The sequence below is a fragment of the Schistocerca americana genome, chromosome 8 (assembly GCF_021461395.2).
Source record: "Schistocerca americana isolate TAMUIC-IGC-003095 chromosome 8, iqSchAmer2.1, whole genome shotgun sequence".
NCBI classification, from domain to species: Eukaryota; Metazoa; Arthropoda; class Insecta; order Orthoptera; family Acrididae; genus Schistocerca; species Schistocerca americana.
The window spans coordinates 490,355,255-490,643,612 of record NC_060126.1 but is presented as its reverse complement, the minus strand read 5'-3'; the positions used below and the strand labels follow the sequence as shown (position 1 = coordinate 490,643,612).

The 288,358-nt window shown below is 43.1% G+C and overlaps 1 protein-coding gene, 3 non-coding genes and 2 pseudogenes across 4 annotated transcripts; 5 read left to right on the top strand and 1 right to left on the bottom strand.

The window, feature by feature from the left end:
• The first annotated feature begins 15,298 nt into the window (after nt 1-15,298).
• Trnat-ugu lies at nt 15,299-15,372 on the top strand. The gene has a single exon. It is a non-coding gene; the product is annotated as a tRNA-Thr (tRNA).
• A 33,565-nt stretch (nt 15,373-48,937) lies between these two features.
• Nucleotides 48,938-49,012, bottom strand: Trnas-uga. Its single transcript has one exon. It is a non-coding gene; the product is annotated as a tRNA-Ser (tRNA).
• A 672-nt stretch (nt 49,013-49,684) lies between these two features.
• Nucleotides 49,685-49,759, top strand: Trnas-uga. Its single transcript has one exon. It is a non-coding gene; the product is annotated as a tRNA-Ser (tRNA).
• A 50,942-nt stretch (nt 49,760-100,701) lies between these two features.
• On the top strand, nt 100,702-222,514 carry LOC124545169 (translation initiation factor IF-2-like). Its single transcript, XM_047124005.1, has 8 exons — nt 100,702-100,734; nt 111,791-111,965; nt 142,169-142,477; nt 149,986-150,248; nt 179,406-179,650; nt 186,832-187,125; nt 196,137-196,315; nt 221,965-222,514. Exons 2-8 carry the CDS (start codon nt 111,803-111,805, stop codon nt 222,282-222,284), a joined length of 1,773 nt encoding a protein of 590 aa, XP_046979961.1. The 5' UTR covers nt 100,702-100,734; nt 111,791-111,802; the 3' UTR covers nt 222,285-222,514.
• LOC124546323 lies at nt 105,750-105,867 on the top strand (annotated as a pseudogene).
• Nucleotides 222,515-264,533: 42,019 nt separating the features above from the next.
• LOC124546061 lies at nt 264,534-264,651 on the top strand (annotated as a pseudogene).
• The last annotated feature ends 23,707 nt before the right edge of the window (nt 264,652-288,358 follow it).

The window sequence follows — 288,358 nt, the reverse complement described above, 5'->3', positions numbered from 1 at the left end:
TATTGGGTACCTTTTCATTGACTTAATGATTTTCGGCCTGGCTCCGGACGTAGCCGAGTGTTCGAGATTCGTGTCCGGCAAGGCTGTTAATGTGACGTCGCAATTTTTTTTTTCTTTTTTTTTTTTTGTGGCCCGTGTTTCCCGAGGGCCCTGGCAGCGGACAACCAATGCTGCGTGAAGCTTGGGCTCTGATTTCGGAAAAAGTAATAAGTTCATAATTGGCATCCACATCTGCGACACCAAAATACTTTTTCTAAAACTCAAAGCACGGACAATGAGTCCTCTAAACAACGTAGCCCCGTTTGGCATGCAGATAATACGGGTGGACAGTATTATTTAGAACTAAGCGAAATGAAGAAGGAAGATACGAAATATATCACCACGCACGAAACCACGAAAGAGCCGTTACTGCCAACATTGCTGCGTGTTCACGTCCTTTGCCACGCCCCTATCTGCCGAGGTACGGCTACATTATTTTCTGATTGTTTACAGATTTTTCTGTATTATTCTGTTGTTCACCGTGTTTTCACAGGCACGAGTAACTTACACGTGCACTCCCGCAACATCGCTTGCGTAAGTCAGCTTCCGTGTTGAAAGCTAAAAGGTGTTTAACTTTCTTGCATGACGTCGCTTCCCCGACCATAGCCTAAGATCTTCAGCAGCTGCCGCTTGGTTGGTCTGCTCTTATTCTGCTGTGATCCCTTCAGCAGCACAGATCTTGACTAGTTTGCTTATGCATGCTTCATACCAAAATAAGTATCCGCGTAAGTAAATAAATACTTTGTAAATGGGCAAATTGTTCTTTATCCGCGTGATGGGAATTATAGCATTCAGCAAATCCTTATAATCACTTACTTGTAGTGAAGTAGCGCAGCAACGTTTCAAGTGATTTATGGGTTTGAAAAATATTATAAGTCAGAGTGTAGACTTACTGAGATTCATGCTGATGCGGAAAACTCAATATTAAAGATGTACTTTTTATTTCAGTATGTCGATGTTCTTTTTTCTTTTCTGATTTAGTCACTGAGTGTAAATATTACTGTGAAGTGGAAACACAAAAATTATTTGTGCTTTTAGAGGTTTAAAGCTACGATACTCTTGACACTAATTAAAATACAATGTAAATACAATAGTGTTGGTATTGGCGCTATTACTAAGTAATGATTGTTCCGCACAGTAGTAGAAAGTTCGCTTGCAAAATTAAGTACCGTACCTGTAATGCAAACGTTATAATTACAGAACCTGTGGCTTAATCTAAAAATAAAAACAAAGCAGAACTATTGAGGCAAAAATCTTACTTTCCAATGTGACTACGGTGCATTGTAGATAGCATCCAAGTACGTAACTTGTGATACGTGTATTGCAGTGATGATAATGTCTCCAGCTACCTATGTTACTTGTAATTTCTTGCGAGCTGGTACAGCATCCCACATACCTTTATCAGATGTTTGTATAGAGCTGGAAATGGGACTCACAATTAATTGAAAAATTATTTGATATTCGAAACTGAGTTTCGTCCTCGGCATATAGCTCCCTTATTAGCGTACTGGATGTTACACACATTTCCAGACCCCAACACTTGTGCTTTCGTTTCTCTTTCGTGGAGAGACGTCTACAGACGTTAAGGTAACCTCTGGCGTGCCACAGGGAGTGTTATGGGACCATTGCTTTTCACAATATGTATAAATATGTATAAATACAGAGAAGTTGCAGCATTAGAAAATTGTAGCGAAATGCAGGAAGATCTGCAGCGGATAGGCACTTGGTGCAGGGAGTGGTTCAAATGGTTCAAATGGCTCTGAGCACTATGGGACTCAACTGCTGAGGTCATTAGTCCCCTAGAACTTAGAACTAATTAAACCTAACTAACCTAAGGACATCACACACATCCATGCCCGAGGCAGGATTCGAACCTGCGACCGTAGCGGCCTCGCGGTTCCAGACTGCAGCGCCAGAACCGCGCGGCCACTTCGGCCGGCGCAGGGAGTGGCAACTGACCCTTAACATAGATAAATGTAATGTATTGCGAATACATAGAAAGAAGGATCCTTTATTGTATGATTATATGATAGCGGAACAAACACTGATAGCAGTTACTTGTGTAAAATACCTGGGAGTATGCGTACAGAACGATTTGAAGAAGTAACGATCACATAAAATTAATTGTTGGTAAGGCGGGTACCAGGTTGAGATTCATTGGGAGAGTCCTTAGAAAATGTAGTCCATCAACAAAGGAGGTGGCTTACAAAACACTCGTTCGACCTATACTTGAGTATTGCTCATCAGTGTGGGATCCGTACCAAATCGGGTTGACGGAGGAGATGGAGAAGATCCAAAGAAGTGCGGCGCGTTTCGTCACAGGGTTATTTGGTAACCGTGTTAGCGATACGGAGATGTTTAGCAAACTCAAGTGGCAGACTCTGCAAGAGAGGCGCTCTGCATCGCGGTGTAGTTTGCTCGTCAGGTTTCGAGAGGGTGCGTTTCTGGATGAGGTATCGAGTATATTGCTTCCCCCTACTTATACTTCCCGAGGAGATCACGAATGTAAAATTAGAGAGATTCGAGCGCGCACGGAGGCTTTCAGACAGTCGTTCTTCCCGCGAACTATACGCTACTGGAACAGAAAAGGGAGGTAATGACAGTGACACGTAAAGTGCCCTCCGCCACACACCGTTGGGTGGCTTGCGGAGTATAAATGTAGATGTAGATGAACTCCAGTACAAGGTGTCCGGCTAGCTGTGCAGTAATCTTAACTACTTTGCGAATAACGAACCTTGCTGATAAACGTCGGGTGAAGCTTATTCTTAAGCTTCGGATGACACTATCTCATCCCTACGAATAACTTCATTTGTAGCCATCTTGTGAGTCGCGTAAGTCGTGTGTTTGCCTTCGGCGTGTGGAAACGCTAACTGGATTGTAAGGGTACTGGTTGAAGGATGCACATGCAAGTATTTCATCCCTGTGGAAACATGGCTTTATGCAACGAGTAAGTCTCCAGGAAGAGGAATGCAGACTCAATAGTAGCAGCGAAATAAAAATGTGTGAAATAGAGCCTAAGAAGGCCAGTATGCAGATGAAAGATTGACAAAATGGTCGACAGGCTTCACAACGGTTTGATGCGAGGCGGCACGAATTCTTCGCCAATGCCAACCTCTTCGTCTCTGAGTTCACAGTAGCACTTCCTCCAAACATCCTAATATTGTCTTGGAACCCTTCCATTTGGTCCGTGTTTGCATAGAAAAACAGTAATATCACAAACTGAGTCCGCCTTGATGCAAAACACCGTGTTATTTGTTTTTTCTTTATTATCCCAAACTAGTTTCGGCGACAAATATCACCATCACCATTGTTTTTTTTTTTTAAATCTAAACATGTAGAAAATGGTATGGTTGTACAAACACAGTAAAACATTATTACATTTTTACAAATCGTCTTTTGAAATATAGTTTTATATTGATACTTTCATACTACCTTATTTATTGTATGCTACAGCATGTTTTAGGCTATTATTGGCGCTGTTTGTGGCATATTTTCTGTGCTCTTTTTCTGTTGTCGTCTTTTTACTTAGCGAACATCATGTCATCTGCAACCATGTGAGCGGCTGTTAGTAAACAAATACTCAAAGGTGAACTTCGTTAGTCAGCAGTATATACTTGGGGTTGTGGTGGTGTTGTGGAAACCAGTTATTTTGTTGTGTATTTAGCTGTTGCTTAGCTATCCGTGTACTCACGTTCGTTGGGTGGTGTGTGGCTGCTTATTACACAGGAAAACAAAACTTTTGCACTTTGTTTTTTTCTTATCCGGAATATTACACCATCTTGCAGTTTGGGTGTGTCGCGAGAGGCGTATCGCAAGTGGCGAGAAAGGATATGAAAAACTGTAGTGCGAATTACGACGACTTCTGTTCATTATTTATGTCTCTGTGTGTGATGGGGAAGTGGTTCTTTTGCGTGTGTGTGCTTTCTGTTCTGTGTCCTTGGTCAGTTCTCTCAGAGCGGTAAAGAGTGTGTTGTTGCAGAGTGTTGTGTTTTCATTTATTACATTTTTCCCTTCGACTATAGCTTTTTGAATGTGGTAATTTCCTTGTATCGTTAGTTGTCGGTATAGACTGTTGCTGTTTCTCAGAATGCGTAGATCTTTTTCGATATTAGTGGGGTTAAGGTTATTGTTCATTAGATGTTCTGCAAAAGTTGAATGTGTGCTGTACTTCTTAGACAGCAGCCAATAATAGCTTAAAGCATGCTGTAGCATACATCAAATAAGGTAGTATGAAAGTATCAACATAAAACTATATTTCAAAAGACGATTTGTAAAAACGTAATAATGTTTTACCGTGTTTCTACAACGATACTATTTTCTGCATGTTTTAGATTAAAAAAAAACACTGATGATGGTGATATTTGTCGCCGAAACTAGTTTGGGATAATAAAGAAATAAACAAATAACACCGTGTTTTGCATCAAGCGGACTTCATTTGTCATATTACTGTAAACATCCTAATATTTACAATCTAGTATTTGTCATACCCTGCAGGTTTTGCCAAACAGAGTTCGCTCAAGTGCCAAGGACGTTGTCAATGTCTTAACAAATGTCGTGCTATCTTCTCGTTTCTTCTTTTCAATGTTTTCCACTCGTTCCCCTCTTCGCCGTTTCTGTGGAGAACCTAAGTTTTTATCTTTTGAGTCCACCTAATTTTCCACATACTTCTTCAACACCGCATCATAAACGCTTCGCTCCTAATTTTTTTTTTACTTTTTTCACGTAGTCCACGACTGAGTCCCGTATCATACTGTGCCCCAAACGTACATTCTCCCAAATTTCTTCCTCAAATTACGGCTATATTTGATACTAGCAGACTTGTTTCGGCCAGGAATTCCCTTTTTGGTTATGGCGGTCTACTTTTTATGTCCATTTAGCTTTGTCCGTCATGTGTTACCTCAGTTCAGATGTAACAGAACTGCGTCACTCCGTTCAACCGTCCACATTTTGATGTTAAATTTATCCCTAATTTCATTTCTACTACCCTCTCTACTTTCGTCTTTCTTAGGTTTACTGAGAACCCGTAATGTATGCTGATTAGACTGTTAATTCCATCCAAAAGGTCCTGCAATTCATCTTCATTTTCACTCAAGATAGCAATCTCATCAACGAATGTTCTCTTTGATATACTTTCACCCTGAATTTTAGTACCACGCCCGAACCTTTCTGTCATTCCTCTCATTGCTTTTTTGATGTACGCTGAAGCGACAAAAGTCATGGGATATCTCCTAATATTGTGTCGGATCTCCTTTTGCACGGCGTAGTACTGCAACTCGACGTGGCATGGACTCGACAAGTCTCTGGAAGTCAGCTGCTGGAATTTTGAGCCATTCTGCCTCTATAGGTGTCCATAATTGCTTAAGTGTTGTCCATGCAGGATTTTGTGAGCGAATTGACCCCTCGATGATGTGTCACAAGTGTTCAAATGGGATTCACGTCGGGCGATCTGAGGGCCAAATCATTCGCTCAAAGTGTCCAGAACGTTCTTCAAACCAGTCGCGAACAATTGTAGCCCGATGGCATGGCACACTGTCATCCATTGAAATTGAATCGTTGTTTGGGAATATGAAGTCAATGAATAGCTGAAAATGGTCTCCAAGTAGCAGAACATAACCATTTCAAGTCAGTGATCGGTTCAGTTGGATCAGAGGACTCCGTCCAATCCATGTAAACACATTTTTATTTATTTAGCGTATGGCTAATACAGACATATCATGAAATTAAATTACATACACATATGTACATATTAACACACAAGAAACTTAAGTTTGTCTTTACAGCTGAAAATCCAGTCCTTAAGTCCAGCGCACTGCATCTGGAGTTGCCAGCAGGAAGTCCTCTTTGGCGCCGTGATAGGCTCGAATCCTGCATTCACTGAAATGTGGTGAAAAGTCTGGTATGGATCCCCGCAGTCATAGGCTGGATCAGGCAGCTTCTCCCACTTAAAGAGAGCATCCCTGCATCGGCCATGGCCGGTACGGATTCTGTTGAGAGTGGTCCAGGTCATGCGTGGTAGGTCGAGTCCACTTGGAAGTTCAGCACCTGAGAAGATGTTATGCAGGTGCACATCTGTCACTGCTTCCCACCGACCTTTCCATTCTTCAAGAGGTTTGAAATCTTTAGCAACCATGTCAGCAGCATCGCACAGAGTTTGATAGCGTGATTTCAGTCTCTTACGATTTAAAAGTGGCAAGTCGCTATGCACGGGTAGGTTAGAATTCCTGAAGATCTTGTGGAATTCTCTCATTAGGGCAGTACATCTGCGTAGATCAGGAGGCATTACACCAGTTAACAGTGGAAGCCAATAAACTGTAGTAGATCTGAAACTTCCTGGCAGATTAAAACTGTGTGCCCGACCGAGACTCGAAATCGGGACCTTTGCCTTTCGCGGGCAAGTGCTCTACCAACTGAGCTACCGAAGCACGACTCACGCCCGGTACTCACAGCTTTAGTTCTGCCAGTACCTCGTCTCCTACCTTCCAAACTTTACAGAAGCTCTCCTGCGAACCTAGCAGAACTAGCACTCCTGAAAGAAAGGATATTGCGGAGACATGGCTTAGCCACAGCCTGGGGGATGTTTCCAGAATGAGATTTTCACTCTGCAGCGGAGTGTGCGCTGATATGAAACTTCCTGGCAGATTAAAACTGTGTGCCCGACCGAGACTCGAAATCGGGACCTTTGCCTTTCGCGGGCAAGTGCTCTACCAACTGAGCTACCGAAGCACGACTCACGCCCGGTACTCACAGCTTTAGTTCTGCCAGTACCTCGTCTCCTACCTTCCAAACTTTACAGAAGCTCTCCTGCGAACCTAGCAGAACTAGCACTCCTGAAAGAAAGGGTATTGCGGAGACATGGCTTAGCCACAGCCTGGGGGATGTTTCCAGAATGAGAGTAGATCTGATTGCGCCGGATATTATGCGCATTGTCGTATTCAGTTCAGTTTGGGATATCAACAAGCCTTGTATGATGACTGTTCGTCCAAACAGGTGCACAGTACTCAGCACTTGAGTACACCAAGCCCAGAGCGGAAGATCGCAGGGTGGTTGTTTAAGATCCCCAGGTAGCTCCGCACAGCTTGTGGAGGATGTTGTTTCGAGGCCTTTAACTTTTCAGCTAAGTTAAGAAGGTGTTGTTTGAAGCATAGTGTACGATCCAGGATGACACCAAGATATTTTGGGTTCCAATTATGACGAAGAATTCTGCCTCTGAAACTTACTTCCAGTTTTACGTTCGCCAACGGTAAACACAGATGACACCGTTATGGAGTCACCACTATCTTGCAGAGTGCCTTATTGTCAACTTTGGTCCATGGCTACGTGGGGTGTCCGTCTCACTAGAACCCTACCATCAGCTCTTACCAGCTGAAACTGTGACTCATCTGACGGTTTTCCAGTCGTCTAGGATAGAACCAATATGGCCACGAACTCAGGAGAGACACTACAGGAGATGCCGTGTTATTAGCAAAGGCACTCAAATCGGTCGTCTGCTGCCACAGCCTGTTAACGCCAAATTTTCCCGTACGTTCGTCGTACGTTCCGCATAGATTTCACCTGTTACTTCACACAATGTTGCTTGTCTGTTAGCACCACAAATCTACGTAAACGCCGCTGCTCTTGGTCGTTGAGTGACGGCCGTCGGCCCATGCGTTGTCCGTGGTGACAGGTAATACCTCCATTTTGGAATTTCCCCACACATTACTGACGCTGTGTATCTCGAAGTATTGAATTCCCTAACGATTTCCGTATTGGAATATCCCACACGTCTAGGTCCAACTACCATTCCGTGTTCAAAGTGTGTGGAATCTGGTCGTGCAGCCGTAATCACGTCGGAGAGAGTTTCACACCTGAGTGCAAACGACAGCTCCACCAAGGTACTGCCCATTTATACCTTTGAAACCTTCCCGTCTCCTCTATATCTCTTTTGTTACGCAACCTACCTTTCTACAATAACCTATGAAACCTTCCCTTAGGATTTCTGTCTCTTGCTTAGTAATAACAAATGAAATCTTCCCTTTGAAATTAATTCTCTTGATTGGCGACTCCATGGAGTGTTCTGTGGACCACGACCAAATATTGGATTGAATTGGAAGGAGAATCAGTATTGATCGTATTTTATTTTTGTTTTATTATCCGCAAAATCGATTTTCAGTCACTTAGTGACCATCCGCAGTGCTGTAATATGCAATTAAAATTGTTAGGCACTGGTATCAACAAGTGTAGAGCGATCACATAAACTCCTTGTGATCGCTCTAAGCTTGTTGATACCAGTACCTACCAATTTTAATTGTATATTACAGCACTGAAGATGGTCACTAAGTGACCGAAAATCGATTTTGAGGATAATAAAACAAAAAAATACGACCAATGCTGATTCTCCTTCCAATTAATTCTCTTTCTCATTTTTCGCATACAAATTTAAATGCTGCTTATTAAAAGTTATTTTCTGATTATTTCGACGAAACATAGAATGTGTCGTCGTCGTGGCCCTCAGTCGTTACTTGCAATAACCCAAAACTGTTCCGTACCTTTTTTACTGTTACCAGATCACCATCTGACTGCTACATCGAACTGCGACATGAATATACTTACTCTGTTTTACTATACTCTGTTAGCTGCTGGTGGGCTGTCATAATAAGTGGCTGTATTTATTACCAAAGCTGACGTTATTCTTTAATAGCAAAGCTGACGTTATTCCTTAATTAATTTGACTAAAGTTACGTAATTCATAGTTAAACTTTTTCTTGACAACAATAAAATTTTGCAAAGTTTTACGTTGATGGTTTTTGGGATGGATTATAATCAGTAATGCACTATTGCTGGCAAAAATTAATTATATTCTGAGTGAAATGATTTTACTAACGTTCAGATGGGACTTACTGTTTACAATAATCTTACAAATAGCATTGCGCAAACACACCTTCAGTAGTTTTGAGTTTCTCAAAAAAATAATTCAATAATATTAGTTCCTTTTATGATAATAGTTAGCTGATGTCTCTGTACATCCGTTTATAAACTCTTGTAAATCATAGCTGGTGGCTGGCAGGTACACCGCTCCTCTCACCCTCTCGCTTCAGACCTGCTACCGACTCGCTTCACGTCTCGCTCACTACTGACTTCCTACGAACGCTAAAGTACGGTCTCTCCTGCCAACAATGCTTTCTGGTGCAGCCATTACAAAATGTATCAATGCGCGGTCTTTCCCGCTCTTTTGTTAAAATGTATCCATACGCGGTCTTTCCCGCCCTTTTCAAAATTATATCAGTGTGCGGTCTCTCCCGCAAACAATACTTTGGTGTAGACATTCCCTGCTACCACAATTACTTCCAACATCACAAATATTAATTATTCCTACTTAAGCCTATTAATAAAATATAAACATCTTTCGTAAATTGTGGTTTGACAATAGACAATAGAAATATACACGTCTTACACCTTGTGTACGAAATAGTATCGCCATCTTAACAGGTTCATGTCGCTATTCTACGACTTGTCACCTCAGTGAATTGGTTGAACAGTAGGTGCAAAAGATGAGATTCCTGTCTTATGCCTTTCCTAATTCGAGCGCTCATTCTTGTTCTTCCAATATTATTTTTACCCTTTACATATTGAGCATTTACCTATAGCTCACACGTTTTTTCTGAGTAAGAACACCGAATAACAGCGGTGAAAACATAACACGAGCTAGTCTCGTAGTGTTTCTTCCCGGAAGAGCTACACAACGAGAGAACACAGGATAACACACCGCAGCTAACAAGAGCGTGTGATAGGCAGGCGTCCGTCTCACGGCTGTTGGAGGAAACGTATCAGCGTGCTGCAACTACGAACTTTGTGCCACCATGCCCGTTGGTGCGAGCACGGGGCTCACAACCCGAACCACACGCCACTGTTAAGCACTAATGAGCGACTGGTCCCTTACTTCGATTGCACATAATTTATTAAGATCAATCCGACACATTTATTTCAAATAATATAAATGAGATACTGACAGGTTTCAGATAGATTACATAGTGGTAAGACAGAGATTTAGGAACCAGGTTTTAAATTGTAAGACATTTCCAGGGGCAGATGTGGACTCTGATCACAATCTATTGGTTATGAACTGTAGATTAAAACTAAAGAAACTGCAAAAAGGTGGGAATTTAAGGAGATGGGACCTGGATGAACTGAAAGAACCAGAGGTTGTACAGAGTTTCAGGGACAGCATTAGGAAACAATTGACAAGAATGGGGGAAAGAAATACAGTAGATGAAGAATGGGTAGCTTTAAGAGATGAAGTAGTGAAGGCAGCAGAGGACCTAGTAGGTAAAAAGACGAGGGCTAGTAGAAATCCTTGGATAAAAGAAGAAATGCTGAATTTAATTGATGAAAGGAGAATATATAAAAATGCAGTAAATGAAGCAGGCAAAAAGGAATAAAAACGTCTCAAAAATGCGATCGACAGGAAGTGCAAAATGGCTAAGCAGGGATGGCTAGAGGACAAATGTAAGGATGTAGAGGGTTATCTCACTAGGGGTAAGATAGATATTGCGTACAGGAAAATTAAAGAGATCTTTAGAGAACAGAGAACCACTTGTATGAATATCAAGTGCTCAGGTGGAAACCCAGTTCTAAGCAAAGAAGGGAAAGCAGAAAGGAGGAGGGAGTATATAGAGGGCCTATACAAGGGCGATGTTCTTGAGGACAATATTATGGAAATGGAAGAGGATGTAGATGAAAATGAAATGGGAGATATGATACTGCGTGAATAGTTTGACAGAGCACTGAAAAACGTGAGTCGAAACAAGGCCCCGGGAGTAGACAACATTCCATTAGAACTACTGACGGCCTTGGGAGAGCCAGTCCTGACAAAACTCTATCATCTGGTGAGCAAGATGTATGAGACAAGCGAAATATCCTCAGACTTCAACAAGAATATAACAATGCCAATCCCAAAGAAAGCAGGTGCTGACAGTTGTGAAAATTACCGAACTATCATTTTAATAAGTCACGGATGCAAAATACTATCGCGTATCCTCTACAGACGAATGGAAAAACTGGTAGAAGCTGACCTCGGGGAAGATCAGTTTGGATTCCGTAGAAATGTTGGAACACGTGGGGCGATACTGACCCTACGACTTATCTTAGAAGCTAGATTAAGGAAAGGCAAACCTAAGTTTCTAGCATTTGTAGACTTAGAGAAAGCTTTTGACATGTTGACTGGAATACTCTCTTTCAAATTCTGAAGGTGGCAGGGGTAAAATACAGGGAGCGAAAGGCTATTTCAAATTTGTACAGAAACCAGACGGCAGTTATAAGAGTCGAGGGGCACGAAAGGGAAGCAGTGGTTGGGAAGGGAGTGAGACAGGGTTGTAGCCTCTCCCCGATGTTATTCAATCTGTGTATTGAGCAAGCAGTGAAGGAAACAAAAGAAAAATTCGGAGTAGGTATTAAAACCCATGGAGAAGAAATAAAAACTTTGAGGTTCGCCGATGACATTGTAATTCTGTCAGAGACAGCAAAGGACTTTGAAGAGCAGTTGAACAGAATGGACAGTGTCATGAAAGGAGGGTATAAGATGAACATCAACAAAAGCAAAACGAGGATAATGGAATGTAGTTGAAATAATTCGGGTGATGCTGAGGGAATTAGATTAGGAAATGAGACACTTAAAGTAGTAAAGGAGTTTTGCTATTTGGGGAGCAAAATAACTGATTATGGTCGAAGTAGAGAGGATATCAAATATAGACTGGCAATGGCAAGGAAAGCGTTTCTGAAGAAGAGAAATTTGTTAACATCGAGTATTGATTTAAGTGTCAGGAAGTCGTTTCTGAAAGTGTTTGTATGGAGCGTAGCCATGTATGGAAGTGAAACATGGACGATAACTAGTTTAGACAAGAAGAGAATAGAAGCTTTCGAAATGTGGTGCTTCAGAAGAATGCTGAAGATTAGATGGGTAGATCATATAACTAATGTGGAGGTATTGAATAGGATTGGGGAGAAGAGAAGTTTGTGGCAGAACTTAACTAGAAGAAGGGATCGGTTTGTAGGACATTTTCTGAGGCATCAAGGGATCACCAATTTAGTACTGGAGGGCAGTGTGGAGGGTAAAAATCGTAGAGGGAGACCAACAGATGAATACACTAAACAGATTCAGAAGGATGTAAGTTGCAGTAGGTACAGGGAGATGAAGAAGCCTGCGCAGGATAGAGTAGCATGGAGAGCTGCATCCAACCAGTCTCAGGACTGAAGACCACAACAACAACAACAACAACAATATACGAGTAAATGAAGCTACATTTGAAACTGCCTGACATTAAATAGGAATAAAAAAACAATTTCACTATCAGCTGATTTAGTGCGTGAAGCGCGAGTTAAGCCAATAACAATTCTCCATAATTCAAAACAAAGAGAAAAACAAAATTGAATCAATACACCCCACTGACAAATATAAAAAAAAAAACCTTCCAATACTACTGTGGCGCAGTCATTCACCCGACAGATCACTTCAAAATGAGTTCGATAACACAGCTGCTTGCCCCAGAAAACTGCAAGACATTAAATACACTTCATTTGACGAGTAACAAATTCTCATTAACATTACGCCACTGCTGTTTGAACTGCAGTGTCCCAAAGAAGCAGGAGCTTATTCTGAAAAAACAATTTCTTATACGTTTAAATTACAGCATTAAGGAATTCCAAAAGATGTCCAATCGAACCCCCCCCCCCCCCCCTTTCAGTTGAGGCACAAATCTTTCCCTTTTCTAGGCGGAGGCTCAGCCAGAAACACAGAATGCCACAAAAACACAGTTCTGCTGTGAAATCTTACAGGACACCCGGAAGCAGTAACAGACAAGTAGTCGGCACCAACAAATAACACAGGCTAAGAATCAGGCTGAGAGCACATCCTACGAGAACTTGTTCACACTGTGCTCACCACAAACTGTAGACATTCCGGCCGAACATCCGCTTGCGGTGGCTGCCAGAAGGACGAAGCAACCAACCGGCCCACGCCGTGCTTCACACACAGGCACCTCAAGTTGTACAAACATCTAGACCAACACCAACTCCGGACTCACCTCTCATTGCGAGGCTTGGCACAGTTTATATGAAATGCCTTCCAGGCAACCAGTAACCGCCGCAGGAATTTCACGATTAGCAAACAGCCCCAGCGTAACAGACATCACACATGTGCTTACGCGCGAGCCACAACTCCGCCAGTCTCACCGGCCGCCCCAAACCGACTGCCTCTCGCCGTCCCGCGCGCCCCAGCCGAAAACGCAAAGATGCTCATGCCCGGGGACGCGCCAAAGATAACAAGCCGATCGCTGATGATCGACCAGCGATCTGCCTCACCCGTGAAGGAGACAGCGACACTTTGCAGCAGAATAGTGATAACTGAGATATAGCTCTGTGGTTTACACTGAAAAATAATGGGAATATACGAAGACAGTAACTTGTTTTCGAAAGAACAGTTACTGTTGATGACCGTGCAGCTTTTCCCTGGAATAAATGATGACTAACTGAAAACCTCAGCTGCCGACAGGTGTAGTTGATATACCTCGATGCGGACAGCTGAAAATGTGCGCCGTGACCGGGACTCGAACCCGGGATCTCCTGCTTACGTGGCAGACGCTCTATCAATCTGAGCCACCGAGGATACAGATGAATAGCGTGACTGCAGGGACTTATCCCTTGCACGCTTCTTACGGGAATCGCCAAGGCGTGCGCGAGTAATGAGTGAGTGGGTAAATGTCTATAAGGTACAATACATACACTCCTGGAAATGGAAAAAAGAACACATTGACACCGGTGTGTCAGACCCACCATACTTGCTCCGGACACTGCGAGAGGGCTGTACGAGCAATGATCACACGCACGGCACAGCGGACACACCAGGAACCGCGGTGTTGGCCGTTGAATGGCGCTAACTGCGCAGCATTTGTGCGCCGCCGCCGTCAGTGTCAGCCAGTTTGCCGTGGCATACGGAGCTCCATCGCAGTCTTTAACACTGGTAGCATGCCGCGACAGCGTGGACGTGAACCGTATGTGCAGTTGACGGACTTTGAGCGAGGGCGTATAGTGGGCATGCGGGAGGCCGGGTGGACGTACCGCCGAATTGCTCAACACGTGGGGCGTGAGGTCTCCACAGTACATCGATGTTGTCGCCAGTGGTCGGCGGAAGGTGCACGTGCCCGTCGACCTGGGACCGGACCGCAGCGACGCACGGATGCACGCCAAGACCGTAGGATCCTACGCAGTGCCGTAGGGGACCGCACCGCCACTTCCCAGCAAATTAGGGTCACTGTTGCTCCTGGGGTATCGGCGAGGACCATTCGCAACCGTCTCCATGAAGCTGGGCTACGGTCCCGCACACCGTTAGGCCGTCTTCCGCTCACGCCCCAACATCGTGCAGCCCGCCTCCAGTGGTGTCGCGACAGGCGTGAATGGAGGGACGAATGGAGACGTGTCGTCTTCAGCGATGAGAGTCGCTTCTGCCTTGGTGCCAATGATGGTCGTATGCGTGTTTGGCGCCGTGCAGGTGAGCGCCACAATCAGGACTGCATACGACCGAGGCACACAGGGCCAACACCCGGCATCATGGTGTGGGGAGCGATCTCCTACACTGGCCGTACACCACTGGTGATCGTCGAGGGGACACTGAATAGTGCACGGTACATCCAAACCGTCATCGAACCCATCGTTCTACCATTCCTAGACCGGCAAGGGAACTTGCTGTTCCAACAGGACAATGCACGTCCGCATGTATCCCGTGCCACCCAACGTGCTCTAGAAGGTGTAAGTCAACTACCCTGGCCAGCAAGATCTCCGGATCTGTCCCCCATTGAGCATGTTTGGGACTGGATGAAGCGGCGTCTCACGCGGTCTGTACGTCCAGCACGAACGCTGGTCCAACTGAGGCGCCAGGTGGAAATGGCATGGCAAGCCGTTCCACAGGACTACATCCAGCATCTCTACGATCGTCTCCATGGGAGAATAGCAGCCTGCATTGCTGCGAAAGGTGGATATACACTGTACTAGTGCCGACATTGTGCATGCTCTGTTGCCTGTGTCTATGTGCCTGTGGTTCTGTCAGTGTGATCATGTGATGTATCTGACCCCAGGAATGTGTCAATAAAGTTTCCCCTTCCTGGGACAATGAATTCGCGGTGTTCTTATTTCAATTTCCAGGAGTGTATGTAGAATTGTGGACAGTTGGGAATGTGAGTCTCACGGGAAGCGTGCAAGGGATAAGACCCTGCAGTCGCGCTATTCATTTGTGTCCTCGGTGGCTCAGATGGATAGAGCATCTGCCATGTAAGCAGGAGATTCCGGGTTCGAGTCCCGGTCGGGGCACACATTTTCAGCTGCCCACATCGAGGAATATCAACAACACCTGTCGGCAGCTGAGGTTTTCAGTTAGTCATCATTTAAATAATGGGAAGTTGATATGATTTTCAAAGCAGCATGCTTCACAGAGTTAAGGGATCCGGCAGCAGTATTAGGCCCCTGATAAGACACCCACCGACGCATCCGGAGGTGTCCCCGCCGCTGGAGAGGTGTCGGTGCGGTTCCCTCGCGGAAGGCCAGCGCTGCTCTTCCTGAAGGCCAACGGACGCCGCACGGGCTCCGCAGGACACGCAAGGCGAGGCGAGTTGCCCACAATACTCTCTACCTGCCCGCCTGCTATCTGCCGGCTTCCTTCCTGCCACGACGGCCATCGCACTCCAAGGACCCTGGAGGCTGTGCGGTGCCGGGACACACTCACACAAGGGCACGGTAAAAGCTACAGGGTGTCCAGAGAAGGACTCCCTGATTTCAAAATTAAATATCTCGAAAACAAAGATCGATAGAGGAATGCAGTAAACGGTATGTTTATTGTGAAAGCCGTAAGAAGTTTATACAGCAGTTTGAAATAATAGTTACAAAAGCTGCTAACAGGTGGCGCTGTAATCGCCATACGTAAAGCCTAGTATAAATAGTGATCCGAAGCCCAGACCGATCAGTTCCACTATTGAAACGTGAAAGGAGGTTAGCGTACCGAAGGAAGAGATTCAAACCATGTACTCCATTGAACAATGGGTTTTTCTGGTGCTAGAGTACCACAGGTTAGAGTCCTACGGCAACAAGGCGAAGTTTTCAAAAGGACCCGATGCGAACACCATTCGTACGCTCTTCGCAAAATTTCAACGAACAGGCAGCGTAACTGATGATCTAGTGGGGCATGTTGGCCGCAAGCAAACCGCAGTTACGGCTGAAAATATCGCCACAGTTTCTGGAATTATTCTCCTCCTAGTCGGAAAATATAAACACTCACAGAGCAAAAAAAAAAAAAAAAAATGGCTCTGAGCGCTATGGGACTTAACTTCTGTGGTCATCAGTCCCCTAGAACTTAGAACTACTTAAACCTAACTAACCTAACGACATCACAGACATCCATCCCCGAAGCAGGATTCGAAACGGCGACCGTAGCGGTCCCGCGGTTCCGGACTGCGCGCCTAGAACCACTAGACCACCGCGGAGCGATAGCAGTGTGAATGTGTTAAATGGAGAGAAAGTGCTGTGTGAAAATACCGGGTGATCAAACAGTCAGTATAAATTTTAAAACTGAATAAATCACGTAATAATGTAGATAGAGAGGTACAAATAGACACACATGCTTGGAATGACATGGGGTTTTATCAGAACTAAAAAAATACAAAGGTTCAAAAATGTCCGATAGATGGCGCTACATCTGATCAGAATAGCAATAATTAGCATAAGAAAGTAAGACAAAGGAAAGATGATGTTCTTTACAGGAAATGCTCAATATGTCTTCCATCATTCCTCAACAGTAGCTGTAGCCGAGGTACATTATTCCGTGGTTTATTAAGTTTTCAAATTTAAACTGACTTTCTGATCACCCGGTACTTAACATATACACATGAAAGACGAAGAAGAATGCAATAAAGAACAAAAAACCGCGCAATTGCCAATTCGTCTGATCTGCTGCAGTTTGTCCCAGCTCGGCGGTCCACGCCCTTAATGAGTGAAGGAACAGGTAAAGGTTGTTGACCCCTCCCTCACCGAGTTTTCAGCGGGGCATGGGAAGCAAATTCCGCCTACCGAAATGTTGATAGCTTCTGGTGCAGATTGAATAAGTTGTTTCCTCACACAGTTCTGGCAGCTATCGGAAGCCGTTATAAAAAGTATACGGTTCCACTTAAAGAAACACCTGTTCGCTTCAATATCTCTTAGATATCAGCACTAAAAAAAATCAACAAATAGAAAGAAACGTATCCCTCCCTGTTCTAAAATTTGCCGAAAACCGCGTTTCGTGTAGCCGTTCATGAAGTAAAAGGGGTATTACGTCTTACGTGAGTCACCCTCTATATGCAAGACGTCCTCTTACACTGAAAGGTAATCACAATATTGAGGGGGCTTTACTTTAGTAAGAACTCTGTTTTGTGACAGCCAGGTGGCTTGCTCTTAAGCTGTTGGTGGAAACAATTTTCTTTCGCTTGAGGCTACAATATTAAGGAACAGTGGGTGGTGTAGCAAGTATTGCTTGATAGCTCAGTACCAATTTTTGAAGTTAGTTAAGAAAAATGGTTCAAATGGCTCTGAGCACTTAACTGCTGAGGTCATCAGTCCCATAGAACTTAGAACTACTTAAACCTAACTAACCTAAGGACATCACACACATCCATGCCCGAGGCAGGATCCGAACCTGCGACCGTAGCGGTCGCGCGTTTCCAGACTGTAGCGCCTAGAACCGCTCGGCCAGCCCGGCCGGCTTGAAGTTAGTATCCTTGTTATATAGCATGGATCATTTTTAGGTACCCTGTTGAAGAACACGTTTAGTTTCCGCTAAAACGTAGGTTCGTTTTACAACATGGTAACTGACTCTGGTCACAGATTCCTATACACATAAAAATGTAATAATGATAATAACTTTATACAAGGTTATACTAAATCGTTCACAGTCGTTGTAAGAAAATAACTGCAATGGTTTATACATTTCATACCATGTAACTAAGTACGACGAATCAAGACTGATGAGAAATGTCAACTACAGTGATAGGATCTGTTAACGAGAGGAATGAAAGTAGTTTCCATGCAAAACCCTGCCAGAGTGAGGCTTGTGACAGCAGGGATAGCTACAGTGACGTGGGTAGGCTTGGGGTAGGAATTGTTCTTGTGATAGGTGAGGATCTATTAACTGTCTTCTCAGGCTGGAATGCTGTGAAACTTCTCAGAAATTTCGCGAAAGAATGTTTCAGAATCGCGTTTCCGGCAGAAGAAAATTGAAAAAGTATCGGTTCTGTGGAGTGGTATCAATTGAATATTGCTTTGTTGCTATATTGCACAGCTGGAGTGTATAAGAGTAGAAGACAAGAAGAAAGGCCGGCAGAATTTCAGTAAAATACAGGTAGTGCGCAAATTATGAAAATACCGAAGACACCACACATTACCGTGTCGAATACGGAGCAGGAAAACGGCTGTCACTCAAAACAGCTTCGATCCGGTTCGGAATGGATAAACACAGATGATGTACAGTTTTAAAGCAGGTCTTGTATAATTATTCCTGCGAAATAGTGGGAAATTCAGGTAATGATGGTGGAGGTTGGTACCAATCACACACGCATCTCTCCTTAGCAGACGACAAAGGCTCAATAGTGTTGAGATCCGGTGATTGTAGTGACCAGGAGAAGTGGCAATTCATTCTTGCACTCTCAAAACCAGTGCTGAACGGTGAGACCCGTGCGAACAGGGGCACAGTCTTCTTGATACATAGCACCATCATTGGGGGACAAACGCTGTACCACGGAATCAGCCTACTACTACTACGTGATCAGGCCCAGTGGACCGCACGCATCTACAAGTTTCCTCCTCTACTGTATTCTGTCCATTGCTGCAATCCGCCATCCTTTCACATGTATTGACAGTTGGTTTAAATCTTCATGGAGTCCATCCCTCCAACGCTTCTTGGGTCTCCCTGGCGGTCTCTTTACTGCAGGTGTGAAATCCAGGAGCTTCCGAGGCCATCTGTGATCCTCCATCCGGGTCACATGACCGGCCCACTGCATTCGTTTGGCTTTGACAGTTCCTGCTATGTTGGGCTGCTGGTATAGTTCCTCAAGCTCTTGGTTGTATCTGATCCTCCATTCCCCTGTATCTGCATCCAGAATCGGACCGAAGATCTTCGGAAACAGTTTTCTCTCAAAAACAAGGAGCTTATGGAAGTCCTGTTTCCGGATACTCCATGTCTCACAGCCATATAGAAGAACAGGCTGGATCAGGGTTTTGTACAGTCGAATCTTGAACTGTCTGGAGAGATATTTGGACCGAAGCAGTTGTGCTAGGCTGTGGTAAGATCGGTTTTCTGCTTGTATTCTGGCATTGATCTCTGCTTCACATGACGAGTTCTTAGTGAAAAGTGCCCCTAGGTATTTGAATTCTTGCACTCTCTTGTAGGACTGGTCCCCAACCTGCAGTGATTGTACATGATCAGCAGTCTGACAGTGACCACGCGTCATAACGAGGTTCTCTGTCTTGGCTTCGTTTATGTTTAGCTCAAATTTGCTAACAGCCTCCTTTAGTGCTTTGATCATTTGCTCCAACACCTCTTCCGACCTAGAGAGTAAACAGATGTCGTCTGCATATGCTAAGTATGCCAGTCTGTCTCCTTCGATTTCAATCCCTTCGTTCTCTTGGAAGCACTCGTGTACGATCTCCTCGAGGGCAAAGTCGAACAGGATAGGGGACAACCCATGTCCTTGCCTGAGTCCTGTCACAATTTCAAACTCCTTAGTTACGCGATTTCCCAACTTCATCTTTGCACGTGTTTCGTTCAGACAGATTTTTTATCAGATTGATGAGTTTCTCTGCTATGCCAAACTCTCTTAAACAGTTGAGCAGGCTCTTGCGATGTATGTAATCATAGGCCTTCTTAAAATCAACGAATCAAATATGCAAATATTTACCATATTCACCCAGTTTCTCAGTGAGCTGCCGGAGACTGAAGATGTGATCTACTGTTGACCGTCCTGGCCGGAAACCTCCCTGGTACTCCCCAATCACCGATTTTGCCACTGGCTGAATTCTATGTACAAGGCAATTGGACAGGATCTTATAGCAGACGTTAAGCAGGGCGAATCCTCGATAGTTGTCACATTTCAGTCTGATTACTCAAAATGTTCACAGAATCCTTTAGCTATAATGAACCTTACAGAATATCTATGGGGCCCATGGAATACAAAGGCACGGCTGCCCAAACCACCATCGAACCTGCGCATGTTTCACTCTTGGAACATGACCTCGGCCAGAAGTTGGAAACATGGGCAGCGAGACTGATCGGTCCAAATTATTTCCTTCCATTGCTCCACAGTCCAGGTTTTACGGCTTCGACACAACATTTTCCGGTCATGACCATTTGCATCACTGACGAGTGGTCTTAGAATTCCAGTTGGCCTGCAGTTCCCTGATTATGGAACCGCTTCGTGTTGTTTCGGTGGTGGTAGTGTTCACAAGTGCGATATTCAGTTCTGCAGTGACTTTGGCAGCCGTTGTTGTGCTTCTTCTGTTCCTATCGATGATCTTATACTTTGGACAGAGCTAGTGCTTTTGTTCCTATTTAATTTTAAATTAGTTATTAGGTCGCGTACCGTATGGTACTCGCAAGATCGGTACGAATTACTTCGTTCAGAAGGCGCAGGAATTGAAGGTGTACACCCCGTCTCGAGCAGTAGTCCCCGCGAAAATATGCGGCAAGAGTCCATATTCCCAGTGGGTCGCTCGTAAAACTCATAGCCGCGAATGTCTAGTTTCGAACACATTACAGTGCTTTTCTAGCTGGAAGGTATAGTACTGATAATAGCATTTGCAGAAGTAGGCCAGAGAAAGCACTAGTGCCTACGAAACCAGCGACGGTCATGACAAATATCTCACTTGTGCGCAGGCCTTACCTCAGTTCAGAATTGAATCGGCGTGACTGAATAAAGACCATTAGTCTGGCACTTTCGCCATTTGATGTGAAAAGGACAGCATCTCTTCATGCAATAAAATTAAAAAGAATTTCGAAATCATAGGTCTGTTGCCACACAGCGTTAACAAACCATGCCACAAGCCCGGAAAAATGATGAAGAACGAGAAGAAAAGTATTTTCTGCAAAACAACAGGACTCCTCCAGAACGATTTATATCTCATTAGGAATTTCTACAAATAACTCTCCAAGCCAGACACTGTAGGTTGGCAGCAACATCAATCAAATGTTCAGCACTCTAGAGTATTACTTGTCATTCGATGGGATTCAGCGGATGCGGGAGGTACAGAGGGTCCAGGCCTTAGTCAGCGTGAGAACGTCACGGACACGTTCACCCGACTCCTGTGAAACACGTTACGAGGGACGCACTGTACGTCACGGAGGTTCCTGCTGTCGAAATAGTGAGAGAGAAGTGTTCAGAACGACTCAAGTGATGTATTCTTCCTCCAGTACGCAGCCCACGAAATGACAAGGGCGATAAAATCTTAGAATCTTGAATTTACACCACGTGCGACGGCAGATATTTGTCCAGATTGGTGGCAAGAATAATAAATATCAATTTTGTATGTAACTGTGTATTATCTCTGCGCTCAATCAGGCAACACTACAACTGGGCAAACGAGAGGTTAATCAGGGAAATTCGCCATTAGAACTGTCCACCCTCAGTATCTGAGTAGGTGCTGTAATGGAGAACATCCATCGAACTACGGACCTGGTGCAAAAAGTCAGATTCATCAAGTCCTGCGTTTTGTCTAAAGCGTATTTCACTGCGCAGGTATTTCCAATCCCTAAACTAGTGGCGAAAGGGATCAGGTCCACTGTTACCAATTATTTATGGCGAGGAGACATATTCAGGGTTTGTGCGACTACCGTTATACTGGATGTCAGAAACGGGGGCCTCGCTTTGGTGGATATTCGCAATAAAGCGTCTGCTCTGTTCCTCAAAGGGACTTTCCATGTACTCAGAGAACTTCCACAATTTATAGCCGCAAAGCTCTTTGAGGCTGTGACACCCCATAGCCTGCAAGTACCGATTGATGTGCGAAGGATTAGTGCCCGTCTGCAGTATGTGGGGAAGTTTTTCCTCGAAGCAACTTATCTTAGTGACGAAATCAGAAGCAACACATGTATCACAGCGCGCGACATCATACTTGAAAGGAAGTTAAATGAGGGCAGGTACAAAATTGAAACGAAATTCCCAAATTGTGACTGGAAAGCTGTATGGCGAAACATCAACTATGCCGGTATATCTACAGACGCTATTTCCGCATGGTACAAAACAGTTAACAATGTCATCAGCACCAACGAGAGACTATATGGGATCGGTTTAAATCAGACACACCTTTGTGGAAAACGCAATCTGGTGGATACACTCGTCCACAGATTCACCTGTGGTCGCAATTTGCATAACTGGAATTGGATCAGGCAACAAATCGCCTTTCTCACCAGATCCTCTACGGAATATATAACGTCATCGCTCCTCCTGAGACCAGACATGACATACTTTCCGAAATTAAAAACCAACGCCATTAGCTGGTTACCGGGAAAATATGTTAGTTATGTCATCCACAAACTTGGGTCGGACAACGAGATAGAATTCCGCGTTTACATGAAGTGTGAATATGCAAAAATCAGCACGTATCGCAACCACAAGAAGCACTACGGCAACATGATGAAGATAATTTTTGAAAGAATGGGTGTTGGTTAAATATGTGGAACCACTACAACACCCTGAACGAGAACGAACAGAAGAAAATTAAAAGTCACTTGGCTTCTTATTATTATTTACTATTACCTTGCTTCCGTAACTTCTATGTTACACGACCTTTTTTTTTTCAAAACATTTTGTTCAGAATTACTCGTGTTCGACTTCCGAAGTATTTGTGTGATTCAAGAAGAATTGTTAAGTTTTTATCAGTGTTCAGTTTCTACTCAGAGAAGAGGTTTCTTTGTCTTTCTTACATCGGAGAATGGGAATATTGTGTTAAGATTTCTGCACACTTAGTGCTATGACCCAACAGGGAACATGAAAAAGGGGTGGGAGGGGTTTGGGCCTCGACGCACTGGCAGTGCCGTGAACAGACCCCACTGATTGTGCGGCGTGTACCACGCCCTGACCATCCTAAAAATAAAAATAAAAAAAATAAATAAATGAAAAGAAGTGGTCAGCGCGACAGAATATCAGTCCTAAGGGCCCGGGTTCGATTCCCTGCTCTGTCGGACATTTTCTCCGCTTAGGGACTGGGTGTTGTGTTGTCCTATTCATCACCATTTCATCCCCATCGACGCGCAAGTCGCCGAAGGGGCGTCAAATCGAAAGACTTGCACCCGGCGAGCGGTCTACCAGACGGGAAGTGCTAGTTACACGACATTTACATTTTACCTCTAGAACTATATGAGGATTCTATGTAACTTGTTTCGAATATTGTTGAAAGCTAAACTTGACTGGTTTTCTGTCCTTAAACCTTATGTGTGTGTGTATTTTGATCCTGAACAATGCATGTGGTGTGATTACCTAAACGCTATCCGACACAAGAATTCGCCAAATGTCTGAAGTTATATAACTGTATTTGACTTAACGCTTAGAAAACGTAAACTGTACTCTAAGAAGATGAGTTGCAAATTCTGTATTGTGCATCGGAGTGAACAGTGCTACAATGCTTGACGTCACACTACGTGACTTAGTTCCAACACCCAAAGCTAATAGAATAAAAACTCTACGTAGAAATACAAATTCGAATTTTGAAAGAATAACTGTCAAACCGGTTCTATTACAGTGCATTGTACGTTAATCAACGCAAACTGACTAAATAAATTTCCAAATATTAAACGATACGTACGTGAAGGTAATATTACTCTATAAAAAAAAGACTGTTTGTCAAAGTAGATGGTATCTGAACTCAACTTTACCTAAACTGAACCTGACAATAATTTTGAAATGCAGTACCTTAATGTGAGAGATGTTATTGCCCTGATTATGACGTAAAACAAGTCCTAACAAATTTTCACGGCTTACCTGCAGCCCAGAAACTCGACATTATATCGAAACTGATGAAAATACAAAATTCAGAGAAGCAGAAAACCAGGTAAAGAAAATAAAGTCTTGCACAAGTGAACTGCAAGAAAGTGAAGCTTTATGCCTTGATTTTTACCGACTGTGTTCCGCGAAGTGCAATGTGGCGAAACAATTAGAAAACAAAATTTTCGTGAGAACGTCTTGGTAGAAATTCGGCTTATAAAATGGTTGAAGGAGACTTGCATTCCAAAGCTGTGTTGAAAATCTGACTTTTAAACAACTGAGACCATATTTACAAAAATCACGTATATAAAAATATACTACTCTGCCGTGAGATTAGTTGATTGAATGGCAAAGAAGTGGTGAACTCTTAACTCTTATCGCAAACGGCGTGAACAGACAATTTTAATTGATCACGTCCCGACGCTTTTGCTAACTGACCCAATCCAAAAACGAAAAATCACCGAAAATTTATCTTCCGCAAACACATCATAAATTACGAGCGAGGAAGCAACATGGTGACAACATTAACTGAAAATGTTCACGCTTTTCATTTCAGTCTTCAGAAAGTCATATTTCCAAAATTCCATGTCCTGAGAATTAGTATCTCTGTGTTGTGCTAGATTTTAAAACAACCAATTCCCTCATTTGCTTCTCACAGAATGCTCCTGACAACGGCAATGCTACTGGCAAGCAAAGACCAAATTGCTTGTACTCAGAGATTATTGAAAACTCCTGTTAGAAAAATATCCAGTTTACAGGTATGAAATATGACGCATCGCATAAAAATAGAGCTCACCCAAAACTGCTTTCACTGAATACCAAAAATAACCCAGAAACCTTACGTCTGATATGAATAAAATCTCTTTATTCCAAATTCCAGGGAGGGTGGGTGGGGTGAGCTATTATTCCTTTTCTCCGCCTCCTCCGACATCCCACCTATCTTTGCACACGCCTATGACTTACACAGAGGTTTAATGACATCCGAATTTCTCGTGTACAATTTACATATCGGAAACGGGTGTGACACTTGGCTAGGGAGGAGAATCAACGTGTTATTTTATATACTCTCAGCCACACACCGTAATTATTATTATTATTATTATTATTATTATTATTATTAATCAGTGCCCGTGAGAGTAGAGAGGGCTACTGCACAAATTCAATCTCTTTAGTGCAGTTCCAGAAAGCTTGTAGATGAGCAGATGATTTCTAATTGTTAAAAAGCACTGATGCTCAAATCGTTATATGCACTGAGAGTTGGCTAAAGCCGGAGATAAGTTCAGCCAAAATTTTTGCGATGGATCTAACGGTGTTCCCTCGAAAGGATAGATGGAGTCGTGTTTTTTGCTGATAGTGGTAGTTTATCGTGCAGAGAAACTGAATCAAGTAGTTCCTGTAAGTTAGTATGGATAGAGGCCACTCTTGCCGACCAGAATAAAATAATTGGTTCCTTTCAACCGGCCTCCCAACTCACGTGATTCAGTTTCTGAAATGTTCAAATAAAACTTGAGTCTAATTTCAAACGCATACCCAATTCATACAATTACAGTTGGTGGTGACTTCAGTCTACCATCGATACGTTGGCGAATCCGGAGGTAAGCATAAAACATCATCCGAAATTGTGCTAAACACATTCTCTGAAAATTATTTTGAGCAGTTACTACACGAGCCCACTCGAATAGTGAACGATTGTGAAAACCCACTTGACCTCTTAGTAACAAATAATCCTGAGCTAATAACGAGCATCAAACAGGGATACAGGGATAAGTGAACACAGGGTTGTCGTAGTGAGACTGAATACCGTAGCTCCCAAACCCTCCAAAAATAAACGAAAAATATACCTATTCTAAAAAAGCAAATAAAAATTGGCTTGCCGCCTTCGTCAGAGACAATCTCCACTCCTTCCAAATTAAAAATTTAAGTACAGACCAGAATGGGCTTGAATTCAAAGAAACAATATCCACAGCAATTGTAAGACAGTGATGTAGTCTTTCGTCCCTGCTCTTCAGTCTTTACATTGAAGAAGTAATGACGGAAATAAGGGAAAGGTTCAAAAATGGAATTAAAATTCAAGGTGAAAAGATATCAGTGATAAGATTCGCTAACGACATTGTAATCTTCAGTGAAAGTGAAGAAGAATTACACATTACTGAATGGAATGAACAGTCTAATGAGTAGGGAATGTGAATTGAGAATAAATCGAAGAAAGACGAAAGTAATGAGAAGTAGAAGAAATGAGAACAGCGAGAATGTGACCATCAGGATTGGTGATCAAGAAAAGCAAAATAATCAATGACAGACGGAGTAAGGTTGACATCAAAAGCAAACTTGCACTGGCAAAAAGTGAATTCCTACCCAGGAGAAGCCAATTGATATCAAACATAGGCCTTAATTTGTGGAAGAAATGTCTGAGATTGTATGTTTGGAGCACAGCATTGTATGGTAGTGAAATATGACTGTGGGAAAATCGGAGCAGAAGAGAAAGGAAACATATGAGGTGTGGTGCTACTGAAGAATGTGGAAAATTTGGTAGACTGACAAGGTATGTAATAAGGAGTTTCTCCGAAGAATCGGGGAAGTAAGGGGTATACGAAAAAGTCTAAAAGAAGAAGGGACAGGATGATAGGACATATGTTAAGACATAACGGAATAACTTCCATGGTACTAGAGGCAGCTATAGCGGGTTAAAACTGTAGAGAAAGACAAAGATAGGAATACACGCAAAAAATATTTGAGGACGTACGTCGCAAGTGCTGCTATGACATGAAGAGGTTGGCACAAGAGAGGAATTCGTGGCGGGCTGCATCAAACAAGTCCAAGAGTGATGACTCAAAATAACCTTTCATTCCACGCAAAAATATAATCTTCACACTCACATACAATCCAGGTCATTGATAAAGAATGGAAAGGGATCGACGATATGTTGGTAACAGTTATGCACACAAACCAGATGAGAGACGTCAAATAAACAAATGAGTGTTAGAGCTAATTCATCACAGTTTTCGCTCCATAATTTCGAAGTTATTTCCAAACTAGCAGTGAAATGTTTTCCTCAATTATTACGGAAGAACCGTGTATGTCAGACTAAAGATCTGGTAGCAAATATTTCCAAATGCCTGTAATTGAAAAGGAAGTTTGTCTCCCATGCTATAACCATTTGCGATGAAACGTAAATTTTTGGCAGGACAGTGAAGTAAATATGAGTAAAATTTAATTGATGTGAAAATTACAGTGATAACTGTTTCGAATCTATAAGTATCGTACGTGAAGGAACAGCTGTATTATTCAAGAAAAAATTCAATACAAAAGGACGAGAGAGTTGTGTAAATCAAAAACGTTACTCGAAAAGAAAGTGTTTGAATTTATAAAACGAATATTTGTGTCCGAATTGCGGGAAATGAGCATACTGAGAATCCTGCTACTCATGGTGTGGTCTGTCACAGGTGACCCTCAGCGAAAACGCGGAACATCCCCCACCACCTGCCAGCAATTTGTCGCCCGCTTGTTGCCGGACTACGCCACTCCATGTTTCCCACGCGGCCACCGGCGTTTCCTGAGGTGCTGCTAACAACGGCAGATAACGATCGACTTTGTGTTCCACTGACTAAGATCTTACCCGCCCCACACTGCATTCCCCTCACCAGCGTTAGCTCCTGTCTCTTTCCCACAAAAGGCTGCCAAGAGCTCGAGGCTGTAACATGGGCTGCGATGAGGAAGTTTCTGAAGTTTGGCTTCCAAACAGAAAATTTTTGGGATGATCTGCAGCTTCCCACCCAATTTATTTTCTGCTGACTCATGTGGATGTCATCAACCAACCTTTTAGTACATTTCCCCAGCATATCAAAATTCAAACGTGAAGACAATAATAAGCAATGAAGGAAAAGCTGGAAGATCAACGAATGTAAGGACGGGATTAATGAACAGCCACTCGAGCTATTCACGTGTAACAGTCCACGGACTATAATAAATAATATATTAGCAAGAGGAGAGGCTATTTATTAATTCAGAACACACAACCCTCCTCCCATGAATCTTCCCCCCTCCGCGACCCCCTCCCATAAATCCTCCCTCATGAACGATGGACCTTGGCTTCCATGAAACAGCGCAGATAGCTGTACCGTAGCTGGAACGACGACGGGGTGGTATTTATGGAGAGGCCAGACTAGGCTGTGGTTGCTGAAGAGGGGCAGCAGAATCATCAATATTTGTAGGGACAGCTCTGTGGATGATGGATTTGCTCTTACAGCATCAGCCAATTTGGTCTTGTTGTGCTGGCACTGTGAACGCCTTAAATCAAGGGGACACTACAGCCGTTATTTCTTTCCAGAGGGGTACACCTCTACTGTAACCTTAATGACGGTGGTAAACTCTTGGGTAAAACATTCCAGAGATAAAATGTCCCCCATTCGGGTCTCCGGTTCGGAGTTACTAAGGAGAATGTCTTCATCAGGGAAAACAAATCTGACATTCCATGTTAAACCCTTCAATTGGGTAGATAGAGTACAGATTTTAGAAAGGGAAATAGATAGGGTGAAGTTAGATATTATGAGAATTAGGAGAGTGGGAGGAGGAGCAGGACTTCTGGTCAGACAAGTACAGCGTTATCAACATAAAATCATATACTGGTAATGCAGAAGTAGACCTAATAATGGGTGCCGAAATAGGAATGTGAATGAACAGCATAGTGAACACATTACTGTAGTCAAGATATACACGAAGCAAACACCCAACACAGTAGTACAAGTTTAAATGGCAACTAGTCCATAGATGAGGAGACTGAATGGATGTATGATGAGATACAAGAAAGTATTCAGATAGTTGTGGGAGACGAAAATTCGATTGTATTGGGTGACTGGAATTTAGTGATAGAAAAAGGAAGAGAGAATAAATCAGAGATACTGGACTGTGGGAGAAAGAATGATAGAGGAAGTCGACTTGTACAATTTTGAGCAGAGCATGAAATAATCATTGTCAAGATTTGGTTTAAGAACCATGAACGGCGACTGTATACATGGAAGAGACCTGAGGACAAGAGAAAAATTTCAGACTTAACAACAAAATGGTAAGACAGAGATTTAAAATAATGATTTTAACGTGTGAGGCATTTCCAGGGGCAGGTGTGAACTATGACATAATTTATTGGTTATCAATGCTGTTTGAAACTGAAAAAATTACAAACAGGTTGGAATTTAAAAAGATAGGACCTAGATAATTTGAAGGAGTCTGTTGAAGGTTTTAAAGGGAGCATCAGACAACGTTGGACTGAAGCAGGGGAAAGAAATACGGAATAAGACGAATCGGTAGGTTTGAGAGATGAAATTGTGTAGACAGCAGAGGATCACATAGGTAAAGTAGCAAAGACTTGTAGGAGTCCCTGGATGACGCAGGAGATATTGAACATTTAGCAGACGAAAGGGAATACAGACTTGTAAAAAATGAGAATGACGAAAAGTGTATAGCACCCCAGCGGGAATGGTTAGAGGACAAATGCATACCTACAGAGGCACGTATAACCAACGGAAACATAGAAGTCGCCTATAGGAAAATTAAAAAGACATTTGAAGAAGGCTGCTACGGTCGCAGGTTGGAATCCTGCCTCGGGCTTGGATGTGTGTGACGTCCTTAAGTTAGTTAGGTTTAAGTAGTTCTAAGTTCTAGGGGACTGATAACCTCAGAAGTTAAGTCCCTTAGTACTCAGAACCATTTGAACGATTTGAACATTTGGAGAAAATAGAAGCAACTCTATGAATACCAAGAGGTCAGATTACAAATACATACCAAGCAAAGAAGGGAAAGTTGAAAGGTGGAAGGAATATACAAAGGGTCTGTGTAAGGTAACTAAACTTGAGGACAGTTTTATAGAAAAAGAAAGTAGGTGAAGGGGAGATGACGGATATTAAACTGTGAGGAGAATTCGACAGAGCACAGCAAGATCGAAGAAGTAACTACGCCCTTAGATAAGACGACACTCCCGCAGGATTATTAAGATTTTTGGGAGAAGCAGCCGTAATAATGTTATCCCATACATAGTGTGCACGATGTATGAGATGAAAAACCATCAGCCTTCAGGAATAATGTAATAACTCCAAATCAAAGAATAAAAGTAGCATCTGTTTAATAACGCATGTTAGGAAAATATTGACGTAAATGATTTACAGAAGAATGAAAGAACTGGTAGGAACTGACCTCGAGGTAGATCAGTTTTGGATACATAAGACCCTAGAAGATAGGCGAACTTACGTTTATATCACGTTTCGATTCAGATAAAACATTTGACAATGGTGACTGGAATAGTCTCTCCAATATTCTGAGTGCATCAGAGATAAAATACTGGGAGTGAAGGGTTATCTACAGCTTGTGCAGAAACCAGACTGCAGTTATAAGAGTTAAAGTACATGAAACGGAAGCAATAACTGAGAAGGAAGTGAAACAGGATGGTAGTATGTCCCAGATGTTTTCAGTCTGTACACTACGTAAGTGGTGAAAGAATCTATGGAGAGATTGGGAAAGGGAATTTAAGGTCAGGGAAAAGAAAGAATTCTGGGATTTATTGAAGACATTGTATTTCTGTTAGAAACCGAAAAGGACGTGGAAGAGCAGTTAATGCAGTCGAATTAAATCAGGTGATAGTATGGGGATTGGATTAGGAAACAAGACATGAAAATGGCAGCAAAATAACTGACGATGGTCAAAGCAGAGAGGATGTAAAATACAGATTGTCAATAAAAGGAAAAACATTTTTGAAAAAGAAGAATTTATTAACATTGAATGTAAATTGAAGTTTTAGAAAGTCTTTTGTGTGGGATATAGGTTTCAGTAATTATGCAGAGAAGAACAGATTTGTAGAGGATAGGCTAGGACAGAGAGCTGCATCAAACCAGTCTTCGGAGTGAAGTTTGGAACAACTCAACACTAATATCTGGGCGAATGACGCTAGTTAATCCAAACTAGGTGGACGAGTAGAAGAAAGTGGCAGCCAGAAATATGGCATACCGTTAAGCCGCACGCCAGCGACAAGTTTGTTTGTAAGAGCGAATTCTGAGCGTGGGAGTGGGAACGTACTGTTAAATGTAACCAATTTCTCAGAGGGCGCTCGTCCAGCCTTGTCTGAACTCACTCACGGGGTGACTCACCACCTTCTTTCGTAGACGAGGCAGTCGTGGGTTTTAGTCTCATGCATTTGTTGAACTCCCCAGTAAAGTGTGCGCATTGCCGAAGGGTATAGAATACACAAATAACTTTAAATGTCTCTGTACTTAGATATCTAAGTGATTAAGATCAGTTGAATGGGGAGACTATGCTATTGGACCTCCTTTTCCAACAGCGCGTTAAACATGTGTGTGAAGTGTTGCAGTATCACGCACAGACAATGGAGTCGTACTATATCAGCGATAAACCAAATCCATTGTGCTCCTTCAACTTGACCCACATCGATAGCTATATACACAGTATTCAAAAATAAATTGCCCCATGCTTTCTACATCTACATCCATACTCCGCAAGCCACCTGACGGTGTGTGGCGGAGGGTACTTTGAGTACCTCTACCGGTTCTCTCTTCTATTCCAGTCTCGTATTGTTCGTGGAAAGAAGGATTGTCGGTATGCCTCCGTGTGGGCTCTAATCTCTCTGATTTTATCCTCATGGTCTCTTCGCGAGATATACGTAGGAGGGAGAAATATACTGCTTGACTCCTCGGTGAAGGTATGTTCTCGAAACTTCAACAAAAGCCCGTACCGAGCTACTGAGCGTCTCTCCTGCAGAGTCTTCCACTGGAGTTTATCTATCATCTCCGTAACGCTTTCTCGATTACTAAGTGATCCTTTAACGAAGCGCGCTGCTCTCCTTTGGATCTTCTCTCTCTCTTCTACCAACCCTATCTGGTACGGATCCCACACTGCAGAGCAGTATTCAAGCAGTGGGCGAACAAGAGTACTGTAACCTACTTCCTTTGTTTTCGGATTGCATTTCCTCAGGATTACTTCCAACGAATCTCAGTCTGGCATCTGCTTTACCGACGATTAACTTTATATGATCATCCCATTTTAAATCACTCCTAATGCGTACTCCCAGATAATTTATGGACATAACTGCTTCCAGATGCTGACCTGCTATATTGTAGCTAAATGATAAGGGATCTTTCTTTCTGTGTATTCGCAGCACATTACACTTGTCTACATTGAGATTCAATTGCCATTCCCTGCACCATGCGTCAATTCGCTGCAGATCCTCCTGCATGAACAGTACAATTTTCCATTGTTACAACCTCTCGATATACCACAGCATCGTCTGCAAAAAGCCTCAGTGAACTTCCGATGGCATCCACAAGGTCATTTATGTATATTGTGAATAGCAACGGTCCTACGACACTCACCTGCGGCACACCTGAAATCACTCTTACCTCGGAAGACTTCTCTCCATTGAGAATGACATGCTGCGTTCTGTTATCTAGGAACTCTTCAATCCAATCACACAATTGGTCTGATAGTGCATACGCTCTTACTTTGTTCATTAAACGACTGTGGGGAAATGTATCGAACGCCTTGCGGAAGTCAAGAAACACGGCATCTACCTGAGAACCTGTGTGTATGAGAGATACTACTAGTCAAAACTAGAAAAGAAGAATTCTGAAAATATAATTGAGGAAGTAAATACATGTCAAGATATGGGCGATTTTATTTTCGTCAGCACATCTGCACTGAATTTTATACATTAGCCGTCTATGTTCTTTTCACTTATGCTAATTCTTCCACTTTTATGGGAATGTGATGATGATGAGGTCTCATACTCTGAGGAGCAGAGGGAACGATGCGGCAGACACGCACTGCTGACCAGGCAAGGTCCTAGCGGAGGTGTTTTTGCCTTCCTCCGACCGTAATGGTGATGAATGATGATGGTGAAGACGACACGACAACACCCAATCATCTCGAGGCAGGCAAAATCACTGACCTCACCTTGAATCTAACCCGGGACCCCGTGCACGGGAAGCGAGAATGTTACCGCAAGACCACGAGCTGTGGACTTATGGGAATGTAGCTAATTTAAAATTACTTTACTGCTGTAATCTCAAGTGAGTGTCAATTTACATACTTGGTATAATTATTTACAATAAATATCATCGAGTTCCGGCTCTATATCCGTAAATTTTTCTAAGATCACCTAGCCAAGAGAAGCGGAAGAGTTACAAATTTCAGTAAAAGTTTATACACATATTAACTGCACACATGTGTACATCATTAGCGTTGCACATTATCGACACTTCTGAGGTTCTCTTGGCATGGCTGACTGATGACACGTCTTTAGATTTGTAAATGAGCTGAAAACCGCACTTTGGTGCTGAATATTTGGAATAGTGCCCTTCTCTTTCTCTTAAGATTCTCAGATCATCTGAAAAAAAAACAATGCTAAGTTCTTGAAATACCGAGTGTAAAACGTTATCGACAAGTCAACTACACAGCTAAACACGCAATATTAATATACATTCTTGGTTCAAAATACATATTTCACATCAGAATTGCAAGTAATACTTATGTCGACGCTACTGTAGCGATCTGCACTGATGAACCAAAAAATGGTTCAAATGGCTCTGAGCACTATGGGACTTAACTGCTGAGGTCATCAGTCCCCTAGAACTTAGAGCTACTTAAACCTAACTAACCTAAGGACGTCACACACATCCATGCCCGAGGCAGGATTCGAACCTGCGACCGTAGCGGGCGCGGTTCCAGACTGTAGCGCCTAGAACCGCTCGGTCACTCCGGCCGGCGATGAACCAAACATTATGAGCACTGCCCATCAATAAATTGAATACCGCCTATAGTTGAGTCTGCTTAAGTTGATACCTGACACGCAGCCTTGTGCACGTACCTCAAACTGCAATGGCACATGATTTTGTAAACGTCTCTGTAGAAACGTCTCAGTGTTGTCACAGCTCAACCTTTGAAAGTTGGCAACAGCATTGCGAGCTGTCAGTGATCTTACACCATCTCGACTATAGGGGAGTTAAAAGCATCTGATGTGGTAAAGAAGGTATATGAGGACATAGACGAATGTGCAATCACATTAGCGAAAACATCGAAAGGCAGTGTGGAAATTCACCTCACAAGCGACTTTGTCAAAGAGCAGATTGTTATAGCCCATTGCCTAGGAACGAATAAAACAATGAGTCCAAACGTTGTGACCAACTGTTTAATAACATGTTGGTCCACAGTGAAGACACAATACATTAGCGGTTCTGCCTGGTATGGATTCTTGGCAAGATTCCAGATGTACGTGGCATCCGATCTCTACGCACAGATCAAACAATTCCCGATAACTGCGAGATGGTGGTTTAAGAGCATGCAGTTGGCACCCGATACGTGTTCCAATGCATGCAGATTAGGCACATTTTCTGGCCAAGACATCAATTTGAGTTCATTATATTGCCCCTCAAACTACTGTAGCACTATTCTGACTTTGCAACAGAGACAGTTATCCTGCTGGAAAATATCATTGTCGTAGGGGAGGTCACGTAGTTCACGGCTGTCACGGTGCCTTCGATCACCACCACAGGTCCGATGGAAGCCTAGCTCAATGTTCCCATCAGCATAATTCTGCCCTCACTGGCCTGCATCTGCTGCACGGTGTGTGTTTCGTGCAGTCATTCACCTGGATGACGGCGTGTAAGAACCCAGTAATCGACCTGATATACCAAGAAGTGTGATTCATTCGGCAGGCTGTGAGATGTGCAAAACATCTGAACTGTGTTCTCAAGTCCAGGGTGTCAAACGGACATTCTACACAAATATGAACCTGGCCCTGTAATTCAGCTAATATTAGGTGCAATTAGAAATGCTGCTGTCAGAACTAGAATGCATAAATTAATAAAAGTGAAAGGTGGGGATCCATTCTAGAAAGACAAAACAGCTATTCCCATTTTCATTCTACATGTAATTTGTCACGGTGCTTTCAGTGGTCAAGTGATACACAACAATCATGATCAATTACTTCCAACACTCAATAAAAAATTATTTAACTCTTGGACATATTGAATTGGCGATTATTAAATTCGTTATCTCTACAGATGAAAACTTTTTATCACAGACGAGAATGATTAAAAATCTTCATCAGCCAACTTATGTCTACGATGGCTTATCTGGTCAATGCACTGAGCTGGTGGAGAACAATTTTACTTTTCAAACCAATGAAAAACTCTCATGTACTCAGTGTGAGGGTAGATTAGTATCCTAGCTTTTGATATTCAATTGTTAAGGCGTGCACAACTTGGAGTGAGCAAAATCTGGACTCAACATTTACAGTGGCCTAATGTGCGATGGTACTTTACCAAGTGGGATCTGCAACGGTGTTGTCTCCATGCTGGATCTGAAACGCTAGTTCCCTACTCTCTCCTTGACTGAATTCGTTCAGCCTCAACTTTCCTGCATTCTGTAGAACATTAATTTTTCCCTAGTCAAAATAACAGCTATTGCACACTTGCTAAGGGTTGGTGCGACGTGCACGATTTATTTGCCTGCAGGAATAATTAACTGCCTCTTTGCTATCTGCTGCCACACTTTGCAGAAGCAAAGCTCTCAACACCCTCACTATTTTGTGCCCTGAAACATTTGTGCCTGCACCGGCGTTGTACTCTGTTGTCAGATCTGTCACAGATAGCTCCCCATCCATAATTACACAGTAGGGGATCCTCTGATCTCTATGTTTTTTGATGAATCGTGGACGTCCAATGCCATACTGGCTGCTTGTTATTTCAGCATCCTTCAGCCACTTTCCATAGGTGCTCACGACAGTAATATGCCAACAGGCGACCAGATTCGCCATTTCAGAGATTCTCGGTTGCAGTGGCAGTGCCGCAAAAGTGTGCCCTCTGTCAAAACCGCTCATGTCAGAGGGTTTCTGCATTTGCGGTGCTTATCTTCGCTATAATGATTGCCCATTCGTCTTTCTTCCGCTCACATTCTTTTCTTATTGTGTCACGTGACTGCAACACCACCACGAGGCATTCAATCTCGCAGTGGGCAGTGGTCATAATATATTGGCTCATCAATGTATCTCGGGAAAGTGACGATAGTCGGCTGTTCTCGGCATACTGTCTTAAGCATCTATGGTAAATGGCTGAAGGATGGCGAAACCATCTGTAGGGGACAGGTAGTTGGTAATCCATGCCTCATCGAAGAATGGAGAGGTTGGTGGCTTGTCTGTTCTAAACAGCATTTCTGGCATTCTCTAGCAGATCTGACAATAGAGCGCAGTGCTGATGGAAGCACGAGTGTTTCGGAACACATCGTTTGGTGTACATAGTTGTACATGGGGCTCCATAGCAAATGACCCTTTCGTGTTTTCACAATGACTTGACGACATCGTCATGTAAGATTCTAACAGGCATGACATTACTAACCTTGAGCTGTAGATCAGTGAAAAAGTGTCTGGTGGGAGTCACGTTTATTGTTACACCAGGTAGATGACGATGGTCGTAAACGCCTCCACTGGAGGAGAACGGCTACTCGAGAACACGCTCCATACCACCAATACAAACGCATGGACGAAGCATTATACTTCATGGGGCATTCACCTGGGCTTCCATGCGACCTGTGGCAGTAATCGAAGGGAACTTGCCAGCTGTGGAGTACTCGAACATTATTGCAGACCACGTTGTTGATGTCTTTCCCGATGGCGATGACATCTTCCAGCAGAAAACAGTACGTTTCACAAGACCAGAATCCTACTACTATGGTTCTAAGAGAACTCACGTTGATGTATTGGTCATTAAAATCCCCTTAATTTACAGTAACTGCGTGATCTGTGTGAAGACGTCTGGTGCCACACACTTTCGAAAATGTACCAAGGTGATAGCCAATCAACGCCACGCAGAATAGCTTCTGTATGGCGCTGCGGAGGTGTATCAAGACGGAATTTAGTAAGTGATCAATAATAATTCCACACTTGTAAGAAATTCCGATGCTGAAAATAGAAGCATACTATACTGGGTTCAGCCACATTAATGTGACATGTAAAATCCCCGAATAACCACATTTTCCAGCGGTGACAGCTACGGGACGTGCAGGAAGGAAATCAGTGAGGTTCTGGAAGGAACGTACCTCGAAGTGGAGCCAAGCCTGCTGCTGTGCCATGGCCGCTGCGCGAGGTTTCTCCGTCTAGCATCCGTGACGCTAACACTCCGATCGAGACGGTTTCACAGATATTCGATTGGGTTTATATCCGGGGAATTTAGTGGCCAGGGATTGTAACCTCCTCCTCACTTATCCACCATAATGACAGTGAAAAATTAAACCGCTTGTACCTAATGGAAATTTGGGAAAAGCAATCGTCACAGAAGCTAATCTGTCGGTAAAGAGGGAGGAAGGGTTACATCCAAATGAAAGGAAAAATGCAATGGAATTGCTGGAAATTAATTTTAAAAAAGGGTAAAGTTAATAAAGAACGTAAATGTGCGGTCGTTACGTTAACAATTCTTGTTGTTGTTGTGGTCTTCAGTCCTGAGACTGGTTTGATGCAGCTCTCCACGCTACTCTATCCTGTGCAAGCTTCTTCATCTCCCAGTAGGTACTGCAGCCTAAATCCCTCTGATTCTGCTTAGTGTATTCATCCCTTGGTCTCCCTCTACGATTTTTACCCTCCGCGCTGCCCTCCAATACTAAATTGGTGATCAATTGATGCGTCAGAACATGTCCTACCAACCGATTCCTTATTCTTGTCAAGTTGTGCCACAAACTCCTCTTCTCCTCAGTCCTATTCAGTACATCCTCATTAGTTATGTGATCTACCCATCTAATCTTCAGCATTCTTCTGTAGCACCACATTTCGAAAGCTTCTATTCTCTTCTTGTCCAAACTAGTTACCGTCCATGTTTCACTTCCATACATGGCTGCATTCCATACATATACTTTCAGAGACGACTTCCTGACACTTTAATCTATACTTGATGTTAACAAATTTCTCTTCTGCAGAAAAGTTTTCCTAGCCATTGCCAGTCCACATTTTATATCCTCTCTACTTCGACCATCATCAGTTATTTTGCTCCCCAAATAACAAAACTCCTTTACTACTTTAAGTGTCTCATTTCCTAATCTAATTCCCTCAGCATCACCCGACTTAATTCGACTACATTCCATTACCCTCGTTTTGCTTTTGTTGATGTTAATCTTATATCCTCCTTTCAAGACACTGTCCATTCCGTTCAACTGCTCTTCGAAGTCCTTTGCTGTCTCTGAAAGAATTACAATGTCATCGGCGAACCTCAAAGTTTTTATTTCTTCTCCATCGATTGTAATACCTACTCCGAATTTTTCTTTTGTTTCCTTTACTGCTTGCTCAATATACAGATAGAACAACATCGGGGAGAGGCTACAACCCTGTCTCACTCCCTTCCCAACCACTGCTTCCCTTTCATGTCCCTCGACCCTTATAACAGCCACCTGGTGTCTGTACAAATTGTAAATAGCCTTTCCGTCCCTGTATTTTACCCCTGCCACCTTCAGGATTTGAAAGAGAGTATTCCAGTCAACGTTGTCAAAAGCTTTCTCTAAGTCTACAAAGGCTAGAAACGTAGGTTTGCCTTTTCTTAATCTAGCTTCTAAAATAAGTCGTAGGGTCAGTATTGATCACATGTTCCCATATTTCTACGTTAACAATTAAATGACGTTAATTAGATATTTGAGATTTGGGGAAAATTACGTTCACCAGTCCTATGGACAACTACTATAATAACTGAAAAAGAAAAATTAATGCACATATAATTAGCACTAAAAGCGTGGCAACTGCAGGTAGACACGTGTTGTGTGAAAACTGAATGTTTGTCGGAAGTAATAAATTTCGCTACACTCTGACTTAATTTAACAAAAGAATTAATAAAACCGGAAAACTGAAAGTTAATCTAGTGACTGAATTTAATGGTGAACTTTGTTTCTGAAGCACTACGATATTAAATAAAATAAGGTTAGTCTTGGGCTACCTCAACAGTCATCTCAAAAGCTACTTGAATCTACGCAATTTAGAAATAACAGATTTAACTGTGAACTTGAATTAAATGATTTTGAACAATTAACAATAGTAAAATTTAGTACGTACCAAGCTGAGATGCAGTCACGGGTAAGCTAAAATAAGGTAACAAAACTTGCACTCTTAATTTGTACTTGTGTAATCTAAATATAGTTCTCTTTGGTTATTGTAGCCAGCTATGAATACTTTAACTGAAGTTTGAAGTTAAGGCAGTGAAATGGAATGATATTTCCTTAATGCTGGCGTTTGAATTTCAACGACACTCTGGTTCATTTCGGAAAAGGAAGGGAGCCTTCTTGGCAGTGCAATTGGGACAATGAGCAACAAGGTTGATTGTAAGTACCTGTATTTTAGTGATGCAAATGGAACAGTTTGAAAAGCTGAGGTCTGCCATACAGTTCTAAAACTTCACGTTCTGTCAGTCTTCCTTGTTGGTTGATTGAAGGTTTGAAGTCGTCGATCGAGGAGGTGGCGACAATCGCTTATTGTCGGCCGTCGCTGTTGCAGAAGCTGGATGTTGGCGCGCCTTCCTCTCGACACGGTCACCGGGCGAAATGGGGTCTTGATGTGTGCCAGCTAATGTTTCCCGTCCGCGACACAGTGCCAGAAACTAACATAGCAAGTCGAGCGCAATTACATGCTGCCAAACCCCGAAAGCGCGGCAACTCGCGGGAGCGTTACTCAACACATCTGCCCCAACGCCCTACTCCAGACTCTGCCCTGCCCGCGCTCCACGCGGCAGAGTTAACACTACCAAAGATCCTAAACACTTTGGTTCTCCACACGACCTATTGATGTAATCGTTGGATAGCATAATTTTCCCTAGGCAAGACCCAGCGTAAAAATACAAATAATATTCACAAAACAAACCAATTACATACATCGACATAAATGCATATACATACATACATATATATATATATATATATATATATATATATATATATATATATAAAACAATTACAATATGTAAAGACACAGAGATATCATATCTTCAGGTAACAAAATGAGGAAAAATTTTATAGTACAATAGATGGAAATAGGAGGATATGCATTTGCGGTGTTACAGGGTCTGCAGCAAACTCATTCTGGTGCTTTTCGACCCACACATGTTAACTGCAAGCTATGTGACAGGTTCTTTGTCCTGCGGGTAGATGCCATCCTGCTGAGGAAAAACACGATACATGTGAGGATGGACGTAATAGTATCTAGGTGCCGGATTTTGTCACTGCAGTATGTTTCAACCGTGATACGCTCGCGAACGGTTTACAGCCTTAGTAATTTCGGAAAGACTCCAACCCTTGCCATGAAACCCAATGATCGTGCCCTTCTGGAAGTCAGATAAATCACTCCGTTAGCGTATTATTACAACGACCGTGCTGTTAACTGAGTCCTCCCGATACACTTTACATACCCTCCTCTGCCAGAACTGCCATCTGTCGTCTGTAAGTTGTTACTGTGCGTTGACGTCGAACACAGGCGGCTGTCGCATTAATGCGACTGCGCCCTATAATCTGCAGTTTTTCTCGCAGAGGGTAGGAAACGCGATTTGGGGTGAGCCATCAGAAGAAACTCCGGGCAACAGTTCCAGACAGAACTGAATCGTTTCAGACTCGCCTTAATGTCACCGGCTAGCTTTCACTGAAGTTCAGAAAATAGACTTTTTGCAGATATGTTTGTTATTTTTAGAACGGAATGACCAATTATATGTTTTAGAGTCGTATGTTTGACAATAGGTGAAGGTTCTAATTTTTTTCAATTGGAATCCTAAAACAAAATTAATAGACAAATTAATATTTTTATTACTTACCTAACCTTACAAGGTTACGGTCATCGAGACCTCTTTTACATCTAACCAGGCATTCTTGATATTTTGTATGCATAAGTTAAAGTTAATATAAAACTTTTAAAAAAATTTTGTAACAGGTACAATGCAAAAGGAGAAAATAAGGCACAGTTTACATTCTTTCTACATCTGCATCTATACTCCGCAAGCCACCCAACGGTTTGTGGCGGAGGGCACTTTACGTGCCACGGTCATTACCTCCCTTTTCTGTTCCAGTCGCGTACAGTTCGCGGGAAGGACGACTGTCTGAAAGCCTCCGTACGCGCTCGAATCTCTCTAATTTTACATTCGTGATCTCCTCGGGAGGTATAAGCAGGGGAAGCAAAATATTCGATACATCATCCAGAAACACACCCTCTCGAAACCTGACGAGCAAGCTACACCGCGATGCAGAGCGCCTTTCTTGCAGAGTCTGCCACTTGCGTTTGCTAAACATCTCCGTAACGCTATCACGGTTACCAAATAACCCTGTGACGAAACGCGCCGCTCTTCTTGGGATCTTCTCTATCTCCTCCGTCAACCCGATCTGGTACGGATCCCACACTGATGAGCAATACTCAAGTATAGGTCGAACGAGTGATTTGTAAGCCACCTCCTTTGTTGACGGACTACATTTTCTAAGGACTCTCCCAATGAATCTCAACCTGGCACCCGCCTTACCAACAATTAATTTTATATGATCATTCCACTTCAAATCGTTCCGCACGCATACTCCCAGATATTTTACAGAAGTAACTGCTACCAGTGTTTGTTCCGCTATCATATAATCACACAATAAAGGATCCTTCTTTCTATGTATTCGCAATACATTACATTTGTCTATGTTTAGGGTCAGTTGCCACTCCCTGCACCAAGTGCCTATCCGCTGCAGATCTTCCTGCATTTCGCTACAATTTTCTAATGCTGCAACTTCTCTGTATACTACAGCATCATCCGCAAAACGCCGCATGGAACTTCCGACACTATCTACTAGGTCATTTATATATATTGTGAAAAGCAATGGTCCCATAACACTCCCCTGTGGCACGCCAGAGGTTACTTTAACGTCTGTAGACGTCTCCCCATTGATAACAACATGCTGTGTTCTGTTTGCTAAAAACTCTTCAATACAGCCACACAGCTGGTCTGATATTCCGTAGGCTCTTACTTTGTTTATCAGGCACCTGTGCGGAACTGTATCGAACGCCTTCCGGAAGTCAAGGAAAATAGCATCTACCTGGGAGCCTGTATCTAATATCTTATGGGTCTCATGAACAAATAAAGCGAGTTGGGTCTCACACGATCGCTGTTTCCGGAATCCATGTTGATTCCTACAGAGTAGATTCTGGGTTTCCAAAAACGACATCATACGCGAGCAAAAAACATGTTTTAAAATTCTACAACAGATCGACGTCAGAGATATCGGTCTATAGTTTTGCGCATCTGCTCGACGACCCTTCTTGAAAACTGGAACTACCTGTGCTCTTTACCAATCATTTGGAACCTTCCGTTCCCCTAGAGACTTGCGGTACATGGCTGTTAGAAGGGGGGCAAGTTCTTTCGCGTACTCTGTGTAGAATCGAATTGGTATCCCGTCAGGTCCAGTGGACTTCCTACTTTCCTCTGTTGAGGGATTCCAGTTGCTTTTCTATTCCTTGGACACTTATTTCGATGTCAGCCATTTTTTCGTTTGTGCGAGGATTTAGAGAAGGAACTGCAGTGCGGTCTTCCTCTGTGAAACAGCTTTGGAAAAAGGTGTTAAGTATTTCAGCTTTACGCGTGTCATCCTCTGTTTCAATGCCATCATCATCCCGGAGTGTCTGGATATGCTGTTTCGAGCCACTTACTGATTTAACGTAAGACCAGAACTTGATAGGATTTTCTGTCAAGTCGGTACGTAGAATTTTACTTTCGAATTCACCGAACGCTTCACGCATAGCCCTCCTTACGCTAACTTTGACATCGTTTAGCTTCTGTTTGTCTGAGAGGTTTTGGCTGGGTTTACACTTGGAGTGAAGCTCTCTTTGCTTTCGCAGTAGTTTCCTAACTTTGTTGTTGAACCACGGTGGGTTTTTCCCGTCCCTCACAGTTTTATTCGGCACGTACCTGTCTAAAACGCATTTTACGATTTCCTTTAACTTTTTCCATAAACACTCAACATTGTCAGTGTCGGAACAGAAATTTTCGTTTTGATCTGTTAGGTAGTCTGAAATCTGCCTTCTATTACTCTTGCTAAACAGATAAACCTTCCTCCCTTTTTTTATATTCCTATTAACTTCCATATTCAGGGATGCTGCAACGGCCTTGTGATCACTGATTCCCTGTTCTGCACTTACAGAGTCGAAAAGTTCGGGTCTGTTTGTTAGCAGTAGGTCCAAGATGTTATCTCCACGAGTCGGTTCTCTGTTTAATTGCTCGATTGCTTTGCTGATTATAACAATAGAGAAAAGGTACAGGGAGATAGTTTAGAACTACGAGGGCCAGCACCAAAAGATATGTGAGAAGAGGCAGAAGAGAGAGGGAGAGAGAGAGAGAAAGAGAGAAACTTGATAAACCTAAATACTATGAAGGTGAGGTAAAGAACGTGACGTGACCGATAGAGACATGAAAAGAGCAAGAAGTGTAAACCGGAGAAAACGAGAGCATCACATATATTAATTCTCGATGATGCTTTTTGTGGGTACGCCATATTTCCCGTATTACTTAATAAAAATTAATGATTGAGGCCACATTGAAAAGATTTCGTTCATGACTAATGACGAGAAGTACACAAATAGTTTAAAGTTGTTGTTTCCGGTGAAAAAATTATTTTGAAAACTTTTTATAAAGGTAATGTAGAAGCTTCCATCTACTAACACTGACGATAACTGCTGCATTTGCTTAGATACTTCACGCAAGCGTAGTCTGTCGCACGCTTTCAGTCATACATTGAATGTAAGGATTTAGCAGGCGCCATCTACTGCCAACAGTAACCTACAACTCAGAAGAAGAACATTCGAACGGCAAGACAGCTAAGTAGAAGCTGAAGGAGAAACAAAAGGCAACAGCCGAGGGAGATTTTTCTGTTTAGCAAAAGTGACAAAAAGCAGATTACAGAGTGTCTGACGGCTCAAAACAAAAGTTTTGTCTCAAGTACAGATACTGTTGAGGATCAGTGGACAAAGTTCAAAACCATTGTACAATATGCGTTAGATGAGTATGTGCCAAGTAAGATCGTAAGAGATGGAAAAGAGCCACCGTGGTACAACAACCGAGTTAGAAAACTGCTGCGGAAGCAAAGGGAACTTCACAGCAAACATAAACATAGCGAAAGCCTTGCAGCCAAACAAAAATTACGCGAAGCGAAATATAGTGTGAGGGCTATTCGAGAGGCGTTCAATGAATTCGAAAGTAAAGTTCTACGTACTGACTCGGCAGAAAATCCTAAGAAATTCTGGTCTTATGTCAAAGCGGTAGGTGGATCAAAACAAAATGTCCAGACACTCTGTGACCAAAATGGTACTGAAACCGAGGATGACAGACTAAATGCCGAAATACTACACGTCTTTTCCCAAAGCTGTTTCACAGAGGAAGACTGCACTGTAGTTCCTTCTCTAGATTGTCGCACAGATGACAAAATGGTAGCTATCGAAATAGACGACATAGGGATAGAGAAACAATTAAAATCGCTCAAAAGAGGAAAGGCCGCTGGACCTGATGGGATACCAGATCGATTTTATACAGAGTACGCGAAGGAACTTGCCCCCCTTCTTGCAGCGGTGTACCGTAGGACTCTAGAAGAGCGTAGCGTTACAAAGGATTGGAAAAGGGCACAGATCATCCCCGTTCCCAAGAAGGGACGTCGAACTGATGTGCAGAACTATAGACCTATATCTCTAACGTCGATCAGTTGTAGAATTTTGGAACACGTATTATGTTCGAGTATAATGACTTTTCTGGAGACTAGAAATCTGCTCTGTAGGAATCAGCATGGGCTTCTAAAAAGACGGTCATGTGAAACCCAGCTCGCGCTATTCGTCCACGAGACTCAGAGGGCCATAGACACGGGTTCACAGGTAGATGCCGTGTTTCTTGACTTCCGCAATGTGTTCGATACAGTTCCCCACAGTCGTTTAATGAATAAAGTAAGAGCATATGGACTATCGGACCGATTGTGTGATTGGATTGTGGAGTTCCTAGATAACAAAAAATGGTTCAAATGGCTCTGAGCACTATGCGACTTAACTTCTGAGGTCATCAGTCGCCTAGAACTTGGAACTAATTAAACTTAACTAACCTAAGGACATCACACACATCCATGCCCGAGGCAGGATTCGAACCTGCGACCGTAGCGGTCGCTCGGCTCCAGACTGTAGCGCCTTGAACCGCACGGCCACTCCGGCCGGCTCCTAGATAACAGAACGCAGCATGTCATTCTCAATGGAGATAAGTCTTCCGAAGTAAGAGTGATTTCAGATGTGCCACAGGGGAGTGTCATAGTACCGTTGCTATTCCAAATATACATAAATGACCTTGTGGTTGACATCGGAAGTTCACTGAGGTTTTTTGCAGATGATGCTGTGGTGTATCGAGAGGTTGTAACAATGGAAAATTGTACTGAAATGCAGGAGGATCTGCAGCGAATTGACGCATGGTGCAGGGAATGGCAATTGAATCTCTCTGTAGACAAGTGTAATGTGCTGCGAATACATAGAAAGATAGATCCCTTATCATTTGGCAACAAAATAGCAGGTCAGCAACTGGAAGCAGTTAATACCATAAATTATCTGGGAGTACGCATTAGGAGTGATTTAAAATGGAATGATCATATAAAGTTGATCGTTGGTAAAGCAGATGCCAGAGTGAGATTCATTGGAAGAATCCTAAGGAAATGCAATCCGAAAACAAAGGAAGTAGGTTACAGTACGCTTGTTCGCCCACTGCTTGAATACTGCTCAGCAGTGTGGGATCCGTACCAGGTGGGGTTGATGGAGGAGATAGAGAAGATCCAACGGAGAGCCGCGCGCTTCGTTACAGGATCATTTAGTAATCGCGAAAGCGTTACGGAGATGGTAGATAAACTCCAGTGGAAGACTCTGCAGGAGAGACGCTCAGTAGCTCGGTACGGGCTTTTGTTAAAGTTTCGAGAACATACCTTCACCGAGGAGTCAAGCAGTATATTGCTCCCTCCTATGTATATCTCGCGAAGAGACCGTGAGGATAAAATCAGAGAGATTAGAGCCCACACAGAAGCATACCGACAATCCTTCTTTCCACGAACAAAACGAGGCTGGAATAGAAGGGAGAACTGATAGAGGTACTCAGGGTACCCTTCGCCACACACCGTCAGGTGGCTTGCGGAGTATGGATGTAGATGTAGAGTCTCATATTCACTAGAAATAGTAGTCCCAATTGTTACTTCATTGGCGGACTGGGAGGCTGCGGTAAAACATTTGTGCACAAAATTTTGTGTCACATTTTACGAGGTGGAAAGAACGTTGATTTAACAGTTGAGTGGACGGGTATTGATGCCAATCTCCTACCAGGTGGATGCACGTCACATTCGATTTTCCAGTCACCTGCACCCAGTTTGAAAACATCGGTCTGAACGATACGCACGCACGCCAAAGACATACAACTTTTCACTGACTCTGATCTCCTCATTTCGGACGAGATTTCAGGGGCTCTCAAAGTAGCGTTAAGCGTTGTCAGTCGACATTTGAAGGACATCATGAACAATAATCTCCTTCAAGGACGTTTCCGTCGAGTATTACCCGTCGTTAGATATGCTAATCGAACAACCATTATGAGAACTACAGCAAAACAATTTACCTTATGGTCTCAAGTTAAAATTCGTAATTTAACTCCAAAGATGAGCCCAAATGGGGATCCCATTTTCAGTAACTGGTTTTTTGTATTGCGCAACGTTAATTTAGAAAATCAAACAGCAAACGGATTACCTCGATTAAGCGAACAAAATTGATAAACATTCTTACCGTAGTTCCGATAGTTTTCGTACCACCATATTCAGTGGCACAGAAAGCAATGGCGAAAATGTTTTGCAGTACTATTCGACGGCGGTTCTCTGTCCAGAAAATGATGATGTACAGCAATTAATATGTCGGTTCAACTTTGTCACCAGGTGCGGCAAAAGTTTTCCTAAGTTATGATTCTGTCCAACTTGAAGTAATAAACAATGTTCAATTGGACCCAGAAGAATTCTTGTTCTCTTTAAATCCGTCCGGTTTGTCACATCGTTAATTGCTTTTAAAGAAAAAGTATATTATCTTAATTAAAAAGCTTAATGATAATCAGATATTAACTGCTTGTGTAAGATCAGCGGTAATTTACTGAAGCGAGTACATCATCCCCGCCAAATTTTTGATTCCCATAAAACTGTGCTCATACTCTGCATTAACCTCATACATTCTCATCCAACTATGCCTTTTGGAAATTTGTAGTAAGGTCTTATGGGACCAAACTGCTGAGGTCATCGGTCCCTAAGCCTACACACTCCTTAATCTAACTTAAACTAACTTACGCTAAGGACAACACACGTACCCATGCCCGAGAGAGGACTCGAACCTCCGACGGGGGGAGTCTCCCAGACTGTGACAAGACGCCTCAGACTGGGCGGTTACCCCGCGCTATGCCTTACCCAAATGATAAGAAAACAATTCCCAATAAAAGTAGCATCCGCTATGACCGTTAATAGGCACAAGTTCAGATGCTTCAAAGGGTAGGTTTACCTTTACCAAAACCTGTACTTTCGCATAGACAGTTCTACGTCCCTTTTTCACGAGTTCGCACATTCATTCATATTTAAGTTTGTGACAAGTACACATACAACCAAAACGTAAACGATAATCTCAGTATAACAACCAACATTATTTCCAAAGGAGTTTTGAAAAATAAGTTTTAAAAGCGAAATTAACCTGACAATGACAATATCTTATATTTTACAATGAGCTATACTGTGTACAACGATAGCAACGTTTTACAATGAGACTAATAGATGTTACTACTATTCAAAATATAGTATTTTTATTAGTAAAGACTTGCATTTACTTACTCCACCATTAATATATTACCTATCGGTGATTATTCAGAATAAAGTAGGAATTATTGCCACTGGTCAACTAATTTGTTTTACTGTTTGACAGGCAGAAAACTGGCCTTACTAGCTAATTTTTTGAGAATCGTTACCAGGGCGTCTTTCAACTTCTTCTTAAGAGGAGCAGGACGTCAAATGAGCTGACTTGGAGAAGAAGAGGCACGACACGACATTTTAATTCCCACTGTCTATACTTTCACAAATAAATCCATAAAACTTTGTTAGCTAGGAACGATTCAGGATAAACAATCACAGCAGCGTAAGTTCGAAAACATGACAAAATAAACTTTTTTTTACATGTGAAATTTCATTAGTTTTTCACTTACTATTGGCTGCATTTGTTGCTACAGGTGCACTTTTCTTCATAAGTGAGAGAGATTCTTCGATGAATTTTGCACAGCATACAAACCATACTTACTGGTATATGAAACTCCAGAATTTATTTAATTTATGAGAAAATGAGTGAGCTGTTGCATTTTTAACTTAATGTTTAGAAAAAACTCAAATTTTATAGTTAATTATTTCAATTTTTACCACGGTTTCTAAAAGATTTGGGAAAGTCTTGATATGAAATTTCACATGTAAAAAAAGGTTATCTTGATATGTTTTTGAACTTCCACTGCTATGAGTGTGAATCATAAATCCTTCTTGGTTATGCTGACAAAGTCTTATGAATTTATTTGTAAAACTATAGACAGTGGAAATTAAAAAGTCTGTAATACCTCTCCTGCTCCAAGTCGGCCCGTTTGACGCCCTTCCTCCCCCCCCCCCCCCCCCCCTCCACACACCCCAGAAAGCAACAGGACTTTCAGTTGTGTGCGGAGTGGAGGGTAGCTTTTGAGACACGGACGGCAGCAACAGAGAAACAGTTTCAGAACTTAGAATGAGATTTTCACTCTGCAGCGGAGTGTGCGCTGATATGAAACTTCCTGGCAGATTAAAACTGTGTGCCCGACCGAGACTCGAACTCGGGACCTTTGCCTTTCACGGGCAAGTGCTCTACCAACTGAGCTACCGAAGCACGACTCACACCCGGTACCCACAGCTTTACTTCTGCCAGTACCTCGTCTCCTACCTTCCAAACCTTACAGAAGCTCTCCTGCGAACCATGCAGAACTAGCACTCCTGAAAGAAAGGATATTGCGGAGATATGGCTTAGCCACAGCCTGGGGGATGTTTCCAGAATGAGATTTTCACTCTGCAGCGGAGTGTGCGCTGATATCAAACTTCCTGGCAGATTAAAACTGTGTGCCCGACCGAGACTCGAACTCGCGACCTTTGCCTTTCGCGGGTAAGTGCTCTACCAACTGAGCTACCGAAGCACAACTCACGCCCAGTACCCACAGCTTTACTTCTACCAGTACCTCGTCTCCTACCTTCCAAACTTTACAGAGGCTCTCCTGCGAACCATGCAGAACTAGCACACCTGAAAGAAAGGATATTGCGGAGACATGGCTTAGCCACAGCCTGGGGGATGTTCCCAGAATGAGATTTTCATTCTGCAGCGGAGTGTGCGCTGATATGAAACTTCCTGGCAGATTAAAACTGTATGCCCGACCGAGACTCGAACTCGGGACCTCCTTTCTTACAGGAGTGCTAGTTCTGCATGGTTCGCAGGAGAGCTTCTGTAAAGTTTGGAAGGTAGGAGACGAGGTACTGGCAGAAGTACAGCTGTGGTTACCGGGCGTGAGTCGTGCTTCGGTAGCTCAGTTGGTAGAGCACTTGCCCGTGAAAGGCAAAGGTCCCGAGTTCGAGTCTCGGTCGGGCACACAGTTTTAATCTGCCAGGAAGTTTCATATCAGCACACACTCCGCTGCAGAGTGAAAATATCATTCTGGAAACCATCCCCCAGGCTGTGGCTAAGCCATGTCTCCGCAATATCCTTTCTTTCAGGAGTGCTAGCTCTGCATGGTTCGCAGGAGAGCCTCTGTAAAGTTTGGAAGGTAGGAGACGAGGTACTGGCAGAAGTAAAGCTGTGGGTACCAGGCGTGAGTCGCGCTTCGGTAGCTCAGTTGGTAGAGCAGTTGCCCGCGAAAGGCGAAGGTCCCGAGTTCGAGTCTCGGTCGGGCACACAGTTTTAATCTGCCAGGAAGTTTCATATCAGCGCACACTCCGCTGCAGAGTGAAAATCTCATTCTGGAAACATCCCCCAGGCTGTGGCTAAGCCATGTGTCCGCAATATCCTTTCTTTCAGGAGTGCTAGTTCTGCATGGTTCGCAGGAGAGCTTCTGTAAAGTTTGGATTGTGATAGAATGTTGTGTACTTCATCTCTGATGCAGACAGTGTGGTGCTTGTACACTTGACGAGCCCCTGAAGTAAACGTAGTGTATAGTAGTCTCTTAACTTGTCTGGTCGCTATCAGTCTAAATACGTTTATGAAGCACTGGCATGGCCAAATAGATGGATGTTGCAGATGTAATGAACCCAACTATTAATGGCTAGTTTTAACAGTCTAGTGTTGTCAATATTTATGCCGCGCTGGATTGCATCCCATACGTAGAGATTCGGTATAATGGGTGACTGCGCGAGCTTATGGTTCACATCCTTTGTAAATTTGTTCCTCGGGTTTTTGAGCGCATAGGCGCTGGTAGAATTCTTCCTACATGTGGTTAGATGCTCAACCCAGCTCCCGCCAAAGTTTTAATATTAGGGCTGCATTAGCTAGTCAGCGTAACTTCTACATCACGTACATCAACAATCTGCAAGCCACTATGCTGTGTGTGGCGTAGGTTCTTTCTGGTACCAGTATATGATCTCCTATACCCTCTACTATTCGCTAATGGCACTTGGGATGAATGATTATCGGTAAATCTCTACATTAGCTCTAATTTCTCGAATGTTCTCGTTGTAGTCATGTCGCGAGACGTATGTGGGAGGAAGTAATACGTTCTACGGCTTCCTGGAACGTACTCTCTCGGAATTTCAAAAGTAAATCAGTCCTCAACGCGCTGTTGTAGCGTCCGCTAAGTGAGTTCGTTAGTCACGTCTGAACGTTCTCGGGCCGACTAAACGACTCTGTGACGAAAGGTACTGATCTTAGTTGAATCTTCTGTGAGTCTTCTATTAGTCCTAAATGGTAAGAGTCCCAGAGTGATGAACACTACTAAAAAATCGGTCGAGCAACAAGACTTTTCTTACGAGTCTCAATCTAGCATCTGATTTTCCTATATTTTTTGTGGTCATTCCACTTAAGGTAGCTCCGGTTAGTTACTCCTAGATATTTTATGGTAGATACCGTTCCAAGTAGTCTGTCATCAGTGGTGTGATCGTCCAGTAGTGGATTTCTTCTCCGACGTATTCGCATTATGTTATATTTATTTACTTCCAGTTTTAACTATCAGTCCATCATGTTGGCATGTTCCAAGTGGACGACTGCACGATCACTCTCGCATAAGAAATTGGTTGCGAGAGGCTGACCCTCCTCCCTCTCCCCCCCCCCCCCCCCATGTTCCTCCTATTTTACTTCCACTGTTTTGATAACTATAGCTTTCTCACAGACTATTTGAAAGCCACCGGAATTCAGATTTAATTTTTTGAGTTGCCGAGGTCTTCAATTTTACATGGCACCCACCCGGTTCGTAATATGGAGGGTAATTTTGGTTTTAATTTGCGTGCAGTCCTCTATTTGCACACTAAAATTCCATTATTGCTCTCTTGTGCATTTTATGTCACTGTTCTACTTAATACTATTATGCATACCGTTGGTTGTATTGTGTTTGCCATTTGGGGTTTTCCTTTTACTTTAGGTACGTCTGTCTACAAGCTACATTTCTCATACTGTTATATGATGTTATTTCGAATTTTGTTCTTCAGCTATTGTTGTACTTATTGTATGATGCATGGTGTTTCGCCTTTCATATTTTGTCCTTTGTTTTAAGGGCATTTTATTGTTTGTCGTAATCTTACTGTACAGTACTGTTCGTAATTCTGTTCCAATGTCATTGTTATCACAGCCGATGGGTGTCTGATCTTTGTCTAACTGCGCTTTCATTTTATTTTAAGAGTGTGTTTGTATGTCAACTTCGTAATTTTGTTCTATTCTTCTTCTTTGTAGTTATGTTTCTTTGGCACTTTATACTCGGTGTTGGCTGTATGATCCTTGTTATTCAGAGCCAAAATAAAGAACTCAAAAATAATAATAACACTACCCCACGAACCTACTACGGTGTCGTAGCAGGCGGAGAGGTGATACTCCGACGTGGCGCGTCCCAGGTGGCGGATAGGGGGGTCCTCACCGGCTTGCCGGCGGACTTGAGCGAAATAAAATAGCTCTCGCGGACCAAACACACAACATCAAGAAATCCAAATCCATTAGTGTCTGTTCTGGTATCCAGCGACTAGTGGTCTGCGTCTGTTTACCTAGTTGGTGCGGCAGTGAAATATGGCTTGATCTCAACAATCAAGTCTGCAATTACCGTGATCTTGTTGAAGGTCACCACAACCAACTTCAACTTGAAGTAATCATGATGGAACAAATGGAAAGAAATCCGCTACCCCAGGCCCCAGTCAACGGACTGGACTTTCCTGGTCATCGGATTCTGGGGGACCAGGAACATCATGAGGAGAAGAGTCGGAGCTTCTCAAAACCTCTTCGCAAGCACTACCTTGGCACTCTCAATGCAAACACTCTGTTCAAACTTGGAAAACTAAAACAACTGACAGACATGCTAGATAAATTTCACATCAAAATTCTTGCCATCCAAGAGACGCGCTTCGTAGATGAAAACCATTTCGACACAGAACATTACAGGATTTACAAAGGTAAACCTGCTGTCAGAAGAGGAACACCATTATTGTTTGGTACAGGGTTTGCAGTACACAAATCAGTCATGGATAACATCATAGACTTCAATTCAATATCAGAACGTATCTCGACACTGTCCTCCAAATCAGGTAATAAAGCATACACAATTATCAACGCACATGCACCTACAAATGACCATAACAGAAAGAAGCCACAAGAAATTGAAGACTTCTGGGAAGACATGGAGGAAGTAACTAACAACGTACCAGAAAGACATGTGAAAATTGTAATGGGTGATTTCAATGCGCAGCTTGGTAAGGAGAGAAAATTCAGAGAAATAACAGGCCCATACTCAGCACATATTCGCACGAACAGAAATGGGGAACACCTCATAAAATATTGTCAAAACTTTAACCTCAAAATCATGTCAACACAATTTCAAAAACCAAGACGAAAACTATCAACATGGAAAGCACCCAACACAGTGTGGGGAGAATTTCAGATTGATCATGTGGCCATATCCAAGAAAAATTCGCGGGAAATTCTAAATGTCAGAACACGTAAAGGAGTCTTCGAGTCTGATCATTATTTGCTACAAGTTAAGATTAGGCCAATCCCAAGACTGAAACAGACAGCGCAAAACAAAATAGTCAAACCTTGAAGATAAACAGGGATAAAATCGTTGAAGAAATTAATAGGCACTCAATAGACACATGGACAGATCTGGCGAAGGCAGTTCAGAAGACTATGTGCTGGGGACAACCACCTAGAAAACGCAAACATAGGTGGTGGAACGCAAAGTGTGATGAAGCCATTGAGAGAAGAAAGCAAGCATGGGACAAGTCCAGTAGCTACAGAAATTCAGAAACATGGAAAGAATTTCACGAAGTTCAGAAACTAGCATCGAAGGAAATCAGAAGGGAAAAACGAGCATATGACAATAACAGACTAAAAGAAATTGAGGAAGATTTCAAAAGAAATAACACAAGAAATTTTTACAGAACTTTCAAAGAAAATATTAAGGGCTATCAACCCCCTAGCCTCTGCTTCCGAAGAACGGATGGATCCCTGGAAACAAACACAAAAGAAAACTGTAAAATTCTCAAACATTACTTTGATAAACTTCTTAATTGCAAAAAACCTACAGGAAAATTAACATTCCAAAAGACCACATCTAATGCCGATTCTGATCCACCCACAATAGAAGAGATAGAGGAAATCCTAAAACAAATGGAAAATAACAGAGCTGCCGGAGAAGATGGTATTATCGCCGAGATCTGGAAACTCCAAGATGAAAACACCACCAAAAAAATCCATAAGATTATCTCCGAAATTTGGATCACAGAGAAAGTGCCAGAGGAATGGAAATGTGCATTGATCCATCCGTTACATAAAAAGGGTGATAAGTCAGATCCAAACAATTACAGAGGCATTTCGCTAGTACCAGTTACATACAAAATTTTCTCTAAGGTGCTATTAAACAGACTAGAACCACAAGCAGATCTGCAAATTGGGGAATACCAGGCAGGCTTCAGAAAAGGGAGATCATGCATCGAACAGATCTGGAACTTGAGAACACTTTTGAAAGTCAGACAGGCAAGAAACACTGTAGTTACCTTTGTGGACTTTAAAAAAGCATATGATTCCATAGACAGACAGACACTCTTTGACGTACTGGAAGAATATGGTATCGACAGAAAAACCAGGGCACTTATACAACAGACGCTTACAGACACTACCTCCAAGATTAAGTTCATGGGAGAAATTTCGGAACCCTTCCACATACACACAGGTGTCCGACAAGGAGACGGGCTCTCACCAATCCTCTTCAACATGGTGTTAGACAAAATTATCAAGCAGTGGGAGGAACAAGTTAAAGGAATACAGCTGGGAAGAACACGTGAAACCAAAACAATCATAAAATGTCTGGCATTTGCAGATGATATAGCCATACTCAGCAATAATACACAGGAGGCAAAGGAAGCACTGGAATGCTTGCATGAAATAGCTGCCAAAACAGGTCTGCAGGTATCTTACGAGAAGACACAATATATGGAACGACAGACCAACAATGTACACACCATGCATACGGTATATGGATCCGTAGAAAGAGTCGAAAAATTTAAGTATTTAGGGGAGTACATACAAATGGGAGGATCAAACAAGGCGGCTAACATGGAACGAACGAAGAAACTCCAGAAGGCATACAAACTCACATGGTCACATTATAATAAGAAAAGCATATCGAGGCAGGCCAAACTTAGGCACTACAAAACAGTTGTATTACCAGAAGCATTGTACGCGTCAGAAACAACCACAATTGGAGCATCAGGCATCATAGACACAGAAAAAATAGAATGCAAAATTCTCAGAAAAATATTTGGACCAATTCACAGAGATGGCATATGGATGAAGCGACCTACCAAAGAGCTGTACCAGCACACTGACAGACTAACAGACGCGATCAGAAAACGCAGATTAACTTTCTACGGGCACATACAGAGAATGGACAACAACCGACTTACAAAGAAAATTTTTGATGTAGTAAACAGCTCAAGCAAGAAAACAAATTGGTATCATGAAATAGACGAAGACTTAAGGCAGATAGGGATCAACAGGCAAATGATAGGAGACAGGAAATACTTCAGAAACAAAGTTAGGAGTGCAAAATTTATTGTAAAGGAGAGAAAGAAGAAAGGAACATTATGGACAGAGCAAAGGAAACAGGAGCACAGCCAAAGGATGAAGAGATTTTGGGAAGAGAAGAGGAAGAAAGGAAAGAAGTGAAAATTGTGTCATCATGTGATTTTCGAGTTCAAACACTGTCCATAAGGGCAACAATGAAATGAGTGAATGAATGAATGAATAAGACTACCAGTCCCTGTACCACTTCTCAGTCCTCTGCAGGACCTTTTGCAAATCGCCACAGTTTTCAGAGGTTCTCACCTTCTCGTAGACAACCGCATCATTTGGGAATAGCTTCATGTAGTTTCCGATATTTTCTACCACATCATTTACATATATTGTAAACGGTTCTATCACTGTTCCTTGGGATACTTTAACACGAATGCCGAGGTAGTGCACACACCCATGGGGCGGGTAGGCTAGGGCCACCTGTGTTGTCGCACGACTAGTATATTAATTTTTGTCAGATGGCCAAATCTGTAGCTAATTGCAGAGAGTAAGTGTATGTGTGGAGTTGCAGACAATGCTAAACACATTTCGTATAGTCAAGATACGGTGATCGCTGCTGACTTTGACCGCATTTTTGAGGGAGAGAAATCGTCGAATACCTCTCCAGCGGAGATCGTAATCTGTCTGGCGGAAGGCTGGCTCCGCCAACCATTGCCTCACTCCTTCATTACTGCCCTCTTAATTGTAGCTTCGGACTTCACTCGGTGCCCTGTCCTCTTGGCAGGAACAATTAATACGGGGAGTACAAACGTGGGGGATTTTACGCTCACGTGCCCACCAAAGGAATGATTTTATCTCGTCTGGAGGAAACGCTGCAAGTGTGCAAAAGGTCGAGTTAGCGGAATTGTTTTGAAAGAAAGCAGCGCTCTTCTATGGAGTCACAGGGGACGTGAATCAACGTAACGTAGCTTCCTGTTTTGCGGTTAGCAATTTCTTTTTCCTCTGTAAATGAGGTTACAATTATTGCAGTTGGTTTTACCGCTCAAAATATCTGTTCGCACCAGTTGCAACGACCATATCGACACAGGAATGTTAGCGGTTCTACTTATCTCTAGTAGCTTCAATGTCCGGCGCACGTTTCTGCAATAGTTTGGGCACGATAACATGCTGACTTCTTCGACAAGGATCCAATTCTGTTCTCTCACACTTTTTGTCAGTATTGTCACTCGTAAGGATTCCCGCACTCAGTGTTACCTACAACTAGGGTAAGATGCACTAATGTGGAAAACGTGCCTACTGTGAAATACCAATGCGTTCACTCTGTCTGAAGGCGACATCTGCTGGAAAGTAGTGCACCTGCCACTGCAGTGACAATGGCGGAGAATGCATTACCGTTCGTTCCTGGGTTTCCTGCGACGCAGTAAATGGTTTAACAAATGTTGAGTTTTTCTGTCTTCAGGATAGAATGGACAGTAAAGGTATAAACATAAGTGAAATTAATATATAATTATTATGCTCTGATAAAAAAATTGTGGGATTCTTCTACATAGACTGCTAAAACACTGCTAAAATCGGTTTGCGTGTGGCATTGTTGAAACAAACTGGCCAGAACGTTCCTATTGTGGTATACTATGTCGATCTCAATGTTGACAATTCCATATTCAGAATACTTTCACATGGTAAAGATTGTCTTTATGTTTTGGCATATAGGAACCCGCTTAGAATAAATATCTGGCTTTATTTTTCATTATCGTTTCTGCTTTAACTCGTATACTTTTAAGTCTTGGTTATTACAGTGTAGAGGCACTTTCTAACAAAAGCTTTTGCCCGCGTTTGTGTTTTTGATGCCGCAAAAGTGATGGGACGTTCCTGGCAGCAGTAGAGGCCGTGTCGTCAAAAATGAGGATGTCTTTAAAGCGTACGTAAATGTTGAAAAGTGACAGAAATTTAAATGTTGACGACACTGTTACCGTACTACTAGGAAGAAAGTCTACTTTACCAGTCAATATGGGATAGAATCTTGCGGATAATTCTATGGGGATAGAGAAGAGAATTTTTGGCCTGTGCAGTAAATAAGCACGCTGACTTGCTTTTCATTTTTCTCGGGCCAACAATAGAATATAATGCCCATTCAAGAGTAAAATGAGTCTCCCGGAAGTAGTTAAAGATATTTCTAAAGATGAATCAATCCGTATCTTTAAGAACACATGAATTAACATCACTGTCCAGAGTGCGCGGGTACAGAAAAGAAAATATTTCTCTGTTCTCTGCTATTTCAGAAAGAGAGCTTGAGCGATGTTCTAACAAACCTGACAGAAAATAAAGTTGTGATAAGACAGGACTAACCGTTGTACAATCAAAAGGGGCGAAGGTCGTAGCAGAGAAAGGGAAGAAGCAAGTTCCTTCCCTTTCTTCGGTTGAACGGCTAAGTCACCGTCGTTGTTTGCACGATTGCAGCAGGAAATTATGTACTGCCGCTCATGATATTTCGAAGGTAGAATACGATGAAAATGAGCTGATAGGCAGATCATCTCCTGGGTTGATATTTGACTGTCAAAAATCCAAATGGACATATTCACGAAATGGTTTAAACACTTTGTAGCAACAACCGAACCTTTTGCTCCAGACGCAGACCTGTTTATTCTTGATGGTCATTTTTCGCATTCTAGAAAATTATATGTCATTATTTATGCAAATGAGCATCACGTCTCATTTGTTTGCCTCCCTCAAACGGTTCTCATAAACTGCAACCATTAAATATTGCATTTATGCACTCACTGAACAGTTTCTACAATGCAAAAATTCGGACGTGGGTGGCGAATCACAGAGACCCAGAACGTCTGGCTATACACAACTAGATATCCGAGTTTCTAGCAAAAGGTTATGTTAAAGCGGGAACACTAGAAACTGGGATTGGGAAAGCTCGTATCTACTCCTTCAACAGGAACATCTTTAGTGAGCACTACTTCCTAGATGAGCCCATTTATAAAGAAATAACCAACAACAAATAAAGGGACAATAATTCTAAATGGTCAATCGCTGGAGCATTTGAAATAAGTCACTTTTCCAGCCTAGGTCCAAGTGCAGCAAACAAGAGAGGTCCAAAGTCTGGGTGAGCAAAATTACTTATGTCCACTCCAAACAAGGATGAGCTGCAACAATCTAAATTCCACACTGCAAATAAACCTACTCTTAGTAAACGCAAACTTTTCGCTAAAAAAAAGGCAGTAAGAGATTGAAGAAACACTGCAATAAAACATTTAACAGTTCTGAAGACGAATCAGAAATAGAGGAGACGTCTCGCGAAAGTTCATCTGATCAGGATGCCGAAAGTATCTTTGTCGGAAGTTCTGGCCAAAAAGTATTAATGGTGTCTGGGTCCAATGCCAAACATGCAAGCTATGGGGCGATAGACAATGTGGTGGAAACCCAAAAAAGTAGTTCAGTCATGGAAAGTTTGTGAAAAAAATGTTCTGTGCAAATAAAAAAAGTTGACCAATTCCACAAATGAGATTTTTTTAAACGTGACAACTAACGATAAAATGAAAACAAAAATGGTTCAAATGGCTCTGAGCACTATGGGACTTAACATCTGAGGTCATCAGTCCCCTAGAACTTAGAATGACTTAAACCTAACTAACCTAAGGACATCACAAACATACATGCCCGAGGCAGGATTCGAACCTGCGACCGTAGCGGTCGCGCGGTTCCAGACTGTAGCGCCTAGAACCGCTCGGCCACCCCGGCCGGCAAAATGAAAACAGAATATTCATTTCAAGTGTTTACAAGTTATAATGCTCATTTATTTCAAACATCTGTTAACCTAAATTGGTTGATATAAAACTTCCTCATTTGTAGTTTAGAGAATTCTCCTTTAGCATTTCCTTGTACCCAGCGCTAAACAAGTGCACTTTTGAAAGTATGATTTATTGCATTTAACATTACTTTGTTTGGTTTGTACTTTTAATATGATATTTGCAAATAAGTTAGGAACTGTTCTCTCTCAATTACGTCTATTTTATTTCAAAGTGCAATAAATTAAGTGATATTAAAAGTATTCCACATTGGAGAACTGTACACCCCACGGTTTGCCACATAGTAGAATAGATGGCTAAGTACACCTTCGTAACAAGAGGGTTTTAATGATATCATTGAAGGGGAACCATGATATCAGAGCAAATGAAACCGTCGATGCTCTTGCTACGTTTTGTATTCACTTGTTGTCGTTGTGGATTTCAGTCCTGAGACTGGTTTGATGCAGCTCTCCATGCTACTCTATCCTGTTCAAGCCTCTTCATCTCCCAGTACCTACTGCAACCTACATCCTTCTGAATCTGCTTAGTGTAGTCATCTCTTGGTCTCCCTCTACGATTTTTACCCTCCACGCTGCCCTCCAATACTAAATTGGTGATCCCTTGATGCCTCAGAACATGTCCTACCAACCGATCCCTTCTTCTGGTCAAGTTGTGGCACAAACTTCTCTTCTCCCCAATCCTATTCAATACTTCCTCATTAGTTATGTGATCTACCCATCTAATCTTCAGCATTCTTCTGTAGCACCACATTTCGAAAGCTTCTATTCTCTTCTTGTCCAAAGTATTTATCGTCCATGTTTCACTTCCATACATGGCTACACTCCATACAAATACTTTCAGAAATGACTTCCTGACACTTAAATCTATACTCGATGTTAACAAATTTCTCTTCTTCAGAAACGCTTTCCTTGCCATTGCCAGTCTACATTTTATATCCTCTCTACTTCGACCATCATCAGTTATTTTGCTCCCCAAATAGCAAAATTCCTTTACTACTTTAAGTGTCTCATTTCCTAATCTAATTCCCTCAGCATCACCCGATTTAATTCGACTACATTCCATTATCCTCGTTTTGCTTTTGTTGATGTTCATCTTATATCCTCCTTTCAAGACAGTGTCCATTCCATTCAACTGCTCTTCCAAGTCCTTTGCTGTCTCTGACAGAATTACAATGTCATCGGCGAACCTCAAAGTTTTTATTTCTTCTCCATGGATTGTAACACCTACTCCGAATTTATCTTTTATTTCCTTTACTGCTTGCTCAATATACAGATTGAATAACATCGGGGAGAGGCTACAACCCTGTCTTACCCCCTTCCCAACCACTGCTTCCCTTTCATGTCCCTCGACTCTTATAACTGCCATCTGGTTTCTGTACAAATTGTAAATAGCCTTTCGCTCCCTGTATTTTACCCCTGCCACCTTTAGAATCTGAAAGAGAGTATTCCAGTCAACATTGTCAAAAGCTTTCTCTAAGTCTACAAATGCAGGAAACGTAGGTTTGCCTTTCCTTAATCTTTCTTCTAAGATAAGTCGTAAGGTCAGTATTGCCTCACGTGTTCCAGTGTTTCTACGGAATCCAAACTGATCTTCCCCGAGGTCGGCTTCTGCTAGTTTTTCCATTCGTCTGTAAAGAATTCGTGTTAGTATTTTGCAGCTGTGGCTTATTAAACTGATTGTTCGGTAATTTTCACATCTGTCAACACCTGCTTTCTTTGGGATTGGAATTATTATATTCTTCTTGAAGTCTGAGGGTATTTCGCCTGTTCCATACATCTTGCTCACCAGATGGTAGAGTTTTGTCAGGACTGGCTCTCCCAAGGCCGTCAGTAGTTCTATTGGAATGTTGTCTACTCCCGGGGCCTTGTTTTGACTCAGGTCTTTCAGTGCTCTGTCAAACTCTTCACGCAGTATCGTATCTCCCATTTCATCTTCATCTACATCCTCTTCCATTTCCATAATATTGTCCTCAAGTACATCGCCCTTGTGTAGATCCTCTATATACTCCTTCCACCTTTCTGCTTTCCCTTCTTTGCTTAGAACTGGGTTTCCATCTGTATTCACTACGTAATCAAAAGTATACGGAAACCCCCAAAAACATACGTTTTTCATATTATGTGCATTGCGCTGCCACCTACTGCCAGGTACTCCATATCAGTGTTTATTAGACATCGTGAGAGAGCAGAATGGGGCTCTCAGCGGAACTCACGGTCCTCAACGTGGTTAGGTTATTGCTTGTCACGTGTGTCACACGTCTGTAGGCGAGATTACCACACTCCTAAACATCCCTAGGTCCACTGTTTGCGATATGACAGTGAAGTGGAAACGTGAAGGGACACGTACAGCACAAAAGCCTACAGGCCGACCTCGTCTGATGAATGACAGAGACCGCCGACATTTGAGGAGGGCCGTAATGTGTAATAAGCCGACATCTATCGAGACCATCACACAGGAATTCCAGACTGCATCAGGATCCACTTCAAGTACTATGAAAGTTAGTATGGAAGTGAGAAAACTTGGATTTCATGGTCGAGCCTACTCATAAACCATACATCACGCTAGTAAATGCCAAATGACGCCTCGCTTGGTGTAAGGAGCGTAAACATTGGACGACTGAAAAAGTTCTGTGGAGTGACTAATCACGGTACACAATGTGGCGATCCAATGGCAGGGTGTGGGTATGGCGAATGCCCGGTGAACGTCATCTGCAAGCGAGTATAGTGCCAACAGTAAAATTCGGAGGCGGTGGTCTTACGGTGTCGTCGTGTTTTTCATGTAGGGGGCTTGCACCCCTTGTTGTTTCGCGTGGCACTATCACAGCACAGGCCTACATTTATGTTTTAAGTACGTTCTCGCTATCCCACTGTTGAAGAGCAATTCGGGGATGGCGATCGCCACTTTCAACACGATCGAGCACCTTTTCATAATGCATGGTCTGCGGCGGAGTTGGAACACGACAATAACATCCCTGTAGTGGACTGGCCTGCACAGAGTCCTGACCTGAATCCTACAGAACGCCTTTGGGATGTACTGGAACGCCGACATTGTCCCAGGCCTCACCGACCGACATCGATACCTCTATCCAGTGCAGCACTCTGTGAAGAATGGGCTGCCATTCCCCAGCACCTGATTGAACGTGTGCCTGCTAGAGTGGAAGCTGTCATCAAGGCTAAGGGTGGGCCAACACCGTTTAAATTCTAGCATTACCTACCGATGGAGTGCTTCACGACCCTGTAAGTTGTTTTCAGCCAGGTGTCCGGATACTTTTGATGAAACAGTAAGATGTATCATGTAATTGAGATTGCTGTGCATCAGTGTGACAGTACGAGAGAGGGAGACAATAATATTCTCTATTAGTCTGTGGGATAGGGCGCTTAGATATTTACTCTTAGATATTTAGCTTTTTCTCTTATTAATATATAATTTTATGAGTGAGTAGTTTAATCTTTAAAGCGTAGTACAATATTTTCTTTTTTTTGTGATATGTTACAATACAGCATCACCGGTCTATTGCGGTCTAACTGTGTTGGTGAGGCAGTAAATTTATCCACAGGGCAGTGACTGCGTCACTGCAATTCACTTTGGAGGTGTGACGGTGGGACTTGTAGTCCCGTACCACCCTCTGACGGTGACAGTACTACATCAGTCAGACAGGAAAATTTTACCTGACGTGGGCAGGTATGATTGGAAAGTATTGGACGTAGAATGGGGGCTAGTCCCGCCAAAATTCCTCGTGGAGAGTGACAATTCTCGTGAGTGGTGGGGCGTGCAGGCTCCACCTGAGCACCTTGTTCTGCAGGCGCTGCAACGTCCGCCTCCTGGTGACACTAATCGTGGCCCATGCAGCAGATCCATACGTGAGGGCAGGCAGGATAACTGTCCGTGGTGGGCGTGCCAGACCTATCGTTAGCCATGATCGGAATCCGATTCCTCTAGGATGGTTAGGAGAACCGGATGTCGATGCCAGCGGCGTGGAAGTGTGGTCCCAACGTGGAGTAACCCATGGACAGTGTCCCGCAAGGCATCCACTTTCTCATAGAGCCGCCGCGCGTTGTTGCGTATGGTTGTCTTTAGGGGGACGATATCCGCTTCCTCGTGGAGAGTGACAATTCTCGTGAGTGGTGGGGCGTGCAGGCTCCACCTGAGCACCTTGTTCTGCAGGCGCTGCAACGTCCGCCTCCTGGTGACACTAATCGTGGCCCATGCAGCAGATCCATACGTGAGGGCAGGCAGGATAACTGTTCGGTAAATGCGGAGCTTGGTATGCAGGTTAAGTTCCCTACTGCGGAAGAGCGGGTACAAAGCCCTGGTTAGCTTTTGCCCCTTGTTGGTGACATACTCCGCATGACAGTGGAGGAGCATTCTCGCACATGAATTAGCGATTCTCTATGATATATACAGATGTGTAGTACAACATGTCTATCCATATCATAGGGGATCACTCACTCATGTGCGAGAAGAATTTTATTAACACTAAGGTCAGTAAAACCTCGTCTATTTCAAAAAGATACGTGTTATTTCCGCAAACGACGTGTACTCAAGTGTGATCTATTTATGATACCAGCTCGAGAACAATTCCGACGGGAGCGTTCAGTTCAGTTAAATAATATGATGCAGTTAAATAATATGATGCTTTCTTCGGAAAAGAAATGATTTCACGGATCATTTTTTTTGCCACCAATATTTCTAAGAACTGAACGAAAATCTGATTGCTATGCAACAGAGCCCCCGACGAATATTTCTCCGCAACTTTGATTAACACTTCCAGCTTCAATACAACATCTGCAGCTGCTGGAGCAGATCGCCATAACATTTTGCCACCAATATTTCTAAGAACTGAACGAAAATCTGATTGCTATGCAACAGAGCCCCCGACGAATATTTCTCCGCAACTTTGATTAACACTTCCAGCTTCAATACAACATCTGCAGCTGCTGGAGCAGATCGCCATAACATCGGAAACGTGTAGTGTGAAAGCAGTTTCACCCATCGCCCTGTGTCCCCTCCAACGATGTATGTATTCACTACAACAGAACACATACACACACACACATACAGCAATCACTCATACATATAAAGCCACAACAGAAGGTGGTGTGCGAAACATCTCAGTATAAAAGGTTCACTATAGGCAAGATACAAATAAGAGTAAGTGAAGATACCTGAGTGATTTTATAACAGTGTATACGACGGGTCAAATACGTATAATCACCAACTGGCGACAAATCAGAGCCTTATGGCTTAACGATTAGCCCCCTCGTATATAGTTCCAACGTACGGGAAGACGTAATGCGGGGATCGCTTTGGGATGTATAACAGAATATTTCTCTTAACAATGTTTCGCCTACTCTTTCATCATGGTAGATTCGAACAGCATATTCATCATCTACAACGTAGTTACACACATTCTGCGATTATAGTGCGGAGCAATTGTTGGAAGGAACTACACAGATAAAAAAAATTTTTTTTGCATCACCCCGGCTCTCAGAACTCCTGAAGATAGACGTTGCCTGTGGATATTGTTATCACAGACACAGCCCCTTTGACTGTTCAGAGATGTCACTAAACCCGCCCAAAGATGAAAACAGCCATGCATGAGCATGCCTATTAAACGGAGGGGCTCCGACAGCCGATCAGTTCCAGTCATTTGACCAGGAAGGAGGTACACGGCTCGTGTTGTCTGTATTTTAACCATCCCTAGACGGTCAGTACCGCGGTTCGATCGCGTCTGCATTGATACTTTGTGCCAGGAAGGGCTCTCAACAAGGGAAGCGATCAGGCGTCTCGAAGTGACCCAAAGCGATGTTGTTCGGACATGACGCAGATGCATAGGGACAGGAACTGTAGATGACATGCCTCACTCTGGCCGTCCAAGGACTACTACTGCAGTGGAAGACCGCTACCTACGGATTATTCTCGGACGAGCCCTGACAGTAACGACTCCAGGTTGAATAATGCTTTTCGTGCCGCCACAGGACATCGTGTTACGGCTCAAATTGTGCGCAATAGGCTGCATGATGTGAAACTTCACTCCCGACGTCCATGGCGAGGTCCATCTTTTCATCCACGACACCATGTAGCGCGGTACAGATGGGCCCATCCACATGACGAATGGACCATTCAGGATTGGCATCAAGTTCTCTTCATCAATGAATGTCACATATGCCTTCAATCAGACAATCGTTGTAACGGCTATACGATACGTGAATTCCATCCTCTGACCGATAGTGCAACCATATCGGCAATATATTGGCGATGCATTCGTCTTCATGGACGACAATTCGCTCCCTCATCGTGCACATCTTGTGAATGACGTCCTTGAGGATAGCGACATCGCTCGACTAGAGTGGCCAGCATGTTCTCTAGACATGAGCCCTATCGAACATGCCTGAAATAGATTGAAAAGGGCAGTTTATGGACGATGCGGCCCACCAACCACTCTGACGAAAATTTGGAAATTTGTGTTAAAGTCTTACGGGAACAAACTGCTGAGGTCATTGGTCCCTAAGTTTACACACTACTTAATCTAACTTAAACTAACGTACGCTATGGACAAAACACACACACACACACACACACACACACACACACACACACACACACACACACCCGAGCCCGAGGGAGGACTCGAAACTCCGACGGGGCAGCCACAAAGACCGTGACAATGCGCCTCAAGCCGTGCGGCTACCACACGCGGCCCACTCTGAGGTATTTACGCCGAATCGCCCTTAAGGAGTGGGAGAATCTGGACCAACAGTGCCTTGATGAACTTGTGGATAGTATGCCACGAGAAATACAGGCATGCACCAATGCGAGAGGACGTGCTTCTGGATATTAGAACCACCGGTATGTACACCAATCTGGGCCACCACCTCTGAATGTCTCGCTGTATGGTGGTACAAAATGCATTGTGTGGTTTTCATGGACAATAAAAAGGACAGAAATGATGTTTATGTTGATCTCTATTCCAATTTTCAGTACAGGTTCCGGAATTCTCGGAACTGAGGTGATGCACAACTTTTTTGATGGGTGTATCTACCAGAATGAAGTCGCTGCTTGCAACCATATACAAGCATCGGTGGATAATGTCTGCAGGATATCAGTTGAAGTGAAAATCATGAAAAATGGCCATAATTTTTAGTGAAAATGTTAATATTTCTTCGTCATTACGTATGAAACATCGAAAATACTATTCATTATTTCAGCATAGAAAACAAGCCAATGACTGTTTCCGTACAAAAAGCTCATAACATGTAACTTTTGGCCTTTCACTGATAAACATAAACTGAGATGGCAAGATATATTACTTTTATTGTTTTGCAGGTATGGGCAACATCTGTAGAGTTTCATCATCCAAGAGAGACACAGAAGACAGATCAAAGCGGTGTGGTTTAGGGTGCAGCCTGAGAAGATTTGCAGCACCACTCATGAAATGCATAGTGTGTGCATTTTTGATCGGAAACGTTTACCTGCGTAATGCGGTTCTGGCACTGTCGGTGTAATTCATTAGCGTGCGCCGTGACTCTAATCGTGAAGGGGGCGAAACGGCTCGCGCACCATGGGTCAGCCTCTCAGCACGGTCCAATGCTGCAGAGGGTCCATTCAAGCTTAGATTGTTTCCCGCTGTATAGCTTTACACCCAGAAAGGGTCTTCAGCCGAATTATTCCACGCCAGAGTGACGTCATCCGAATATCAATCAGTATCGTGACACACAAAACTCTGAACGTCGACTCGTAGTAGTCGCATTCGTTCAACAATATTAGATTTGTGTCTGGGTGGTAGACAGAAGTATCAAAGTTAAGTGGGAGAAAACGGAACTTTGTAGAGAGAGACAATTTTTGTTGATTTAAATACAAATAAGTAGGGATTAGGAAGAAAAAAAGGAAAAATATTTCAAAACTGGATGCTATATATACGCGTCATTAGCTGATGATGAATCCGGAAATAGATCTCTTGGGGGTAACTGATGGTAAGTTTGTGAACGACACAGCTACGATGTTTACACCAACCGCTAATACCGCACGTTGTTAACATGCCGAGGTCACATGCAAATGCCGATTATAGAGACATCTAAATATAGGGCAAATTAAAATCTCGGCAAGGGACTCAAGATAATCTGACAATAGGAAGGGGCACAAAATTAATCTTGCAATATAACGTACAACACACCAGAAAATGCAGGAGGGAAAAGATTTTTCAGTTGTACAGTAAGTTTTATAATGTTGTTATACCTTTAAAAATCGTACTAGAAGAGATTATGCTTAGAAAAACATTACAGACGAAAAAGCTGCGGGTGGTATGGTATCTACTAGTGCACACTCACACTCTGATCATGAACTATAAGTGACCGAGAGTAGGATGAAATTCAAAACAAAGTAAGAAGAAATCCGTAATTCGTGTAATTACGCCATTGGTAAATCAAGCAAATACGCTCCAAAGCTGTAGCCAGTGTGATAAGCAAGTAAACTGCAGAAAATGCAGTGCAATGGAACACTGTAAAGAAGGAAGTGATGAAAGTGTAAGAAGTCATTGGAAGTTTAACGGCAGAGATGAAAAGGAAAACTCTCAAGGGTAACTCACGAATTGTAAGGAGTTAATGATGAAAGTAGGAAAAAGGAGATTCTAAAGACAGGAAAGGAAACTAGTATTGCAGGTTCTTCAGAAACTAAGTAAATAAAAAGAAAAATAAGCACAAGCTGACTGACCGAAAAAGAAATGTGGATAAATTATGGTAATAAAATTTATTGGAGGAACTGGTAATGTGCCGGTCTAGAAACAAGGAAAAATAGTTACTTATGAGCGACATACGTATGAAACCAACAGAACAGACACACGAAAAGATATTTCAAAATCATAGTTGCTGTGATAAACAAAAGAGGCTTCTGTGCAACTCAACCAATACAAGATTCATGAGGTACGTTCAGACGATTGTATTATTCTGTTATGTTACGTAGAGTCAAACCGTCAATGAATAATGCCACATACGGCCCATCACGTTTCCGAAAAATCGTGTTGAACTCATTAACATGATTCCACCATTCAGCATGTTTCTGTACATTTTCTACAAGTTACTGAGGAGCTTTAGAAATATGAATGTTCTGCAAAAAGCAATCTTTCAATTTAAGGAACCCAAGTGCAGTTACTCATCTCCGAGCCTTACGGTATTTTTGTAATAATTTTAATATATATATATATATATATATATATATATATATATATATATATATATATAACACCGCCGCAAGCCGGTCCCAAGCCCGGGCCCATCTAAAAACAAGAGGATGGGGAAGTGTGGAGGGGGAGGAGTAACAACCTCGTAAAAAAACCAGGGTCCATCCGGCTCCAGATGGTAGCACCCTGTCATAGGGCCCCTGCCTAGGGTTACTAGGTGAAACCCAGCCAACGGTCTCAATGGCGGAAGAGGAACAATTTCCCAACGGCAGAGAGAGCGGAAGAGCTAACTCCAGGGCTTACTACCTTGGTTTTAATTTCGGATTCGGGGCAACCCGATCCCCCAATTTATTATCCAACAATTACTGCAAAGCATGATGGGAACGTCGTCAAAGATAGACACTACTCCAAGAGGTAGACCGAATGGCAAATCCTCCGTTGTTTGTAGAAACAATGCAAAGGGGTCAAAGGATTTTGGAGGACCCCAATCAACATGTATGCAGCCCTCAACACTGAAATTTAAGAAAGCAACTATGTTTGCAACCCTAAATGTAAACTCTCTAATTAAAGTAGGAAAATTGAAATTATTGATTGAAAAGCTGAACCAGAAAGAAATTTTAATATGTGCATTACAAGAAACAAGGTTTTTAGATGAAACTGCTTTAGATTTTGAAAACTATCGTTTATTTAAAGGAAAACCAGGTAAAATCTTAATGAAACAAATGCCATACCTGGGAACAGCATTTCTGGTACATCACTCAATTTTAGATTCAGTTACTAACTTCTACTCGAGTTCTGAGAGACTATCCATTCTTGAGATTAAATGTAAAAACAAAGGATACTCTATAATCAACTGTCATGCACCCATAAACCAGGACAACAAAAATAACCCGGAGAAAGTTGAAGAATTTTGGGAGATACTTGAAATGGAACTGGATAGATGCTCAAAGAAGAACATAAAAATGTTAGTAGGCGATTTTAACGCACAAATAGGAAGGGAGAAAAAATACCATGGAACAGTAGGCCTCTTCCCAGGTCACAAAAGAACTTCAAAAAATGGAGAAAGGCTTATAGAGGTATGTAGGCATTTCAACTTGAAAATAATGACAACACATTTCAAAAAGCTGAGCCGAAAAACTAAAACATGGAGATCACCAAATCCACTTCTCGGAGAATTCCAAATTGACCATGTGGCTATCTCACTTCATTGTCAAGAAGAAATTCAAAACACTAAAGTGCTGAAAAGCCTTGATGTTGATTCAGACCACTATTTGACTACGATTAAATTCAGACCACTCCCATTTCGAAAAGAGAAGAAAACCTTTTACAAAATTCCAAAATATAACACAGAAACTTTAAAAAATGAAGAAATTAAACAACGGTTTCAAAGAGCATTGCACAAAGATAGCGATGGCATATCCACAATAAATAAGGAAGCGGGATGGGAGGAGATCAAAAACGAAATAGTTGAAATAGCAAAAGAAAATTGTCTCGTGAAAAGAGTAAGAAGACATCCATGGTGGGACAATGAATGTGATGAGAACCTGGAGAAGAGACAGAAATTGTGGCAGAAATGGAACTCCACAAAAGATCCTCAAGATCTTGACAATTTTAAAATCCAGAGAAGAGAAACAGCCAAGCTTTTCCGTAATAAAAAAAGAAGACAATTTCAGGATAACCTAGAACAGATTGAGGAAGACTTTAAAAGAAATAATTCTAGAGATTTCTACAAAACTTTTAGAAAACAGCTAACCAAATACCAATCCCCAAATTTATGTTTTAAAGATGAAGAGAACAAGCTAGGTTTGACAAACAAGACTAATTGTGAAATATTAGCAAAATATTTCGAGAATCTACTAAATTGTGAACCACCCAAAGATAAAATGAGTTTTGAAAACCACCGAAATACTAATACCGAGTCAAAACCTCCAGACGCTGAAGAAATAAAACACATAATACACAGTCTAAAAAACAATAAAGCCCCAGGTGAAGACTCCATAGTACCAGAAATCCTAAAAATAATGGATACCAACCTCCCACAAGTTTTGGAACATATGTTTAAGAAGATCTGGGACGAAGAAAGAATTCCTGAAGACTGGCAGTGTGCCCTGATACACCCACTACACAAAAAGGGGGATAAGATGAATGTTAATAATTATAGAGGGATCTCGCTACTACCAGTAGGATACAAAATTTTGTCAAGGAAATTACTTCAAATCGTGGAGCCAGTTCTGGATAAAAAAATAGGTGAATATCAAGCAGGTTTTAGACAAGGTAGATCCTGTGTTGAACAAATATTTAACCTGAAAACACTAATTCGTTACAGAATCTCAAGAGGCCAGAGATTTGCAATAGTATTTGTAGATTTCAAAAAAGCATACGACTCGGTAGATAGAGAAACATTACTGAAAGTATTGGAAGAATTTGGGGTCGATAAGAAAACAATTCAAATTATCAAACAGACGCTAACAAACAGTAAGGCCAAAGTTAAATTTATGGGTGAAATTTCAAGGAAGTTCGAAATTAAAACAGGTGTTAGACAAGGTGATGGTTTATCCCCAATCCTCTTCAACTGCGTACTGGAAAAGATATTGAGAATATGGAAAGAAGAACTAAAAGGCACCAAGAATGACATCAGAATTGGAACAAAAAAAGAAAAAATAGAAGTGGACTGTTTAGCTTTTGCAGACGATCTGGCAATAGTTACAGAAAACGAAGAAATAGCTCAGAACTACCTGGAGAAACTACAAGAAGTTTCGGCCAGAGCTGGACTGCAGATTTCATTTGAAAAAACCGTGTATATGTCTAATCATAGAAATAACAAGAAAAATCTTATTACTAAATACGGCAATATTAAGAGAGTAGAAAAATTTAAGTATTTAGGTGAAATAATTCAAGTGAATGGTTTAGACAAGAGTGCAAACCAGGCGAGAGCAAGGAAAATGGAATTTGCTTTTCAAAAAACCAAAGACATATATAACAAAAAAAAACATTTCGATTCAAGCTAAATTAAGACATTATAAAACTGTCATTAGACCAGAATGCCTGTATGCATCGGAGCGCCTAACTCTTAACAAAAAGGGGGAAATAGAAAACATGGAAAAGAAAGAAAGGAAAATTTTGAGAAAAATATTAGGACCGAGAAAGATTGGAGAAGAGTACAAGCTAAAGAGTAATAAGGAAATATACAAAACTATTGAGAAAGTGAGTGAGGCAATGCGTAAACGCAGACTAACGTTTTATGGTCACCTGTCGAGGATGGATGGAAACAGACTAACAAGAAAAGTGTTTGAACATAGTAACAGGAACGAAAAAACCAACAATAAATGGATACAGATGGTGAAAAAGGATTTGGCCTATTTTAATGTCACCCGTGAGTCAATCAGGGACAGGGAAAAGTTTAGACAAATAGTGAACGAAATTAAGTGTTTTCCAGAAGAAACGAAACTAAAGAATAATAACAGGAAATGGTCGGAAGAGCGGAGGAGGAACCACTCGAAAATGATGAGGAAATATTGGGAAGAGAGAAAAAAAGATCAAAAAGCCGGGCAAGTGAATTGTTGAACGTGGTCCAAAGATGGCCGAAATCGAAAGAAGAAGAATATATATATATATATATATATATATATATATATATATATATATATATATATAGTGAAAATCTGTAACATAAGTATGCGAATGCATGTGCGTCGACTGGTTTAGCGACTCTTCTCGGAACATTGTTTCCAGTCAACTGTATTCACGGCTAAAACACTGTCGCATCTCATGTGCTTACAGAAAGCCGTGCGTAGCAAGAGTAAGTTACATATCTTGTGAGTGTCCAAATGAGACGAAAGATAACTGAGATTCAAACCCTCGTCCGTTCATTCAGATTTACATTATACAAGTTTACCCTAAACCGCTTAATATTAAAACTGCTATGCTTTCTTCTGAAGCACGCACTCGTTATTTCCTTGTGCATCTTCTTCAATCCCAGGTAGTTCCCCGTGTCGAACATCTGCATGTACATCATACTCCGCAAGCCACCTAACGTAGTGTCGTCCAGGTTACTTTTTGTGCCACTAACTGAACCCTACAACCCTGTTCCGCTCGCGAATAAAGTGTGGGAAAAATGACTGTCGGTACGCCTCTGTATTGGGTCTAATTTCTCGAATTTTCTCCTCCTGTTCATTACGTGAGGCGTATGTGGGGGGAAGTAATGTGTTGTCTGACTCTTCCCGGAAAGTACTCTCTCAAAATTTCTGTAGTAAATCCATCCGTGATGCATAACGCCTCTCTTGTAATGTCTGACAATGGAGTTTGTTGCGCATCTCCGTAACGCTCTCGCACCGGCTAAACGATCCCGTAACGAAACGCGCCGCTCTTTGTTGGATCTTCTCTGTCTCTTCCATCAGTCCTAACTGGCAGGGATCCCAGATAGATGAGAAGTATTGAAGAATCGATCGAACAAGTGCCTTATAAGTCACTTTCTTTGCGGATGAGTTACATTTCCTTACCATTATTCCTACGGATCTAAATCTGTCATCTGCATTTCACGCTGTTTGCTTTGTGTGGTCATTCCACTTAAGGTCGCTCTGGACAGTTACTCCTAAATTGCTGGTCTAACTTGTCAGTATGTGTGGTGGGTGGTTTAAAATTGGATGCCTAATTGAATGTATTAAAGTGGCCCTGTATATATGACATAATTAAATATTTACCCACTAAAATGATAAACGAGTTAGTTTATCTGCGAAATTAAATCATAATTTCATTTAACTGAGTTTAATACACACAAACGAAAAAGGAAATCGTTTAGCAACCTTCGACAATAATAAACTGATACCGCTTCAAACCTGGGCAAAGGATTTTGAATGTGACTCAAGCAAATGTGTATCAGGATAAACATTTATACATGTGGAAGTCGTGCCGGGATTTCCGAAGGACAGGAAACACTACTGAAGTGTATGTGCATACATTTCTGCCCGGAGCTGACAGCATGTTGCAAAAAAGTCTTAAAAATGAAGGCTGCTGAATATGATTAAAAATGACTCAATTTTCCCTATTCTTCGGCTCGTTGTTGCGATTGGATCTCACCATACACATAAACTGCAACCGGCTGCTGAAGTGGCTGCAGAACCTATCATTGGCTTTGTACCAACAACTTGCGTCTGCGTGTAACAAGGGGAAGGCCACAGACAGGGCCAACCGATTCGGCTCAAATTTGGCAAGTCGCTTGTGTACAACCTAAAAGGAATGACTCTTAAGATATTTTGGCTCAACACCCCTAAATGTTATGACGAACAATCGACTCAAAATCGGCAGGATCGATAGATAATTGTAAGTAGAGCATTTTTCATCGCCAGGTATGGGGTCCACAAATGCATACTTTCCCAGAAATCGGGGAAAGAAACTTTTACATCATGTACCCAAGTGATAAATACTTGCCGAGAGTGCAGATAGTCGCCGGTAGCTCGGCGTGTTCGGACGGAGCTGGCTGGCCTCTGTAATAAAAAACTGAGTGAAGGGACAAACACTGAACTTCAACGGATGACATATGACGTCTGCTACAACCAAATACAACTAACAATCACGAACAAAATGCAAAAAAAAAAGAAAATAAATAAATCAATCAACAAAATAAATAGCGCAACGGCCAAGGTTGGGAAGCGGAGAACCAGGGTTCGAATCTCGAGGAAACCTTTGTATTTTTTCATATTTCAATTAACAGGGTTAAGGAGGTAAGTAAATCAATAAGGAATGATAAAACGGTAGCCAAATAAATTTCTCATCCTCTTGGGATAGTAAACATCTAAATTGTTACTCCAGGTCACTTTACGATGTCTCTTCCAGTCACTGTTACGTGTTCTTAATTTTCTTCGGACAACTAGATGGATGGTATTTGCCATATAAACATTCGAAACAAATATACTCGAGGCACCATGAATATCTTATGAATTCAGTCTTTCGACAGCTACACTGTTCCTTCCGAAGAGTCGGCGGAAAACAAACTTGGTTTACATTTCGAAATATGTCTTTTTTTGAATTTAATTTTGATGCGTACCACGGATACGATATCACTGCCTGAAAAATCGGTGCTGAAAGTTGGTTATGAATTATGTGGTTACGAATTATGCTTTGAATACTTATTGCATCAGCGCGGTTGTTCTGTTCCCGCTGGGCTTCCAGAAGCACACTGCAATTCTGTAGCCTTGAAACAAAGTTTACAACCTGGCGATAGAAATAAGCATCACAAGGCTAGCACACAGGTGTGGAGTGTGGCGGTATTACTTTTACCGTGCACGTCGGTTGACCCTCGTCATCTATAAACATGGTGTCATACATCACAGTATTCGTTTGTCCACACCAGGAATCCAATATCAGACAAAACGTGATATCAGCAACGTATGGTTTTAAAACATTCTTAAGACATATTCTGTAAATCACATTTGTCAATTTCCCGGACCTGGAGCAAGTAATGTAAACATTTCTCAACAAGTCGGTCAAGCGATTGACCTCTTCTATAACCCGAGAACCAAATGTAACATTTGTTTCTTGTAAACACAGGAAAATCTTAGACAACACTTTTCCAGAGGCTGTGATGGCATATTGCGTCGTGTACTATTTTTTTTCTTTTTGCTACCAACTGCGATAATGGTTCGTTTTTCTCCCTTATGCGATAATGGGCGTCAAATGTCCACCGGATACTCTCATCCATATTTGATCGGTGTTGATGACGTAATCACGACTAAAACCGGTCATAACTGGGCCGTTTGCGTGCTGAAAAGAGTCTCAACTTTCTGTATATCTTCTATATTTTCTACCTCCTTGTGGGAGAAGTATTTAGTGACGTGCCATTGACGAATTCTATATTCCAGTTTTAAATTCCTTGCCCAAGATAATGATGCAGCAAATGTAAAATCCTTGTTGGTCGTATACTGAAGCGATGCACCTGCAGCCCACTCCTGGAATATTGTCGTTGTTACATTCTCGTTACGACGACGAGATTAGACAAATCGGTCGTATGTCCACTTATTTATGGCCTGATATTTTTCGTATCTTGTCCCTCCTTTAACGATATCATTTTGCCACAATTTTAGGTCCTCCTTCCTTTTCAGTGCTCTTCTTGCTCCATTCTTTTGCAGTGTTTGTAGATTCCAATTAGGATGATTCCTGGCTGGGCTACCGCCTTTACTTTTACTTCAAGGAGTATAGTGTCGTAGTTCAATCGTTAAGTATCCGGTTCGTCGTACTCATCGCCTGCGACGTGGACATTTTCCAAAGTGTTATGACCATTTTGCGATTCACCGGTCGTGATATCTTCCACTGAATCATCTTCTGCTTCGCCTTCAAGTTACAGTTCTTCAATATCAACAAAAGTCATTTCGTTCGTCAGCTCCAAAAATCGCTCGACGACAGCCGCTCCTATCAATCTGGAACGCCGAGAAACAGGACTGCCTGCTTCCGGTAGTGCATTGATAATACGTCTGTCTTGTAACACTTTTACAAACAAAAACACAGCGTCGGTACTTTCCCGCTTGCTGTCGTCTGTGACAGGCTCCACCGGCCGAAGGGTGTACATCCTCCATTATTCAGATTATGCAGCTGAAGGATATGACACAACAAACAATAACTAGTTACTACGGCATAAACAGAAAAGCTAATTACTACAAACTGCATGCAGCACAAGTCATATGTTACTTACAGAAGATCACTGTTTTCTTTCATAAAACATATTTTATTCGGTGGATTAACGATGAAAAACCATTAGATGTAGCCTCAAGGTTCGCGGCAGCCTAATGGCTGATTTCTATAAAGTTCGTGCTGAACACCCTCAACCCTCACTCTTTGAGGCTCACCACAATAATATGACGAACAGGCAACCGGGACAACATAACTCTCCTCGTGTGCATTCTGTCCCGTGCCTCGCTTTAAACAAAAGTCGCGCGGTTGGCTATCTGTGGTCCCTCGTTGAGGAATTCTCAACACCCTTACTCGGAATTGTTTTCATCTGAAAATGCTTAAAAGTTTAATTCTTTACTACTTCAAGTCGTCTGGGAAATTAGTTTGCCTACCTTATTACTATTATTATTCCGTGCTGAGTTGCGTACCTTGTAAACCCCCCTATCGCTACGAATTCTGATACGAAAAACTACAATTTAAAAAAGTGAAAACCGTACATTTCCTCGAGATTCGAACGCGGGTTCTCTGCTTCCAGCCAGTTACCTTGGCCGTTACGCTATTTTCCTTGTTTCTCGTTATTGTTCGTTGTATTTGGTCGTAGCGGATGTCATATCACATCCGTTGAAATTCGTTGTTGAACCTTTCACTCTGTTGTTTTTTTTTTTTAAGAGACTAGTCAGCTCTCTGACCGAACACGCTGAGCTGCCGTGCCGGCTAGATACATAAGCGGCGGTTGCAAAAGTTTCTCTCCTCGATTTCTGAAAAAGTATGCGTTTTCGAACCCCATATCTGATGATGAAAAATGCTCCATTTACAAATATCTATCGATCACGCCAATTTTGAGTCGATTGTTCATCATAAACTTTAGGGGTGGTTTTAACAAAAATGGGGAGATGTTGAGCCAAAATATCGTAGAATCCTTGGTTTTAGGTCGTATGCCGGCCGAAGTGGCCGTGCGGTTAAAGGCGCTGCAGTCTGGAACCGCAAGACCGCTACGGTCGCAGGTTCGAATCCTGCCTCGGGCATGGATGTTTGTGATGTCCTTAGGTTAGTTAGGTTTAAGTAGTTCTAAGTTCTAGGGGACTAATGACCTCAGCAGTTGAGTCCCATAGTGCTCAGAGCCATTTTTTTTTTAGGTCGTATACAAGCAACCTGCCAAATTTGAGCCGAATCGGTTGGCCGTGTCTGAGGCCTTCCCCTTGTAAGTTTAGCTCAGCTATACCAAAACCTCTTGTCTCCGAAGTAAATTCTACTTGCCAAGTCAATGAAGTCAGAAGATTGACCAAGAAGCCGCCTGCCTATTACACTGAGGTGACAAAAGTCATGGGATACCACCTGACATCGTGTTGAACCTCCTTTGCCCCCGCGTAGTAAAACTTCTCGGCGCGGCATGGACTCGACAGGTCCTTAGAATTCCCCTGCAGAAATGTTGGATGCTGCCTCTATGGCCGTCCATAATTTCTAAAGTATTGCTGTTGCAGGACATGGTGCACGAACTGACTTCTCGATTATGTCCCATAAATGTTCGATGGGATTCATGTCGGGCGATCAGCAAAATCATTCTCTCGAATTGTGCAAAATGTTCTTCAAACCAATACCGAGCAGTTGCGGCCCGGTGACAAGGCGCTCTGTCGCCCACAAAAATTCCATCATTATTTGGGATATGAAGTCCATGAATGGCTGCAAATGGTCTCTGAGTAGCCGAACACAACAAGAGGACCCAGTCCATTCCATGTAAACATAGCCCACACAATTATGGACTTACCACCACCTTGTTAACAACTTGGGGCCATGGTTTCATGGAGTCTGGGCCACACTCGAATCCTACCTCCAGCTTTTACCAACTGAAATCGGTACTCACCTGACCAGGTCGTGGTTTTACAGTCGTTTAGCGTCCAGTCGACAGGCTTACTAGCCCTGGAGAGACATTGCAGGAGATGTTGCGCTGTCAGCAAAGGCTGTCGGCTCTGTTTTCTGCTGCCATGGCCCATTAACGCCAAATTTGGACGCACTGCCGTAACCGATACGTTCGTTGTACGTCCCACATTCACTTCTGCGGTTACTTCAAGCAGTGTTGCTTGTCTGTAAGCACTAACAACTCTACGCAAACGGCTCCGTTCTCGGTCGTTAAATGAAGACGGTATGCCGCTGCGTTGTCGTTTTGAGAGGTAATCCCCCAGCACACTCTTGGCACTGTGAACCTCGCAAAACTGAATTTCCTAAATATTACCGAAATGAAATATTCGAAGCGTCTAACTCCAGCTATTATTCCTCTTTCAGAGTATGCTGATTCCCGTGGTGGCCGGCCGTTGTGGCCCAGCGGTTCCAGGCGCTTCAGTCTGGAACCGCGTGACCGCTACGATCGCAGGTTCGAATCCTGCCTCGGGCATGGATGTGTGTGATGTCCTTAGGTTAGATAGGTTTAAGCAGTTCTAAGTTCTAGGGGACTGATGACCTCAGATGTTAAGTCCCATACTGCTCAGAGCCATTTTTGTTTGATTTCCGTGTGCGACCATAAACACACCGGACGCTTTCCATATGGAACACCTCAGTACAAATGACAGCTCCGCGAATGCACTACCCTTTTATCTTTTATGTAAACGATACTACCGCTATCTGTATACGTGCATATTGCTGTCCCATGATTTGCCCGCCTCAGTTTATGAAGCTGGACTAAGAAGCCTGTTTGCAGAGTGTGACAGAAGTAACGGTTCGCAGTGCGTGTTTGTCAAGGAAGATTCGTTTCTCCGTGTCCTTTTGGTACCACGCAACTTAAATTGGCTGGATAAAAAGTACTGCGAGCGCTGACCAATAAGAAACTGTTTTAAAGGAGGTGGTCACCCTCCATTACTCTCAATTCCAATGGTTAACCATTTACTAAATTCTATATACGTGACACTCCAAAACTGTGTCCTATTCACTTCCTCTCTCTGTCTATATTCGAATTCTAGCGAATCAGATTGGACCTCTGTAGCCACTCCTGTATTTCATGCTCCCACTTCTAAGTTATTTAGGTTAAGCAACGGCAGCTGTTTTTATATTTCGAAAAACATTCTGGCTTGCGGGGTCTGAGCACGGTGTCTCACAGTCTTCGGAGGAACCATCAAATTTTCTGTTCCCACTAGGCTTTCTAAGATGTTACCTCAATAATTCGTGCATTTTGAAGAATTCTGGCTGCATACAGGTCTCTCCACAATAGGAGATCTTCTGTGACTCTGCCAATATTTACTAAGGTGTAGATGCAATTCAATATAGGATATTCCAATCTATATTAGTTAAGTACTGGAAATCACTGGTACTGATTCATATTTCATATAGCTGTAGAGAGTAAATTTATTTCAACTTGATTCGACGTTTCAAGTCAGGGTTTACATCAATGAAGGGACAGTTTGGAAAAAACAATTGAATAACATCACTCTTTCTTCCTCTTTTTCAATTTATGCAGATGCAGATGTACTGAGAACTTGTTATAGCTAAGTGCATCAAGGAAATTTGTCGTAATTTGGTATTAGGATAGTGTGCGCATTTGTGGTACTGTTGATTTGGAGAAGTGTAGGATCATGCCAGGGATACACACCATCATTTGTTACTTTCCCTATCAGTCTAATAAGCCATCACACATTCATTCTTTTTTTGCTGGTGTAAAACGCTAACTTCATTATTACACATATTAGATTCGACTAGTGTACCAGATCACAACTCAACCTTTCTTCTTTTAAAATTGACGTTACAATTTCTACTCTTGGCTTTACTCATTCACACTCACTTACTTATCAAAAGAATGCATTATTATCTTTCGTAGTCATTCACTCAATGACGCTTGGCCCACTCATATTTTTACAGATATCATAACAGGATTCATGTATTTTATAATAAAGATATACAGGTCAGTCTGTGTTGTTGAAGGAAATGTAATACACACAAAAATACATTAAACAGTCCCCGATAGAAAAGAAACACAAAATACTGTCCTCGGTTTCAGGTACAATACTAGTTTGTCACACGAAATAAGCATAGTCGCTAGTTTGATACGAGTGGTACAGGATTAATTTCTATGTTGAAGGTTCATCGTAATAACTAGAACTTGCGGTGGCACATTAACAGTAGCTTGACACGAAGGTAAACTGTTTGAAATACAAGCTGTCCTCTACACAAAATTTGTCCTCGTTGTCTCTATTGCACATTCGTACGAGATCATAGGTGCAAATTTTCACAGTACTGGCGACCATAATTTGTATTAAAATAAGTTCATATCCCCGCTAACATCTCAGCTGTGGACGTTTTCTTTGGGTACAGGTGTAGGAACAAAATCGTAATTATGTCTCGTCCTCCCTGGATAGTGTCACAAGATACATAAAAATTGAGTGTTTAGTGTCCTTACCCTCGCCCAACATTGTTGGTCGTGATAAGTGTTCTCTTGAGAATCTGTCAACGACCTCTACCCAATCCACAAAATGTTTCACTCCATCCTCGAGGTTTTACAATAGAGTTAAAAGCGTATGTCCATCGCCCACAAGATCTTGGGAATCGTGAATATCTACATGGATACTCTGCAAATTACACTTAAGTACCTGCCAAAGGGCTCTTCGAACCACCTTCGCAATACCTCTCTATTACACCACTCTCGAACAACTCGCGGAAAAAATGAACACGTATATCTTCCTGTGCGAGCTCTGATTTCCATTCTTTCATTACGATGATCTTTTCTCCCTATGAAGGTCGGCGTCAACAAAATATTTTCGCATTTGGAGGAGAAAGTAGTGATTGAAATTGCGTGAGAAGATCCCGCCTCAATGAGAGACGCTGTTGTTTCAATTACGCTCACCGCAAATCCTGGATCATGTCCATGACACAATAAAACGCTGTCTTTGGTTCGCATTCCCAACAACATTTCCTGTGTACTCCTTCCAATTTAATTTATTTGTAATTGTAGTCCCTAGGTATTTAGTTGAATTTACGGCGTTTAGATTTGACTATTCGTCGTGTAACGGAAGCTTAACAAATTACATTTAGTACTCTTGTGGATGGCCTGACATCTTTAAGATATTTATGGTCAACTGCCATTTTTCGCACCATACAGATATCTTTTCTAAACCGTTTTGAAATTTGTTTGGATCTTCTGATGATTTTACTAGACAGTAGACTACAGCACCATACGCAAAGAGCTCCAGACGGCTGCTCAGATCGTCTCCTAAATAGTTTATATGAATAATGAACAGCAGAGGGCCTATAGCACTACCTTGGGGAACGCCAAAATCACTTCTGTTTTACTCTCTGACTCTCCTTGAATTACTATGAACTGTGACGTCTCTGACAGGAAATGAAGAATGCAGTCAAGCGACTGAGACGATATTGCTTAAGCACGCAATCTGATTACGAGCCACTTGTGAGGTACACTGTCAAAAGTTTGAAATCCTGTGTCGATGGAATTCAGTAGTTCGTGTGTATAAAGGGCTAGTTGTGTTTCACAAGAACGAACGATGTCTTCTAAATTCGCGTTGACTGAGTGTCAATAGACTGTTCTGTTCGAGGTAACTGATACTGTTCATATACAGGGTGGTCCACTGATCGTGTCCGGGCCAAATATGTCACGAAATAAGCGTCAAACGAAGAAACTGCAAAGATCGAAACTTGTCTAGCTTGAAGGGGCAAACCAGATGGCGCTATGGTTGGCCCGCTAGATAGCGCTGCCATAGGTCAAACGGATATCAACTCCACTTTCTTAAATAGGAACCTCCAATTTTTATTACACATTCGTGTAGTACGTAAAGAAATATGAATGTTTTAGTTGGATCACTTTTTTCGCTTTGTGATAAATGGTGCTGTAATAGTCACAAACATATGGCTCACAATTTTAGACGAACTGCTGGAAACAGGTAGGTTTTTTAAATTAAAATAGAGAACGTAGGTACGTTTCAACATTTTATTTCGGTTGTTACAATGTGATACATGTACTTTTGTGAATTTACAATTTCTGAGAACGCATTTTGTTACAGCGTATTACCTGTAAATACCACATTAATGCAATAAATGCTCAAAGTGATGTCCGTCAACCCCATGCATTTGGCAATACGTGTAACAACGTTCCTCTCAACAGCGATTAGTTCGCCTTCCGCAACGTTCGCACACGCATTGACAATGCGCTGACGCATGTTGTCAGGCGTTGTCGGTGGATCACGATAGCAAATATCCTTCAACTTACCCCACAGAAAGAAATCCGGGGACGTCAGATCCGGTGAACGTGAGGCCCATGGTGTGGTGCTTCGACGACCAATCCACCTGTCATGAAATATGCTATTCAATACCGTTTCAACCGCACGCGAGCTATGTGCCGGATATCCATCATGTTGGAAGTACATCGCCATTCTGTCATGCAGTGAAACATCTTATAGTAACATCGGTAGAACATTACGTAGGAAATCAGCATACATTGCACCATTTAGATTGCCACCGATAAAATGGGGACCAATTATCCCTCCTCCCATAATGCCGAACCATACATTAACCCACCAAGCTCGCTGATGTTCCATTTGTCGCAGCCATCGTGGATTTTCCGTTGCCCAATAGTGCATATTATGCCGGTTTACGTTACCGCTGTTGGTGAATGACGCTTCGTCGCTAAAGCGTGCAAAAAATCTGTCATCGTCCCATAATTTCTCTTGTGCCCAGTGGCAGAACTGTACATGACGTTCAAAGCATCGCCAGCAATTCCTAGTGCAAAGAAATATGGTACGGGTGCAATCGATGTGGATGTAGTATTCTCAACACCGACGCTTTTGAGATTCCCGATTCTCGCGCAAGTTGTCTGCTACTGATGTGCGGATTAGCCGCGACAGCAGCTAAAACACCTACTTGGAATCATTATATGTTGCAGGTCGTGGCTGATGTTTCACATGAGGCTGAACACTTCCTGTTTTCTTTAATAACGTAACTATCCGGCGAACGCTCCTAACACTGGGACGATGTTGTCCAGAATACCGAGCAGCATACATTGCACACGCCCGTTGGGCATTTTGATCACAATAGCCATCCGTCAAGCGATATCGACCTTTTACGCAATTGGTAAACGGTCCTTTTTAACACGGCTAATGTATCACGAAGCAAATCTGTCTGCACTGGCGGAATGTTACGTGATACCACGTACTTATACGTTTGTGACTATTATTGCGCCATCTATCACAAAGCGAAAAAAGTGGTCCAACTAAAACATTCATATTTCTTTACGTACTACACGAATATGTAATAAAAATGGAGGTTCCTATTTGAAAAAAAAAATGCAGTTGATATCCGTTTGACCTATGGCAGCGCCATCTAGAGGGACAACCATAGCGCCATCTGGTTTCCCCCTTCAAGCTAAACGAGTTTTGTTCTTTGTAGTTTTTTCGTTTGTTGCTTATTTCGTAAGATATTTGGCCCAGTCACTATCAATGGACCACCCTGTATAATATATGTTCCAAAATGCTGCTGCATATCGACGTTAATGATATGGAATGTAATTTAGTGTGTTATTCCTATGACCTTTCTTGAATATTGGTGTGATCTGTGCAACTTACCAGTCTTTGGATACGAATCTGTCGTCAAGCGGTTGCGACTGACTCATTGTTCGTGACGCTTGAAACACAGCACAATTTTCGCTTAGGCAACACGTGTTGGCTTTTTGGTAGTATCTACGTGCAGTCCCCACACGGCATCATAATTTTGAGTGCGTAAGCAGGGCTTCTGGAGCACGTCTGTCTTGTAGTAGTCAGGTCTCAGAATGTCCAGCTGTGCGTTCGCTCATGGTGAGGCGGTGATGCATTCCCTTGCTACTACTGCTTGGGTGGCGAGCCCATTCAGCGACAAGCAGGAACGTGGCGAGCGAAATATCTTCGCAGAAGTTTTGTTTGGCCGGCAGTGATCGTGCCACGGCGCAAAAAAATGGAATTAGAACTACTTAAACCTAACTAACCTAAGGACATCACACACATTCATGCCCGAGGCAGGATTCGAACCCGCGACCGTAGCGGTCGCGAAGTTTCAGACTGAAGCGCCTAGAACCGCTCGGCCACTTCGGCCGGCGGCACGGCGCATGCCTCAGCTTGTCAGCCTGCTGCATTAGCTACTTGTTCAACTGGAATTACGTCTGACTTACTGCTGGGGCACGACCCATCGATTATTCGTTCCAACTCTCTCTTCCCTTCCTTCATCAGCAGCTCCCTTGTGCCCTTTTCCAACGTGTGACTGGTGTGACCTCAAACAGTTTACCACACATTCATTAATGTTACAATGCTAATAAAATACGAACATACTCAACTGATATTACTCTTTCTTCAGTAATAGAACGTTTTACAATTCCTTTCTCATTCAACAGCATTACAAATGAACACATCCTACAGTGATAAAACGTTATAAATTCCTTTCTAATTTAACAACTTTACATATGAACCTTTTCAATTGTTTCATCATTCGTGACAGTTAATTACTAAATCAATTTCTGTTCTCTGAAAGATTTATCTTTATACATCCAATTTACATTGTGTCAGTTAAGTCGTAAGTACCATCCTCTTCTTTAAAATTTTCAGACCCACTCTGTTCTTTAAAAAATGATAGTTATCTAAATTAATATTTCGGTTGGGAGCTCAGGTAAGGTTTATGTTAGTAGTTAACTTTTTTCATGGAGTTATTTATTATTTACATCCACTACTAGTCAATCCACAGAGGTCTACTGATATCGACTGGCAGTTAAATGTGTGCTTTAATTCTGCCTCTTAATTAATAATTTATCTACCACCTAAATATGCTCTGGCCACCCTACATTTTCAACGATCTCACTGTGTTAGCTATATTCCGTTCTCTTCATTCACTACTTCTCATTCCCCAATCCGAGTCATCCATATATCCATCAGACCCATCTTATGGATTCGTTTGATCTCTTACACCGTGAATTCACTGAATTGCGTCGATCGCTAACCTGGAACATAAACACAAGCATAAAACGGTTCTCGACTCATATTTAAATATTACAGAATGAAGTTATTGAGCCTTACACACTTTCGCTACTCAGTTTACTTTCTCTCATCCTTAATGGTTACCCTATTTCACATCTGCAATGCTTCACGGTCTGTCTCACTGCCGCGAGCGGTAGTCGTGCTGTCTAGGGCGTCTTGTCACGGTTCGCGCGGCTCCCCCCTCGGGCATGGGTGTGTGTGTGTTGTCTTTAAGGTAAGTTAGTTTAAATTAGATTAAGTAGTTCGCAAGCCGAGGGACCGATGAGCTCAGCAGTTTGGTCCCATAGTCCTTACCACAAATTTCTACTATTTTTTCTGTCTCGCTTTTATTGTGGGTCAACAACCAACGTACTCCTTCTTTTAATCTGGGTCGCGTCAAGATCACGCTCTTATCGTCTCCGATTCATTTTCTTTCAACAAGGTTTCCTCTGAAAGTTCAGATATCTGTCCCGTTAAGAGTACATGGAGATATTCAAAAATTGTCACATCATTCTATCATCAACTAGAAAATACTCATATAAATCAGCAAATTGTATTCCTCATCAACTGTCCTCATATCTCAGCGTAGCCACAATTCTGTTAATTCCTCACAGTGCAGTGTTCCTTCACGTTGGTTGTCATCAAATTCTCGTCATCTCATTACATTTTAACATCATTCATATATTCTTCAAAACCTCTGCTGTCGAAGCTGGAGTCAAATTTTTTGTCAGATCACTTGTTTGAACCCCCTCACAATCCCTTGTTGGTTCATGGATTAAGTAGTTCGTAAGCCGAGGGACCGATGAGCTCAGCAGTTTGGTCCCATAGTCCTTACCACAAATTTCAACTATTTTTTCTGTCTCGCTTTTATTGTGGGTCAACAACGCCTCCTTCCCCTCGTGCTTCTTCATTCCGTAACATCATTCCATCCAGGTTGCGGAATAACTTCCTTCTACCGATATTTCTGAATTATCTACGAAATATAATTTGATCTTCTGATCCTTCAAATTGACCAGTGCAAACCTCCCCTCAAATGTAGCATGACGTGGTAATCTCCCAGAAAATCAAATTTCAATGCAGTTACCACTGTCAGATACTTCACAATAAAAAAACACGCACTAAATGAATGTGACTGGTACTCAAAATCTGCCCTTGCTTGCTCCTTAACCTTTGCACAATTGTTGTTCATCGCACCTGTTCTCACCGCGCATCTTAAATAATGGAAATATTTTCTCCCTATCACATGACTCATAAACTTCCTTGCACAACGCCCAACTTGGCTACCTGAATCGAGTATGCATTACAATTCTTTTTCTCTCATGTTCACCCTTACGATCGGATATGCAGTGTTCTATGTCCTTGATTCCCGATGCTAACGTCCCTTCCATTCTTCACAATTTATAAACAGTGGTCCTGGTAGACTGGCTGTGACTAACTGCGATACTGGAGCATCCTTTGTTAGTCAGTTTCTTGGTACAGTCCCTCGTTCTCCATTCACCTAGTTGTGTCTTGGGTCGCGTCCACCAACCTCCACTACACAAACTCTTCCATCTTGGCGATCATCACTGTCCAGTTACCTTGTCGATCATCACGTCTACACTTACCTCGCAGATCGTCACATCTCCAGTCATTTCTCCTATCGTATGGCCGATACTGAGGGCCGCACCGTCTGTGTTCATTTCCCCTAACCCATTCATTTCCATTTCTTCATGACGCGTGTCTCGCTCTCCAAATTTGGTTATTCACTTGCTGCTTTTCAGGTGGTAAGTGCATCTGAGTATAGCACATCTGAGTATTAGGATTATTGTAAGCTATCTCTTGCAGTAAATTCTGGAATCCGCGTACATCGTGCACGTTCCTACTGGCGATTATAATTTATCTGTGGATTCGATGCATAAGTTTCGTCAAGCAAATTTTTGTGAGTCCTGCTGGCTTGTAAGGTAGCATCTCTTCGGTCCCGCCACCTCGAATCTGCATTGTTTTCCATCATTAGTGTCCCCACTTTTACCTTATCCTATTTTGCATTCGACCAATACTCACGTTTGAGTTCTTCATGCGTCATATACACTCCTGCAATGACTCACATTCTCACTGCTGACTCTTCTCTAATATGTGTGCAGAGAAAATCGGTTTTCAGAATACGTCGCCACAATCTCTCTAAAGCCTCTCGGAACTGCTCAATCAGAATATCCGGGTGTAAGTCGTTTGATGGACCCGGAAACTGAATAATTCTGTTTTCCGATTTCATTTTCATCCACCCTGCACTGTTGAGGCTGTGATTAACTAATGGAGTTGAATATTTTGGCACTCCCAGCTCCTCTCATGTGACATATCTGTCTGTAAGACATCTCAGCTCCTCTTCCTTTCGATTCTTCTCCTATGCGCTTTGGTTCGTCATGTTCTCTCTTCCATTACTCCTCGAGTTTCTACTGCTCTACTCTTTCATCAGTTTCTCCGTTCTTCCAGTTAATGTGGGACTGCATCTCCTGTACCATGTCTCCAATGTCTTTATAGTTGCATCAGCTTACTGATGCTGGTCCGTCTGACGCAATATCGTTGCGTGTTATCGACTGCTTGACGGGCTGGTTAATACTGCGACTTGGTATATTACTTCGCCCAACTTATTCTTCTGTGACTCTCTATGCTTTGGTATCAACAACTTTGGTTCAAATGGTTCAAATGGCTCTGAGCACTATGGGACTGAACATCTCTGGTCATCAGTCCCCTAGAACTTAGACCTACTTAAACCTAACTAACCTAAGGACATCACACACATCCATGCCCGAGGCAGGATTCGAACCTGCGACCGGAGCAGTCGCGCGGTTCCGGACTGAGCGCCTTAACCGCGAGACCACCGCGGCCGGCTTCAACAACTTTCTGTAGTATATCTGTAGTCCCTTTCGTGATCTGAATCAACACATCAACTTTGCTATTGAAATCTTGGGCCTGTTCATCTACCTTCGTTGTGAGCCATTTTTGTGCTTTCGTAACCTGATCATCAACTTCTCGTCTAATAATTTAATTCGCTCTTCGCACCTCTCCATGCGACTGGCAACTTTCTTGTTTATGGCCCCAACATTCTGTCTATCTATTCATCTAGGCGCTTCGGTCCGGAACCGCGCAGCTGCTACGGTCTCAGGTTGGAATCCTGCCTCGGGCATGGATGCGTGTGATGTCCTTAGGTTTGTTAGGTTTAAGTTGTTCTAAGTCTAGGGGGCTGATGACTTCAGATGTTAATTCCCATAGTGCCCGGAGCCATTTTTTTTGTTGTCGACTGCACCGCCGTTTTCTGCCTGTTTACGTCTCTCTGTATTTGAATGCGCATGCCTATACCAGTTTCTTTGGAGCTTCAGTGTACTTCTTCTTAATGTTGCTTTCCCCACAACTTTTCACTTTCACTGACGGTTTTTTGCAATCTTTGCTTTTTTCCCTACATTTAATTTCTATTTGCAGTTGGCATGGTCACCGATTTTATCATTTAGTTTCTTGAAATTAATAGCGCAAACACCAGTTCAAATGCGTTATCGATACCCACACATTGCAATGCTTTCCAGCTTTGGTTCATGAACTTCTGAACGCACCGGACATATTACTAAGTTTTTGTCATTTACAGACAGCCACGACTTAATCTTTTCTCACTTTCGTAAAAGTGATTACATAACAAAATTTCGCATTATTATTTCAACCTTGCTATTACTCTCATTGCTACCTTGAGACTTCTTAAAGTTTTCAGTCCCGGAAGATTTGCCTCCTGTCTCTTTGTTAGCACCACCGTTGCTGTTTTTCTTTTATTTTTTAGATTTACCGAATGTTGTAACTCTATTAGCATCACTGTTAGTATCATGACTGTCATTGACTGCTGACTTTTCCGGCAATGCAGTGCTCTTAAGGAATGACGAAATTTAGGTTTGTTTAAAAGGCATGCTGAAATTTCTTACAATTCCGCACACACTCAGCTCACTGAAAATCCCATTTGCCTATCAAGTTCACTGGTAGCGGATGTCGGACCTTAGGTTAAAGCAACAATAAAAGCACGAGAATGACGACTCACGCTGAAATGTTTTAATACATAACGCTTTTTCCGTAATTAATACGAAAATTAATATTAAAATAGTAAAAGATTATTATCATTTTATGTGTATAGCCCTACAAATTTAAATTAAATGTTAAATTTTACACAACCATTGAGCAGGAAATAAACATTCCGTGTCTTCACGGGTAATTTAAAATCAGAGGATGGGATGGTTTAATTCAGATGGGGTAGCGAATTGCTCATTTGCCTAAATAAGAAGCTTTTACGAAAGCAAACCGTATCTGGCTGTAAGCAAGGGATGCACCGTCACAATGCAGATTACATCTCCAGGTCGTGCTGGAACAACGGAGATTGTTTTTAACGAGGTGTGTGTAATTACTGCATGCGCTCCATTTTGACACACTCCCGGAAGAACTCCTGTTGTGGTTCAAATGGCTCTGAGCACTATGGGACTCAACTTCTGAGGTCATTAGTCCCCCAGAACTTAGAACTAGTTAAACCTAACTAACCTAAGGACATCACAAACACCCATGCCCGAGGCAGGATTCGAACCTGCGACCGTAGCAGTCTTGCGGTTCCAGACTGCAGCGCCTTTAACCGCACGGCCACTTCGGCCGGCAACTCCTGTTGTGAACAGAACTGCATAATTCATAATTTGTTGTAATATATGGACCTTTAATATAACATTTAAGAAAGTGGAATGGGAGCACAAAATGTTACTGGTCCCTTGAAGACTATCATACATCTACACTGTGCTCAGGTCATCGCAGTCAGATCCTCGAAATGTTTTCCAGCTCTAACCTAAATTTTAAAGAAGGCTCTGCGTTTGTCTTCGCAATAAACATTAGGTTAATGAAGAATAAATTATTTAATGTTACTAGCACGTAAATATTTTGTGCGTTTTATTTCAGTTATGTGAAGTTTGTATATATCCGTCGTTGTCCAGCTGAAGATCAGGATTGAAAACTTGGATGGGGTTTTATTTGCTTTCTGTAGGCTTTGCGTGTTTTGTGTCACGAGGGTAGTGAAGTATAGCGTGCACGTAGGATTTCAGCATTTCTCTGCGGTTTTTATTGGAATGGTAAGTGTGTTTATTGATTTATCTGGCGGTAATATATTAATTCCGACCATGCACGCCGAAATATCGATGTGTTTATAGGGGGAAAAATGGAAGAAGAATATTTCTCACTTCCGTACAGAATCGCGTAAAAACTATAGTATCATGGAGGACAAAACTACAAGGATTTCCAATAAAACTTGTCTATTAATATATGTACCGGGTGATCAAAAAGTCAGTATAAGTTTGAAAACTTAATAAACCACGGAATAATGATCACAACGAAAAGATCCGAGAAATTAGAGCAAATACGGAGACTTACAAGCAGTTGTTCTTCCCACGCACAATTCGTGAATGGAACAGGGAAGGGGGGATCAGATAGTGGTACAATAAGTACCCTCCGCCACACACCGTAAGGTGGCTCGCGGAGTATAGATGTAGATGTAGATGTAGAGAGGTAAAACCTGATACACATGCTTGGAATGACATGGGGTTTTATTACAACAAAAAAAAAAGTTCAGAAAATGTCCGACAAATGGCGCTGGACAGCTAAACGTCAGTGACTGCGCATGACAATCGTGTGTAAAAGGAGCTGTAATGAGAGAGAGAATCAGATGTGCCAACAGTCGCAGCATGTTGACGTTGCCTGAAAAGGCGCTTTTAGTGAAGCTGTATTATCAGAATGGGGAATGTGCTAGTTCAGCGTTGCGATCCTGTCGCCATAGGAAGGGGATTCGAGCGGGTAAAGGTCCGTTGACAAATGCAGCTGTGGTGAGAATGATTTCGAAGTTCGAAGCCATGGGTTGTTTAGACGATAGACCCCTAGTGGCCGACCGAGCACAAGGCGTAATGCTGCTGAGACAGTTCAAGAAGAAACGGAGACTGTAGCTGGTTCGTCTATGCACGGGGAAGTCAGCGCACGTGCAATCGCACGTCGCACCGGCATTCCATACACTACTGTTTGGTTGGCACTTAGGCGTACCCTCCGATGCTATCTGTTGTGTTGGCTGAAGAGCCAACACCGTGTTACGAGAGGAGGCCGAAATGCACGCGATTAGCTCACGCAGGCTGGCGTGAGGAAGGAAAGACATTACTGCCGTGAGGTCTGGAACATGACAAGGAATTAGAATTCAGAAAGCGGACGTAGCTAGTTTGATACTTAACTTTAATCCATTAATGATGAACGTCGCTCTTGACGGTACATGAGTCACAATATTATCTGTTCAGAAGATATAGTAACTGAATATGGCGCCTTGCTAGGTCGAAGCAAATGACGTAGCTGAAGGCTATGCTAAACTGTCGTCTCGGCAAATGAGAGCGTATGTAGTCAGTGAACCATAGCTAGCAAAGTTGGCTGTACAACTGGGGCGACTGCTAGGTAGTCTCTCTAGACTAGACCTGCCGTGTGGCGGCGCTCGGTCTACAATCACTGATAGTGGCGACACGCGGGTTCGACGTATACTAACGGATCGCAGCCGATTTAAAGGCTACCACCTAGCAAGTGTGGTGTCAGGCGGTGAAACCACACTATCCGTACAAAATCCATCGGCATCATGAACTGTTACCTGGCAATTTAGTGAAGCGGAGGGCATTTGCGGTGTGGGCGTTTCAAAAGATGGCGGAAGATGACGATTGGTTGAGTAACGTGTTGTGGACCGACGAAGCTCATTTCACGCTCAGAGAGTCTGTCAACGCCAACAACTGCAGAATTTGGGCTACCGAAAATCCTAGAACTGTTGTGGAAACTCCATTGCACGACGAGAAAGTCACGGTATGGGTTGGATTTACCACATCTACCGTTATCGGGCCTTTTTTCTTCGAGGAAATGCGTGATTATGGTTTTGTAACTGCTACCGTGACGGGTGAGCGTTACGCCGATACGTTACAGAATCGCACCATCCCCAGCCTGGCTGATAAACACCTGCTGGAACGTACGATGTTTATGCAGGACGGCGCTCCACCGTATATTGATAGACGCGTGAAAGATCTGTTGCGCGCGTCGTTTGGTGATGATCGTGTGCTCAGCCGCCACTTTCGTCATGCTTGGCATCCTAGGTCCCCAGACCTCAGTCCGTGCGATTGTTGGCTTTGGAGTTACCTGAAGTCGCAAGTGTATCGTGATCGACGTACATCTTTAGGGATGCTGAAAGACAACATCCGACGCCAATGCCTCACCATAACTCCGGACATGCTTTACAGTGCTGTTCACAACATTATTTCTCGAATACAGCTATTGTTGAGGAATGACGGTGGACATATTGAGCATTTGCTGTAAAGAACATCATCTTTGCTTTGTCTTACTTTGTTATGCTAATCATTGCTATTCTGATCAGATGAAGCGCCATCTGTCGGACATTTTTCGAAATTTTGTTTTTTTTTGGTTCTAATGAAACCCCATGTCATTCCAAGCATGTGTGTCAGTTTGTACCTCTCTATCTACATTATTCCGTGATTTATTCAGTTTTAAAATTTATACTGACTTTTTGATCACCCGGTGCGTTGTTTCTTTGAGAGATTGGCTTGCAACTATCTTTTCGATATTGTAGAATTAGGAACCTTGAAAAGAGAAAGTATTTTTAAGTACGCTGTTGGCAGCTCGTGATAAATATAACATTAAATACGATGTACTGAAAAGCATCGTGCACGTTCCGCAACAGATGGTGCTTCAAAATGCTGCGCCTTACAAAAGAGTAGCCGCTCTAATGCGTAATCATTTATATAAACTGGAATTAGCTATCAATGAGGTTATGCATGTAGTGGCCGATGTGTACCATATACCGGGTTTTTTAGATTCCTTATGTTCTGTGTTTTTTCAGTCTCAAAAACCAGTGAATACTACAGGGTGTTTCACAAGAATTATCCTTTTTGCTGTTATAACGAGACTGTTTTTCAGGTACTGATGGTTCCTTCGTTATTTGAGGCTCTTGGGGATCATCTTGAAAGTCACAATTTCTTGTTCATCTGCCTGAAAATTTGAGTCATGACGGTACCCGAACAATTCGTGAAAAATCTAAATTTGAAGGCGACGCATATTTCCTGGTTTCTGGATTATTAATATTTTGAGATAATTAATTACGAAAATAATAAGAGTATTTACTACTTTGTTCACAAAGAAAAATGACAAAATTTGTGCAAATATTTCTTTACGTTTCTAGCATATGGCATCACTTGTTACATTCAACTGCTGACCTCCGCTACGAACTGAAATTTAGAGATTTACTAATAAAATTAATGTTGTGTCTTCATGTTCCAAAAGTGAGTGTATTTAAATGTGTGTTTATTTCTTTATTTAATTGTGTCATTACAAGCCGTTCGTGGACCTTAGCCATTATATAGGAGAGTTATGTCGCTGCAACATATGGATAGTGCTCGCTCTTCTTGATCTCTCCTTATTAGCAAATAATAGAGGAGACACAATATCCGACCCCCTAGAACATCAGAATAGATTTTTCCCATGTGAGAAGATAATGTCCATGAGGATGGCATAGAATAGAATGGACTCATTGCAAAATACACTGATGTGTTAAATTGAAGCAATAAATCGTTATTTCCCTGATGACTGGGTGTTGTGTGATGTCTTTAGGTTAGTTAGGTTCAAGTAGTTCTAAATTCTAGGGGACTGATGACCATAGATGTTAAGTCCCATAGTGCTCAGAGTCATTTGAACCATTTCGTTATTTCCCCGTTCTATATCTAATTCACGATATAATAATACAAACGGTCAACAGATGTCCGTGCGATCGTGTTCTGCACAGAAGATGACATTCTGTTCAACGCACAATCACGCCAACGATGACGTTACGGCGGGCCGGGGTGGCCAAGCGGTTCTAGGCGCTACAGCTTGGAACCGCCCGACCGCTGCGGTCGCAGGTTCGAATCCTGCCTCGGGCATGGATGTGTGGTGATGTCCTTAGGTTAGTTAGGCTTACGTAGTTCTAAGTTCTAGGGGACTGGTGACCTCAGGAGTTAAGTCCCATAGTGCTCAGAGCCATTTGAACCATTTGATGCCATTACGACATCTGTCAAACTGGGTAGTGTTTGCCGGGTAGTTCCTCATCCACAGTTGCTGTGTACACAGTCACAAACGGTGCAGTTTGGCGCAGGGAAGACGCCTACCAGACTTTCTGCAGTGGAGGGCCACAGGAAGAATGGAAGCAGGACAGCGGCAAACTGATGTAGCCCAATGGCTTACTGTGAATCTGTTGTCTCTCGGATTTGGTGACAGTTTAAAGAGACCTAAACTCAATCCCGAAGACCAGGGCAAGGCAGACCATTCGCGACATCAGAAAGAGGGCAGTTATTTGGATCTAAGGGCACGGCGGTAACACCTTGGTACTGCACGGCAATTAGCATCTGTCCCAGCACCATCCACTGGATGTGTTGTATCGAGGCAAATGGGGTAGGGAAGGCTTCGGCAGAGTGGCCTTTACTGTCGGAGACCTGCTGTGTGTGTACCTCTGACGCGTCTTCACAGAAGGTGGAGTAAAGAGTCGTCACTTGGGCGGTCGAACAGTGGGCTTATGTTTCTTTTGGACTGGAGAGTGATTCAAGACGTATTCGCATCTGGAGGGCGCGTGGAACTCGACGTAGGGAGCCAAACGTTGCGGAAAGAGGCCGATGTCGAGGAGGATAGCTGATGGCGTGGGCAGGAATTGTACGAGGTGCATTCAAGCTCTAAGGCCTCCGATTTTTTTTCTAATTAACTACTCACCCGAAATCGATGAAACTGGCGTTACTTCTCGACGTAATCGCCCTGCAGACGTACACATGTTTCACAACGCTGACGCCATGATTCCATGGCAGCGGCGTAGGCTTCTTTAGGAGTCTGTTTTGACCACTGGAAAATCGCTGAGGCAATAGCAGCACGGTTGGTGAATGTGCGGCCACGGAGAGTGTCTTTCATTGTTGGCAAAAGCCAAAAGTCACTAGGAGCCAGGTCAGGTGATTAGGGAGCATGAGGAATCACTTCAAAGTTGTTATCACGAAGAAACTGTTGCGTAACGTTAGCTCGATGTGTGGGTGCGTTGTCTTCGTGAAACAGCACATGCGCAGTCCTTCCCGGACGTTTTTGTTGCAGTGTAGGAAGGAATTTGTTCTTCAAAACATTTTCGTAGGATGCACCTGTTACCGTACTGCTCTTTGGAACGCAATGGGTATGGATTACGCCCTCGCTGTCCTAGAACATGGACACCATCATTTTTTCAGCACTGGCGGTTACCCGAAATTTTTTTGGTGGCAGTGAATCAGTGTGCTTCCATTGAGCTGACTGGCGCTTTGTTTCTGCATTAAAAAATGGCATCCACGTCTCATCCATTGTCACAACCGACGAAAAGAAAGTCCCATTCATGCTGTCGTTGCGCGTCAACATTGCTTGGCAACATGCCACACGGGCAGCAATGTGGTCGTCCGTCAGCATTCGTGGCACCCACCTAGCTGACACTTTTCGCATTTTCAGGTCGTCATGCAGGATTGTGTGCACAGAAATGCCAACTCTGGAGGCGATCTGTTCAACAGTCATTCGGCGATCCCCCCAAAACAATTCTCTCCACTTTCTCGATCATGTCGTCAGACCGGCTTGTACGAGCCCGAGGTTGTTTCGGTATGTTGTCACACGATGTTCTGCCTTCATTAAACTGTCGCACCCACGAACGCACTTTCGACACATCCATAACTCCATCACCACATGTCTCCTTCAACTGTCGATAAATTTCAATTGGTTTCACACCACGCAAATTCAAGTAAGGAAAACGTCGCCATTTTAAGTATTTAAAACAGTTCTCATTATCGCCGCTGGTGGTAAAATTTCATCTGCCGTACGGTGCTGCCATCTCTGGGACGTATTGACAATGAACGTGGGCTCATTTTAAAACAATGCGCATGTTTCTATCTCTTCCAGTCCGGTGAAAAAAAATCGGAGGCCTTAGAACTTGAATGCACCTCGTATTGGTGAATGGGCAAGGTTTAACTGCTGTCAGATATCGTTACGAGGTATTGGAACCTCATGTGCTGTTGTTGAGAGGTGCTGTGGGCCCGGACTTCGTACTCAAGGACGATAATGCTCGACCTCAGCAATTACAGGTGATAGGCAGAATAAAACTATGTGCCGGACCGAGACTCGAACTCGGAACCTCTGCCTTTCTCGGGGAATTGCTCTACCATCTGAGGTACCCAAGCATGACCCACGCCCCGTCCTCACAGTTTTACTTCTGCCTGTAACTCGTCTCCTACCTTCCAAACTTTACAGAAGCTCTCCTGCGAACCTTGCAGAACTAGCACTCCTGAAAGAAAGGACACAAGTTTCACATCTGCGTACACTTCACTGCAGAGTGAAAAATCTCATTCTGGAAACATCCCCCAGACTGAGGCTAAGCCATGTCTCCACGTATCCTCTCTTTCAGGAGTGCTAGTTCTGCAAGGTTCGCAGGAGAGCTTCTGTAAAGTTTGGAAGGTAAGAGACGAGCTACTCGCAGAAGTAAAGCTGTGAGGACGGGGCGTGAGTCGTGCTTGGATAGCTCAGATGGTAGAGCACTTGCCCACGAAAGGCAAAGTTCCCGAGTTCGAGTCTCGGTCCGGCACACAGTTTTAATCTGCCAGGAAGTTTGTTCAAAAATGTTCAAATGTGTGTGAAATCATATGGGACTTAATTGCTAAGGTCATCAGTCCCTAAGCTTACACACTAAAACGTCCCCTTACTTAGAACAATTATACATGACTGTGCTTAAACTGACACACAATATTTTTAGCGCAACGCAATCTGACTTTCAATAATCCCTACAAAAGAATGGCCCTGACTGACATTAACCTATACCTTTCACAAATCACTTACCTCACCAAAAATCTTCGTTACTCGAACTACTGCAATACAGCGAGCGCCACTACTGTCAGCTAAATAAAAGATTCAAACTACAGAAGGCACTAACTACTGATAGGCATAGTTAGCAAATGAAAGATTTTGATAGAGGACAAACAATGTATTTACCTTAATAGTGTTCAAAGGTCATAATATATATAGCAGTTCATGACATCCAGTCTTACAAATTTCAAAACTCCGCCATTTCTCTCCCCACATCCACTACTGCTGGCGGCTCACCTCCAACTGCGCAACGCTATGCGCTGTTCACATCCAGCTGCCCAACACTACAATGGCCAACAACAATGCAAACCAGTCACAGACTGCACGCAGCACAGCCAGTGATTTTCATACAGAGCGCTACGTGGCGTTACCAATAAGGAAACATAAACAGCCTACTGACAACACTACTTAACCTAAATTATCTTAAGGACAAACACACACACCCATTCCCGAGGGAGGACTTGAACCTCCACCGGGACCAGCCGCACAGTCCATGAGTGCAGCGGCTGAGACCGCTCGGCTAATCCCGCGCGATCTAGGAAGTTTCACATCAGCGTACACTCCGCTGTAGAGTGAAAATGTCATACAGGTGATAGGTATTTTCTTGGAAATGGAGGATATTGGACCCATGGCGTGGTCTACTCGCTCTCCCGATTCGAATCACATAGAACGTATCTGGGATGCACGAGGACACGGGTTGCATCACGTCAGCTTCACCAACCTCTCTCAGAGATTTGCGAGCAGCTCTGCAAGAGGGACGGGCGTTATTGGTCCAACATGAGATTGAGGAAATCATTCACAGCATGCCCCACCGTTGTCTTGCCCGAACTGCTGCCTGGTCACACCCCATACGGAGCACATCAATCAGTTGTCAGAATTTGTGTGTAAATTCGTTAAGATGGAAAAAAACGAAGAGAATTTTTGCCTACCGTTATCCTCGTTGCAGTTGTTCTCGTTCTGTATTCTTTACATTGTTAGTACTTTACTATCACCCGTGTACACTATTTTGTGGCAAAATACACTACTGGCCATTAAAATTGCTACACCACGGAGATGACGTGCTAGAGACGCGAAATGTAACCGACAGGCAGAAGATGCTGTGATATCAAATGATTAGTTTTTCAGAGCATTCACACAAGGTTGACGCCGGTGGTGACACCTACAACGTGCTGACATGAGGAAAGTTTCCAACCGATTTCTCATACACAAACAGCGGTTGACCGGCGTTGCCTGGTGAAACGTTGTTGTGATGCCTCGTGTTAGGAGGAGAAATGCGTACCACTACGTTTCCGTATTTGATAAAGGTTGGATTGTATAGCCTAAAGAGATTGCGGTTTATCGTATCGCGACATTGCTCCTCGCGTTGGTCGTGATCCAATGAGCGTTAGCAGAATAAGGAATCGGTGGGTTCAGGAGGGCAATACGGAACGCCGTGCTGGATCCCAACGGCCTCGTATCACTAGCAGTCGAGATGACAGGCATCTTATGCGCGTGGCTGTAACGGATCGTGCAGCCACGTCTCGATCTCTGAGTCAACAGATGGGGACGTTTGCAAGACAACAACCATGTGCACGAACAGTTCGACGACGTTTGCAGCAGCATGGACTATCGGCTCGGAGACCACGGCTGCGGTTACCCTTAACGCTGCATCACAGGCAGGAGCGCCTGCGATGGTATACTCAAGGATGAACCTGGGTGCACGAATGGCAAAACATTTTTTCGGATGAATCCAGGTTCTGTTTACAGCATCATGATGGTCGCATCCGACATCACGGTGAAGGCTGCCCTGGCCAGCCCATTCTCCAGATCTCTCCCCAATTGAAAACGTCTGGTTAATGGTGGCCGAGCAACTGGTTCGTCACAATATGCCCACTGAACTGTGGTATCATGTTGAAGCAGCATGGGCAGCTGTACCGGTACTCGCCATCCAAGCTCTGTTTGACTCAATGCCCAGGCGTATCAAGGCCGTTATTACGGCCAGAGGTGGTTGTTCTGGGTACTGATTTCACAGGATCTATGCACCCAAAAATTGCGTGAAAATGTAATCACATGTCAGTTCTAGCACAGTATATATGTCCAGTGAATACCCGTTTATCACCTGCATTTCTTCTTGCTGTATCAATTTTGATGGCTAGTAGTGTGAATGCAGCCCTGCATATTTCCGTTTGTTCAAAAAAATTGCTCTGAGCACTATGGGACTTAACATCTGAGGTCATCAGTCCCCTAGAACTAGTTAAACCTAACTAATCTAAGGACGTCACACACAGCCATGTCCGAGGCAGGATTCGAACCAGCGACCGTAGCGGTCGCGCGGTCCCAGAGTGAAGCGCTTAGAACCGCTCGGTCACACCGGCCGACTTCCGTTACTTGCTTTGGGTTTGGTCACCAGAGTAGCTGAAGGACCCTTGATAAAAAATTAAAGAAAACTTGTGATCACACGGTACACACTTGGTAGGACTGAGTAAAAATCTGAGCTGTTCCTTACTGGCCTGTATCCACGGGCAAGAAACTGACAAGATCAATTATTCAAAAAGAGTCTTAATCGCATTTATTATTATTACTATACCGCCAAACGGTTTCAACCCGACGTAGGGGGTCATCTTCTGATCGTTTACACCTTTGGTCAACTGCTGGTGGTGTCGCTCCTGTCTACATAGCGGCAGGAAACTATCAGGAGTGACACCACCAGCAGTCGACCAATGTTGTCAACGCCCAGATGACCCCTACATCGGGTTGAAACCGGTTGGCGGTATAGTAATACGAGGGGCGTTCAGAAAGTAAGCTCCGATCGGTCGCGAATTGGAAACGACTATAAAAATCCGATAAAGCTTTGCACAGATGTGTTGGGTAGTGTCTCTAGTATAACCCCAATTAGCATCACGTCGCTCTTCTCATTTCTGAGCTCGCAGTGAGTGCGTAAAGATGTCTAGAAAATAGTGTCTGCCGCCAAGTACGAGGCCCTGGTGAGAAATTTCGCCTGAAGCTATGCAGCTAACATTACATAACTGTCGTGCTGTTTCGTCTTCACGACAATTCTCAGCCGCATTCTGCAGGGGCAATGAAGATGCTCCTGCATCGTTTTCAAATGGAAATGTTAGATTACCCACAATACAGTCCGCAATTGTCTCCCCCTGAGTTTCATCTCTGGTCACATGAACCGCTGTCTTTGAAGAGAACATTCTGACACAGACAACGAGGTGTAGGCCAGCGTGGAGAATTGGCGGAAAGCACTGGCGGCTGCCTTCTATGATGAGGCTATTGAAAAGTTGGTACAACGCTATGACAAAAGTCTAAGTCAGAACGGCGACTACGTAGAGAAGTAGCTGAAAGGTGTAGCTAATTGTTACAAGTAAAACATTTCTGATGTTCACTGTAGTTTCAATTTGGCAATCAATCGGAGCTTACTTTCTGAACAGGCCTCGTAATAATAAATGCGATTAAGACTGTTTTTGAATAATTGATTAATCATACTAATCGCTGCCTCATCTCCACAATCATGTTGTCCAAAAAACTGACAAGAGCCGCGTACGGCACATACCGCGCAACACAGCCAGAGACGAGGCAGCACAGTCTCTTGAGGAGGGCTGTCGGTATCTGGCGGCGGATCTTTCTGCCGGTGTGACCGCCGCCGCGGCCTCGGAGCATCCGGCGCGCGCGGTCAGCGGCGGCTATAAAGCGCTGCTGGCGGGCTGAGCGGCGCACAGCTCGCTGCTCGACACGGACGCAGACACCGCCGCCAGCAGACATGGGCACAGCATCCGCGCCCGCCGTCGCCACAGCCAGCAGCTTCACCGCCGCGTCGCCAGCTGTAAGTGGCGTAGCCGGGCTGCCGACACCGGTACTGGACTCTGTAGTGATTTCGATCGTCGTCAGAACCTTGTGGACGTGCACGTAACACCACTCTAGAATCAGTGCTCTCTTGTCAAAGCAATGAATGCTTCGTAATATAAGCATTCGCCCGCGAAGTTAGCAGAAGCGTGCCAAATACACTTACGTGACAAAAGCCTTCGGATAAGTCCTAACGTCGTTTCGGTTCTTCTTCTGCCCAGCATAGTGAAACAACACGGCATGAGCTCAACAAGTGGTTGGAAGTCCCCATCAGAATTACTGAATCTTGCTGCCTCTGTAGACGTCCATAACTTCGAAAGTGTTGCCGGTGCAGGATTTTTTGCGCGAATTGACCTCCCAATCCTCTAGCATAAACGTTCGGTGGGATTATGTCGGGCGGTGTGGGTGGTCAAATCATTCACTCGGACCAGAAAATTTTTCAAATCAACCACGAACAATTGTGGTACGTTGACATGGTGTAGTCACCCACAAAAATTCCACGGTTGTTTTGCAGCGTGAAGTCAGTGAGCTGCAAATGGTGTCCAAGTAGCCGATCATAACCATTTCCACTCAGTGATCGGTTTAGTTTGACCAGTAGTATACAGAGAAGTTGCAGCATTAGAAAATTGCAGCGAAATGCAGGAAGATCTGCAGCGGATAGGCACTTGGTGCAGGGACTGCCAACTGACCCTTAATATAGACAAATGTAATGTATTGCGAATATATAGAAAGAAGGATCCTTTATTGTATGATTATATGATAGCGGAACAAACACTGGTAGCAGTTACTTCTGTAAAATATCTGGGAGTATGCGTACGAACCGATTTGAAGTGGAATGATCATATAAAGTTAATTGTTGGTAAGGCGGATGCCAGGTTGAGATTCATTGGGAGAGTCCTTAGAAAATGTAGTCTATCAACAAAGGAGGTGGCTTACAAAACACTCGTTCGACCTGTACTTGAGTATTCCTCATCACTGTGGGATTCTTACCAGGTCGGGTTGACAGAGGAGATAGAGAAGATACAAAGAAGAGCGGCGCGTTCCGTCACAGGGTTATGTGGTAAGCGTGATAGCGTTACGGAGATGTTTAGCAAACTCAAGTGGCAGACTCTGCAAGAGAGGCGCTCTGCATCGCGGTGTAGCTTGCCTTCCAGGTTTCGAGAGGGTGCGTTTCTGGATGAGGTATCGAATATATTGCTTCCCCCTACTTATACCTCCCGAGGGGATCACGAATGTAAAAGTAGAGGGATTCGAGCGCGCACGGAGGCTTTCCGGCAGTCGTTCTTCCCGCGAACCATACGCGACTGGAACAGGAAAGGGAGGTAATGACAGTGGCACGTAAAGTGCCCTCCGCCACACATCGTTGCGGAGCATAAATGTAGATGTAGATGATGTAGGACCCAGTTCATTCCAAGTAAACACGGCCCACACCGTCACTGAGTCATCGCCAAATTGCACAGTGCTTGCTGATATTTTGGGTCCATGGATTCTTGGGATCTGCGCTGCTACCAACTGAAATCGGGATTTATTTGAATAGACCACGGTTTTACAATCGTCTAGGATCCAACCCATATGGTCACGAACCTGGAATAGGCGATGAAAACGATGTGCTGTTAGCAAAGGTGCTCGCGTCGATCGCCTGCTGCCATAGACCATTGACGCCAAATCTCTTATCCATTAGGACACTGCTGCAAAATTTCGCATCACTGTTCTAACGGACACGTTCTTCGTATGTCACACGTTGATTTCTGTGGTTATTTTATGCAGTGTTGCTTGTCTGTTAGCACCGACAACATACACACTTACGCCGCTGCTCTCGGTCGTTAAGTGAATCTTGCTGGCCATTGCGTCGTCCGTGGTGAGCATCGTCAAATACATATAGATGCTGGTACTGATTCCGCATTTAACATTTGACGATGCCACTATGGCTGCAGTACATTCGGACTTTGTTTTTATGAAACAGATCTGATGATGGTCGTTAAAGGCCGAAACCGGTAATCTGTTATCAAACAGTTTCTGACCATAGACGTAAATTAAAAGAAACTTATTACATATACGGGTCACTGTTTTTTCGCGACGATGTCGCAACTTGTGAAACTTTGGTGCTTCTTGTCTTTAATGTCGTCAAGTTTAGGATTGCTAGTGTCCAGAGAAGTGGTGTAGAGTTTAGAAAACTAGACTCGTATCCAAAAGGTGGTTTATTCTATTATCGGTTGAAGTCAGTTATGGGGTGTTTGCTTTCTGAACGGTAGTATCGATTTCGTTATACATTTTGTTCAGTTCAAGATTGCGCCAAGTCTCTAATGACCCCGTCGCGAACCAAAGGTTAAATCATAATCTGCACTCCTTCCTCAGACGGACAGTAGTCGACATGGTAGTGAAGTTCTTGATTAGGTCATCAGGGAGAAACGTTCAGAGAATTAGTCCTTAAAGCGCTCAAAAGTCAATCATGACTACCTTAACTCTAGTATTGTGGTCGACAGCTATGGCGTTGGTGAAGTTTCAGAGCTCATAGAAGGCTGGGTGCACGCATCACAATGCAGCAAGTAATTTGGCGCTTCATTGATGTAGGGCAACGAAACCTGATCGATCATGGTACTTAGTTTAAAAAGCTGTGTGTAGTGTACCATTGTTTAATAGCTGATGCATTTCGTGAGAAATGATAACTAATGGAGCGGAGCACTCTGTAGCCTTTTTAAGGAACTACCCAGTGTTCGCAAGAAGTGATTTACAGAAACCTCTAATAGCTTAAATGTCGTTGATAGACCGCGACTTGATCTTACTGAATAAACGTCAGTGATATGACATTATCTCACTCAATACTCTGACAAAGCAGTACACAAGACATCCTCACAAAATCTGTTATCAATATACAACGTAATATATGCAGGAGCTTTGTACAGTAATGCCTCGTGTGTGCTCTCGAAGTAAACACACAAAATCACCAACTCTCAGGAAGCCTAATAAATGTTTCTAACAGATGCTGGAGAAGTACATATCTTGACTGTTCCATGACACATTCAGGGTATAGTTATTGGGAGTAGTACAATTGATTGCCAAATAATTAGCTGAGTGAAAAATGGGTCCTGTGGTACATCTACCACGACTTTCATAGGCACAGAGAGACCAAGTTGAGAGCTGTACTTCCAGCTGACAATGTGTCACCCCATCGCTTCCGAAGTTTGCGACAACCGCCCTTTGAAGAAATCGCTACATGACGATACTTGCCAGGCACCTAGATGTCATTTCGCTTCAGTGATATGCTGAGAATTTATAACTTCCTTTAGGAAGACATGGAAGCCTCGGGCAGTGCCATGTCAACCTGTTGCACTGTCATGGTCAATCGTGGGTACCCAACGCTTGCGATGTTTTTATTAAATCGTATGACAAGTTGATGCCACCATCAGAATGGAAAGAAGTACCAAACACTACGTGTTCCCTATATCAGTTACACAGCAGTGTAACGTGAAGTAGTTGGGAGTTGGGGCTGCAAATCAATAAAGGATATTTCAGGGTATATGCAAGCTGAGGCAAGACAAAATGGATGTACAGCCTGACGAAGGAGGCAAGGGAACGCAACAAGTGGAGAAAACAACGACATTCTAAACGAATAGAAAACTGATCGTGATGGTGAACTTTATGGAGGATGTAGTGTGCTGCAGTGTGTTGACTAAGATGCGATATTTCATTGGCTGGTACTTACGTTTCGTTTGTAGCTACGCTGCTTCAGAAAGAGGACAATATTGCCACTTAGCTTTAACAAATAGTGCGATTTAATGAGTCGGCACCTCTCGTTCAGCTATAGGTACGATGAAAAAAGTCATATGATCAACGCAGGTGGTACGTCGCTTCAAGGACAGCTATGCAATTTCGGAACGTCCCGTGCGATCAGAACTACGCTTCGCTGTGGGACTGGGAATCGACTCGGTAATCTAGGCCCGACTGAGGACCTGCTCTCAAAGCTGCAACTCTACCAGTAGCTCACTCCTAGTTTCCAAAATTTGCAGAAGCAGTCCTGTAGACCTTGCTGTACTGACGTTCCTAGAAGAGAGCGCATCGCGATGAAATGGTTTGTCCACATTGTCCAAATAGGAGCCCCGTTCGGTGCGCGATTTTAACAACTGGACTTCTTTCGGAGCAGAAAGAAACGTTTATGAAAAAACGACATTGGGTCTATGGAGTGGGTGATTGATTCTTTTGTAAAAGTTTTTTTGTTTATTTATAGACGCAATTTACAGACGTCATAAACATGTGATTGCGTCTATAAATAAACAAAAAAATAATAAACAATAAATTTTTACGAAAGGAACGTTTACTCTGGAGGCGAATGTGACTAAAGCTGGAACCTATTTTTCCTTTGCCGAATCGATGACTAAGATACATGCCGTTTACTGAAATAATCTTCTGACACAATTTTCGGTATTTATGTATGCGTCCCACCGTTCTATAATATCCTTTTCAAAAAGAGAATCTCTTTGATCTAACGGACACTCCTACCGGTTTTTCTTAATAAATAACTAGTAAAAATTTGTAAAAAATTCTGCGATCTGAGACAGTAAATTAACAGTGCTTTGAACTAATACTTTTGATACGTTGACGCATTGTTAATATCTCTATCATTCACAACCTGTGCTCTTCCAGCTGAGCTATCCGAACATGACACTCACCTCCTTAGCATACCTCTCTCCTTCTCTCTTTCTATTACAAAGTTTTACAGCAGCACTTCTGATCGTGACAGGTAACCACTAACATTGAACTAAGAGGTTAAACAAAGATAATTACAGGCATTCTGCTATAGCAAGATGTATCTCATACTGAAAACGATTCTTGGAGTGTGGGGCCTACTTCGTAACAGTCCGAACACAGCATGTCTTCGGCTGATAAACTCTAATCCGCGTTAAGAGCACATACGTTTATTCCTATATAATATATTCTATGAGCAAAGCTAAATGTAAGACAATGAGGTTTTTTTTAATAAAGTCCTTAGAACTATTCGGCAACGGCCTTGTCGCAGTGGATACACCGGTTCCCGTCAGATCACCGAAGTTAATCGCTTTCGGGCGTGCCCAGCACTTGGATGGGTGACCATCCGGGCCGCCATGCGCTGTTGCCTTTTTTTGGGGTGCACTCAGCCTCGTGATGCCAATTGAGGAGCTACTAGACCGAACAGTAGCGGCTCCGGACACAGAGCGGCGTGCTGACCACAACCCCCCCCCCCCCCCCCCTCCCTGCATCATCAGCCACAGATGACACGGCGGATGGTCCCGATAGGCCACTTTTGGCCTGAAGACTGAGTGCTTTTTTAGAACTACTCAATTTCATCAGCTGAAGCATGGGTATAAAACATGGCGAGAGTAAATATTTATGAGTACATTACAGTTTTTCTAGATCTACGGACTTTCATGTAACGTACTAGTTTATGTTAACGATACCACCAATTTAGTTTACTGTCATCTGGATAAATTTTCACCCTTTACAGAGCACTTGTCGTCCTATCGTGTCACACGGCCTTCTCATGCCTATTTACGTTATGAAACCGAGGAGTAAGATCACTTCACAGAGGTCACAGTCAAACATTGTACACAAGTTGTTGAATGCCCCTGAAATGTCGGATTTCACAGCAGCCGACCTTATAGTCAAAGGAAAGGGGGAAATCACAAACTAATGCAAGATGATTACTTAACTGATTACATGTAATTGGAATGGGCTCCTGAAATTATTATTAAAATTTCAGCGCTGGTAAAACAATGTATCCTCATACATTTAAAAAAGCAACCTTTTCTTCTCCCATAAATAAAATTTGAGGAATTACTTAGCTACAACAATCTATCGGGGTGGCATAGCGGTTAGGACACTGGATTCTCATTCAGAAGGACGATAATTCATACACGCGTCCAGCCACCCAGGGATAGGTTTGCTATGATTTCCCTAAATACCCCCAGGCAAATGTCGGAATGATTCCTTTGGAAGGGCACGACCGATGTACTTTCCTCTCCTTGAAACATTCAGAGCCTGTGCTCCGTCAGTAATGGCCTTGATGTATAGGCGACGCTACATTCTATCTTACTTCCTTTTTTTCGTTACAACAGAATAAATCAATAGATGACTTGACATTCAGATGCTGCCGTTACAGCATGGTGAACTGAAACGAGAAATGTGAAATATTCACACTTCAGCTATACACATAGGATTACAAATTAGCGCTGAAGCGGACAAGTTTCTATTTCCTTCTCTGTGGCATTAGATAATTCTCTCTGGAACATAATTCACTCTGAGCCACGGTTCTTGACACTGTTACTACCATGTCTGCCTACACTACGCTTGTCCGTGCTCTGCTAGAGTACTGCTGTACAGTATGGGATCCTTACCAGATAGGACTGACGAAGGACATCGAGAAAGTTCAAAGAATGGCAGCTCGTTTTGTATTATCGTGAAGTAGGAGAGGAGGAGTGTCACGTATATGATATGCGAGTTGGTGCTGCAATCATTAAAACAAAGCCTTTTTCCGTTGCTGCTAGATCTTTTCACGAAATTTCAATCTCGAACATTCTCTTTCGAATGCGAAAATATTTTGTTGAGACCCACCTACTTAGGGAGAAATAATAATTGTAATAAAATAAGAGAAATCAGAGCTCGCACGGAAATATTTAAGTGCTCGTTTTTCCCGTGTTCTGTTCGAGAGTGGAACGGTAAAGAAATAGCTTGAAGGCGCTTCACGGAATTCTTTGCAGGCAGGTAAGTGTGAGCTGCAGTGTAGTCGTGTAGATACCATATCACGTAGATGCAGATGTCAGCAGACCTTATTGCCACATGTACAGTAATATTGAAATCTACAAGTATGTGCTGAAAAATACTGCCTCCGAATTTTTCATTCTGTTCCCGCTATCGGTTGTGGTATTACATGTAGCGCACATTAGTCGGACGACTTTCGCCCTCCGCTGACGCAAGTTGCAAGGCTCTGCCGCTAGAGGGCTCCTCATGGTACCGCGAAACTTGTCGTTGTGTAAAGTAACTATGTCGATGCATGAGAGGCTCTCAGAAAACTAAAAGCTCGAATACGAACAGTTCTTCCACAGCATCACAATACCAGACCATACCCAAGGGCTGCGACCTGTGCAACAATCAGACACCTAGGGTTCACTGCCATGCATCATACTCCATACACACCTGACTTGACTCCATCCGATTTTCATCAGTTTCCAAAGCTTAAAGGACACCTTCGAGCACTTCACTTCGGTAATGGTGAAGTGGTGCAAGCAGAGGTGATATTGTGGCTTTGTCAACAATAATGTCGAACGTTCTACAACGACGGTATCAACAAACTGGTCTCTCATTACTATATTGAGAGATAAATTTTTAGACCAGAAGATTTAAGACATAGAATGTTAATAATGTTTGTTTAACTTAAAAATGATTTAAAAGTTTTCACATAAAAAATTGTAGCATTGTTTATCAGCACGACCTATTAGGATTCGTAACTATACAGAGGTAACCGGCTATTTCCATGAAGGCGTGAGCTCCGTACTGTTGGTGCACATTTTGGTAAACAGACGATGCGCGGTATTGGCAGTATCTTTAGTCACTGCCTGATACAGGTAATTGGTTACAGCGGTACCCGTGGATAATCCGTAATTGGTTACCTCGTGCAGAAGCATGAAACCGGAATTTGCCTGCAATAATCGCACGTCTGTTGTTCGAAACTAACAATATTTTATTGAAAACAATCTCCATTGTTATTTACACATTTCTCCAACCTCCCCTTCAGGCTATGAATGCCACGCCGAAAAAACAGTTCTCCTTTTGAAGGAAACCAGTCAGCGAGACAGTTTCGTACATTTCCATACGAATTGAAGCGTTGTTCAGTGAAAGCGTGTCCCAGTGATGCAAACAGATGATAATCGGACGGAGCCAAGTCTGGAGAATAAGCAGCATGCCCTAGTATTTCCCAACTGAACGCCTCGATCGCCTCCCTGACCCGTTTTGCTGTGTGTGATGGGGCGTTATCATGGAGCAATATGACTTTGTGTTGCCTTTTTCCATATTCCGGTCGTTTCTCACGTAATGCTCGATTTGAATCGATCATTTGCTGTTGGTAGCGATCAGTGTTGACGGTTTCATCAGGTTTTAGTAGCTCATAATAGACGACACCCATCTGATCTCACCAAACACAGAGCACTGTATTTTTTCCAAAGAAATTTGGTCTTGCAGTGGCTGTCGACGATTTGCCTGAATTCGCCCATGATTAACGACGCTTAGGATTCTTAAAATATATCCATTTTTCATCACTATACGATGGAGAAACGACTTTCTTTTGTACTTGGCAAGCAGCATTTCACAAGTGGTCTTTCGATTTGCTTGCTTTCATTCAGATCATGCAAAAGCCATTTTCCACAGTTTCTTCACATTTTCCATAGATTTCAACCGAAGACAAACGGCTTTCTGCGTCACATTCAATTGTTCTGCGAGTCCGTGTTGAGTTCGAGTATCATCTTCATCCAGTAAAGCCTGCAATTCGTTGTCTTCTAACTTTTTCGGTGGTTTCCCACGCTCGTCGTTTCCAACGTCAAAATCACTACTTTTAAATTTTTTGAACTGCTCGAAGCACTGTGTTTTACCAAGCGCATGTTCGCCGAAAGCTTCGACAAGCATTCGATGCCATTTGTGGCAGTTTTCTCCGAATGACAACAGGAAACCGATGCTGTTCGCAAATCGTAGTTCGTAGGCACAAAACTCGACAGGTTTACGGGTTTGAAACAAATACCGATGTATGGAACCTGGGTTACTGTGTGTTGACATTCGTCGTCAGCCTTAACAGGAGGCAGATGGCGCTGGAGACGTGGTCTGCCGCCCGCTGTGGCCGAACGGTTCTAGGTGCTTCAGTCTGGAACCGCGCTGCTGCTACGATCGCTGGTTCGGATCCTGCCTCGGGCATGGATGTGTGTGATGTCCTTAGGTCAGTAAGGTTTAAGTAGTTCTGAATATACGGGACTGATGACCTCAGATGTTAAGTCCGATAGTGCTTCGAGCCATTTACACCATTTTGAAGACGCAGTCTCACGGGCCATACACCATCGACAGGGTGGTCCAAATATGTCACGAAATAATCGTCAAACTGAAAAACTACAAAGAACGAAACTTGTCTAGCTTTAAGGGGGAAACCAGATAGCGCTGTGGTTGGGCCGCTATACGGCGCTGCCATTGGTCAAACGGAAATCAACTCCGTTTTTTTAAAATAGGAACCGCCATTTTTTTATTACACATTCGTGTAGTACGTAAAGAAATATGAATGTTTTAGTTGCACCACTTTTTTCGCTTTATAATAGATGGCGCTGTAATAGTCACAAACATATGGCTCACAATTTTAGACGAACAGTTGGTAATAGGTAGGTTTTTTAAATTAAAATACAGAACGTAGGAGCTTTTAAACATTTTATTTCCGTTGTTGCAATGTGATACATTTACCTTTGTGAATTTATCATTTCTAAGAACGAAGACTGTTACAGCGTGATTACCTGTAGATACCACATTAATGCAATAAATGCTCAAAATGATGTCCATCAACCTCAATGCATTTGGCAATACGTGTAACGACATTCCTCTCAACAGCGAGTAGTTCGCACATGCATTGACAATGCGCTGACGCAAGTTGTCAGGCGTTGTCGGTGGATCACCATAGTAAATATCCTTCAACTTTCCCCACAGAAAGAAATCCGGGGACGTCAGATCCGGTGAACGTGCGGGCCATGCTATGATGCTTCGACGACCAATCCACCTGTCATGAAATATGCTATTCAATACCGCTTCAATCGCACGCAAGCTATGTGCCGGACATCTATCATGTTGGACGTATATCGCCATTCTGTCATGCAGTGAAACATCTTGTAGTAACATCGGTAGAACATTACGTAGGAAATCAGCATATATTGTACCATTTAGATTGCCACCGATAAAATGGCGACCAATTATCCTTCCTCCCATAATGCCGCACTATACATTAACCCGCCAAGGTCGCTGATGTTCCACTTGTCGCAGCCATCGTGGATTTTCCGTTGCCCAATAGTGCGTATTATGCCGGTTTACATTACAGCTGTTGGTGAATGTCGCTTCGTCGCGAAATAGAACGCGTGCAAAAAATCTGTCATCGTCCCGTAATTTCTCCTGTGCCCAATGTCAGAACTGTACACGACGTTCAAAGTCGTCGCCAAGCAATTCCTGGTGCATAGAAATATGGCACGGGTGCAATCGATGTTGATGTAGCATTCTCAACACCGACGTTTTTGAGTTTCCGATCCTTGCGCAATTTGTCTGCTACTGATGTTTGGATTAGCCACGACAGCAGCTGAAACACGTACTTGGGCATCATCATTTGTTGCAGGCCGTAGTTGACGTTTCACATGTGGCTGATGACTTCCTGTTTCCTTAAATAACGTAACTATCCGGTGAACGGTCCGGAGACTTGGATGATGTCGTCCAGGATACCGAGCACCATAAACAGCACATTCCCGTTGGGCTTTTTGATCACAATTACCATACATCAACATGATATCGACCTTTTCGGCTATTGGTAAACGGACCATTTTAATACGGGTAATGTATCACGAAGCAAATACCGTCCGCACTGGCGGAATGTTACCACGAATGATACCACGTACTTAGACGTTTGTGATTATTACAGCGCCACCTGTCACAAAGCGAAAAAAGTGGTCCAACTAAAACATTCATATTTCTTTACGTACTACACGAATAGGTAACAAATAATGGGGGTTCCTATTTTTAAAAACGCAGTTTATATCCGTTTGACCTATGGCAGCGCCATCTAGCGGGCCAACCATAGCGCCATCTCGTTCCCCCTTTCAAGCTAGGCGAGTTTCGTCCTTTGTAGTTTTTTCGTTTGATGCTTATTTCGTGAGATATTTGGCCCGGTCACTTACAATGGACCACCCTGTATAGGGAAATTCCGGTTTCATACTCTACACTTAGTATTTACCCGAGTTACACGCCACTTCTACCTGACACTACGCTACACCTCGTTGCAGGAGGCGTTACCCATGAGACACCGGCGCGCCTGGGTGCGGCAGCTGCTGCTGTCGCTGCTGCTGTTGCTGCTGTCGTGCAGCAGTCGTGTTGCGGGGCAGCAGGCGGCCCCGCCGGAGGGCTCAGAGTACCTCGACGTGCGCCCCAACGGGGACTTCCGGTTCGGCTACAACAACGGTACGTACTGCGGTACAGCAACTGCCCATCACATACACTGTACACCTCTCTACAAGCCAGTTCTGTAGTTTGCAATAATGCCTTAGAGACGTAGGAGCTATGGCCACATCCTTTTCAAGTTCTGTACACGGTTTATATTACAGTATCCGTTGACTTTCATGTAATCGAGCATAAAACAGCACACACTTTAATAAACACAGAATACACTATTTTCTCAAGTAAACAGAGCTGTTGTACATCTGTTCAAGACGAAATTGAAAGTTGCGAGGAAATTTTGTTTGAGAGAAAAAATTGAGAGGAATAAAGTTAAACCAAAAGCAAAGTAGAAACTTGTAATAACGTTACATTTCAGTAGTTAATATAGAAGACTGCATAGTAACTCACTACAAGGAGAAAACTGTCCAAGAATTTCTTTGAATTTATGTGTAGCGCAAGACGGGAAACAGGCAGTTGACTAATAACGAAGAAAAAAGTGATATTCCAGAATTAACACTAGATGTGTGTACAGGGCCACTTAACGAATGAAGAAAGGCAGATGATACCGTTCCACTAGAACTAGTGAAAACTAGAGGGAAAGTAACACACACAAGCGCAATTGGGAACTGCTAAAACAGTTTAATTCAGCCACGTTTGCACTTAAAGTCATTGCAAATCTTGGAGAAACAAATTAGTGAGTTGACATATTTTGCCTATTTTCATTCAATATTACACTACTGGCCATTAAAATTGCTACACCACGAAGATGACGTGCTACAGACGCGAAATACACTCCTGGAAATTGAAATAAGAACACCGTGAATTCATTGTCCCAGGAAGGGGAAACTTTATTGACACATTCCTGGGGTCAGATACATCACATGATCACACTGACAGAACCACAGGCACATAGACACAGGCAACAGAGCATGCACAATGTCGGCACCAGTACAGTGTATATCCACCTTTCGCTGCAATGCAGGCTGCTACTCTCCCATGGAGACGATCGTAGAGATGCTGGATGTAGTCCTGTGGAACGGCTTGCCATGCCATTTCCACCTGGCGCCTCAGTTGGACCAGCGTTCGTGCTGGACGTGCAGATCACGTGAGACGACGCTTCATCCAGTCCCAAACATGCTCAATGGGGGACAGATCCGGAGATCTTGCTGGCCAGGGTAGTTGACTTACACCTTCTAGAGCACGTTGGGTGGCACGGGATACATGCGGACGTGCATTGTCCTGTTGGAACAGCAAGTTCCCTTGCCGGTCTAGGAATGGTAGAACGATGGGTTCGACGACGGTTTGGATGTACCGTGCACTATTCAGTGTCCCCTCGACGATCACCAGTGGTGTACGGCCAGTGTAGGAGATCGCTCCCCACACCATGATGTCGGGTGTTGGCCCTGTGTGCCTCGGTCGTATGCAGTCCTGATTGTGGCGCTCACCTGCACGGCGCCAAACACGCATACCACCATCATTGGCACCAAGGCAGAAGCGACGCTCATCGCTGAAGACGACACGTCTCCATTCGTCCCTCCATTCACGCCTGTCGCGACACCACTGGAGGCGGGCTGCACGATGTTGGGGCGTGAGCGGAAGACGGCCTAACGGTGTGCGGGACCGTAGCCCAGCTTCATGGAGACGGTTGCGAATGGTCCTCGCCGATACCCCAGGAGCAACAGTGTCCCTAATTTGCTGGGAAGTGGCGGTGCGGTCCCCTATGGCACTGCGTAGGATCCTACGGTCTTGGCGTGCATCCGTGCGTCGCTGCGGTCCGGTCCCAGGTCGACGGGCACGTGCACCTTCCGCCGACCACTGGCGACAACATCGATGTACTGTGGAGACCTCACGCCCCACGTGTTGAGCAATTCGGCGGTACGTCCACCCGGCCTCCCGCATGCCCACTATACGCCCTCGCTCAAAGTCCGTCAACTGCACATACGGTTCACGTCCACGCTGTCGCGGCATGCTACCAGTGTTAAAGACTGCGATGGAGCTCCGTATGCCACGGCAAACTGGCTGACACTGACGGCGGCGGTGCACAAATGCTGCGCAGCTAGCGCCATTCGACGGCCAACACCGCGGTTCCTGGTGTGTCCGCTGTGCCGTGCGTGTGATCATTGGTTGTACAGCCCTCTCGCAGTGTCCGGAGCAAGTATGGTGGGTCTGACACACCGGCGTCAATGTGTTCTTTTTTCCATTTCCAGGAGTGTATAAGCCACAGGAAGAAGATGCTGTGATATGCAAATGGTTAGATTTTCAGAGCATTCACACAAGGTTGGCGCCGGTGGCGACTCCTACAACGTGCTTACATGAGGAAAGTTTCCAACCGATTTCTCATACACAAACAGCAGTTGACCGTCGTTGCCTGGTGAAACGATGTTGTGATGCCTCGTGTAAGGAGGAGAAATACGTACCATCACTTTTCCGACTTTGATAAAGGTCGGATTGTAGCCTATCGCGATTGCGGTTTACTGTATCGCGACATTGCTGCTCGCGTTAGTCGAGATCCAATGACTGTTAGCAGAATATGGAATCGGTGGGTTCAGGAGGGTAATACAGAACGCCGTGTTGGATCCCAGCGGCCTCGTATCACTAGCAGTCGTGATGACAGGCATCTTATCAGCATGGCTGTAACGTATCGTTCAGCCACGTCTCGATCCCTGAGTAAACAGATGGGGACGTTTGCAAGACAAGAACCATCTGTACGAACAATTCGACGACGTTTGCAGCAGCATGGACTATCAGCTCGGAGACCGTGGCTGCAGTTACCCTTGACGCTACATCACAGACAGAAGCGCCTGCGATGGTGTACTCAACGACGAACCTGGGTGCACGAATGGCAAAACGGCATTTTTTCGGATGAATCCAGGTTCGGTTTACAGCATCATGATGCTCGCGTCCGTGTTTGGCGACATCGAGGTGAACGGACATTGGAAGCGTGTATTCGTTATCGCCATACTGGCGTATCACCCGGCGTGATGGTATGGGGTGCCATTCTTTACACGTCTCGGTCACCTCTTGTTCGCACTGACGGCGCTTTGAACAGTGGACGTTACATTTCAGATGTGTTACGACCCGTGCCTCTACGCTTCATTCGATCCCTACGAAACCCTACATTTCAGCAGGATAATGCACGACCGCATGTTGCAGTCCTGTACGGGCCTTTCTGGATACAGGAAACGTTCGACTGCTGCCCTGGCCAGCACATTCTCCAGATCTCTCACCAATTGAAAAGGTTTGGTCAATGGTGGCCGAGCAACTGGCTCGTCACAATACGCCAGTCACTACTCTTGATGAACTGTGGTATCGTGTTGAAGCGGCATGGGCAGCTGTACCTGTACACGCCATCCAAGCTCTGTTTGACTCAATGCCCAGGCGTATCAAGGCCGATATTGCGGCCAGAGGTGGTTGTTCTGGGTAACGATTTTCAGGATCTATGCACCCAAATTGCGTGAAAATGTAATCACATGTCAGTTCTAGTATAATATATTTGTCCAATGAATCCGCTTTTATCATCTGCATTTCTTCTTGGTGTAGCAATTTTAATGGCCAGTAGTGTATCATACGAAATAGTGTTCTGGGGTAGCTCCTCTTTAAGATAGAAAGCCTCCACAGCTCAAAAAGGTGCTCGAAGAATAATATGTGGTGCTCATCCACGATCGTCTTGTAGACATCTGTTTTCAGGAGCTGGACATTGTGACTGTCGTTCCACATTGTGTTCATTTCTCATGAAGTTCGATGTGAATACCCGTGTTCGTTCCCTCATGAAGATTTACGTGAATACTCCACTACAATTTAGGCGGGACAATGATATGGATAATTACAATAACACACGGAAAAATGACTCAGTACTCCACATTACAGTTGTCTTTAGCACAAAAAAGAGGTCACAATGCTGAAACAAAAATTTTTGATCATTTAGCCGCGGCTATAAAATGTCTGACAGACAGGAAAGTAAATTTTGAAAATAATCTGAAAATGTTTCTCCTTGATAACTGCTTTTGTTCCGTAGAAGAATTTCTATTATTGTGATGTATAAAAGGTGGTGGATAAGAATTACTAACATCTGTACATAAAAAAATACCGCTTGTAAATTTTCGCCATTTAACGATATTCACGAATTCATTTGCGGTGGAATGCAAAACGACTCGTTCCACCTCGTTACAATTTATCGCGTAAAATGGCCCACAGAACACGAAACGAACTAACTAATACAAAAGTTCACAGTCAGTCTTAGGAAAGTTTTCCACGGAATATGAAACGAACTAAATAATACAAAATGCCTTGCAAAAAGTTCACAGACAGTCTTAGGATAAACACAGTCCTTCAAAATTGGGAAGGGTCACAGATAAGGCACATAATAACCCAGAAGTCCGTTCTTTCACACCTCTACAGCTCACTGAAAACGCCATTTTAGCGAGTGCGTGCACTAACACCAACAGTTTCCAAGAAATTGTTAAGCATGGTGGTACATCACCTTCCTTCTCACCTGTAGTTCGGAGACATCTCAACAGACAGTATGGTGAAAGAAGGGCCGGCCGAGGATTTCCAACCGTGTGGTCGCCAGATCGCCGGATTTATCTCCTATGGATAACTTGTTGCGAAGTCACACGCGAGGTTTAATTTACGAAAGTCCTGTAGAGACACAAGAAGACCTGCTGGCACGAATCCTAGCCACTGCACTGGAAATTGAAGAGACCATGTGGGATGGAGAGTGTGTACCACAACATGATTCGTAGAAACAACGTCTGTAACAACGTTGATGGACACCACATCGGGCAGCTTTTGTAGTGCATCAGTGCTGTTCTAAATGTACAGTACGCTAGGGTGTTTTTTGTTTTGGAATAATGTATACACGTATTGTTTAAGTGTTAACACAAACAAATCTGCTTAAGTCATAAATGGACGTTTCGTTGTTTCCTTTTGGATTGGTTCAAATGGCTCTGAGCACTATGGGACTTAACTTCTAAGGTTATCAGTCCCCTAGAACTTAGAACTACTTAAACCTAACTAACCTAAGGACATGACACACATCCATGCCCGAGGCAGGATTCGAACCTGCGACCGTAGCGGTCACGCGGTTCCAAACTGAACCTTTTGGATTATTACCAAATAAATGCACTGTATCACACCTAATTCAATCCTCAAGCGAAATTGCTTGATTAAACATTTGAACTGAAACCATCGTAGAACGAAAACTGTACGTCGCCGGACATGGGTTCCTATTCAAAGTATTAGATTTCCGAACACCCTGTATATGCCTCGTGTGTTGTCATACAATCGAAGAAACCATTCCACATGTTCATCCAAACGTGGAATAATACATCTGCATTGTAGTCTTAGATCGAAAACATCGTACTAAATGCAAATTACTAAATATTCTCATGTGTAAGGTACAAAATTTCCACATTCAGTCTGAATGTCATGTACATTGCATTAGCGAATCGGAACTTAAATCTGTTCAAAGCAAAGAGAGCTCTTGCGCAAGCCACAAGCAAGGGACTATACACTTTGATGTAATTAACTATGTTACCAAACTCACAACAGTATTCCACAAACGTGTTATCTGCTCCACTGTGCAGTACACCGTGCTCTGGCGTCGGGCGACTGCAGTGGAGTGGAGCGAGTGACAAACAACCGGTGCCCTCGAAATTCAAAAGCTGTAAATTCAGAATGTCGTAACTGCGTACTGTCAGAACTAGGGCCAAAATTTTCGCAAGGGAACGACTCCTGGGGCTGAAATCTTGTAAGTGTGCTTTCCCCTCCCCCCTCGAAAGATGAGGTCAAGTTGGTGATGTCTCCCTATTAGATGCAACGGGATTGCAGGCGTAACAGCCAAGGAGGGTTCATACTGCCTATTTTGCAAAAAGTTAATTCTACATGAGGGAATCTCGCTGTTGAGACATACGAACAAGACTCGTTAGTAGTAAAACTAGCTAGAAGCCACAACTAAGAAGCTATGGGTGAAACAATCTACGACGTTTTGGAGAAGTCCCTAATTTGCCAATGAGACAGCAGTTCGCGTTTTAGATGAGGACTTGTTCTCTATTTTATGTAATGGCTCTCAGAGCGCCATACGTGTACTAAACTGCCGTACTTTTAGTCTTGTTTTACGCAATGTGCTCTGCGAAAATGCTTACAAAGTGTGTTCTAATAAAAGACCAAAATTTTAATTTTAGATAAAACTTGGTTTTCTGAACAAAGCACTGTAATACTTATTGTTTTATAATGGAAACATTTTGAAATCATGCAAGGAAAAAGGATTTCCGGCAAATAGCAGCAAAGACTTTGTAACCCACGCGTTATTTTGCTATTAAACCACAGTGGGGCTCTTCCAGCGAAATTTTAAGAAACGGTTTTGCACAAGCACCGTCGTATTTCGTTGATTCAGTATTTAATTTCGACATTTGCATGGTCTTGGGCTTGATTCCATAAATCCGAGACTTCAAAGAACCCTACAGAAACTTGTCCATAGGTGATGATGATGATGATGATAATGATCATGTTTGGTACGTGGGACGCGCAACTGCGCCGTCATCAGACCCCGTATAGTGTACCAATTTTTATGCATTCCAAGTTTTCGCACAATCCAGTCGAGCCGCTGTCGGGAATGATGTTGATGAATTGATGTGGACAACACACATACACAGTCCTCAGGCAGAGAAAATCCGCAACTCGGCTGAGAATCGAACCCGCGACCCGTGATCCAGAGGCTGCAACGCTAGCCACCAGACCACGAGCTCCAGACGATCATAGGTGTTACATTGCAAGATCGTCGCGACCACTTCCAGTCACGAAAACCGGGGATGGCACGATTAGGGTCAGAATCGTGCAAGACAGTCAGTGCCTCACGGGCGGTACGGCATGTGGTACCTTCTTGCTGAAACCACGTGCGTGCAAGAACTTTACCTTCCAATAGACGCACGAAGAAGTGGGCTATCGTAAGGTTCGCCATTTACGGTTATTACATTATTTGGCTCGTTCTCATAGGTAACAGGTCCCATTTTTCTCGAGACCGCAATGCACACCAATGACATGAAGAGATTGCATTGTTCCCTGACCATTCATTTGTTGATTTATTTATTGAGTACCAAGTGCCACAGTTGAGCCTATTAACGAAGCAATCGAGGTGAAAATGGGACTCGTCCCTGAAGACGATTTTGTCAACAAAATCGACATTCACTTCTTGTTGTTCAATGATCCAGTTAGTAAACAGTTTGCTGTGCATAGTCTGTTCGCAGAAGTCATTGATTCGTTTGGTTTTTGTAAGCATGGAGATAGAAATCATTCATCTGAGAGTACAGTGAAGAGTGGTTATTGAAAAGTCCTGTTCTTATGCACGATGGCGAATCGAGGCCCCAGGAGTAACGCCACAGTTTCGCATAATGCCAGGAGTTTCCTTCCGAACGACCACTACCAGCTCATGTCCTATGTTTTACATCGACAGCTGAATTTTCCAGTTATTCTTTTCATAGCTGATGAATCTGGGACATAATTTCTACCGAAAATAGGACGTACTATACGATTTAAAACGACATACGAGGGCAGTTCAATAAGTAATGCAACACATTTTTTTTTCTGAAACAGGGGTTGTTTTATTCAGCATTGAAATACACCATGTTATTCCCCAATCTTTTAGCTACACAACACTGTTTTTCAACGTAATCTCCATTCAATGCTACGGCCTTACGCCACCTTGAAATGAGGGCCTGTATGCCTGCACGGTACCATTCCACTGGTCGATGTCGGAGCCAACGTCGTACTGCATTAATAAGTTCTTCATCATCCGCGTAGTGCCTCCCACGGATTGCGTCCTTCATTGGGCCAAACATATGGAAATCCGACGGTGCGAGATCGGGGCTGTAGGGTGCATGAGGAAGAACAGTCCACTGAAGTTTTGTGAGCTCCTCTCGGGTGCGAAGACTTCTGTGAGGTCTTGCGTTGTCATGAAGAAGGAGAAGTTCGTTCAGATTTTTGTGCCTACAAACACGCTGAAGTCGTTTCTTCAATTTCTGAAGAGTAGCACAATACACTTCAGAGTTGATCTTTTGACCATGGGGAAGGACATCGAACAGAATAATCCCTTCAGCGTCCCAGAAGACTGTAACCATGACTTTACCGGCTGAGGGTATGGCTTTAAACTTTTTCTTGGTAGGGGAGTGGGTGTGGCGCCACTCCATTGATTGCCGTTTTGTTTCAGGTTCGAAGTGATGAACCCATGTTTCATCGCCTGTAACAATCTTTGACAACAAATTGTCACCCTCAGCCACATGACGAGCAAGCAATTCCGCACAGATGATTCTCCTTTGCTCTTTATGGTGCTCGGTTAGACAACGAGGGACCCAGCGGGAACAAACCTTTGAATATCCCAACTGGTGAACAATTGTGACAGCACTACCAACAGAGATGTCAAGTTGAGCACTGAGTTGTTTGATGGTGATCCGTCGATCATCTCGAACGAGTGTGTTCGCACGCTCCGCCATTGCAGGAGTCACAGCTGTGCACGGCCGGCCCGCACGTGGGAGATCAGACAGTCTTGCTTGACCTTGCGGCGATGATGACACACGCTTTGCCCAACGACTCACCGTGCTTTTGTCCACTGCCAGATCACCGTAGACATTCTGCAAGCGCCTATGAATATCTGACATGCCCTGGTTTTCCGCCAAAAGAAACTCGATCACTGCCCGTTGTTTGCAACACACATCCGTTACAGACGCCATTTTAACAGCTCCGTACAGCGCTGCCACCTGTCGGAAGTCAATGAAACTGTACGAGACGAAGCGGGAATATTTGAAAATATTCCACAAGAAGTTACCAGTTTTTTCAACCAAAATTGGCCGAGAAAAAAAATGTGTTGCATTACTTATTGAACTGCCCTCGTACTTTCACCATTTTGATAGAAATGTTTATCAACGAGGACGCGTTGTTGCATCGTGTAGCGTCGTATAGTTAGTAAATCTGTATACTATACACACACACCCCCCCCCACCCTTGGGGGTCGCAAAGCTTTGCTCGTGGGCGAAGGGGAAACCTGTTGCAGCATGGATGGTAACGTATGTTTCGTGACGATCATCTGCTATGGTATGTATGTCACGCGGAAATCACAAGGTTTTTGCAAAGCGCCTAGAGAATTCACTCAGATTCAGATATGGTACTTATTTATAATAATGAAAACGAATTTAATTTAAACCTTTTGAAGAGTTCAAATACGCAAACACTTGCACCAGTGAGGAGCAACACGATGTCTATCGATCTTCTCCCACTTCTGCGGAATGGAACTAGGGCGGCGAGAGTCACTAAGTCTTGCACAAATAATATTTACATCCGAGAGGTTTGCGGGCAGAGAGAAAGGGCCACATCAACTTCCGGGATGGAAAGGCGGTGCAGTGGCAGCGTCTTGTGTTTTACTGACAGCTTACGTGCCAAACATCTGCTGTGATAAAAATACCACACGGAACGAGAACAATTTATGAAAGGGCATTTAAATATGCTCAACCTCAAATATGATACAAAATTACTGCAACAACACGCACACAGATAACGTGCAAGTTTTGCCAAAACTGTTACTACACTCCTGGAAATTGAAATAAGAACACCGTGAATTCATTGTCCCAGGAAGGGGAAACTTTATTGACACATTCCTGGGGTCAAATACATCACATGATCACACTGACAGAACCACAGGCACATAGACACAGGCAACAGAGCATGCACAATGTCGGCACTAGTACAGTGTATATCCACCTTTCGCAGCAATGCAGGCTGCTATTCTCCCATAGAGACGATCGTAGAGATGCTGGATGTAGTCCTGTGGAACGGCTTGCCATGCCATTTCCACCTGGCGCCTCAGTTGGACCAGCGTTCGTGCTGGACGTGCAGACCGCGTGAGACGACGCTTCATCCAGTCCCAAACATGCTCAATGGGGGACAGATCCGGAGATCTTGCTGGCCAGGGTAGTTGACTTACACCTTCTAGAGCACGTTGGGTGGCACGGGATACATGCGGACGTGCATTGTCCTGTTGGAACAGCAAGTTCCCTTGCCGGTCTAGGAATGGTAGAACGATGGGTTCGATGACGGTTTGGATGTACCGTGCACTATTCAGTGTCCCCTCGACGATCACCAGTGGTGTACGGCCAGTGTAGGAGATCGCTCCCCACACCATGATGCCGGGTATTGGCCCTGTGTGCCTCGGTCGTATGCAGTCCTGATTGTGGCACTCACCTGCACGGCGCCAAACACGCATACGACCATCATTGGCACCAAGGCAGAAGCGACTCTCATCGCTGAAGACGACACGTCTCCATTCATCCCTCCATTCACGCCTGTCGCGACACCACTGGAGGCGGGCTGCACGATGTTGGGGCGTGAGCGGAAGACGGCCTAACGGTGTGCGGGACCGTAGCCCAGCTTCATGGAGACGGTTGCGAATGGTCCTCGCCGATACCCCAGGAGCAACAGTGTCTCTAATTTGCTGGGAAGTGGCGGTGCGGTCCCCTACGGCACTGCGTAGGATCCTACGGTCTTGGCGTGCATCCGTGCGTTGCTGCGGTCCGGTCCCAGGTCGACGGGCACGTGCACCTTCCGCCGACCACTGGCGACAACATCGATGTACTGTGGAGACCTCACTCCCCACGTGTTGAGCAATTCGGCGGTACGTCCACCCGGCCTCCCGCATGCCCACTATACGCCCTCGCTCAAAGTCCGTCAACTGCACATACGGTTCACGTCCACGCTGTCGCGGCATGCTACCAGTGTTAAAGACTGCGATGGAGCTCCGTATGCCACGGCAAACTGGCTGACACTGACGGCTGCGGTGCACAAATGCTGCGCAGCTAGCGCCATTCGACGGCCAACACCGCGGTTCCTGGTGTGTCCGCTGTGCCGTGCGTGTGATCATTGCTTGTACAGCCCTTTCGCAGTGTCCGGAGCAAGTATGGTGGGTCTGACACACCGGTGTCAATGTGTTCTTTTTTCCATTTCCAGGAGTGTACAATGCATTTCAGTAACAAGCTTCGAACCAAATGACAGATCGCCAGGATTGGCAGCAGTGAGACAAGGCACGAGGTACAGCAATTCCTACCTAGCGGATCTAGGATGCCTGACCTCACTGCATGTCGACGTTGTTTCTGTTTTCCTAGTTCTGTGACTTCATCGGGATTCCCACAAAATCGTCGTTGCTGATCACCTGGTTAATTTCTCATTTCTTTCGTGTACACTATGTGATCAAAAGTATCCCCCAAAAACATACGTTCTTCATATTAGGTGCATTGTGCAGCCACCTACTGCCAGGTGCACCACATCAGCGACCTCAGTAGTCATTAGACATCGTGAGAGAGCAGAATGAGGCGCTCCACGAAACTCACGCACTTCAAACGTGATCAGGTGATTGGGTGTCAGTTGCGTCATACGTCTGTACGCGAGGTTTCCACACTCCTAAACATCCCTAGGTCCATTATTTCCGATGTGATAGTGAAGTGGAAACGTGAAGGGACACGCACAGCACAAAAGCGTACAGGCCGACCTCGTCTGCTTATGGACAAAGACCGCCGACAGTTGGAGAGGGTCGTGATGTGTAATAGTCAGACATCTATCCACACCATCACACACGAATTTCAAACTCCATCAGGATCCACTGCAAGTACTATGAAAGTTAGACTGGAGGTGAGAAAACTTGGATTTCATGGTCGAGTGCCTACTCATAAGCCACACATCACGCCGGTAAATGCCAAACAACGCCTCGCTTTGTGTAAGGAGCGTAAATATTGGAAGAATGAACAGTGTAAAAACGTTGTGTGGAGTGACGAATCATGGCACACAATGTGGCGATCCCATGGCAGGGTGTGGGTATGGCGAATGCCCGGTGAACGTCATCTGCCAGGGTGTGTAATACCAACAGTAAAATTCAGGGGCGGTGGTGCTATGGTGTGGTCGTGTTTTTCGTGGAGGGGGCTTGCACACCTTGTTGTTTTGCGTGGCACTATCACAGCACAGGCCTACATTAATGTTTTAAGCACCTTCTTGCTTCCCACTGTTGAAGAGCGATTCGGGGATGACGATTGCATCTTTCAACACGATCGAGCACCTGTTCATAATGCACGGCCAGTGACGGACTGGTTACACGACAATAACATACCTGTAATGGACTGGCTTGCACAGAGTCCTGACCCGAACCCTATAGAACACCTCTGGGATGTTTCGGAACGCCGATTTCGTGCCAGGCCTCACCCACCGAAATCGATACCTCTCCTCAGTGCAGCACTCCGTGAAGAATGGACCGCCATTCCCCAAGAAACCTTCCAGCACTTGACTGAACGTATGCCTGTGAGAGTGGAAGATGTCATGATGGCTAAGGGTGAGCCAACAGCATATTGAATTCCAGAATTACCTTTTGAGTGCGCAAGAAACTTGTAAGTCATTTTCAGTCAGGTGTCCGGATACTTTTGATGTCATAGTGTAGTTAATTGTGGAGATTATCGTGAAGTGAATCATTGTTTTTTGATAGTGCTTTGTAAAAGAGTTGAAAAACATCTCACAAGAAAAACTAGTACCATCATTTGCAAAAATGATGCGAGAGCGTTACAAATCTCATAGAAAGTTTGAAGTGGGACACACTTGCAGATAGACGGCGCGCTAAACAGAAGGGGCTGCTTACTAAATTCCGAAATCCGATGTGCACCGAGGATGTAGAGCATGTATTATTACCACCAACTTTCAAATCGCGCAGTGATCACCATTCAAAGATAAGGGAAATAAGAGCTCGTACTGAGGCGTTCCGACAGTCGTTTTTCCCTCGCGCGATCCGCGAATGGAAGAAAAGGGGGGGGGGGGGGGAATTTGACTTTGGCTCGAATTGTGCCCTCCGCCACACACCGCTTGGTGGCTACTGGAGTGTATATGTAGATGTAGATGTAGAAACATATATACAACTACAATGATATGTTACTTTCTTTTGAAACTGAATGAAAGTAAATGAAATAATCATCCTGCTATTTGTGTCAAAACTAGGGGTTCTGTAACACAAAAACTAAGGTCTACGGAAAATGGTATCTATTTTTTATTAAAATTACATAACTGTTACGTCATTGGTTAACATCAATTATGAAACTTGTCCATTTTATGCTCGCTGAGAGCGAAGCGCGAAGACAATAATCACGTCCGTACTTGCTGGCGTACTCGGACAACTGATTGTAGTGACCGGAAACACGCGACTATGACCTCGCTGACCCGTTCTGATCCCCACGCCTCTTCGGCGGCAAAGGATATGATTATATCTCTGCCCGCAGATCACTGTGACCTCGTTTCACAATGCACTTGATTTCTCGATCACTATAGTATCAAGGAAAATTAAGTACGGTGTTTTTGAAATCGCTGACATACTTTTATTAAGGTTCTGGGGGTTGCCAGAATATATTTACTTAGAAAGGGGTCGCGTATTCGAAAAGGTTGAAAAACACTGCTGTAGATCCATCACGGTTATCATTTCATTTTATCATGACAGCCAAACTGTCAGCCCACGATGCCTCTTTCCGCTAACCAACCACTCAGGTTCTGCAGGCATTTATAATGCACTACAATAAATGTGAACGTGATTTTTAAGATGTCCTCTACTCTTGCTTACTTGCGTGTACACTTCATATTATTTAACAGTTCTTTGCTCAGTAACAATACCTGTTCGACTTTCATACAATTTCTGACCACAAGTGTACGAGCAACCTTTTGTATTGCAATATTGACCACTAGATGAGACGAGAGGTGGACCAGCTGGTATGAAATGAGTCGGAGAGTCTTGTATTGTTAGTAGAGAAGCAGTCACAGCAGATTAGGAGAGCAGAGTGATTTCGAACGTGTGGTGGTCAATGGAAGTCACCAGGGTAACACGGACATTTCAAACATTCAACTGTTCGGACATGTAGGAAGGGACGGACCCCACGCATTCATATGACTGATTCGCTTAGCCGGGCAATGGATCTACCTTCTTCAGTGCGGATGCCGTGAGGCGCGACGAGATGGCCCGCGCAGTTGTGATCTACATCTACATCTACATCTATACTCCGCGAGCCACCTTACGGTGTGTGGCGGAGGGTACTTATTGAACCACTATCTGATCCCCCCTTCCCTGTTCCATTCACGAATTGTGCGTGGGAAGAACGACTGCTTGTAAGTCTCCGTATTTGCTCTAATTTCTCGGATCTTTTCGTTGTGATCATTACGCGAGATGTATGTGGGCGGTAGTAATATGTTGCCCATCTCTTCCCGGAATGTGCTCTCTCGTAATTTCGATAATAAACCTCTCCGTATTGCGTAACGCCTTTCTTGAAGTGTCCGCCACTGGAGCTTGTTCAGCATCTCCGTAACGCTCTCGCGCTGACTAAATGTCCCCATGACGAATCGCGCTGCTTTTCGCTGGATCATGTCTATCTCTTCTATTAATCCAACCTGGTAAGGGTCCCATACTGATGAGCAATACTCAAGAATCGGACGAACAAGCGTTTTGTAAGCTACTTCTTTCGTCGATGAGTCACATTTTCTTAGAATTCTTCCTATGAATCTCAACCTGGCGCCTGCTTTTCCCACTATTTGTTTTATGTGATCATTCCACTTCAGATCGCTCCGGATAGTAACTCCTAAGTATTTTACGGTCGTTACCGCTTCCAATGATTTACCACCTATGGCATAATCGTACTGGAATGGATTTCTGCCCCTATGTATGCGCATTATATTACATTTATCTACGTTTAGGGAAAGCTGCCAGCTGTCGCACCATGCATTAATCCTCTGCAGGCCCTCCTGGAGTACGTACGAGTCTTCTGATGTTGCTACTTTCTTGTAGACAACCGTGTCATCTGCAAATAGCCTCACGGAGCTACCGAAGTTGTCAACTAAGTCATTTATGTATATTGTAAACAATAAAGGTCCTATAACGCTTCCCTGCGGTACTCCCGAAATTACCTCTACATCTGCAGGTTGTGAACCGTTAAGAATGACATGTTGTGTTCTTTCTTCTAGGAAATCCTGAATCCAATCACAAACCTGGTCCGATATTCCGTAAGCTCGTATTTTTTTCACTAAACGTAAGTGCGGAACCGTATCAAATGCCTTCCTGAAGTCCAGGAATACGGCATCAATCTGCTCGCCAGTGTCTACGGCACTGTGAATTTCTTGGGCAAATAGGGCGAGCTGAGTTTCACATGATCTCTGTTTGCGGAATCCATGTTGGTTATGATGAGGGAAGGACCTGCGCTTTCTTCCAGTCGCTAGGTACTTTACGTTCTTCCAGCGATCTACGATAAATTGCTGATAGAAAGGGGGCAAGTTCTTTAGCATAATCACTGTAGAATCTTAAGGGTATCTCGTCTGGTCCGGATGCTTTTCCGCTACTAAGTGATAGCAGTTGTTTTTCAATTCCGATATCGTTTATTTCAATATTTTCCATTTTGGCGTCCGTGCGACGGCTGAAGTCAGGGACCGTGTTACGATTTTCCGCAGTGAAACAGTTTCGGAACACTGAATTCAGTATTTCTGCCTTTCTTCGGTCGTCCTCTGTTTCGGTGCCATCGTGGTCAACGAGTGACTGAATAGGGGATTTAGATCCGCTTACCGATTTTACATACGACCAAAACTTTTTAGGGTTCTTGTTTAGATTGTTTGCCAATGTTTTATGTTCGAATTCGTTGAATGCTTCTCTCATTGCTCTCTTTACGCTCTTTTTCGCTTCGTTCAGCTTTTCCTTATCAGCTATGATTCGACTACTCTTAAACCTATGATGAAGCTTTCTTTGTTTCCGTAGTACCTTTCGTACATGATTGTTATACCACGGTGGATCTTTCCCCTCGCTTTGGACCTTAGTCGGTACGAACGCCGTGTCCCGGATGGCGCAGAAGTTAACGCACCTGTCTCGTAAACAGGTTCGAATCCTGGTCCGGTATAGATTTTCAGTAGTCGCAGCTGATTCCTCCCTTCTCCACTTTCAATTTACGTATAACGTTATAAGGCTGCCCAAGTCGACAGCTTGTGACGTTACAGTGAAGTAGAAACGCGAATAAACAACCATAGTTGAACCAATACCTGACAGATCTCGTATACTGACGGACAGGGATCGTCGACCATTGCAGAAGGTGGTTGTAAAAAAAAGCGTCATGTCAGCGGACAAGTGCCCCTAAGCGCTACCAGCTGTCCGTCTAGCACTATGACTGTGTGTAGGGGGTCCCAGTGGGGTGCAATGGTCAATCACCTGCTCATCAGTGACGCATTTGTGTAGTCAGTGCTAAGTAATGCGTTTAGTGGTGTAAAAAACGATCTCACTGGACATTTGATTGCTGGACACGAGTGGATTTGGAGTGGTGAATCACGCTACACCCTGTGGCAGTCCGATTGAAGGATTTGGGTTGAGGGATGCCTCGAATACGTTACCTGCTAATAGTGAAGTATAGAGGAGGTGATGTTACAGTATGGGAGGGGGGTTTCGTGTTTCGGGTGTGCTCTTCACATTGCACTTAAGCAACAGCTTAATGCAGAATGATATGAAAACATTATACAGCTTGGTGTACTGCGTACAATATAGGGACAGTCCAGAGGTGAAGCCGGCCGAAGTGGCCGTGCGGTTAAAGGCGCTGCAGTCTGGAACCGCAAGACCGCTACGGTCGCAGGTTCGAATCCTGCCTCGGGCATGGATGTTTGTGATGTCCTTAGGTTAGTTAGGTTTAACTAGTTCTAAGTTCTAGGGGACTAATGACCTCAGCAGTTGAGTCCCATAGTGCTCAGAGCCATTTTTTGAGTCCAGAGGTGATGAACGTACTAGGATATCAGTGTACCCTTTCGTAAACCATTATCCTCGCAGCAAAGGACTGTGTGCAATAACATGCCTGAAATGGTCTACCCTGAGTCCCGACCTCAACCTAATGGAACAGCTTTGAGACGAGTTGCAAAGTCGGCTTCGCTACAGACTGCATCATTACCTTTGCAGGTTTTGGCTATTAAGAATGGACTACCGTTACTCCACAGACATTCAGACAACTCACTGAAAGTGTACTCAACAGATTTTAAGTCGTTGTTAATATGATGGGTGGACGTACCCGATACTAACGTCCACACTAGATGTACGGTAGCGATACTTTTGATCATATAGTGTATATTTTGCTGTATAGCTTTACGTAATTACACTACTGGCCATTAAAATTGTTAAACCAAGAAGAAATGCAGATGATAAACGGGTAATACAATATATTATACTGGAAATGACATGTGATTACATTGTCACGCAATTTGGGTGCATAGATCCTGAGAAATCAGTACCCAGAACAACCACCTCTGGCCGTAATAACGGCCTTGATACGACTGGGCATTGAGTCAAACAGAGCTTGTATGGCGTGTACAGGTACAGCTGCCCATGCAGCTTCAACACGATACCACAGTTCATCAAGAGTAGTGACTGGCGTATTGTGGCGAGCCAGTTGCTCGGCCACTATTGAACAGACGTTTCCAATTGGTGAGAGATCTGGAGAATGTGCTGGCCAGGGCAGCAGTGGAACATTTTCTGTATCCAGAAAGGCCCGTACAGTACCTGCAATATGCGGTCGTGCATTATCCTGCTGAAATGTAGGGTTTCGTAGGGATTGAATGAAGGGTAGAGCCACAGGTCGTAACACATGTGAAATGTAACGCCCACTGTTCAAAGTGCCGTCAATGCGAACAAGAGGTGACCGAGACGTGTAACCAATGGCACCCCATACCATCACGCCCGGTGATACGCCAGTATGGCGATGACGAATACACGCTTCTGATGCGCGTTTACCGCGATGTCGCCAAACACGGATGCGACCATCATGATGCAGTAAACAGAACCTCGATTCATCCGAAAAAATGACGTTTTGCCATTCGTGCACCCAGGTTCATCCTTGAGTATACCATCGCAGGCGCTCCTGCCTGTGATGCAGCATCAAGGGTAACCGCAGCCGTGGTCTCCGAGCCGTCCATGCTGCTGCAAACGTCGTCGAACTGTTCGTGCAGATGGTTGTTGTGTTGCAAACGTTCCCATCTGCTGACTCAGTGATTGAGACGTGGCTGCACGATCCGTTACTGTCATGCGGATAAGATGCCTGTCATCTCGACTGCTAGTGAAACGAGGCCGTTGGGATCCAGCACGGCGGTCCGTATTACCCCCCTGAAACCACCGATTCCATTTTCCACTAATTGCCGATGTTGCTGTCATTTACTGTCTTGTAAAGTCATCATATGACCAAAACGAATTGAAAAACTATTTAGATAAAATATCTGTATGGTGCGAAAAGTGGCAATTGACCCAGAATAAAGAAAAGTGTGAAGTTATTCACATGAGTACTAAAAGAAATCAGCTAAATTTCGGTTACGTGATAAGTCACACAAATCTGAAGGGTGTAAGTTCAACTAAATACTTAGGGATTACACTTACAAATAACCTAAATTGGAACGATCACACAGACAATTTTGTAGGTAGAGCAAACCAAAGACCGATTCATTGGTAGAACACTAAGAGGGTACAACAGGTCTACTAAAGAGACTGCTAACACCACGTTTGTCCGCCCTTTTCTGCAATATTGCTGTTCGGTGTGGGATCCGCATAAGATGGGACTGACGCATGGGAAGGAAAAATTTCAAAGAAAGTCTGCTCGTTTTGTATTATCGCGAAATAGGGCAGATAATACCACAGACATGATACATGAACTGGTGTGGCAATCATTAAAACAAAGGCGTTTTTCGTTGCGACGGGATCTTCTCATGAAATTTCAATCACCAGTTTTCTCCTCCGATTGTAAAAAACATTCTGTTGGCACCCACCTACACTGGGAGAAATAATCATCACTATAAAGTAACAGATATCAGTGCTCGCACAGAAAATCTAAGTGCTCGTTTATCCCGCGCGTCCTTCGAGAGTGCAACGGCAGAGAGATAGCTTGGAAATGGTTCATTGAACCCTCTGTCAGGCACTTTATTGTGAATAGTAGAGTAATCACGTAGGTGTAGATGTAGATGTAGATGTAGAAGGCAAATCAGAACAATGACGAAAACTCTGGTAGATTACAACCAAGTCAGTTGCCGAGATGAACATTTGGACAGAGTGGAAAAACCAGTACAGATATCAGTGTCCGTCGTACTAAGCTTAAGCTTAAAACGGTACAACGAAGCGTATAAACGTGACACGTGGTCGTTGATTCAGCACACTTTGTCGCCAGTGGCAGTAAACGCGCAGAAAGGCTCCAGCTGAAGAGGACGCTGTCAGCTGAGGCGAGCACCGTGTTACGGACTTCCGGCAGGTTGGGACCTCCCGCGGCGTGTAATGGTTTCCCCCCCCAGCTGGAGACGGCATTCTGTGCAAATCGTGGCGGGCATTATGCCAGGCGCGAGCATACATTAGCGGCTCCGTCCGTCACGGAGGATGGCGACGCAAAGTGGAGGGGGCGGCCGGCGCGGCGCCCGTCATGTCTGCACGTCTCACTCCCCTCCCCGCTAATTGGCAGTCAGCTGCCGGCGGGCACCATAGCGAGACCGTCTGCCCACTGGCGCGTCGCTCGTGTTGAAGACCCACTGTGGCGACTAAATGGGCCTACTGTCTACTGTCACTGACAAAAGAAATCTTGGAGTTGAACTGTGAATTTACTTTCAAAACCTTTTCCTAAGAATTTACATTATTTACTAGCGATTAATCAAGAACATTAACACATTTAATCACACCCTGAGCGTAAAAGTAGTTGCCAGTGGGTAACAGATGAACGCAAATTAAATTTTTTCCAAGAATTTATTCCTATAAGTGTCCCCCCCCCCTTTTTTTTTTTTTTTTTTTTTTGAAACAGATTTAAAATTGTAATCAGAAAGCAACCTGTAAATCTCAAGTTACGATTTATTCAGAGGCAGAAATAACAAATTTTTTTTGACACTATGAGCTTTCGGGCTGAGAACCTTGCCGCTCCCTTTTAACACGGCCGTAGTCACGACCGCTCACAACAAGCTCTGAAAGACTATACTGGTGCAAATCTGCAACACACCAGACTACTTTATACTAAAAATTTTAACAATTCACACAAACAAATAAACTATGCACCCCGTAGGAGGGATGGAAATGGTACAAAACACTCACAATAAAAATTATTTTTCACCGGAAGTGCAACTTGTTTTCAAAGAACTCTTACGGTGGAAGTGTGGCAACCTTATATACTAAAATGACCATTTAAACAAAAACCCATGAAATGCAGTCTTACATAAAATGTAGAAACATGCTCTACCTTACATATATACCATCTCTCAAGATGATAGGCAAGATAAAAACACATTTCAGGAATTCGGCCTTCTCACCTTAAGCAATAAATTCTTTAACACCGAATCCGACAAACATGACAGAGGCAGCTATCAATTTATGGCAGACCGACAGACAGACAGACACTAACTGCCTAACAAATGAGGACGGGAGAGAGACGAGCAGGCTGGGGACGAGAGACTGACCAAGAAAACAAGTAGAATTTAACAAGTAAATGAAACAATATATCACGAATCACTTAACTTCTAATAAACTGCGATGTCTGGCGAAGACCTGGCGCAGATTCCCCAAAACGCTTTCCCGAACCGTCCGCTGGCAGTCACTTCAACGGACGCAGGAAGGCGCGCCGATCTCCCGTCTCACGGCGTCGCAGCTCGCGTCGGCCAGACCGATGTCGTGGTTTGACTCCTGTCGCTCTCGTGTCGGCCGCGAAGCCCCTACCTCTCGCTATACGGCGCGGCCCACTGGACTGACGTGGCGACCTCACATGCGCCGACGCTCAAGACGGGCAAGTCATCTTGTGTCTCAGTGCGTGACCGACCAACCGATCGATCCAACCGCCAATGCCCATTGCCTGAGCAAACTCGAGCAGACTGGCGGCCTAACACATACTAGCACTCCAGACGACAGACACACACTGACTGCCCCACACTGACCCGGCTGACCAACTCACCCCCTGGAAAGCTCACAGTGCCCCTTAAATGCACGTCAACAGGCAACCCTTCCTGTTTCCCACCAGAGGGAGACACCAAAGCTGCGATTGCCACAGCGGCGCCACCGCCAGAAACGGAGAGCGACTGCTTCACGTTACGCACTCTGGCACGCTCTTCAAAACAACAAATTTTACTACGGCTTAGGGGTGCTACCTCATTTTTCTTGGAACGTACACTCGATGAATTTTGATACTGAAGTTATCCGCGATGTGCAACACCTCTAGTCTAGAGCATCTGTTTGCAGAGTTGGATGAGCAGCTCCAAAGGCTCTCGCGCTTACGAAACAGATCTTCTATTGGAGTTATCTGGTAAAAGCCACAGACCGTCGAGCAGTATTCAAGAAACGGTTGAGCGAGGGTGTTAATTTTTTGTGGATGAATTACATTTCCATAGGATTCTTAGAACGTCTAGTTAGTAGAGCAGCTGGAGGAAACTACGGAGTATGTTATATTGTTTCCACTTCACGTCACGCCTGTCGCATACTCCAAAACATTTTGAGTTAGTGAGTGTTTCCAGTGACTTATCGCCAGTCACATAAGCGCACAACAGTGGCTCTTTCCGTATATTTATGCACGATATTTTACAATGGACCTGCCTCTGTAGCCGAAATCGCGAACGGTCGCCCGTGAAATCATGAGTAGTTCGGAGGTAGTTGATTCGATTCCTGATGGCGTAAGAAATTTGACCGGTAGGGGGAAGGTAGTGCCTGATCATCAGACTATGCACCCAATGTGTTGGGTATTGGGCTGACTTCCAAACCTTTTCGCGGCGTCTCATGCAATGAGGGCATTTGACACTGTTTGTTGGGGTCGTCTCGCTGGATATGGGCAACAAGCCCGGGCGATCCCCTTAGACACCCATTACCCAAGCCAGTGCAAACATAAAACTACGCTACACAGATAATTATCGCAGACATCCACACGACAAGTATACACACCTAACTCTTCACAACCGATGAGACATCAGTTGCCTAGAAAGTAAAGCTTCGCATTTTTTTTTCTCAGCCCAAAACAATGTTAGGAGTGCGAAACGTTGCGTATGTATTACTTGAAGTCTTCTGAGTGAGCGCGTCAATTTTCCGTCACTTCTGATAGATAGCGCAGCTGCAGGACATTTTCAAAATGGCGTCTGTAGGTGATGTACGTTACAAGCAACGTGCCGTCATTGGATTTCTCACTGCAGAGAAAGAAACCGTGGGGGATATTCACAGACGCTTGTGCAACGTCTATGGAGCATCTGCTGTCGACAGTTGCTGGGCACGGAGGGTGAGGTCTTCAGAATGCGGTTCGGCGGAGCTCCACGATTTACAGCTCTCGGGGAGACCATCCACGGCTAATACACCTGACAGTTGCAGCGAGCAGATGATGTAATTCGCGAGGACAGACGCAATACGACTCGGCACTTGGCGCTAAGTCTGTCAATCAGCAAAGAAAGTGTGGATACAATTATCCGCTCTTGGATATTCAAAAGTGTGTGCAAAACGGGTCCTGGGTCTCTAACGGTGGATCACAAATGGCACAGAAAAAAGTCTTAATTTGTTTAACGTTTTGAAGCTGAGGGGGAGCACTTCATTTTCCGGGTTGTGACAGGTGATGAAACCTGGGTTCACAATTCTAGGCCCGAAACAAAACGACCGTCTTTGGAAAGGCGCCTTTCCCACTCCTCACAGAAGAAAAAATTCAAAGCAACTGCTTCCGTCGGTAATGTCATGATCACCGCGTTCTGCGACTGTGAAGGTGTGATCCTCACTGATGTGACGCCAAGAGGCGGTACCATTAATTCAGAAGCATATGTCGACACAATAACACAACTAAAGACCCGCTACAGGCGACTCTGGCGCCACAGTAACCCACGAGATGTTCTGCTGCAATACGATAGCGATCGGCCCCGCACAAGACTGAGGACTGGTGAACAGTTCGCAGAACAGGGATGGGCAGTGTCACGCCATCCACTATACGGCCCAGACCCAGTCCCCTCGGACTTCCTCTTGTTTTGGCCATTAAAGGATGCCATTCATGGAAGACATTTTGAGGACCATGATGTAGTCGTTGGTTGGTTGTTTTGGGGAAGGAGACCAGACAGCGTGGTCATCGGTCTCATCGGATTAGGGAAGGATGGGGAAGGAAGTCGGCCGTGCCCTTTCAGAGGAACCATCCCGACATTTGCCTGGAGTGATTTAGGGAAATCACGGAAAACCTAAATCAGGGTGGCCGGACGCGGGATTGAACCGTCGTCCTCCCGAATGCGAGTCCAGTGTCTAACCACTGCGCAACCTCGCTCGGTATATGAGGTGGTGATTCACACAGTGAAGCACTAGTTCCGCTGCTAGAACAAGGACTGGTACCGACAGGGCATACACGCCCTTGGTTCACGCTGGAGGAAGGCCACAGAACGGGATGGAGATTACGTGGAAAAATAGGGTGTGCAGATAAAACACATTTCATTAGTATGTGTAATTCTCATTATGTTCAAACAGGAATTGGTGGAGAAAATAAAGTGCAGTTCATTACTTTCTGGGCAGCCCTCAAGAAATAGGATCGCGGTTCCCGCACCTTTCCCCAAAGCTGCTTTCCCGAAAACGGGCTCATTTAGACTTCTTATTATGTAGAGGACCACATGCCACTTCCTGCACCAAGCATCATTGCTTTTCAGATCTTCCTGCTGTTCGCTACAATTTTCTGTCTCTGTGACTTTCGTACGTAATATAGCATCATCTGTGAACAACCACACTGATCTTCCAATGTTATCTTCCAGATCATTTACTCGTATACAGTTCAATTGTTGTGAGTAACAATCTTATTAGGAGCTTTTTTAGGAACTCCAAAAGTTACTTTTACATCGCACAGTTCCCTGCCATTAGGAACAACGTAATGAACTACGTCTGCCAGAAAATCCTGAATCCAGTTTCACCGCTGGTCGGATATTCGGTCAGCTGGCACGACACGTTCCGTATAGTGAAGAGTACTCCCCGTTAAGCCGAGAACAGAGTTGCATAGTTAGTAGTATCATTAAAGCAGGTTTGATCCTTCCCCAGCTTACTTTAGTGCTAACAGAGATATCGAAAAACCACTGATATTTAGACTTTACGTTCCACTCCATAATGTTGACACAGCCGGTTGCAATAATTAGCCATTCTCTTTCGTTGTTTACTCATTTGATGATAATTCTATTGTACGTTTATAGTAGATTCTTACTAAACACATAGAAACTCTTAAGAAGTTCATACTTTCGTAGAGTTTCAATTCATTCATCCTTGCTAGGTCGGACGATATATATAACCACCAAAAGGTGGTTTTTCATCACTGATTTATTTCAGAGGCAGCCGGTTTCGGCACTCCCTTATGCCATCATCAGGCTCTCTGTGGTAACACAGTGGCTGAGCTTGTTTTGCCACACAAAAGCGAACCGTAGTGCACTCAGATTGTTTACAAGTGTCCAGCCAAGTCAAATACGTTGTGCAAATACTGGTTGACTTTGGCATGATATTTTGTCTGGAAATACAGGCTCAGCCACTATGTTACCATAGAGAACATGTTGGTGGCATTAGGAATGTCGAAACTGACTGTCTCTGTAATAAATCCTATATAAAAATACAGCTGTTGCTTTATTTATTTGTGGATAATTCGACTGCTGCTCGTCAACAGATTTCTAGAATCTTCCTCCCAATGTGAACAGAGAATGAAGTCTGTACACTGCTTAAATGTGTCATGTGCATCCTGTGGTATTGTTTTACTGGAATATTTGTTATTTTTGTGGTATGTTGCAGTTCTTTCATGTTACAAAGAATCTGACAGCCTAGCTATGATTTCTGAACAGATGTTAGTCGTGTCGCCTTCGACTAGGAGCAAATGGCTCGAATATTAATTGTGTAAAAAATATTACCATCATATTCGCGGCAGCAAGAATAAAGGAATGGTGGTTGTTAATTCTTGATCACCAGATATTACCCAACTCTCTTGGACTCACTTGTAATGACGACTGTCGGATTTGTACACTACAAAAATCTCTTGGAGTCACTTTCTATGAGAACCAGTCTGTAGGATTTGTACATTAGCCTCTGCAGCTCCCGAACCCTCGATCTGAGAGCGAGAAGTCTGTGTTCCTGTGATAGTACTTTTCTCTCGTCCTTCACTTTCACGTCACCGAACGAGGTGTCACAGTGATTAGAAGAGTCGACTCGCATGTGGGCGCAAGACTCTTCCAATTTATGTCCGAGCACCCTCATTTAGGTTTTCCAGTTGTTCTCCCAAGCCGGTTATGGATAATGCCGCTATGGTTCCCTGGGAAGAACACGGCAGATTTACTCCTCAATCTAATGTCCTAGTTGTCGGAGGACGTTGATCCCTGATCTTTCTTACTTCCCTTTCTTGTCGTCTTATCGTCATCGTCAACAGAACAGAACCGTACGCAGACTCGTCGCAGTTCGCAGCTCGTGGTCGTGCGGTAGCGTTCTCGCTTCCCGCACCCGGGTTCCCGGGTTCGATTCCCGGCGGTGTCAGGGATTTTCTCTGCCTCGTGATGACTGGGTGTTGTGTGATGTCCTTAGGTTAGTTAGTTTTAAGTAGCTCTAAGTTCTAGGGTACTGATGACCATAGATGTTAAGTCCCGTAGTGCTCAGAGCCAGACTCATCACACATGAACACTAAACAGTTGTGCTTTAGAGACCCTGTGGAAAGCTATCTTATCTTTTGTCTCCTGACTGGTCTGATGCAGCCCACCATGAATTCCTCTCCTGTGCCAACGTCTTCTGTTATTCACCGGATGTATACCAATCTCCGCCTTCCTCTATGGTTTTTACCCTCTATAACTCCCTCCAGTAGGTTGTAAATTAATCCATGGTCCTATCATCCTGTCATCTTGTCAGTGTTTTCCATGTATTCCTTTCCTGCCGCGCGGAGTGGTCGCGCTGTTAGAGGCGCCATGCCACTGACTACACGGCCCTCCCACCGGAGGTTCGAGTCCTCCCTCGGGCATGGGTGTGTGTGTTGTTCTTAACATACGTTAGTTTATGTAGTGTGTACGTCTAGGGACCGATGACCGCTGCAGTTTGGTCCCTTAAGAACTCACACACACTTGAACATTTCCTCGCCGATTCTTCAGAGAACATCCTCATTCCTTACCTTACCAGACCAACTAATTTTCATCATTCTTTTGTAGCACCACATCTCAAATGCTTCGCTTCTCTTCTGTTCTGGTTTTCCGTTGTTCATGTTTCGCTACCATTTAATGCTACCTCAAAGGCCTATGTTTCATAATAGACTTCCCTTGGCCAGGAATGCCCTTTTTCCCACCGCTACATTTGAAGTAGAAAACTAATGTGATTTTTAATGGTACTGTGAGGGGAAAACTTTTATTTGTACTTCCAATTTGGAATGGGCTCCATCTTCCCTTTCAGTCCTTACAAAAATTACTAGAGAGGGATACATTTTCCAGTGTCGGGTTACAGTGATAGGTTGTCAAAATTCTACGTGGCTGGCTTTAATCTCAGTCGTGCTCACATTAGTGTATCTTGAGAACTGCGAAGTTGCTTTGCATCTGGGGGCAGATATGCTCAATAATGTTTATGTCTTGGCAGTTCGGTGGCCAATGGAAGTGCTTAAACTCAAAATGTTCCTGGAGCAACTGTGTGGCAATTATGGACGCGTGGTGCGTCGCATTGTCCTGCTGGAATTGCCCAAGTCCCTCGGAATGCATAATGGACATGAATGGATGCAGATGATCATACAGGATGCCAACGTGCGTGTCACCTGTCAAAGTCGTATCTAGACGTATCAAGAGTCCTGTATCACTCCAACTGCGCACGCCCCACACCAATACAGAGCCTTCACCGGCTTGGACGGTCCCTTGCTGACATGCAGGGTCAATGAATTCGTGAGGTTGTCTCCATACCCGTACACGTCCAGGCGCTCGACACATACACAGCAACGTAGCACGTATTTATCAAATTCGTGCAGGACATCAGTAATCAGCTGATTCCATTCGACACAGAGCTTCCACGAACAGATCCTTGGTGCAGAGTATGGTAACTGGCAACATCTGTCTCACAAGCCGCGGGCAACAAGGTCGAGGCTCATGCCAATATTGTTGGTCATATGTCTCCCAAAGACGGCGCCCCACCCATCAGAGAGAGAGAGAGAGGCAACTAACCGAAAATATAAGGAACTGAAAATAAGATTACAACTCCGATAAACGCTTAAGTGTAAGTACACTATTGGCCATTAAAATTACTACACCACGAAGATGACGTGCTACAGATGCGAAATTTAACAGACAGGAAGAAGATGCTGTGATATGCAAATGATTAGCTTTACACAGCATTCACACAAGGTTGGCGCCGGTGGCGACACCTACAACGTGCTGACATGAGGAAAGTTTCCAACCAGTTTCTCATACACAAACAGCGGCTGACCGGCGTTGCCTGGTGAAACGTTGTTGTGATGCCTCGTGTAAGGAGAAGAAATGCGTACCATCACGTTTCCGACTCTGATATACGTCGGATCGTGACATTGCTGCTCGCGTTGGTCGAGATCCAATGACTGTTAGCTGAATACGGAATCGGTGGCTTCAGGAGGGAAATACGGAACGGCGTGCTGGACCCCAACGGCCTCGTATCACTAGCAGTCGAGATGGCAGGTATCTTATCCACATGACTGTAACGGATCGTGCAGCCACGTCTCGATCCCTGAGTCAGCAGATGGGGATATTTGCAAGACAAGAACCATCTGCACGATCAGTTTGACGACTTTTGTAGCAGCATGGACTATCAGCTCGGAAACCATGGCTGCGGTTACCCTAGACGCTGCACCACAGACAGGAGCGCCTGCGATGGTGTACTCAACGACGAACCTGGGTGCACGAATGGCACAACATCATTTTTTCGGATGAATCCAGGTTCTGTTTACAGCATCATGATGGTCGCATCCGTGTTTGGCGACGTCGTGGTGAATGCACGTTGGAAGCGTGTATTCGTCATCGCCATACTGGCGTATCACCAAGTGTGATGGTACGGGGTGCCATTGGTTACACGTCTCGGTCACCTCTTGTTCGCATTGACGGCAGCTTTAACAGTGAACGTTACATTTCAGATATGTTACGATCCGTGGCTCTACCCTTCATTCGATCCCAATGAAACCCTACATTTCAGCAGGATAATGCACGACTGCCTGTTGCAGGTCCTGTACAGGCCATTCTGGATACAGAAAGTGTTCCACTGCTGCCCTGACCAGCACACTCTCCAGATCTCTCACCAATTGATAACGTCTTGTCAATGGTGGCCGAGCAACCGGCTCGTCACAATATGCCAGTCACTACTTTTGATGAACTGTGGTATCGTGTTAAAGCTGCATGGGCAGCTGTACCTGCACACGCCATCCAGGCTCTGTTTGACTCAATGCCCAGTCGTATCAAGGCCGTTATTACGGCCAGAGGTGGTTGTTCTGGGTACTGATTTCTCAGGATCTATGCACGCAAATTGAGTGAAAATGTAATGACATGTCAGTTGTAGGGTAATATATTTGTCGAATGAATACCGGTTTATCATCTGCATTTCTTCTTGGTATAGCAATTTTCATGGCCAGTAGCGTATGTTGAACTCTAGCGATCGGAACACAACAGTGATAAATTAACAAGACCAGTACAGTAACTTGTACGATGGGTAGGGGCGGAAGCGAGTGAGGGGGGACTTGCTGTTTCCATGGACTCTACATCTAGATCTACATGATTACTCTGCAATTCACATTTAAGTGCTTTGCAGAGGGTTCATCGAACCACAATCATACTATCTCTCTACCATTCCACTCCCAAACAGCGCGCGGGAAAAACGAACACCTAAACCTTTCTGTTCGAACTCTGATTTCTCGTATTTTATTTTGATGATCATTCCTACCTATGTAGGTTGGGCTCAACAAAATATTTTCTCACACGGAAGAGAAAGTCGGTAACTGAAATTTCGTAAATAGATCTCGCCGCGACGAAAAACATCTTTGCTTTAATGACTTCCATCCCAAGTCGCGTATCATATCTGCCACACTCTCTCCCCTATTACGTGATAATACAAAACGAGCTCCCCTTTTTTGCACCCTTTCGATTTCCTTCGTCAATCCCACCTGGTAAGGATCCCACACCGCGCAGCAATATTCTAACAGAGGACGAACGAGTGTAGTGTAAGGGGTCTCTTTAGTGGACTTGTTGCACCTTCTAAGTGCCCTGCCAATGAAACGCCTTCCCCAGAATATTATCTATGTGGTCTTTCCAACTGAAGTTGTTCGTAATTTTAACACCCAGGTACTTAGTTGAATTGACACCCTTGAGAATTGTGCTATTTATCGAGTAATTTTGAAACTCATGTGGATCACCTCACACTCTTCGTTACTTAGCGTCAACTGCCACCTGCCACACCATACAGCAATCTTTTCTAAATCGCTTTGCAACTGATACTGGTCTTCGGATGACCTTACTAGATGGTAAATTACAGCATCATCTGCGAACAACCTAAGAGAACTGCTCAGATTGTCACCCAGGTGATTTATGTAGATCAGGAACAGCAGAGGTCCCAGGACGCTTCCCTGGGGAATACCAGATATCACTTCAGTTTTACTCGATGATTTGCCGTCTATTACTACCAACTGCGACCTTCCTGACAGGGAATCACGTATGCAGTCGCACAACTGAGACGATACCCCATAGGCCCGCAGCTTGATTAGAAGTCGCTTGTGAGGAACGGTGTCAAAATCTTTCTAGAAATCTAGAAATACGGAATCAACTTGAGATCCCCTGTCGATAGCGGCCATTACTTCGTGCGAATAAAGAGCTAGCTCCGTTGCACAAGAAAGATGTTTTCTGTAACCATGCTCATTACGTATCAATAGATCGTTCCCTTCGAGGTGATTCGTAATGTTTGAATACAGTATATGCGAGTATACAGTATTGCAAACTGACGTCAATGATATAGGTCTGTAGTTCGATGGATTACTCCTACTGCCCTTCTTAAACACTGGTGCGACCTGCGCAATTTTCCAATCTGTAGTTACAGATCTATCGGTGAGCGAGGGGTTGTATATGATTGCTAAGTAGGGAGCTGTTGTATCAGCGTAATCTGAAAGGAACCTAATCGGTATACAATACCCCGCCTCGGCCCTCGCGGTCACTCCTGTGAGCTGCCTGCGGTGCCGCGGCCCACTCACGGCTGGAGCCACCTGCTGCAGCAGCGCGCTTGCCGGCAGGTCCGCCGTCGCTGCACTTCCACACGGCGACGTCGCGCAACGGCGTGGTGCAGGGCCGCTGGGGGGAGCGCTCTCGCCCCGACACCGTCTACTCGGCGGGTCCCCGCGGCTACCGGGTGCGCGGCGCCGGCGTCCACCGCCGCATGGACCTGTCGCAGGCGCCCATCCCGTACCGGCCGCCGGTGCCGCAGGACAGCCCCCAGTACCAGCCCACCTACTCCGGCTACCACGACCCCAACGAGAGCCCCAGCTACCAGTTCACCATCAACGAGCGCGAGCTGCAGCGCACCGAGGACAGCGACGCCTTAGGTAAGTCCTCATTAACCGTACACATCCTTCTGTATAACATCAGCAGAGAGCCCTGTTGCACTTATCACAGTCCCAACGCGGACCCCAGTTGCGCGGTCTCCAAGGTGAGTAAGAGCTACAGTACACTGAGGACAGCAATTCCAAAAGTGAACCCACGTTCATCATACAGTTCCTTTCTATAATTTGGGTATAGTGCTACCAATTGTCATCCACCTCTCCCGGACGTCGTCAGCTGATACTCGTATCCGAGTTTTCATTTCTCTCCTGAGATTTCCTTTGTCACGGTTCAGGCGTGAAAGTGTCGTTGATGGCTTAGAAATCCAATCCTAGCGTGGAACAGGCGGCCGCACACATTACAGCTGATGGAAGGTGGAGGACGTCGCTGAGCCTGGAGGAGTTTACGTCTCTGGCGTTTGTCATTCTCCATTCTTCGACGTTCTAGCCCAATGTTTTGAAGAGCATTTGAGGTAACTGTGCGCCCGCGACTTCGATCTTCTGCTATTGTGGACCAGTTACTCGGATCGATGTTCAAGTTTTTTAGATTTTTCTTGTACTGATCCTTATAACGTTTGAGAGGGGCACCTCGTGGCCTTTTACCTGTGCTCACTTCGCTGTACAGCATTTGGCGTGGAAGTCTGTCATTTTTCACCCACTGGACATGTCCGACCCATCTGAGTTGATGCACAATGATAAGAGCTTCCATGCTATACATTTTTGCTTTCTCAAGAACAGCCGTGTTGGATATGAAGTCATCCCATTTCAGGTTCATAATATATGTTAGCTTCTGTTGGTTGAAGCGTTCTAGTTTCTTCAGATCACAGCAAGATAGCGTCCAGGTTTCGCAACCATATAGCAGGGTGGAAATGACTACAGCTTTGTACACCATCAGTTTGGTGTACAGTGTTAGGTCTTTATTCAGGAAGAGACGCTTTGTAAGACGTCCAAATGCTACATGGGCAGCACGTAATCTATTCTCCACATCTTCTCCAGATGAGCAGTTGAATGACAGTATGCTTCCTAGGTAGAGGAAATGGTCTACTTGTTCCAAGGGTGTATCATAAACGGATGTGCTGAAATCAGGAACGGAGGAGCCAGGAGTTGGCTGCGCCATCACCTTTGTCTTTGGAATATTGATAGACAGACCAAATCGTTCGTACGCCCTGCTGAAGGAATCAACTGACAGATGCAGCTCTGCAGGTGAATGAGCTGGAGAAGCATTGTCATCAGCATACTGCAGCTTTGTCACACGGGTGGTACTGGTGAACATTTTTGAATGGAGTCTGGGCTGATTGAATAATCCTCCATCGAACCTGTACTTTAGTTCTGTTCCTGCATTGTTTACGGATGTCTTGTAAAGCATAGCTGCCAGATACAATGCAAACAATGTTAGTGCAAGAACGCATCCTTGTTTAAGCCCACTTGTTATTGGGAATTCACAGGTTGTTTCGTTCTGGCAGAGGACCTGTCCAGTCATATCATCGTGGAGAGCTCTCCTGGACACTATACCCCAAAAGAGGACTCTTCAATTGCTGCGTGCTGGAATAGAAATATTTACCATCATCTGATATTTTAGAAAACTGTATTTAGGCTACTAGTTCCAACGCCTTAGTAGCGAATCCTGTAGGCCCAAGTAATCAAATGTCCAGAGTATTCCAGCGATATATGTGCATAACACTGGAAGTGCTGTAGTGACTGCATTCTATAGTAGTGTTTCGACACACTAATGGAGAGATTTCTATCGAATCCAGTTACTACAGCTTTTCCTGTGTAATCTTATACGACTGGAATCATCTGGACGTTTGAGGTATTGGGGTCTGGAGGAGACGCTACTAAGGCATTGAAACTAATGGCTTAAATAAAATTTTCAATAACGGCTGATGGTATATGCTGCTACAACAGTTCGACTGGCCGCTGTTCCCCACTCCGTATTTTTATGTTGGGTTTACGATTTCCTGAGTGAGTCCACTCTCCCCATATAATTTCCTATCTATAACGTTGGTAGGGTGGTCCCCACTCGGTGTCCAACTGTTCTGGATCCAAATGAATAGCTACCAATCTGCCTTCAACCAATTCGTGCTAGAGTGCATCAAGAACGGAGATTACGCGGAGGTTTCTCTCCATAAGGCAGGTATAGTGATCCCCAGTCGTATTCAGAAAAGGTTTAGAAAAAGACAGAGCCGACGCTGTACTGTGCGGTGGATAGATGACATCATAACGTGTGCAATGGCGACACATACAGCTGAAGAGCATAAGGTAAGGAGAATTCTAGAGGAGATATTTATCCGACAGAAGTATTTCTAATACTTGTCTACCTGGAAAAAGTATTCGACAAAGTAAAATGGTGCATAATTCTTACGAAAGTAACTGCAAGCTATAGGGAAACCCCAGTAATACACAGTATGTACAAGAAACAAGAGGGAAAAATAAGAACGGGAGTCCAAGAACTAAGTGCTCGACTCTTATACATTGAGTCGAGCACTGGTCCATTGATCGTGGCCGGGCCAAATATCTAAAGGAATAAGAGTCAAACGAAAAAACTACAAAGAACGAAACTTGTCTAGCTTGAAGGGGGAACCAGATGGTGCTATGGTTGGCCCGCTTGATATCGCTGTCATAGGTCAAACGGATATCAACTGCGTTTTTTAAATAGGAACCCCATTTTTTATAACATATTCGTGTAGTATGTAAAGAAATATGAATGTTTGAGTCGAACAACTTTTTTCGCTTTGTGATAGATAGCACTGTAATAGTCACAGACATATCGCTCACAATTTTAGACGAACAGTTGGTAACAGGTAGGTTTTTTAAATTAAAATACAAAACGTAGGTACGTTTAAACATTTTATTTCGGTTGTTCCAATGTGATACACGTACCTTTGTGAACTTATCATTTCTGAGAACGCATGCGGTTACAGCGTGATTACCTGTAAATACCACATTAATGCAATAAATGCTCAAAAGCAGGTCGTGGTTGGCATTTCACATGTGGCTGAACACTTCCTGTTTCCTTAAATAACTTAACAATCCCGTGAACGGTCCGGACATTTGGATGATGTCGTCCAGGATACCGAGCAGCATACATAAAACAAGCCCGTTGGGCATTTTGATCACAATAGCCATACATCAACACGATATCGACCTTTTCTGCAGTCGGTAAACGGTCCATTTTAACACGGGTAATGTATCACGAAGCAAATACCGTCCACACTGGCGGAATGTTACGTGATACCACGTACTTATACGTTTGTCACTAATACAGCGCCATCCATCACAAAGCGAAAAAAGCGGTCCAACTAAAACATTCATATTTCTTTACTTACTACTCGAATATGTAATAAAGAATGGGGGTTCCTATTTAAAAAACGCAGTTGATATCCGTTTGACCAATGGCAGCGCCATCTACCGGGCCAACCATAGCACCATCTGGTTTCCCCTTGAAGTTAGACGAGTTTCGTTCTTTGTAGTTTTTTCGTTTGATGCTTATTTCGTGAGGTATTTGGCCCGGTTACTATAAATGGACCACCCTGTATATCTGAAAAACAATGATGGGAATAAAATAAAGGTTCACAGTGGGATTAGAATTCAGGAAAAGAGGATATCAGCGATAAAATCCGCTGATTACTTTGATATACCGAGTGAAAGTGAGGAAGAGCTGCAGTACCTGATGAATGGAATGATCAGTCTAATGAGTACGCAGTATGGACTGAGAGTGACACGAAAATAAGGACGAGTAACATAAATGAGATTAGCGATACGTTTATTAAAATTGGGGACGACGAAGCAGACAACACGTAGGTTTTCTTCTGATTCGGAGGCAAAATTACACATGACGGACGAAGCAAGGAGAACATAAAAAGCAGAGCAGTACATTCACTCATGACCAAAAGAAGTTTACTAGTATCAGTCATAGACCTTACTTTGGTGAAGAAATATCTGAGAATGTAAGTCTGGAAGTCTGGATCACAGCACTGTAAGAAAGGCGATCATGGTCCAGCGGCAAACTAGCTAAGAAGAGAATCGAAACATTTGAGATGTGGTGCTGCAGAAGGATGTTGAAATAAGATGAACTGATGAGATAAGGACTGAAGAGGCTCTCCGCAGATTTGGTAGAAAACGAACATTTGGAGAACACTGACAAGAAGAATGTACTGGATGATAGGACATGTGTTAAAGCACCATGAAATAAATTCTCTGGTACTTTAAGGGAGCTGGAAAAGGTAAAAACTCTCGGGGGAAGTTAGGTGTTGGAATATATCCTACAGTATTTGAAGATGTTGACTATAAGTATTACTCAGGGATGAAGAGTTTAGCGCAGCAGAGGAAGGTGCGGCCAGCAGCATCAACCCAGTCACCAGTCTGATGACTGAAGAAAGGTATTAAATGGCTAATAATAATGAGTCAGACGTACATCCTAATTTGAAAATAGTAAGCATAGACTGCTGAAGTACATACATCAAAAAAAGTTTTGCATCAACCCAGTTCCCAGAACTCCTAAAGATAGACGTTGAATGTGGGTATTGTATCACAGACACAGTCCCTTTGACTGTTCAGAGATGTCACTAAATCCTCCCAAAGATGTAAAGAAACATGCATGAGCAGCGCCTATTAGACGGAGGGGGTCCGACAGCCGATCAGTCCCAGTCATTCCACCGGGAAGGAGGTACACGGCTCGTGTTGTCTGTAGTCCAACCACGGCTAGACGGTCGATACCGCGGTTTGATTGCGTCCGCATTCTTATTTTGTGCCAGGAAAGGCTCTCAACGAGAAAAGTGTCCAGGCGTCTAAGAGTGAACCAAAGCGATGTTGTTCGGACATGGAGGAGATACCGAGGGACAGGAACTGTCAATTATATGCCTCGTTCAGGCCGCTCGAGGGCTACTACTGCTGTGGATGACCGCAACATACCGATTACGGCTCGGAGAAACCCTGATAGTAACGCCACCATATTGAACACTGCTTTTCGTGCAGCCTCAGGACGTAGTATTACGACTCAAACTATGCGCAATAGGCTGCATGATGCGCAACTTCACTCCCAGGGTCCATGGGGAGGTCTACCTTTGCATCCACGACACCATGCAGCGCGGTACAAATGAGCCCAGCAACATGCCGAATGGATCGCTCAGGATTGGCATCACGTTCTCTTCACCAATGAGTGTCGCATACGCATTCAACCAGACAAGCCTCCGAGATGTGTCTGCAGGCAACCTGGTCAGGGAGAACGCCTTAGACACACTGTCCAGCGAGAGAAAGTTGGAGGTTTCCTGATGTTTTGGGGTGGCATTATGTGGGGCCGACGTACGTCGCTGATGGTCATGGAATGCGTCGTAACGGCTGTACGATACGTGCTTGCCATCCTCCGACCGACTGTGCAACCATATCGACAGAATATTTTAGAGGGATTCGTATTCATGGACGACAATTCGCGCCCCCATCCTGCACATCTTGTGTATGACTTCCTTCAGGATAACGACATCGCTCGACTAGAGTGACCAACATGTTCTCCAGACATGAACCCTATCGAAAAGAGCTGTTTATGGACGACGTGACCCACCAACCACTCTGAGGTATCTACACCGAATCGCCAGTTTAGTAGTGGGTCAATCTGGACCAACAGTGCCTTGATGAACTTGTAGATAGTATGCCACGACGAATACAGGTATGTACCAGTGCAAGAGGACGTGTTACTGGGTATTAGAGGTACCGCTGTGTACAGCAATCTGGACCACCACCTCGAAGGTGTCACTGTGTGGTGATACAACATGCAATGTGTGGTTTCTATGAGCAATAAATAATGGGGGAAATGATGCTTATGTGGATCTTATCCCAGTTTTCTGTACAGGTTCCGGAACCCTCGGATCCGAGATGACGCAAAACATTTTTTGGCGTGTGTATAAAATTGTCCGATGTTTCGGTCACTGTTGAAAGTGGCCCTTTTCAGGGCTGAGTCACTTCAGGGAGACCACTTGCAAGAGTGGTCGAAACGTCGGACAGTTTTAGATATTGACAATGCGGTGAACAGATCAGAAGAAATTTATTGGCAACGACAACGGCCGCGAAAGCCTACGCTTACATTTAACATTTGTTTGTCTCTATAATCATGTATGACGTAAACTGTAGCTCGCTTGCTACGCGTACACTGTGTTTGGTATGCCTCATCTATGCGAGCTTATTTTAGACCAGGGCCCTCCAAACTTTCTAGTCCGCGGGCCACATTGACTCCTCCACGAAGTCATATGGGCCAATATCTAGCTAGTGGGATTAAAGTACCCTTGCACTCCATGATCACCGTAATGTAAGGCTAAAGGAAAGATGAAATCGCAAAAATCTAAGGTTGTGGAAATAGCTAGCACTGAAACGAACTACGATTTTTATTTAATTACATAATTTTGATTGGTGGACGTACCTGACTGAACTTCAGTTTGAAATTATTGATTTGCAATGTAGCGACTTTTTTAAAGAAAAACATTCAAAGTCAACATTACTGGAGTTTTTTAAGTGTCTTCCGTGCACAACAGTTTCCAAATTTACATAAATTTGCCCGTGACTTTTGTTTTCGCTTTTGGCACTGCTTATTTGTGTGAAAAAACTTTCTCCAAAACGAAAAATTCAAAAAGTGTTTACAGATCAAAATTAAATGATGAACATTTTGAAGTCGCTGATGATTATCACTACCAGTAAACTTGATCCACAACTGGAGGTAATTATGAAAGGAAAGTTACAGCTACATAAAAGTCACTAATTATCACTAAGATGTTAAAATTTTTTACGTGAATACTCTAACACTGTGAGTTTTCAAGATGTAAATTAATTACAGTTATTTTTATACATCAGTTACAACTAAAATATCCAATATCATTTTGTACACTAGGTATTGTATTTTCTTTAAATTGTCTTTAATTAAAAATGTTTTATACGATTATCTTGCTACGTGTATTTTACAACTTAATCAAAAGAAAGTGAAACCTCACTTAAGAAGCATCTTCCATAGTGATTGATTACTAAGGCTAGCCGCCGAAGTGGCGTCCGTTTGAAAGAGTTGCACCATACTCGTGAGTAGAATAAAATGCAAAGAATTTTTTTTTACCTAAAATGTTTTCGCCTAACTAGTCTGTTAACCGTTCTTTTTTTTCACTATCGCACGGAGAATGGTCTGCCTGTTTATTGTGGATAGCCACAAGTTTAACCATGACCTTCCGCTTTGTAAAGATAGAGGTCCGACAATGTCGCGGTGTATTGGTCGCGATAGGTCTCGAAACTCAATTGTTGCCAGTATAGGTACCACCTCAAATATTTGGCGGGCCGGATACCGGGAATGTCCGGCCAGCTAACGCGGGCCGGTTTGCCGGGCCGTAGTTTGGAAACCCCTGTTTTAGACGACCAGCTTTGCCCAGTTCTACAGTCCGAGATACAGTGTTAATGCGTGTAAAACTGCGCTTGTGACACCACCCGTGCGATACGCCACCTACATGAGGCTGCTAGCAACGAGTGACTACTGTGCCTGTCGGCAGGGCGTGTGAAGGGCCGCTACTCGTTCGTGGACGACGCGGGCGAGCGCCACACGGTGGAGTACGTGGCGGGCTCGGGCACCGGCTTCCAGGTGCTCACGGCGCACCCCGACCTGTCGGTCGGCGGCCCGCTGTTCGTGCAGGCTCCGCCGGGCCGGCCGCGGCCGGGGGACGCCAGGCTGCCCAGAGGCAGGTCGGAGGTCACCCGCCGGCTCGACGGCACCTACAGCTTCAAGGCGGCCGGGCCCACGTCGCGCCGCGAGGAGGTCAGTCATCTCTCTAAGCATCCCATTCTCAGGCCGGCAGATCGGCCATCGCCCCCTATCCAGCAGGGTCTGTCCCGACGTGTTCGCCTTTGTGCTCCAGGAACGTCGGCCCCACTGGCGTACCGGCCATGTGCTATCTCTGGCCTCTACCTGCTTCCCCACTCTTCTCTCCCCTTCTGTTTAGGCGTGGTGAAAAGTGGCACTCGACTTGGCGCAGGTAAAGTCTGCCAAGCAGTCACAGTGCGCCCACGCACAGTCAAACAGGTCAACGACCCATTCAGCGGGAGGGGGTTGGCCGACTCGTTGGTCTGTGAATGGTCAGCTTTACATGTACTCACCGGTGCTACACAACAGCACCAACTGATACGTCCCCATAGAAAAATTTATGAATTACTGTGCTGGAAAACCGCTTACGTTATTTGCTTTTCAAACAGCTGAGCAAAACTGAACGTACTCTGACATTACTCTCTTTACTCATTCTGATCGACGCTAAACTGACACACAATATTTTTAGCGCTACGCAATCTCACTTTCAATAATCCCTACAAAAGAATGGCCGTGTCTAACAATAACCTACACCTTTCATGAATCACTTGCCTCACAAAAATCTTCGTTACTCCAACTACTGCAATACAGCGAGCGCCAATACTGCCAGCTAAATAAAAGATCCTGATTACTGAAAGCACTAGCTACTGACAGGCATAGTTAGCAAATGAAAGATTTTAATAGAGAACAAACAATGTATTTACCTTAATAGTGTTCAAAAGTCATAATATATATATATATCAGTTCATGACATCCAGTCTTACAAATTTACTGTCTCTGATGGACACACGTCCAGATCATCCGCTCTTAAGACTCCGCCATCTCTCTCCCCACATCCACCACTGCTGGCGGCTCACCTCCAACTGCGCAACGCTGTGCGCTGTTAACACCCAACTGCCCAACACTACAATAGCAAAATCCAACAATGCAAACCGGCCACAGACTGCACACAGCACAGTCAGTGATTTTCATATAGAGCGCTACATGGCGTTACCAACATAAAAATCTAAATAGCTTAGTTACACAACACACATGCACATGTTGTTGCCTTCAGTCCAAAAACTGGGTTCATCAGTTCTGCATGCTTGTCTGTCCTGAGCAGACCTCTTCTTTTCTGCAGATTGTATCAGATAAAAAGTATCCAAACACTTATTAGAGGACATTAACACATGGTGTGTCCACCATTAGCTTTTGTGACTGTTTCAACACTGCAAGGACACTTTCAGTATTATGTCTAAATATGGAGAAATGGCAGCTCATTCCTCCTCAAGACTCGAAACCAGAGAAGACAGTATTGTTGGATCTGGAGTGAAATCGAGGATCTAACTCACCCAAAAGGTGTTACATTGGGTTCAGGTCGGGACAATGGGCAGTCCATTTCATTCGAGGAATGTTACTGTTCACAGAACATTGCCTGACAGATGGTGCTTCATACTCAGGTGACAAATGTCATGGATCATCTCCTAATATCACGTCGGATTTCCTTCTTCCCAGCATCGCGCAGCAACTCAGTGCGGGAGAAATACTCATCCATGCTGCCTCCATAGCGGTCCAACTAACTTAAGGACATCACACACATCCATGCCCGAGACAGGATTCTAACCTGCGACTGTAGCGGTTGCGCGGTTCCAGACTGTAGCGCCTAGAACCGCTCGGCCACTTAGCCCGGCTCACAGCAGGAAATGCCAGAATTAATAAAATGTTCCGGCCTGTTACGCCGTGGTCCAATGGGTTTCACGTTAAAACCCGACGTTTCGTCCCCATCTGCGGAGTACATTTTCAACGGGGATCCTAGTTTCCTTTTCAAAAAATTGTCATCCTTCAAAATTCCATTGTTGTTTGGGAACATGTTTCCAAGTAGCCGAACACAGCTGTTTTCAGTCAATGAACCAGTCCATTCCCTGGAAACATAGCCCACACATTTATGGATCCACCATGAGGTTGCTCACTGTCTCTTCGACAACTTGCGTTCATAGCTTCGTGGAGTCTGCGCACACTCGAATGTTACCATCAGCTGTTTCCAGTTTAAATCAGAACTGATGCGGCCAGACCACCGTTTTCCAGTAGTCTAGATTCCAACTCCATATGGTCACGAGCCCAAGAGAGGGCTGCAGGCGATATCGAACAGTTAGTCAAGGCACTCGCGTCGCTCATCTGCTCTCATAATCTGTGAACGCCAAATCTCACTTCACTGCCCTAACGCACACATTCGTCGTACGTCCCACGTTGTTTTTCGTGCTTATTTTACGCACTATTGCTTGTCTGTTAGCATTGACAACCCTACACAAACTCCGCCGCTCTCGCTCCTTAATTGAAGGACGTTAACCATTGTGTTGTACATGATGAGAGCAAATGCCTGAAATTTGACATTCTCGGCACACTCTTTACGCTGTGAATCTATGCATATTGAATTTCCTAACTACACTACTGGCCATTAAAATTACTACACCACGAAGATGACGTGCTACAGACGCGAAATTTAACCGACAGGAAGAAGATGCTGTGATATGCAAATGATTAGCGTTTCAGAGCATTCACACAAAGTTGGCGCCGGTGGCGACACCTACAACGTACTGACATGAGGAATGTTTCAAAGCGATTTCTCATCCACAAATAACAGTTGATCGGCGTTGACTGGTGAAACGTTGTTGTGATGCCTCGTGTACGGAGGAGAAATGCGTACCATCACGTTTCCGACTTTGATGAAGGTCGGATTGTAGCCGATCACGATTGCGGTTTATCGTATCGCGACATTGCTGCTCGCGTTGGTCGAGATCCAATGACTGTTGGCAGAATATGAAATCGGTGGTTTCAGGAGGGTAATACGGAACGCCGTGCTGGATCCCAACGGCCTCATATCACTAGCAGTCGAGATGACAGGCATCTTATCCGCATGGCTGTAACGGATCGTGCAGCCACGTCCCTATCCCTGAGTCAACAGACGGGGACGTTTGCAAGACAACAACCATATGCACGAACAGTTAGACGACGTTTGCAGCAGCTTGGTCTATCACCTCGGAGACCATGGCTGTGGTTACCCTTGACGCTGCATCACAGACAGGAGCGCCTGCGATGATGCACTCAACGACGAACCTGGGTCCACGAATGGCAAAACTTCACTTTTTCGGATGAATCCAGGTTCTGTTTGCAGCATCATGATGGTAGCATCCGTGTTCGGCGATATCGCGGTGAACGCACATTGGATGCCATACTGGCGTATCACCCGGAGTGATGGGATGGGGTGCCATTGGTTACACGTCTCGGTCACCTCTTGTTCGCATTGACGGCACTTTGAGCACTGGACGTTACATTTCAGATTTGTTACGACCCGTGGCTCTACCATTCATTCGATCCCTGCGAAACCCTACATTCCAGCAGGATAATGCACGACCGCATGTTGCAGGTCCTATACGGGCCTTTCTGGATACAGAAAATGTTCGACTGCTGCCCTAGCCAGCAGATTCTCCATGTCTCTCACCAATTGAAAACGTCTGCTCAATGGTGACCGAGCACTGGCTCGTCACAATACGCCAGTCACTATTCTTGATGAACTGTGGTATCGTGTTGAAGCTGCATGGGCAGCTGTACCTGTACACGCCATCCAAGCTGTGATTGACACAATGCCCAGGCGTATCAACTCCGTTATTATGGCCAGTGGTGGTTGTTCTGGGTACTGATTTCTCAGGATCTATACACCCAAATTGCGTGAAAATGTAGTGACATGTCAGTTCTAGTACAGTATATTTGTCCAATGAATACCCGTTTATCGTTGCATTTCTTCTTGTTGTAGCAATTTTAATGGCCAGTAGTTTATTTCCGAAATGGAATGCTCCACGCGTCTAGCTCCAACTACTGTTCCGCGCACAAAGTCTGTTAATTCTAGTTGTTCGCCCATAATCACGTCGGAACCCTTTCCACATGAATCACCTGAGTACAAATGACATCTTCGCCAATACACTCCCTTTTTATACCGTTTGTATACGACAGTAGCGCCATATGTATATTTAGATGTCGCTATCCCGTGACTCATTGTGTGACAATGTGTATTGGCATTCCGATGGAAACAATCATCGTCTCCGAACAGATTTTCTACTCTGAGCATTACACAATGTTGCAAAACGTGTTCACATACTTCCGCATTCAGCGTTATCTTAAGCTCAATAAGAGGCTCACACCCCGCCCATGAGAAACACGACCGTACTGTAACAGCGCTCACCTGTGTACTTCACTGTCGTCACAAGACGTCCAGGCATTCACCAAACCCAAACACTCCAGTCGGATTGGCACAGGCTACAGCGTGATTCGTCAGCCCAAATCACTCGTTTCCAGGCATCCACTGTCCAAATGCGTCGCTAATTACACCAACTCAATGGTCGAAAGTCGCTTAGCACTGACTAAAGAAATGCATGGCTTATGAGGAGCTGCTCCACAATCGTGTCTCGTTCTTTTTAAATTCCTACCTACAGTCACCGTGTTTGCTCAACTGCTGATATTGCTTTGCAATTCTCAAGTGATTTCTTCCGCTAACATCATATGATTTTTTTTAAAACGTCCTTGCACATTGTGTACATTGCTCGACGGTCTCTGACCATCAATGTATTATATTTGCCTTGTTGTTCTATGGCGTTTCCCCTTTACATTCATATAATCAACAGTCGACTACGTCACCTTTAGAAGGTTTCACCTGTCCACGATGGATTTGTCACTAAGGTTACATCAAATGATTAGTCCACGTTCGAAGTCGATACTCACTGCCTCACTTTTTTTTTTTTTTGAGTTATCAGTCTTCTGGTGTCATGAAAATACTGTTACAAGAGCTGAACAACACTTGAAGAAGAAAAATCGACTATTCTGAGACAACAGTTGTGCTTCTTAATGCTACTGTGAGGAGAAAACTTTTTCTTCCCTTTCAGTCCTTACAAAAATTGTTAGATGTTGTTGTTGTTGTGGTCTTCAGTCCTGAGACTGGTCTGATGCAGCTCTCCATGCTACTCTATCCTATGCAAGCTTCTTCATCTCGCAGTACCTACTGCAACCCACATCCTTCTGAATCTGCTTAGTGTATTCGTCTCTTGGTCTCCCTCTACGATTTTTACCCTCCACGCTGCCCTCCAATACTAAATTTGTGATCCCTTGATGCCTCAGAACATGTCCTACCAACCGATCCCTTCTTCTGGTCAAGCTGTGCCACAAACCTCTCTTCTCCCCAATCCTATTCAATACTTCCTCATTAGTTATGTGATCTACCCATCTGATCTTCAGCATTCTTCTGTAGCACCACATTTCGAAAGCTTCTATTCTCTTCTTGTCCAAATTATTTATCGTCCATGTTTCACTTCCATACATGGCTACACTCCATACAAATACTTTCAGAAATGACTTCCTGACACTTAAATCTATACTCGATGTTAACAAATTTCTCTTCTACAGAAACGCTTTCCTTGCCATTTCCAGTCTACATTTTATATCCTCTCTACTTCAACCATCATCAGTTATTTTGCTCACCAAATAGCAAAACTCCTTTACTACTTTAAGTGTCTCATTTCCTAATCTAATTCCCTGAGCATCACTCGACTTAATTCGACTACATTCCATTGTCCTCGTTTTGCTTTTGTTGATGTTCATCTTATATACTCCTTTCAAGACGCTATCCATTCCATTCAACTGCTCTTCCAAGTCCTTTGCTGTCTCTGACAGAATTACAATGTCATCGGCGAACCTCAAAGTTTTTATTTCTTCTCCATGGATTTTAATACCTACTCCGATTTTTTCTTTTGTTTCCTTTACTGCTTGCTCAGTATACAGATTGAATAACATCGGGGAGAGGCTACAACCCTGTCTTACTCCCTTCCCAACCACTGCTTCCCTTTCATGTCCCACGACTCTTATAACTGCCATCTGGTTTCCGTACAAACTGTAAATAGCCTTTCGCTCCCTGTATTTTACCCCTGCAACCTTTAGAATTTGAAAGAGACTATTCCAGTCAACATCGTCAAAAGCTTTCTCTAAGTCTACAAATGCTAGAAACGTAGGTTTGCCTTTCCTTAATCTTTCTTCTAAGATTGTTAGATAAGGATGCATTTTCCAGTGTCGGGTTAGAGTGATGAGTTGTCAAAATTCTCTCCGGTTGGCTTTAAGCTCGGTCGTGCTCACCTTCGTGTATCTTACCAACTGCGAAGTTGCTTTGCATCTGGGGGCGATTTTCATCGCGAATTCAATCAGTCGTAAGGTCTCTCGTTGCACTAAGTCTGTGAAGCGTCCTCGACGGTTTTTCTGAATATTTTCAACCCGAAGAAGATCGATTGCAACGATTTCGATAAAAGGCTAGAACCGATGCACTCCACGGCCCCGTCTTACAATTACGGCATCGTCCCCAGAATTATAGGGTATAATAAAAGACATCGCACAGAATGCAGCATCACAGAACACGTTTGCACCTGTTGATGTTCCTGGCGCTTCCAAGGGCGCCTGGGTCTGCGTGAGATGGAAAACAGTGGGTCGAGGTGAACGCAGCGAGAAGAGGCCATCTCTCACGCGAGATAAACAACCTGACTTCATTCTCCTGAGTGGCCGCTCAAGACAATGGACGCAACTCGTGTCGGAAAATGAATTCATTGCTGCGTTAGTGGGTGTTTAAGGATACAAGAGGGATTTGTTTCTTTCTTTTTTAATTATATCTTTCCTCGCGCTTCAAGTTTGCTTCTGTTCTCGGCAGATTGATATAACTTTTTTGGCATTTTGAAAGACAGGTACGAAAATGATTTACTCGCCACCATTTCTAAACGCCAGAAATATTCATTCTCTTCATACGACATTTTTATTCTGAGTGAATTACAGAAGTATTTTTTAGAAAAACCACGTGTTTAGGAAATAACACACCGTTTACTAGCCTCGAGAAAAGTGTTTCTGCGTAGCAACTGCGTCCACGTCTACAGGATGAACCTGAATAGACCAGAGGTAATTTCTGATGTTATTCAAGGATACTTTCCGAGTATCTGCCATAAGGGGCCCGTGATCTCTGCAGGCTCGTTAAAGAGTAATAGCATTTCGTTTCAATTCTTATCCCATTTATCTTTGTGCCAGTATTGCACTGAAAATATCTGCACAACAGTGAATTGTCGACCGTGTTCATTGCGTATCTTTTCCGGAAACAAACCTGTTACCGTCATTAAGTGTTTTGCAACAGTGATGTCAGCTTTGCTCTTAACCGCAGCCTGTACTGCTCGGTTCTGTCTCGGATTTGGCTTTTTCGGATATTGCTGATACAAAGCGGTATGGGTGGTGTTACTGATGAAGATTTGGTTGGTATGGACCCCATGTACGCGATCAATGAATGTGGAGCAAGAGCGAAACAAAGATGCTTCGCTGAACCGTTCCTGCAGGGCTGGCAACCACATCACAGCTATTTTGCTCCTGAGCGCTGTTGTATTACTGTGTGTTATGAGTTATTCGTATTAGTTAGTGCAGATTGCGCCTTATTCACGGCTGAATACGTATTTTTATAGAAGTAGAGATAATAAGGTAACAAACCTATATAGCTCAATTTCATTATTACTCTGCAACGAGCCACCGCCTACCACAGGTCCAATATATAAAATACTAAGAAAATGTTTCTGAAAAATCTCTGTAATTTTCTCAGTAATTTCAGAATCATCCTGTGTAACCCCCGAGTAGGCACGAATGGTCCGCCCTCGGTAGCTGAGTGGTCAGCGGGACAAAATGTCAATCCTAAGGGCCCGTGTTCGACTCCCGGCTGGCTAGGAGATTTTCTCTGCTTAGGGACTGGGTGTTGTGCCGTCCTAATCATCATCATTTCATCCCCATCGACGCTCAAGGTGCCGAAGTGGCGTCAAATCGAAAGACTAGCACCCGGCGAACGGTCTACCCGACTGCAGGCTCTAGTCACACGACGACCATGACAGTCTTGGTTATTGACTACAAAGAGGACTGAAGCAATTGAAATGCGATTTTATACACCCCATAGCACTTCTAGAAAGTAAAGGATTTGATCCTACCCTATTTCTACGACATCTACGTAAAATTCATTCACATGAGGTATCTCTAAGTATATGTGATTTCGTTGAAAACTGCCAACGAACTGTGAGTCACTACACACCATGAGGCACCCCTATATGATGGAAGTTTACCAGATTTTCATTTTCTGCACTAACTGGTGCCATGACTGACAGCAATTTGCGGGCCATATTGGCAATCAATACTGATAAAGCCGGCCGCTGTGGCCGAGCGGTTCTAGGTGCTTCAGTCCGGAACTGCGCTGCTGCTAAGGTCGCAGGTTCGAATCCTGCCTCGGGCATGGATGTGTGCGATGTCCTTAGGTTAGTTAGGTTTAAGCAGTTCTTAGTCTAGGGGACTGATGACCTCAGATGTTAAGTCCCATAGTGCTTAGAGCCATTTGAACCATTTTTTGAATACTGGTAAATCGCAGTAAACGTGCATTCATTCAATATTTATAAAAGCGAACGGCAGCGTATTGTCCCAGCTGAAGAAATATGGTAATAAACAACATAGTAACTCCACAAATACTTGAAAACTGTATAAACGAGAAGGAATATCGATCATTACAGTAAATCTGAGTAACATAAGATGATCATATCCCCGATGGCCACTAAAATCTCAGCTGCCTTGATACCGTTGCACATATGATGTATTTTTCTAGAGGTCTCTGAATTTTCCAAATGCATCCCTGAGTAGAAAGGGAAGACTCATAATAGGTGTGTGTATAGAATCTCTCTGGGTGTATGCTTGCTGAACCAAATTCTGAAACGCAGAGAAGCAGTTTAGAAGAAACGCTGACTTACTGCAAATCGTAATCACAAAGTTCCATGAACCGTTATCATATCTAACTCTCGAATAGATCTAGCTTCATATGTAACAGTAAGATGTAACAGAAACGATTCTTTGAAGTATATAGTGTCATTATTACGTTTCTGAGAAGAGACACTGAGTAAAAGCAAACCTACATTTATAATTCAGATGAGACGCTAATTGCACTCGATGAGTCTTGTTGTTTGGGCCGCAAAGTAACTGACGATATCCGAAGTAGTGAAAACATCTGAAAAAGTGAAATTTATTGATGTGAAATATAAATTTAAATGTTAGGAAATCTTTCCTGAGGTAGAGCGTAGGAAATGTGGTCAGCAGAAGAATGCTGAAATTAATAGGTATCTCAAATAACTAATGTGAAGTTTCTAAATGGAAATGGGGGAAAAATTATGACACAGCTTGACTAAAATAAGTGATCGGTTAATAGGACACAACCTGAGAGCTATAGGAATCGGCATCTTGGCAACGGAAAAAAATATGAGCGAAAAATTGTAGCGGGAGACAAAGGATGTTGAAAAGAACATTGGTCACTGTAACTACACTATCAAATCAAAAATATCCGGACCCCGTATATAAAGCGGAATTTGCCACCAAATAACACGAAAAACGGATTGATACTATAAAACGAGGCTTGCCAATAGAGAAATCATCATGACACTTTCTCAATTACAGAAGATTCCAGGCCGCCATTCGGATCTCGGGGAGGGGACTGCCAAAGGGATGGTGACCATGAGAAAAATAATGTATAACCAACGAAAGTATAACGTTCTACGAGTCGGGGCGTGGAATTTCACAAGCTAGAACGTGGTAGGGAAACTAGACAATCTGAAAAGGTAAACGTAAAGGCTCACTCTAGATATAATAGGGGTCAGTGAAGTGAAACGGAAAGAACACAAGGATTTTTGGTCAGATGAATGTAGGTTAATATCAACAGCAGCAGTACATTGGTGTAACGGGAGGAGTATTCGTTATGAATAGGAGTATTGGGCAGAGAGTGTGTTACTATGAACTGTTCAGTGATAGGGTTATTATAATCGGAATCCACAGCAAACCAACAGCAACACCGACAACTATAGTTCATGTACTCATGCCGACGTCACAAGCTGAAGTAAAGAGGTAGAGAAAGTGTGTGAGGATACTGAAAGAGTAATGCTGAACGTAAAGCGAAATGAAAAGCTAATACTCATAGGGGACTGGAATGCAGTTTTAGGGGAAGGAGTAGAAGAAAAGATTACACGGGAATATGGGCTTGGGACAGGGAATGAGAGAGCAGAAAGACTTATTGAGCTAGTAATTGCAAATACTCCGTTCAAGAATCATGAGGAAGAGGTATATGTGGAAAACACCGGGTGATACGGGAAGATTTCAGTTAGATTACATCATGGTCAGACAGAGATTCGAAATCAGGACAGGATTGTAAGGCGTACCAAGGAGCTGATATAGACTCAGATCAAAATGTAGTAGTGATGAAGAGTAGGCTGAAGTTTAGGCGATTAGTCGGGAAGAAGTGAAATACGGAAGTACCAAGGAATTCCTGGCCAAGAGAAGTCTACTAGTATCAAACATAGGCATTAATTTGAGGAAGAAATATCTGAAAATGTACGTTCGAAGCACAGAATCGTATCGTAGGTAACACGAACTGTGGGAAAACCGGAACAGAAGAGAATCAAAGAATGTGAGATGTGGTGCTATAGACGAACGTTGAAAATTAGGTGGGCTGATAAGGTAAGGAATGAGGAGGTTATGCGTAGAATAGGAGAGGGAAGGTAAATGTGGAAAACACACAAGGAGAAGGGACAGGCTGATAAGACATCTGTTCAGGCATCATGCAGTGATTTCATTGGCACTAGAGGGAGCTGAGAGGGCAAAAACTCTAGAGAAAGACAGAGATTAGAGTACATCCAGCAAATCATTGAGAACGTAGATTGCAAGTGTGAGATGAAGAGGTTTGCATAGGAGAGTGATTCGTGGCGGTCCGCACCAAACCAGCAGAAGACTGATGACTCAAAAGTGAAAAGAAAAGAAAAAAGGTTGATGATGTAGTGTTCACTTTCTGCATGAATTTTCATTTGTGTGGCATCACGTGTGACAGATAGATCCGCTTTGAAAAAGTCTAGATTTTTACGTTCTTCAAAAGTGTTCGTATCGTTCTTACGGATTCTTTTACTGATTATGTCAACACTCGTGTACTTCGTGATATATTGTGTTTTTTCGTAGATTTGCGAGAGCCGAGAAAAATCTCTGGGTTGGGATGTTTTGGGGGAAGAGACCAAACAGCGAGGTCATCGGTCTCATCGGATTAGGGAAGGATACGGAAGGAAGTCGGCCGTGCCCTTTGAAAGGAACCATCCCAGCATTTGCCTGGAGCGATTTAGGGAAATCACGCGAAAAATCTCGTACCGTGCTGTCAATTCCAACGTTTATTTGAACTTTTAAAAACTTTAGCCAAATTATTCTCTTTCAAAACTAGTCTTTTCCTAATTTAAATATAATTATGTTACGCGAAAGAAGGTACAGGTTTGAGAATTTGTAGACGGTTGCAAACGTATTAATTTCGTGAACTTACGAAGTTACGCGTGTTGCGCATCACCAGTTGCGCAGCAAATGGGCATTTGTGATTTACTGTTACTGTGATTCGGTATAATATCCTGTCAATTTAGTTTTCTCTTTGAATAGGAGTGGCTACTGGTAATATTTGTAGCGCATCATACCTATAAATTAATATACAGTAAGCAAGCTTAGTTTAAAGTTATTTGTTTACTGGTCAGAAAGACACTGCACCAGGTATAATGAAGCCGCACAGCGTATGGAGTTTTCAGGCAAGGGTTAAGTTAGTTGCTGTTCGTAAGCATCTGGAAGTCGCCCTGATTACTGTCAAGCAATTGGAAGTTCTACGAATGGATGTTTTGGGAAGATCACCGATACTCATGTACCAGAGATACCAAAGGTAACTGAGGTACTGTCCTCTCCTGTGGACAGTGTCTCTTCTGCAGGAAATAAGGGATGTCTCACAACGCGTCCACTAGACCGTAAATGGTGTGTCAGTGGGAGGCCGAGAAGTCCTGTTCAGGGGAAGCAGGGACCAGGGAGAACTTAGTATGTCACACCCGTCCCTTAACTAACAAGTTCCAGATGCTCTCTTCTACTGTAACCGACACTGAGACACTGAGACTCACCTCCGTGGTTGAGGAACATGCTGTGTCCCATGTTAAGGGGAGACAAACACAAAAATGTTGTTGTCTGTTAATCGTCGACAGCTCAAAAGTATGATGAATATTGGTATTCCTCAGAAAAATGCCCACAAGTGACGGGAAGGCCATGTGAACTCAGTGAGTGTTCCTAGAAGCCTCATTCAACATGTAGAAGAGGCTGTTCCGGCAGCCACTGAGAGAACAGTGTGTTACGAACTACAGATAGTAGCTCTTAATTGGATAAACGATGCCTGTCGTCTGGACTCTGCGGTCAAACTTGGATCATTCCAGTGACTTCCAGAGAAGGTTGAGAGCCCCAGCATTGCTCAAGGAGTTTCTGAGTCGAGTGGAAGGCTTGGACAAGAGACTAAAAGGTTCCTCGAAAAGCTACGCTGTGACTTCCTGCATTTGTGGCATAAGATGAAGGACTTTAGGTCTCCAAAATGGGGTGAGGTGTGTACTACGAGCATATCAGGGGTTGTTACCTGATTAGCTGACTATGTTGGTTGCACATAATGATTTTTTAGATTTGGCGAGTCTCCTTCCAGATAATGATTGTTGAAGCATGTCCCGAAATATCAGTGTAAGATCCGAAGGAATGCCCCCGTCAGGCAACAGCATCCTAGTGGTTAACTGCTGAAGCTTTGGCAACAAAGTGCCAGAGTCTGAAGTGTTACAGAAAGCTGGTTAAAACTGGAAGTTCACAGGAGTGAGGTTTTTGGAGAGAATTGAAGCGTACATCGACAGGTGAGGCTAACAGGAAATGAAGGCAGCGCATTTCTCGCAGTTGACAGAAAACTGAAGTGTTTATTATTTTATCCATTTTGGTTGGAGAACACAGCTGTTGTTTTAGTACATTACACTGTAGGAATTACTGCCGTCAATCACAAGTTTTTGTTTAAAATGATTTTATTATACCATTACCATTTTCGGGCCTGTGCCATCGTCGGATGGTAGCATTGGCTTCTTGCAAGTTTTACAGTTGTGTCGTCCTGAAGAGCCCTCCTGAAGACGAGAGAGGCTTTTCTGGAAGGCACAAATGTAAAACTTGCAAGAAGTCAATGCTACCACCTGACGATGGGCTCACGTCCGAAACTAGTATTGGTATAATAAAATCATTTAAAGAAAGCTTGTAGTCGGTTGCAGGATTTCGTACAGTGTAATTTAATGAACTGAAAACTATCGTGATAGAAACTGAAATTAGATGAGATACCCTTCGGAAATGGGTCAGCATCAGGTGTGAGCATAAAATTTAGATTTCATCCTACTGTCGATAACCAAACTCACCTACTGATTTAACCGAAGACTTTACGGAAAATCTCACTTCACTAGTAGGCCCTACCTGAGTTCCGCAGTCATTTTGTAATCATCGGTGGAGATTCTAATCATTCAAAAGTAAAACGAAACGTTACTAAATGCCTTCTCAGAAAATTACCTAGGCCAGGTGGTTCGCCGGCCGGAGTGGCCGTGCGGTTCTAGGTGCTACAGTCTGGGACCGCGAGACCGCTACGGTCGCAGGTTCGAATCCTGCCTCGGGCATGGATGTGTGTGATGTTATTAGGTTAGTTAGATTTAAGTAGTTCTAAGTTCTAGGGGACTGATGAGCTCAGCAGTTGAGTCCCATAGTGCTCAGAGCCATTTGAACCATTTTGAACCAGATGGTTCGGTAACCACTCATGATGGAAATATATTACATCCAGCGGCAACAAATACACCAAATACACCTGACGTCTTCGAGGATGTCCACATCGAAGTTGGTATCAGTAACCATGAGGCAGTTGTAGCAATAATGATTACCAACATACAAAAGGCAACTAAAACAAGTAAAAAGGCGTATATCATTGGTAGCAGTAGTAGTAGTGGTGTCACACCTTTATGAGGAACTTGACACTTTTAGTTCACGATAATAGCATGTAGAGGAACTAAGACCTTAGTTTGAAAGAATAGTTGACCATGTGTTGGATAGATACGTACCCGGCAGAACGGTTAGTGACGGGAGGGACACTCCGTGGTACAGAGTCGCTGTAAAGAAACACTAAAGGGAACAAAGCTTACAGCATAACAGGTGTAAAATAAAGTAGGGGGGGGGGGGGGAGCTATAGACAGAAAAACGTTGATTGAAACACTTTTGATTGTCAAGAGAACAGACGTGAAGCTTTCAGTGACTACGGTAGAAAAATACTGTCGAAAGTTGTTTCACAAAACCCAGAGAAATTCTGGTCGTATGTAGAGCCTTATAGCGGCACCAAAGTTAGTGTCTTTTAAGAATGAAGAAATCGTTAGAAATTGTTGAGAATTCAAACACAAGCTGACATTATAGGCAGTCAACTCAGGCATTCAGGCTACGTGACTTTTGCTACTATTTTCAACACCCGCAGTGAGTGAGAAGAAGACGCTCGTCTGTCTAGGACTCGTATTTTGTCTCCTAAAATTGACACCATCAACGACCTGCGATATTAAGAGATCATTTTCCACCTAGAAAAATATTGATTATGATGTGCAATGTTCTACATCCGTATCTGCATATATACTTCGCAAGCCGCCTTATGGTGCATGCTGTAGGGTATTCTGTACCAATGCTAGTCATATCCTTTCCTGTTCCACTCACAAACAGAGCGACAGAAAAACGACTATTTACATACCTCCGTACGAGCCCCAATTTCTGTTAGCTTTTTTCGTGGTCCACACGAAAATGTATGTTGGCGGAAGTAGAATCAGTCCGCAGTTGGCTTCAAAAGCAAGTTCTCCAAATTTTCTGGAAAGTCGTCTTCCCTCCGGGAATTCCCACTTGCTTTCACGAATCATCTCCGTAATACTCCCGTCTCACGAAACCTACCGGTAACCAATTTAGCAGCCCGCCTCTGGATTACTTCAACGTCTTCCTTTAAACCGACCTGCTGAGGATCCCAAACACTCGAGCAGTACTAGCGAATGGGTCAGCCTAGTATTCTATATGCTGTCTCGTTTGCAGATGAATCACTTTCCAAAACCTCTCCTAACAATACAGAAGTCGAGAATGCGCCTCTCTGCTACTGCCCTTAAGCGCTCGTTCAATTTAATATCGTTTTACAGTGTTACGCCTAGATATTTGATCGACGAAACTGTGTCAAGCAGTACACCTCCAATGCTATAATAGAACATTATGAGACTGTTTCACCTACTCATCTGCATTAACTTACATTTTTCTATATTTAAAGAAAGGTGTCGTTCATCACACCAAAGTATTCAATTCCCACAAACATCAGCCCTTAATACTGTGATTCACAAAATGAGCTACTGTCGAATGATTTGTGGATTCCAAGACTGTGCAGGAAATCGATAATGACTTTGGGGGATTTTCTACGGCAACTTCACCAATAACATGGTTGACAGCGTAGTGTCAAGAAACGTCAATCGATACGTGTGTGATTACTTATATCGCGTGGTACACTCTTCGGAGCCTCCTGGTACTAAAAATCTAAATAAGTTTTCCTTAATATCGACTCATCAGGAATGTCTTACCCATAGTACTTACGAAAACGAGGGATATTCAAGCACTTGAAGTCTGTACCACGGAATGTTCGCAGCCGGCTGTTGTGTCCGAGCGGTTCTAGGCGCTACATGCTGGAACCGCGCAACCGCTACGGTCGCAGATTCGAAACCTGCCTCGGGCATGGATGTGTGTCATGTCCTCAGGTTAGTTAGGTTTAAGTAATTCTAAGTTCTAGGGGACTGATAACCTCAGATGTTAAGTCCCATAGTGCTCATAGCCATTTGAAACATTTGAATGTTCGCATAAATCATAGAGCAGTACATATCATGGAAAAATTAATTTTTGAATTTTTGAGTAGTTTTGAATCTGTGTCAGCAACATTTTCCTCTTAGACGATAGCACTGCTTTTTTATTTGCTTACAGACCATTATGCAATTGAAGTTAGGAGTTCATAGAGCACCCGATGTACGTATTGCAAGCTAGATATAGAGCAATCTCTCCATCAGTAGTAACGTCTAATGTAGCCCAATGCCTTAGTTTAGATGATACGTCCAGTAACGACCAGGTCATTTTCTATTTGCCGATCGGCCGACCCGACGATCTTCAAACGCGGAAAGGGTAAATCTTCAGCCTTGCACATAGATTGTCTTACGTCCTGCACGATGGCTTTCGATTGCAGCTTTGGCATATGTATTAGGAGACGAAACAGTGACGAATTGTGCGATTCTTGAAAATCTCGGACTGAATGTTCACAGTTGGGTATCCACTTTTCTCAGATAGGATGGATTTTTAACTCACCGGTAGTGCATGTTGGTGAAGAGTAGTTCTCCACGATGTTGCATGGGAACGCCGCATCACTCCATACTTCCGAAACTGATTTTGAAAGTCAGTGATATGAAGCTTTTCAAGAAGCGAAATACGGGAAAAGATGAAATTCCTTGCGTACTGGCGCGCACAACGTGGAGACGAAATAACTTTGGCATGCTGTGAGAGCCAAGTAACGTAGTTTGAGGAAACTTAGACCATACATAGAAAGAATTGATACAGTATAGTACAGAAAGTAACCGAAAGGAATACGCAGTGCGACGAAAAGAAATGACAGTGTTGTTCAAAGGTAATAAATAATCACAATGAAGTCACCGCCCTACTTATGGGTTTTACAAAAGGCGGGACATGGTTCTCAGTGAGCTGTTGGATGACCACGGGCAGAAATGCATGCTGTGCAACGTGTTCACAAATTGGCCACCAGCCTAGTAAGGAATTCTTGTGGCGGGGTGTTCAGTTCCTCCACCAGCATCTTTGGCAGCTGCTGGACGGTCTTCGATGCGTGTGTCTTGCGATGCCACTATCTGAATGTACTGTAATATTTTTAGACCATGCGGCATCGGACGTCTGGAAAGCGGCTATCGCGTGTAATAAGCGTGAATAGCTTTGCTATGTAGTTCAGACTACTACACGGAATTACTGAATAAATATTGCCGATGGCGTACAAGAAATCGAATATTAAATGATTCTGATTTTCATTAACAAAAATAACCTCTTTGAAGTGACTGAACAGAATGCACTAACTGGTGTACGTTAATCACACCTAGCAGGCGAACAACATTTACGTAACACAATATACATACACATATGATAAACACTTGAACTTGCTGTAAGTTAGAGTGATCTACACCAACTGTCAGTAATGATTTTAATGTTACTGAATTTGCATTGTACTGAAGGTACAATGAGTACTGTGGTGGCAATAAATTCTTTAATTGAATAATCAATGAAAACTATAGAACTGATGGTTACTAGAGATGTTAAAAACATTACTTTAGAATCATTTTGTTCTAATGACACTGAATGAATTTTTACGCTGATGATGTACTGAAAAGCCACCACATCGAGTTGAACTGTAACTAATGTGGCACAGTGCCTGGCGTCTTATCTCAGTTGTGTAATCCGGCGTTTGTTGGAAATTTTCGGCGTTAACTCCGATTATATCCTCTTGTTGCATTAATACGCCGATACTCACGTAATATAGCCTTGTTACTGGCATTGTTGCACACACAGTGATGGATTTGGGATAATAATGAACTATTTTCTGTAAATAATTGATGACACTCGTGGAATGCACTTTGAATCACAAACTTACGATTTCACTCAGACATTACACTGTAGAGCACTTGACTTGATAGATACACAAACTGGTTCGCTACGGATAAATGTACTTGTTATGGCGGCGGTATAAAATGCACTGTTCATAAAAACACTGTCGTACGACAACTACTAGTTCGTTGCTTGTGCTCATCAGTGGATCTCATATAGTAGTGAGATCACATTGCAACATTAGCTGCAGACACTGATCACTTCATACCTTGCATCCTGCAAGCCTTATTGTCCATCTGACTTGCTGACACACCATAAACCCAGTTCGTGTTTGTTGTAAGCACACTTTTAACTGTCTATAAGCAACGTTACCGTACCGTACTTAAACCGTCACTTTCGCGCCGCGTAATCTCTGTTCTGCTTCTGAACAGTTCCAGAACACATCTCTCTCTACTGCCAAATTCACGCGCCAACCTGCATTGTCCGCGTTCTCGGGGATTTCCCTCACCTTTAAACATTAACCTCACATTATAATAACTTCTCAGCCCCGTTATTCGACGCTGTCTTGAAGTGTCACCCATAAAAAAGGAGTCATTGCCGAACGGTTTCCTGAAAACACCCACACGGGGAAAAAATAATCTCAGTAATTTTGATCGGTGAGTGCACCGTGTTCAATGATTTGGAAGTCAGTGCGCCAATGCAACACTGTGCCTCGCCATGCCATAACACCTGCACCCTTAAAACGACCATGTCGACAATGTTCGTGGGTGCAACACGCGTTGCACCGCTTGCCATGTGACGATACACCCAGAATCACTACTCAGACTGAATCTGCCCTATGTGGAAAGACCAAGCGACGTCCCACCTCGCTGCTACAGTCCCTACGCACTTGGCACCACCGCTGATATGCAGGTGTCAGCGAAACTCAGCGTACTGGTCGTTGGGTAAAGAAACCACCCCCCATGAAGTCTACATCTACATCTACATCTATACTCCGCGAGCCACCTTACGGTGTGTGGCGGAGGGTACTTATTGTACCACTATCTGATCCCCCCTTCCCTGTTCCATTCCCGAATTGTGCGTGGGAAGAACGACTGCTTGTAAGTCTCCGTATTTGCTCTAATTTCTCGGATCTTTTCGTTGTGATCATTACGCGAGATATATGTGGGCGGTAGTAATATGTTGCCCATCTCTTCCCGGAATGTGCTCTCTCGTAATTTCGATAATAAACCTCTCCGTATTGCGTAACGCCTTTCTTGAAGTGTCCGCCACTGGAGCTTGTTCAGCATCTCCGTAACGCTCTCGCGCTGACTAAATGTCCCCATGACGAATCGCGCTGCTTTTCGCTGGATCATGTCTATCTCTTCTATTAATCCAACCTGGTAAGGGTCCCATACTGATGAGCAATACTCAAGAATCGGACGAACAAGCGTTTTGTAAGCTACTGCTTTCGTCGATGAGTCACATTTCTTAGAATTCTTCCTATGAATCTCAACCTGGCGCCTGCTTTTCCCACTATTTGTTTTATGTGATCATTCCACTTCAGATCGCTCCGGATAGTAACTCCTAAGTATTTCACGGTCGTTACCGCTTCCAATGATTTACCACCTATGGCATAATCGTACTGGAATGGATTTCTGCCCCTATGTATGCGCATTATATTACATTTATCTACGTTTAGGGAAAGCTGCCAGCTGTCGCACCATGCATTAATCCTCTGCAGGTCCTCCTGGAGTACGTACGAGTCTTCTGATGTTGCTACTTTCTTGTAGACAACCGTGTCATCTGCAAATAGCCTCACGGAGCTACCGATGTTGTCAACTAAGTCATTTATGTATATTGTAAACAATAAAGGTCCTATCACGCTTCCCTGCGGTACTCCCGAAATTACCTCTACATCTGCAGATTTTGAACCGTTAAGAATGACATGTTGTGTTCTTTCTTCTAGGAAATCCTGAATCCAATCACAAACCTGGTCCGATATTCCGTAAGCTCGTATTTTTTTCACTAAACGTAAGTGCGGAACCGTATCAAATGCCTTCCTGAAGTCCAGGAATACGGCATCAATCTGCTCGCCAGTGTCTACGGCACTGTGAATTTCTTGGGCAAATAGGGCGAGCTGAGTTTCACATGATCTCTGTTTGCGGAATCCATGCCACTGAGCAGCGTGAAATTGCGTGCCTCGCAGTCCTGTTAAATGTGGCTGCCACTGTACTAACTGTTTGACGCGGCTCACTTTCTGCTGGTTTGTAATGTTGTGTGTGCCTCACTGCTTTTTTTTTTCTTTAACTAATTTGTGCCTGATTTTATTCTGAGAAGCTCAGTAATGTATGTAAATACCGGAAATGTAAATGTGATTCAAAAAGTATTTGAAGTGAAGTGAAGCGCAGCTGGACAGCAAGAAACTCTTTAGCGCACAATCTTTGAGTACGGACTCTAAAAAAAAGACAATTGATTTAATAAAAAAAAGTCTGTTAATCTGTATCTTGTGCAAAGAGGTCGTGATGCTAGGCCGTCGCTCAGAACGTATTGTTACATTTAATGAAAAATGATATTTTAGTGATAAAACCGACTGAAGTATGTGTAAGAGCTGCCAAACATTTCTGTATATAAATTTTCTGAAAGTGAAGAATAGAAATATCTTGTTTTTGGAAAATGAGGTGAACTTTATTGTCGTCGCCGTCTATCAATTGACAGTACTGTAAGTGTACAAATTTCACTAAAATACAGGAAAGGAAATGCATTCTCTATAGTTTTCATTCAGTAAGTAACAACCTCTCATAATTTCTTAATTACAGTAATTGCCTTATGTTCTTGTACAATAGTATGGTGCTGAACTCCACTGATCAATTTTGATGTAGCAGGACGTGTAGTTTGAAGGAAGTTTGTGTGTCAAGCAATCTCCTTTTCTCACGAAAAGCAGAGTGCTGTTTGATCTTTCTTACCTACAACAGTGGTCCCTTAGGTATGAAAAGCTACGAAAACTTGGGCTCAAAGCTATCCGCAATACGGCCAAGTAACTAACAGAGTCGTATTTTAAACCTTAAAGAACAAAAACTTCCTCCAAATTGCAATACGTCAACAACTGGTGCAGAAGCTGATCATTCAAGGAGGCAGCAACTAAAATTCAGGTACCAGTTACGACTTAAAAGTTAACATCTCAATCAAAAATCAATCTCTCTCTCCAAACACACATATAAATATTCATAATATTATTAAGAAAAGGTCATTTTACATGTTGCACAATGTAGCAAGTAATCTGCTGCTATAGTTGACCGTATTCGACCGCCTCATCTGTTACGGTATCCTCCCCATGCAGGTGAATCAATGCTGCGAGCAATACCAAACACCTGGCCTACCCTGGTCACACTTCGTCCCTTCCCAGTTTCCCGATGAGTCTTCTCTGTGTGATGTGATCCAGATGTCGTCCTCAGGCCGTGTTGTAGGGGCGTTAACTGCCCTGTGTTTGACACACGCTGTCTTTTCCTGTTCCTTCGACTGCCAAGTTTTACGGGGCCAACCCCATTTGGCGCTATAGTCACGCTCACCTCAAGCCATGTGACGTCCATCTTTCTATGGATGCCTGGGAGAACTCTGGCCACATGCTCCAGCGATTTCATTTTTTCCACCGGGAAATTAATGTATTAAGTTGCTTCCCCTACCTCGTCGTTGCGTTTTGGAGAGCTATTCATAATAGTGTGTTACCGTTGCTTTATTATTAGCTACTATTCTTTTCCGTTGCGTTATTTTATTCTTTGCACCTACTCTTTCTTGATATTTTTTGTAGTTTCTGGAAAGACTTATAGTTAGTTTTGGCACACTCAGGATGTCTTTCAGCATACAACCGTAATGTTTCTCTAACAATTTGGCGACATCCGCATTTAAGGAAAGCCATATCCATTTTTTCGGCTGTCGTGTGTAATGTGACATACTGAATAGCTTCAGGAGCAAGTTCTCTGATCGCTGCAACAGTGCAGCACAGTAGACACGTTTCAAGTGTACAGGTAAGCACACGGAGTTTATGTGACGTGCGTGTTTACGAACTTTCGCTAGAGAAGAGCAGACGATTGTGGGACCTCTTCTCCTGACCACGCACATTAAGTCAGCTCATTTCAAAACATGGGGAGAACAGCAAAAAGAGGTCTTCTTTTCAACTTCAGCCCCGTCAAACATCGTGTATATTGCACTGGTGCGTACTTGACCAGCGCTGCAGTGATATTCCAGTCTTAAGTCGATATGCTACATGGCGTGACAGTTGACAGTGAATCCAACAGCTGCATATATTTAAGATATTGCTTGTGTAGCCTGTTTAATATATGATAGCGATCCTGCCTGCTTGTCAGGATAAAATAAGGTGTGGAGCACTCTAGAAGGTCGGCTAGCCGTGCGGTCTAACGCGCTGCTTACGGAGCTGGAAGACGTGCCGGTCCCTGGCACGAATCCGCCAGGCTGATTAGTGTCGAGGTCCTGTGTGCTGGCCAGACTGTGCGTGGTTTTTAAGGCGGTTTTCCATCAGCCTCGGCAAATGCGGGCTGGTTCCACTTATTCCGCCCCAATTACACTATGTCGTCGATTGCTGCGCAAAGGCTGCCTCCGTGTACGCGTACACCATACTTGCTCTACCACGCTAACATTTGGGGTACATTCCTCTGGTATGAGACATTCCCGGGGCGGAGGAGGGGGTGGGGGAGTTGTCCACTGGGGGCCGAACCGCACAACAACACTGGGAAAGGTTTGGGGCGGCGGTGGGGTTGGTGGTCTGTTGTGGGGCTGTGAACCGCTGAGGGCTACTGCGGGATGAAGTCCCTCCATCGTTTCTAGGTCCCCGGTTCAATACACACTCCAGAAGGTACTTTTACGTCATTTTTAATCGGTAATTTGTAACCGGTAATGACGTATATAGACTTAAAACTAAACTAATACCGATATTATTCGAAATTGTTGGCAACAAAATTTCCTTAGGGTGACTCCACTTTTGTAAATATTTCTCCTACTATCTTAATAGTACACTTAACAGATTCAAATGTATATGCGTGCGAGCGGTCCAAGGCGCTGTAGTCATGGACTGTGCGGCTGGTCCCGGCGGAGGTTCGAATCCTCCCTCAGGCATGGGTGTGTGTGTGTTTGTCCTTAGGATAATTTAGGTTAAGTAGTGTGTAAGCTTAGGGGCTGATGACCTTAGCAGTTAAGTCCCATAAGATTTCACCCACATCTGAACAGTTTTGTATTTGCGTGCACATATTTGTACCGTTTTAGTGGATGGCCATTCTTCTATAGTGTGGCAGTGCCACAGGGTGGATCTGGACCCCTCCTTATTGCAGTCATCTCAAAAACTGTTATCTGAGCAGAAAACGTCATTAGAGTTTTCTGTAGAATCCTTTCGCAAATTGGCAAATAATTTTTTGCAAGATTACAGCTCTTCGTGTAATAATGTTTCTTTCTCTAAATACTGCAAAACTACTAGAATTTGGTGCGGAGAACTCTAGAAGTAAAACATATCAATCAGGAACTACAAAAAAGGATATATTTCGTGAAAGCCACGTGTCAGCTTCACCGGTCGCGCAGTATTCTGCAGTGATGCCCGGTGTCGACAACTGTCCACAAAGTTTCGATGCACGGATGTGCCGTAATCGAAACTGGTCCGTTGCCGATTGGTCGGCTAGTTGAAGTTGCGCAGGAAGCTCGGAATAAGCATATCGGGCATTAACCGTGAGGATTTTACATGCAAAGATTCCCATGAGAATGCATGTCGCATTCCATCGGCTTCTGCCATTTTCGGATCCATTGATCTCGAGATGCAATCTGAGCTAAAAAAAAAAAAGTGCTATGCGAACCATCTGCCAGTGGATCATGCAACTGCGACCATTTTGAAAGTCGTAATGACACAAGTGATGAACGTGACTATGATTTCAATTGAAAAATGCAAGATCTTTCAACGGTGAAAAAACACAGTCAACAGATTTCAAATAATTTTTTAATACACTGACCTATGTTTCGAGAACTCTAAGGATGTTGTCATCGTTCAAAAATTATTTGCAAGTGGTTGGCTGTGTTTCCTCTGCGTTGAAACTTACATACGGTTGCATTTGAGGCTGACTGCAGTACAATTTTACTGCCGCCAACTTATATTTCGCGGAAAGACCACAAAGATAAGATAAGAGATATTATGGCTCGTAGAGAGGCATATAGGCAGTCATTTTTCTCTCGTTCTGTTTGGGAGTGGAACAGGGAGAGAAGTTGCTAGTTGTGGTACGAGGTACCCTCCGCCACGCACTGTATGGTGGATTACGGAGTATGTATGTAGATGTAGATGTAGATGAAAGACAGCCAATCTCAAAACTGGAAAATGTAAAATATAGAATGAAACAACTCGATACGGCCATTTCGACTTCTAATTCGTTATCAGCGACCCCTCTCTACTGTAAACTGGAAGTTTTACTCGAATTCGCAAAATTTTTAATTTTTGATCCGTCAAATTGTATCCATTGTTCTCAGTTTTGTATTTCCGATACCGAATTCCTAATCAGCTACCCAAAGATTCTATAAATAACGCAGGTTTCATGTCCAGGTTTTGAAGTGAGTTGGCCCACTGAACACCGAGACAATGGTTTATGGCGCTATTGTCCTTTAACTACCTGACGACATACGCTATGTCGTTTAAGTCCCGTTCATAGATTCTTTCCTATGTCACAGAGAAGGAAGTAGCTTCATTATAAAAAAAATTCAGTGTCATAATTCGACAGCTGAAAACTTTAAAAGTTACTTGCATATGTCCTAAAATTCACCACATGGTCCGCTGTAACTTTGCTGAAACCGCAACTCGGCATATTTTCTCGTCATATAAATATTTTCGGTGGCCTGTCTCAGGAACCTCACGCTGAATATTCCAGTTAGCAAGTCGTTTTCTTGTGTGACGGACAGACGTAAATGCACTGCTAATGGCTCCTGTATTGTTTCGTGTGGGAGACCAGACGGTCGTATAGCCAGGCGGCGCATCGTTCTAGGCGGGGCGGTGCGCCAGGATACGCGCCCGCCCCAAGGCTAGCGGCGCTTTGTTCCTGCCAAGGACTGCGGAAAGGAACAGCTGGGCGGGGAGGAAGCACTAAGACTCGGCCGCTCCTCGCTCCGCCATGAACTGCGCCGGAAGAGCGCAATAAACAGCGCAGCCTCCGTCGATCCGCAATCTCTCGTCTCACACTCAGCAAACGCAAAATCTTCAACTATCATCAGCGACGTGAAGTTTAGGTCAAGGCGCTACGCCCTCATACCCCAACCGAGAATTGCCACATATCCTGCCAAGAATCTACCAAACTGGACGATTTAAATGTTGAATCTCAGTGGCAGATTTTTCAGCAAGTTCTGATAAACTGTAATCGAAATTTGTTTCCGTTCCTTCGGAAGCATAGTGAATAAGCTTCCCTCTTTTCGATTAACTGAAGTGGCACACACATAAACCCAATGGTAAAGCATAGTGGGCTTAGGAGCTGGCCGAGCGGTTCTAGGCGCTACAGTCTGGAACCGCGCGATCACTACGGTCGCAGGTTCGAGTCCTGCCTCGGGCATGGACGTGTGTGATGTCCTTAGGTTAGTTAGGTTTAAGTAGTTCTATGTTCTAGGGGACTGATGACCTCAGAAGTTAATTCCCATAGTGCCCAGAGCCATTTGAACCATTTTTAGGAGCTAGATACACATTAGAGAAGGACAGTCTCGAAAATGTCAGGAGGATAGATGTAGATGTATCAGGTGGCGTGCCTCATACTTCGAAGTTGTGTGACATGACCGCTACTATTCACGATATGTACAGGGTGGGCAGAACAATTGCCCAGAACACCTTAAGAAAGGTAACTAAACATACGAGAGCTACTCGGAAAGTGAGTTCCGATAGGTCCCGAAATGGAAAACAAAATGAAAATACGGTGAAGTTTTGCACAGATGTGTTGCATAGTGTCTCTACTATGCCCATACATCGCGGCACGTCGCTCTTTTCAGCTCTGAGCGCTCAGTGAACACGCAGAGACGCCTAGAAAATAGTGTCTCCCGCAAAGTACGAGGGCCTGGTCACACATTTCGCCTGATATCATGCAGCCCGCATAACAACTGTCGTGCGTTTCATTTTTCATGAAAATTCTCGGCCGCACTGTGCAGGGGCAGTGAAGATGCTCCTCCAGCGTTTTCGATGGAAGGTGTTTGACCACCCATAATTGTCTCTTCCTGAGTTTCATCTCTGCTGACACGAAACACTGGCTATGAAGATAACATTTTGGCACAGACAACCAGCTGTAGGCGAGCGCAGAGAATTGACGGAAAGCACTGGCTGCTACCTTCTATGACGAGGGAATTGGAAAGTTGGTACAACGCTACGACAAATATCTAGGTCGGAGCAGGAGCGGCGACTATGTAGACAAGTAGCTGTAAGGTGTAGCTAACTATTGCAAATAAAACAGTTTTGATTTTCGCAATGGTTTCCATTTTGCGATAGATAGGAACTTACTTTCCAAATAGCCCTCGTGTATTATCCGTCACGGGTGTGCATGTCGGAAGTTGGGTTGCCTATCTTAAGCTGCGGAAAAATTTGTAGTGCGAGTTTTATTTTGTCCACCCTACATAAATGACACGGATAATGATATATTCAGTGCTATGAAACTACTCACAGGCGAAGCAGTCTCGTACAGGGAGGCAGTATCGTTGCAAACCTATTACCAAATACATTGAGACTTGTATATGCTTGGTGCAAAGATTGTGAGCAGAGTAGAAACTTTTAGGAAATATTATTCTGTTGTATGGATGTAAGGATCAGATATGAGTTGATTAAACTATCGGCGATAAATCACTGAGATCAGACCCAGCCTTCACGTATCTAGCAATATCTATCCGCAGCGTTTTAAGGTGGAACGACCACCTGAATCTAACGATCCGGAATACAAAATCTAGACTCATATTGGTCATCCTAAAAAGAATGTAACCACGCACGAGGTAATTGGCTTATTGGCTCTGCATCTACGTCTACGTCAATACTCAGCAAATCACTGTGAAGTGCATGGCAGGGGGCACTTCCCATTTACCCCTTACTAGGACTTCCTCCAGTTCCATTTATGTATGGATCACGGAAAGAATGCTTGCTCAAATGTCACTTTGCTCCGTGCAGCTTGTGTAATGTTCCCTTCGCGACCCCTATGGCAGCGGCGCTAGTAGTATGTACCTAGGTTTATCAGTTAAAGCTGGTTCATGAATCTTCACGGGAAAGTTTGCTTCGTTTGTCAGTTCAGTTCTTTCTCCATCTCCTGACGCCGTCCCATTTCTCAAAAAAACCTGTCACCATTCGTACTGACCATATTTCTATACTTCCAGTATCCCCTGTTAGACCTACAGGATTCACATATTTCAGGTACCTTCTAAGATGGGTCGCAAGAGACCTATGTGGGTATTGCTTTTACCCTAGTGTTCTGCATCTGGAACCTGCTTTACTTACAACTGACGAAGCCTCCTTGATCGTTATAATCTCATATCCCCGCAAAGTGCTACACCTACGTAAGAGGGGTGTTTAATAAATAATGTAACAGTTTTCTTCTGAAAGCAGTTTGGTTTTATTCAGAATTTCAGTACACCTGACTACAAAACACTATTTTTCCGCATAATTTCCGATCAATGCAACGGCCGTATGCCACCTGACCGGTAGGACCCGTATGCCACTCTACTGGTCGGCGGCAGAGACAACGTCTTGCTGCATCAGCAACCTCCCCATCATCAATCTTCTGCTTCACGAGGAGTTCATCCGTCATTGGGTCAAAAAGATGGAAGCCGGAGGGTGCGAGATCTGGCTATAGGGTAGATGGGGAAGAACAGTCCAATGAAGTTTTTGAGCTCCTCTCAAGTGCACAGACGTGTCACAGGTTTTGCGTTGCCATGGAGAAGGAGAAGTTTATTTGAATTTTTGTTGCAACGAACACGCTGAAGCCATCCTGACCACCAAGGATGCTCCAATGAGTACAATGCATCTGTCGTACCGTTAATAACTTACAGTCTGGAAACAATGACACTCGTAAATAACGGAGGGCACAAAAAGCATTAGAGAGGCGAATGCTGGGCATTACCCTCAGAGACGTGGACAGGTGGTCAGATGACGAAGTGACTTCATTTGAAAGTCTACACTAAATTCACTTGAAAATTACTATACAGTCAAAACTGCGCAGTAGTGCTGTTTTCTACTGTATATGTAAGAAAATTTTTATTAATCAATGACAGACAGCGCGGAAGAGAGCACTTAAAACCAGAGATTAATGATAGCTACAAGTACTGTACAATGTAGCGCAAGTAAGGGTAAATCCCAACGATTTTCAGTTTTTCTAATATTGCGGTCAGTGGAAGGTAGATTTTCTCGCGATATCAAATTAAAATCATAACTTTGGTTGTTACCTGTAACTCATCCAACATCATCTCTCCTTAATTATTAATTACAGAGAAATTTACGATTTAGTTAGAATACAAATTGTGGGATTTTACCCCACAAAATGGGGAAAAGCCCCACAGAGTGGTTCTTTGACGCATTTGCGATAAACATTGGTAAATATGGATGACGGTGTAATAAAAAGATCTAAAATAAACATTTGCAACACTCTTGTATTGTAGCCAATTTACCCAAAGCAATATAAACTGAAATGTATCGTAAATTTGATCATAAAGCTTGGACTTTTTTTTACAAAAAATAGTACTCTTCTCCTCACGAAAGGAGGATTAGTAGGGTAACGAGAAAGAGTTCAGTTACCAAGGCAAAATAATTAGGTACCTAGTAAAAAATCTACTTTGTTAAGTCGTCTAATTTTTCTTGAAATCCCAGGCTGTTATTTTCTTCTTGTTTTTCTTCTTCTCCTTCTTCTCCGGATACTTCTTCGCAAAAGAGGAAGTACTCACGTATACCTTAGCTACATCATGATGTGAGAAGTCTGAATCTGACTCAAGAGTCAACTGGCTCTGTGATGTGCTTTTTTTTCCTTTTCGTTGACATTGATGTAGTAGACTCTATCTTACATCGTTTTGTTTCTATTGCATGCTCTTTTCTTTCTTTTGCACGTCTTTACTACTCAGTACCAAGTTTTTCTTTTCCTATGCCGCTATTTTACGAGAAATGCACCATTGTTGATTTTTGGGATTAACTATAATGATTATTTCGACGCGAAAGTGAAGCCTAAATGCCATAGTGTCATCGAGTGACTCGTTGTTTCTTCTTTTAAAATCTTGCATTATCCAATTTTTGAGTAATACATCAGAGAAGTGGCATGTTAGTGGTGAAAAACAGACTTACCACATTTTCTCACCTCCAGATTGACACGCCTGGCAGAAGTGTCATGGAACGGAAAGTTACAAGAAGACAAACAAGTCGCCTGGTGGTCAACTTTAGAATCGATGGTAGCCAGTTGAAAACCTCGGTGCTGGCTTTTACGCCATGCGGGGCATTACCCCCACCTACCTTACATGTTGCGCGCATTACGTCAGTGTGTGTTTTGTGTGTTGCAGGCGAGCGACCGCTCTGGCGTTGTGCGCGGATCGTACACGTACTTGGACGACAAGGGCGTGCAGCGCACCACGGAGTACATCGCCGGGCCCAACATCGGCTACAAGGTGGTCAGCATGCGCAAGGGCCCAGTGCCCTACCTGCCGCCCACGAACACCATCGGCACCGGCGCAGGAGGCCTCGGCGGGGGCGGAGGCGGGGGTGGCGGCTTCGAGGGACTCAGCACTGCCGCCACCGGGGGCACGGGGTACGTGACGTACGTGCCCCACGACACACTCCTACTGACGCTTAGACTACTGGACGGAGGGGGTACCGGCACTGCCTAATACATACACTGGCTTTACTGGAGGGGCGGTGTATTTGACGCACATGTTGCACGACTCTCTACTACCCATACATTGTGTGCCGTAGGGTCGGTGTACGTGACGTAAGTGCCACAACAATCTCTCCTACTGTCTGACTATGGTGGGATGGGGCTACCCACATTTGGTGTATTGCAGACGCGTGTTACGTGCAACGTGCTCCAGCACTCTGTGCTACTGACGCTTACAGTACTGGACAACTGGAGAACAAGCATTACTCCTAACCAGACTGTGTCTACTACAGGGACAGTGGCCATGACGTATGTGCTCTGGAACAACATTACTGGCCATTATAATTGCTACAGCACGAAGATGACGTGCTACAGAAGTGAAATTTAACCGACACGAAGAAGATGCTGTAATATGCAAATGATTAGCTTTTCAGAGCATTCACACGAGGTTGACGCCGGTGGCGACACCTACAACGTGCTGGCATGAGGAAAGTTTCCAACCGATTTCTCATACACAAACAACAGTTGACCGGCGTTGCCTGGTGAAACGTTGTTGTGATGCCTCGTGTAAGGAACTGTAATCCACTGAGAAAGTAGGTTGATTACAAAATCCTCGTTCGGCTAATGCTTGAACAATGGTCGACAGTCTGGAATCCGTACCGGACAAAATTAGTAGTAAGCGCGAAAGCATCACGGAAATCATCATCTGGCTCCAGTGGCTGATGCTACAGAGTATCAATGTGTGTTTTTACGAGAGCGTACGTTTCTGCAAGAATCTACCTATGTATAGCTACCTTGTACTCGTATCTCACGAAAAGACCGTGAGAACAAAATCAGTGAGGTTTTAGCTCACATGGAGACTCACCAGCTAATATGGACTGGAACAGGGAAGGCGGCAAGCGACAGTGGTAATCGAAGTAAATATGGCCACAGACGATAATTTTGGTTGCTGAGTATAGATGAGATGTTTTAAAAATGTTCGTACACTCATGACAATGTTGTTGTTGTGGTCTTCAGTCCTGAGACTGGTTTGATGCAGCTCTCCATGCTACTCTATCCTGTGCAAGCTTTTTCATCTCCCAGTACCTACTGCAACCTACATCCTTCTGAATCTGCTTAGTGTATTCATCTCTTGGTCTCCCTCTACGATTTTTACCCTCCACGCTGCCCTCCAATACTAAATTGGTGATCCCTTGATGCCTCAGAACATGTCCTACCAACCGATCCCTTCTTCTGGTCAAGTTGTGCCACAAACTTCTCTTCTCCCCAATCCTATTCAATACTTCCCCATTAGTTATGTGATCTACCCATCTAATCTTCAGCATTCTTCTGTAGCACCACAAATCGAAAGCTTCTATTCTCTTCTAGTCCAAACTATTTATCGTCCATGTTTCACTTCCATACATGGCTACACTTCATACGAATACTTTCAGAAATGACTTCCTGACATTTAAATCTATACTCGATGTTAACAAATTTCTCTTCTTCAGAAACGCTTTCCTTGCCATTGCCAGCCTACATTTTATATCCTCTCTACTTCGACCATCATCAGTTATTTTGCTCCCCAAATAGCAAAACTCCTTTACTACTTTAAGTGCCTCATTTCCTAATCTAATTCCCTCAACATCACCCGACTTAATTAGACTACATTCCATTATCCTTGTTTTGCTTTTGTTGATGTTCATCTTATATCCTCCTTTCAAGACACTGTCCATTCCATTCAACTGCTCTTCCAAGTCCTTTGCTGTCTCTGACAGAATTACAATGTCATCGGCGAACCTCAAAGTTTTTATTACTTCTCCATGAATTTTAATACCTACTCCTAATTTTTCTTTTGTTTCCTTTATTGCTTGCTCAATATACAGATTGAACAACATCGGGGAGAGGCTACAACCCTGTCTTACTCCTTTCCCAACCACTGCTTCCCTTTCATGTCCCTCGACTCTTATAACTGCCATCTGGTTTCTGTACAAATTGTAAATATCCTTTCGCTCCCTGTATTTTACCCCTGCCACCTTTAGAATTTGAAAGAGAGTATTCCAGTCAACATTGTCAAAAACTTTCTCTAAGTCTACAAATGCTAGAAACGTAGGTTTGCCTTTCCTCAATCTTTCTTCTAAGATAAGTCGTAAGGTCAGTATTGCCTCACGTGTTCCAGTGTTTCTACGGAATCCAAAATGATCTTCCCCGAGGTTGGCTTCTACTAGTTTTTCCATTCGTCTGTAAAGAATTCGTGTTAGTATTTTGCAGCTGTGACTTATTAAGCAGATAGTTCGGTAATTTTCACATCTGTCAACACCTGCTTTCTTTGGGATTGGAATTATTATATTCTTCTTGAAGTCTGAGGGTATTTCGCCTGTTTCATACATCTTGCTCACCAGATGGTAGAGTTTTGTCAGGACTGGCTCTCCCACGGCCGTCAGTAGTTCCAGTGGAGTATTGTCTACTCCGGGGGCCTTGTTTCGACTCAGGTCTTTCAGTGCTCTGTCAAACTCTTCACGCAGTATCATATCTCCCATTTCATCTTCATCTACATCCTTTTCCATTTCCATAGTATTGTCCTCAAGTACATCGCCCTTGTATAGACCCTCTATATACTCCTTCCACCTTTCAGCTTTCCCTTCTTTGCTTAGAACTGGGTTTCCATCTGAGCTCTTGATATTCATACAAGTCGTTCTCTTATCTCCAAAGGTGTCTTTAAATTTCCTGTAGGCAGTATCTATCTTACCCCTAGTGAGATAGGCCTCTACATCCTTACATTTGTCCTCTAGCCATCCCTGCTTAGCCGTTTTGCACTTCCTGTCGATCTCATTTTTGAGACGTTTGTATTCCTTTTTGCCTGTTTCACTTACTGCATTTTTATATTTTCTCCTTTCATCAATTAAATTCAGTATTTCTTCTGTTACCCAAGGATTTCTACTAGCCCTCGTCTTTTTACCTACTTGATCCTCTGCTGCCTTCACTACTTCATCCCTCAAAGCTACCCATTCTTCTTCTACTGTATTTATTTCCCCCATTCTTGTCAAATGCTCCCTTATGCTCACCCTGAATCTCTGTACAACCTCTGGTTCTTTTAGTTTATCCAGGTCCCATCTCCTTAAATTCCCACCTTTTTGCAGTTTCTTCAGTTTTAATCTACAGGTCATAACCAATAGATTGTGGTCAGAGTCCACATCTGCCCCTGGAAATGTCTTACAATTTAAAACCTGGTTCCTAAATCTCTGTCTTACCATTATATAATCTATCTGATACCTTTTAGTATCCCCAGGGTTCTTCCATGTATACAACCTTCATTCATGATTCTTAAACCAAGTGTTAGTTTTGATTATGTTGTCCTCTGTGCAAAATTCTACAAGGCGGCTTCCTCTTTCATTTCTGTCCCCCTTCTCTCTCTTTTCCTACACTCGAATTCCAGTCACCCATGACTATTAAATTTTCGTCTCCCTTCACAATCTGAATAATTTCTTTTCTTTCATCATACATTTCTTCAATTTCTTCGTCATCTGCAGAGCTAGTTGGGATATAAACTTGTACTACTGTAGTAGGTGTGGGCTTCGTATCTATCCTGGCCACAATAATGCGTTCACTATGCTGTTTGTAGTAGCTTACCCGCATTCCTATTTTCCTATTCGTTATTAAACCTACTCCTGCATTACCCCTATTTGATTTTGTGTTTATAACCCTGTAGTCACCTGACCAGAAGTCTTGTTCCTCCTGCCACCGAACTTCACTAATTCCCACTATATCTAACTTCAACCTATCCATTTCCCTTTTTAAATTTTCTAACCTACCTGCCCGATTAAGGGATCTGACATTCCACGCTCCGATCCGTAGAATGCCAGTTTTCTTTCTCCTAATAACGACATCCTCTTGAGTAGTCCCCACCCGGAGATCCGAATGGGGGACTATTTTACCTCCGGAATATTTTACCCAAGAGGACGCCATCATCATGTAATCATACAGTAAAGCTGCATGCCCTCGGGAAAAGTTACGGCTGTAGTTTCCCCTTGCTTTCAGCCGTTCGCAGTACCAGCACAGCAAGGCCGTTTTGGTTATTGTTACAAGGCCAGATCAGTCAATCATCCAGACTGTTGCCCTTGCCACTACTGAAAAAGCTGCTGCCCCTCTTCAGGAACCACACGTTTGTCTGGCCTCTCAACAGATACCCCTCCGTTGTGGTTGCACCTACGGTACGGCTATCTGTATCGCTGAGGCACGCAAGCCTCCCCACCAACGGCAAGGTCCATGGTTAATGGGGGGGGGGGGGGGAGACTCATGACAATAAGTAAAGGAATTTTGGAGATTTCTGAAACAACATGTGACACTAAGATAATGGTATACGAAACGTTGTTCTGAAGATATTGGGATGCGTTAAAAACTGATCAAGAAACTTAAATCCGCATAATTTAAAAATGAACTCACACAAAATCATTTGGAGTAAACTAGTAAACAAGAGGAGACATTAATGTATAATTGGTTCCCTCTCTGGACCACCAGACTCACCCCCGAACACAACGAAAAGATTCATAGAAAACCTAAATGGTATGTACCCCAATGAAAAGGTCGTCATAGGATTAGACTAAACATACAACAACAGTCTGGCAGTTTTGTGCCCGAAGAATGTGATCAGAAATCCTTTGAAACAATAGTAAATGCTTTCTCAGAAAGGTATACACAAAAATAGCTTGGATTCGCAATCAAGTCGGAATTATTTTAGATCCAGTAGCAACAAGCAGACCGTACGTCTATGATTATGTGATGTTGAAACTGATATTAGAGATCATGCGGCACTCTTAGCAACAATGATCACCGAAGTACAAAGTGAAACTAAAAAGAAGTAAGATGGAGTACTTTCAGTTAACTAAGATAGATGGCAGTAGCGACCAGTCTCAAGGAGGAACTTAGAGCTCTTAGTTCTGAGCAGGAACATGTAGAACTTGTACTAATGTTTCATAGTTGATGAATGAATGGATTGATACGACCTAGGACGATAGCTAATGGTTTAAGAATGGGGACGGGAGTACACTCCATCATATACAGTCTGTTTGAAAAAACTGTCTATAGAACTATCGACTGCTACACAGTAGCGAAAAAAATTATATATACGGTTGTGGATTAAGAGATGCTAAATGAAATGTGTTTGTGTACCAAAAGGTCAATACGTGAAGCTTCCAACACGTTCTGTGGCAGAATACAACCGAAAGACTTCAGCAAACTGGAACAACTTCTGGTAGTATGTGAAGGTCGCGAGGGGCAGCGTGACTAGATACTCATGAAATGAACAGGAACAGAACATGAGAGTAGCAGTGCACGAGTAGATATTCTGGACCCTGTTTCCGAAACGTTCTTCACAACGGCCAGGAGTACTGGCCTGAGTTTAATTCCTGCAGCACTGCACAAATGAATGGCATTAACACTAGTGTCAGTGACGTTGAAAAACTGTAGAAATCATTAGAATGAACAAGCCCCCAGAGCCCGATGAAATCCTTCTTAGATTCGGTACAAATATGTAGCTGAGTTATTTGCTCTCATTTCCATAACATATCGTCGCTATAATTAAACTTTCGCCACTTTAGAGGGCCATTTGAAAAATGTGTTCCTAATCTGTAGAGGCAATCTGGTTTAATTACTATACTGAACTGCCATAGTTTTGTGTGCTTGGAGATACATTTCGTCTTGTGCATGTACTGAGTAATTAGATATGCAGTTTCCATCTTTTGGCTAGGAATTTCATTTGCTTCGTTTCATTTTCTTGAATGGTCTCAGTGAGATATTTAAAATGTGGAACTAATTTTGTTATACCAAATTAAATCTCTATGAATTTTGGTGCTTATTTCTTTTACTTCTCGCGTTCTGCTGTTACAAAAGATATCTGGAGACTGACTTTTTCTGCAGTTTCTTTCAGGAGTTCAGTCTGAGTTTAGAGCTGCCGAGATGTCACGAGTTAAGATTGCTAAATCGTCGGTAAATGCTGGACAATCTACAAATAAAACTTGGAACATGGCTGCTAAGGTTCAGTGGCCGTGTCAGAATTATATTAGAACAAGTAAGCCTTCGTTCACAAATATTAAGTCAAAATTGACCAGGTTTCGACGCTACTATGAGCGTCGTCTTCAGAATTAGACTAACAGTTCTAAAACATATTAGGTATATAATACATTAATAAAGTTAAAGTTTGTACTGACTGGAAAAGATGCAGTACTTAAAAGTCACATATTAAAAAAGGATCTAAGCCGGAGAGGCGACGTCATGAATGATTGTGAGATGGCGAGCCGCTAAGGGCTGCTCGTACAGTGAACAAGGGTTGCAACAAGGCTAAGGAGCCCGCGTTAGAAAGTGTTGGCAAGTAAACATGGTGTTCCTACGAGCGCCATCTAGTAGCCGCAGGAACAACTAGGCTACTGTACATTCAAAATTAGACACATGAAATTGTGATGCAGCTGATTCAGGCATAACGTAGGCACTAATAATAGGGTGAAGTTACATATTTATCTGCATTAAATAGATACATTTTGTAATGAAAAAAAACGTTAGTTATGACATACAAGAAAACAGCAAAGATGAGACAGGAAAACAACATTTCGGTAAACTGCATGAATCTACAGTAGCCTAGTTGTTTCTGCGGCTACTAGATGGCGCTCGTAGCAACACCCTGTTTACTTGCCCACACATTCTAACGTGGGCACCTCAGTCTTGTTGCAACCCTTGTTCACAGTACGAGCAGCCCTTATCCGCTCGCCATCTCACAACTATTCATGACGTCGCCTCCCCGGCTTAGATACTTTTTTAATATGTGACTTGTAAGTACTGCATCTTTTCCAGTCAGTACAAACTTCAACTTTATTAATGTATTATATACCTAATATGTTTTAGAACAGTTAGTCTAATTCTGAAGACGGCGCTCGTAGTAGCGTCGAAACCTGGTCAATTTTGACTTAATATTTGTGACCGAGGGCTTATTTGTTCTGATATAATCTACAAGTAACTGGCCACTGTCTAAAGTGATTTACAGCGTTATTCAGTTGCAGCATATTTCACAGGCAGTATACTTAAAATATTCGTAAGAACAGAGTAGTGTAGCAGGCAGCAATAGTGAAGCTTGTTATGTTCCGCAGGAGGCCGACGTCGCCTACGGCGAGTACGCCCGGCGCTGGTGCCGGGTCCCTGTTCGAGTCCAGCGCGGGCACCACCTTCCCTGCAGCTGGAGGTGGTGGTGGGGCCGGTCTAGGAGGGGGCGCCGGCGGCTTCCCGGGCCCTGGGGGCGGCGCCGGGGGCGGCACCACGGGGACCGGCTCGTCCATCTTCAACACGCGGCCTCAGCGACCCACCACGGCGCTGCTGCCCGCTGCAGGCTCACACACCCCTGCACCGCCTGGAGGCGGCGGCTACACCGATCAGGACATATTTGGGTACGTCCTCCCAAAGCCTGTACAGCCGGCTATCATTAAAGCTCTGAGTAGCGTATTTCCTGTCTCCAGACATAACAGATAATAATGATAATGCATTTTCATTATCTACAGTGACTAGCAAACCTGGATGTGTTGCCCAAATACTACACTACTGGCCATTAAAATTGCTACACCAAATGCAGATGATAAACGGGTATTCATTCGACAAATATATTATACTATAAATGACATGTGATTACATTTTCACGCAATTTGGGTGCATAGATCCTGAGAAATCAGTACCCAGAACAACCATCTATGGCCATAATAACGGTCTTGATACGCCTGGGCATTGAATCAAACAGAGCTTGGATGGCGTGTACAGGTGGAGCTGCCCATGCAGCTTCAACAGGATACCATAGTTCGTCAAGAGTAGTGACTGGCGTATTGTGATGAGACGGTTGCTCGTCCACCATTGACCAGAATATGCTGGCCAGGGCAGCAGTCGAACATTTTCTGTATCCAGAAAGGCCCGTACAGGACCTGCAACATGCGGTCGTGCATTACCCTGCTGAAATGTAGGGTTTCGCAGGGATCGAATGAAGGGTAGAGCCACCGGTCGTAACACATCTGAAATGTAACGTCCACTGTTCAAAGTGCCGTCAATGCGAACAAGAGGTGACCGAGACGTGTAACCAATGGCACCCCATACCATCACGCCGGGTGATACGCTAGTATGGCGATGACGAATACACGCCTGCAATGTGCATTCACCACGATGACGCCAAACACGGATGCGATCATCATGATGCTGTAAACTGAACCTAGATTCATCCGAAAAAATGACGTTTTGCCATTCGTGCACCCAGGTTCGTCGATGAGTACACCATCGCAGGTGCTCCTGTCTGTGATGCAGCGTCAAGGGTAACCGCAGCCATGGTCTCCCAGCTGATAGTCCACGCTGCTGCAAACGTCGTCGAAATGTTCGTGCAGATAGTCGTTGTCTTGAAAACGTCCGCATCTGTTGACTCAGGGATCGAGATGTGGCTGCACGATCCGTTACAGCCATGCGGATAAGATACCTGTCTTCTCGACTGCTAGTGATACGAGGCCGTTGGGATCCAGCACGACGTTCCGTATTATCCTCCTGAACCCACCGATTCCATATTCTGTTAACAGTCATTGGTTCTCGACCAACGCGAGCAGCAATGTCGCGATACGATAAACCGCAATCGCGATAGGCTACAATCCGACCTTTATCAAAGTCGGAAACGTGATGGTACGCATTTCTCCTCCTTACACGAGACATCACAGCAACGTTTCACCAGGCAACGCCGGTCAACTGCTGTTTGTGTGTGAGATATCGGTTGCAAACTTTCCTCATGCCAGCACGTTGTAGGTGTCGCCACTGGCGCCAACCTCGTGTGAATGCTCAGAAAAGCTAAACATTTGCATATCACAGCATCTTCTTCCTGCCGGTAAATTTCGCGTCTGTAGCACGTCATCTTCGTTGTGTAGCAATTTTAATGACTGGTAGTATAAATAAGCTGACGGAAAAAATCGTAACACCAAAAAAATTAATTATTAATTTAGAGTAAAGAATGTTCGGCAATACATTGGTATAGGTAACATATTTAAGTGATCGATATTGCAAGATCACAGGTTAATGTTAGGCGTGAAATTCTGGTACACTAATAACCGGTGTCATTGCAGAATGTTGAATGCAAGCATGCATAGTGTTGTATAGATGTCAGTCTGTGGGACGTAATTCAATGCCTGTTGCACTTGGTCTGTCAATACAGGGACAAATAATGTTAGTTGCGGACGAAGCTTGGGTTACCGATCTCCGATGATGTCCCTTATGTGCTCGATTGGCGACAAATCTGGTGATCGAGCAGGCCAAGGCAACATGTCGACACTCTGTAGAACATGTTGCGTTACAACAGTGGCATGTGGGCGAGCGTTATCATGTTGGAAAACACCCCCTGGAATCCTGTTCATTAACGGCAGCTCGTGGACTAAGCAGATTAACGTACAAATTTGCAGCGGGCTGCATGGTATAAGCACGAGAATGTTCCTGTTATCATGCCAAATCGCACCCCAGACCGTAACTCCTGGTGCACGTAGGTCCAATGTGTGTAACACGCAAGCAAGTTTGTTGCAGGCCCTGAACTGGTCTCCTTCTAACCAACACAAGGCCATCACTGGCACTGAGTCTGAACCATGCATCATTAAAAACTAGAACAGACCTACACTCTGCACTGTAATGAACCCTCACTTGACACCCACTGAGTTGCAAATGGTGGCGGTTTGGGATCAGTGCGATACACGTTACAGGGCGTCCGGCTCAAGCGTTCTTTTACGTGACAGTTCATTGTATCACTGTGGTTCCAACTGCCACTCAGATTGCTGTTGTAGATGCAGTACGGTGAGCTAGGGCCACACACCGTATACGACAGTCTTGCCTCTCGGTAGCCCAAGCAGCCGTTCGAAGCCCAGTCTTTTTGCCACCTTACATTCTCGTGACCAGCGCTGTACAGTGGCTACATTCTTGCCAAGTATATCTGCAGCATTACAGAAGGAATATCTAGCATCTCGTAGCCCTAATACGCGGCCTCGTTCAAGCTCTGTGAGGCGCTGACAGTGGCGACGTCGCCGCCTTAAAGGTGTTTTTGATTAACATCAACACACCACGTCCAATCTCAAAGGTAACTAACGCTCACGACCATTACACAGTGTTTCGCACCATCCACACACACACACACACACACACACACACACACACACACACACACACACATTTCATACAGGTAGTTCCAGACCGAGACTCATAGATATTTTACGCGTGTTACTTACCGCCTCCATTATTGCTTCGTTTTACATTAAGACAATACATGTCCTTCGCTGCACAACTACATGTGTAAGAAAACTGTTCGTTTTACGTTTTTATTAGTGGCTAGCCAACAACCCGTACAACAGAAAATCTTTAACCATTTTTGAACAATTTTCGTTTTTTTTAGTACTCGTCTTTTATGTAATTATTATAATCTGGTTTAAGCAATGGCTTGAGAATGCATGTAGACACGCACAGTTGAACTTTTACTATCGATTTCAGTACGAGTTTGTTGATAAGCATTTAATGCCTGTGTTGTTATTGTCAGACAGTGTGTCAATGGACAGTAGCCCAAGAAGGTGAGGAAAGACATTATTCTCTAGAAGCATTTAGTCCATATTCTGCAAGGGAGCAGAGCTGTTGAGTGTCCTGAAACCAGTAGCATCATCGTGAGCATACAGCTTCCACAGGGGTTCCAGTTTACTAAAAATGCTGTGTCGGATGCTCAATAGCAGTATGACTACAGTGCGTCTAACAGTGTATGACTGCGGTTGTGGTTAGTGCTACAATTTCGACACGTAGAGAGGTAGAGATGAACAGCAAAGAACATATGTGTGACTTAATTCGGGGAGCATTCTTGTCCGTATCAGGAGTGTATGATTCATAAGTTTCTCAAAGGTAAAGATATGTACAATATGGGTGACCTGGTGTTGAGTGTGAAAATCTGCATTACGGGATGGAGACTAATTGTAGTCCCTGGAGCCACCAGTGATACTGTCTGTCGTCCCATAGTGTCTCTCAGTGAAACGGTAATTTTCTGACGTATTGTATCCCTCCATAGAGATACCAATTATTGGAAACACCCAGCGGAAGCAACGTTCCATATTACTACTTCTTTGATGTTGTATTGATTAAACAGGCTTGTTACTTTACTGAGGTTTCAAAACTTTCACCTTCAAATGTTTGATTGTTGTTGTGTCTAAAATGTCTTGGAATTAAGATGTGCCTTGTTGTGTAATCCTAATCCCATATAACGTTTTATCTCATTACTGATTATGCTCTACTTTTTCCCAGTAGCTATGGCACCTGCACCTTTGCCCCTGACTGGCGGGCAACCTTACATGTCGCCTAAGAGCCGTAGTTGCCTAATGCTTAGGCGTGAAGGTTGCGTCTTCAAAGAGTAATCCTGAGAAATGATTTATCGTAGTATAGAGGAAATAATGTCAGTGATGAAATCAAATATACAATATACAATTAGCTACAGATCTGTTTTTCATTATTAAATACTCGACATCATTAATAGATTATTCAAACACGTACTTACTGAATGAACTTCTGATGCAACTACTGGCTTCTTGGTAGCAAAAATTCAAATTTTCGATTGGCTATGATTAGTTTACGAATAAAGGATGTACCATACTGTGAATCGTGTACAATATCTGGTAGTTGTGTTAAACCTTCCCAATCTGGTTCATTTCAAATTTTGTACGATTCTTAAATTTTCTTTATCCTGGGACGGTGCTTCAGCAAGGTACAAATTACGAGCAGTGAAGATTACCTGCAAACCGTCTTACATTCTTCTTAAGATGAACCAATATTTCCTTTCTCTTCTTCTACTTTTATGTCAACATGAGTTTTAAAGACTCTACATCTTCGTCTCTGCAGCCCTTAGTGAGGAAGTGAACAACTTATCCTACGTTACACTGCCGATGATTTTCTCAGTTGGAAAACTTCAATGAAGCTCTCGAAACTTGGTGAAGATCCCTATGTTTCATAGTGCACTGTGGCTGCAGCCGCTATGGTGTTCTCACCAGACACTACGGGAACCCCGAGACGGTAAAAGAGAAAGAGAGTTTCACGTGTGATGCGCCCGATTCAGGGAATCCCACGAACGATGAGAGGTAAACAAATGGCAGGTGGCATCTCGACAGTAACGCCACACTTTTTGGTGGCAGACATCCTCAGTGGGTTGTCAACCGAAGATAAATTGTAGCGATTGCGAGACTCCGAGGAGACGTAATCCACGAGCTAAACTGTGTTAAGCAGTTTTAACAGTGTTAAATTTCTGGGGTTACTACTCTATAGTAAATTCAGTTGTGAAGGGCATACCACAAAATTACTTAAGTGCCTAAACAAGTCTGGGAATGATGTCAGATGTAGGAGATATAAATATAAAAAAGAAACTGGCATACTTTGCTTACTTTCATTCTATTATGTCATATGAGATCATATTCTGGGACAACTCGTCAAACCGAGCAAAAGCTTTTAGGGTGCAAAAGCGCGTGATAAGAATCATTTGTGGTGTAAATTAAATAACATCTTCTAGAAACCTGTTCAAGGAATTTTGTATTCTAACCACTGCTTCTCAGATTATTTATTCCATAATGAAATTTGTCACAAGTAATACATATCTCTTTCCAGCCAATAGCTCAATACATAGTATCAATACTAGGAATAAGAAAAATCTACATAAAGACCTAAAATCGCTTAACTTGGTCCAAAAAATGGGTCCAATATTCAGGAACACACATTTTCAATAAATTGCCAGCGACCATTAAAAACTTGGTTTCAGACAAAGCACGGTTTAAACAGAGTTTGAAAGACTTTGCGATAGGCAACTCCTACTCCATAAATGAATGTCTTAACAGTGACTGTTGTGCCGGCTTGAGTAAGAATATGTATTAGATTTGACAACAATTGGTCACAACAGTCAAAACTAGGTATTTTGTGTATGATAAATTTATTAATAGTGCATAACAGTGCTTCATTCTGACAGTGTGTAAATTCTATAAATATTAGCTGTTCCAGTTTACTGCATTGTATTAACCTATTTCGACTATCTACTGACAAATGGTCAGGGTAGTAAGTGTTACATTCAATTGTTTTATGTTTTTATGTTATACTTTAACACGTTACACGCGCACGACATTCATATCATTTTCTGGGTCCTTGGAACGAAAACTGAATATAATCTAACACCTGAAACTGAAACAAATTAACTGCTATAATCATCCGTTTGTTTCCAGTCCTCTCACCTGGCATTGCTTGCAGGAATACCTACAGGACAGAATTTTGTACGTTTTTCAAAAACCAAAAAAGGAAACTATCCTCGATTTCCTTGCACAACGAGTTTTCAATAAGATGGTCCTCACCTTTCATTATGACTGAAAAAGTCTACAATTTTCTGCCAGTTTATAAGGAAAGATGCTGTTCCTAACGAAGAATTAACAATTGCAAATAAATAAAGATCTTGTACTCCAACTCAGGTCGTGGAATCTCCTCACCGCTCTATGTGCGGCCTCAGAAGTCCTCAGTACACTGGAGGTGGAAAGCTGCAGATGAAGCTGAAGTGTCAGTCTGCTGCAGATCATGTTTTTGTTGCTGTTGTGGTCTTCAGTCCTAGGACTGGTTTGATGCAGCGCTCCATGCTACCCTATCCTGTGCAAGCTTCTTCATCTCACAGCACTTACTGCATCCTACATCCTTCTGAATCTGATTAGTGTATTCATCTCTTGGTCTCACTCTACGATTTTTGCCCTCCACGCTGCCCTACAATACTAAATTGGTGATTCCTTGATGCCTCAGAACATGTCCTACCAACCGGCCCTTTCTTCTTGTTATGCCACAAACTCCTCTTCTCCTCAATTCTATTCAATACTTCCTCATTAGTTATGTGATCTACCCATCTAATCTTCAGCATCCTTCTGTAGCACCACATTTCGAAAGCTTCTATTCTCTTCTTGTCCAAACTATTTATCGTCCATGTTTCACTTCCTGACACTTAAAACTATACTCGATGTTAACAAATTACTCATCTTCAGAAACGCTTTCCTTGCCGTTGGCAGTCTACGTTTTATATCTTCTCTACTTCGACAATCATCAGTCATTTTGCTCCCCAAATAGCAAAAGTCCTTTACTACTTTAAATGTCTCATTTCCTATTCTAATTCACTCAGCATCACCCGACTTAATTAGACTACATTCCATTATCCTCGTTTTGCGTTTGTTGATGTTCATCTTATAACCTCGTATCAAGACACGGTCCATTCCGTTTGACTGCTCTTCCAAGTCCTTTGCTGTCTCTGACAGAATTACAATGTCATCGCCGAACCTCAAAGTTTTTATTTCTTCTCCATGGACTTTAATACCTACTCCGAACTTTTCTTTTGTTTCCTTTACTGCTTGCTCAATATACGGATTGAATAATAATCGGAGAGCGGGTTGTAGCTACAACCCAGTCTCACTCCCTTCCCAACCACTGCTTCCCTTTCATGCCCCTCGACTCTTATAACTGCCATCTGGTTTCTGTACAAATTGTAAATAGCCTTTCGCTCCCTGTATTTTACCCCTGCCACCTTTAGAATTTGAAAGACAGTATTCCAGTCAACATTGCCAAAAGCTTTCTCTAAGTCTACAAATGCTAGAAACGTAGCTTTGCTTTCCTTAATCTTTCTTCTAAGATAAGTCGTAAGGTCAATATTGCCTCATGTGATCCAATATTTCTACGGGATCCAAACTGATCTTCCCTAGGGTCGACTTCTGCCAATTTTTCCATTCGTCTGTACAGAATTCGTGTTAGTATTTTGCTGCTGTGACTTATTAAACTGATAGTTCGGTAATGTTCACATCTGCCAACACCTGCTATCTTTAGGATTGGAATTATTATATTCCTCTTGACGTCTGCGGGTATTTGGCCTGTCTCATACATCTTGCTCAATAGATTGTAGAGTTTTATCAGGACTGGCTCTCCCAAGGCCGTCATTTGTTCTAATGGAATGTTGTCTACTCCCGGGGCCTTGTTTCGACTCAGGTCTTTCAGTGCTCTGTCAAACTCATCACGTAGTATCGTATCCCCCATTTTATCTTCATCTACATCCTCTTCCATTTCCATAATATTGTCCTCAAGTACATGTATAGTCAATCTATATACTCCTTCCACCTTTCTGCTTTCCCTTTGCTTTTGATATTCATACAAGTGGTTCTCTTCTCTCCAAAGGTCTCTTTAATTTTCCTGTAGGCAGTATCTATCTTAACCCAAGTGAGATAAGCCTCTACATCCTTACAATTGTCCTCTAGCCATCCCTGCTTAGCCATTTTTGAGACGTTTGTATTCTTTTTTGCCTGCTTCATTTTCTGCATTTTTATACTTTCTCCTTTCGTCAATTAAATTCAATATTTCTTCTGTTACCCAAGAATTTCTACTAGCCCTTGTCTTTTTACCTACTCGATCCTCTGCTGTCTTCACTACTTCATCCCTCAGAGCAACCCATTCTTCTTCTACTGTACTTCATTCCCCCATTCCTGCCAAATGTTCCCTTATGCTGTCCCTGAAACTCTGTACAACCTCTGGTTTAGTCAGTTTATCCATGTCCCATCTCCTTAAATTACCACCTTTTTGCAGTTTCTTCAGTTTTAATCTACAGTTCATAACCAATAGATTGTGGTCAGAGTCCACATCCTCCCCTGGAAATGTCTTACAATTTAAAACCTGGTTCCTAAATCTCTGTCTTACCATTATATAATCTATCTGAAACCTGTCAGTATCTCCAGGCTTCTTCCTTGTATACAACCTTCTTTTATGAGTCTTGAACCAAGTGTTAGCTATGATTAAGTTGTGCTCTGTGCAAAATTCTACCAGGCGGTTTCCTCTTTCATTTCTTCCCCCCACTCCATATTCACCTACTACGTTTCCTTCTCTCCTTTTTCCTACTACCGAATTCCAGTCACCCATGACTATTAAATTTTCGTCTCCATTCACTACCTGAATAATTTCTTTTATTTCATCATACATTTCTTCAATTTCTTCGTCATCTGCACAGTTAGTTGGGATATAAACTTGTACTACTGTAGTAGGCGTGGGCTTCGTGTCTATCTTGACCACAATAATGCGTTCACTATGCTGTTTGTAGTAGCTTACCCGCACTGCTATTTTTTTTTATTCATTATTAAACCTACTCCTGCATTACCCCTATTTGATTTTGTATTTACAATCCTGTATTTACCTGACCAAAAGTCTTGTTCCTCCTGCCATCGACCCTCACTAATTCCCACTAATCTGTCACATTTATTAATCATGATACTGCAATGTACTTATGAATGCGATCCAAAGAAAAGAGTGCAGCAGTACACTGTATAGTGCTGGGAGTTCCTCTGCTGTCATCCTCAGTGAATTCTGCAGCGTGATGTTTGTCGTGTTGCAGCGGCTACCCCAGCGGAGGTCCTACAGGGGGGACGTCTCCCTCGGGAACGGCTGGGACGTCCCCGGCAGCCACCGGGCCCACCAACCGGCCATCAACTGACGATGACATCTTCGGGGGCTTCGGCTCCCCTGCAGGGGGCGGCGGTGCTGGCGCCGCAGGAGGCGCAGGCGCAGGATCAGGTATCTCTCACGCTACCGTTCTGTACCCCAATCATCTGACTATTATTTATTTATTATTTTCTTTTACTCTGTTGACTAGATACAAGAACAGACCAAACGTTGCACTTGAATTTGTGTGTATGGTTATAACACATAATTTTTTACAAAATTCCAAATGCGTTAGTATACACTACTGGCCATTAAAATAGCTATACCACGAAGATGAAGTGCTGCAGACGCGAAATTTAACCAACAAGAAGAAGATGCTGTGATATGCAAATGATCAGCTTTTCAGAGCATACACTCAAGGTTGGCGCCGGTGGCGACACCTACAACGTGCTGACATGAGGAAAGTTTCCAACCGATTTCTCATACACAAACAGCAGTTGACCGGCGTTGCCTGGTGAAACGTTGTTGTGATGCCTCGTGTAAGGAGGCGAAATGCGTACCATCACGTTTCCGACTTTGATAAAGGTCAGATTGTAGCCTATCACGATTGCGGTTTATCGTAGCGCGACATTGCTGCTCGCGTTGGTCGAGATCCAATTACTGTTAGCAGAATATGGAATCGGTGGGTTCAGGAGGGTAATAGGGAACGCCGTGCTGGATCCCAACGGCCTCGTATCAATAGCAGTCGAGATGACAGGTATCTTATCCGCATGGCTGTAAAGGATCGTGTAGCCACGTCTCGATCCCTGAGTCAACAGATGGGGACGTTTGCAAGACAAAAACCATCTGCACTAACAGTTTGAAGTTTGCAGCAGCGTGGACTATCAACTCGGAGACCATGGCTGCGGTTACCCTTGACGCTGCATCACAGACAGGAGCGCCTGCTATGGTGTACTCAACGACGGACCTGGGTGCACGAATGGCAAAACGTCATTTTTTCGTATGAATCAAGGTTCTGTTTACAGCATCATGATGGTCGCATCCGTGTTTGGCGACATCGCGGTGAACGCACATTGGAAGCGTGTATTCGTCATCGCCATACTGGCGTATCACCCAGCGTGATGGTATGGGGTGGCATTGGTTACACGTCTCGGTCACCTATTGTTCGCATTGATGGGACTTTGAACAGTGGACGTTACATTTCAGATGTGTTACGACCTGTGGCTCTACCCTTCATTCGATCCCTACGAAACCCTACATTTCAGCAGGATAATGCACGACCGCATATTGCAGGTCCTGTGCGGGCCTTTCTGGATACAGAAAATGTTCGACTGCTGCCCTGGCCAGAACATTGTCCAGATCTCTCACCAACTGAAAACGTCTGGTCAATGGTGGGCGAGCAACTGGCTCGTCACAATACGCCAGTCACTACTCTTGATGAACTGTGGTATGAAGCTGCATGGGCAGCTGTACCTGTACACGGCATCCAAGCTCTGTTTGACTCAATGCCCAGGAGTATCAAGGCCGTTATTACGGCCAGAGGTGGTTGTTCTGGGTACTGATTTCTCAGGATCTATGCACCCAAATTGCGTGAAAATGTAATCACATGTCATTTATAGTATAATATATTTGTCGAATGAATACCCGTTTATCATCTGCATTTGGTGTAGCAATTTTAATGGCCAGTAGTGTAATTTTTGAACAATATTCCAAATGAGTATAACTAAACTTTCTGGCCTTGAAGGAAAATATTAATATAATATCTACTAAAAAAATAATATACATAATTTTAGAAGTCTACATATTACCCTTTGGCCGTCTGGTGCAGAGATATATGTCCGTCCAGAATCAGAAGGCACATGATATGGTTCTACTGTGCAATTCTACATTTCCACATCAGAAATTCTACAATTTATTATTCTAGACTGCGCTATAACATCTATATCGAGGACCAGGTCAGGGAATGAATGATGGACAGAATACCTCAAGGTATAAGAGTTGGATTAGACCAACGTCTGAATGTAATGCTTTTTGCCGGCAACTAAGTAATCAAACAGGACAGTGAAGACAAAATGCAAATAGCGATGCACAGAGTAAACAGTATAAGCCTAAATTATAGTCTAAAGATATTAACGACGAAAACAAAAACATTGGTCTTTTTAGGAAAGTATCTTATAATTACTAAGATATTAATCAATAGCATAAAAATAGAACAGGTGACCCATTTCCTGTATCTAAAATGTGACATAACTTTGGAAAAGAGGGAAACATGAATAAGGAATTCAACACTTATCAACACACTTGTGGCGCGATAAGAAGAACATTTAAATATAAACCAGATTGGGTTTGTTTACAAATAACTTTCCTGCTGCCAGTCACGATTTTCCTTCATTTGCGGTTCGCATTACACTTTTCGGCAAATGATTCCCATTTTCGAAAGGACTCTTCCTCTCTGTTCCATGCTAATTTGAAGTAATATTTTTGATAAAAGAGATTCAGCTTAGTTCTGTTGACGTCAAGTTTCCTTGAGGTTCATTTGTGCATAGTCCCACATACGTTAAACCTCACACACAATTTTCTGTGCACAGTATACATCGAGAATAACGTAAATAAACATCAAAAACATTAGTTAAAAGTGACATGGTACACAGAGAACAAACGCACTTGAAAATGGGAATCATTTCCCGAACCGGTAGTGTAAAATATAAATCAAAGGAATCGTGACTGGTAGCAGAGAAGTTATTTATAAATAAACCTATTGTTTGCACAGTCGCAGGCTTTCACAAACAATTTATGATGGATCAGATTAGGTACAATTGAAAAAAGAAACCCAAAGGAAATTTAGTCATGCCACTCACTACCCACACCACTGTATGGAACAGGAACTTGGACATTAAGATGAAAAGACCTAAGATAATTGGAGGAACAGCAGTGAAGTTCCTTAGATCAGTCAAAGGCTGCACAAGAGGAAACAGAATAAGAAATGAAGAATTAAGCAGAGAATTGGGGATACAGCAATTAACTCAAGAAGTAATCCAATAAAATTAGGATTGAAAAGAGCATGTCACCTCAGAGAATCCCTCGACAACCGATGGAATACAATCCTATTGGAAAAAGGGCCATGGGTAGACCGTGGAAGAGATGGTGAGGATGTAACAGGCCATAAGGCTACACTGTAAAACACTACATCGTTATGTTGGGAGTTGATTTTGTGTGAAAGCAACGGGTACTTGTTAAACACACAGCAATGACGCCACTCTAACCAGTGATCATATACAATTCGCCCAAGTTTCATCATCAACTCGTTGTACAGATGCTCCGTATCTATAGAATATCTTCTGCCTCCTCTTAAGAACGATGTCAAGTGAGGTCTCTACTTCCCCTGTATTTGTAGACAAGTTTTTGACACCGCGTTGGATACGATCAACTTCCTCTGTGACAGAAAAATTTATGGCACAGCCTTTTGGAGGAATTTGTCTAGCCAGCCTGACTGTTTCTATACATTAAATTGCTCACCTTTCAGTGGGATATTCTGCAATAACATATTTTGGATATGAAAAATTTCTTCAAGTTGAAAGTCTGCTACTGATGTTTTGTTCTAATACATACATACATACATACATACATAACTGGTATGACGTCAGTGAAAATACATACATACATACATACGTACATACATACATACATAACTGTTATGACGTTAGTGAAAATTCCCGAAAAATATTACCCTTTTATACAAAATCTTGACACTCAGATTAATAATAAGACTATCTGATTGCTCTTTGATTGACATATTAAAAAGTAGTAAAGACTTTCATTATGCAATGACAAATGTAAGGGGAGCCTGAGCATGTAAGCAAATGAATGCAACGTTACGATCAACTACTATGTCCTTCTGATACGTGATACCTGAGGACGGATACCGCGGTTCATTGTCAGAGACAGCGTATATAAATAATTTAGCTTCTCCACGATATCATGAATGAGAGTTTTTCACTTAAGTTCAGTGGTATTATTTTAAAATGTTCTCTGCACTGATATTTGATCTTATAGTGACAGTAACAAAGCTGCAGCTAGAAAATATTCTCACTTCCTACATGCAGTGTTTCTCGACTTCCTGAAATGATTTGACTGAAAGTGACACAAGCTTTTATTAATAAAAGTACAATGATATGGTGTATCAACTGAAACTTGCGCCTGGATTGGGGATTGCTTGGTAGGGAGGACGCAACATTGTCATCTTGAATGGAGAGTGATCGAAAGATGTGTCCCAGTGAAGTGAGTTCAAACTCCTGCTGTTCACTGTAAGACAGTATGAATAGTGACCACATACTCTCAGTAACTGATGCTATTATTAGTAATGACATACTGTGTGAAGAATGCCTCGCAAATGTTCAATCAGATCTTGGTAAGATTTAAAGATGGGGTCGCAGATTGACAGACTTGCTTTAGATGTTAAGAAATGTAAAATTTTGCAGTCCACAAAACATAGTATCCGTGAGTCACACCTGGAATCAGTCAACTTTAACAAATACCTAATTGTAACATTTCGTAGCTACATGAAATGGAATAATGACACAGGTTGAGTCGTAGGTAAAGCAGGTGGCAGATTTTAGTGCGACCAGTCCTGGACAATTGCTAAATCACCTTGGAATCATAGCAAGTAGATCTACCAGGTGTGTTGAACGTATTCAGAGAAGGGCAGCACGAATGGTTATTAGTTTCTTTGAGCCATGGGAGAGTGTCACGTAGACGCTGAAAAACTTGAGCTGACTGCCTTTCTAAACTAGTAAACAATCATAACAAAACTTTCAGCCATGATAGGCGCTCTCAAAATGTGTAAAATCATCACAGTTGAATTAAGTTTTCCAATATTTTGACGGTGCCTATCTTGTCTACAAAATTTTTGTGTATTGTTTAGTAAGACTTTTTTTTTGGTCATCAGTCTACTGACTGGTTTGATGCGGCCCGCCACGAATTCCTTTCCTGCGCTAACCTCTTCATCTCAGAGTAGCACTTGCAACCTACGTCCTCAATTATTTGCTTGACGAATTCCAATCCCTGTCTTCCTCTACAGTTTTTGCCCTCTACAGCTCCCTCTAGTACCATGGAAGTCATTCCCTCATGTCTTAGCAGATGTCCTATCATCCTGTCCCTTCTCCTTATCAGTGTTTTCCACATATTCCTTTCCTCTCCGATTCTGCGTAGAACCTCCTCATTCCTTACCTTATCAGTCCACCTAATTTTCAACATTCGTCTATAGCACCACATCTCAAATGCTTCGATTCTCTTCTGTTCCGGTTTTCCCACAGTCCATGTTTCACTACCATGCAATGCTGTACTCCAGACGTACATCCTCAGAAATTTCCTCCTCAAATTAAGGCCGGTATTTGATATTAGTAGACTTCTCTTGGCCAGAAATGCCTTTTTTGCCTTAGCGAGTCTGCTTTTGATGTCCTCCTTGCTCCGTCCGTCATTGGTTATTTTACTGCCTAGGTAGCAGAATTCCTTAACTTCACTGACTTCGTGACCATCAATCCTGATGTTGAGCTTCTCGCTCTTCTCGTTTCTACTACTTCTCAATACCTTCGTCTTTCTTCGATTTACTCTCAAACCATACTGTGTACTCATTAGACTGTTTATTCCGTAAGACAGAGGCATGTAATGATGAGCTCTCAGGTCAAAACCAATCATGAAGTAAATAAAATAATTTTCTGTCAGAGACTGTTTTAGTTCCGCAAAAGGTTCGTTGTGGTTTTCAGAGAACAGATGTAGAAGAAGATGGATGCTAATAATTGTGCGTTTTGTTCCATCTTTTGTAAGCTTTCTGTAAACCACTACCTAATGTCATCCATTACCATGTTTCCTAAATTACTTACAGCACACACATTCATGTCATGCTAGGCAATAGACAGTAAATTCTTTGGATATTTGGTGGAACAATTACCGAAGAAAAGGTGAAGTTTATCAGATGGGATGGACGTAATATATTCGCATAACGGTTGTTCGATTTAACTCCTATCTTCTCCACACTACACCAAAGAGCAGCATTCTCACTTCCGTGCCAATGTTGAAGAACTTCCGTGCTGGGGACCACGTCTGGGTTCATTCTGTTTCTGCTCGCGCCGCAGTTCCGTGAACACCAATCACAACTCAGTGAAAGTCCGCTCTCATCTCACGTGGAACTCGTTTCCTTACAGTGGTAGGAGCAGATTGTATCAAACAGGTTACAGCCCCGATTGCTTCTGGAATTGGTTTAATTAAATCACGTTTCTCGTGGCAAACCTTGTTAAGGCTTCGCACGAAGATTTTAGTCGGAATAAATTGAGCGAAATGGAATTATTAAACACGGGATACTTTTTTTTAGGGCTTTTCCATTCCGTAAGCTACGATTCTTTTCCCCAGTAAGAGGACGAAATATTGGAGGCAGTAATTGCAGTAACATACCTATTATTAACCATTGTAGTGAACTAATGTGGACTGAGCACATTTAACAAACAGTAGGAAAAGCAGAGGCCAGGTTGAGATTCACTGGGACCATCTTCAGAACACTCATCAGTCAGGAAACTTTACCAAGTAGGAGTAACAAAGTGACAGAGAAAATTCGACAGGAGTGGAGTGTTTCGTCACGGGATAGCTTACTTGGCGTGAGAGAGTAATGCAAAAGTTCAACCGACTTGATTGGCAGATGCTACAGCAGAGCCGATGTGCATCACGGAAGATTCTCCCCGCTCCCAACGGAGTCGAACAGCATATTACTTCCTGCCATGTACATGTCGCGAAATGACCGCGGCGAGAAAATCAGGAAAATTAAATTTCAGACGCAGATTTAACTACCGATAAGAAAAGGAAGAAATGATATTATCAGTAGCAGTACCTCCCACCACACGCTCTACAGTGACTTTCGTAATATACAGGTACAAGTAATACTGTAATGTCACTGCAATGGTCGCATTTGCCAGAACATCATTAAGTCCAATGAAATAGTAAGTGTATGTATGTCTAAAATGTATGGCTTTACTGTTCGCCCACGAGAATCACGCATTTCAACCAACATACTCTTGGTTCGGAAGCCACCACACGTTTTGTCATGGAGGATACCTCTGGTATCACATAATAATTTCACCTTTTCTCATTTATTGAGTAGTGGTGGGCGCGAAGTACTATAGATTTTAAGTCTTCCTATGTTATCGAATTTCGCATATCATTCCGGTGTGTATAGGGGGGGATGTAACATGTTGTCTGACGTCCTGGAAAAAATGCTCTCTAAATTTTAACACCAAAGCTTTCCATGGTACAACACGCCTCTCTTGTAGTGTTTGCCAGTAGAGTTTGGTGAACATTTCCGTGAAGTTCTCCCTTTTACTAAGCTCCCAAAGAACAAAACGCTGTACTCTTCACATCCTGAGTCATGATCTAGAATATGTCGAATGGGTTTTCCATCAGTAGGTGGGTTACGTTTCCTCGGGATTCTGAGAATGAATTCTGTTCTTTTTTACAATTAGCCTTATATGGTCGTTCCACACTATGTAGCTCCGAATGGAAGGTCACACATATTGTATGTTTGGTACTATTTTCAGTGATTTATTACTCCTACTGCAATCCTGTAGCAAATGCTATCTGGCCAAAAGCATCCTGACACCACAGTTGTTGTTGTGGTCTTGAGTCCTGAGACTGGTTTGATGCAGCTCTCCATGCTACTCTATCCTGTGCAAGCTGCTTCATCTCCCAGTACGTAATGCACCCTACATCCTTCTGAATCTGCGTAGTGTATTCATCTCTTGGACTCCCTCTACAATTTTTACCCTCCACGCTGCCCTCCAATACTAAATTGGTGACCCCATGAAGTCTCAGGACATGTCCTACCAACCGACCCCTACTTCTAGTCAAGTTGTGCCACAAACTCCTCTTCTCCCCAATTCTATTCAATACCTCCTCATTAGTTATGTGAACTACCCATCTAATCTTCAGCATTCTTCTGTAGCATCACATTTCGAAAGCTTCTATTCTGTTCTTGTCCAAACTATTTATCGTCCATGTTTGGCTACACTCCACACGAATACTTTCTGAAACGACTTCCTGACACTATCTATACTCGATGTTAAAAAATTTCTCTTCTTCAGAAACGCTTTCCTTGCCATTGCCAGTCTACGTTTTATATTCTCTCTACTTCGACCATCATCAGTTATTTTGCTCCCCAAATAGCAAAACTCCTTTACTACTTTAAGTGTCTCACTTCCTAATCTAATTCCCTCAGCATCACCCGACTTAATTCGATTACATTCCATTATGTTCGGTTTGCTTTGGTTGATGTTCATCTGATATCCTCCTTTCAAGACACTGTCCATACCGTTCAACTACTCTTCCAAGTCCTTTCCTGTCCTGACAGAATTACAATGTCATCGGCGAACTTCAAAGTTTTTATTTCTTCTCCATGGATTTTAATACCTACTCCGAATTTTTCTTTTGTTTCCTTTACAACTTGCTCAATATACAGATTGAATAACGTCGGGGAAAGGCTACAACCCTGTCTCACTCCCTTCCCAACCACTGCTTGTCTTTCACGTCCATTGACTCTTATAACTTCCATCTGGTTTCTGTACAAATTGTAAATAGCCTTTCGCTCCCTGTATTTTACCCCTGCCACCTTTAGAATTTGAAAGAGAGTATTCCAGTCAACATTGTCAAAAGCTTTCTCTAAGTCTACAAACGCTAGATACGTAGGTTTGCCATTTCTCAATCTAGCTTCTAAGAAAAGCCGTAGGATCAGTATTGCCTCACGTGTTCCAACATTTCTACGGAATCCAAACTGATCTTCCCCGAGGTTGGCTTCTACCAGTTTTTCCATTCGTCTGTAAAGAATTTGCGTTAGTATTTTGCAGCCGTGACTTATACAACTCATAGTTCGGTAATTTTCACATCTGTCAACACCTGCTTTCTTTGGAACTGGAATTATTATATTCCTCTTGAAGTCTGAGGGTATTTCGCCTGTCTCATACATTTTGCTCACCAGATGGTAGAGTTTTGTCAAGACTGGCTCTCCCAAGGCTGTCAGTAGTTCTAATGGAATGTTGTCTACTCCCGGGGCTTTGTTTCGACTTAGGGCTTTCAGTGCTCTGTCAAACTCTTCATGCAGTATCATATTCCCATGTCATCTTCATCTACATGCCCTTCCAGTTCCATAATATTGCCCTCAAGTACATCGCCCTTGTATAGACCCTCTATATACTCCTTCCACCTTTCTGCTTTCCGTTCTTTGCTTAGAACTGGGTTTCCATCTGAGCTCCTGATATTCATACAAGTGGTTCCCTTCTCTCCAAAGGTCTCTCTAATATTCCTGTAGGCGGTATCTATCTTACCCCTAGTGAGATATCCCTCTACATCCTTACTTTTGTCCTCTAGCCATCCCTGCTTAGCCATTTTGCACTTCCTGCCGATCTCATTTTTGAGAAGTTTGTATTCCTTTTTGCCTGCGTCATTTACTGTATTTTTATATTTTCTCCTTTCATCAATTAAATTCAATGTCTCTTCTGTCACCCAAGGATTTCTACTAGCCCTCGTCTTTTTACCTACTCGATCCTCTGCTGCCTTCACTACTTCATCCCTCAAAGCTACCCATTCTTTTTCTACTGTATTTCTTTCCCCCATTCCTGTCAAATGTTCCCTTATGCTCTCCCTGAAACTCTCTACAACCTCTGATTTAGTCAGTTTACCCAGGTCCCATCTCCTTAAGTTGCCACTTTTTTGCAGTTTCTTCAGTTTTAATCTACAGTTCATAACTAATAGATTGTGGTCAGAGTCCACATCCTCCCCTGGAAATGTCTTACAATTTAAAACCTGGTTTAAATCTCTGTCTTACCATTATATAATCCATCTGAAACCTATCAGTATCTCCAGGTTTCTTCCTCTACGTACAACGAAATTAACAACTAAGTGTCACGAGAGGCAGATCTACCAGTACAGGAGGAGGCGGGGAACACTGTGTCTTCAGTGGGTGGTTGCAGCAACGGCAGAATGGTCGGTCGGGAGAGCTCAGTGACAACGAACGTGGACTAGTCACTGAATGTCACCTGATCAACGAATCCACCAGGGACGTTTCAGTCCTGCTAAAAACGCACAAGGTGACCCTAACGATATGGCTGCGAAATGGAATCTCGAAGTAAAAATCACAGCTAAACAAGACCAGGTCAACCTCGTGCATTGACAGTCTGTGATCACCGAGTATTGAGGGGGTGGTTATAGAATCGCATGACATCAGCTGAAGCAATGAACCGTGAGTACCAAAGTCGTACTAGCAGTCTAGCTAGCAAAATTACAGTGCTTATGGATTGGAAAAAGGAATGTGACAGAAAGGTTCATAAGCTCCTCAAAGGCACTCATTTCTGTAGTTAGTGCTAAGCGACAGTTGAGGTGGTGTAAAGATCGACGCCATTGGACAGTGAGTGACTGGAAACGAATTATTTGGAGGATTAATCACCGTGTTTCTGTGGGAACCTGATGGAAGGGTTTGGGTTCTGACAGTGCCTGGAGAACGTTACTCACCGTTATGTGCGTAGTCCCAAGAGCGAAGTACGGAGGAGGTGGTGTTACGGAATGGAGATGCTTTTTGTGGTTGGTTTACTGCCCTTAACAGAACGCCAAGTATGGAATAATACTGCTTACAGAAGATTCACATTTCGGAATCGATGTTTGTTTGTAGCGCCATGACAACGCAACCTGTCATAAAGTAGCATAAATGAGGAAAAGGTATGTGGACAACAAAATTCCTGGAATGGGCTGGTTTTGTCCGATATCCCGATATGAACCGAATGAAATACCTTTAGGTTGAATTAGAACGTCGACTTCGCTCCACACCTCACAGCCTCTCTGGTTTCGGCTCTGGAGAAAGAATGGGATACTGCCTCCGCAGACATTCAGGCACCTCACTGAAAGTCTCCTCTTGAGAGTCTAAGAGGTAATAAAGGCGAAGGGTGGGCACACCTCACACTACCGTCTGCGTGAGTCTGGTTACATATTGAGGGTTAACTACCAGTCCCTGCACTTTGTGACCAGACAACCTCAAGCAGGCGTCATCCACTAGATTGCTTATTTAAATTGTTACCAGTGACAGCAGTCTCTTCCTCCTCTATCCACAACTAGCTAACTCCCAGGCGTTGCCTGAGTATGTATCTATCAGCAATTTATAAACCCATCTCTATCTCCCCTCCCCCCATCTATTTCTGTCCATCTCCTCCACATCTCCTCTCTGTCCGTCTGCTACTCCAGCCTCTCTCTGCTCGTCTTCTTCTACCCCTCTCTGCCCATTTCTTACTCTTTCCTTTCTCTGTCTATTTCCCCCTTCCTTTCTATTTCCTCCTCCCAGTGCCTCAGTCCATCTCCTCCTCTCCCTTTTCCTTTCTGCCCTCCTTCGCTTTCTCTGCTCACATCCTCCTCTGTCCATCTTCTCCTCTCCCCTGTCTGTGTCCACCTGCTCCCCCCCCCCCCCCCCCTCGCCTCTGTGTCCGTCCACTTCTTCCTCCACCTTCTCTCTCCACATTATCATAGACTATCTCCCCCCCCCCCCCCAATCCTCCTGTAGTAAGTCGCCAGTTCTTATTCCCACAGTATTACAGTATTACTTCCCAGATAGGATGCAATATGTACACCAAGTTTGGTTGAATTCGATCCAGTGGTTAAGTAGGTTTACCGTAATTTTTATCGTATACGTACATGTCACAAAATTTTTGACAGATTTTTAACATATTTCACAGATGGAATGATCGTATGGCATTTAGATGGCAGGGATATCCACTTTGGGATTCGATCGCCGTATTGCAAGTCGTTTTAGATGACGCCACTTCGGCGACTTGCGTGTCAATGATGATGGAAATGATGATCAAGGGCACACAGCACCCAGTCCTCTTCCGGCCCCCCTTGCGTGGTAGGCGGTAATGCTACCGCTGCCCTACGGAGGCGGACATTTCACAGATAAACATGTGTCACCCTTAACTCCAGTGAATTTCACCCTGCAGTTTCGTTTCCAGACAGCTTACTGTTTATGACGTCATATCTCTTCAACTGGGTGTTGTACAATGACTTAATTTTGTAGGTACCGTCATTCGCATATGCTGTTCCTGTCTACGAAATACATTGTGAATAATACTAGTACTAAAGATTGAAGTAAAAGGTTATGTCAGATGCGGCAGTTTTATTGCATGAATAGTGAAAATGTGTTAAGCGATGAATCTTTTTCAGCTATTAAACGTCTCATAAGTGTTTAGAATTATGTGTAAAGTCTGCTGCGAGTCGCTAAGTGCTCTCATTCCCAAATAATGGCTGGATATAGTCTGGGTATTTGCGCATCGTGAACTACGTTTTTTCACTCACCTTCTTCCCCCCCCCCCCCCTCTCCCCTCCCCACCGCCCTCCTTGAGAGGGAGGTGGTTCTTACCACAGTAATGGTTCTTCCCAGAGAGTACTAAGCCTGGTTTAGGAGGAGATGTGGAACATATGTACACCCATACATTTTATTATGTTTGGATTTTTTATATCCCTACAGTAAACGGTAATGGTTTTCTAACACTTCCATGAGATATTGGTGAAGTTGCTGTCGCCTTGTTAGTAACAACGTTTTCCGTTTGGTCTGGTAGTAAATCCTGAACGAAATCACAAGGCTAGTTCGACAGCCTGTAACATCGTATTTAATGTAGTAAATTAGCGTAAATATTATAGTTTCAAGTTCATCACTCAAGACTCGAGGCGTTCATAGATCAGATTGACGAAACATACATTGTAGCCTTTCAACACTTCCGGAAGTGTTATCCATGACCAGAGTATACAAAACTGTCAATATATTTAGTTGCAGGCGGGAAATACAAGGGCAAAATTAAAAATTTATCATATCAGTAACTACTTGGTGTTTTATATTATTTCATAACGTGATATTTACTCCGTTAGCAGATCTTAGGTCCAATATACAGGAAGACTGATGCCCGAGATTAAGAAAATCTTCTAGGGCTTCCAGCCGCGTCAGATGATTGAAATCCCACGAGTTTCCTGAAGTAACAGAACATCAAGTGAACTTGTCTCAACAGCACAAGAAATAATGAGTTGTAAATTATCATTTAAGGGAAATCTTTGAGAGAGGGTTTAGTGCCACATGTAGTGTATCTGAAGTTGTTACAACGTATTTTTTAGTAATGACACCGGTGTCATTGTCGAGTTAGATTGCCAACGATCGTGTTTTTAATTCTGTTACCATTTACATTAATTTATTTACCTTTAAGCATATTTCAGAGGCAAGTTCGTCTCTGGACTAATTCGCCTATCAGTTTTCCATTTAGAGCACTATGCATTTTCGGAGAGCATTAAGCACCAGTCTGACTGCTTCCTTACTTTCATCTAACCATGTTTGTTTGTCTGTTTGTGTATCTTTGGGATGACGGGCACATTTAAATTAGACTATGGAATCTATTTATTCCCTACTTTCCACATGGATTGAATGTTTACCTGAAATGTTAATGTTCTCCACTAAAATTCCCACCCTGTCTTGATTTATCTGTCCTTTGAGTTGCTTACTTAAAAGAAATGCGTTACTGCCCGTGGATTACCATTGTATAGTACTGAATTTTGACCTATCTGAACAAGTAATGATTACAGTGAAATCACTCTCTTCTTCATTTTATCCCTGATATTTTTGTAATTCAAGATGTCGGCGGAAGAAAATTCTGACTCCCAGTTTGCTAAGGATTAGTCTGTTCACGTTGTTCGTGCTGTTTTCCAGTGCACCACGATCTGGCAACAAGTACTGCTACAATATACTTCACAAACTGCTTCGTCTTCTTGTACTTATGGTGTTCTTTTTCAACTTAACCAAACATAACAAACGATGCACCACGAAGGAGTTATCCGAAAGGGACGGAAGTCGGTAGGTGTGATGTACGGGGTGTTCAAAAAGTCCGCAGTGCCGTATGATTGTTCGCCTGCCTGGGTTACTTCCCTTCAAGTGGACTCTCCCAATATTCCACTGTTTCGTTTATCTCAGCCAGCGTCAGTAGTATCGTTGGTGTGTGTCTTTACGTGTTGACGTGAACGTTTATGTTTAGTTCCTTTGCTCGTTTGTTTCGTTTTTGTCACTGTTAAAATGCTAACCATTGAAGAACGTGTGTTTTTAGTCGAATAAGTGCTCAAAGCTAGCGGTAAATACACAGTTTCAGTTTGTCAAACACGTAATTCAGTTTTCCTGGAGACAACACTCCCACATCGCGATACTGTGCGAGATTTGACTAACAAATTTCGAAATACGGGTACAGTGACAGATGCACCGAGAAGTGATCTCCTAGCGTTTTGCCTAAGGACAAACTACTCGATATTTCCGATAAAATGTCCATGAGTCCGAACAGGGCAGTGATAAAACTCGCCCAGGAAATCGATTTTAGTGTCGGAATGGCCCACAAAGCTGTAAGGAAAATATCAGAACTTTTCCCATACAAAGTGACTGTCGTGCAAGAGACTGCATTATTGTTAATGGTTCAAAAATTTCGTACAACAAAATGAAAGAGATATTATTAATGAAACGTTTTTCACTAATGAGGCGTGGTTTCATTTATCCGAGTACATGAACTCGCAAAATTCTCGTATATGGAACACTGCAAATCCATTGTGTATTCACGAGGAGCCACTTCATTATGTGAAGATAGGAGTTGGATTGCAATTTCTAGACGTTGGTTTGTGGGCACCATATTTTTCAACGGAACAATAAACGCACAACGATACTTCAGTGATATTCTGTACCCATTCATTGGAGAACTTGTGCTAAGTACTGAACGATTATTTTCAACAAGGTGGTGCAAGCGCGCATACAGCTACCGTTTCCATGGCACTGGTTGCTGATATTTTTGGTGATCGAATAATTTCACAGGGACTTTGGCCTCCACAATCACCTGACCTGGCACCACCTGACTTTTTCTTCTGGGGTGCAGCGGAAGCAACCGTCTATAAAAACCGTCCAAAATCCATCGAGGAATTGAAAACTGCAATCTCCACTTTCACTACTTCTGTTACCGAAGAAATGAGTTACAGCTGGTGTTTGGAATCATGATTAAACGAATTAGAAAATTTGTAAGTAAAAATGAATATTCAATAAATAAAAAGTTGTATTTCACTGAGTTTCATTCCGGTATATTCACACTGCGGCATACGGCACGCGTGGCTAACAGTCATACGGCACTACAGAGAGACTTTTTGAACACCCCGTACATGTGCAGATAAACAAATGATAACATTTTCAGAAAAAAATTGAAGATTTATTTAAGAGAAAGAGCTTCACAACTTAAGCAAGTCAATAACACATTAGTCCACCTCTGGTCCTTACGTAAGCAATTATTCTGCTTAGCATTGATTGATAGTTTTGCTGGATGTCCTCCTGAGAGAAACTGGTGTGTTACATCGTCAAAATCCTGAGGCAGTTGAGAGGCCCTGGCGAGAAATCTGGCGACCTTACTGGGCCAGGTAGGATCTGACAAGGGCGAACACAAGCAGTAAAAAATTTCGCTGTGTCAGAGCGGGCATTGTCTTGCTGAAAGGTAAGCCAAGGATGGTTTGCCACAAAGGACAACAAAACGGGGTGTAGAATATCGTCGACGGACCGCTGTGCTGTATGGTTACCGCAGATGACAACCAAAGGGGTCTTCCTATGAAATGTAATGACACCAGAGACCATCTGTCGTGGTTCTCGCACCGTATGGCGGACGACAGCCACTTTGGTTTCCCATTACTGACTGGGGCGTCTGGACATAAGTCTTCGGTGGTCATTGGGGCTCACGTCAAAGAGGAACCCGTCACTGAACAAAATTCTACTCCAGTCAATGAGATTCCAGGCCTCAGTTTTTAGAGAGATTATTGTTATCACTTCCTTTCGTCTACCGCCTATTATTCTGCTTGTCACTAAAATAGGAATTTAGATATAGTAGATGCAGGGAATTTGCCCTCATCGAACGCACACCCCTCCCGGAGACGGCATCGAGCGGGCTGACGCATTGGTGAAACAGTGGACCCGAGAGGCCGACGGTTCTAATCTCCGTCCGACCATCCAGATTTACATCGTCTGTGTTTTTCCTAAATCTCTTAAGGTGAGCAGAAGGATGGCAGATTTACTGCCTTAACTGCATCTGCAAAAACCTCACCGTCGATGAGCTGTTATACCGTAATCTTCCTGCCCCTACCCTCACCCCACTTCGACCTAGGTATTCGAGATGAGTCACTTGCTTTTCAGGAAAACACTCGAACTGGAAATTCCGTCCTAAATAATTCGAATTGAGAACTTTTTGCCCACTCCAATTTCGCAGGAAATTCGCTGAAAGTCACCTCGATGTCTACAGCGGTTCGTCGAGATCTCACGTACATAAAATCAAAGACGAAAAGATGAAGAACGATTGTGTTTTGTTTGGAGATGTTTGCAGCGATGATTTGCAAAATTTTCAAAATTTTATATATTTTTACACCACCGTATTTTCTCATTTTTATACCAAAGTGAACTTTACATTATGGCCAACGAAGACAGTGGTTCGACTACATTTCATTCAACTTCTCTAAAGAGCAACATACAACTGATAATGGCAATGTTTTCAAAATCCATCATTTTGCTGCTCCTAGAATTCGTTTCACAATCAAGGTTTGAGGTACCACACCTTCTTCAAACGTGTAAAGGAAAGAGTTCCTCTTTGTTTCTTTGGTTCAGAAGAAAAATTATAATCTATCGAAATGTTTTTCTTTGCTGTAATAACAGAGCGTAATGTGCGAGATCAGTCTTCTAGGACCTCTGACTGACGCATCTTCTTCAGTCTTTACCAAATTCTGATGGAATGCCCTTGGCTAGCAGCTGCGATCCTTACTGAAGGAGTTTGTGTCATGTTTGTTCCATCTGTTGTGAAAGCAAATAACAACAATGTGTTCCATTTTGGGAAGTTGTGTAGTTTTTCAAAGGTTTTGTAAATACTTTTTGGAAGTTACCTTTGTGTAATTTTCGCTGCAGCTTCAAACATTTCTCTAGGAATACCTTTATCCTCAGAGTCTTCCATCTCTTCTTAAATCTAATTGCTTGTACAACTCGTATAAGAGGAAGAAATCCTACTATGCAGCTATTACATATGGTAATTTTACATACCCCCCCATGAACCATTGACCTTGCCGTTGGTGGGGAGGCTTGCGTGCCTCAGCGATACAGATAGCCGTACCGTAGGTGCAACCACAACGGAGGGGTATCTGTTGAGAGGCCAGACAAACGTGTGGTTCCTGAAGAGGGGCAGCAGCCTTTTCAGTAGTTGCAAGGGCAACAGTCTGGAAGATTGACTGATCTGGCCTTGTAACAATAACCAAAACGGCCTTGCTGTGCTGGTACTGCGAACGGCTGAAAGCAAGGGGAAACTACAGCCGTAATTTTTCCCGAGGGCATGCAGCTTTACTGTATGGCATGGAGAGCTGCATCAAACCAGTCTCAGGACTGAAGACCACAACAAAAACAACAACAACAATTTTACATACTGGTTTCGAAGTATTACAGCTACATTTTCATTTCGACTTTGAGCACTGCAAATGGAGGTAGGCACTTTGATAACAGTCTCAAAACATACATACACTGACTGACAAAAAAGTGTGAAGCACCGACAAGACATTGTCGTATGTGAATGCAATTTCGTTCACGGACACATCATCAACGAGTACGTAAATTATTAAAGTCACTATTCTCTGTGACAGGTAGAACGGCCACCAAAGTTGAGTTGTTACCATTCTAGGTAGTGCAATGGAAGGGGTTTGCACAGCATCAGATGTTGAGTGATCACTCTGAAGGATATGAGATGTCACCAGTGTTACCAGCTCCTAGCAGAGTCTGAAATACGACTCACTGTGCGCCGTACTTGGCAGACTGGTCGACTCGTGCAATATCTAGGTGTGTGAGGCATTCTGATGTCACAGTGGCCACATATGGATTGCATGGGAACGTGAGCGCATGTATACTCGTTGTCAAGGGACCGGTCAACCACATTTGACCACCACAAGGCGAATCGCTGTACTGTGCACCTTGTATATCGTAACCCCTTCAAATCTGTGTCTGCCATTCGAAAGCAAGTAAAGACTCCCTGATAAATTCTGTATCATTCCACATAATCTATATCTACATGTACATAGCTACTCTGCATGCCAACATTCGGTGCCTGGCAGAGGGTGCCCTGTACCAATACTAGTCATTTCCTGTTCCACTGGGAGATAATGCGAGGGAGAAACGAATGTCTATATGCCTCAATATGAGCTTTCATTTCTCGTACCTTAACTCTGCTGACCTTCCACGAAATGTGTATTGGCGGCAGTAGAAACGTTCTGCAGTCAGCTTTAAATACCAGTTCTCTTAATTTTCCGTAAGCTGTCCCTCGAAAAGAACGCCGCCTCCTCTCCAGGGATTCCCTTCTGAGCTCCTGAATAATCTCCGTATTACTTGCATACTGTTCGAACCTACAGTTAACATTTCTAACAGCTCACCTCTACACTGCTTCATTGACTTCCTTCAATCCGACCTATCGCGGATCCCAACACTAGGGCAGTAGTCAAAAATACATCGCACCAGTGACTATATGCTGTCTCCTTTGCAGATGAACCACACTTTCCCAAAACTCTCCCAATAAGCCCAAGTCAACCATTCGTCTTCTCTACCACAATCCTCACATGCTAGTTCCATTCCATATGGCTTTTGCAACGTAACGGCCAGATGTTTAAATGACGTGTCAACCAGATCAGTACTAACTATGTATTCTAACATTATGGGTTTGTTTTACTTACTCGTCTGCATGAACTTACATTTTTACACACTTAGAGCTACCTACATTCATCACATCAACTAGAAATTTTGTCGAAGTCATCTTGTATCCTCGTACAGTCACTCAACGACGACAGCTATTCATACACCATAACGTCATCAGAAAACAACCGCAGACCCATTACGCTTTCCGTCAGATGATTTATGTACGTATAGAACAGCGGCAGCCCTGTCACACTTCCCTGGGGGCCCTGTTCACGATACCTTTGTCTCTGATGAAGACTTGCCGTCGATAAAAAAACGTACTAGGTCCTATTATGTAAGAAGTCCTCGAATCACTCACGTATCTAGGAACCTATTCCATATGCACATACTTCCGTTAACATTCTATAGTGTGACACCGTGTCAAATACTTTTTGGAAATCTGGAAATGTGTAATCCAACTGTTGCCCTTCATCCGTATTTCGCAGTATTTCATGTAAGAAAAGGACAAAAGGACAAGCTGAGTTTCGCATGAGCGGTGCTTTCTAAAACCATGCTGATTCATGGCCTGAAGCTTTTTGGTCTCGAGAAAATTTATTATATTCGAACTCGTCCACGAGACATAGAGGGCCATATACAGGGGTTCCCAGGTGGATGCCGTGTTTCTTGACTTCTGCAAGGCGTGTGATGCAGTTCCCCACAGGCGTTTAATGAACAAAGTAAGAGCATATGGACTATTAGACCGGTTGTGTGATTGGATTGAAGAGTTCCTAGATATCACAACGCAGCATGTCATTCTCAATGGAGAGAAGTCTTCCGAAGTAAGAGTGATTTCAGGTGTGCCGCAGGGGAGTGTCGTAGGACCGTTTCCATTCACAATATACATAAATGACCTTGTGGATAACATCGGAAGTTCGCTGAGGCTTTTTGCCGATGACGCTGGGGTATATCGAGAGGTTGTAACAATGGAAAATTGTACTGAAATGCAGGAGGATCTGCAACGAATTGACGTATGGTGCAAGGAATGGCAATTGAATCTCAATGCAGACAATTTTAATGTTCTGCGAATACAAAGAAAACAAAGAAAAAAAATTCTTTATCATTTAGCTACAATATAGCAGGTCAGCAACTGGAAGCAGTTAATTCCATAAATTATCTCGGAGTGGGCATTAGGAGTGATTTAAAATGGAATGACCATATAAAATTAATCGTCGGTAAAGCAGATGCCAGACTGAGATTCATTGGAAGAATCCTAAGGAAGTAGGTTACAGTACACTTTTTCGCCCACTGCTTGACTACTGCTCACCGGTGTGGGATCCGTACCAGATAGGGTTGATAGAAGAGATAGAGAAGATCCAACGGGGAGCAACACGCTTAGTTACAGGATCATTTAGTAATCGCGAAAGCGTTACGGAGATGACAGATGAACTTCAGTGGAAGACTCTGCAAGAGAGACGCTCAGTAGCTCGGTACGGGCTTTTATTGGAGTTTCGAGAACATCCCTTCACCGAGGAGTCAAGCAGATGAAATCAGAGAGGCATACCGACGATCTTTCTTTCCACGAACAATTCGAGACTGGAATAGAAGGGAGAACCGATTGAGTTACTCAAGGTGCCCTCCGCCACACACCGTCGGGTGTCTTGCGGAATGTGGGTATAGATGTAGATACATCTACAGCTACATGATTACTCTGCAAATCACACTTAAGTGCCTGGCAGAGGGTTCATCGAACCATTTTCGTATTACTTCTCTACCATTCCACTCTCGAATCTCGCTTGGGAGAAAGGAAAATCTTTCCGTTCGAGCTGTGATTTCTCTTATTTTATTATGATGATCATTTCTCTCTACGTAGGTGGGTGTCAACAAAATATTTTCGCATTCGGAAGAGAAAGCTGGTGATAGAAATTTCGTAAATAGATCTCGCCGCAAAGAAAACCGCCTTTGTTTCAGTGACTGCCACCCCAACTCGCGTATCATATCAGTGACCTTGTCACCCCTATTGCCCGATAACACGAAACGAGCTGCCCTTCTATGCACTTTTTCGATGTCCTCCGTCAATCCTACCTGGTAAGGATTCCACACTGCGCAGCAATATTCCACCAGAGGACGACAAGTGTAATGTAGGCTGTTTCTTTAGTGGGTTTGTCGCATCTTCTAAGTGATCTGCCAACAAAGCGCAGTCTTTGTTTCGCCCTCCCCACAATATTATCTATGTGGTCTTTCCAATTTAAGTTGCTCGTAATTGTAATTCCCAGGTATTTAGTCGAATTGACAGCCCTTACATTTGTGCAATTTATCGTATACCCAAAAATTACCGGATTTATTTTAGTACCCATGAGGATGGCCTCGCACTTTTCATTGTTTAGTGCCAATTGCCACAATTCGCACCATACAGAAATTTTCTCTAGCTCATTGAATTGAATTGAATTGATCGTGTGATGATTTTACTAGACGGTAAGCGTCATCTGCAAACAATCCAAGGGGGCTGCTCAGATTAACACCTAGATCATTTATGTAAATCAGGAACAGCAGAGGGCCCATGACACTACCTTGCGGAACGCTAGATATCACACAAATTATGTTCAGAAATTCTAAGGCAAACTAATGCTCGTCGAATGCTTGCAGTAGCAGGATTAAGGAAATACCGTACCGTACGTAGACTGCCGCTAACGCCACAACGAAATCGGCTGCGTGTGACGTGCTACTGTAACCGGCAAGCTCGGACTGCTGACAAATGGCGTCGCATTGTGTTTAGCGATAAACCGAGATTCAGCACTACTCCGGATCACCACCGTCGCCGAATATGCATTTTATCTGCGGAGAGGTCACATTTTTTCCAATATCTTGGAGAGGCAGAGTGATGTTGCTCCTGGGGCCTTGGTGTGACAGCCATCCGATATGAATTCAGGTGACGGTTGGAGAGGGTGTAACGTCGTACTGATATGTGGGCTCATATTGGCAAGGTCTTTGTAAAGTTGACTCGATTTCGTGAACACTGAAATAATGCAGGTAGCCTCATCAGTTTCATTTAGCTTTGTAACGCCTCTTCTTCTTGATGATTTGGCGTGATTTGTACTTGGCCTCGGCTGAAACTCGGCGACAGTCGCTAGAGTGTTGAGATCGTTATCAAGTTACGAAGATGACGTTACACAAAATAACAGTGCTAAACCGAAATTTCGACGTGCGTGAGATATTTACTTCACCAAGAATCGTAATTAATCGTTCGTAATCGATGTTCAACTGATTAATGATGAAATATTAATGATAAAACCAATGCAGTCATATCAACAACCAACTTCCTACAAGCTGGTCGTAATTTCAAGTATCTAAGAAATCGTAACAGTGGGCTTTTTATTTGAGTAAAAGATTCTACACAAGCGCCGAGCGCCACAGTCAAATATTATCGCTGCGCTTAATTATTACTCGGGAGTTTCATGTCAATAATTTGATAGAATTTTAAATCACAAATGCACGACTTGGCACGAGAGGGTGTTTTATTGCACAATAGCAGTCACATCCTAACCGAGCCTTGAGAAGAAAACTTTCCCAGTTGTTGGGGGGATTTAAATTATATGCTTCGGACCTATCACTGAGGTTCCATAAACCACTGGCTATTATGAATGAAAACTGTCGATCAGTGTTCGTTGCCTAAATCACTGTCTAAGTAATGTTTAGTTCAATTATCTAGTTAAAAGTTCACTTTATTCTAGTAGGTAAAAGTCCTCCGTTCGAATTCTAATGCCGTGATATTTGAAGTCAGAAGATCGAATTACTGCGTCATAATAGATCGCAATTATTCAATCTCAAAAACAATATAAGCGCGCCTACATGTACGAGCATTCAAATGTATGACCTGCTTCGGCTAACTCTCGTAACGTAGTGACAATGCATTGAATTATACTTAGTCATTACTCACGATTCCCAAAGACTACTTACACGGAGTATTCTTTGTGATCGTTGGTTCTACTTTGCGAATGTTAATTTATGCTAATTTTGCGATTTATTATGATTTTGATTTTAATTTTCTTTCGTAGATTGCTAAATTATCAAGACAGATTCCTGATTTAATTGCTGGTTATTGTCCTATTAATAGTGATAAATGGAACTTCGTTCGCTTATTCACTTTTCCGGAAAGTTGGGACTTGGGGGGAAATCTTTGGGGTGGTTGTTGTTGTTGTGGTCTTCAGTCCTGAGGCTGGTTTGATGCAGCTCTCCATGCTACTCTATCCTGTGCAAGCTCCTTCATCTCCCAGTACCTACTGCAACCTACATCCTTCTGAATCTGCTTAGTGTATTCATCTCTTGGCCTCCCTCTACGATTTTTACTCTCCACGGTGCCCTCCAATGCTAAATTTGTGATCCCTTGATGCCTCAAAACATGTCCTACCAACCGATCCCTTCTTCTAGTCAAGTTGTGCCACAAACTTCTCTTCTCCCCAATTCTATTCAATACCTCCTCATTAGTTACGTGATCTACCCACCTTATCTTCAGCATTCTTCTGTAGCACCACATTTCGAAAGCTTCTATTCTCTTCTTGTCCAAACTAGTTATCGTCCATGTTTCACTTCCATACATGGCTACACTCCATACAAATACTTTCAGAAACGACTTCCTGACGCTTAAATCTATACTCGATGTTAACAAATTTCCCTTCTTCAGAAACGCTTTCCTTGCCATTGCCAGTCGACGTTTTATATTCTCTCTACTTCGACCATCATCAGTTATTTTGCTCCCCAAATAGCAAAACTCCTTTACTACTTTAAGTGTCTCACTTTCTAATCTAATTCCCTCAACATCACCCGACTTAATTCGACTACATTCCATTATCCTAGTTTTGCTTTTGTTGATGTTCATCTTATATCCTCCTTTCAAGACACTGTCCATTCCGTTAAACTGCTCTTCCAAGTCCTTTGCTGTCTCTGACAGAATTACAATGTCATCGGCGAACCTCAAAGTTTTTACTTCTTCTCCATGAATTTTAATACCTACTCCGAATTTTTCTTTTGTTTCCTTTACTGCTTGCTCAATATACAGATTGAATAACATCGGGGAGAGGCTACATCCCTGTCCCACTCCTTTCCCAACCACTGCTTCCCTTTCATGCCCCTCGACTCTTATAACTGCCATCTGGTTTCTGTACAAATTGTAAATAGCCTTTCGCTCCCTGTATTTTACCCCTGCCACCTTCAGAATTTGAAAGAGAGTATTCCAGTTAACGTTGTCAAAAGCTTTCTCTAAGTCTACAAATGCTAGAAACGTAGGTTTGCCTTTTCTTAATCTTTCTTCTAAGATAAGTCTTAAGGTTAGTATTGCCTCACGTGTTCCAACATTTCTACGGAATCCAAACTGATCTTCCCCGAGGTCCGCTTCTGCCAGTTTTTCCATTCGTCTGTAAAGAATTCGCGTTAGTATTTTGCAGCTGTGACTTATTTAACTGATAGTTCGGTAATTTTCACATCTGTCAACACCTGCTTTCTTTGGGATTGGAATTATTATATTCTTCTTGAAGTCTGAGGGTATTTCGCCTGTCTCATACATCTTCCTCACCAGATGGTAGAGTTTTGTCATGAATGGCTCTCCCAAGGCCATCAGTAGTTCTAAAGGAATGTTGTCTACTCCCGGGGCCTTGTTTCGACTCAGGTCTTTCAGTGCTCTGTCAAACTCTTCACGCAGTATCTTCTCTCCCATTTCGTCTTCATCTACATCCTCTTCCATTTCCATAATATTGTCCTCAAGTACATCGCCCTTGTATAAACCCTCTATATACTCCTTCCACCTTTCTGCTTTCCATTCTTTGCTTAGAACTGGGTTGCCATCTGAGCTCTTCATATTCATACAAGTGGTTCTCTTCTCTCCAAAGGTCTCTTTAATTTTCCTGTAGGCAGTATCTATCTTACCCCTAGTGAGACAAGCCTCTACATCCTTACATTTGTCCTCTAGCCATCCCTGCTTAGCCATTTTGCACTTCCTGTCGATATCATTTTTGAGACGTTTGTATTCCTTTTTGCCTGCCTTATTTACTGCATTTTTATATTTTCTCCTTTCATCAATTAAATTCAATATTTCTTCTGATACCCAAGGATTTCTATTAGCCCTCGTGTTTTTACCTACTTGATCGTCTGCTGCCTTCACTACTTCATCCCTCAAAGCTGCCCATTCTTCTTCTCTTGTATTTCTTTCCCCAATTCCTGTCAAATGTTCCCTTATGCTCTCCCTGAAACTCTGTACAACCTCTGGTTGTTTCAGTTTATCCATGTCCCATCTCCTTAAATTCCAACCTCTTTGCAGTTTCTTCAGTTTCAATCTGCAGTTCATAACCAATAGATTGTGGTCAGAATCCACATCGGCCCCTTGGAAATGTCTTACAGCTTAAAACCTGGTTCCTAAATCTCTGTCTTACCATTATATAATCTATCTGATACATTTTAGTATCTCCAGGATTCTTCCAGGTATACAACCTTCTTTTATGATTCTTGAACCAAGTGTTAGCTATGATTAAGTTATGCTTTGTGCAAAATTCTACAAGGCGGCTTCCTCTTTCATTTCTTCCCCCCAATCCATATTCACCTACTATGTTTCCTTTTCTCCCTTTTCCTACTGACGAATTCCAGTCACCCATGACTATTAAATTTTCGTCTCCCTTCACTATCTGAATAATTTCTTTTATCTCATCATACATTTCATCTATTTCATCATCTGCAGAGTTAGTCGTCATATAAACTTGTACTACTGTAGTAGCCATGGGCCTTGTGTCTATCTTGGCCAAAATAATGCGTTCACTATGCTGTTTGTAGTAGCTAACCTGCAATCCTATTTTTTTATTCATTATTGAACCTTTATTAAATCTTTTGGGTAATGGGGGCTGATTCTTGATTTTTATTTCTCGTCCGAGGAAGTGGCATTACAGCTTCTCCCTTCTCTTTGGGAGCTTAACTTCTTTGTGTGGCGCTGTGGAATGTATACCCACTACAAGATCCACCTTGCTTCAACGAGGACGTTTCACGCCAACAGGAGGATCACGGCCGCCGCCTGCAGGCGGAAGCCCTTTCGGCGCAGGAGGCAGGCCGAGCACGTCGGCCCCCGGCGCAGGGGTGGGGGCGGGTTCTGGTACGGCCCTGGGCGGCGGCGCCGACCTGTTCGGCGGCAACGACGACTTGTTCGGCGACTTCGGCACAGGAGGCGGTGCGGGCGGCGGCAGCGCGGGGGCGGGATCTGCGCTCGGCGGCGCCGGGGGTGGAGCGACCAGGCCCCCGGGCGGAGGCGGCGGATTCGGCGGCGACGAGGACCTCTTCGGAGCAGGTCAGAGTCTTCTCTGTCTGCAGGCGACATAGCGTCAACTTAGTACTCTCACTTCACGAGCCCCTCGTTGCAATCTGCTGGTTACTGTTGATGGAACACTTCGCATCTAGGAAAAGCATGTGACTGAAGTGTATTCAGAGCTACGCTGTTTCTCTGTAGGTGGAAGATTCACCAACGAACTGAAAATTTGTAGCTGAGACTATGACTAATAAATCAGTTACTGTGAATACAGTTTCTTTTTAATTCCATCCCAAAAAAGGAAGTGCAGAACAATATATCAATTGGTTCCAAAACGTTGGTGAGCAGTGTCATAAAACTGAGGAAACAGAGAAAAACATAAAAATACTTATGTAATGTCGATTCCAAAACAGCTGCCAAATTAGATCGTTTTATTTGTAACTATAGGCCTATTTCGTAAAACAGACATCGTCCTATTATCTGTAAGTAAATGGTATATAATTTTTATACAATGCTTTTAACATTAACTGGAAAACATTATTATAAAATTTGTTGCACTCTTCAGATGGGTTTGACGTCAGACAGTATCGTGATTCTGTCGCTGTCTCTTTAATAGCACTCCATTAGTATTCTCGGAGAAATAACGCTTTGTTATACTAGATGTGTTATGTTATCTTTTTTTAGAACAATAATTATGTGACATATTATCTGACAGATAAATTTTACACTTATCAGATGAGTAGAAACTTCAGTAACAGATACCGAAAAACACATTAGATCTGCTATTTTCTACCACTTTAAACCGAGCATCATACAGCAAATAATTCAGAACAAGCTACCCTGATTCTACATGTATCATCCAAATGGCAGCTAATGAACATTTTGGAAGAGACAGAATTTTATTTACATACTCACAACTACCCACTAAAAATACTATAGAGCAAATCTACTGAAAACACAAAAAATATCGAAAACTCTACTGAAATTATCGATCAAGAAAAGGATAGACACGCAAAATGTTACGAATCAACTAGGGATTAGAAATGGACTTTATATCCACAAGTTTTGTGATTCTGTCACTATCTCCCTGTTTTAATTACTCTCAACTGGTATTTTTCGACTAGTAACGGTTTGTTATACAAAAAGTGACTTGTTCTCTGATATAATTTTCAGATTTTGTTCCTTCTCTTCTAAGTATTTGAGATTATTTGAGAGATTTACCAGCCATTTTGATAGCTACAATCAGTTTTGTTTATAATCCTCTAATTTCGATCATCTTTGCTAGGGGTATCGTTCGCGATCTTCTGTAATCTCTGGTTGTTTCGTAATATTTTTTGTGTCTGTCCATTCCTTGATCGATAAATTCAACAAAGTTTTCCTTATATTTTTTGTGTTTTCAATAAATTTGCTGATTAAGTGTTTTTAGTGTGTATGTAAGTAAATTTTCATCTCTTCCAAAATTTTCGTTAGTTGTCCTTTGGATGTTACGTGTAGAATGTGGATAGCTTATTGTAAATTATCTGCTGTGTGTTGCTGTGTTTTTTGTGGTAGAAAAAAGTAGATCTAATTACTTTTTCGGCAGCTAATACTGAAGTTTCTACCCATTTAATATATCTTGGGTTTATGTGTTAGATAAGGTGTCACATAATCATTGTTCTAAAGGAAAGATAACAAACCATATGTAATATAACCAAGCATAATTTCTCCCAGAACACTAATGGATTACAATTAAAGAGAAAGCAACACAATCACAATAATGCATGACGTCAGACCCATCTGATGTGTGAAACAAATTTTATAATAATAATTTCTAATTAACATTTATCCATAATTTTAGAAGTATTCTACCAAAATTATATATCATTTACTTGCAGAAAACCTCACGATGGCTATTTGCCGCAATATGTCTACAGTAAAGAATAAAACGATCTGACTTGGCAGCGTTTTTGAATCGTAATTACAAAAAGTCCTTAAGCAGCGGGCCCAAAAGACTATTAATAAAAATGCTTTTCACTTTATTTTTGTCTTCTTGAAAATTTTATTATTATATCAACATGGGCCCTATCTGTGACTAAGTAGAAGGCTGTTTACTTGCCGTATGGATTTTGCTTCTTTTATTTTTCCATATTTTCCTTTGGCTGCAATATATTTTTTACATGTTACGTGCATGACATATGGACTTTAAAATAAATGTTTTTTTTTTTTTGTTATTTAAGGCAGTTAATTTGATTTGTGAACCAGTATACAATATCACATTTTTCTTCTACTTAGCTTCCTGATCAGAAGCAACCATGCACTTCAGTATCATAGTTTCCGTTAATATTGCAGTGCGTATTTTCATATATGTACCGATACCACATACGACTGAACTAATAGTATCGCACGCCTCTTTTAATAAAATAGTTCACGAGTTCATAGCTGCAGTATTTGTATTCAAGAAAATCTCACCTACAACAGTACTACAACTGCATTCGAAAACCAGTGATCATTCCACGCTTGGCAATAAATTCTCTGTCATTGACTTGCACTCAGTATACCGGTATCTCTTCTGCAGAGTTCAAGACGGCGGTGTTGGAAGTTACATATCTGCTATATTATCTGTACCGTACATGAGAAGGTATGCTTGTAGTTCAGTCACAGTTCCCAACAAAAGGAGGAGGCTACTATTGTTACGTACATCGGAGTGCTTTCCTGTGATGTCAAATCTGTTACAGCTGATTGTTTGGTTAGAAACTTTGAATTTATCACGACGGTATTTGTATTCTGAAGTTCCATTTGTATTCTGCATCTACGTTTATATTTATACTTCTCAAACAAATGTTTCGTAGTGTAGAAAAAGATTATCACACATACTCTAGTGCAATCATTTTTCCCCTTACTGTTTAATTCGTAGACGGCACATGGGAAGAGAAATTGTCGGTAACAACGCTATTCTACCACATTTTGTGTAAATTTTCTCTCACGATCATTAACCAAAGTACAGGATGCAAATAGTAGTATGTTTTCCATGGATAGTTTTTCTTGTCGGACATTTACTTCTAGATAAAGTCGAGGCTGATTCCAGCGAGTGACTACTAATCGTATAGTCAAACAATATTAGTCTCTTCATCTATTTATGATTATTTAATTCATTTTTGTTGAGGGTCAGCTCACAGGTTTCATCATCGAACGCTGATCAGCTGCCAGGTCCTTCATGCACGTCGTTCTGTCTGGAAGCGAGACGGAAACGACTTCCACTTACTTTGAACGCACCAGTAATACGTTATATTTGTTACGAAGCCTTCTATAGAGATATGTCACGGGAACGTATTTCGTTTACAAGACGACGATGCGAGAGCTATGTCATCCAGGAAGTCCAGGATCACGCCATGGCATATTTTCTGCCCCTTAGCTCTAGTGAAGGAACTGAGCAGACTAATTTTATTTTATTTTGTTTATTGATTTACTTAACCCGGCAAGATTAGGGCAGTCAGGCCCTCTCTTACATCTAACCAGGCATTCTACTTATTTTGCTTTCATATGTTTTAGTAGCTATGGTAAACTACATCTAGTAAACTAATGTAGTGTTCTACCCTTTAAGTCACTTCGATAATGAGACTAGTTCTAGTGAGGATTTGTGATGCTATCGGTCTCGATGATATAATCTACGTTAATTACCTCTGTCATTTACAGGCGTAGCCAACTCCCAATCAGACTAACTCAAATAAAGCCTTGAGTGTAGCATAAGCCGTCAGCAGAAATTAAGGAATTGGGGGAACAAGTTGCCGAGTGTAAAGAATATATTGTAATTACTTCTTTTTCTATAATATTACATCTTTTGCAAACACAGTGAAATTTATTGTATTTATTCACAATAGGACTCATTAATTGGCGTTTTATGTAGGTTAAATGCAACCATTACCTGCTTGAATTTGATATGATTTAAAACATTTTAAGGACTAAGACTCTACGGACTGTAAGACTCACCTTAATTTCTAAGTAAATTTAAAAAAAATAACATTTTACGGTTTTTATTATTAGATTGTAAAACCAGACTAAATAAAAACTATTAGTTTATAAAATGGAGATGCTCTTTAAAATCTCAGAAAATCGTCATCTGAACTTCCTTCTTCTTTTTTTTCTTCTTCCGTTTCATCGTCATCGTTGTCCTCTTCATTAAGAGCGTTATCTATGCCGCACTTTTTTAATGATTTAACAATAACGTCTTCTCTCACTCTAGAGCACGACTGTTTTATCCACTGACACACTTGTTTGAATGTAGGTCCTCTCTCACACAAACTTTAAATGGTTTATTTATCGAGACATCAATGGGGGTGCAAATGCGAAGTCCTCTCAGAATATCAGCATCCCGTATTTCCATGCCTCAGTTTCACATAATTTTCCAGGCCACTACTAAACTGATCTAGCACAAGAAGACAACTATTCTTCTACAAAGCACCATTCATTCTCTCCCACACTCTGTTAATCCATAATTTCATATCATCGAACCCCTTTCATGTACGTGAACTGGCGGTATTTCAGAAGGTTTTGGCACTGTTTTTCAATTGAAAACGATCGTTGGATAACGTTTAGTGCCATCAGCACAACATGAAAGAACGGCAGTAAAGTGCATTTTTTTGGGTCCACTTGTATCCGTAGTTGCAGTTTTAGCACCTATCAGGCAACAGTTCTATTACTCGTCCCATCAAGTGTCAGAGGAGTTTCGTCCATATTCGCTATTTGGCTTAGTTTAGCGTTGGTTTTCTTCCAATGTTGAATAATAAATGGATGGAGAGATAATATTTTCTCTTCGAACTCTCTTAGTATTTTCTCAGATATTTTGGTTCTGATTCCCATACTAAGTCCATGACGTTACATAAACCTGTAGCAACGGCCAACTCCACATTTAAAGACAATTAAATTCCACGCAGAGCTAGTTTACGAGCATGTATTTAAATAACTTTTTGTATTAGTTCCAATGCCATTTTGACGGTGTACATGAATCTATTACTGTGGCTTATATTCTAGTTTTGGCCATTTTGCATTCAGTCCTTTATTTCCACATTTAATCTTCCTCACTTTTTTCAGTCCCTTTCTACTAGCCCGCCAATGGCGAATGAGTTTTTCTGTTGGCGGAGGGCCGAAATGTCATTCAGTTGCTCCGTTTCCATGTTCTTCTGCATATGCTATTACTTTCAGTTTACAGTCCACGTCATAGGAATACCTTATATTTTTTTCCATTACGAAACTAGCTACTAACAAAAATATTGTATTGTTACCAATAACTCAAATCACTTTCAGTTCAAGTTCACTAGCACCGTCGACTGCAATGACTCATCATGGGCTAGACAGCGTTCTTCGTTTGTGACGGCGGGGTGGGAGGGAGACAGTATTAGCAAGCTTGTGAATCCCCGCAACTCATGTTCGTGGAATCGGTGGCCTGCCGCTGCCAGTTGAATCTAATGTTGCCGTACAGAAATAGGTTTCCCACGGCATCGTGTAATAGGCAATAAAATACTGTGAAGTACCATTAACTAGTTTTTGAGTCCCTGCAGGCTTTTCATCAGATGGAAGTATTACGGAAACGTTACAGGTATTCTCAGATTACGTGCAACTAGACGCTAGCGTCGCTGTGATAGCACTGTCTCTTGGTATTAAATTAATTCCGATAACGTGCTGTTCTTTTCAGCAAATGTCTGTTTACTTTGAAACCAACTGCAGCTAAATACTGTGTGTGTGTGTGTGTGTGTAACATATGAACTATCGGAATTAACATGTCATGTATAACAGGGGGCAGAGCAATCTCCCCTATACTAGCGCCAGGCAACACTTGGGGATGTTCACGTAATGCCTACATGTGATGATGCACTGGCTCGAAGGCTAGTTAATGGTACAATAAATCGTATCAAATTCATAAATCGAATGGTTGCATATCATACCTACATCAAGTGCCAAAGAAATCACAATCGCAGTTCGTCAACCGCTACGAATTTAAGGAACTTACTAATACCTTAACTTTGTACAGCAACGTAACTAACGCGTTTCAATTGAACATGCAGATTTAAAAACAATAAAATTCCATTATATTATTGAGAATATTCGTGAAATATTTTAAACTGTGTATTAGACTACAAATCGACTTATAACGTCGCTTTTCAAGCTCAGCCCTTTCACGAAGTTCGCTATCCAGGCACATCTCATAGTCCGCCCTCACAGCTTAACTTCCGCCAGTATCTCTTTTCAACTTCCCAGACTTTACAAATACCCTCTTGCATTCACTACTGCTCGACCATTACTGGATGCCGTAATCAAATATCCTAGCCACATACTAGGGGCTCTATAGAGTGAAAAGTGCGATGTAATCTGCTAACCTCAAAGTAACACTCTTATTGTTACTTATTAAAGATTTTGAAACACGTGGGTCGCGTCAGTACATCTCATAATCAGGCAGCGAACTGCGTTTTGAGATTTTTTTGCGCTATTCATGACTTTCCACCTGCACCAGGTACCTAACAGAAATGATTCTGATTAATCATAACTACTCATATCCATGAGTAAAGTCTTAAATCACGTTACGGGAGAAGTTAGCGTATCTAGCACTTGAGTGCAACTAGTACGAATACATACCAAAACTTCTGTAGCAAAAATCTCGTTTCCTCCTGGCAGTATGCAATAATTCCACCTGGGCAGGTCATTGCTTTATACGGCCGAGCTTGGGAATTGAATCGCACAAATGGAATTACATGTTACTAGCTATCGTTGCTCTCACGTAAGTGATAAATAGAATTGATTGGCTGTAATACTATAGCCGACTCGTTCAGTAATTTTCTTAATAAATGTTTACAAACGGTCAGTCATAATTCGGTATGCGGACCCAGCGGATGACTTATGTGTGTTATTTTCAGAGTGTATAAAAATGAAGCATACTTATAAATTTATGCAACAGTTGGCATCAGGGTTACTATTCAGAACCAACTGAAGTTTTCTGAATATTTACAGGGAGGAATCCTATTTGACTGGAGCTCACCAGTGATCGGTTTACTTATTGTTGAGTTGAGCCTTATGGCCGTGGTGGGTGAGAAGTGTGGCACTGTACTCTGTCCATACATACCCCATTTAAACCGATATACTGATAATATGCGTAGCAGCTACGGATCTAGGAAGCCAGAGGTGTTATTGACGTAGCTTGGAACTGACCGAAAACTGTTCTCTTTGGGAGGACTTCGTAATAATTCTTTATCTGGTGATATCTTTTCTGAGCATCGGGATTCTCATGAACTCGTTGCCGTGAAGGGTGCATGTTTTATGTCTCTTGCAACTACAGTACCAGCTTCATTATATCTCGTCTTTAGAGCCTCACAAACACCTGATGGTGAGTTTAAATTGATCGGAATTAGTAGAGTGCGAGAGAAATTGGTAGCTGACAAATTTTTTGTTTGTTTTGCACATAATTAGGTGCAAGTACAATATGTATATTTTATATTATTACAAAATAAAAGTTGCATGTTACAAGTAATAAAATTATTTGATAGCGTAACTTCTGCGCTTTTATATAACCAAAGCAATTACTTTTGATGAAAATGCAATTTACATGCTCAAGCATAAATCTATATATTTACTGTTGTTGTTTTGTACTCACTACAACATTCTTCCTTCTGATCAAAGACAAGAGTTTCTTGTTATTGATGATATGTGAAGAACTGTTTATAAATAACGGAAAAATGTTTTATATAATGTCGACGAAGTAGTGGAGCGATGTTTGATATGTATTTGTTTTGTGGTGTTTTTTATAATTGTAACTTCTTTTGAGAGAATTGCTTATTCTAGCTCATTTTGAAAACTATGTATTTTTTTTTACATCAACATTTCTCTGTTTCATGTTACAAATAAACAATTTTCGAATAAAATCTGAATTAAATTCCGACAATTCCCATTTTGCCATAAATAGTTTATTTTTAAGTAAGAGACAGGAAGGCAACTATGTTAAACAAAAATGATCTCTCGGTTACCTGGACCTTTGTTTATCCTCACTCAGGTTCTAGACGGTTCAAAGCTACCGGTTTTTATGGAAACTTACACCCATGCTCATAAATTAAAGATAATGCTGATACATGGTGAAACAACCCTCTGGTGGGCGGTTTGCGGGTTTAAATCACCTCGGCGTATGACCATGAGGTGCATTTTACCTGCGGTCGTCGCACGGTGGCCCTGGCAGCAGTCCACATACGCAGAGGTGTGTTGGTGCATGACAGAGTACGGTGCAGCTAGTAAGTGTGCAGACGTTTTCAGACGTTCTAATGGTGACTGTGTGTCGAAAATGGCTCAAAGAACACATATTGATGACCACAAAGTGTGATCTCAAGATTATGGCAACGATTCCAGCAGACAGGAAACGTGTCCAGGCGCTGCAGTACGGGACGTCCAGAGTGAACAACAGCATAAGAAGACCGATATCTCACCATCAGCGCCCGCAGACGGCCACGGAGTACTGCAGGTAGCCTTGCTCGGGACCTTATCGCAGCCACTGGGACAGTTCTCTCCAGACACATGTCTACAGACGAATGAACATACATGGTTTATTCACCCGGAGACCTGGAAGGTGCATTCCACTGACCCCTGGTCACAGGAGAGCCCGTAAAGCCTGGTGTCAAAAACATAGTACATGGTCATTGGAACAGTGGTCCCAGATTAGGTTTACGGACGAGTCCAGGTATAGTCTGAACAGTGATTCTCGCCAGCGTGAACCAGGACCAAGAAATCAACCCCTTAATGTCCTCGAAAGCGACCTGTATGGAGGTCGTGGTTTGATGGTGTGGGGTGGGATTATGATTGGTGCACGTACACCCCTACATGTCTTTGACAGAGGAACTGTAATAGGCCAGGTCATTTTGCACCAGTATGTCCGCCTTTTGAGCGGTGCAGTGGGTCCCACCTTCCTCCTGATGGTTGATAATGCACGGCCGCACCGAGCTACCATCGTGGAGGAGTGCCTTGAAACAGAAAATATCAGGCGAATGGAGTGGCTTGCCTGTTCTCCAGACCTAACCCCATTGCGCACGTCTGGGATGCTCTGGGTCGACGTATCACTGCACGTCTTCAAACCCCTAGGGCACTTGTGATAGAATGGGAGGCTATATCCCAGGAGCTGCTCGACTACCTGATGCAGAGTATGCCAACCCGCTGTGCGGCCTGTGTACGTGTGCATGGTGATCGTATCCCATATTGATGTCGGGGTACACGCGCAGGAAACAGTGGCGTTTTGTAGCACATGTGTTTCGGGACGGTTTTCTCAACTTGTCACCAATACCGTGGACTTACAGATCTGTGTCGCTTGTGTTCCCTGCGTGTCTATGCTATTAGCGCCAGTTTTGTGATGTGCCACGTTGTGTGGCACCACATTCTGCAATTAACCTTAATTTATGAGCATGAGTGTAGTAAGATATTGATACCATACATAAAGAAAGCGATCATTATGAGGTAGTTATCAACAGGTATGCAAAACACCCAACGCATAGGTAATGCGGACACGCCATTTAACTGACCAAACCGACTAGGAAAACTACCATAATCTAACTTTACTTACGATACTCTACGGTGCCCTAGGTAGTTTTATGTCTCTAGTTAGAGGGTGCAATATACTAAATCTTGCACGGCGCTCATCCTCTGTAGTTTAGGTTGCTTCTGTAGGGGCAATTTTAGGTACTTTCCCGGCTCTTTAGACCACAAGTGTCCCACACGAAATAGTTTGTCCAGACGTCTCCTTCAACACTACGGTACATTGTAAACAGTTAGCGTTTACACACTTTATAAAATACACTTTGTGCCCATCCCTGAATTACACGTCTGGGTGCATGGCATGGGTCAGGGCTAGAAAATCCCTTCTGTAGAAATCGAGCCAAAATCTGTTAACTCCGTTAATTTTAAACTCACTATAGACGTTAGTGAGCTTCCCAAGACAAAACATTGTGAATCTGCGAGAGACGTCTGTAGTGCAATGCAGGAGCTAAGCCTAAGGACCATTAAACATAGAACCGTTCAGGGTACTGAGGCTATAAGAATCCAGAGACTCGCCCCTTGGTACCCTGTACGTCATATATTAAAATGACTGTTCTGTTTGTGGAGCGGTAGAACCGCATCGTAGCTTGCAGAGGTCTCTTGGTTCGTATCCAAGAGCTCTTCTGCTCCCCCCCCCCCCCTCCCCCTTCACCATTTCGGCTCCAAAATTGCGTACCGTGTGTCATAGGTTAATATACAAGGGACGTTCAATAAGTAACGCAACACTTTTTTTCCCTCACTGAATTTCAGTTGAAAATGTGCGAAATTTATTGTGGGACATCATGAAATATTTCCACTTCAGGCCCTATAGTTTCATGAGGTTCCGATAGGTGGAGGCGCTATACGTAGCCTTCAGAAGTGCGTCCGTGACGTAGCTGCGTTCGAAGCAGAGGGACGTTATTGAGTTTGTTTTGGCGGAAAACCAGAACATCGCAGATATTCATAGGCGGTTGTAGAATGTCTACGGAGAGCTGGCAGTGAATACAAACACAATGAGTTGTCACTCAGGCGTTTGTCATCATCACAACAAGGTCGCGCAAACCTGTCCCATCTCCTGCGTGCCGGCAACATCACACAGCTGTAACTGCTGCAGTGTTGGAACGTGCGGACACTCTCAGTCGAGGCGATAGACGGATCATAATCAAACACCTCACAGCTCTGTGTTGGTGGCGCTGACACTCTCGTCTAGCAGTTGGGGTACGCGAAGGTGTGCGTCCACTGGGTTTCTCGCCGCCTAACAGAAGATCGTAAAGTGCGACGAAGGACCAACTGTGCAGAACTACTTGAGCCTTACGAGGGAGGCTACTGATGCAGCAAGATATTGCCCCCGCGTGAAACAGCAGAGTGGTACCGTGCAGGCATACAGTACCTGCCACTAAGGTGTCGTACGGCCGTCACATTGAATGTAGTGTAACGTCCCACCCGTCACTTATCTGGTTTTGGCGTGTGTTCTCCCCAGCTAATTGACTAACAGATCAACAGAGAGTGCAAAACTGCCGCAATATCGGATAGCGCAAAGAAAGTAATAAGGCCATGTGACTCCTGATTGAGCTGCAGTGGCAGTGTTGACATTAATTGGTTCAGAATTGATCCCTTTTAAAGCAAAACGAGGATAATGGAATGGGATAATGGAATGCAGTCAAATTAAATTGGGTGATGCTGAGGGGATTAGATTAGGAAATGAGACACTTAAAGTAGTAAAGGAGTGTTGCTATTTAGGGAGTAAAATAACTGATGATGGTCGAAGTAGAGAGGATATAAAATGTAGACTGGCAATGGCAAGGAAATCGTTTCTGAAGAAGAGAAATTTGTTAACATCGAATATAGATTTAAGTGTCAGGAAGTCGTTTCTGAAAGTATTTGTATGGAGTGTAGCCAGGTATGGAAGTGAAACATGGACGATAACCAGTTTGGACAAGAAGAGAACAGAAGCTTTCGAAATGTGGTGCTGCAGAAGAATGCTGAAAATTAGATGGGTAGATCATATAACTAATGAGGAGGTATTGAATAAGATTGGGGAGAAGAGAAATTTGTGGCACAACTTGACTAGAAGAAGGGATCGGTTGGTAGGACATGTTTTGAGGCATCAAGGGATCACAGATTTAGCATTGGAGGGCAGCGTGGAGGGTAAAAATCGTAGAGGGAGACCAAGAGATCAATACACTAAACAGATTCAGAAGGAGGTAGGTTGCAGTAGGTACTGGGAGATGAAGAAGCTTGCACAGGATAGAGTAGCATGGAGAGCTGCATCAAACTAGTTTTAGGACTGGAGACCACAACAACAACAACAATTAAAAACGGGTGCACATTGATGTTATATTCAGCTATTGAACGCCAGATGCAAATGTTGAACATAAAATTAATTAATAAAGTAACTTGGGATTTCAACTACTTGACTGAAAAACAGATGCAGTCGATTGGCACACATTTAGTTTAACTCCCGACCTTCAGTCATCACATTACATGACTCTCCTATCAGACAGTGATAATAAAATGCGTTTACGTGGAGTAAAGTGCGATAAATAAAAATTAATTCCTACCGACTGACCCAGCTGTAATGCGAAGTGCGCGAAGAATTCCCCAATACACGGCCCATGAAACCCTCATGGAAACTTTGCCGAATTGATCCAACAAATTAATCAGTGGCCTAATTCAAGCCGGAGTGGGTGCAATATCACCGGATTCAACCTGGCGGGGCGGCATCGTTGTGACGACGTCGGCCGGCCTCGTGATGCTGCAAGGCTGCGCTCGTCTATTCACTCCTAGCTATGTTGCTCAGTACGTAGCTGAACCAAAACTTTCTACCTCCAAGCTCAATAGTTCCATTTGCTAAGTCCTAAACTGCAAAGATGCTCACTCCTCCTCAGGCAAGCTGAGTAAAGAACGCCACGTCCGCATTCTAGGCAAGCTGGGAACGGAAGACCACTACGGAGACTTCTCCCAGTCTGCTCTTCGCTTCGGTTTCCCCTCCAGCAAAATCACTTAGGCCAATTTCAGCGCAAGTCGCGTTAATTATGCGTCGCTTCCCAGCGCCGACCAATGCCTGCTCTGGGAAGTGAACAAATTCCCACAAAATTTCCATTCCTCTCAACTTCTGCTATTTGTCTCCTCCCAGGCCACCCATCAAGGTTAGCGTCTGCACAAAATACCAATTTTTCCGGAATTCTGATTCCCGGGAGAGTACTTCAAATTCCTCAGTCCTACGATCCCATCGGAGACTGGCGTATTTCATTTCTGTCTCTCTTCACCTGATTTACTTCAGATTCTGCGGACCGTGAATTTAGCATGAAGTTGCCATAGTCACGAACTCGCATATTTTGACCTCTGTTGACCGCTCCACCGTAGCTTTGCGCGGCTTTCTCGCATGTTTCGCTGTAAACGGGTCGACGGACATTTATCAACAGGCGTACAAGTTCTCCGTGTGCTTCTCGGTACGCCAGCATGGGGTCAGCCACCCACTCATTGTCACTCATCTTAAGGCAGCTGGAGGCCGCGCCCCGTTACCGCCTTCTGAGAGCTTGAGCCGCCCTAAGCTGCCTATTGTCGCTTCTCTTCGCCGCTCCCCAGCCAGCCACAGTCAACTCTGAATACTTCAATTGGATAAACTAGCCTCCAGTAAATCGACGCGTTTCCACAAAGTTTTCATGTCGTGTGAATTACTTTAAAACCATCACCCGACAGCACCCGACATTAATTATTCCAATACAAGATGCATTGTGCCTTGTCAGTCATTTTTGTTCAGCCCTACTGTTCGCTCAACGTGAGTTAGGTGATCTTTAATGGCTTCATGTAAGGGGCATAGTTCTTGCCATCTTACAGTAGATTACGTTGAAAAATATGGCTTTGTAGTCAAATCAGTGGGGAATAATATGGTGTACGGTGTATCGGAATCGCGAATAAAACCAACCTGCTTGCAGGACAAAAAATTCTTGCGTTGGTTACTGAACGCTCCTCATAGAAAGTAGAGATTTGGTACTCGGTAGAGCACCGTTCCAGTTCTGAATCAAATTGCGGGCTCGACGCCTCTGGTGAGCAGGTTTCGGGGGCGGTGGATCGACGCCCGGCGTGAGCGGAGGCAGCCGCATCCCGTACAAAGATTGCTGCACGACAGCGCGCACCGCCTCGTCGCCGGCCTCGTCTTCGGCGGCGCGGTCGCTGCCCGCCTCCAGCTCCAGCTCCAGGGGCGGTGACAGGGAGGGCGCCTTCTCCGGGTTCCCGCCGGGCGTGGCAGTTCGCGCCCACGTCCAGTCGCTGGACATCCTGCCCTTCGGACACCGCCTGCCCCCGCCGGGGCTCGCTCTGGAGACCCTGGGTCGGCGGCGCGCCGTGCAGGACCTGCTGGACTTCGGCAGGGGCTGACGTGACGTCACCTGCGACCACGCACGGGCCGGGCGCAGCAGCTGCCGGCAGCACGCCTCACCCCACTCGCTGCGGCCACACACTTTCACCTCGAGTGCCTTCTCTCTGCTCTCAACATTTACTGTTGCCATACCAGTTTCGTTCTGAATTATGCTCTTATTCAATCTATAGACACTGTGTTGTTAATAAGAAGGCAAAACGTCCATTATCATGAGGGACACACGACTTTTTCTACCAACGAGTTACCTTCACTGCCTGCACAATATCAGTATTCCAATTGTTCATATTTTGCTTACGATGTCATTTGCAGTTAATAACATTCTCAACAGAGGCTAAATAATTTCGAGGTTATAGGTATACGAGGAAAAAACAGCCACATGAAAAACAATTTTTCTTTCTCATTGATATAATTTGTTGCCCGAGTCTTTAAAGCAGAGATTGGTTTGTTGCTGCTCTCTTATGCAAGTGTCTTGCTTTCTGCATAGCTACATCAATCGACACTTACGTGAGTCTGTCCACTTTATTCCTTCCAAAAGTGAACTAACTATTCCTTGATACCTCAGGATGTACCCATTCAGTCCACCCCCTTTTATAGTCAATGTGTGCCATAAGCTCTATTTTCCCCGATTAGACTCAGCATCCATTCATTAGTTATTCTGTCTATCTCTTTAATTAATCGATCGTATTAGTTACGCCTAAGGACTCCACTTACCTGTTAATAGTTTCACAGACAATTTCATAAACGCATAGTGGAAGGAGATACCAAATCCGAACGCTTAATTCCTTACGTTTTAGTGATTATTGATTTGAGGCACACAGGAGATGGGAACATTATGTTAACATTCACTATACTGCACAGATACTGTAACTTATTTCACACTGCATCTTTGCATCAAACGAGTAATGAAAGATTAAGGAAACACCGTCGTCCATCGCGAGACTGTATGTCTTAGCAACGCCGTATTAGCAGCTGAAATGAAAACGCTCTGCACAAACATGACAGTCATACGATCCGTTGTTGACAATCAGATAACTTTCCTTATTACTTCAACACCTTATCAGCCGTTAAATAGACTAATAAATAATTGCATCCTAAGAATCTTTCCAGTGAGGGTACAGCATCCACACATAATCTTCTACAATCTTCTATACCACCACATTCACAACCTTCCCTTATCATGTTGTATGCATGGTTTATTGTCTATGTTCCACTTCCGTATAAGGCAGCATTCGAGGCAAATCCTTTCTGAATATACTCTTAGTATCCGAGTTAGTAAATCGAGCTGAACATGCAATTCGCGCAACTCAAACACGCAGGTTTTCATCCCAAGAAACAGAAATTTTTATGCACATTATCTTTATATGTTTCCAGTACTGACTTCATATTGTATTTACAATTTAATAAGCAGGAGATGATCAGAAGCATTCTTGGAAGTGGTCTGAATATTTTCAAATTTATCAAATGTCAGAAGAAAGCTGCCACTGTGATTTTTTATCGTTATAGCAGTAAAATCGCACGCATTTACGATTTGTGACCGGCTTAGTCATGTTCAGGCAATTTTCAGAATTTGTGGGAGTGTGACCACTCAACAGGCACTCAGGAAGTACACTGCGTAATATGACTTTCTAAGCTAAAGAAATGGCTCACCTACCCACCTTACAGCTGTATGCGCGTTACAGTTTCGTCTACATTGCCATCTTATTTTGCCGTTTGAACAGAACGCTACTGGTGCTGTGTGTCGAAAGACGGCAGAGAGAGTCGAAACTAATCTACATAATTGTAATTTAGTGCGGTATTATCTATTATTATTTAACAGTAACATTATCATTTACCTATGCGTTTTTGGCTTGATATCCCTTATGTTACTACGTGGAAAGTCTAAGAGAAACACATATGCGTTACTGTGAGAACCAGTAGGCTCTACTGACTCTGTGAGCTGACTTTCTAAAATAAATGATGTCTGTGATTGCCGTAAATCGTAGAAAGCTGTTATCTTAATGAGAATGAACACTGACAGCAGATATAATTTTAATTACGTTACTTTCGATGTCTCTTTCTCTCACAGATATCATCCAAAATTTTTGTTGTTTATATTTCCTTATCAATGCGAAATAACTCAGGTTTCATTGTTCCTGATTTTCCCACGCTCTACCTCCGTTTCTTCATCGTTATTTTCGGATATTCGTGACAGTTTCCGCTTTTTCTACAGCCAGTTGTTTCCTTAGACTTATTATGGGTTGGCTCTTGTATCAGCTTATTATCCTGTGTTATTCCAAGATCCTAGACTCGTAAAAAACACGTTGATGTAGAAAACCACAGCGATGCCAAAGTGAAGGAAGCTATTTATGTCACTGAAATTCCTATAAAAATAATTAATAGTAAACATAATTTATCCGAGCTATGACAATAATTATAATGGCACTACTTTTCCCGAGGTCCGAGTTCATCATTAGCAAACAATGTATCATGTTCTACTTTGAAGATTTTCATTAGAAGTGTAAAATCTTACTTTTTTAGTTTGCTTCATTGGCATATTTGATTATGACAACATTTAGTTTCATCAGTTGCTTGTACAAGAAGAAAACGAACAGAACAGTTAATTCATAAAGCATTCGTTCACGAGAGACGCCTTTCGTTATCTTGTTCTATTTTTAGTTCACAATTTTACGTCGTCCTCCATTTCCTTCCGTCTTGTGGTACCTTTTTAACCCTTCACACAGCACCATCTTTTCAATGTTTCATATCCTTTGTAGTACCTCATCCACATTCAGCTTTTCGTCTCTGTTGCTTCTCCACCGCCAAAGGTGACTTGGCCGAGTCTCATTCATGTGTCTCTTCATGTCGTACGAAATATCTATAAGCTTCCTTCGCTTTGTCCTTCCTAATGCCTTCCCGTATCTTACCTCTTGGGTAAATTTCATATTTCTTCTACAGAACCACGTTTCAAATACTCTCAGTTTCTGCTTCTCCGATTTTTTGTGACATGCAATTACTGTGGAAATTTCCGAGGCTATACATTTATGTCACTTCACAAATTCTTCACTTCATCTTCCATAACGCAGAGTGGCACTTTTATATTGTAATGTGTGTTTGTATACTACCCGAAATATACGTTTATCGTTTCAAATATCAGCTCCTCATACAATTCTCTGGCACTCATTTAATATTTTTGCATTATCTGTCCTTGGTGCCAGAACCAAATCGACTGAATAGAGGAAAAATATTTTATCTTCTATGTTTCTCAATTGTATCGTAGAAACGTTTCCTATTATTGCTAATTTTATTTGTATTTCGTCACCCACCTTTCTCTTAGTTTGAAACGGCCCTATGTTACTCCTTATCTTACGCCATTGTTTTCAGTACGAAAACATAAAAACTACAATACCCTCACTGTCGCTCAACTTAAAACACGTCATTGCCGGGTTTATTAACAGTTCAGTTGATCCAGAATGCCTCACTACATACGGCCTCCTTGACGCTGCATCTACTACGAATTTTCTAACGCTCCCGAATATTTCATAATTTTACGTCATATGTAACAGGCTGTTAAATTCAGCTTTCTTTGCCATGTATAAAATTTACTCTCCCCCTATTAATTTAACTATTAGCGTATCGAGTTCTATGTAAGAAACCACTTTACATAACCAAATAAATGTCGTTTTTCCCACAACGTTTCAATAGAATAACTTGTTGTTTTGTCTCACAATCACAAGGTCACCCATAAATCTTTATATTGTAACAGTTTCTTCTTGCACATGTGTAGGTTAGACTCATGGCTCACATGCTCCAAAATAATGAAAATTGAGATGCCGACGTATTCTCATATAGCTTTATACATAGAACATAATTCACGAAACAGTTATTCAAATTTAGCACAAGATCCTTGAGAACACCGGTGTTAAACTTCATGGTTAGTCTCAAAAGTCTCATGATCCGCGGGATCTGGTGAGTTTTGTCCCGTACCTCATCTTGACCAATCAGCGATTAGCTCAATAGGCGCCATTTTCTTGTGTAGTATTAAATATTAATGCCTGTGGAGTGTGTTTTCTGTTCTGTTCAGTTATTTTGGGGAATATAATTCAATACAGTGGTTGGAATAAAACTGACACATATCATGGAAGAAAACGTTTCACCCGTCGGAGAAAGAGGATGGCCAATTAAACGTTCACAGCATCCAGAAATGTGGAAAAGTCAGGAAACCAAACGAATGATGTTAGAATATCCTGTATTCTTCATTGTTTTCAAATTAAACTGATTCTTGTTATTGGCTTGATTTTTTCCTCCACGTAAGACAGCATAGGACCCTTTCTTTGGAACTTAACAGTGAGGAATCGCAAATTCAATATTTTAAGTCCATTTTTGAAAAATAAACAGAACCTCACAGTGTAGTTTGTTCTATCATTATAGGTACAAACCTTCACTGCTGCCCAAGTATCCGACATGTCAACACCGTGGAGGAGCATTTAATTGCTATTCACTTTCTATGAACGACATGGGAAACTTTCATGATCTGCATATCGAGTCGCAGCACGATAGTTCCCGCGAAACCAACATCATCCAAACAGCTCAGTACCAAAACTCACAAGATCCAAAATGGGGATTGTCAAAACTTACATGTTCCATAGCTCATTAACAAAACTCACATGATCCATAATATAACCTTAAATAATTGTAATTTCTCAATAAGGAAACATAATCTGAAATACACATAATGATTTACAGCCATTGTTCTTGTACATACTGATGTATGTACGACGCATGTAAAACACGTTTTTAGTCATTTGTGAAAATTTATGTTTTTGGAGCATATGAGTTATGCTTCTAACCTACTCACATGTATAACTACTTTAAAACAAACTTTATCAGTATGTTGCGATTCCTGTTCTCATCCTGCTATTATGAATTGTAATAACTATAATTTTTCCAGATCAGATCAGGTGAATGCCGAACTGTATGCTTCATATTTCTGCAAGGCCAATTTCTTTCCCCACCTTCGAAGTAATACTGTGTTCAGTCCGTAATGTCGCCCATGCCGAAAATTCTTAGGTTTTTCTGAAGTTCTGTATTTTTCTGTCAGTTCATCGTTCCTTCTTAAGTACACTAGTGAAACTGTAAACATGACTTACTCAATTTTGTTTGTGCTCTTTTTGATGAGAAATGCCTGTTCATCTTTTGTCCCTTTAATGTCACCCATTGGTCTTGTAAATGTGGATACGTGACTGTATCTTTATCTTATTTTCTACAAAAATTAACGCAGTTGCTTTCACTTCACATTGCCAAAAGCTTTTTATAGACTTATGGTAGGTAATAACATCAATTTTCACTATCCATTCTATTGCCTACTGCCTTTAAACCACCTTTCCGCTACCCGAAGAAACAAAATCCAAAGCTCTTTTGTTATCTGCCCCATGTCTCATAAAATAAGATCCATCTTCAGATAAGTCGCATGAGTTTCATTCTGATCTTTCAGTGGTTTTCAATTTAACACATGATATACTAATTTCTGTAAAAGTGTAAAGGAAATGCTTTTCCTGGGAAAGCGATGTTACAGTTCTTGCTCTCACATCACTAACGACATTTTTTCTTTATACAGTTATTTGTGCGATTTCTATTTCCTTAATTAAGCTATTTAGTTTCAAGTACCTGCCAAATGTGAACTGCAGTATATTATACACATTATAATTTTCTTCAGTAGCAGAGGATTTCAGTTCTACACTCTCGGAAGCTTTTCTTTGGTTATTTTCTTTCAATCTATCAGGTCTTCCTACTTTGTTTGCATAAAGGATTGCCACTAGCATGTGAGAGATTACCTCACTACTTAGCATGTCTCCAAAGTTTTGCTTAATCTTCTTCGTACTCCCTCTATAAACCATGTTTTCTCAGTTTTATGACGTTAATCTTACCCGATCAGCTTTGTCTACCAGTAATGTCTATCGATTACTATTCTTTTGGTGACTACACATACAATGGTCGTCAACAAAAGATGCTTTCTGAAGTTTTCTCATCACGATGTGTGTCTGCTGACCACGATGACAGTGCAATGTGAAGTTCTTACCTGAACTCTAACACTTCTTTTTTAATGTGTCGGCGCTGTATTATTACACGCCTTTTATTGAATTATTTCCTATACATACAGTGTTTCTTCCTGTACTAAACATCTGTATTTCCTATGTTTCTTGCAGCTTCTTCTAAAGTGGTTTTAACTGTTGTTGTTATGCTTGCCGCTCCCAGGCACTGAAAATTACAAATTTGTATCACCATTCCTTGATCTGGCTAGAAAACAACTGCTGCTTTTTATCTGAACTTCATTTGATGCATCACCATCACCAGCCTGATTAATGCAAAAATATATCTCTGCTTGTCAGCTCAGACGTTAAGAAATTATACAGATTATGTTACAGAACAGCCAGTATTTACGAGACTTATAACGGAACGACAAAATTATAGAGTTCTGTCTACATAAATGTATTTGATATGCTGATGTTTAATCGATGTTGCATGGAAGTATCTTTCAAAGTGGATTTTCTTATTTTCCAGCATAAGTATTATTCACAGATTTAATGGATTGCAGCTATTATCTTGTTTTAGATATTTCTACAATAACCTGCGTTCAAATCTTTCACCACCGCCTCAAAATAATGTTTCTTCCTGCCCATACCCGCCATTGCTTCACAAGCCATTTGTGGAGTCACAATCTTCGTCCCTGAACTACATTTCGTATCTTTCATTATAATTTTATTCACTCTGGTTTTCTTCATTACTTGCGTGTGGAACTGTATGAATAGCACAATATTTTAATTCTTCTTACATAAAGCCATTGTGAGATGCTGCATCTAATTTAGTAAGGAGAAAACTGAATTACATTATTTCATTCACCTTATAACTGCAAATTTAACCGTGAGTTCGTTTCTTGCTAACATTTAAATTTTATTTTAAATTTTCCTTAACTTGGTACATCCACAAGTTATAAAACGTTTACGAACATTTAAATTTTATTTTCATTTTCCTTAATTTGATATGTCCATAGGTTATCATAACGTTCATAAAACATATGTTACTTATAACAGATTCAGTATCTTAATACTTTCTTCATTAATGAACTTTGAACACCTGCTTCTGTCGTTATTTACAAATAAGCAATATTTTAGACCCCATCATAATGACATACTATCATTTACTTAAAGTCATAACTTTGCATACTGTTATTGTTCATTTCATTTTAACTACTTTCATCTCCCTTCCCACTAACTTGCATTTAATTAGTTAGTATCTTGTGATATTCACTGTTCTTACCAACATGTTTTACAAACTTTTTAATTTATTCCTTTGTCACTGAAAAGGTGATGTGAAATTTCGTAGAGATTTGGATTTCTTACAAAGACTGAATAAATGAGAAGTAATTAGTGGACTGTCCAGTTGTTTACTATAACTAGTTTATAATCTGTGTACATATTTATGTGTTAATAGGCATAAGATTATCTTGCATCAATAAAGTGCACGCTACAAATTGTCTCTTTTTTCATTTTCTTCATGTACTGATCCCCTTGCAGAATAAATTTAGGTCTGTTGATTTTACTTGGAAGCAAGCAACTATGAGTATAAATATTTCAGTACTCTCTGAAGTTTGTTCCAACTAGTGGGAACAGTACCCTGAGCGGAAAAACATTGCGACAATACTGCTCACGTCATTAGTGCCTTTACAAGAAAGCTAATGCAAACATAAACGTGTTCAATCGACAGTTCATAAATTTCAGTGTCTACTAATAATTAATTAATTGCAAAAGCAAAATCTTTTAGGTTCTTAGCTAACTACGTATTTTTAAAAACATATTATCCAGACGCTATAATATGTGAAATATTGTTTATGTATCTATGTTTGCTTCAACGTGGTTCAGTGTTGGCTTCGATTGGTTGCAAGCTGTAGATTCACATGAAACCGCCTAATATTATGATCAAGATGTGGCGGATCTCACCACGAATCCTATACACCTGACTGAAATTTGTATTTCAGAGATACTGGGGACCTTTCTCCGGACAACCTTCCTCAAAATTGCAAATTACTGGTTTTCACTTGAGTGCAAATATGTAGTTTTGTACAATACTTATTTTATCGAATAGGATTTTTCAGAAAGGAAGAACACATTTTAATATTCCTTATTGGTGAAGAAATGCATGATGCAAGGACACCCTTAACGTAGCACAAGATATTCAGCATCTTTACAGATAAATTAGAGGAACGGCTGCTGCCGCGCGGGATTAGCCGAGCGGTCTGCGGCGCTGCAGTCAAGGGGTCCCAGCGGAGGTTCGAGTCCTCCCTCCAGCATGGGTCGTGTGTTTATCATTAGGATAATTTAGGTTTGAAATTGTGTAAGCTTAAGGACTGATGACCTTAGCAGTTAAGTCCCATAAGATTTCACAGAAATTAGAAGATTTTTTTGAGTAACGTCTGCGAGGTATCGTTAGAGTTTTCCTGTGTCTTGTCCATTATTTCATAGCGACAACGACGGCCTAACAGCAACCGTTACTCGCTTCCGTTGCGAAAATGTGAGCCTGTAGCCACTCTTCTTTTTTTCAAACTCTTCAGTTCAGTTTTAATGACGCATAGTGGCACGTCCTCACACCAAACGTGAAAGAGTTGTTAGGATCCACGAATACTTATCTCTCCATACAAGAAAAGTCATCAGATCCTGAGCAAACAGAAACATCGACCCCAGGACCCACCACAAATGTGAGAAAGGAGGTCTGACACGTCATGTGAGAGACCTGCCTTCATCCTCCCTGGGCTCTTTAGGAGATAGCACTCAGTTATAGACACCATAATCAATTACAGTACACGAATCACTCTATCAGATCATCTAGCAGTGACAAAAGTTCAACAGTCAACAGCGCCGCAGCACTCCAGAATTATATATTCCACAAATTGGCCTAGTTCACAGTTTGGTTTGAGTCGAAGGAGTGTCCAGCCGAAGTGTGGCCTCAACACATCTCAGGGAGACATCTAATTAAAGAACTAAACTCAACTGAACTCTGTCGGAACAGGACATGAAGACCCAACGCTACCAACATCTACATCTACATCTATACTCCGCGAGCCACCTTACGGTGTGTGGCGGAGGGTACTTATTTTACCACTATCTGATCCCCCCTTCCCTGTTCCATTCACGAATTGTGCGTGGGAAGAACGACTGCTTGTAAGTCTCCGTATTTGCTCTAATTTCTCGGATCTTTTCGTTGTGATCATTACGCGAGATATATGTGGGCGGTAGTAATATGTTGCCCATGTCTTCCCGGAATGTGCTCTCTCGTAATTTCGATAATGAACCTCTCCGTATTGCGTAACGCCTTTCTTGAAGTGTCCGCCACTGGAGCTTGTTCAGCATCTCCGTAACGCTTTCGCGCTGACTAAATGTCCCCATGACGAATCGCGCTGCTTTTCGCTGGATCATGTCTATCTCTTCTATTAATCCAACCTGGTAAGGGTCCCATACTGATGAGCAATACTCAAGAATCGGACGAACAAGCGTTTTGTAAGCTACTTCTTTCGTCGATGAGTCACATTTTCTTAGAATTCTTCCTATGAATCTCAACCTGGCGCCTGCTTTTCCCACTATTTGTTTTATGTGATCATTCCACTTCAGATCGCTCCGGATAGTAACTCCTAAGTATTTTACGGTCGTTACCGCTTCCAATGATATACCACCTATGGCATAATCGTACTGGAATGGATTTCTGCCCCTATGTATGCGCATTATATTACATTTATCTACGTTTAGGGAAAGCTGCCAGCTGTCGCACCATGCATTAATCCTCTGCAGGTCCTCCTGGAGTACGTACGAGTCTTCTGATGTTGCTACTTTCTTGTAGACAACCGTGTCATCTGCAAATAGCCTCACGGAGCTACCGATGTTGTCAACTAAGTCATTTATGTATATTGTAAACAATAAAGGTCCTATCACGCTTCCCTGCGGTACTCCCGAAATTACCTCTACATCTGCAGATTTTGAACCGTTAAGAATGACATGTTGTGTTCTTTCTTCTAGGAAATCCTGAATCCAATCACAAACCTGGTCCGATATTCCGTAAGCTCGTATTTTTTTCACTAAACGTAAGTGCGGAACCGTATCAAATGCCTTCCTGAAGTCCAGGAATACGGCATCAATCTGCTCGCCAGTGTCTACGGCACTGTGAATTTCTTGGGCAAATAGGGCGAGCTGAGTTTCACATGATCTCTGTTTGCGGAATCCATGTTGGTTATGATGAAGGAGATTTGTATTATCTAAGAACGTCATAATACGAGAACACAAAATATGTTCCATTATTCTACAACAGATTGACGTAAGCGAAATAGGCCTATAATTATTCGCATCTGATTTATGACCCTTCTTGAAAATGGGAACGACCTGCGCTTTCTTCCAGTCGCTAGGTACTTTACGTTCTTCCAGCGATCTACGATAAATTGCTGATAGAAAGGGGGCAAGTTCTTTAGCATAATCACTGTAGAATCTTAAGGGTATCTCGTCTGGTCCGGATGCTTTTCCGCTACTAAGTGATAGCAGTTGTTTTTCAATTCCGATATCGTCTATTTCAATATTTTCCATTTTGGCGTCCGTGCGACGGCTGAAGTCAGGGACCGTGTTACGATTTTCCGCAGTGAAACAGTTTCGGAACACTGAATTCAGTATTTCTGCCTTTCTTCGGTCGTCCTCTGTTTCGGTGCCATCGTGGTCAACGAGTGACTGAATAGGGGATTTAGATCCGCTTACCGATTTTACATATGACCAAAACTTTTTAGGGTTCTTTTTTAGATTGTTTGCCAATGTTTTATGTTCGAATTCGTTGAATGCTTCTCTCATTGCTCTCTTTACGCTCTTTTTCGCTTCGTTCAGCTTTTCCTTATCAGCTATGATTCGACTACTCTTAAACCTATGATGAAGGTCGTCGTGTCATCCTCAGCCCATGGGCGTCACTGGGTGCGGATACGGAGGGGCATGTGGTCAGCACACCGCTCTTCGTGCAGTATGTCAATTTTCGTGACCGGAGATGCTACTTCCCGATCGAGTAACTCCTCAAATGTCCTCGTAAGGGCTGAGTGCACCCCGCTTGCTAACAGCGCTCGGCAGACCGGACGGTCACCCCAATTCTAGCCCAGCCCAACAACGCTCAACTTCGGTGATATGTCGGGAACCGGTGTTACCACTGCGCCAAAGCCGTTAGGTTAGACATCTAAAAAAATGTTCAAATGTGCGTGAAATCTTATGGGACTTAACTGCTAAGGTCATCAGTCCCTAAGCTTACACACTACTTAAGCTAAATTATCCTAAGGACAAACATACACACCCATGCCCGGGGGAGGACTCGAACCTCCGCCGGGACCAGCCGCACAGTCCATGACTGCAGCGCCCGAGACCGCTCGGCTAATGCCGAGCGGCTTAGACATCTAACTACGCTGTCGAAATATCATGTGAACCGACTATGTTAACTCAAGCACCAATTCAAAATCTGAAGATTTTCACCAAGGAAGATTGAAAAAAAATCAGTGTGCTTTGTTAAATCCACAGAGTAATATTCATTTCTGATAACGCAGTCATGGCATAGTGAGAAACATTAGAAGTAACCCCTGAAAAAGTACAAGTACAGGCAGCACGGAGTGTTACTAACCAGGCTCTAGATTCAACGTATGTTACTAATAAACAAAAATTTGTAATTAAGAATATATATATATATATATATATATATATATATATACTGATACAACACGTAAGTAGCATCTCTTAAAACTAAAGAAACGTTCGGCTCCACAAACATCTGAGTTTTCCATCTCACCTGAAGTGAAAGCGACCATATAAGGTAAAAGAACACGAAATTCGGAAAGGCACCGATGTTGATTTATTTATCCTGAGTTTCTGTTACGCTGTGGCTCTGCTATTATAAAAAGACTGAACACCTTCTTTTTGCTGGTCGAGGTGGCCGAGCGGTTCTAGGCGCTACAGTCTGGAACCGCGCTGCCGCTACGATCGCAGGTTCGAATCCTGCCTCGGGCATGGATGTGTGTGTTGTCCTTAGGTTAGTTACGTTTAAGTAGTCCTACGTTCCTGGGGGACTGATGACCTCACAAGTTAAGTCCCATGGTGCTCAGAGCTATTTTTGAACCACCTTCTTTTCAAACATCTTAGAGTCAGTTCGTCTGCCAGCTCTCTTCAAGAAAAGTACGAGTAACATCATCGCTGTATTAAAGCCAGACAACGAGCGCTAAATAGCTGAAAACCACCGCTCCATTACTCTCCTTAATGTTGTGATCAAGGTCCTGTAGAGGCTCATTCATAACAATATCTGTTCAGCCATCATCCGAATAGAATAAGCTGGGTTTGGGCCAGGAAGAAAATGTGAGGAACAGATGCTAGCAATGGCAGTTCAAATCGAAAACGGCCTTGAGAAGCAGAAGATAAACATGGGAGTCTTCTCAGATCCAAACGAAGCCTACGATATCTTCTGGCGTGACAAACTCGTGCATAAATTCGTCAGTGTCAGAAGCAACAGTGACATCGAATCTGAAGACGATGGACGAATAATTCAAACGTAACTCTCTCCAGCGGAATCCTCAAACAAACGTTGAATCTCTTTCAGCTACAGGACAAACAACTAAACTACGAACCTAACATCACATTTAATGATCAGATTCTCCAATACTACACCATTTCAAAATACGTAGGAGTGATCTAGATAGGTCTCTGACACACAAAGACATCTCTGGAATGTGAAAATCTCTGAACGCTGTACTCCAGAAGTTAACAGGAACCGCCTGGATTGCGACTGCAGCAGTTCTCATATCATCAGATTTAGCTCTTGCATACACCGCCGAAAAATACTGCTATTCCACCTTGCTAAAGAGCACTCACGCTAAAATAATTGACATGCATCTGAGTGGAGCAGTTCGCCTCATCATAGGGTGTACAAGTCCAATAAACACGCATTGGCTGTCGGTCTTTTGTAATATAGTAATACTGTAATGTAGTGGAAGTCTAAAACAAAGAAGGCAAAGGGAAAGTCGTCAGAAGCTTTTAAGCATACACACTGTACGATGACTCTGTTCGTGACAGCCTTTCAGGCGACTAAGGCCTCCCAGAAGCATAAAAACAACTCTGGTATTCCCGTAGATTCAGATCGTAATGATAGTATTTTTTAAAAATTCGGGTTGTTGTTGTTGTGGTCTTCTGTCCTGAGACTGGTTTGATGCAGCTCTCCATGCTACTCTATCGTGTGCAAGCTTCTTCATCTGCCAGTACCTACTGCGCCTACATCCTTCTGAATCTGCTTAGTGTATTCATTTCTTGGTCTCCCTCTACGATTTTTACCCTCCACGCTGCCTTCCAGTACTAAATTGGTGATCCCTTGATGCCTCAGAACAAGTCCTACCAACCGATCCCTTCTTCTAGTCAAGTTGTGCCACAAACTCTTCTTCTCCCCAATTCTATTCAATACCTCCTCGGGTTTAGTTTATGAAAAAGAAGCAAAAATATTATAGACTTTAGGGGAGAGAAAGGCATGGAGTGAGTTTGGGGTACATTAATATCTAAGAAGCACAACATCATCACTGATACACTAGGTAAGATGAAAGTCTAGGAGCATTCTAGGAAGTATGGTGTAGCTGAAACGAGGAACGACGGGATAGGGTGGATGCAGGAAGGTGATGACAATGTGGGTCACAAGAGATGCTACGGTTGATAATGCTACGGTTTCTGGACCTGGATGAACATCAAATCTTCCTTAATTCTTATCCATTGGCAATCTTTTGCCAGAGGATGTTGTTTTCATACTCAAGTTTTAATCGATGGTCACCAGATAATTAGGTTCTCAAATATGTCGGTGACTCGAAAACTTCTTAAGCATCAGAACACACTACGTGGTCCTGGGTGGTGAATGTTCACCAGGGACAAAGGAATCGTCAGCAGTGCCCAGGGCCGCTATCATTTCTTGTGTACATAAATTGTAAGATGGACAGAGTTAGTAACAATCTGCGGCTCTTTGCTGATAAATTAGTTTTGTAAGGGAAGTAGTCGTTGAGTGAATGTAGGATCATACAAGATGACTTAGACAGAATTTCTACTTGCTGTGATCAATGGCCGCTTGCGCTTAACGAAGAAAAATGTAAATTAATGCAGATGAATAGGAAATACAGCCCTCTAATGCTCTAGTCGGGTATTACCGGGGTGCGTCTTGACACAGTCACGTCTTTTAAATGTCTAGGTGTGACGTTACTGTGCGATGTGTAATGGAACAATAGCGTACGATCGGTAGTAGGGAAAGCGAGTTGACAGGGCTTTTTTTTGCGACAATTCTAGGAAAGTGTACCTTGTCGATAAAGAAGACCTAGTTAGAAGAATAGTACAACCCATTCCTGAGTACTGCTTGAGTGTTTGGTATCGCCCTAGGTCAGATTAACGGAAGACATCGGGGCAGTTCCAACACTTGTTGCTAGAGTTTTTACCGGTATATTCGATCAACACGCGAATTTCACGGAGAGGTCCAGCGAGCTAGGACGGAAATCGCTGCAGGGAAAACGACGGTCTTTAAGCGACAGCAAATCGAGGAAATTTAGAGGACCTGGATTTGAGAATGACTGTAGAACGATCCTACTGCCACCAATGAACATTTTGTGTAACGACCGCGAAGACAAGATAATTGAAACTGGGGACTGTACGAGGGTATATACATTGCCGGAAAAAAGAAATTAGTTTCCAATTCACTCAAGATTGATTGTTGCAACATTTAATATGGACTGCGTGAAATGGTTATCTTTCCATATCGATAGCACAAGCGGTTCTGAGGTAGCAGTATCGACCCAAGCTGAAACACCCATACTAGTACGTGGTGTAGCCTCCAAGGGTGGCAATACAGGCTGTGATCTGGTATCCACTTGATCTCACAAATGGCGAATACTGTCTTGGGATACGTTATTTCCACGCCTGCTCGACCTGTTCACTTAGTTCTGTGAGCGTTGTTTGTTGACGAGTCGCTCGAGTCACTTCTTGTCCTATCATATCCCGTGGGTGTGTGAAGGCATTGATAATTACGCATATAAATTTTTCTTCGTGATTTTCTTTGGATTTCTATTCTTTTTCTTTTGTTGAAATGGGCATTTCTAATTGTGATTATGTAACATTCTACTGTGGTTTTTAAATGTAAAGATGTGATTGTGATTAGTTCGTTTGCCAATGGGTAAATATGTTTCTTGCTTTGTACCTGTGGTAAAGTTTTTAAACTTCTCTTCTGGAATATTATTAATTGTGAAAGATGGCCGGCCGAAGTGGCCGTGCGGTTAAAGGCGCTGCAGTCTGGAACCGCAAGACCGCTACGGTCGCAGGTTCGAATCGTGCCTCGGGCATGGATGTTTGTGATGTCCTTAGGTTAGTTAGGTTTAACTAGTTCTAAGTTCTAGGGGACTAATGACCTCAGCAGTTGAGTCCCATAGTGCTCAGAGCCATTTGAACCATTTTGTGAAAGATGTAGGCAACAACATTTATAAAGATTTATGTAATTTACGATAACGATATAACATCTACAGACTGGGGACAGCGACAGTGATATCGATAGTCGAAAGGTTGTTGTGTAGTAGAGGGGATGGTGGATGGTGTGTCTGTGAAGCGTGCGCGGAAAGAAGTACTGTGTTTTATGAAAAGTATACGTAATTCTATGGATAGCGATACCGAGCTATCAGATTGTTAATTCTCTTTACCTCTGCGGTATGTAATGCCATCGCCAGCTTACTGTAAGAGCAAATAACCCGGACTGTGAAGGTGCCGCTAACATTACTTTGTTGTGACCGACACGAACAGTGCTTTTATGCGAATGAACTTTGCTGGTATTGGTTTTGGGTGGTGGAACTGTTGTCTATCACATTCTATCAAGCCGTGAAAGTGAAGACTTTAATTAACTGTGCAATATAAATGACTTTCAGTGACGTTGTCCAAGTTTGAAATGCGAGAACGGAGTGGACATTGTTTACGGTGTGCTTCACACACAAGAACAATTCCATGAGCTGTGTATTTGCGGCTAAGACTATATGAATGTGACGAACTGTGTAATTATGGACGATAGCATCACGGACAGTGCATAAAGTGTAAAAACAAGCGATGTCTACATAATGTACTTTGAAAGAGAGGACATGTCAACAACGGTCGTAAACTGGTGTCTTGTGGTTTGTTAATCACCACGGGGTTAATGATACAGCTGTGCCGGAACTTTATTTGCGTTTCGCCGGAGAAGATTAACCAGCGGAACTGCCTGTATCCTGCTCTCATCATCGTACCCCGCCGACATCGTGCTGCCCAACGCAACGCTTCATATGCAACAAAAAGTTAAGAGATTTCGCCGAACGCTATCCCCTGACCTAGAAACTTTATTTCTCTATTAAAAGTATAAGAATTACAGTCTGTATTCAAATAATTTCTTTGTTTAGTTTATCTTTGCTTTCTGCTAACGAAAATAAAATTACAATCAGTGAATTAAAAGTTGCCTAGTAGTCGTTGATGAAACACCACTAAATATAAACTTCTTCCTCTCATTAGAACTAATTCTCCTTGCATGTCAAAATTATTGTAGTTATTTTATGTAGTTTTATGTATTGTTATGAGACTAGAAATACGACAGTGACTAATAAGAGTATTATGTCGCGAAATATGGCTTCGCGCGAAAATTACGGCGACCGCCATAGTTGCTTGCGTTCTGACGAATAACGTAAAAGCTGCTATTCCCTTATTGGTGCATTTCCTGACGTGAGCGTGAATTATAAATGTCAGCTGTCAAATCACGTAGAGATTGTTTACCCAGTAATAAAAGTTTTTGATACTGTATTGCTACGAGTCATAGTATTAAGAGACGCTGGTTATACTCAAAAGTGGTTAGATGTATGGTGAACCCCCCAGTGTTCATGCAATTATTAACAGTATTGTGTGTGATTCACGAAATTTTGTCACTTTTTCTAATTCCTTTCAGATATTGTCATAGATATCTTTGAAGTTTCAGAGAATATATACACAATTTTGTCGGTTCAGGTTAATTTCAGAGCAGTTTCTCGTGAATATTAGAGTTTTCAGTTCATAACCAAAGTGGGATCGTGACCAATTGAGAAGTATAACAAAGAGTGTGATTTTCCAACTAGAATTTTGGATGATTTCACAGTTCAGATTTTGATAATTATTTTTCCTGTGGTTTGAGGTCATCTGAGGTGCTCATTTGGAGAGAAGTCCAGAGATAGTGATGGCCAGGGAAATTGCTGCGTGTCTTGGAGAGCACGTTGAGTTTCCGGGCAGTGTGTGGGTGAGCGCTATCCTGCTGGAACAACACTACACATTTCTGTTGGAAGAACAGCGAAAGAACCGTTCTAATAACATTCTACAGGTACGGAGCCCTGGTTAGCCTCCCCTCCAGACACATCAGAGCTGAGTTGTAGCTTATGGCACAACAGGCCTTATTGTCAGTGTGTCTCAGACGAACGCAGTCTATGAGAAAGCGCTCACCAAGGCTATAGCATACGTGTACACCACTCTGGTTCTGGAAGAATCTGCTTTCATTGCCGAAGACCAGGGTGCCAATCCATCTTCCAAGTGATCCTCTCACGGCACCAGTCGAACCGTGCACGTCGATGCTGTGGCGTGAGTGGGAGACAGAGTAGAGGCGTGTGTGCCAGTAGTCTCACTGCTAATAACTCGTTCGCCAGAGTTCGTGTCAACACGTATCTGCTCACAAGCCGTCTTGTCTGTGCTGTGGTAGCTGTACGACCTGCGCCACTACTGTCCTTACAGTACAACGATCCAGGCGGACGTCTGGGCTACAGATCCACATCTACAATCTACTATCAGCCGCCTTTAGTGAATTAGCAGTCTAGTTAAAAGTTGATTAACCATCTACAGTAAATTGATTTCTTAGGATGGATAGGATGTGTGACTGCTGTGTACGGACGCAGGAGGAGCTGGCCACTGTTCGCTGCCTCGGAGTGTAGCGGTAGTGGGGGGTCTGGTGCGTCGCATGGTACACCCCAGGTGTTACATGCTTCACCCACTGTCCCTGCTGTCGAGCCATCTTCGCGGGTACCGGACGCGGTTGGGCCACCCTCTCCCCAAGGGGAGTGGCGGCTAATTTATAGAAAGGTCACAGAACTGCTCTCATCAATAAACGGTCACAATGCCCACATAGTACTAGGGACAGAAAGTTGGCTGAAACCAGACATAAACAGTAATGAAATCCTAAACTCAGATTGAAGTGTATACCGCAGAGACAGGCTGGACAGTGAAGGGGTAGGCGTGTTTATAGCGATAAGAAGTGCAACAGTATCGAAGGAAATTGATGGAGATCCGAAATGTGAAATAATTTGGGTGAAGGGCACGGTTAAAGCAGGCTCAGACATGGTAATTTGATGTCTGTATAAGCCCCCTGGCTCAGCGGCTGTTGTGGCTGAGCACCTGAAGGATAATTTGGAAAATATTTCGAGTAGATTTCCTCACCATGTTATAGTTCTGGGAGTAGATTTTAATTTGCTGCATGTAGACTGGGAGACTCAAACGTTCATAACGGGTGGCAGGGACAAAGAATCCAGTGAAATTTTTTTAAGTACTTTATCTGAAAACTACCTTGAGCAGTTAAACAGAGAACCGAATCGTGGCGATAACATATTAGACCTTCTGGTCACAAACAGACCCGAACTATTTGAAACAGATAACGCAGAACAGCGAGTCAGCGACCATAAAGCGGTTACTGCATCGATGATTTCAGCCGTAAGTAGAAATATTAAAAAAGGTAGGAAGATTTTTCTGTATAGCCATAGTGACAAAAAGCAGATTTCAGAGTACTTGACGGCTCAACACAAAAGTTCTATCTCAAGTACAAATAGTGTTGAGGATCAGTGGACAAAGTTCAAAACCATCATATAATATGCATTAGATGAGTATGTGCCAAGCAAGATCGTAAGAGATGGAAAAGAGCCACCGTGGTACAACAACCGAGTTAGAAAACTGCTGCAGAAGCAAAGGGAACATCACAGCAAACATAAACATAGCCAAAGCCTTGCAGACAAACAAAAATTACGCGAAGCGAAATGTAGTGTGAGGAGGGATATGCGAGAGGCGTTCAATGAATTAGAAAGTAAAGTTCTATGTACTGACTTGGCATAAAATCGTAAGAAATTTTGGTCTTATGTCAAAGCGGTAGGTGGATCAAAACAAAATGTCCAGACACTCTGTGACCAAAATGGTACTGAAACAGAGTATGACAGACTAAAGGCCGAAATACTAAATGTCTTTTTCCAAAGCTGTTTCACAGAGGAAGACTGCACTGTAGTTCCTTCTCTAGATTGTCGTAAAGATGACAAAATGGTAGCTATCGAAATAGACGACAGAGGGATAGAGAAACAATTGGGCCGCTGGACCTGATGGGATACCAGCTCGATTTTACACAGAGTACGCGAAGGAACTTGCCCCCCTTCTTGCAGCGGTGTACCGTAGGTCTCTAGAAGAGCGTAGCGTTGGAAAGGACTGGAAAAGGGCACAGGTCATCCCCGTTTTCAAGAAGGGACGTCGAACAGATGTGCGGAACTATAGACCTATATCTCTAACGTCGATGAGTTGTAGAATTTTGGAACACGTGTTATGTTCGAGTATAATGACTTTTATGGAGACTATAAATCTACTCTGTAGGAATCAGCATGGGTTTCGAAAAAGACGGTCGTGTGAAACCCAGCTCGCGTTATTCGTCCACGAGACTCACAGGGCCATAGACATGGGTTCCCAGGTAGATGGCGTGTTTCTTGACTTCCGCAAGGCATTCGATACAGTTCCCCACAGTCGTTTAATGAACAAAGTAAGAGTATACGAACTATCAGACCAATTGTGTGATTGGATTCAAGAGTTCCTAGATAACAGAACGCAGCATTTCATTCTCAATTGAGAGAAGTCTTCCGAAGTAAGAGTGATTTCAGGTGTGCCGCAGGAGAGTGTCGTAGGACCGTTGCTATTCACAATATACATAAATGACCTTGTGGATGACATCGGAAGTTCACTGAGGCTTTTTGCGGATGATGCTGTGGTATATCGAGAGGTTGTAACAATGGAAAATTGTACTGAAATGCAGGAGGATCTGCAGCGAATTGACGCATGGTGCATGGAATGGCAATTGAATCTCAATGTAGACAAGTTTAATGTTCTGCGATTACATAGAAAGAAGGATCCCTTATCATTTAGCTACAATATAGCAGGTCAGCAACTGGTAGCAGTTAATGCCATAAATTATCTGGGAGTACGCATTAGGAGTGATATAAAATGGAATGATCATATAAAGTTGATCGTCGGTAAAGCAGATGCCAGACTGAGATTCATTGGAAGAATCCTAAGGAAATGCAATCCGAAAACAAAGGAAGTACGTTACAGAACGCCTGTTCGCCCGCTGCTTGAATACTGCTCAGCAGTGTGGGATCCGTGCCAGATAGGGTTGATAGAAGAGATAGAGAAGATCCAACGGAGAGCAGTGCGCTTCGTTACAGGATCAGTTAGTAATCGCGAAAGCGTTACGGAGTTGACAGATCAACTCCAGTGGAAGACTCTGCAGGAGAGACGTTCAGTAGCTCAGTACGGCCTTTTGTTGAAGTTTCGAGGACATACCTTCACCGAAGAGTCAAGCAGTATATTGCTCCCTCCTACGTATATCTCGCGTAGAGACCATGAGGATAAGATCAGAGAGATTAGGGCACACACAGAGGCATACCGACAATCCTTCTTTCCACGAACAATATGAGACTGGAATAGAAGGGAGTACCGATAGAGGTATTCAAGGTACCCTCCGCCACACACAGGTGTCTTGCGGAGTATGGATGTAGATGTAGATGTAGATACAAGTGTGAGAATCTGCACAGCATCACTGCCCAACTGAGGCAGTACGTCCAACCTGTGCGGCAGTTCGCCAAAAGGACCATCCCGCCACTCGGAAGGCCACAATTTGACCCACTTAAAACTCCCTCAGTTGGCTGTAGGAAGCACATCTTCGTGACATAGTTGCCTGCCTACTTCAGAAGTTCGCCCCACGCTGACCTTCTGACTGGGGGCATTCCTCATTAAAGGGTAGGTACTGAGCCGTGTATCGACTCGTGCTACACCTTGTGTTTAGATTGCGTTGGTTTTCCTTTTCTTCCCCTGGCATGTTTGTTTGATATGTTGTCTGTCATTAAGTGGCTGCTTGGTTGTATTTTCCCTCTGCTATCGATATCTGCGTTTTGCTTCCGTGAAAGTGCTATGGAGGAAGTGAGATCTTTGACCGGTTGTAACCTCGGGTGTTGGCGCGGAGGTAGGGGGTTGCGCGCAGAGTCTGGTGGACACGGGAGGGCAGTGTGGCTCTCCAGCGCGAAGCAGGCGTGGTCGGTTGTACCGAGTCGCCACGTGAGGTACGTCGGTTGTGTGTAACGAGGGGGTCGAGTTGACAGCAGAGCTCGCCGCGTGTTGGTTGTATACAGAATCGCCCCACGCGTAGTTGCTGTTAATTTCGCCTTGGTGGGACGTTAACAAGCTTCTTTAAGCCCTCCGTTTCAGCACTGGAGTTTGAAAAGGAGACACCTAACATGAAGGAGCGGTCACTACCCGTCAACGTTGCAGAGAAGACGTGAACTCCGGTGACAGAGCGTGTTGTCGCGTGACCGTGGCGTGTTGGGTACGCTGGCGACGCGTGCGCGGTCGGATGTGTGGATCCTGGCCATCGGAGGTCGTGTACTGCCTGTTCGAGCATAATTGCAAGTTAAGTTCGCGGAAGGTTTAATCATTAAGTAATAATTTGTGTAACCAGCGTCTCGTCTGCCTTGTGGCCTGCGGCGACCGGGTTTCTTGTCCCTGGAACCGGTGTAATTGAAGACAGTGATCTTTCCTCATCCTCTCGTTACTGTCCGATGGGAGGTGTAGTTTTGGCAGTTTAATTGTTTCGCTAGTCTGTCGTGGGTTATGAGTAAATTCATGCTTCTTGTCGGTTGATCATGTGGTCGCTCATTCAGGACTGTGTGGTGTAATGTTTCCTTGCACGAGGTTAGCTTTAATTCTGTCAGCAAGTTAAGCCATCTCATAGTAAGTTTTCGCTGGCTAAAAGTCGGCGCAGTGACCAGCCTGAGAGTGGCAATTGTGTTTACGGGCGTATTTAAATTGGTAAGTATTCTGTCTAGCCTGAGCATCCTTGAGTAGGTGATTTGTGACCGCCTTCCACGGGTCCGTCATATCTTTTATGTTCTAATATTCCAAAACACTTTTGTTCAAAAACTTTTTAAATTCCTCCAAGTTTGTAAATTCCTTTTATTGCCGTTAATCGTGTGTTTGCTGAGACCTGTTTAATTTTTTTAATGGCGGTCTCGGTAGCTTCACTACCTCACCGTACTTTATTAACAAAGTTCTGTATTTGCTTTAGTAACCCGTTAACTAATGTTCTTTATTTTTTTAAATTGTTGAATTGCTATAAATTACTTAGACTGCCGTTAGCGGCGTGTTTTAAAAGGTTGTTTATTGAAGTACTGCTAGCTTCTGTATTTTTTTTAAATTTTTTAAAAAAAAATTGTTGTATTGCTATAAAATACTTGATTGCCGTTAGCGGCGTGTTTAAAAGGCTGTTTATTGCCGTACTGCTAGTTTCTGTAAGATACGAATAAAACATTTGTGAAAATCTCAACTCGACAGTAAACTACTAGAAGTTTGGCCCCGTTTCCCAACTTGTGGTGTGGCTTGTAGTAACCGTAACCACTGTCTGTGTCAGGCACAGATGGCGCTCTACAGACAGAGCTATGGCACTGCGCTGTCTGTTTGGATACAACGTTGAAAGCATTATCAGTACGTCGACATCGGATCAAAGTCGACGTCGTCTTTCCAGGTGTACTAAATTTTTCCGGTCGTGTAGACAGGAAATGCAATTACTAGTATCAGTACAAAATACCGTAACCCACGCAACATGTGGTAGTAGTCGGAGAATGTATGTAGATGTACACTACTGGCCATTAAAATTGCTACACCAAGAAGAAATGCAGATGATAAACGGGTATTCATTGGACAAATATATTATACTAGAACTGACATGTCATTACAATTTCACGCAATTTGGGTGCATAGATCCTGAGAAATCAGTACCCAGAACAACCACCTCTGGCCATAATAACGGCCTTGATACGCCTGGGCATTGAGTCGAACAGAGATTGGATGGGGTGTACACGTACAGCTGCCCATGCACCTTCAACACGATACCACAGTTCATCAAGAATAGTGACTGGCGTATTGTGAAGAACGAGTTGATCAGCCACCATTGACCAGACGTTTTCAATTGGTGAGAGATCTGGAGAGTGTGCTGGCCAGGTCAGCAGACGAACATTTACTGTATTCAGAAAGGCCCGTACAGGACGTACAACATGCGGTCGTGCATTATCCTGCTGAAATGTAGGGTTTCGCAGGGATCGAATGAAGGGTAGAGCCACGGGTCGTAACACATCTGAAATGTAACGTCCACTGTTCAAACTGCCGTCAATGCGAACAAGAGGTGACCTAGACGTGTAACCAATGGCACCCCCATACCATCACGCCGGGTAATACGCTAGTATGGCGTTGACGAATACACGCTTCCAGTGTGCGTTGACCACGATGTCGCCAAACACGGATGCGACCATCATGATGCTGTAAACAGAACCTGGATTCATCCAAAAAATGGCGTTTTGCCATTCGTGCACCCAGGTTCGTCGTTCAGTACGCAGGCGTTCCTGTCTGTGATGCAGCGTCAAGGGTAACCGCAGCCATGGTCTCCAAGCTGATAGTCCATGCTGCTGCAAAACGTCGTCGAACTGTTCGTGCAGGTGGTTGTTCTCTTGCAAACGTCCCCATGTGTTGAGTCATGGATCGAGACGTGGCTGCGCGAACCGTTACAGCCACGCGGATAAGATGCCTGTCATCTCGACTGCTAGTGATTAAGAGGCCGTTGGGATCCAGCAAGGCGTTCCGTATTTCCCTCCTGAACCTACCGATCCCATATTCTGCTAACAGTCACTGGATCTCGACCGAGCAGCAGTGTCGCGATACGATAAACCGCAATCGCGATAGGCTACAATCCGACCTTTATCAAAGTCGGAACGTGATGGTACGCATTTCTCCTTCTTACACGAGGCATCACAACAACGTTTCACCAGGCAACGCCGGTCAACTGCTGTTTGTGTATGAGAAATCGGTTGGAAACTTTCCTCATGTCAGCACGTTGTAAGTGTTGCCACCGGCCCAACGTTGTGTGAATGCTCTGAAAAGCTAATCATTTGCACACGTTAGTATCTTCCTCCTGTCGGTTAAATTTCGCGCCTGTACCACGCCATCTTCGTGGTATAGCAATTTTAATGGCCAGTAGTGGAGATATGCTTTTGTGACGTCGAGAAAGTAAACACAGAATTTATGCGTAGAAACGTCTGGTGCCTGCGTGTCGCCTTCCGCACGAACGCGACTCCACGTGACAGAGGATCTTCTGTCGCTGCTAACGGCAGCGAAGTACGGCTGCTGCAGAAATAGACAGCCCAAGGCCGAGAGTGTGAAAGGGAGCCGAGCGCCGAGGGACGCGCGACCGCAGTCCACACCAGCCCATCGCTGGGGTCGCCGCCTGCCAGGGTGCTACCGCTTTATATAACGTCGCCCACCAGCCGCCCAGCGGGACTCTGAGCGGAGCACTGTCACGGCCGTCGTGACGGAAGCTGCGGAGCTGCTGTAATCTGCCGAGACAGGCTCTGGAAGTCACTGCTCTCGCCCAAGGGTTCTCTGAACTTTCATATTCTGATGTGTCACCTCGCTTAGTGACGACTTCGATTCAACAGTAGCTCAGTAGCTATGCCTCTGAGTGCCAAGGTTACCACATGTCAAACTGCTCCTATTTCCTCAGGTATTTCGTCCAGATATTCTGCCGATGGGCTGTTCCAAATGTAATTTACCAGATGTACCGGAATAAGTAACAGCTGCAAAATACTAACGCGAATTCTTTATAGATGAATGGAAAACTGATAGAAGCCGACCTCGGGAAAGATCAGTTTGGATTCCGTAGAAATATTGGAACACGTGAGGCAATACTGACTCAACGACTTCTCCTAGAAGCTAGATTAAGGAAAGCCAAACCTACATTTATAGCATTTGTAGACTTAGAGAAAGCTTTTGACAATGTTGACTGGAATACTCTCTTTCAAATTCTAAAGGTGGCACGGGTAAAACACAGGGAGCGAAAGGCTATTTACAATTTGTACAGAAACCAGATGGCAGTTATAAGAGTCGAGGGGCATGAGAAGGGAGCAGTGGTTGGGAAGGGAGTCACCCCGATGTTATTCAATCTGTATATTGAACAAGCAGTAAAGGAAACAAAAGAAAAATTCGGAGTAGGTATTAAAATCCATGGGGAAGAAATAAAAACTTTGAGGTTCGCTGATGACATTGTAATTCTGTCGGAGACAGAAAAGGACTTGGAACAGCAGTTGAACGGAATGGACAGTGTCTTGAAAGGAGGATATAAGATGAACATCAGCAAAAGCAAAACGAGGACATTGGAATGTAGTCGAGTTAAGTCGGGTGATGCTGAGGGAATTAGATTAGGAAATGAGACACTTAAAGTAGTAAAGGAGTTTTGCTATTTGGGGAGCAAAATAACTGATGATGGCCGAAGTAGAGAGGATATAAAATGTAGACTGGCAATGGCAAGGAAAGCGTTTGCTGATGTTCATCTTATATCCTCCTTCCAAGACACTGTCCATTCCGTTCAACTGCTCTTCCAAGTCCTTTGCTGTCTCCGACAGAATTACAATGTCATCAGCGAACCTCAAAGTTTGTTAACATCGAGCATAGATTTAAGTGTCAAGAAGTCGTTTCGGAAAGTGTTTGTATGGAGTGTAGCCATGTACGGAAGTGAAAAATGGACGATAAATAGTTTGGACATGAAGAAAATAGAAGCTTTCGAAATGTGGTGCTACAGAAGAATGCTGAAGATTAGATGGGTAGATCACGTAACTAACGGGGAGGTATTGAATAGAATTGGGGAGCAGTTTGTGGCACAACTTGACTAGAAGAAGGGATCGGTAGGTAGGACATGTTCTGAGGCATCAAGGGATCACAAATTTAGCATTGGAGGGCAGCGTGTAGGGTAAAAATCGTAGAGGGAGACCATGTGATGAATACACTAAGCAGATTCAGAAGGATGTAGGTTGCAGTAAGTACTGGGAGATGAAGAAGCTTGCACAGGATTGGGTAGCATGGAGAGCTGCATCAAACCAGTCTCAGGACTGAAGACCACAACAACAACAACCGGTATGAAACGAGCGTTAAGATACAAATGTGTCGATACGGAACATTTGTTGCGAACGAGCCTCAAATTTTGTTTTGTTTTTTTGTTTGGTTGGTATGACATCTGTCAAAGATGTTTAGTATACATCAAGTCATGGAACAAACAACATCATATGTTATCACAGTGTTAACAATGTCGAATTTTGTACCAGAAAGTGATAATTTGCGGAAAGCATTGATTTATTGTTTTCATTTGGAAAAAAAGTGCTGCAGAATCACATCGAATGCTTGTCGAGGCATGTGGTGATCATGCACTATCAGAAACAACATTCAAAAGATGGTTTCAACGGTTCAGAAATATTGATTTTGATGTAAGAAATGAAGAACGTGGAAGACCACCAAAAAAGTTCGAAGACGCAGAATTGCAAGCAATATTGGATGAAGAAGCAAATGGCAGCAATGCTAAATGTTGCACAACAAACAATTTCTGACCGTTTGAAAGCCATGTGAAAGATCCACAAGTGCGGAAAATTGGTGCCACATGAATTGAATGAAAGACAGATGGAAAACCGAAAAACCATTTGCCAAATTTTGCTTCAAAGACATGAAAGAAAATCAATTTTGTATCGAATTGTTACTGGCGATGAAAAATGGATTTATTATAAGAATCCTAAACGGGAAAAATCATGGGTTAATTCGGGACAACCATCAACATCGACTGCAAAACCAGCTTGATTCGGCAAGAAGACAATGCTCTGTGTTTGGTGGGATCAGAAAGGTGTGGTGTATCATGAGCTTCTAAAACCCGGTTAAACTGTGAATACTAATCGCTATAGACAACAAATGATCAATTTGAACTATGCATTGATCGAAAAAAGACCAGAATGGGCCAGGAGGCATCGAAAATTAATTTTTTTACGCTACAATGCACCTGTACACTAAGCAAAACTGGTTCACGATAAAATCAAAACACTTTGTTGGGAGCTACTACCCCACCCGCCGTATTCACCAGATTTGGCCCCTTTCGACTACCATTTGTTTTCATCAATGGGACACGCATTGACTGAGGAACACTTCGATTCCTACGAAGAAGTCGATAATTGGGTGTCTGATTGGTTTGCTTCAACAGACGAACGTTTGTATTGGCGTGGTGTCCACAAACTGCCAGAAAGGTGGTCAAAATGTATAGAAAGCAATGGTCAGCAATTAGAATAAAATATTTTTACTTTCCAATTCAAAATTAGTGTTTCTTTTTCACAAACAAAAAAAACGCTCATTTCATACCGGTACAACTGGTAAAATACACTGATTGACAAAAACCGTGAAACACGCAGAAGAGAAGGGAGAAACGAAATGGAAGATCGCCGGTTGAGAGGATATATAATGTTATTTCTGTGTTTACAAAATAGAAGTTTAATTCACAAATATCTTTGCAGTATGAGCTCACTTACCTGTATGACGCTGCGTTCCCTCCGACCCCAGTACAGGCACTGGTTAGGTTGGAATGCATGTCGTAAAACTGTTGTACCCTCTCATGAAGCAAAATGGACCACAACTCTTGCAACTGGTCCTTGATAAGCTGGATACAGGCACTGAGACGCATTTGGCGTTCTAAATGGTCCAACACATGTTCTATTGGTGACAGGTCTGGGGATACCGCTGCCCATTGGAGTACCTCAGCGTCATAGTCCACAGAGACACGTAGCATATGTGGACGAGCATCATCCTCTTGAAAAATGGCACCACAATACTGTCACGTGACAGTCAAAACTTGAGGACGACACGACGTAGGACAGCCGTCTCCTTTTCCCGTCAGAGTTTCCTCATTCACTATCAGTCGTGGCCTTAAGTTATACCTGATGCCTCCCCACACCATGACGCCACGAGTAAAACCTCTGTGTCCCTCCGAAACACTGGAAGAATCGAACATCTCCCCCATTCACCACGAGTAGTCTGTTAAGACGGGGTAGGCATCACACACATGATAAAAGATGTCGCCTTAATTGTCTCACTGAGTGTTGGAGGGCAACTTTGTCCTTTATGTAGTCTCTGTAAAGCATTAGTTTACTTTGATTTCTTGGCTAAGATTTGCACTTTTTCTCCAGGATTCCTTTTTTTTAGCTGCCTTTCCTTTCGTCGGCAACGGCCTTGCCACAGTGGCTACACCGGTTCCCGTGAGATCACCGAAGTTAAGCGCTGTCGGGCGTGGTCGGCACTTGGATGGGTGACCATCCAGGCCGCCATGCGCCGTTGCCATTTTTCGGGGTGCACTCAGCCTCGTGATGCTAATTGAGTATAGTAGCGGCTTCGGTCAAGAATACCATCATGACGACCGGGAGAGCGGTGTGCTGACCCCATGCCCCTCCTATCCGCATCCTCTTCTGAGGATGACACGGCGGTCGGATGGTCCCAGTAGGCCACTCGTGGCCTGAAGACGGAGTGCTTTTTTTTTCCTTCCGTCGATTGGGCTTGACATGCAGTAGATTTTAATTTTTTCTCATTACTGTATAGGTTACGACGTCGGCGCGTATGACCTCAATTCATTTCTGAGCTCTAAAACAAAACAAAACAAACAAACAAACGATGAGGCCTCTTTCGAACTCTTGTCAGGTGCTGACAACTCCGTGTCACACGACCAAACCGCATCCCCATGTCCTTCGAAGTGGTCACACAGCATCTTGACGCTGTTCACGACCCTTGTCTAACCAACTAGGCCTACTAACAACAGGAAACCCGAACATTAGTTATACAGTCTGGTGGTCGTCCTCCCTGTCACAGAGAACGGCAAGCTCTTAATCGTTTACACACTCGCAGATGTACAGATGTACGACGTGACATAGACATTCGACTGTGGCTTCAGACACCTTCGCCTTTTTTGTCTGGCAGCCAACAAATCATTTAAGCACAACTGTCGTTTCTAACGTCAGTAGTAACAGGGTATACCAAACCTATAGGGTAAACACTGTGAAAGCTTCAGAACAGGGCTGGCCACAACACGCCAAGCCGCATCCGAGTTTCCTATGATATGTCAAATGGAAGAGATGGCAGAAGCTAAGAGAACACAGGCGTTGATTTCTTTAGTCTGAGTTTGTGTTGCACTATGGTGCTGCTACTGTCAAGAGGCTAAACGCCTTCTTTCCAAACATTTAGAGTGAGGTTACCTGGCACCTGCTTGGCGTGAGGGACGTTGTTCAGACTGTCTCGTGTTTGCTCGGTCCTTCTCGGCAGTATTCGGCAAAGCGTGACATTTCATCTAGTACTGCGATGTGGCGTTTTCTGGTCGGTCCAAAACTCTGCAGTTCGGCAGAATCGTGGTGTCAGTTCTGTTTATCCTTCGCTACTTGTTCGTTGTTTGAAGGACGTTCACAAGTCTAGTAGCTGTCTGCAAAAGAAGTGTCAATCTAGCGATCTATCGTCACAAGTCTTTCAAACTGAATGTGAGTGTCGGAAGAGATGGATGAGAATTCTCAATATCTGTTATGCTGTCGCATAATCGACGGATAGTGCAGACTTTCTAGGAAACGACGTTACAATACCATGCAAAAGGAATTTAAAGATTTAGTTGACAACGATAGAGTAAAAAATTACAGAGATCGTTAGACGCAGTGCACTGTTCTGTACATCAAGAAGCAGTCTCTCTTACATCTGCAAACATGGACCACGTGAAGAAATTGATAGTGCAAATAGTAAAACTTCTTAAGTCGCACGCATTATTCCCCTGTCAGTTGTAACAGTTTTTGGTGGAACTGAGCGACAAGTTTGGAGACTTTGAATAGATTGCAAAGTACGTTCTTTAAGCCAAGGGGCGTGCCACGAACGATTCTTTGCTTTAAAACTCGCTACTAGTGATTTTATGAATGAAAAAGGAGTACAGGAACGAAAATTAGGGCGTCCGGAATGGATTGCAAACCTTGCATTTTAAATGGGCGTGTATTGTAAGTAGGGTGTTTAGGTTTTTATGTTGGTAACGCCACGTAGCGCTCTGTATGAAAATCACTGACTGTGCTGTGTGCAGTCTGTGGCTCGTTGACATTGTTGCAATATTCCCTATTGTAGTGTTGGGCAGTTGGACGTGAACAGCGCGTAGCGTTGCGCAATTGGAGGTGAGCCGCCAGCAGTGGTGGGTGGATGTGGGAAGAGAGATGACAGAGTTTTGAGAGCGGATGATCTGGATGTGTGTCCGTCAGAAAAAGGAAATTTGTAAGACTGGATGTTAATAACTGATATATAATGACTTTTGAACACTATTAAGGTAAATACATTGTTTGTTCTCTATCAAAATCTGTCATTTGCTAACTATGCCTATCAGTAGTTAGTGCCTTCAGTAGTCAGAAACTTTTATTTAGCTGGCAGTATTGGCGCTCGCCATATTGCGGTAGTTGGAGTAACGAAGATTTTTGTGAGGAAAGTGATTCATGAACGGTGTAGGTTATTGTTAGTCACGGCCATTCTTTTGTAGGGATTATTGCAAGTCAGACTGCGTTGCTCTGAAAATATTGTGTGTCAGTTTAGTGATGATCAGAATAAGTAAAGAGAAAAATGTCTGAGTACGTTCAGTTTTACTCAGCGGTTTGAAAATCAAATAACGTAAGAGGTTTACCAGCATTGTCATCTATAATTTTCCAAAGGGGACCTTTCATAGTATGTCCACTGCCCACTGTACGACACTGCAGGGTGGAAAACAACTTCTTTCTGGTTTGATAGGGATGTACTTAAAAAGAGAGCCGCCTTGTGGAAGGCACAAATTCTGACAAAAACCGTTCATTTCTCTAAGTGGACTGGTGTTAAAGAAAATGCGAGGTCTGAAGAACTGATTGTGGCCTTGCAACAATAAGAAGGATAGTTTTCTGAAAGTTTTGGGCACTCTGCCAGTCTTACATCTGTTTTGGAACAATTTTCAAGACTGTTTGCCATTTCAGTTGAAAGCACACCTGTACTTGTGCAGATGTAACTGATTCATCGGCAACTATTTACGTTAAAATTGTCCAGAACGTCTAAATTATTTTCCTCAGGTAGAGTTTCCACATCTCCATAATGAGACTGCGAAAGTGTTACAATATTTCAGTCAACACTCTTATGAAACTAAATAAGTAACAATTACTTGGCAATCAGAGTGCAAACATCTGTGAAATCGCCTGAATTTGTCCGTATGCCTACAGTCCGCAACAGATGAAAATTAAATAATATCTTCAGTGCGCCAAAAACAATTTGTGATCAATGATTTTGAGATATGTGAAATACAGAACAAAAGTCGAACGCAGCGCGACTGCATTGTCATTCAAATGATGCTGCTTCACTGTTTCTCCCTCCGCTCAATCAGAAAGCTCGCTGAAGCGGTGGGGAAGTGTGCAGCTAGGCTGAGCGCTATGGCACTCGCGTTAGAGGATCGCTCACAAACCGAATTCTTGGCCACCGCTGCTTTAGAATATCTCAAATTGAATGAGATAAGAAACTGATCGTTAATTATCGTACTGATTCTCAGTAGAAGTGTCATCAATCAGTCCCACAACTCCGAACGCTACAGATTCGGCACAAATATTCGTCGTTTTCGATTACTGTAGCGTTACCTGTCAGCAACACCAACGCAACCATGTTTCTTCTGGTGAGCTGTCATAGCGATTGACAGAAATTAGCCTAGCAACGTCGACAACTATAGATTTCCGTCTTAATACTGGTCGTAGTTTTCTATTATATTTTCTACATCTACATCTACATACAAACTCCGCAATCCACCATACGGTGCGCGGCGGAGGGTACCTCGTATCACCACTAGCATCTTCTCTCCCTGTTCCACTCCCAAATAGCACGAGGGAAAAATGACTGCCTATATGCCTCTGTACTAGCCCTAATCTCTCTTATCTTATCTTTGTAGTCTTTCCGCGGAATATAAGTTGGCGGCAGTAAAATTGTACTGCAGTTGGCCTCAAATGCTGGTTCTCTAAATGTCCTCAGTAGCGATTCACGAAAAGAACGCTTTCTTTCCTCTAGAGACTCCCACCCGAGTTCCTGAAGCATTTCCGCAACACTCGCGTGATGATCAAACCTACCAGTAACAAATCTAGCAGCCCGCCTCTGAATTGCTTCTATGTCCTCCCTCAATCCGACCTGATAGAGATCCCAAACGCTCTAGAAGTACTCAATAATAGGTCGTATTAGTGTTTTATAAGTGGTCTCCTTTACAGATGGACCACTTCTTCCCCAAATTCTACCAGTGAACCGAAGACGACTATCCGCCTTCCCCACAACTGCCATAACATGCTTGTACCACTTCATATCGCTCTGCAATGTTACGCCCAAATACTTCATCGACGTGACTGTGTCAAGCACTACACTACTAATGGAGTATTCAAACATTACGGGATTCTTTTTCCTATTCATCTGCATTAATTTACATTTATCTATAATTAGAGTTAGCTGCTTTACTTTAGACCAGTCACAAATCTTGCCCAAGTCATCTTGTATCCTCCTACAGTCACTCAACGACTACACCTTCTCGTACACCACAGCATCATCAACAAACAGCCGCACATTTCTATCCATCCTATCCAAAAGATCATTTATGTAGATAGAAAAAACAGAGGACCTACCACACTTCCATGGGGCTCTCCAGATGATACCCTCACCTCCGATGAACACTCACCATCGTACTGGGTTCTATTACTTAAGAAGTCTTCGAGCCACTCACATTTGTGGGAACTAATCCCATATGCTCGTACCTTTGTTAGGAGCCTGCAGTGGGGCACCAAGTCAAACGCTTTCCGGAAGTCAAGGAATATGGCATCTGTCTGATGCCCTTTATCCATGGTTCGCAAGATATCATGTGAAATGTTCTACAACTCAGTTTCCTCTCGTATCGCAGTATCGATCCCTAGGAGTGCTGGGGTTGCCCTAGCCACGTGGTATTATTATTTTTTTTCAAGCAGCGAGTCGTATGTGTATCATGCATGTTTTAAAATGATTCAAATCATAAATGCCGCGCGGGATTAGCCAAGCGGTCAAGGGCGCTGCAGTCCTGAACTGTGCGGCTGGTCCTGGTGGAGGTTCGAGTCCTCCCTCGGGCATGGGTGTGTGTGTTTGTCCTTAGGATGATTTAGGTTAAGTAGTGTGTAAGCTTAGGGATTGATGACCTTAGCGGTAAAGTCCCATACGATTTCACAGACATTTGAACATTTTGAACAAATCATAACTATTTAAGCTTGCTACGTCACACTTTCCTACTCGCATCCCTAATACTAGATGATAAACAGCATCAAGACTGTTGCAATTCACATAGTCCCGAAAACTATGTATACTGTACTAATACAGTGAGTTTTCAATTATACATACGCATTATCCCATTCATTACCCAAACAACCTATAATGGTACAATTGCTATCTCAAAAGTAAATATTTCCCGATAGGTCACTTACGTAGCCATTTTCGCTGAAATTGCAACAGACATTCAGGAGAAGTGCTGAAACACATAGGCGCACGCAAACATCCATTTTTATAATTATAGAGTGCTGACATAAATAACTTACACGTATCAGCAACAGCATTGATTCAGGCAACCTGTTAAAAGTGCTGTCTCAGTGCTTGCATTAAAAACACTCATTCAAGTACTGCAGAATTATGTTCACTGCTGACCGCTAGAACTACAGCAGTGGAAAGTACAGTAAATAATCAAAATTTACTTATTGCAGCTATACAGAAAAGTAGGAAGATGAGATGATTAAACGTGGAGGTGACTTGGAAGTATAGACGGAGCGAAATTCATTACACACATCTTCCCCCTCTGGCAGCAACAGTGACTCTCACCATAGGCGTGCGCAAGAAGGGGAGAGCGGCAAGAGGAGACTCTGCTCCTGCCTCCTCTCCTGGAATCGGGGAATAATACTCTCACACACTTTAGTTCCATGGGATATAATAAGTTTTAGTTCTTGTGGCATGACACGTCACGAAACAGATAAATTTATTTGTATAAAAAATTGCAATTTTAGAGTCTGCGACGTGCGGTCACGTCCGGCAGGCTCCTGCTTTTGTGAAATGATCTTAGTACCATCATAAACCAACAACTAAAGCGATAGAATCGTATTTCTACACCCCGTAAAAGGAAATAAAGAATGTTATGAGACGATTTGTTACACCGCTGTGATTTGTGGACATTTTACGATCAATTGATACAATACGAGTACGTTACGGAACGTTACTCCCACTTAAAAAATTTTCAAAAGTGTGTGAAATTTTATGGGGCTTAACTACTAAGGTCATCAGTCCCTAAGCTTACACCCGACTTAACCTAAATTATCCTAAGGACGAACACACACACCCATACCCGAGGGAGGACTCGAATCTCCGATGGGACCAGCCACACAGCCCATGACTTCTACGCCTGAGACCGCTCGGTTAATCCCGCGCGGCCTGCCACTTAAAATGCAGTTTATTTTCGTTTGATATCCTTACTGAGGAGTAGAATATCTAATTTATTGCTGTGATAGCCCGAATATTTCCACTCATTACACATCTCTTCGTTGGAAAACAGACAGGAAAACAGCTGCATAGGGCGAAAGTAGTTTTGAGATTTAATAGACCAGTGCAGAATTTTCTTCAAGAGTATCACTTATGAAACAATTTCCGATTCGCTAACGATCTACTGAAAAAAAAGGACAGGGGTTCGCACTTAGAAGCCTAACCAAAGCTGACCGCACTACTTGGCAAGAGCTTAGAAAGGAAGCATCATAGTCGCTTGTAAAGGAAATGCTCGCGATAAAAGGTAAATATTCGTATCCGACAGCTTTTAACAGAAATTTTATGAACCACCACAATTTTGTGAAATGAAATAAATATTTCTCTTTCTTTTTGTCTCTGTGTGTGAATCATATTCTCATTCAATCTCGTGCTACCCTCTCACCTCCCTCTCCTCGCCACCTCGCCTTCTCTCGGCCTGACCTCTAGGCCCATCCCTCTTACTTTCTCTCTTCTCTCCTTCCCTCCCACTCATCCTCCTCCATCGCTTTCGCTCTCTAGATCCGTCCCTCTCCATCTCCCCTCCCTCCCCTCCATCTCTTTCTTCTCCTCTCTCTTCCCCACGTTGTCATCCCCCTCTCCCCATCTACCCACTTCTGCATCTCTCCATCTCTTCCTCTCTCTTTCTCCGCCTCTCTCCCGCTGGGTCTCCGTCTTCCTTTTCTTATCCCTCTCGCCCACATCGTCATCTCCCACATCCTCTCCCCCTCCATCCCCCCATCTTCCATCTACCCAGCTCTCTATCTCTTTATCTCTCCATCTCTCCCCCCTCCCTCTCTCTTTTTCATTCTTTTCAATCCCCCCTCTCCCAAAGCAAAGCGTCACAAGAACTCTCAATTTACGGACACTCAAAGCTGCTCATTTCATAATCAATTAAGATATCTAAGAAAGATCACAAAAAACCCCAATGTGTTGCAGTGGAAACCCTGTACAGACGAGCCTCCTCACATAGTTTACTGATAATGTAAACAGTAGCAAGTGTGTTGGTGTTGAAACGTCCCCTTTGAAGAATTATACATGACTGTCCTTAAACTGACACACAATATTTTTAGCGCAACGCAATCTGACTTTCAATAATCCCTACAAAAGAATGGGCCCTGACTAACATTAAACTATACCTTTCACAAATCACTTACCTCACAAAAATCTTCGCTACTCAAACTACTGCAATACAGCGAGCGCCACTACTGCCAGCTAAATAAAAGATTCAAAGTACTGAAGGCACTAACTACTGATAGGCATAGTTAGCAAATGAAAGATTTTGATAGAGAACAACCAATGTATTCACCTCAATAGTCATAATATATATAGCAGTTCATGACAAATTTCAAAACTCCGCCATCTCTCTCCCCACATCCACCACTGCTGGCGGCTCACCTCCAACTGCGCAACGCTACGCGCTGTTCACATCCAGCTGCCGCTGCCCAACACTACAATGGCAGACAACAATGCAAACTAGCCACAGACTGCACACAGCACAGCCAGTGATTCTCACACAGAGCGCTACGTGGCGTTACCAATAAGAAAACCTAAACAGCCTACTTACATAGCCCCCATGCTCCCCACAAAAAATTTTACAAATTATTTTGGGCAGTGGCCACTAATGATTTGAAAAAAATTTTCCATAATTATAATAACAAAGAAATCAAATGCACACACTTATTGATACAATGTTGGTCAAAAGCTAAAATTTTGTCACAGTCCATAAAGACAGTCCTGATCATTCATCATAATAGTAATTACAGTTTTTTTTGACAAAGTCTCATTAGTAAATGAAATTGCACACAGAAGTAGTGGATTTCCATGCAGTCTTGAAGAAGTAGTATTGTCCTTCCAACGGAAAGACAGCGCTGACTCTCGACATGCAGACAGGTAATGGGTCACAACAGAGCAAACCCACAGCGGAGTCAGTCGAAGTTTTGAAGAGTATTGGTGGGTAGGTCATCACAGAGCAGACCCACTGTAGTCCTGGTAGAGATTACGGTACTGGTGGGCCACCAGAGGTGCAGACCCACAGTAGTCCTTGTAGAAATAATGGTACTGGTGAGTCATCAAAGATGCAGACCCACTGTAGTCCTTGTAGAGATGGCCAGCAGCCATCTGATGTGACTGTGCAGGTGCACAATTACCATTGAAGAGTCTTGCGGACAATATAGCAAGTCCATAACCACCACTTGTGCACTCACAAAGTTTTTGGAATTGTTCTTAGAACCAGCAATGCTGTTATCCAGTCCCTTGCTGAATTATTAACACACGTGTAAACACTAACAGTCCCTACTTCTCACATATTGTCCATCTACTATGACCAACAGAAACGTGTGCAGTGAAATGGAACTTACAAGTTAATAATATGATGAACTGGTGTCAATTACAATTATATAACATAAGAATACAATTACAAAGATACAAAATACATCATTAAAGAACATAACAATACAGATAACATTTGTAGTAATACGGGCTTTACAAAAGAATCGAAATAACGTATACATCAGTGTTACAGAAATTATGACATAAGTAAATACATAAAAGATCAGAATAACTTTTGAAACATCAACTTCACACCTAAGCATTAAAACAAAACAGAGTTAATCATGTCTAAGCATATTTACAAGGTAAATAACATATTATTAATGCAAATTATATTTGAGGATAACAGTATTCCTCATCATAGTGAATGTAGCTTAGAATTAGAAGAAGAAAAAATTCTATGAAACTACACAGAGACAGGAAGAAAACAAATACACAAGGGTACACAAACACATAGTGGGATAACACAAAAGGAAAGGACAGGGTTTGTTTTCAGTGTAACATTTGGTACTGCAGTCCAACCCAAAACTTCATTCCATAGATCTTTCGTCTTATTTCAACCTTTGCTTCCACCAAAAAAATTCTATCCAAGCATGCTTTCTGTATTTATATGTTCACACATTTCTTACCTCATTATTTATTTTCCATTATCTTACCTCATCATTTATTTCCAAGAAAATCCTACCTAAACCTGTGGTCCCTAAACCCTACTTTTTTGGTTCATATCCTCTTTCAAAATACCGTTTTTTTTTGGCCAAACCATTTTCTTATAGCTTCTAAATGCATTTCTTCCAATTCATCATAGTTAGTTTCTTATATAGTCTACCCCCTCTTAAGCTAACTTAAATCTACTGAGCTCAGATGCTAAACTAAGGGACGAGGCAATGCAGCAGCACAAAACAATTAACACAAACAGTAATGATAAAAAAATACAGATTTGCGAAGCAAGCAGCATTATAGTAATTAGCAAAGCAATTGCAATATTACAACTAATATAAGGCAATGTGCAGCAAACAAGAAAAATAAATCAGTAGTAAACTGGCTTAACAGAGTAATACAAAGTGAAATTTAGTAGCACTATACCTGGCAAACAGCAGCAGCAAATGAAATAATTTAAACCTAGACCTCAAGCAGAAAAAAATATTACACTAAAAATGGCCATGTCTAATACCTATGTCACATCTTAACACTAGAGTGATGCATCACGATTTATTCTACAAAAGAAATTAGCAAGTACTTGAAAAGAAAACTATGATTGCAGTTCCTGTGAAGGTAAATGTCTTTTTGTGCTCCCTCATTTTCTTGAAAAAAATTATTATTTACTCGATCTGTAGACAGAAAATATTTATATCAGTACATCTATAAAATTTTATTTTAACCAACGCTGCAGTGTAGCTAGAAACTAGATATCAAATGAAATAAGCAACTATGTACAAAGTAAAGCATAAGAACATCACTCAGTAGTCATTAGGCATTTCATAAGTTAGTAGAAATATCTCTCAACTAGAGAGACAGTAATCATAATCAGGTGTATAGACAGAAAAATATTTCTCGTCATTTCATTAGACTTTTCAGTAAATCATAAATTAAGAGCTCCACAGTGTAATCATATGTTATCAAGTTCGACCGTGTCGTTTTTCCGATGCTTTCTACAAAGGAACGTCAATAGCGAGGATAATGGCCTCCCTTTTTTTTTCACCTGTGCCTCTGGAAGGCACACGCTAATGGCTTTTTTTCGGGCGACTGTCGCCCAGCTGGGTGCCCACGACGCATTAGGTGCAGGTGGTCACTTAACTTTCTTACCGAAATATTTACGACACCAGTTTCCGCTACAGTGACAGTCTCATATAAAAATATTTCACAGGTCAAGAATTTGGGTTACAAATCTGTAGAAACAAAATCCTGTAAATGTAACAGTGTCCAAAAAATTTTCGCCGGCATTGTGATACATTCACGCATTTACACACATTTCATAACTCTTAAAGTACGATTCTTGGTTTCCAACATCCTTTTTCACAAGTCAGAGTCCCTAACCACTATTCATTATTCCTTACCTTGTTATACATATACATATTCGTCGACACTTCTTCAACATTTCATCATGAGAAACACGTAGCATAATCAAATTCCTCATATACGGTATCATCATCTTATTGATCATAAACATACCTCAACAGCATAATACACATCGTTGTTGTAAAAATAACATCATAACACCTCAGTCAAATCTCAAAAACGTCGTAGCTTTCTGCAATAATGTCAAAACCTAAAGAAAATTCTCTGCTCATTTCAATAGTGTCATCTACCTCAAACGTACTTTAAAAATCATGATCCCATACCAAATATGTCATTCAAAGCTCTCACAGTATCACAATGGTTCCAAAAAATATATGAACAGTTCACAAAGTACAGACAAAATACAATTTCATAAGTGTGAAATTATCCAACTGTGTTATTGCGTAAACATGTGTCCCTGATGTAGTAAAAAAAATGTTTATCTCTCAGTTATATGATCAGATAGCTGTGTAGTTTGTGTGTTAGAGAAATATGGTACCGATGTGTGAAGTTGTATAAGCAAATACCATATTAGCTAGGGCTCCTTGTGCTTGCCAAACACATGATACACAAAGTAAGTGTGTACCCCTCTAAGGATTAATGTAATTATACCCTCAGGTGTTACAGATTACACCAATGGAATGAAATGTTTCATGGAAAGCTTTCTTTGTAATTCAAAAATCTTTAAAAATAAATGTTTTAAGTATAAAATTAATCACTCAAATACGTGTACTGTAGCGCTAAACTGTGCGTCCTGTAACATAATCTCTGTGGAAGTGTCATAGTTATCGTCCTCCGAAAGCTAAGTTCTGCAGAAGTCAATGTACTTACCTCATGATAAACAAAAGTGAAATGCTTTGCGTATAGATATCGTAGTTATTATGCTTATTGGCGTGATGAAGAAAGTACTGTACAGTAACATATTGTTGTGCCACAAAAAAGGCTGTCTCATTGTTGCTATACCACAAAAGTTACTACTAAAACATGTTTTTCTTTCCAGAAGAATTCAGAAAACTGTCCAGATACAAAATAGATACACGGCAAATGCAACATTGTAAATTGTCACTCATTAGTAGCGTCGTGATAAAAATCGTGTAGCTGTCACATAAACTAACCTCTGTGTCATCTGGTATCTCTCAGAAAGCACTTTAAATTCAGAATATATTTTCAAATAAACCAAAATGTTGCATTAAAATCTCATTAGCAGTACTGGTAAATGTTCTAAGTATGTGAGCCTTATAGTCGTTATGTAATTGTGCAACAAACAAGCAAGAATGCACACACAATAACACTGTGTCGTCTGTCCACAATAACAATGCATTCGTAATTTCTGTTTAAATAAGTTCTCTTGGTTCTTGACTGGATATTTAACTTCAAACATTGTTGCATATTAACAGATTCTAAGTCTGACAAAGCATATTAGTAATGTGAAGCGAAAAATTTTATGGCAAAGACTAAGTTAAAAAGCAGATTATCTTTCAATAAACGCTTTTACATGTGAAATGTGGTGTAAACCTTTACTCTTCCTAGTACGCAGAGTTTCAACTTTAACGCAATTATCATGTGGTATATGTCGGTGAGGAGTGCTAAAATTTTTCTCAAGGTTAGCGTCAATGTTATTTTTCTCTGAGCCAGCCGGCGCACGCGGCTGCCTGCGGTGCGAGTCATTGTCTGTTCCTTTGTTGGCGCGCGTCGTTATTGGGATTAGGAGACCTAGCTTCTGCAAATTCACGTTGTCGAAAGTGCCCTGCTCTGTTTGAATCCCGCCAGTTCTGATGAAATTCAGGTCTGTCGTTATGATTATCTCGTCTGTCGTCATGTCGGTAGTTCCTGTAGTTTCTTTCTTGTCGGTTAAGTCGTGGAGAATTTCTCCCTGAATCGTAACTGCGCGCTGGACCGTTGCGTATAAAGTTATTCTGTCTCCCCTGATAATATTTATTTTGGTTCCCATATTGTCTGTTTCTCTGATTGTCTCTGTGATAGTGATTACCGCGGAGAGGTGATCTTTCCCTGTAATTATTACTACTCTGCCAACGGTTGTCATACGGGTGGTGTCTGTTTTGGTCACGATATGTGTTGTGAGAATAGCCTTGTCGTGTCCAGTTATTATTTCTTTCATCGCGGAATTGTGACGGATGTGACCTGTAATAGTTGTGTTCCTGTTTCCGCATTCCGCGATTGTCAGTGTCAATTTCCAATTCTTGTAACAGTCCCTGAAAAGCTTCAATGTCGTCTTTGCAACGTCCTGCCAAAATAATGTGTCGTAAATGTTCAGGCAATTTGATTAAGCAAATTCGGATGAGTTCTGAGGGGCTGTATGGGTTTGACAGGTACTGATTCTTGAGTAACATGTCTTCAAAATATTTCATAAGACTGGAAAATTCAGATTGTTCGAAACGTTTCATCATTATGATGCTATGTTTTACTCGGTCTTGTGTGGCTTGAGACCAATATGCCGAGAGGAAGGCATGGTAAAACTCTCCTTCACTGTGGCAATCGTGAATGACCGACCGCATTCTTACAGCTGGTTCATTCTCTAAGTAGCCACACATAAATTCTAATCTGTACTCTAATGACCAGTTGGGAGGAAAACAATGAGAGAATTGATGAAGCCACGCTTGTGGATGAATGTCGTTGCCGGAATTCTTAAATGTTTTTAATTTACGTGTAGTAATGAACAGCTTATAGTCAAAATCATCATGTCGGCGAGTCGCATGTCGGTCATTATTACGTCGTTTCGGCGGTTCCATCTCAAAATTCGGTGTGCCTTGCCAATTTCTTTCATAATTTCCGAAGTGTCCTGTGTTATTATTTTGTGGTTGTTCCGTATTTCTAAGTTCCTCTTCCCGTATTGGAGCGGGAGTGGCCTCTGAAATACGTAATTCTTGTATTACCTGAGTCAGCTGATCTTGTACTTCCCGGATTTCTCTTTGGTGTTGCGTATTAATTTGATTCTGATTTTGTTTGAATTTCTTAATTTGTTCATACTCTTCTGTGCCAGTGATGGCTACAGGTCTTGTGTCATTCAGATCACTATCTACCTTTGCAGATAAGTTAGTGAACTGATTCGAAATTTCGGCTACTCTCTCCGATAGCGTACTTATTTCCTCAGTGTGTTTTTCTGAACCAAGTTTCAGAGTGTCCATTTGTGTTGAAATCGTATCTACTGTGTCCTTTAAGTTTTCCTGAGTTTCTGCAAGTAGCGTAACCGAATCGGTAGATGCAACTGAGTCAATTTTAGCTCACAAGGTCTCATGATTTTCAAGAACAATGGTTTGCAGTTCTTTTATGGCTGCTTCGTAATTCTGTAATGCATTTTCATGCCGCGAAAAAATAGGTTGAAAATGCTCACAAATTTGTGTTTTTACGTCATTACAGACTTTTTGACATTTCGATTCAATGTTATGTAACGCGGTAGTTAAATCTTCACGTGTTTTTTCAAGTGTGGTGTCTAACTTTTGAAGCTTTTGCTGTGTTTGTCTCTGATTTTGTTTCATTGTGTCTAACTTTTGAAGATTTTGTCCCATTTGTTTCTGATTTTGTTCAAGTGTTGTGTCTAACTTTTGTAGCTTTTGTCCCATTTGTTGCATTAACTGTAATAACAATGCACTGGTGTCTGAAACATGTTCCTCAGTGCTTTTAGGCAGTGAAGTTGCACCGGCAATATTCACATTTTGACAAGCAGAAAATGTGGCTTGACTCATTTGAGAAAACGGTGAGAACCCAAAACCTGAGTCTACAGTATTTGCAATATTGTGCTCTGTCATTCCCGATTCCTGAGGCGAGCTGTTGCCGACCGATCGATCGATAATGCTTCCCTGTTCACTACCTGTTTCACTGTCTACACCATTATTTGACGCACGCTCCATTTCCCTGTGCACAGTTACCAAATTACTACTTTGAATGTCTGTTAATTCATTACACAGCGGTGCTGATAAGCTACGCTCGTTGTCACTATTATTTCTCAGTTTACTTTGGAGCCTAGTGTTACGTTTTTCACACGCCATTATTGTCACAATATTTCACACAACAACACAGAAAAACACAGTTTGAAGAGCAAAAATAAGAGAACACATTAACATAGCACTGAAAATAAAATCTCGTTAATTGCAAGCGCAGCTGCGAAATACTTGGTGCAAATCTACATGCATCCCACAACAACAATGAAAGACTGCAACTACAAAGGAGATTCTCTCTACAATTACGAGCTAGCAATAAACAAAATCTACACTAATTACACAAACTACAAGAAAAAATCAGAAGATTCCAGTGAGGTATCCTAGGCTAAGGGTCGACATATGAAACGTCCCCTTTGAAGAATTATACATGACTGTCCTTAAACTGACACACAATATTTTTAGCGCAACGCAATCTGACTTTCAATAATCCCTACAAAAGAATGGGCCCTGACTAACATTAAACTATACCTTTCACAAATCACTTACCTCACAAAAATCTTCGCTATTCAAACTACTGCAATACAGCGAGCGCCACTACTGCCAGCTAAATAAAAGATTCAAAGTACTGAAGGCACTAACTACTGATAGGCATAGTTAGCAAATGAAAGATTTTGATAGAGAACAACCAATGTATTCACCTCAATAGTCATAATATATATAGCAGTTCATGACAAATTTCAAAACTCCGCCATCTCTCTCCCCACATCCACCACTGCTGGCGGCTCACCTCCAACTGCGCAACGCTACGCGCTGTTCACATCCAGCTGCCGCTGCCCAACACTACAATGGCAGACAACAATGCAAACTAGCCACAGACTGCACACAGCACAGCCAGTGATTCTCACACAGAGCGCTACGTGGCGTTACCAATAAGAAAACCTAAACAGCCTACTTACAGTGTTTGTCTAGAATACTTAAGTATGGCAGTATATTCTTTGTCTCCAGAGATAATGAACTGTATGCTGAATAGAACACCGTGTATTGAGCACTTATCGCCACAAGTTTGTTGCGAAATAAAAAAAACTTTGTAGTATGCTTGTAGTGCAGATGAATTGAAACTTTTGACGTACTATTATTTCGCAGATACGAACCACAAACTACGAAACACTATCCATGTCAGACATTCATAGCAACCTCGGTGGTAGGAATGTAGAACATATGCATACTGTACAACAAACTGCAACCTAGCTGAAACTTCCTGGCAGATTAAAACTGTGTGCCGGACCGAGACTCGAACTCGGGACCTTTGCCTTTCGCGGGCAAGTGCTCTACCGACTGAGATACCCAAGCACGTCTTACGCCCCGTCCTCACAGCTTTAATTCCACCAGTAACTCGTCTCCTACCTTCCAAACTTCGCAGAAGCTCTCCTGCGAACCTTGCAGAACTAGCACTCCTGGAAGAAAGGATATTGCGGAGACATGGCTTAGCAGCAGAAGCTCTCCTGCGAACCTAGCTGATCATCTGAGAAAACAATTATTCTGCTGTTACTGTGTGAGGGATTATTCCACTACAAAAATGAAAAGCATAGTCATTTTCGACATTTAAAGGTGTTTCAGCATTCATTGTATGGTTTGGTGGAAAATAACTGCTGATGAAGCACTTGCATGACATTAATGTGTCTCACACACACACACACACACACACACACACACACACACACACAATGGCGTTCAGATGTTCGAGGGTCGGCCTATAATTCAAATACTAACGTTCACTTAGGTGAGACAGGCAGTCGGGCCAACCATTCACGATGCGACCGACAGTCAACGGACCCCCCCGACAAGATAACTTCCACTTCACCCGACCAGGGCACAACAGGGAGTTCAACGGAACAACGTAGAAGATAATGGCGCCCACAACCAATCGTACATGGAGCTGTCAAACTACGGACCGTGCTGGACAGCAACAGCACGATGAGGAAACTACACTGCCTGAAATTTACGTCAAAGGCCAGGGCGGGTAACCGTAACGTTAACGGCCACGAGGAAGAAGATTTCGCTGCTGCACTTCAGTTCAAATAACCCAAAACAGTGAAACTCCATCAGAGTGTGGCTAAAATATTCCAACTTGAAAACCACGTTGTTGCTCGCGGGAATATCCCAACAGCCGACAATGAACTCCAAACAACACAACGTGAACATTTTTGACTTGCTGGTAGGTTAAATCAAAACTCAACTTTCGTGTCCAGAATCGGTGAGCCACGGACCTCGAACCAATGGGAACAGCTCCACACACTCCGACACCACGTAGAGACCGCCAGAGGGCCAGGCCAAACTACGTCCCGGGAATAATTCCTCGCTGCTCCATGGCAACCGACCGACTGGTCGCACACCACCCAGCCGGAAACTATAAGCGCCAGGTGAAAGATCCTCCAAGGTGCGATTATCGATACACACCGCTGCTGCCACGCGCGGAAGGAGAGGATAACAGCATAATGGCGATAACCGCGGGAGACTAAACACAGAATCGCAATGAAGAATTAATCCAGCGCATAGCATGAGCCAGCCACGGCTCATGGAGTTTACACTTTCGTTCCTGCACTACTTTTTCCTTCAACAAATCAACTGAAAACTATTGCAATTGACAATGGACTCGCATTCGGGAGGACGACGGTTCAAACCCGCGTCTGGACATCCTGATTTGGGCTTTCCGTGATTTCCCCAAATCGCTTCAGGCAAATGCCTGGATGGTTCCTTTGAAAAGGCACGGCCGTCTTCCTTCCCCCACCCTTCCCTAATCCGATGGGACGGATGACCTCGCCGTTTGGTCCCCTTCCGAAAATCAAGCAACCAACCAACAAACAGTGGAATAATGCGCTTGACGCCAGAAATTTGACTACTCGTACCACCAATTTCTGCAAGTGCTCCAGGCCTGCAAATTTAGCACAAGTTGCTTTTTGATACACAAAACAATGAATCCCGTCCGTCGATTTTTGTCTTCTTTTTCGTTCTTTTATTGCCAACTAAATTCTTAAATTCTTTGTGCTTGGTATTGTAATGTCGTTACATACAAATATGCATAACCAGGCACAAATCACGTATACAGGGTGGTCCACTGATCCTGACAGGGCCCAATATCTCACGAAATAAGCGTCAAACGAAAAAACTACAAAGAACGAAACTTGTCTCGCTTGAAGGGGGAAACCAGATGGCGCTATGGTTGGCCCGCTAGATGGCGCGGCCATAGATCAAACGGATATCAACTGCATTTTTTGAAATAGGAACCCTCATTTTGTATTACATATTCGTATAGTACGTAAAGAAATATGCATGATTTAGTTGGACCACTATTTTCGCTTTGTGATAGATGGCGCTGTAATAGTCAAACATATGGCTCACATTTTTTTAAATTAAAATACAGAACGTAGGTACGTTTGAACATTTTATTTCGGTTGTTTCAAAGTGATACATGTACCTTTGTGAATTTATCATTTATGAGAAAGCATGCTCTTACAGCGTGATTACCTGTAAAGACCACATTAATGCAATAAATGCTCAAAATGACGTCCGTCAACCTCAATGCATTTGGCAATACGTGTAACGACATTCCTCTCAACAGCGAGTAGTTCGCCTTCCGTAATGTTCGCACACGTATTGAGAATGCGCTGACGCATGTTGTCAGGCGTTGTCGCTGGATCACTATAGCGAATATCATTCAACTTTCCCCACAGAAAGAAATCCGGGGACGTCAGATCCGGTGAACGTGCGGACCATGGTATGGTGCTTCGACGATAAATCCACCTTTCATGAAATATGCTATTCAATACCGCTTCAACCGCACGCGAGCTATGTGCCGGACACCTATCATGTTGGAAGTACATGGCCATTCTGTCATGCAGTGAAACATCTTGCAGTAACACCGTTAGAACATTACGTAGGAAATCAGCATACATTGCACCATTTAGATAGCCATCGATGAAATGGGGGCGAATTATCCTTCCTCCCATAATGACGCACCATACATTGACCCACCAAGGTCGCTGATATTCCACTTGTCGCAGCCATCGTGGATTATCCTTTGCCTAATAGTGTCTATTATGCCGGTATACGTTACCGCTGTTGGTGAATGAGCCGTCGTCGCTGAACAGAACCCGTGCAAAAAATCTGTCATCGTGCCGTTATTTCTCTTGTGCCCAATGGCAGAACTGTACACGACGTTCAAAGTCGTAGCCATGCAATTCCTGGTGCATAGAAGTATAGTGCGGGTGCAATCGAAGTTGATGTAGCATTCTCAAAACCGACGTTTTTGACATTCCCGATTGTCGCTCAATTTGTCTGCTACTGATAGTCGAATTTGCCGCGACAGCAGCTAAAACACCTACTTGTGCATCATCATTTGTTGCTGGTCGTGGTTGGCGTTTCACATGTGGATGAAACAACGTAACTATTCGGCGAACGGTTCGGACACTTGGATGATGTTGTCCAGGATACTGAGCTGCTTACATAGCACACACCCGTTGGGCATTTTTATCACAATAGCCATACATCGACACGATATAGACCTTTTCCGCAATTGGTAAACGGTCCATTTTAACACGGGTAATGTATCACGAAGCAAATACCGTCCGGACTGACGGAATGTCACGTGATACCACGTACTTATACGTTTGTGACTATCACATCGCCAAATGTCACTAAGCGAAAAAAGTGGTCCAACTAAAACATTCATATTTCTTTACGTACTACACGAATATGTAATACAAAATGGGGGTTCCTATTTTAAAAAATTAAGCTAATATCCGTTTGACGTATAGCAGCGCCATCTAGCGAGCCAACCATAGCGCCATCTGGTTTGCCCGTTCACGCTAGACAAGTTTCGTTCTTTGTAGTTTTTTCGTTTGACGCTTATTACGTGAGATTTTTCGCCTGGTCACGGTCAATGGACCACCCTGTATATGTGATTTGAGATTCTCATCCCTCTCTTTTGTCATTCCCATGCATTTTAAAAGACTACAGCGATAGAACGATAGAATTCGTGCTCTGTGCAAACAGCCATTGGAGCAGTGAACATCCTTCATACAACGAACAAATAGCGAAGGTTAAACAGCGCTGATAGCATGATTATGCCGAACTGAAGAGACTTGTGCCATACGAAAAATTCCTTCCCGAAATGCTAAATGGCATATCGCACAGTTTCGCACACATCCGAGAAGGGTCCAACAAAGCAATGTGAGAGGTCCGCCCTTGGTACGCACACGCACCACACGTGAAGTTTGGCACGCTGTGGCCGGATCCGCGCTGCACATTACGCTCCACCGGTCCAATTTCTCATTAACATAACTGAAAAATGACTCTGAATCTTCAACATTCAACGCTACACTGTGGCATCAAATACCACTAAACGCCATCTTCAAACAATATCTACGTCTAATAAGCGACACAACCATGATATCACACAACAAAACTAATTTATGTCCCGAGTCTAAGACGATGGGCCGTATTGCACGTTTCCGTTGCACAAAACCAGTATAAAATCAATGCTACGCAAGCCTCATTATAACATTCTTAAAATCACTTGCCTACAGAGTCTGTACAGGTGGGATGTGTACAACTTTTTTATATGAAGACAAAAGGCTGCGGATCATAAAAACATATACAGAGCGGGTGGCAGTGGCACCACTGAAATTTGTTCCTAGAATGTTATCTCCCTTATAAGCTACATACGGTTCGAGGTGTATGTCACAAATCATTAATGACACGACATGATCCTTTATCTTTAAGAAACTGAACTTCTGATTAACATAAACAACAAAGCTTTCAACCATCTGTTTCTTCTGAGGGCTTGCACCAAACTTCTAAAGTGTACAGGGATGTGACAAAAACATGAAATGAGACTTTCTCATACACCTATGAACATGTGCAGGTACTGAAAATAATTTGGCCCAAAATACTACAAATTGTGCACAATAGCTTAACCCTTAATGAACTACAGTCCGAGCCTACTACTGGTCTTATCTCCGTTATGAAACGTCCACAATATTTTGCAGTGCGTCACAAATTATATTTTTGTTGTCATGTGTGAATCGAATATTAGCACTTCTGGATAGAAGCAGTTCTAAAATATCTCTCAGTTCACCAATACCCCCAATGATTTTATTGGGAATTTGGTACTACCCACAGTTTTTAGAATTATTGGTTCTTTAAAATCATTTATGTTTAAATTTCAACTTACACTAGCATACTCTGGAAAAAGGGCAAAAAGCTGAAGTGTCAATGAAAAGTAATAATAAATATTGCTTTTTCCTCTATACAGACCAACTTGGATCATATTTCTCCCTTTCCAAATAGTCAAGAAATTCGTTAAATGTCAAGAAATTTCTCCTTTCGTCAAACAGTTACAACGTGAAATCGGAAATTGTAGCAGACAAAGTACTGTGGTTCTGCCTTGTACTTTAAAAGACAGTGACTTTCTCATTGTTGATATACACTGAAGTGCCAAAGAAACTGGTATAGGTATGCGTATTGAAATACGGAGATATGTAAACAGGCAGGATACGACGTTGCGGTCTGCAACGCCAATGTTCGACAACAAGTGTCTGGAACAGTTGTTTGATCGGTTCCTGCTGCTACAATGGCAGGTTATCAAGATTTATGTGAGTTTGGTCGTGGTGTTATAGTCGGCGCACGAGCGATGGGCACAGCATTTCCGAGGTAGCGATGAATTGGGGATTTTCCCGTACGATCATTTCACGAGTGTTTGTTTGGTATCGGGAATCCGGTAAGACATCAAATCTCCAACATCACTGCTGCCGGAAAAAACATCCTGCAAGGACGGGATCAACGACGACTGAAGAGAATCGTTCAACGTGACCGAAGTGCAGCCCTTCCACAAATTGCTGCAGATTTCAATGCTGGGCCGTCAACAAGTGTCAGCGTGCGAACCATTCAATGAAACGTCATCGATATGGGCTTTCGGAGCCGAAGGCCTACTCGTGTAGCCTTGATGACTGCACGACACAAAGAATACGCCTCGCCTGGGCCCGTCAACACCGACATTGGACTGTTGATGACTGGAAACATGTCGCCTGGTCGGACGAGTCTCATTTGAAATTGTATCGAGCAGATGCACTTGTACGGGTATGGAGGCAACCTCATGAATCCATCGACCCTGCGTGTCAGCAGGGGACTGTTCAAGCTGGAGGACGCTCTATAATGGTGTGGGACATGTGCAGGCTGAGGGACCCCCGATACAGCTAGATACTGCTCCGACAGGTGACACGTAAGTATCCTGTCTTATCACCTGCATCCATTCACGTCCATTGTGCATTCAGACGAACTTGGACAATTCCAGCATGACAATGCGACGCCCCACACGTCCAGAATTACTACATAGTGTCTCCACGCCGGAACACTCTTCTGTGCTTAAACACTTCCGCTGGTCACCGAACTTCTCAGGCATGAACATTGTTGAGCATATCTGGGATGTCTTGCAACGTGCTGCTCAGAAGAGATCTCCACTCCCTAGTATTCTTACGGATTTATGGACAGCCCTGCACGATTCATGGTGTCAGTTCCCTCCAGCATTAGTTCAGACATCACTCGAGTCCATGCGAGGTCGTATTGCGGCGCTTCTGCGTGCTCGCGGGGTCCCTACACGGTATTAGGCAGGTGTTCAAATGGTTCAAATGGCTCTCAGCACTATGGGACGTAACTTCTGAGGTAATCAGTCCCCTAGAACGTAGAATTACGTAAACCTAATTAACCTAAGGACATCACACACATCCATGCCCGAGGCAGGATTCGAACCTGTGACCGTAGCAGTCGCGCTGTTTACTGGGCATTAAAACTGATACACCAAGAAGAAATGCAGATGATAAACGGGTATTCATTGGACAAATATATTATACTAGAACTGACATGTGATTACATTTTCACGCACTTTGGGTGCATAGATCCTGAGAAATCAGTACCCGGAACAACCACTTCTGGCCATAATAAAGGCCTTGATACGCCTGGGCATTGAGTGAAACAGAGCTCGGATGGCGTGTACAGGTACAGCTGCCCATGCAGCTTCAACACGATACCACAGTTCGTCAAGAGTAGTGACTGACGTATTCTGACGAGCCAGTCGCTCGGCCACCACTGATCAGACGTTTTCAATTGGTGAGTGATTTGGAGAATGCGCTGGCCAGGGCAGCAGTCGAACATTTTCTGTGTCCAGAAAGGCCCGTACAGGACCGGCAACATGCGGTCGTGCATTATCCTGCTGAAATGTAGGGTTTCACAGAGATCGAATTAAGGGTAGAGCCACGGATCGTAACACTTCTGAAATGTAACATCCACTGTTCAAATAGCCATCAATGCGAACTAGAGGTGATCGAGACGTGTAACCAATGGCCGGGTGATACGCTAGTATGGCGATGACCATTACACGCTTCCAGTGTGCGTTCACCTCGATGTCGCCAAACACGGATGCGACCATCGTGATGCTGTAAACAGAACCTGGATTCATCCGAAAAAATGACATTTTGCTATTGGTACACCCGGGTTCATCGTTGAGTACACCATAGCAGGCGCTCCTGTCTGTGACACAGCGCCAAGGGTAACCGCAGCCATGGTCTCCGAGCTGATAGTCCATGCTGCTGCAAACCTTATCGAACTGTTCGTGCATATAGTTGTTGTCTTGCAAACGTCCCCAGCAGTTGTCTCAGGTATCGAGACGTGGCTGCACGATCCGTTACAGCCATGAGGATAAGATGCCTGTCATCTCGACTGCTAGTGATACGAAGCTGTTAGGATCCAGCACGGCTTTCCGTATTACCCTCCTGAACCCCCGATTCCATGTTCTGCTAACAGTCACTTGATCTCAACCAACGCGAGCAGCAGTGTCACGATACAATCAAACGTAATCGCGATAGGCTACAATCCGACCTTTATCAAAGTCGTAAACGTGATGGTACGCATTTCTCCTCCTTACACGAGGCATCATAACAACGTTTCACCAGGCAACGCCGGTCAACTGCTGTTTGTGTATGAGAAATCGGTTGGAAACTTTCCTCATGTCAGCACGTTGCAGGTGCCGCCACCGGCGCCAACCTTGTGTGAATGCTCTGAAAAGCTAATTATTTGCATATCAGAGCGTCTTCTTCCTGTCGGTTAAGTTTCGCGTCTGTAGCACGTCATCTTCGTGGTGT

Coding starts and splice junctions, on each gene's coding strand:
- LOC124545169 (XM_047124005.1), top strand. CDS start 111,803: ATGAGACACCGGCGCGCCTGGGTGCGGCAGCTGCTGCTGTCGCTGCTG. Junction 111,966..142,168: donor CCGGTTCGGCTACAACAACG/GTACGTACTGCG, acceptor GCTTGCCGGCAG/GTCCGCCGTCGCTGCACTTC. Junction 196,316..221,964: donor AGGCGCAGGCGCAGGATCAG/GTATCTCTCACG, acceptor TCACGCCAACAG/GAGGATCACGGCCGCCGCCT.